The sequence below is a fragment of the Trichosurus vulpecula genome, chromosome 2, assembly GCF_011100635.1.
Source record: "Trichosurus vulpecula isolate mTriVul1 chromosome 2, mTriVul1.pri, whole genome shotgun sequence".
In the NCBI taxonomy this organism is placed as follows: domain Eukaryota; kingdom Metazoa; phylum Chordata; class Mammalia; order Diprotodontia; family Phalangeridae; genus Trichosurus; species Trichosurus vulpecula.
Window position 1 is genome coordinate 273203729 of NC_050574.1, and position 242474 is coordinate 273446202.

At 39.2% G+C, this 242474-nt stretch overlaps 1 protein-coding gene and 1 pseudogene across 2 annotated transcripts; both read right to left on the reverse strand.

Moving 5' to 3' along the window:
* Positions 1-3988: 3988 nt before the first annotated feature.
* LYPD6B (LY6/PLAUR domain containing 6B) lies at positions 3989-234056 on the reverse strand. 2 transcript variants are annotated; one of them, XM_036746500.1, is made up of 8 exons: positions 222598-222679; positions 189269-189355; positions 115916-116076; positions 115486-115616; positions 14939-15091; positions 11796-11894; positions 8153-8283; positions 3989-4765 (listed from the first exon to the last, which is right to left on the reverse strand). In XM_036746500.1, the coding sequence occupies exons 5-8, from the start codon at positions 15051-15053 to the stop codon at positions 4601-4603; spliced, it is 510 nt and encodes a 169-aa protein (XP_036602395.1). In that variant the 5' UTR covers positions 15054-15091; positions 115486-115616; positions 115916-116076; positions 189269-189355; positions 222598-222679; the 3' UTR covers positions 3989-4600. The 2 variants fall into 2 exon arrangements, with proteins under 2 accessions (XP_036602395.1, XP_036602396.1); XM_036746501.1 differs by lacking the exons at positions 189269-189355; positions 222598-222679 and adding an exon at positions 233992-234056.
* On the reverse strand, positions 150900-151481 carry LOC118837009 (annotated as a pseudogene).
* Positions 234057-242474: the final 8418 nt, after the last annotated feature.

A 242474-nucleotide genomic window follows, 5' to 3' on the forward strand; every position in this document is an offset into this window, starting at 1 on the left:
TCAAAGATGGCCAATGGAAAAAGAAAGAACTCTGGACAAACTGCTCCTGGTACAATCAGTGATGGACTACATAATACACATTTGCCAGGCCAGACACGTTAAGCATGGAAGTCCTGGACTTGTACTTAAAAGGAGTTGCTGGGTTATATATGTTTATCAAACAGGAAAACCTTAAACATTCATGGTAGATGGGAGGAAACATCCATTCAATACCCATTTGGGGCAAGAGTGAATTTTCCTGGGGTGGGAAGCATAGGAATATCCATTACCCCAGACTGGGGTAGGGAACCTGTGGCCTCAAGGCCACATGGGGCCTTCTAGGTCCTTGGGTGTGGCTTTTTGACTAAGTCAAAGTTTTACAGAACAAAGCCTTTAATTAATGGGATTTGTTACATGAAATACAGATTCAAAGGACTAGAGGGCCACATGCGGCCTTGAGGTTGCAGGTTCCCCACCCCTGACCTAGACAACAGAGACAGAAGCAAGGTGAAAAAAATACCAGCTGTTAATGCTTTTGTGCTAGACAATTCATACATTTAGTACTCAAAAGAAACCCTGGGGAATGGAAAGAAACCAAAGACGCTATTAAAGTGTTTCCAAACAAAACCAAACATAATTAATTTCAAGTATGAGCTTTGATACTTCAAGTTGATGAATGAAAGGTGGGATAAATCTACCTCATACTTCCAAACTGATGCTCCCTAGGCTGGGTTGGTGAGATTTAGGGATGATGATGCCTCCCTCCTCCCTGTTTTATAGGGAGGTTGGGAGGATTAGGGTGTGAAGCACTTAGAACATTTAAAAAGAGATGCAGCATAAATATAGACTTGTGTCATTGCTGTCATCAGCTCCTGAAACCAGCCCATAATATTTAAAATACTGAATGGGCTTCAGGGCATAAACCATCACAACAAGAAAATAAGTGTGCTAATGGGGAAGACAGCCTACCAGTTGCCATTTTCCTCTGTTTTCTACCTTGACAAAAATCTCCCTCAGATGCCTCATCACAATATGAAGCTACAATGGGTTCTTAGAGTCTCTCCCAGAAGAACACAAGTTCTGACTGGTCCTAATCAGAAGGAAAGGCTGTGGGTATAGGCCAGATGGTAGACCTGTCATCCAAGCTACATTTTTAAAGGTTTGTCACCAGCGGTTGGCCACTAGGAAGTGAACTTCCTCAACCATAGCAACTAACTTAGAAGCATTGGAATTTGCATTTGGAGTGAGAGGGCTTCAAGTCGCAACAAATCTCTTATCACCTATGAGGACTTCTTGGTCTCTCTAATCTTCTGAGTTCTAGTCTACTGTTTACTAGATGTTTCTATCTGCTGCCCTATAGGCATCCTAAATTCACCATTTCAAAGCCCTTTCCCTTCTCTTTGCTTTGGTTTTCTTATTTGTACAATGGTGGGGGTGACTGAAATAGATGATCTCTAAAGTTCCTTCTAGTTTTAAATTTATGATCTTATACATTGAAGAGACAGAGTTCTGAAATCATTGGAGATAACATGGGTTCAAATCCCACTCTATCACTTATTACCTTGTGACCTTGGGCAAATCACTTTGAGGACTGAAATTTTCCATCACAGCAAGAGAACCACAAATACAGAGCGGTCAATCTCATCAAGCCAGAAGTAAGTTACTGAGTTGCAGGAATAATTCCCTTAGTGACTTCTCTGGAATCTGGCTTTTGCCTTCAGTACTAAAATTGTTCTTTCCACAGTTACCAATGATTTTTTTAATTGTCGAATCTAATGGGCTTTTTCTCAATTCTCCTTCTAGACTTCTATACAACTTCTGATACTATTGATCACCTTCCCTTGAATACTTTCTTCTATCTAAGTTTTCACGTTCTTGCTCTCTCTTGGTTGTCCTCCTACCTGTCTAGCCATTCCTCAGTTTCCTTTCCTGATTCGTAATCATGTCACACATGCTCTCTACTGGGGCTTCTTCTCTTCTCTCTCTATAATCTCTCACTTGGTAATCTTATAAGCTCCAATGGATTCAATGATCATTTCTATCTAAATGATATCCTTCCTTGAGATCTATATAACCCTAGTTTTTCTTCTAAGTGCCAGTCCTCCATCGTGAACTGCCTGTTCTATCTGGCTGTCCTGTAGACATCTCAAATTCACAATGTTCAAAAGAGAACACGTTATCTTTCTCCTCAAACTCATTACTGTTCTGAACTTCTCTTTCACTGTGGAGGGCACCACTATCCTTCCAGCTGCCCAGGTTAACGACCTTCAGGTCCAACTTAATTCCTTACTATCACAGACATTCTATCCAATCAACAGCCAGATCTTGTTTTCCTCTCCAGAACATCTGTTGGATGTGCCCTCTTCTCTCCACTCATGCAGCCACCACCTGAATTTAAGCCCTCACCTCTCAGTAGACTATTCCAACAACCTATTTGATCTTTCTGATGCAAGTCTCTGCTCACTCCAAGCTGTCCATCCTCCTCATAGTCACCAAAGTGATTTTCCCAAGCACTGGTCTAACCATGTCAACTCAATAAATTCCAGCTGTTCTCTATTATCTTAAGGATCAAATATAAGCCCCTCTAGCATTTAAAGTTCTTCATAAACTTGGTCCTTCCTGCCTTTCCATTCTACTTATATGTTAACTCTACTCTATGCTTTCTATGGTCCAGATATGTACTATGCTTTGATTCTTCCACATGAAACTCCACTTCCTGCCTCTGTGCTCTTTTCCTCCATGCCTGGAATGCTCTCACTCCTCACTTCTGCCTCCTGGAATCTCTGTTTTCCTTCAAGACTCAGCTCAAGTGCTGCCTGCTACAGAGACCTTTCCTAATCCTGTCTGCTTCTAGTGCTTTCCTGTTTAAGGTTATTTTGCATCCACTTTGTTTGTATCTTATAATATACCGATATATATACATGTTGTCTCTCCCATTAGGATGTAAACTCTGTAAGGGTTGGAGACTGTTTTACTTTTGTGCTTGTATCTTCAGTGCATACCACAATGCTTTTCACACAGTAGGTATTCAATACATGCTTGCTAATTAATTCTGTAAACCAGGAATTGGCAAACAACATCCTGAGGGACAAATCCAGCCCGCTGCCTGTTTCTGCACAGTTTACAAGTTTAGTTTTTCAAAAAAGCAAAAGAAAGATTTTTTTAATTCATATTTAGGGGTAGGGGAGAGCAGGTTTGGTCTGCTGCCTGTTTCTGTACAGCTCACAAGCTTGGCTTTTTTTTTAAATTTAATTCTTATTTGGGGGGAACAGATATATCTGTAAGAAATCCACAAACTGTACAAAAATAGGGGAGGTAATTTGCCCACCCCCTGCTGTAAACCACAGGGAATTTTTTAATGGCTCCAGCTCAATATAAAGTTCAACTACCCAATCAGCTGGCATTGCAGGCATAAGCAGAGACTGCTTAGAGGTCATGCCTGCACACATCCTAAATGATAGTAAAGCAAACAGTCTTCTGATCATGGAGAGAAGATGCTCACCTGGAGCTCTGAAAAGAGATTACTGTGGGGAGTTGACAAAGTGAGAGAAAAATGTTCTAATAGGATTCGTTTGGAGGAAGCTCTTTTGATTCTGTGGTGTACTCCTTATGAGGGAGAAGGAACTTCTCATCCTGTTTTGTTGATGGTATCTTGGGGATTCCTTAAGCTTCTTTTTCTAAGGGTGTAGCTTTATCAGGAGTTTTCCCAAGGCAAATAGATCCTTTGGGCTTAGGACTCCAAAACAGGTTTACGTCTACATTAGGATTTTTTAAGTACCCACACCCTAACCCCCATCCCCACCCCCGGCATCTTGGGTGAGGGCAAGGACTTTAAAAAAATTACTATATCAAAGAATTGGATACTTGATATGAAAATCTACCAATAGCAAGAAACTCCTCTTTGCTGTAGAAACCACTGAAAGACAACTTTTAGACTTTGGAATATATCACATAAATAGCAAAAGATACACATACACCAAAATTACATAATTTAAAAGCTTTTATTTTTCCCACATTCAGAGGACCAGACTTCAGAATGGTTAAACTGGAACATTTTCCTAAAGCTGCTTTCCTTTTTCCTTACTGTTCCCCTTTGATGAGAATATGGCTTTCTCACCTAAGGAAATGGGATACTTTTAAGAAGTGAATTTTTAGCAAGTCAAAATGGTTGAGAGGGTCTGACTCAGCAACCTCCTTGTGTTGAGGGAAGACCAGATGGTCTTCTTGCTAAGGGCCTGGCCCAAAGGGTTTTTTTTTTCCCTGCCTCTGCTCCTATTATGATTTTAAAATACTAGAGGAATCCATTAAAATCTTTCAGTACTGAACAGTGCAACCAGCAGTGATAAGAAAAATGGTAGATTAAGCCCCTCCAGGTCTTGCCTCTGGGTTCTCCATCCTTGCCTCCATCCTGGCTTCTCAATACTGCAGGCCCTTTCATGGGGCACTTTAGCTTAACAAATGCTTGGCTCCATACACCACACACCTCTGTGTTGTGGTTTAACATGTGCTTACGGAATTCTTCATGATGTGCAAAGTTCATCTCCAACCACAAAGTTCATTGCTCACAGTTTCAAGCTTATGCTGGGAGAGACCGTCTCTACTTCTCCTGGGAACAATGGCATCATAGCAATTGAACTGTGAAAACACAAGCAAACACTGGCAAACTGAATGTCCAAGGGATGGTGCCTGATGACCGCCGGGCCTGTATGACTGCAAACACTGCATTTGTGTGATTCGTGGGGACTTCCACATTGCAAATCATCCCTTCGCAGCATGATCTGCATTCCTGTGAAGGAAAAGAAAGTGTCAAAGAAAGGATCGACAAATAACAACAATGAAAAAAGAAAAGAACAAAACAGGGAGGAATAAGAAAGGAAAAAGAGAAAAACAAAAGTAGATTAAAGAAGGCAGTTATTAGGTGATCCCCCCCCCAAAAAATACATTATTTATCAATCAATCAAGTCCTATTCTATTCCTGCTGTCATTATTTTGTATCTTATCCCTGATTTATCAGCACCTGACAGGAGCCTGAGCAGGGGAAAGGACGGGGAGGGACCAACAAAGAAACAAGCACTCTTATATTCGAGTGAGTTCACAATCTCACAAGCTGGGTAAGATAAGGCCTTAAAACCAATGGGAAGAAGGGACTTTTGCATGTAACCTGTTGCTGAGATTCTACTTGTCAGCAAAGACAAGAATCATTGTAGGTAGCTCTTGTAGGGTAGCACTATTGCTTAGATGACTCATTATGGTTATAGGTGTGGAGATGGGAGTCTGAAATCTAATCTAACTCCTTCATTTTTTATTGAGTTGTTTCAGTGTGGACCACTCTTTGTGACTCAACTTGGGGTTTTCTTGGCAAAGCTACTAGAGTGGTTTGCCATTTCCTTCACCAGGTCATTTTATAGATGATGAGCTAAGGCAAACAAGGTTAAGTGACTTACCCAGGGTCACACAGCTATTAAGTGTCTGAGGCTGGATTTGAACTCATGATAGAGAACGAAACTAAGACCCAGAAAGGCTAACTGACTTGTCTAAGGTAACATAAGTTATAGCAAAGTCCAGGAGTCCAATTTAAGTGTTCTGATTCCAATAGTAGCACTCTTTCCACTGCCCTGGTGTAGTTAAGGGACCCATGCTTGGCCCTGTACTACATAACTATTTTTTTAATCAATAAATTGGGTGAGGTATAGATGGCATCTTTTCCAGATATGCAGATGACAAAGCTTGTAGGCGTAGCTAACACAATGGATGAGAGAGTCAGGATTTCAAAAGTTTTCAACATGTTAGAATAGTGGGCTGAATCTACTAGGAAGACAGTTAATAGGACATTAGTATAAAAGATAAACTTTAAAAAGATAAAACTGGGAAGGACTGACTAGATAAGAGTTGGAAAGGACCTCAGAGGGTATCCAGTCCAACCCCTACCTCCCTGAGAAGCCCCTTTTCAGCATCCTGAGATAATTCACAGAGAGGATCATTTGAAGGAACCAGGGATGCTGTCTGGAATAAAGAAGACTTAGAGGAGTCATGTTAACTATCTGCAAGTAACAGCCTATGGATGAGGGACAGGAATTGGTCTTTGTGGTCCCAGAAGGTTATTCTGAAAAAGATCTGGGGGCCTTAGTAGACTACAAGTTCAATGTTAAATTAACAATGTGACACTGTAGCCAAAAAGTCAATGTGATCTTGGGCTATATTAAGGAGTCATAATGACTGTGAGAGAGGTGATAGTCCTACTGTCCTCTTCCTTAGGCAGGTCACATGTTGTGTCCCATTCCCATTGGCAACATTTTTGAAGGCCATTGAAAAGCTAGAGAGCAACCAGACTAAGACCAGAATAGAGGAAGGCCTTGAGAGCATGCTCTGTCTATGAAAATGAGGTGAAGGAACTTAGGATGCTAATTCTGTAGAGGAGAAGGCTTGGGGGAGTCACAATAACTATTTTCAAGGAACTATAGTGCCACCTTATGGGAGCGGGGCTCAACTGGTTTGTTCCATTGCCCAGAGGCAATGGATGGACATTGGAAAGAGATGGGTTTTGTCTCAATGTAAGGAAAAAAATTCCTAACAATTAGAGCTATCTCAAAGTAAAATGGTCTGCCTTGGGTTCTCTCCTTACTAGAGGTCTTCAAGTGAAAGCTAGAAGATTCTTAGTCAGGTAGGATGGCTCCAAGCATGGATCCCTTAACTACACCAGGGCAGTGGAAAGAATGCTAGTATTGGAATCAGATGGTCTCTGAGGTCCCTTCTAGTACAGGTTCTCTAATACAACTTCCTGTCTTCTGACTGCACAACCAGCCTTCCTAAAATTAAGTCTCTACAAGTCTAGTGCTCTTTTCCACGGTGTTTACATTGAAAGTATCAAGAAAATGCCAAATATCTTTTCAAATTTTCTGCAAGCTTCCTGGTTACACCTGTCCTTCTACTCCTCTGTATATGCAGAATACTGGTCACAGAGTGTTAGTGCACTCAAAGACCTGAGAAACTAATTTCCTCATTTTTACAGAAGGGAAAAAAAACAAACTAAGACCCAAGAAAGTCAAAAGATCTCCCAAGGTTGTAGAACTAATTAATGGCAAAGCCAGAACTAGACCCCAGATTTCCTGATGCCAAAATGAGTAGCTCTGGGTTTTACAACACCATGATGCCTTTTCTAAAAAGCCAGGATGAGAAAGGTATAAGTTCACCCCTAACATATCTATCCCATAAATAGGAAATGGGTCAATCATCTAGGCACATCTATAAGATACCTACAATGAAGTATTTCAGACTTACCAACTCCATTTGAGATCTTTACACACACCTACACACACACACACACACACACACACACACACACACATTAATCTGTCTCACAGAGCCAAGCTAAACAAGGTTTCTTCTGGCAAAAAGAAAGCATCACAATAGACATCTCTGCCTTCTCTACTCTTGTTTTCCAGTTCATTCAACAATTATTGTCCAAGAATAGAATCCCAGACCTGGAATTTGTAATGTAATTCTCTCAATGGATGGCTCAAGCATCACTGTTAGACTTATAAGAGTAGGCCTCCAACAATTCTCCTGGAGCTTTTGGGCTAAAGTGTAAAATCAAATTATGGAAATTGTCTTTTTCGCCAGCAACATGTAATGTGAAAGGGAAGCTTTATCTCATCACTAGTGCCATTTACATTCAAGTATCTCAAAGGCATTTTCTTCCAAATTATAAATGTATTCAAACATATCAGCTAGTCTCATGTTTTTTTCCTACTGGACAGAAATCACAGGAATGTCTATTATAAATAATAATGGCTACCATTTACACAGGGCTCTAAGGTTTAGAAAGCACTTTATAAGCATCCCATTTGATTCTCACAATAATTTTGTGTAGTAAATGCCATTATTACTTATTTTATAGAGAAAATTGAGCCTGAGAGAAGTTAATCAACTAGTCCTTGGTCACAGAGCTTTTTAGTATCTGAAGTAGCATTTGAACTCAGGTTTCCCTGACACCAAATCCAGCAACTCTATCTCTTAGGTCAAGTGCCCTCTCTGTAAAGAAAGACCTGAAAGACCTGAGCCAAATTTAGCAATATAGCAACTTTTATTCCTATGTCGCTCTCTCTCTCTCTCACACACATACACAGACACAGATACACACACACACACACACACACAGAGAGAAAATTCTTACTGTTTGTCCTCTTTCTTTGTGGTGGTGACAGCCAACAAAATGACATTCGCTCTTTGAGGCACATTTTTTGGTGATAGATGTACTCCTTCCATGACTGGTGAAGTGATGAACTGTTAAACAGTACTGTGTATCTAAGAAGAAAGACCAAGACAAGTTCATAATGGACTGAGGAGAAAGAGAGGCAGACAGAGGGAGAGAGAGGAGAGAAGCAGAGACATGAGAGAGGAAAGAAGGGAGGAAAGAGAAGGAAAGAAGGAGACAGAGGGAGAGAGAAGATGAGTGGAAAAAGGGGGGGAAGAGGGAGGGAGGGAGGAAGGGGGAGAGAGGGAGAGATGGAGAGAGAGATGGAGAGAGAGAGAGAGAGAGAGAGAGAGAGAGAGAGAGAGAGAGAGAGAGAATGAGAATGGAAAAACATTCAATAGAAAATTTGAATTAATTGCATTTAGATCAACTAACATTTTGGCTAAAACAAAACAACAGCTTAGCTTCTTGTTAGCAGGACAGAAATGCAATCACTTCAAATTGTGCACCAATATATCATTATTTGACTTGTCCATGCAGCAAGTATTTATTCTGATTTTCCTGTATGTATGATCTCTCCATCTTGCTTTGATTATTCCTCTTCAATGTATTTTCCTTTTTCTTCCTCTGAAGCAGCTCTAACTTCTCTCTCTCTGTATATGCAGATACATGCTTTTCTTTCCATATTTATTTACTTTGCTTTGGACTTTTTCTACCCAGAATTCTCCTTCCACATGTGAGCCTTCACCCTTTAAGAGGCTCTCTCTTAAAGCATGCTCTAGGGCACTCCAAGATGCTTCCCCTGGATAGAGATACCAAGAGTGCAGAGATAGAACCAGTGCACAAATATCACTGCAACAAATCTAGACTACCTCTTGTTTTGAAGAGATCTAAATAAAGTTCAAACAAATCTAAGATTTTTTTAATCACTATTTCTAAAGGGAGAGCAACCAAACGAAACAACTAAATACTTCCTCATAAACAAGAAAAAAAATGATTGAAAACTGGTAACCATGCACGCTTATACAAAATGATGCGCATGCTGAAGCCAGCTAAAAAATTAATGGTCAAAGTTCACGTAAATGAAAGAATAAATATCATCCAAGCCATATCCTGTTATATCCAATCCTATTATTAACAAAGTATACAAACTAGGGAATTGTAACTGCTAAAAAGGAACTAATTATTATATAAGATACAGTAATGACAAAGAACAATAGCTAAGGAACTATTCTTACTAAATGTAAAAAAGCCAGGTAAGAAATTATATCATTAGTAATAAATCCAGATTATTAGCATCACTGGAGCCTGGGTGAGTATGTAGTCACTCAATTTTTCCATCTACCTCAATCCCATAAATATATATATATATATATATATATATATATATATATATATATATATATATATATATATATATATATATATATATATATATATATATAAGTTGCACATCACTAGCATCACCAACCAAAATGAAAGCCACAGTTTCCGTTTTGATCACACAAGGGAAGAACATGCCGAATGTGGGATGCCATTTTAAAATTTAGAAATAGCAAAGAATATCCCCGTTGAAAATGACTTCACTTAACGTATGACAAAATGGGTTAAAAAAAATTCACAGACTAAGCAAGAAGCTTAACTAGAAGCTTCAACTGAATCAGCTACAAAAGGTGAAAAAAAAAGTCAATGAGGAAAGAGAATATGAGAGTATGACATTGATGTCCCCAATTTTCTACTTCCCTAAAGCATGTTCAAGGTTAAGAGGGGAAAAGGAAAATGTATTGCTCAAAAGATGACATCCATCCACGGAATGAATCAGAAAGGATAGGAATCAAACAGCAGTGGAAATCTTGGTTTCACAGTTAGCTGGAATATAAGTAAAACCTTAAGTAGATTAGAGGCTATATTTAGAATCTTCCCTTCCCTGATTGATTCTTTTGTGAAGGCAAACTAGGCCATCTTTTACCTCCATTCTCACTTAGGCTTTAACCACTGAATGGGTGTTGCCTCAGACAAACCGAAACCTGGGAAAGACCTTGGCTTCGAAAGGCCAAGGTCTGCCACTGCATCCTGGGCCATTGCCAGTTGTCCTGACCTATGTGGTGCCACTGGATCAAGATGACTCTGGAGCAGAGAATGAGGCTGATGACTTTGCAGGGCTCTGCCTCACTCGAATCCAATTCACTTGCAAGTCAAGACACTCCCCTCCTGATGTCATTGGTCCTCTTTGTGAACAAAGGATGAACAACACCAGTGAAAAATGGGGACACCGATATAAAATGTCATAAGAAATCTATATAGAATGTTCAAACTGATTCAAGATAAAGTATTATTGGATTTTAACAACTCTTTTTTTTCGATTTCACTGGTACTTTCTGTGTTAGAAGCAGTATTTCCCAGGGCCCTGCCACGTTTGCAGAACTAGCTTTTCCTAAAGCCATATTCCATGCAGGGGAAGCTCAGGCTGTTGAAATAGTTTCCCAACGGGCTGGATACCAGAATGCCAATGTACAAAGAGTCACCCGGCTCTTCCCCTAGGCTTCTAATAACCAGCCGTTATAGACAACACAGAGACAGCAAAGCTGTGACCCACAGAACCAGTGATGTCTGCTTCCTAAACATACTTTCTTTCCTATAGCTTGCCGATGCTCTCTCTAAGTAAACTTCCTTTTGTAAGCACAACTTTTATAAGTGGAAATGCCATCCATGCAACCAGAAAAAAAGTGTGTTCCAATTGGCTTACAAATGGAAAAAAAAATTCTTTTCCTAATTCCTTGAACGCATTTTGCCCCCTCCCTAGTTTTGGAAGCCTAAGAACAATTAATTCATCCTGCATTCTATACATTCCTACTTTCCTTACATTTCTAATCATAAGATTCTATTCCTAAGATATTAGGACCATGTTCCCCCCCTGCTCAAGAAGGCTCCTTATTGCCTCTAGGATAAAGTAGAAACTCCTCTGTTTGGTATATAAAACTCTTCATATTGAACTCCAATTTCCCTTTCCAACTTAGCTTATACTTATGTTATTGTTGTTCAGTCTTTTTTTCAGTCATCTCTGACTCTTCGTGACCCCATTTGGTGTTTTCTTGACAGAGATACTGGAGTGGTTTGCCATTTCTTTCTCTAGCTCATTTTACAGATGAGGAAACTGAGGCAAACAGGGTCACATAGCTAATAAGTGTCTGAGGCTAGATTTGAACTCAGGTCTTCCTGACTCCAGGCCTGACATTCTATCCACTATGCCACCTAGCAGCCCCTGCTAAAAAGTGGAGAAACCCTTATAATTTGTTTAGGTAGAATATATGTCAGATATGGTAAAAGTCAGCAGCAAACATTTTGGAAGTTACTACACGATATAGGTTATCAGCTTTGTTTGTGTTTTCTCTAACAAGCACCCCTTAGTAAATGTCTTCAGTAAGGACTCTAGCTGGAAACTGGGCCTAAGCCAGTTTGCAGGATCACAGGATACATTGTTCTTGCATTGCATACCGAGAGGACATCAGCCTGTTGGTATGCTAATCCCATTAAACTCAAAGTCCATGCCATGGGTGAGTCAAGAAAAATCTAAGTGAAATGAGATCATCAAAGAGTATCTTCCAAATTCCAGCACACTTACTTTGTGGACACCATTTATCTTCTGCCCATCTGTTACAGTTATAATTATCCCCGGCATTTTCACAGGTAAAACATTTGAAGCTGTTTGGAAACGGCGTGGCTTTAAAGAAATTGGAAAAGTTAGATCAGGCTGCCAAAAAGAAAATATCTCAAGCATTAGACAACACAGCATGTTTCTTTAGTTCTTAGAGTCAGATACATCCATAGTTGAGTCCCTTTATAAATGGACGTTAGGAAACAAGACTAAACTCCCTTGCTACGAACTATTGGGCCTATTTTAACTACTTGTGACTACGAAATAAAGTAACTAGTGCCTCAAGCCATCTACAGATACCAGACTTACTGTTTTATAATCATAATGATACTTTGTAGTTGTTAAGCTTGATAGTATATGATTTGACCAAATCTATATAATTGTGAGCCATAACCCAACAAGATCCCATCCTAGCTGCTCATATATGCATTTAAAATAAGGTGATTTTTTTTGTTCCTTCTTCTGGTGATGGCATTATACTTTGGCTAGGAATTTTATAGGCAGCATTATGTAACAGAGAGGCAGTATGGAAGAGTAAACACGGCACAAATCTTGTGGACAGAAACACATGGGTTCAAGTCCCATCTCTGACATATGCCTACAAGTATTCATTCAGTGATTACTATGGACTATGTGCCAGGTTGTGTGACCATAGGCCATTTACTTAATTTCTGTATGTGCTAGGCAACTCTCTCTATAAGTTTTAGGCAAGTGGCTGATTTCCTTCTCCTCCTTTGGAGGTGGGTTCACATATTAATGGGAGAATATAATGTGGCACAGTGATGCTTTAACATTTCTATACCAGACTGAATCCTAGAATTTTTTTTTAATTTCTTGATTGGAGATTTAAAAAAACAACAATAAAAAACCAAAGAAACCCAAACCCATACTTAGGGATCTGAATCAGGCCAAAAATTCTATCCTGCTGGCCTCCATGCTTGAAGAAACTAATGCCAGTGTATAACATAGTGGATTAAACACTCAGTGCCTCCTATAGGAAACTGAAGAAATGAGAGATTTAAGTATCTACCCACCCTATCTTAAATAACTCTAATAATAATAAGCCAGCATTTATGTAGTGCTTTAAGATTCACAAAGTGCTTTATAAATATTAAATCATCTGATCTTCACAACAACCATGGAAGGCAGGTGTTATTACTATCATGCCATTTGAGAAAATTGAGGCAAATTGAGTTTAAGTGACTTGTCCAGGGTCACATAGCTAATAAGTGCCTACAGCAGAGGTGGGGAACCTGTGGCCTCAAGGCCTCATGTGGCCTTCAAGGTCCTTGAGTGAGGCCTTTTGACTGAGTTCAAGTTTTACTAAGTTTTATTAAGGAATTTGTTCTGTGAAGTTTGGATTCAGTCAAAGGGCTGCACTTGAGGACCTAGAGGGCCACATGTGGCCTTGAGGCCACAGGTTCCCCACCCTTGGACTACAGGCAGATTTGAAATCAGGTCTTCCTGACTTCAGGTCCAGCACAAAGAACAGGCTAGAAGAAAGAGATAACAACTGAAAAAAAAAAAACCAAAAAGAAAAACAAACAAACAAAAACCCCTAGATCCCTGGATCATAGCTAGAAAGCTAGAAAGAACCTCAGAGGTCATCTAACCCAATCCCCTCATTTTACAGATGAAGAAACTGAAGCCCAGGGAGGTAACAACTTATCTAAGGTCACACAAATAGTAAATGTCAGAGGTGGATTTGAACCCTGGTCCTCTGATTCCAGGGGCAGTGCTCTTTTTATTATATAGCTCCTTCTTCCATAAAAGATGAAGCTCTCTAGACAAAAATCCATGACCAAATGTTGAAGGTCAAAGTCCAGAGGGCAAAAAATAAAACATCAAAGATAGATACATTTTTAGCTTTGCTCAGATTTTAGTGTGTCCGGTTTAATTTGCTAAAGATCTAAGTATTGTGAGAACCTGTACTTTTAGCATTTCATAGCTTTTCCATCCTGGAATAAGCCTTTAGGGCAAATGCTACACTTTGACATTGCCTTATGTAATTAAGCTCCCAGGACACTGGAGTTATCACATTTTAAATTGGCCATTAATAACCCTCCTGAGTTTATGCCTAGAGATGTGCACTTGCTGTCTCACATGTCCTTAAGGAAAGGAAATCCAAGTTAGGACAAAGCAAAGGGCTACAAAGCATTGGGGCAGGAGATCAGGCAGCTCTCATTGGTCCCATATGATGAAGTGGTTGCTTAGAATTCTCTTTTTCAATAAATGCAACATCACAGATATGGATTCGGGAGACTAAATTGCTCCTCAGATCCACTGAAGTTCTGTCTTCTCCAGTAGAACCCGAGTTTTAGCCGAGATCAGACTTTGGCTTTTAAAAAGGCCAAAAGAAAGCATTCTGTATGCTGAGCCACATTTAGACAAAGTGCTTACGAGCGGCCAAAGAAAACTACACACAGGCACGCGTGCACGTGCGCGCGCACACACACACACACACACGTACAAATAAACCCACTATTTCCCCCAGAACGAGCTCCATAACGAGTTGCCATTTACTGATTTGGAAGCTGAATATTAACGGTGCTCTCTGTATCTATTGCTGGTGATGATTTGCTACAATATTAATGCAGATGTAGAAAATATAACCCTCCAAAATTCCCAAGTAGTTATTCATTTTCAAAAATGTTAATCTGGCCATTTGGGGAAATTAGTACGGTATCAATTATGCAGAAACTTTTGCAAGCTAGGATTTTTTTTTCGCTCTCTCTCCTATACTTTATGAACCTCTATGTAAGACACTTCTGCAATGCAGAGGTCAATAAGATCCCTGCAATATTTCTCACTTAAACCGCGGAGAAATAGAGGAGAATCAAAGGATGAATTAAAGGAGCATTGCTTAAATATACCTGAAAATGGACAAGGAGGATGACCCCAAGACAACCAAAGCACTCCAGAGTGCTAAGAAATTAAGACAATGTCTTTGTCCTGGTGGTGGCTAAACCACAGACAATGATGAACGCCTACCTTAGTGTGTTCAGGACCCAAACATGCCCAGAAGAAGGCAGAGCTGTGAACTGCTGAAACAGATGTCAAAGGGGATCGCTGACAAGGCAGAGGTACCTGGGTGGCAACCAGCTACTTACGATCTAGAGGGGGTCTCACGCTGTAGAAGTTGATGTTCTTGGCCAAAGCCCAGTTTTCACAGAAGATGAATATCTGAAGACAAGCTACAGCTAACCCAGGACCGAGGGGCAACATGCTGCCTTGATGAACTGAAAAATCCCAACCTCATAAACCTAGAAAGGAAAAAGAGAGTCAAACCACATGGAGAACACAAAAGAGAAACGGGAAAACTACATTGTCTGTTTTACAGCCCGTTTATTCAAAGGTAGCAAATCTTTCTCTTGCTAGAACCTGGGAACATACGGTAACCCATCCTGATCCAAGGAAAGTTAAGCAGTTACTGCCTTCTACTGGTTGGGCTCAGACACTAGACTAAACCCTCCACTTCTGCAGGGTGTACAATGGGTTCTTTTGTTCACAAAGAAAAGCCAGTAGGTACATGTATGAAAATACCACATACCTGCACTGACCAAGGACAGCAAGCTTAATTATTGAGAACTTCATTGGCCTATTAGGTTGAATGTAATCCTACGCCCTTCGTGCTCTCATCAGCTGCTAGTGCCTTTCCCTTAAAGTGATCCTGAATCTATTTTATTTCTACCTATACCTGTACCGTGTCATCCTCACCTATTTTCCTAGACCATAAGCTCCCTGAGGGCAAGGGATGTTTTGTTTTTGTCTTTGTATTCAGCCTGGGACACTTCCTAGCTGTGTGACCTTGGGCAAGTCACTTAACTCTGCCTCAGTTCTTCATTTGTAAAATGAGCTGCAGAAGGAAACAGCAGACTACTCCAGTATCTTTGCCAAGAAAACCAAATGGGGTCACATGACTGAAATGACTCAACAACAACAATCCCTAGGCATCTGACATATAATATAGATGCTTAATAAGCACTCGTTGGTTGATTGATATAAATTGCCAATAAAGGAGGTGTTATGGGAGCAGGAAAGGTGAACACCATTGGGAGGGGGTGGTCTGAGTGAGACTTAAGAGATGAAAGTGTGAGGATTAGTGTCAACAGTTAGGAGAAGGGGTTAACGTGGAATTGGTACGGCTGCAAAGAAAAATGTCAAATTATTGCACAATTTTTTCTACTGGCCAACCTTGCCCCAGAGGGAGGGAAAAACTTAACATCCTCAGGGAGGTCTCAAGGAACTCCCAAACCACTCCCTCTCCCCACCCTTAGCTTCATCCCTACTGAAAGCAGGGTCCAAAGGAAAAGAGAGACCATAGCTCCTCCCTCTCCATTAACTTGCACTGGAGAGTCTAGGTTGATACACCTCTAAGTTGATTGTAAGGAAGTCCAAGCCTCACTGCACATGAGAATCAGTCATTGTCCTGGATGATAGCTTGTAGAAAGAAGTGGGAGTGAGGAAGCTCTGGGTGAAGAGAGTGTCTGTGATGTTAGATTTGGATAAGAGACACTTCCAAGAGCTGAGACTACCATTGGTTAACTTGAACACCCCTGAGAGGCTAAAAGTAACTTGTTAGGAGTGGAAGTCAAAAGTCCTGGGTTCAAATCCCAGTATTGACACATCAAATAGCACCTATATCTCAGGCCATTCTATTTCTGGACAATTATAAATTTTCTTTTACATCAAGCTTAAATTTGCCTCTCTGCAGCTTCAAGTAAATGGGAACACAATTAAAAAGAAAGTGTCAATGCATCACTTTAAGGTTGCTAGGTTAGTAAATGTTTGATGTACACTCTAAATCCTTCACCAAATTTGAAAAGTTAAATCAATAAGGCAATGTGATGGTTTGAATTTCATAGGATCATAAATCTAGGGATTGAAGGCCATCTGGAGAAGGGAAGTTCCAGATGCTGCACTAAGCACTTTACAAACATGATCTCATTTATGTAATACTTACAACAAGCCTTTGAGGTAGGTGCTGTTATTATCTCTATTTTATAGTTGAGGAAACTAAGGCAAACAGAGGTTAAGTGACTTGCTGAGGGTCACAGAGCTAGTAAGTATCTAAGACTGGATTTGAACTCAAGACCTTATGTCTCCAAGCTCAGGGCTCTGTACACTATACCACATGACTGCTAGCTAGTGAAAACCTCTCATTTTACCCCCTCAGTTGATGAACCCATTAAAGTGAAAATCATTTGCCCAGGGTCAAAGAGGTAGTGAGCAACAGGTGAGATCTAAATCCAGATCTCCTGGTCCTCTAACTCCAGAACCAGTGTTCTACCCACTGCACTACACTGCCTTAGGACAGGTAGTCCTTCCGTTCTCATTACGAGATTACTATGGGATTCTGGACAAGCTTTATTACAGTGGAAAAGGCTATTTTCTAGGACCACAGTATTTCGAGGGGAAGACCTTCCCCAGAACTAATATAGTCCTGGAGTTCTCCACTTTTTGTATGCTTTATCAATTTCTTTGGCAATCTAGCCAAGCCTGTGGACCCATTCTCAGAAGTCAAGTTAAGTGCTCACCATGTGCCAGGCACTGTGCAAAATTCTGAGGATACAAAGAAAGGCAAAAGCATTCCTTGCCCTCAAGGAGCTCACAGTCTAATGGGGCAGACAATATGGAAACAACTAAGTATAAACAAGATAATCTCATAGGAAAGGCACTAGCATTAAAAGGGAAGAGGAAAGGCATCTAGGATTTTAGCTGTGACACGAAGGAATCCAGAGAAGCCAAGAGGTGGACAAGAGAAGGGAGGGCATTCCAGACATGGAAGACTGAGTGTGGAGATGGAGTATTTTATGCAAGGCACAGCAAAGAGGCCAGTGTTGCTGAACTAGAGAGTATGCGAAGGGGTGTGAAGTGTAACTGAGAGAGAACCAGGTTAGGAAAGGCTTTCAAGGGGCAGGTAGGTGGTACAGTGAATACAGCACTGGCCCTGGAGCCAGGAGGACCTGAGTTTAAATCTGGTCTCAGACACTTGACACTTACTAACTGTGTGACCTTGGGCAAGTCACTTAACCCCAACTGCCTTGCCTTCCCCCATCCATATAAGGCTTTTTAAGAGCCAGACTTTTTTTTTCATTTGATCCTGGATGTAATAGGGAGCCCTTGGAGTATTAATGAATGGGAGGGGGAGGCGGGGACAGAAAAGTCAAAGGTGGCCCCTAGGTCACAAGCCTGGGTGACTAGGCAGTCTTCAGCTGCAATAAGCAAGTTAGGAGATAAAGATTTAAGGGGGGGGGAATAATAAGTTCAGTTTTAAACATGTTGAGTTTAAAATGTCTACAGCAGAGGTGTCAAACATATAGCCAAAGGCTTTTTGTAGCCCACAAAAGTCCCAACTCGGGCCTGAAGCAGATTAAAATGGAAAATATTTAACAAAATAAATAAAAAGACAATAAAATATAGAAAATATTACATTTTAAAACTAAGTCAGTATGTGGCTCACAGAGACCCTTATGTATGAATTAGTGGGCTCCTGTTTCTATTTGAGCTTAACACTGAGAAAAAAATATTGCTTTACTATTATATTAGAAACCAATTATTAAATTAGGAACCAGGCTTTCCTCCTTTTATTTCCTAATTTTAAGCCACAGCCCCTTTAAAAAGTCAGTCTCCCAAAGACATGACTGATTGATAAGATAGAGCTAACCAGGAGACCTTAGTTCTGTTTGAGTGTAAAAAGAATCCAGTCTGGGCGAGTTCTTGCCCCAAGGGGAACAGTCTCTGTCCTTGTACCCCTCCGTAAGAATTTAGGGTGACCCATCTCATGGAGGAGAAAACCCTCAAGATGAAGATGAATTCCCTTTCCAGATTACTAGAGGCGGCTGAATCTCACGATCAAGCCACATTCTCAGCAGGAGAAGCTAAAGACTTCTAGTCTACCTCCCTATTAAATATCCACCAATCAGGGTTGATTTTCACTTGTCAGGAACATTTTCTTTTACAAAGTATTTAAAGCATTTGGTGTCTCCCCTAGGGTGTCTTTGGTTTTCCAAGAGAAACCACTGGCCACCAATTAATTGATTATTGGTTAGCTTAATAAATTGATTATTAATTATTCAGAAACTCTGTCTCTTGAGGTTTTTCATTCATCACAACACCACTGGTCTATGGTACATCCAATCTGAGATGTTCAATACACAGTTTGAGTTGTGAGAATAATGTTTCTAAAAATAAACAAAAAAATACATAGGATGACAAAAAAAACTAATTATATTGAAATAAAGTAATATATTTTTCCCCTCCAAGTTCCTTGAGCTGCTGAAATCTATCCACAGACCTCTTGTTAAGAACCAGGTTAAGAAGCCCTAATCTAGTTCCATCCTAATACAGAAATCTAAGGCTCACAGAGATTCAGAAACTTGCCCGATGCCACACAGGCAGTAAATGGTAAAGCTAGGATCGACATCCATGCCCTCTGATTCCAAATCTAGTTCTCTGTTATGTCAGTCAAGTACCAAACCAAGGGGGCAGTGTGACGTGGTGGAAAGTGCAAGAGATATGAGGTCTGAGATCCCAGGTTCAATTCCTACCTCTCCCCTTAATTGTGACCCGAGTGACTTGGTTTAGTTACCTATCATGTCTGGGCCTCATTTTCCTCATCTATAAAAGCAAGGGGTTGGATTAGATGGCCTTCAAGATTCCCTGGAGAATGAACTTTTCAAGATTATTTGAATCATGGATTTATTGTCATTAGTGATGTTTGTCCTAAGTACATGATGTACCTTCAATTGTTAGCTAATGACAGTATTGAGTCACCATATTTACCAAGACATTTTTAAAAAAATAAGCTTTTGTTGCCAAAAATGATGTGTCACCTCTAAAACCTGTAGAATGAGAGGGATGGACCAGGTGACCTGTGAAGTCCTTTCTAGCTCTTCATCTATGATGCCATCAAAACCTGCGCCTATACCAAATGCAAACATAGGAAGAGGCAAATAGGTCATTCTATCCTTTCGAACTAAAAATTAACTGCTTGCTCTAGGGGGAAAAGTTTATTTTTACACAAAATGTCTAGTTTTGGTTTACCCAGATAGCATTTTCAGCTTTGGAGAATGTTAACTGAGCAACTCATTTATCATCATGTCAGGCCTCCTCTTCATGGTCCCTGTGAATTTATGAGCTTGCTCCTCAGTGCACAGACCAGATTAGGGGGGTCCATTGTTTTACTTGCCACAACGAGAATGCATAGCAAAATTAAAGAGTCATATTAATGATACTAAAGTTGCATGAATTGCTGTGGCTCTTGAAAATTATTTTGCATTTAGACCTGATTAGGAAAACTACACACTACTAGCCAGAATTTACATAGCACTTTAAAGTTTGTGAAACCCTTTAAATGGCTAATACATATAAGCTAGAATTTCTATGTCTTCTACCTGGTGCCAGGTACTGTGCTGGGCATTTACAAATGTTATCTCATTTGATCCCCATGACAATCCTGGGTGGTAGGTTCTATTATTATCACCACTTCACAGATGAGAAAACTGAGGTAGAGAGAAGTTAAGTGATTTGCTGAGTATCATTTAAATTTGGGTCTTCCTCATTCCAAACACATCTATTCACTACACCAACTAGTCTTACTATGTTTATAGGACTGTCTGAAGCAGTTTCTTCCACAGGACAAGACAGGGAAGTGAGATTGTCATAATTCAGTCACTCTGATCCTTCCTTTGAGATTGAATTATATTAAACCAAGTTTTGTATTAGAGAAGGCAACTAATAGTTTATTCAAGCAAAGTATCCCTCAGAAGCCTCCAGTGAAATATCACTCAGCAACAAAAGCTCTCTTAATCACACTGGGCAATGCTACCCCATGTACAAAGAGGTATGAACTCTCCATTGATCCCACTTTTCTCAAACCTCACATTTTAAGGTTTGCTTTACAAACCTCAGAAAAAAAAAAGCTTTCCAGTTTTCCAGGTGCTTTCCTATTACTTCATTTCATCCTCATAACAACCCTACAAGACAGGCAAAGTGGAGAGCATTATTTCTATTTTTACACACCAGGAAACAGGAGTGAAGAGAGATGATACGACTTATCCAATGTCACCGATTTATTTTTTTAACTCTCATTTTATTTTTACTGATGCTCAGGAATCCATCTCTTCTAACAAATAATAAAAGGGAAAAGAGAAAAAAGCAGGTCAATAAAACCAATGAACACACCAACCACATCTGAATGTAGTTACAATTTTCCACAACTAATGTCCCTACTTCTGCAAAGAAGGGTGCAAGGTACAATAAAAACAAAAAAAACAACCTCTTCTTCTGGATCAAGCTTGGTCATAGCAATTAGACATTATTTTTCCTTCTTTTTTTCACCTGTTGCTCTGATTTTTATGATATAGTCTCTCTCCCTCCCTCTTTGTGCATACATATATACATATATATATACACACATGTAAAATACATATATTTTGTTTTTGATAGTTTTTATTTCACTCTGCATCAGTTCCTATACATTTACTCATGCTTCTCTATTTTCATAGTCATAATTTCTTATGTACTGATGTTACATTATCTTCATGTACCACAATTAGTAATTCTCCAATTGACAGCCATCTGTTTTGTTTCCTGTTTCTTAAAACTATATTGGAATGTTTGTCATACAGTATCTGGCTAACCTGATCATACCTGGTAGCTTAGCCATCCAGCAGTGTCACCCATTTAGTAAGTGACAGAACTAGCACAGCAATCCATGTCTTTTTTTAGTCCTAGTCCAATCCTCTTTCTATTAAAATTCATCCAAATTTTTAGCACTAACACTTTCTGACAATTTTCTACACTGTATCAACCATATCTAACTCAAGGCATCTCTCACTTACTGCACATTATGAGAGCCACATCGCTTTGTAAACTGTACTGTCTTTCTACCAGACATTTTATAGTCCCTATGTGGCTGGAGTTGTAGCACATATTGAGAGTTTGTCTCCCAGTCAAGAGATAGAAGTATTTCTTCCAAGATAGCTGGCTTAATATCAATCAGGTCTACCAGGAATTCTGGAAAAAGTTAAGTGACCTGGAGTGATAGTGGCCACCACCATCACCCAGTATGATGGGCTGCCTTATCCCAGTAGTTTAGTGTCTACTTCTCAAGGGTGGGAAAAAACAGGAAAGGAGAGGAGGCTAGCACTGGGTGTGTGTTGGTAAAACTCCCTCCTGGCTCAATATCATGAAAGTCTGCCACGCCTGCTCCATGAAAGTCACTGTACTCTGGGACAGTGGTAGGCACATATAAGGAACTCACTCAGTGCTTGTTGCAATCAACACCACTACCATAATCATAGAGTGCTGGCAGACAGTAGTTCTTCTTTCATTAGGAGGGAGAACAGAAGTGGAAGGTAGATGGGAGGCGCAGTTAAACAATGGTAGGTCCACTAAAGACTTCAAAAAGATGAGGCAGGGTGATTTGGGAAGATCACTGCTCTGAGCCTCAGTTTCCTCATCTTTAAAACAGAGAAATCGCTTGTATTGTTGGCACAGTGGATAAAGTATTAGCCATGGAATTAGGAAGACCCAAGTTCAAATCTTGCCTTAGATACTTAGAGTTAGGAAAGGATTATTAATACGGTAGCTCAAGGAAATGCCATCCATATAGTATCTCAGAATTTAAATATGACATGTAACAGCTTCTTCTCATATCCTTCGGGACAAGATGGTGTATTAGGGGATGGGAGACAGTATAGTAAGGCAAAACAGTAGCACGATCAGCATCTCAATCAGTCATGCTTTATTCAACTTTTTTTATTGATGAAGACATGAAAAGATGGAGACAGGGAAAGAGAAGGGACCTATGATTTCATTAGCATAAAGAACTTCTGCAAGGACAAGCTGGAGAAAATAGGTAATATATGAGGTGACAAAATAAAGATTCAAAAATATTTCAGTGGGATGAAGAGGTAGGTTGAAACAAAAAAAGAGATGAACATTCTTAGGGACACATTTTCTGCCTTTAGAGTTTTTTTTTATATCACTGCATAAGGTTACAGGATGAAACAGTGAATTTGAAAAAGACCTGGACAGATTATAGAATCTTAGCACTGGAGGGGACTCAGAGTCTATCTATGATGATACCTGAAGCATGGATCTCTTCTATAATCCTTCTAAGTGGCCATTTAGCCTCCACTTGAAGACCTCTAGAAACAGAAAACTTACTACTTCTAGAGATAACTTATTCCACTTTTGAAGAGATCTATTGCCTTATGTATGCCAAGACTAAAGATGAACCTGACACTCACTGGTGGAATGCCTTCCTCTTCTTCCCTCCACCCCACTGAATCCTACTCTTCCTTTAAGCACCACTTCCTATATGAAGTCCTTCCAGCTCCCTTTAACTGCTAATCTTTTCACTAAAATTACTTTTATATATGTGTGTATGTATTTATTCTGTATATACTTATATGTGCATTTGTTATCTCCTCCATTTGAACATAAGCTCCTTGAAAGGATAAATTAATTGTTTTGTTCATTGTATTTATATTTCCACTGACTAACATAGTACCTGGCACATAATCAGTGCTTAATAAACACTTGTTAATTGATTACTCCTATTTCTTCTTTGTGGGCCAAGCAGAGTCAAATCTAATTCTACAAGATGGCCTTTGAAATATTTGAAGACCGCAATGCTACCCCTACTAAGTCCTCTTTTTCTCTAAACAACCGTAATTCCTTCAATGGATCTGTTTTTGACATAATTGGGAGTCCCCTCACTAGGCTGGTTGCCTTCTTATGGGTGTGTTCCAATTACTCAACATGCTTCATTTACATATGGCACCCAGGACTGAACACAATACTGAATATGAGGTCTGATTGTAGCAGAGTTCAGTGGGACCACTGACTTTCTCATGCTGAACACTGTCCTTCTATAGTGCAACCTAAACTCACACTAACTTTTTTTGGCTTTTATATCCCAATGTTGGCTTAATGTTGTATATGTAATCCATTAAAATCCCTAGTGCATTTTTCACGTAAACTGTGTTTTAGCCATATTTGCAGCCTGTAGTTGCACAATGTATTTTTTAAACCACAATTTATTTTTTAAACCAAGTGCAGAATGTTCTGTCCATCTCTATTAAATTTTGTCTGATGAGATGTGGCCTATTATATTTGCCTGCTAAGCCTTTTTTGGATCCTCATTCTGTCACCTACCGTGTTAACTATCACTCCTAGCTTTATGTTATCCATAAATGTGAGAAGCATGCCAATTATGTCTTCACCTACATTGGCTAGAATCCTAAGTGTACAATTATGTTCAGTCAGTCAATACACATTTATCAAGTGTCTACTAAATGCCTGGCACTGTGCTAAGCTGGAGATACAAATACAAAAAAAAGAAGGTTGTTCCCCACCCTCAAGAAGGTTACAATCTAATAGGAGAAGTCAACATACAAAAGGAAGCTGAAAAGCAAAAGAAAATACCTGATGTTGGGGACTGATTGAAAAATCCATCAGAGAAATCCCAAACGAATGTAGCCAGGTGAGAAATGAAATGTCTGAGCTTAGCTCCCTCCTTAAACAGAAGTTCTGAAGTTCATGGCCCCACCTTCCAAACAGAGGGGCAGAGGGTAGTGATGAGGAGGAGTACCAAGGCTGATGGAATCTTGTGCAAGTTTTCCCAATAATAAGCTTCCTGGGACATGAGGGAGAAGTCAGTCAGAGAAGTCCCAAAAATAGTACAGCCAAGAGGGAAATTATTATATTTCTAAAATTCTCCATCCAAGTCACTAAGAAAGATGAATAAGGATATTCCATGGGCTTATGAAACCACATATGGCCGTGGTTTGCCAAATCATCGAATATTATCTATCAGGTTGTGAATGATGCCTGTATTAGTGGGGTGAAGACGTTACTTGTGATGAAGACTGAGCTACTCTCCCTGTCCAAGCAGATGAACTCAAGCCATTAAGATGCTATTTAACATGATGATACAAGTATTTCATCTAGTGGATCCCATGACTAGAACGTTTGGAGCCAGGAGCTGTGGAATAACTGTTAGTCCAGACCTGTGTCTCCATAGATGTGAGGATCTCTTGGTGAGGAAACTACCTCTACCAATGCAGATCAGCAACGGTTCTGAGACTTCTAGTCTTAGTGAGTCACCTGGGAGAACCAAGAGATTAAGCAATTCGGTCCAGATCACACACCTAATAGGTGTCAAAAGTAGGATTTCAATTCTCTCTCTCTCCTCTCTCTTCATACATACACATATATACATATGTATCATGAATATATTCTATAGTTCAGAGGTAGTATATACACACATATGTGTGTGTGTGTGTGTGTGTGTGTGTGTGTGTGTGTATAAATGTATGTGTATATTCTATAAGGTCACTCATATACAGGAACTGGGAAGGAATCCTCTCATCCTACCCAGATAATCAGACCCTAAGTAAGCATTATGCTAGTGCTGGACTTCAGAAATCAATAGGAAGCTGTAAAGAGAAAGGACTGGGAAATTAGATCTATGAGGAAAGGTGAAAGGAAGTCAGGCTATTTAGCCTTAAGAAAAGAAGGCTAAAAGTGACTTAACAAGTATTGATTTTATTATTATCATACAGAGACCAGTGATTCTCTCTGTTCTTGGTCCCTGAAATGAGTTTGGTTTTTTGTTTGTTTGTTTGTTTTTAAGGAAAACTACAACATGAAGGTTTTGAGTTGGTTTTATGGAATGAATTTTAGCAGTGAGGGGCTGTTAAATACTTGAAAAGGTTTCCAAGGGATATTATGGATACACTTTTCCACAAGCCTTTAAAAGCAAACTAGATCTAGGATGTTTTAGGGTACATCTCTATAAAGGAATCAGAATGACCTAAAGGACCTTTAAAATCTGTTCTAACACCAGTGTCAACTTCTATATTTCTAAAAGTGCCCACTCAAGACATGTTCTTCTTAAAATAGGAATAATTTCTTGACCTGATCAATGTTTACAAAGTTGCTGACACATTACACCGTGGAAAAGGCCATGCATGGCTTGGGAGTCAGAAGACTTGGTTTGGAGTCTTAGACCTGACATTTACTAGCTGTGGGACTTTAGCCAAATTACTTAGAATCACGAAGTTTCATTTTCCTTATCTACAAAATAGAATGATAATAAAACTTGGACTCCTACCTCACAGGATTGGTATAAAGAAAGTATTTTGTAAGCTATAAAACACTATGTAAACATGAGCTATTATTAGAAACCATATTGTAAGCAAATGCGATCACCCTAGGCTGTATCAATGATACAGTCAGCTGGAATGGAATCAGAAAGATGTGTCTCTGCCTCTTATAAGTTGTGTAACCATAGGCAACAAATCTCAGCCTCAGTTGTGCCGTCTGTGAAATGGGGACAATATCACTAAACTCAAAGGGTTGTTTTGAGGCTCAAATGAGAGACTGCTTTCCAAACTTTATAAAGTACTATACAAATGCCACTTATTAGTGTTACTATTATTAACAACACTGTATCTAAGTGCAATAGAAGACCCTACTTTACTCCATACTGGTCAGGTAATCAAAAAATACATCAAGAAATATTTATCAAGCACCTATTGGTACCAGACATTGTGCTAAGGCAATACCTAAAGTCATGCCTTCCGCTCTTTTCTGGTGGAAAGAACTGGAAACTGAGAAGATACCCATCAATTGGGGAATGACTGAACAAGCTGTAGTATACGATTATGATGGAATACTATTGTGCTATAAGAAATGATGAACAGGATGCTCTCAGAAAATCCTGGAAAACTTACATGAACTGATGCAAAGTGAAATGAGTAGAACCAGAAGAACGTTGTACCCAGTAACGACAATATTGTAAGATGATCAACTGTGAATGACTTAGCTATTCCTTGGCAATACAATGATCTAAGACAACTCTGAAGGATGAAAAATGCTATCCATCCTCAGAGAAAGAACTGATGGAATCTGAATACAGATTGAAGCATACTTTTTTCTTTATTTATTTTTGGGGTTTTTTGTTCTGTGTTTTCTTTTACAATAGGACTAATATAGAAATCTGTTTTGCATGACTCCATGTAATAATCCCCTTCTCAAAGAGGGGGATGGGTAGGGAAGGAGAGAATTTGGAACTCAAAATTGTAAAAACAAATGTAAAAATTTGTTTTTACATGAAATTGGGGGAAAATAAATAAAAAGAATAAAGTCATGCCCTTTCAGCTTGGGAGTACCTCATATTTAAGAGGGATAATATGCAAGAGATTTTTGCATTGGAAAAAGAGACTGCTTTGACTTCTAAGAACCTTTCTATTTAATTTAACATACATTTATTGAGCTCTTATTATGCACAACATTGTGGATACAAAGATAAAAAACAAAATAACCCCTTTCATCAAAGACCTTTGAAACAGTAAGGCAATAAACACAACATCAACAATAATTGTGAATATGCCTATGTAGTTCTGTATCACAAAGTATACGAGACTCTCCACACAGAAGGCAGAAGTATAACATTTATTCAGGCACCAGAAAATCATATCCCATAACCAAATGTTCAGCTCCCACAGCCAGTCAGCCCACTTTACCATAACAGCAAGAAATTTAAAACACCATATCACAGCCTGAAAACTCCCCATCCCAAAACCTCTCTGACCCCTTGCTGGAGTATTCACCAAAGCAAATTCACAGTACAGCTAAGTCAGCCTGTTAAGTTCTAACAATCACAAGGGCGGCCATTAGCAGCCACCAGCAGCCATAACATCTTTCTCTCTGCATTTTCTGTGACATAATTTCCTTTTCCTGTCAGGCAGCTCCTCCTACCACATATGTCTTAGGTTTCCTGTGACATAAGCAGGTCACATGGCCCCTTAATGGGTGGGAAAGATCTTCAAATCAAAATTGCTAATACAACCTTACATTCTGCATGGGGTGGGAGCAAACAGTTACTTAGAAAAGTAAATACAAGATCATTTGAGGAAGGAGCTAGTAAAGAAAAACCTTGCAGAGGAAGTAACATTTGCTCTGGCCCTGAAGGAAATGAGGAATTCTAAGAGGAAAAAGTGAACTGGGAGCTCATTTGCCGGACAGCAGGGATAGAATGTCAAGTTCAGGGAACTGCCAGAAGACCAACTCAAAAACTCTATGGTTATCCATAAAAGAAGAGACAAGCAGACTGAGAAAGAAAGGAAAGAGGTCTATGGACACAGGAGCCACAAATGCCCTACAATATTCATGATCTTACACTGTGCTACTTGATAGCTTTAGAGGTTACAAACTTTATAGCAGGACCTGTAACTATCTTGATTGGCTTTTTGATACGATTTTGACATGGTCCTGGACTCAAATTACAAGTGATATAAAAATCTCTTTTAGAGGAATTGACATATAAGTGAGAGTGCCAAGCACTTGATGACGTTTTCAGATCAACCCTACAACGCACCTGCATTGACCTTAAAATCATTCTACACTCTTGAAATGAATGAAAAACCCTGAGAGACAGTTTCTGGGTAATTAATCATCAATTTATTAATTAGACTAGCCAGTAACCAATAAATTGATGGTCAGTGGTTTCTCTCCATAACTAAAGACACCAAGGGAGGTTCTGAAACACCTTAAACTGGGTCTGTACCTTCTGACCGGGGGACTTCCCTGACAAGTAAAACTCAACCTTGATCGGTGGACATTTAATGAAGAGGCAGAAAAAAAGTATTCTGCTTCTCCTGCTGAAAATGTGGCTTTATCATGAAACTCAGTCGCCTCCAGCAATCTGGGTGGGAGAATCCATTTCCATTCAGACCACTCTAGTTGGCTTTCTCCTTCATGAGCTGGATCACCCCAAACTCTAATGGAGGGGTACAAGGACAGGGGCTCCTTTCCCAAGGTAAAGTGTCACCCAGACTAGATTCTGTTTATACTCTGAATAGCAATTAGGTCTCCCAGTTGAGTGGGATCATGCCCAAGGAAGGCTAGAGGTAATCTCCTCAAACAGTCATCATGTCCTTTAACAAGAGCTCGGACTTAATGAGGAAATTGAGGGGAAAAGTCTGGATCCCAATTTAATGATTACTAACATAATAGTAAAATAATAATTTCTCTCATTCTTTACATGTCATAGCCTAGACTCAAGAACAGACTCAATGGAATGAGTTTCTTGTTGTATGCAAAACCTGTGATCCTTGATCATATTTTAAGATAAACTCTTCCAATCCCTATCCTATCTACAATTTCATCTATGTGGGGAGCTCCATGGTGTGCAAACTCCTTCTAGTGATACAGATAGGCAACTCATCTATAAATAACAGTCTTAAAAGGTTGGGGATGGGGGTGGGGTGGAGGGCAGAGAACTAAGTGCTTAAGTGATCTCCCCATGACCCCACAACCAGTATGAGTCACAGGCAGAACTTGAACCCAGGTCTTCTTGAACCCAACTGTTCTATTTTCTTTTCATAATAGCTTTATTTTATGATGGTATACATGGGGAGGGGGAATCATAAGACTAATTTGCAATGTCTTCTTGCTGTAAGAACAACATGGTAGTGGGTAGAGAACTGATATTGTAGCCAAGAAGATGTGGTTTTAATTCCTCCCTCTGACACATATGGGTTGTGCGACCTCAAGGCAAGTCACTTAAGTACTCAATGTTCTAGGCAACTCTTCTAAAATTTGCAGAGATTGCAGAGAAGGTGCTGATCTGAATTTGTAAAGGGAATCTGAGAGGTTCCCTGTACCAATGAAATCACAGCTTTGGTCCTTATGCTCAGCTGATCCTCCCTTCAGGGATGACAAATAGTAGGTGCTTAATATGTTTTTATTGAATTAAATCAGAAAGTATTCAGCACAGTCCCACGAATCTCTTTCCAGCTATCTATTGGTCAAAGACTTGAACCTTTTGGAGCAGAAAGTGATTTCTAACAACTCCAGAGGAAAAGGGAAGCCAAAAATCTCACAAGCAAACAAAAATCAAAAAAGTTCAGTTCTCTGCTAGGGAAATAACACTCTAAGGCTTTTGAAAGTGAATTAAGCCCCAACCAAAAATATGGATTTGTTTGATAAATGTTGTTTGTGTAAACACTTGAGTATACAAAGATCAATCCATCACCAAGTATTTATGGTGTAGCTGGCACCATGCTGCTAATAAATAATACACTTCACTACCACTGACTTGACAAACCCAATTTCTTTCATATCTAGCTTCTGATGCTGCTCAGTGTACTGTACTCTATCCTTGCTTTACTTCATCAAGTTTATTACTGTTAATAACCGATCAAGGCACAAATATAATCAATTTCTGAGGTTGAAATGTAGTCACCACTGGTTAAGAGCCCACTATTCCATACTTGTGTGATTCATTATGCCAGTCCCAGAGACAAAAGAGAGATGAATTTCCTTTCCTATTCTTCTATTAGAAATATCAAGGTTAAAAAGAGCATTTTAATGTATAGTATTTGGGGTCTTTTGAATATGACAGTGCTCGTTGTTGGAGTTGTGAACTGGTCCAACAATTCTGAAGAACAATCTGGAATTATGCCCAAAGGCCTATAAAATTGTGCATACCCTCTGACCTAGCAATACCAGCTTCTAGGTCTATATCCCAAAGAGACTAAAGAAAAGGGAAAAGGACCTATCTGTACAAAAATATTTATAGCAGCTCTTTTTGGGGTGGCAAAGAATTGGAAATTGAGGGGATAGAGGGTCTGGATAGAGATGGATTCTCCTGTCCGGAAGGGCTGAACAAGTTGTGGTACATGATTCTGATGGGATATTATTGTGCTATAAGAAATGACAAGCAGGATGGTTTCAGAATGACCTGGGGAGACTTATTATGAACTGATGTAAAGTGAAGTGAGCAGAACCAGAACACTGTATTGTAACAGCAACATCTTAAGGATGGTCAACTGTGAAAAACTTAGCTACTCTGATCAAGATGATGATCCAGAACAATTCCAAAGGACCTGTGATGAAAAGCGTTATCCACCTCCAGAGAGAGGGAACTGATAATTCTCAATGAAGACTGAAGACTGAAACTTTCTTTTTATTTTTACAACATGACTAACATGGAAATATGTTTTGCATAATTTCACATGTATAACTGATATACTGCTTGCCTTCTCAATGGGTAAGGAAGGAGTGAGTGGAAGAGAATTTGGAATTCAAAATTTTAAAAAATGAATGCTAAAAATAAACATATATATGTATATATATAAATATAAAATCAATGCTGAAACAAAGGCAATGGTGTCACATCTTTGATACTTAAAACTGACCCCAAAACACACCTTCCTGTACCCAACAGTCTTCTGTGCACTGGAATACTTTTTCCATGATTCTTTATTGCTTTGGCACAGGGGTTCTATACCTAATCAAAAGTTTTCAGGAAATAAATTCATTTGAGACTAACACAAAACTTGTGTTAAAAAATGGTGCTTCTGGAACACTGGACTGGCCTAGAAAACTAACTCTGGGCCTAACTGGAATTAGATTGCCACTTCAGCTGCTCCATGGAGAATATATCTCGTCTTACTTTAGTAGAAATGGTGTCCATTTTTGCTTTAAGACATAGAATTGTTAGCACTCATTTTCCTCTATGCTTTCTTTACCCTGTCTAACAATTTCACATAGTTAATTCCCATTGTTTCTGGAGCCCTGGTTTTTCAATTAAAAAACACCAGAGAATTAAGATCAGATAAAATAAGGAAATGTCTTATCATTTTAAGAAGATTTGGAACCAATCTACCCAGAGATGTACAAGTGAATGTCATTCTCCTACAAAGGATTACCATGCTAACTACATTCTTGCAAAGCCAAACAACCCGAAGCAGATAGTTCAAGAAAATCTCTCAAAGTTGATAACCTTGTAAAGTCAGCCTCTAATAAAAAATTCCAGCATTCTGCATGGATAACAAAATCACAGCACAATTATTTGGTCTACAAATCACAACTATTACCTCTTACAGCAGAAGAAGTCCACATATATAAAGAAAGATATGCACACAACGACAGCTTGATACTCCCACAGGGAGTTGAAAAATTATATACATTAAATAGTATTTTAATTGCAGCATGAAACTCTACTTTTTAAATAGTTGTTTGAGTTGATTTCGCACAGAGTAAAGGAAAAATGCAGGTGCAGAGTTCAATTTCAAAAACCAATTTAAAAGTTTAAGCCTAGCTGTTTATCATTTCCTTCCTCCTGGGTTACATGAACTGGCCAACCTTCATTAATTTTCATGATGCTCAAGTGTGTTTCTGAGTGTAGCAGTATTTGAAACACTTTACAGATAACACAGGAAGGATAGGTCCTACCCTGAAGAATTTTAAATCTTTGCAAAACATACCAACTGTATATGAGAGAATAAAATTTGAGCCTCATTATAGTATTTTTCCTTGGAATGGATGAGGTGAAACAAAATCAAAAAAAGGAGTAAAAATACCAAGAAATACAGAATTCATATCTTAGAGTTGCCATGTTCCCACCTGTTTCCCTTCATTCACAGTGTCCTACTTAACCTAGAATGTCCTTTTTTTCTTTCCAAACACTTTTTAAGGTTTGGTTTATGTCTAACCACCTCCTGGACATCCTCCCTGGTTTCTTCACTACACTGACTAGATCCACTACAAATCTACTACATAATCTCAAATGGGTCTTCACTATAAAAACACAATCCTTTAATTCCTCTCTAACCAATTCACCATTCCATTCACTAATAGTGACTTTTCCAAACCTTTTTATTCTTTCTCAGACTTCTCATGATTCCTCTTCCTCTCAACCCTAACAGCTAAAAACCTTGATTTACATTTCACTGAAAAAATTGAGATCATTGACCAAGAACTGCCTCTTTTCTCTTCTTGTGAATCCTTCTGCTACTGTCTCCTTCTTCCCATCTCACATGAAGAGATGGTCCATCTTTTGCCAAGGCAAACCCCTCTACAGCCAAAGTGATCCCATTCTATCTCATCTTCTCCAACTGATTGTCCCTTCTATCATCTCTACTCTCTCACAAATCTTCAATCTTTCCCCATCTACTTGTTGCTTCCCTATTGCCTACAAATACACCCTTGCCTCCCCCATCCTCTAAAAACCTTCACTTGATTTGTGCATCTTCAATTATATTTCTCTTCCCTACAGTGGCTAGACTTCTTTCAAGAGACCATCTACATTCAGTGCCTCCAACTTCTTTTCCTCTCACCCTCTTCTTAATTCTCTGCTGGCTGGTTTCTGACCTTGGGGTTCTTTCTTTTGCACCATAATGCTTCTTATTCTTTCTTGTAGATTTTATAAAAGTAAACATATTAGTGGAGAATCCTGAGCTATGGTTTTGAGTGTGTGTTGATTTACAGAGTTTTTTGAACCTGAAGTAGTTTCTGGTAGACCATCTTCAAGCCTGTCTGTAAATGTCACATTCAATGACATATGCTCTTGAATTGTACGCTGGTATTTCATACTTGTACATCTTAAGGCACCTGGTGATATAGTGGAGTGATTCTTAAACTGTGGGTTGCAACCCCATACTCTGGTATGAGTAAAAGGTTTTTGAATGCACAATCACCAAAAATTAATTAAAAATCAGTGTTTCTGGCAGCACTTGCCTGTGTTGTTTTGGGCAACTTCACTGCCACCTTGGTTCTGAACACAAAGTATGTGCACTTTGCACTGTGCATGCCCTCAGGCCACACAACAGCAAATCACATTCAAACAGCCTAAGATACTTCTTAACTGTGTGATCCTGAGCAAGTCACCTAACCTCTGTCTGCCTCAGTTTCTTCAACTGTAAAATGGGGATAATAATAGCACCAAACTCCCAAGGCTGTTGTGAGGATCAAATAAAATATGTGTAAAATCACATAGCACAGTGTCTGGCACATAATAGATTAACAAAACTATAACAGATTAATAAATCTATAATTAATAAATGCTTATTCTCTTTCTCTTCCTGCCTCCCAACTAGACTGTAAACTCCTTTAAGGGCAGAAACCATGTCTTATATTTTCCTATATCTTCCACTATGCCTAGCATAATTCCGCCTAGATAGGTATTTAACAAATAATTGTTCATTGGAGACTTCTAAATGCTTTCATATTTCATCTATCTCCATAAGATATCTGTTGGATACAGAGGGAATGAATTACAATGAAACGTAGGTTGGTCTTCTTCCTCACTTCCTTGAGTAAAATTCCTGTCACCTTCTACGTATCTGTGTCCCAACAGTCAAATCATGGAACCAGAGATCTAGAGCTAGAGGGGCCCACAAAGACCCTCTGATTCTTTTTACCAATGAGGAAGCTGAGGCCTAGGAAGTTGCCCAGGGATACATATACATGCAATGAGCATCAGAGATGGTTCTTGAACCCAGGGCTTAGCACTCCAGAGCGAGGGCTCCTTCCATTGAACCGCACTTCTGTTTTCTGTTTATAAAGATCTACCTAGCACTCTCGTAACCTTCTCACTCAGTTTTAAATCTTCACTCTGGGAAAATGTTCCAGGCAGCCTTATTTGCTGTTTAGTCTTTCATCTCAGCAGTTGTCAACACCCCCACCCCTCCTCGATTCTGGCTCTTGTCCCCCTCTCTGACTCAAGGACACCTGAAAGGAAGAAGGAACCTAAGAAAAATCTCATCCACTTATTGTCTAAATACTGCAGTTGAAGACCAATAAAAGCTCGCTGTTGATGATTTTGTATTAGTTTTCAGGACTACAAAATCTTCTGAGGGCAGTTTTTATATATACATAAAATGCTGGTGGAACAGCCTTTTAAAAGGGCTGGTGCTTGAAAGAAACCAGGCACCTTGCCCGGTTTGTTTGTTTGTCATTCTGAGCTTGATAAACGCCAACCATGAACATTTGCTTAAACAAAAGACAGAATATGAGGATTACGTATGAGTCTCCATTATGACGTAGCTTGTTTTATTTTATATACAACAAATTCAGCACATTAGTTCCAACCATCTGCGTGTTTGTGTCTCCCTCTTAGCCTCCTTCTGTTCTTCTGTGCATTTTAAAAAATGCCATACTGACATTCTCCTCTGTCATTCTCTTTTTGCAAAGTTACCACTATTTCCCCTCTCCATTCCTCCCCAATTTTTAATAAAACCTCCCTTGTAATAAACAAGCCTAGTGAAGCAAGAAAAAGGAAGAAAGGAAAGAAGGAAAAGAAAGGAAAGAAGGAAGGAAGGAAGGAAGGAAGGAAGGAAGGAAGGAAGAAGGAAGAAAAGAGGAAGGAAGGAAGGAAAGGAAGGAAGGCAGAAGGAAGGCAAGGAAGGACAGTGGAAGGAAGGAAGGATTAGGAAGGAAAGGAAGGAAGGAAGGCAGGCAAAGGAAGGCCAAGGAAGGAAGGAAGGAAGGAAGGAAGGAAGGAAGGATCAGGAAGGAAGAAGAGGAAGGGAATGAAGGAAGGAAGGAAGGAAGGCTAAGGCAAGATAGGAAGGAAGGAGGGCCAAGGAAGGAAGGAAGCTGAAAGGGCAAGGAAGGAAGGAAGGAAGGAAGGAAGGAAGGAAGGAAGGAAGGAAGGAAGGAAGGAAGGAAGGAAGGAAGGAAGGAAGGAAGGAAGGAAAGAAGGAAGGAAAGAGGAAGGAAGGAAGGAAGGAAGGAAGGAAGGAAGGAAGGAAGGAAGGAAGGCAAGGAAGGAAGGAAGGAAGGAAGGAAGGAAGGAAGGAAGGAAGGAAGGAAGGAAGGAAGGAAGAAAAATCCCCATATTGGTCACATCTAAAAACATGTCTCATTCTGTACCTCTATTCTAAGTGGGAAACATTTCATCTGGAGTCAGTGCTGATAATCACATTGACCAGCATCCTTAAAGTGTTTAAAACTGTTTTCCTTTACACTGTTACGGTCATCGTTTGAGCCATTTTTCTGGTTCTGTCCATTTTCTTCTGTATCAGGTCAAAGATGTTGCCTCAGACTTCTCTCCTCAGTCTCCTCACCAGATAGCTGCCTTTCCCTCCTGTAGAAGTCTCTAGGTTGAGGACACTTCTGCCCTGAGGGTTCCACTTCTGATTGAAGACACTCTCTGGGATCCACCACGACTTTGCCACCCACCCTGCCCCAACATGAGGACCCTTCCTCCCACACTTGAAGCTCCCTTCTGTGTCTTGTCTCTCCCTTCTCAATAGAATGTAAGATCTTAGAGGGTAGGAACTGGCACATGGTAAGAACTTTTAAAATGCTCTACTGAACCTGTCACTTTGATCATTTATTAATTATATTCTATTCCATTCATTTTCTATAATTTGCAGGGCCAGTCTTCCCAACCAATCAGCACTTTTTCAGTTTCCACATCTTTTAACCCAGAGTGTTTCTATGAAAACTTTTTTACAATATGGATCTTTTTTCCTCTTTCTTTTATCTCTTTGGGGCGTCTTGCCCATATGATTTTTGTGGTTGTGTTTCAGTTGTGAGTCAGTTGTATTTGATTCTTCATGACCCCATTTGGGGGGTCTTCTTGGTAGAGATACTGGAGTGGTTTGCCCTTTCCTTTTCCAGCTCATTTTACAGATGAGAAAACTGAGGTAACCAAGGTTAAGTGACTTGCCCAGGGTCACACAGCTAGGAAGTGTCTGAGGCTGGATTTGAACTCAGGAAGATGAGCCTTCCTGACTCCAGGGCCAGCACTCTTTCCACTGCACCACTTAGCTGCCACCCTTCCTATGTGGTTAGAACAATGTTTTCTAACTGAAACTTCTCATAAATTATATGAGCGTTTCCAGCTCTATGACTTCATTATTCCCTTGCATTTTCCTCTATTTTAGATTCTACACAACACATGGTATATGAGATGTCAAGCCCTAATGGATGCGTCTCTTACAATATATGGAAGGAATGAAACCTTGCCACTTCATCTAACTTGTTTTAAGTCCAAATACGCATGTTAGAGAAATAGAGGAATAATCTTCTATGAACAATGATCAACTAAGCTCTCTCTTTCATGGGAAACATTCAGCAGAAAACTAAGATTGTTGTTGCTGTGTTTGTCCTTCATTCTCGAAGAGGACCGTGACATCAGGGAGATGATGACATGACTTGCAGTCGACTTTGATTTGAGGGAGGGAGGGCTGTGCAAGGTCACCAGCCTCACTTTCTCCTCCAGAGCCATATGGGTCCAGTGACCAGATATTCATCAGGATGACTGGAGATGGCCCAGGATGCAAAAGGAGACCCTGGCCCTTTTAAGCTAAAGTCTTTTCATGTACTCACATAGAGTGAGCTAACATCCATTCAGTGAATAGGCCTCTAAGAAGTGAGTCAAGGGATGGCCTCTTTAATGAGAAAAAAAAGAGAAAAAAAAATCAAACTGGGAAAGGAAGACCCTCATGGTTGCTAATCCAAAGTGAAACAGTCACATTGACATTCACTCACTTCTTAAAAAGAAAACTAAGAGAAAAGATGATGAAGGAATTGGTATGGATCACTGGAAATACTCATTGAATAACTTGCAGTTGCCAGACCAATTTGTAGACCACTGAAGTTTATGTCCAGCAATTTTTTTTTGCTACTGGAAGATGGGGCACAGTGGATAGAGCATGAGGCACGGATTTAAAAAGATTCGAGTTCAAATCTGCCTCAGACATTTGCTGACTGGGAAAAGTTGCTTAATTTTTTATGCCTCAGCTTCCTCAAATGTAAAATGAGGATAATATAGCACCTATCTCCCAGGGTTGTTGTGAGGATCAAACAAGATGATATTTGTAAAGCACTCAGCATAGTTGCTGTCATACAGTAGGCGTTTAATAAATGCTTCTTTCCTTCTTTTCTTCCTTCCTTCTTTCTCTTTCTGCCTCTTTCTTTCCCTCCTTCCTTCCTTGTTACTATTATTACAGATTTCCTACTTGGATTCACAATTCTGTGCTATCCACCATAAAGAAAGCAAAAGTTACCTTTATTAAAACAACATGGAAGTCATACTGCCCTGGCTGTGAGCAAGTACAATTTCTATTTCTATTCACCTCAGAAAGAACTGAGTTTATGAATTTGGAGGCACTCCCAACCTTAGGTTATAAGGTCACTAATAAGTCCATTTACCACTTATACCAGACTTTTCTTCTTCAAAGCACTTTCTGGGACTTAAATAATCTTCATCACATTTCCTCTATAAATTGGAGATAATCACAATGATTATCCCCAATTTATGGAGGAGGAAACTGGAGACAAAGAGGTTATAAGCCATGCCAAAGATCATTAAGGGGATCTGTATAAGAGGTGAAATTAAAATACAAGAGCTGTCCCAATGCCCATTCCTTGGTTCAGACCATTTTACCACACCTTGACCATATTATTTTCCCACCATCTGTGCCAACACAAGAAGATAAAAACACTGTTTAGTCCACATTAGAGTGAGAACTAAAAGGATTGCTATTTGCCACTTACAAAACACTTCAGACGTTTTTCCCACAGTAATTCTGAGTCCTTCGTTACCTCACCCAGCCTTTGTTCATTCAAAAAAAATGCCCAGATGATTCTTCCTACTGTCTTCTTCTTTATCCATCTCCCAGTGAAGGTGAGGCACACAGAATTCCCCTCTTGCACCCTTAGTAGAACAAGTCAGTGTGAAGGTAGCTTTAGAATTTATGGTTGATGCCTGTCTGAACGTGCATGGTGCCCTGGGCAGCAATGATGGTTCTCTCTGAATTTCCGCTATGAAACATGTCAACTGCTGCTTGGCAATCCTTTTATTCATTTCTTGTTGGTTCCCCAAGTGCATGCCTTAGAGTAGCAATTCCAAACCTGTTCTAGTCTTCCTAAATCCTTAATCCCACTGTTCCACACCTCCACTCCACCCCTCTTAAAATTTTATCCTATCTTGGCTTACATGAAAATATACTTATTTTAGTTTTCTTTCTCCACCTTTTCTGCTTTCCTTTCCTCCTCCTGAATAGGTATGGACCAAAGTCTTCAGCCTTTTCCCCCAACTCACTTTCAATGATCTCATCTACTTTCATTTTCAACTATCATCTTTATGTGGATGATTCTCATATATTAATTTTCTGTTACCCAAAAATGACACAAATAACTCTTTCATATGCATGTATTCCATGTTCCTGTATTACTCTAAAACACATATTTTTATACGTAGCAAGCTGGATTAGGTGACCAGTTTTCATATCTATCCATATGTTATAATACACGTATCCACTAGGGCCTAACAGCTTATACAGAGCCAACATGTGATTATTTTTACTAATGAATCAATGATGTGTAGAATCTAAAATAATGGAAAATGAAAAAAAATCATTTTCATTTGACTTTGAAATATATCATATTGGGGGAGGCAGAGAGAGAGGGGTGTGCCAATATCTCATCCAAATTATAATTTGCTAACGATGACATTAAAATTCTATTAGAACTTTGTGAATGTGGTACTCATAAGTCTCAGACTGAGTCAAAGTGAATGCCTTTCTCAAAAATAGTGATTATGCTGAAAAACACGTTATGAGCTTCACGCTGACATCATTACTACCTGGGTTGCTCCACAGACTACAACAAGGGGCTGGGAGGATTCCACATAAGCTAATTCCCTTCCTATTTATACCTTTGGTCCCAAAGCACACCAGGGTGGCAGAGGGAAGGATGTTGATATTCTGGGGAGATGTGTGTGTGTGTATGTGTACACGCATATATTATATGCATATATAACACATGCATGCACACATGTATATACATGTGTGTATATATTTATATGGGCATACATATATGCACACACATACATACAGACAAATATATAAACACACTTGGACAAATTTTTTTCTGCGTATTTATGTACATAAGAGAAATCTGTTATCTTAACAATCCCGGTAAGTGACTTATGTGACCTTGGGCATATCACTTTGCTTTTCTAGGCATTGGTTTCCTGACTCCTTTAAAAAAAAAAAAAGAGTAGTTGGTTAGAAGAGATAATTGCTAAGCTTACTTTCAGATCTGGCATTCTATGATTAAGTTTCTAACCCTCTCAGGGATCCGCCTCTCAGGATTAATTCATAAGTGGTTACAGAATCATCTTCCTTCACCACTTTTCTTGCACTAATTAGTGGTGATGGAAATGGAAATTACTTACTCTAGTAATTTCAACTTTACTACTGTTGAATGATTTGCATATTGATGGAGCCTAGGAGGTCCCAGAAAGTCCTAAGACTGCATTCCTTTCCCATGTCCCACACATTTCCACTCCACTTAATTGGATGTGAAATCTGTGCTTCTTCTACCAAAGCCAATATTTACTCATCTCACCTAAGAAAAGCCTTTCCCTCCTGTCTAAGTAATGATTCCAGCCTACTGGACCATGGTGATTGAAGTAGGGGTGTAATGGAAAGACCACTGGACTGGGAGGACGAGATTTGAGTTCTGTCCTAAATCTACCATTAATTAGCTAGGTGGCCTATTTACTTCATGTCTCAACGTCTTAATTTCCTCATCTATAAAACAACCTCTGAAGTTCCTTTGAGCTCTAATCTTCTACAATTCTAGGTTTTGAAGAGGCTAACCAATCTTCTTCCCTTATTACTACTACTATTTCTTCTCCCCCCTCCTCTTCTTCCTCTCCTTGTCCCACTTCATGCTTCTTGTCTCTACCCATCTCTCTCACAATCTCTCCAAGTATGTCTTCCTATTTCTGTTACTCTCTCTATGCATATCTCTTTTGGCCTATCTCTTGCCTACACACATACACACACACGCACACGGATTGGGAACACGCAAACAGGAAGGCAGCTACCTAATAAGGTTCCAGTTTTATCACCTCTGGAGTTATCTTTTTTTCCATCACAAAAAGACATTAAACTGTCAGCTCTAGAAGAAAAGGTGACAGAAGCCACCTTTAAAGAAACATTGTTTCACAATCAGCAGCTTAAAAATTTACAGCCTTGTCTTTCGGTTCACACAAAGTCTCTTCTTCACTCCATTCAAATGAGAGCATAAGAGACAACAGGAATGTTTCACCCTGGGAGAGAACAGCCTGCTGGGCACGACACTTCCGCTAGTGAAGAGAGAGGGGGTAGTTAGTTGATTGTATGTCTGCATATTTAAAACAACCAAACCAACAAAAAACAATGTAGTTCCATGTCTGCCTCCCTAATGGAAAATAAGGAAATGGTCTTTCTTCTTGATCAGTGTGAAAAGTAAAGTTTACTCACTACAAAAGTCAGGACTTTTCACTTCTGTCTCCATGTTCTTATTTTAATGAACTTAATAGCATAATTATGTTCTAACACCTAACGTGAACTCAACAAACATGTGGTATTGCAAAAAAAAAAAAAGACCTTCAGTTAGACTAGCTTCACATTTAAACCAAGCCTTCCATGTTGAAATGAAGGGAAGACAACTGCTTTTGTCTCAAAGAAAATATAAACAAACACCTGAATCTAGATAACAGCACAATAAAAAAAACAAACCCTAGTTTCTGAAGTTAACCCCTAATATGGTATTTTCTACCAAGTCAGGAACAATGGAATATCAAGTTGGGAAGTGAAGCTCTGCTGCTTTCTCATGAATATCATCTTTTAAATGTACTTAACCACATTCCCTTTGAATTGCATTATTCAGACCCTGGACATAAATCAGAGATTTCCAGAACTTACCAGCCCCTTCCTTTTGTGACCTGAGAGATTCCCCTTCCAACCAGAACACAAAGAATCAATCTTTGCACCAACTTCCTTTAATTTACACCTGATCACTGGTCTCACTTGCCTTCTTTCCTGCCAGCCAGAAGCTGGGTTGGTTTTTACTGGAACAGGAGAAATCAATTTGAATGCCTTTACCTAATCTCTTCCTCTCCTTTCTGCCTACACTCTGCTCCCTTATAAAACGTCCTGACTCAAAAACAGAGGTTCAGTTCAGTGAAAGTGATTAAGCAAATTATAAACTGGCTCAGAGAGCTTGCTTCTAATTGCTATGACCCCATGGATAAGCTTCACTCTTCCTTCCAGGAGGCAGGCCAGCCTGGCCAATGCTTCATACCAAACACACCCTGGGCTTGTTCCTGCACTAAGCTTTTGGAGACAACAATCACAGCTGACATTTTTTTTAAAGCCAGGTCAATGTGAGATTGTAAAGGTGAAAATTTCTTTCAAAGTTCAAGCTACAACCTCTAATGACTCTCCTAGATTATTCCTCCATCAGTTCATTGACAGAAGCTTTGGCTCTAGTCCTTAAACTCACAAAGGCAAGGCTCATTGGATACCACTTCAAAGCCTGTAAGGGTCAACATTTCCCAGGGGTAAGACCTAGGAGGCACACAGAAGAATTATCTTGCCAAATGTTTCTGTCCATTCTTCAGAGAAAAAAAAATACAATATGTATGGAAGAAGAAACAATAGGTAAAACTTCATAGCTCCTCCCTCCCCCAAAACTCCACAAAGTACCCTCATTGCTTTCTTTCCTTTGGAGCTATTTTTAAAAGTATGCAAATAAACTTCAGTTAAATATCTAGAATTGACTCCCTAGCAGCTAATTAAGAAATAAATCCTTAATAAAAGGGTTTGTTCTGTGAAGTTTGGATTTAAAGGGCTGCACTTGAAGACCTAGAGGGCCATATGTGGCCTCAAGGGTGCAAGTTCCCCACCCCCGCCCTAGCCAATTTCTATATTTTGAAGTTCTTTCCCTCTTTCGAGGTCCAACCCAGGTTTAATGTTCTTCATAAGACTTCCCTGACTCTCTCCCAAATCCTAAGTGAAAATCATCCCTCTCTTCCATTCTATCACAGCACTTTACTTCAACCACTTCTCTATACTTACTTCATTCCATTCTGTATCTTAGATATTAAAATGTAAATCTCTTAGCAGCAGGGTCTTTGTCCCCTCTCCAGTTTACCTCTACATCCCCAGCATCTACAAATGAAAAGATGGAAATACATCTGTGTAGATGAGAAGAGCTAAAGAGACATAGAAAGCAGAGAAAGAGGAAATACGGGAGAACAAGAATGTTGGCTTTATTGTGGGTTCACTTTGTACCAGAAAAACCATTCCAAGGACAACTGGGTGATGAAGATTTCTTTTGGACACTCAAAGCCATATGCTGCAGGGCTATTAAATGCTGATAAATGAGGTCTACTCTGGGAGATGAGTAAATCAAAACTAAGCTTAGAGACCCAAGAAAAGTGAGATTGAGGAGAATTATTTTAGAATACCACATAAGCAAAGAGTATTCTCTGAGTGTACGATGCATTAGCAATTGGGAAGAAAGGATGGGGGCAAAAAAATGAAGCTAAAATTGCTATTATCAAAGACTTTGAAATCCAGATAAAGTCCTTGGCAGGTGTAAATTTCTTTGATCCTATGATTACACAGCATTTACCCTAGGAAAAGAAAAGAGCAGTTTCAAAAAATTGTGAAAAAAAAAAACTTCACCTATTAATGCACATAAAACCTCATTATAATTCTATCCTTGGAGCCTTTGCCAAAGGACCATACTTATAGGTAAAATAGGTTTATCATGGGTCGTTTCTGACACTTCTAATAGTACCCCTCACTCAAAGAGTTTCTACAGAAGACCCTCCTTATATCAAATGTGAGAACGATTCATGTTACCAGAAAATCTAATTAACAAAAAGAGAGTATGTAAGAACTAAAAGAACATGGAGTTGTTTGTTAAGAGAGAGCAGGGTGGGGTTAGATAGGGAAAGATCTCCTTGTAGAAGTGAATTTGTTTCTTTTCTGTAAAAGACACACCGCTTGGCAAAGAGGGAAAGGTGTATTCTAGGTGAGGAAAAAGACCCAATTCCTTCTTATCAGCAGGTTATTTCTTCTCTTCTAGACTATGACCAACGCAGGTCATAGACCAACCAGATCCAATAGAAATTCTAGTAAAGTAGTAAGAATGGTAAGTAGAAAAAAACGATAGGCATAGAGTTACAAGACCTGAGCTTAACTTGTGGTTCTTCCCCTTCACAGCTGTTTGATTTTGGTCAAGCCCATTGACTCTTCAGCCTCAATTGCTTTATCAGTAAAATGGGGATAATAATACTTGTACTAACTACCTGACAGGGTGGTTTCATGTATAGCACTTTTTAAGTTACAAAGCATAAATATGAGCTATTGTCAATATTACCAGATCCTAGCCCTCAAGAGAACACAATTTCTTGCACTTTTCATGAAGAGTAGTTACATCCCTCTTTTTTCTTTTCCTTGCTTGCTTTTCTGACTTCTTCATTTCTTCAGAAGAGTTTAGAATGTGACAAATGAGTTACTAAAAAACTGATCTCTATAGGAGGGAGGTGACCATATACAGTTGTTGTTGTTAATCATGATTCCATTTGGGGTTTTCTTAGCAAAGATACTAGAGTGGCTTTGTCATTTCCTTCTCCAGCTCATTTTACAGATGAGAAAACTGAGGCAGAGTTAAGTGACTTGCTCAGCATCACATAGCTAGGAAGTGTCATGAAGACGAGTCTTCCTGACTCCAGGGCCAGCACCATGTGCACCATGGTGCCGCCTAGCTGCCCCATATACATATACAGGGATAAATAAAGAGCTTGCTTGACAATGAAGCAGGAGAGGGAATATCCTGAGACATTCTGTCTAGGGTCATCTTGACTTCACCTGCTTCTTTCTTCTAAAAGAAGCACAAGGCTTTTCCTATTTCTCTGAACCACTCTTATCTGTCTCAGTTTGGTACTGTTGAGTACCAAGAGGTGCTGCGTACAAGAGATAGGCTCAGGCCCACTCTGCTTTGCTGGAAAGGGTACGATTAGACCTATCAGTCAAGCTTGGGGAAGGAACTTCCCTGCTTAATTAATCACTCCTCCAAGGTTAATGTTCACAAGCTACTCCTCTGAAATGTCTATCAGTTGAACTAATAGAACAGTTAGGATCCAGTGGGACCTTGAAGAAAGGACAGAATTGAGGAAACTTGGCCAAATTTTGCAATAAGCAGCAGCCTGCTTCCACTTTTATAAATGTATTCCATGTCTTTGGCTTCCTTTAGTCTAGGTAATTACATCCAGCATTAGATTATAAGTGTCATGCTTTGGCAGTATCAAACCAAATTTATCTCTAGAGCTTTTCATAGCTGGGGAAGCATTAATCAAAATATCCTGTGAAAATGAGAATTTATTATGATGCACACCTTAAAAAACCTTTATACTGTTTCCAAAATTGCTAAGAATTCATATGAATAACCTGCTCTAGGTGAGCAGAAGGGTGCTGTAGGAAAGTGTATTATTTATGTCAAAGTTCTCTGCGTTCATTAGACATAGGGCACACTACCCATTCACCAGGAGGCTCTACGGTCTAATGCATAGAGCTTCAAAGTAATCTATACCTTTGATCAAAATAGAGCTGAAAACAAAAAAAGGAACTATTTATTAGTCACCTACTATGTGAAGGGTGGGCAGCTAGGTGGCCCACAGTGCTGCACCTGGCATCAGGAAGACTCATCTTTCTGAGTTCAAATCTGGCCTCAGACTCTAACTAGTTGTGTTACCCTGTGCCAGTCACTTACCCCTATTTGCCTCAGTTTCCTCACCTATAAAATGAGCTGGAGAAGGAAACAGCAAGCCATTCTAGTATCGCTAACAAGAAAACACCAAATGGGGTCACAGAGTAGGGCATGACAAAACAACAACACCCCAAAACAAAGATGATAATAAAATTAGTTGTGTGACTTCTGGAAATCACAGTGAACAGTTAAATTGTGAGTACTTGCCGTACTCATGGTAGGTAGAAAAACAACTTCAATTAGAGACCAGGCTAAGAAGCGTTAAGAAAGAGGACTAGTGCTTAGTAGGGCCCTTAGCTGAAAACAGAAGAGAATTTCCGGGGTATTAGGCAAGTGCAATTGTGGAGAGAAACGTTCATGAGTATATCTCCTGGACTGGCTGTTTAAGCTGGCAAGAGGTCTGGAAAACACCTGAAATCAGGAGCAGTAAAAACTCTCATTTCAAGGGCTTCCAGTATATTTTATTACATGGTACCCCCTTTGTTGGTTTAAAATTTTTACCTTCCCTTTCTAAGAAGGGAGCGAGGGGTGGCCTTTCCCTTCAGATATTATATGTCAAAGATTCTTCAAGGTCACAGTCACTTTTCCAGGTGATTTTTCTTTTTTGTCCAAACCTGTGATTCCTTCAGCCTGAGAAACGTCTGGTACAGAAACTCCTACCTACACAGATCACAGAGGTCTACAACCTACAGTATCTGAGAGTTGCCATGGGGCACTGATAAATTATGAAACCTAACCTGATATATGTCTAAAGTAACACTTAAACCCACTTAAACACTTAAAGGTTTTCCAAACTCCTAGGCCAGTCCACCCTGCACCTCTTCCAGATGACTACTGTACTCACAAATAACTCAGGTTATACTGACATGAGAAACATGTCAAATCCTAAAAGACTAAGAACAGATCCAAAATGTGTCCATCTCATTTACTTGGCAGTATTCTTACTGTCTAAAGGTACTTCTCCTTTCTCTATAGTAAAAAATGAAATATATTTTGAAACGTACATTTCTAAAAAACTATCTACACGTTTGACCTTATTTAAATTACACAGATAGGTAGCAGTGTTTATAATGTAAGACTTGGAGTCAGGGAGATCTGGATTCAAATTTGGCCTCAGAGTTACTAGCTATGTGACCCTGGGCAAGTTGGTTAACCACTCTGTATCTCAGTTTCCTTGTATGTGAAATAAGGATGATAATGGCATCTACCTTGTAGAGTTGTTGTGAGGACCAAATGAGAAAATATGTAGTGTCTTGCAAGCCATAAAGTAATATATAAATGCTAGCTATATTTAATAAATGAATACACTGTACAGAGCTTCTAAGCTTTTTTGCTCATACTTGGCACTTCAGAAAATGAATGGAAAAGTCATAAGGACTACTAAAACACTTTATTCCTGGCATTGAAGGGCATTTTGTGACTTGGAGCAGCACTCCTCATGATTGTGGACTCACTTTCTGCAGCAACTGCAAGTGTCTTACAAGAATTTTCTATCTTTTCTCACGTCTTTGGATGAACCTTAACCCTGACTTGTGTGGTTGCTCTATGCATTCTCCCTGACTTTAGCTCTGTGGATTGATTTCTAGACTGTGCCTAATTGGTCCTGGAAGCAAATTCGACCTTGAATTCATTAGGAAAAGAGCTCCACAACTAAGAACTTATTTGCCTTGTCTCCAAAGGTGTTCTATATCCATTTGAAATAGCTAGAATTTTAATCTCCTTTTGGTAGGGAGCCAGAATTTAGAATTGTCTCCCAATAATTAAACTCTCTGTTTCTGGCATATCACTACAGCAGGCCACTTAGAGGGTATCGGGGATCAAAGTGCTTACTGAAAATCTATTATTGGGCTAGCACACTGCTAGGCACTGTGGAGACTTCAAAATAGGACACAGTGTCCGACCTCAAAGAGCTCCCTAAACTCACTGGATAGACAAGACATAGACGTATAAAACAGAGAACAGAACAATTCAGTACATTATTACATGACAAAATGTGTAGTCTAGGGAAGCAGTTCTCAGAGTTTGGTTCAGAAACTTCTGGGTCAGTGACATCCATTCTGGGGGTCAACGAAGTCAACCATTGTCATGGTTATACTAAAACATATTCATTTCTAACATGGTAAATGGCAATAGATATTACCCACAAAAGCTCTCTTAGGGGTCCCCAATAATTTTTAATAGTATAAATGAGTCCTGAGACCAATAAATTTGAGAATTGCTAGTCTAGAGTATAAAGAATTCAGAGGGGCAGCTAGGTGGTGCAGTGAGTAGAGCTCTGGCTCTGGAGTCAGGAGGACCTGAGTTCAAATACAGCCTCAGACATTTGACACACTTACTAGCTGTGTGACCTTGGGCAAGTCACTTAACCCCAATTGCCTTCCCTTCTCCCCTCCAAAAACAAAACAAAACAAAAGAATTCAGAGAAGGAAGAGACTAGTATGCTAAATTGATCAGAAGAAGTTGATGGAGGGGCAGCTAGGTAGTACAGGGAGTACAGCACCGGCCCTGGAGTCAGGAGGAACTGAGTTCAACTCCGGCCTCAGACATTTGACACACTTACTAGCTGTGTGACCTTGGGCAAGTCACTTAACCCCAGTTGCCCTGCCCGCCTCCTTGCAAAAATAAAAATTAAATTAAAAAAGAAAAGGTTGATGGAGAAAGAGATTCAAAATTCTTTCATTTGACAATTGCTTATTAAATGTCTACTATGTTACATCACTATGCTAAAATGCAGTGAGAGTTAAGACAGAGTTCCTGTCCTCACAGAGCTTACAGATTTGGAAAAATCAAGGACTAAAGGATAAGTAGGCATTGGATAGGTGAAGGAGAGGAGGAAAATATTCCCTGGGGGAGGGGCAACAGCAGGAACAAAGGGGCTTGGAGATGATTATTCAGTTCAATTCAATTGACCAAACATATATTAAGCATCTATTGTGTATACAGAACTTTGTGCTAAATGATAAAGAAGATACAAAGTTTGGATAAGATCTCATGAAGCTTACAGTCTAGTAGGGGTATAAGACATGTAAATATGATTTTAAAATCATATATAAGTACATTAGAGAGAGACACAAAATAAAGTGTACATGGCTAACAACAAAGGGAGAAAAGGGAGGTAAGGAAAGATTTCATGGAGAAGGTGAGAATTTCAGTTACTCTATATTATGTTATCCATGGAATGTGAATGCTTTTTGGAAAGGGCAGGTCAAATTGTCCATTGTTATAGTTTGTGCAACTGATGGCAGGTACATGTGTCAATCCAGATACTGTCACTCCACATGGCATTGTGAAAATTTTATCATTGGAGTCCATAGACCTAGATTTTTTTTCTATCTCTGTAACCAGCTAGCTTAAGTAGTTATATTAAGTAGGTCACTCACCCTCTCTAGCTTTCAGTTTCTTTCTTTTTTTTTCTTTTAATGTTTTACACTTTGAATTTTATTGATATCTTTTGCTTTTACATTGAAAACTTTTGCAGATTAATACCTCTTAATGAGAGGCTTCTTGCAAGAAAGTAAAATTTTTCATTAAATTAATAATACAGTGAATTCATATGAAAGTCCATGCAACTCTATTTTTTTAATTAACAGAAATCTGTTTTTCCCCTCTTGCCCTATTAGAGAAGCTAAGCATTTAAAGAATAATTAATTCCAATACTATATAAACTGTTGGAAAAATAAACAGGAAAAAAGGGGTCCTATAAAATTACTTCTATGGCACAATTATGGTTTTCATGCCTAAAACAGGAAGAATCAAAAGAGATAAAGAAAACTATAAACAATATCCCTAATGAATAGTGTTGCAAAAGTTCTAAATAAAATATTAGCAAGGAGGCCATATATCATAAAGATCATATACTTTAACCAGGCTGTATTTATATTAGGAATGCAGGGTTGATTCAAGATTAGGAAAACTATAAATATAATTGACCATATTCATAAACAAATAAAACAGAAATTATATCAACAGATGCAGAAAAAACTTTTGATATACTACATCCATTTTTGTTACAAACATCAAAAAGCATACAAATAAATGTAGCTTTCCTTAAAATAAGTAGTATCTACCTAAAAGCAAGAGGCAACATTGTCTATAATGAGGATAAGCTAAAGGCCTTTCCAGTAAGACTGAGGGTAAAGCAAGGATGTATATTATCATCGTTACTATTCAATATGGTGTTAGAAATGCTGGCTAGAGCCATGCAAGAAGAAAAAGAAATTATAGGAATAAACACAGACAAGAAACAAAGTGATCATTTTTGGTAGATGATGTGATGGGTTACTTAAGAAGACTCTAAAAATAGAAAAAGTCAACTAAAAAGCTAACAATCAAAAATGTAAGGAAAATTGCAAAATATGAAATTAACCCACACATATCATCATCATTTCTGTGTATTTCCAACAAAATCCAACAGGAAGAGATAGAAAAAAGAAATGCAATTTAAAATAACTACAGATAGTACAAAAAATACTTTGAAGTCTACCTGCCAAGACAAACTCAGGAATTCTATAAGCATAATTACACAACACTTTACACAAATAAAGACAAATCCAAATAATTGGAGAAATATTAATTGCAAATGGGTAGGTCAAGCCAATATAATATAAATGATAATACTACTTAAATTAATGCATTTATTCAGTGCCATATCAATCAAACCATCAAAGTATTACTTTAGCCAGCTGGAAAAAAATGACAACAAAATTCATCTAGAGGAACAAAAGGTCATGACTATCGAGGGAATTAATTTTTTTAAGTGGGAAGAAAGGAAGAATAGCAGTGTCTGATCTCAAAATACATTACAAAGCCATAATTGTCAAAACAATTTGGCACTGGGTAAGAAAATAAAGAGGTTAATCAGTGAAACAGATTACATACACAAAAGCAAATAAGCAAGGTACCCTAGTGTTTGTTGAACCTAAAGACCTATCCAAAAAACTATTGGGAAAAATGGAAAGCAGTCTGGCAGAAACTATCTATAAACTAACATTTCATACTATATAGCAAGACAAGCTCCAAATGAGTATACAAATTAGACATAAAAAGTGACATCCTTTTAATGTTCTTTTTACAAACAAATTAGCAGAGCAGAGAAGATATTACCTGTCAGGTCTATGGATAGTGGAAGAGTTCATGATCAAACAAGAGATAAAGAGGTCCACAGGAGGAAATAAAGACAGGATTGATTACATAGAATTTTTAAAAAGATTTTGCACAAATAAAACTCATTAGCCAAAATGAGAAAAGAAGCAGAAAACTGGGGAAATTTTTTTTTGTAGCATTTGTCTGATAAAGTTCTCATTTCTAAAATATAGTAAGCTGAGTCAAATTTATGGCAACAAGAATCATTCCCCAACTGACAAATGGTCAAAGGATATAAATAGGCAGCTTTCAGAGGAAGAAATACCAAGCTAGCAATAGTTATATGGTGAAAAAATGCTATAAATCACTAATTATCAGAAAAATGCAAATCAAAAATAACTCTGAGGTGCCAGCTCATACCCACCAGATTGGCAAAGTTGACGAAAAAAGAAAATGACAAATGCTGAAGGGGCTTTGGGAAAACAGGTACATTAATGCATTGTTGGTAGAGCTGTGAACTGGTGCATCCATTCTGGAAAGCAATGTGGAACTATGCCTCAAAAAACTATTAAATTATACATACCCTTTTGACCCAGTGACCTATTACTAGTTCTATACCCCAGATAGAACAAAGAAAGAGAAAAAGGACCTACATGTACAAAAATATTTTTAAGATGTTCTTTTTGTGGTGGCAAAGAATTGGAAATTGAGGAGGTGCCCATTAGTTGGGGAATGGTTGAACAATTATGATATATCAATGTGAGACAATAATGCTATGCTGTCAGTAATGCTGAAGAGGATAGATTCAGAGAAACTTGGGAAGACTTGTATGACCTAATGCAAAGCAAAGTGAGCAGAACAAGAACAACTTATACAGTAACAATAATATTGTAAAGATAAATAATTCTGAAAGACTTAGGAATTCTGATCAACAGAATACTAACCACAATTCCAAAGAACTCATGATGAAACATGGATCTGCCTCCCAAGAGAGGGGTGATGAACTCAGAATGCAGATTGAAGCCTCCTTTCTTTTCTTTCTCTTTCTTCCCTCCTTCCCCTTTCTCCTTCCTTTATTCCTTCTTTCATTCCTCTCTTCCTTCCTTCCTTATTCCTCCTGACATGGCTAATACAGGAATTTATTTTGTTTGACTTCATATTTATAATAGGTTTTATTTTTCTTGCTTTCTCAATGGGTGGGGGAGAGAATGAGGAATGGAGAGAATTTGGAACTGAAAATAAAATAAAATGAATTTTAAATAAAGACCAAACTAGAAATGGCATAAAGGGGGTGGGGTAAGATTAGGGTAAAAAGCAGTTAGGAAATTATTGAAATGATTCAAGTGAGGAATGATAAGTGTCTGGATTGGGTACTATCAGTGACACCCTTCAAGCAATCCACCACAATTGATGTTTATTCATTAAAAGCTCTAGTACAAAAGAAAACACAGGTAAGAAGAAATCCAGTTGTAACAAAAGCTGAAGGGGAAATGAAAATAGGGAAAGCAGAACTCAAATTCTATTAATTACTTTAAATCTTTTTGTAAGATCCAAGGGAAACAAAGCTGCCTTTCATTTGTTTCATAAGAAGCTTTTGAGGTTCCCTTTTTCACATATCATAAAAGACTATATATTAATCACCTACTTTGAATGGTCTACCCTTGTAATCCACACAAGTATTTTATTATTTCATCCTATTACAGTTAAATGTACTTGTTTCACCATACTTCCTAGAGTGTAAACTCTTTTGTCAGTCTGTCTTTTTCAACTCTTGAGTCCTCCATACTCCCTAGCATAATGCACTGCAAATCCTGGGTATTCAATAAAAGTTTGCTGAATGGATGAAGCTAGGAAGGAAACCTCCCCAGATTTCAAACTGATGACATTAAATCTTCAATAGGCTCCTAGACTTAGTTCCAATCAGATCAGCCTCTGCTGATGTCTGCTGTCTGCCAGCTAACATGCAGGAGCATGCCTGATTCAGCGAGTGGACCTTTTAGTTCTAGAGTATTTCTGATACTAGGCAGTCGGAACCCAAGACAACTGCCAGATTCCGCCCTATGTTCATCTCAGGCTGTATCTTTGCTTGCCAACTTAGAGGCCTGGCACCATAAAAGAATACTCCTCCATTTTTGGTGACCTTTATACACAAGTGCTTCTCCATTTAGTCTTCAAACATTTGGCCATCATAGGACCTTCTGAGCCTATGACAAGACTGCTGTATTCTTGAGATCTTCATCAATCCCCACCCCTAAGAACTTACTAAGAATTTCAATGGTTTTTTTATTCTCAATTTTATTAATCTCACTTTTAATTTTTAGGATTTCTAATTTAGTGTTTAGTTGGAGATTTTTAATTTGTTCTTTTTTCTAGTTTTCTTTTTTAAACTGCATACCCAATTCATTAGTCTGCTCTTTCTTTCTCTTATTGGTGTAAGCATTTAGAGATAGAAAATTTCCTCAAATCACTGCTTTTGCTGTATTCCATAGATTTTTGATATGTTGTCTCATTGTTATCATTCTCTTTAATGAAAATATTGATTGCTTCTATGATTTGTTCTTTAACCCACTCCTTTAAGATTAGCTTGTTTGATGTCAGATTAGTTTTTAATCTATGTTTCCTTGGTCTCTAAGACTGTCTTACTCCCAAGACATTGGTTACTCTTGAGCAGGGGTGGGGAAGCTATGGCCTTGAGGCCACAGGTGGCCTTCTAGGTACTTAGGTGCAGCCCTTTGACTGAGTCCAAGTTTTACAGAACAAATCCTTTTATTAAGGGGATTTGTTCTGTGAAGTTTGGATTCAAAGGGCCACACTTGAGGACCTAGAGGGCCACATGTAGCCTCAAGGTCGCAGGTTCCCCACCCCTGCTCTTGAGGAAGGAATGGAGGAACCTGCACCAAACTGAGCAACAGAGAACTCAGGAGAGATACTTATATGTACCTGATAGTCCCAAACTCTGAAGTTAGCAGTCCTTAGCCCAAAACAGTGGCCATACTAGTCACAATCTAAGCCTGGCCTTGCTTTCAGGAGCCAGTTAACGAAGGTGGCATGGGGGTTGGGGAAATGGCTCTAGATGTGGCCTTGGCTGAGTGTCTTCTCAGTTAAGTGTTAGAGAATTGTTCCTGTAGAATACGTAGAATCATCCGGAGACATTTGGCCTACATATCTGCAGTCTAGTTGGCTGAGCAATATGACTACTACCTCTATTTCCAAAGATGATTAGGGAAAAAAGAAAAGAACCTATATGTTCTAAAATGTTTATGGCAGCTGTCTTTGTAGTGGTGAAGAATCGGAAATTGCGGGGATGCCTTTCAATTGGGGAATCGCTGAACAAATTGTGGTATATAACTGTAATAGAATACTACTGTGATATAAGAAATGATGCGCTCAAATGATCTTAGAAAAACATGGATAGACTTGCACAAAATAACAAACAGCAAAATGAGCAGAACCAAGAGAACACGGTATACAGAAACAGCAATGTTGTTTTAAGAACAACTTTGAGCAACTAAGTCATTTTGACTATTATAATTACACAAATTAATTACAAAGGACGTATCTTCAGCCAGAGAAAGAACCGATAAACAGAATTATGTTTAGAATAATTTTACATATATATACATATTTGTGTCTAATGGTAACCATCTCTCTAGGGTGGGGAGGGGAAGAAAAAAAGAGGGAAAAGAAGTTTTTACACAATAACTTTATTATATATTTAAAAGGAATACTAAGTTGTACATAATAGATTTGCAGTTTCATGTGTGATCATCTTTTTTTAAGACTATGCTGTGTCATGGAAATGTTTATTTTATTTATTTATATTATTATTTTATTATAAATTAAAAATAAAATAAATTGAAAAAAATTGTGCTATCTGAATATGATTTTGACCTTTGTTCCAAGAAAGAAAAAAATATGGAGATTCTTAACAACCACAAGTTTTGGTTAATATTTACCTCTAACTCATCTGTATCTCAAAATTCTCCTGACTATAATTTTTTTTCTATTCTAGCTGCCTTTCTGCCTCTAGATTTGGAATTCCTTGGGGTTAGACCAAATAGACACTGTCCCCCCTTCCCCAAACTTTGAAAAGGCAGGAGATAATCCGAAAACCATTTTGTTTGATATTTTTTCAGGCAAGATAAAAATCAAAATGAGATTGGACACATGAACATTAGGAGAGAAGAAAACAGGGAGGGGCTTTAAATTTTTACTTTCCCTATCCTTAAAATGGTAATTCTGACTGCTTCAGATGAATTACAGCCCAGAAGCAAAGATGCATTAAATCAGGCTGGTTTCCCCTGTGTACCTGCATATAACCCTGTATCTACAACCATGATACCTGCTGAATCATGGAGGGAAAATAGCTTGCAAAGCCTGGAGTAAATCTGTCTTTTTGTATTCCAATCATAAAAAAGTATTCGCCTCACTTCTTCACATGGGGCCTAACATCACCTTAACTGTATTTATCAAGACTGACAAGGTGTCTTCTCAGAAGCTAGGACATTTCTCTTGTTTGACAGAGAATGCTGATTAAATCTTCCAAAAGCAAAGTAAGGCAACTCAAAATCTACCCATCTGCAAGTTACAAAAGGGACAGTATTCCCAGACTCCAGGTTTCTAGAATTCTAACCAGCAAAGTTACTTTCCTCACTGTCATTAATAAAAGTGTGATGTCTTATAGGTATATTTTCTCAAAGAAGTTTCTTCATTGCCAGTTACCTTAAATTGAAGGTTTTCCTTAGACACCTGAACTTGCTTGATATAATAACTGACATTTATGTAGTCCTTTAAGGTTTGCAAAGATCTTTACATATTCTGTCTAATTTGAGATTTTCAACAGAACTGTGAATTAGATGTTCTTATTATCTCCATTATACAAACAAGGAAACTGAGGTTTGGAAGAACTCAGTGACTGATTACACAAGGTGAATACAGCTAGTGTCTGAGATGGGATTTGAACTCAAATAATTCCGACTCCAAGGCCAGACCTCTTTTGCTGGAATATCCAAACCTTCTTTTTGATGGACCTTTTGGCCAAATGGGAAAACTAAGGAAAGCAGCAGTGACACAGAAAATCTGAGTACAAAACTGGGCTATTCATCCTGGCTTGTTGGTCATAACCAGCATTTTGTGAAAACAACAGAAAGGGGATCTGGCTCTTTGCAAGTTCTGTTACTAATTTGTCTCCACTTTAATTCAACAAATATATTCAAAGTGGTTCAGATGCTAGTAGATACAATAGACAAATGCAACAGAGATCCTTCTTTCAAAGAGCTTGCAATTTAATGGAGGGAGAGAAGTGGGTACACAAATAATGATGATACTAAAGGAAAAAGGAAAAATGCAACGAGAAATTTGAAAAGGGAAAGAACATTATTCTCTGAACATTCCAACTTAGTGACAACCATAGTGCTAATTTCTGTCTCTTCTTTCAGGAGTTAACATTAGCATCTGCTTAATGTACAGATTAGTTGGATTGGGGACAGGAGCAGCAATAATTGTATGCTTTATTAACTTTTGCAACCCAGTTAAGTGCTATATCCAACTGTTTGGCTTTTTGTGCATTTTGTCTAAATTGTCCCCAGAATTTTAGAACCACAGAATGCTGGGACTAGAAAGAATGACAAAAAACATTTAGTTCAATCTCTTCATTTTACAGATGAATAAACTGAGGCCTGGGGGAGAGGAAGTAACAATTTGCCCAAGGTCCTATAAGAATGACACACATAGTTGGGAATTGAGCCTAAGTCTTCTGACTCTATGTCAGTCAACTTTTATTCCTCAGCCACATACGTCTTGGATGATATTTTATGCTATTTTTTTGTGCTCAAGATGTCATTGGTGTAGCAAGGGGGGCAACTATTGCCATAGGCTCAAGGTGTGGTGGAAGGGGGAAAGGAGAGGAAAATCCTCTCCTCACCCACAGCCATAGGAATGAAGTGCTCTCAAGGGCTGGGATCCTCCTCCATCTCTGGTCCTCTATTTTTGTTGCCAGAGCTCTGTTTTATCCCTTGTAACAATCCCAACTGACTTACTGACCAGAATTCCCTAGCTAGTGTGTCCTGCTTTTTAAAGAGCCACAGAGAATATGGCTGATACTTCAGAGACAAATTTCCTCTAATTCAAGCTTGAATAAAGACTTCTTCACGCTTATTAAACAGCAGAAACATCTTTACCTGTCATCTAAGAAGGGCTCTTAACCTCCATTTATGGATAGGTTTTAGGGGGAGCATTAAATGGGCAAAAAAATTACATGTTTATTTTTACTAACTGAAATTTAACATTTCCCTCAATTATGAATGTAAGTAATAAGCCATTGTTGTGGGAATGGCTTATTGGGGTTCATAGGCTTCACTAAACTGATATAGAAGTCTCTGACACACAAAAAAAATTAGGAATCTCTGATGTAAGACCTCAGTTTCTTGGCGAGTTGGTTACCTGCCCCTTACCTTCTGATATCAGAAACTGGGCTGGGAGAAAAATCAATCGGTCAATGGTACCCTGATTGACTCCTCCCCTTCCCTCTTACCGATGGTAATATGTCAGATCTTATTGACCCCAATCATACAATTTTTCTTCTATGGAGACTGAGACTCTCTGGTAACTCTCTATTATCCATAGTTTCATGATGAACTTCCAGAAATCCACAATTTGGGGGGGCGGGGAGAATGAGGAGAATGCCTTCTAAGGACTGATTAACTTTCCAATCAAGAATGTACCAGGCACAGATATGGGAAAATAAATTATGATTACATTATATCAGCTAAACTGAGCAATAGTATAGCCCTCTTTCAATTTAACATGCCCTTACAACTAGCCGTATTTATCTTTCATTCGCAGACCAAAGTTCCAAATTTTGGCAATCATTATAACACTGTCAGACAGTTCCATATCAAAGATATCTACGGGTTTCACTTGAGAGGTGAAGTATCTTGTATTGCTGTGGAAAGTCCTCTGCATAATTGCGGAACATACTAATCCCCACTGAAGACCCATAATTATGCTCCCAGAAATTGAGACTTCCTCTAATCCTTTCTTGTAACCTGATGCATAAGCTTTCCTTTCTCCACTTCCTGAAAGACCAGCACTTGGAGGTGAGAGAAGACACAAAACCCAAAAGGAAAGCAAGCTTTCCAAATAATTCATAGAATCATAGCCTGAGGGAATGGAAAAGAATTGTAGGATGAGGGGGGCACTAAAAGGAGACAGGATCATGAAAAAAAAGATGAGAAATGTTGCTCCCCTCGTCACTGTGGTAGGTCAGGATTTGAAAGTTGAGAGGATGTATTGTCTTATGTGTAAACTAGTTAAAAAGTAATTCCCACTGCATAAAGCTTTCAAGGAGAGGATTCATCCTGTTTCTGAAGGCTAAAAGCACATTTCGGGAAGGCAAGTCTATCAACTGATGAATTTCTTGACAGGGCACACTAGTAACAGTATTTAGGAAAGCAATATTTGCTAGGTTGAAAAAGAAGGTACGCTAGTTCCTAGTTCCTCATAAAACATTCTTCTGGATTTAAAGATCCTATCTGCAATATCTTTGCACAAGTGGGAAAGTATCCAGGTTTAAAATTTTTTTTTTAAAGTAAAGTGACCTACTGCTGGTTGTGCATGTCACGGAATGCAAATTCTGTGCATATACTGCGATGCCCTCTAACTCTAAGCCTTTGTTCTTTGAGACCAACTAAATCACATGCTGGAAACTTTCTGCCTCGGATCTGCCTTTTGATTAGTTGTAAGATACAAAGAGAACACAGTGTTTTGAACCTTTTGGATAGGACCAATAAGAAAGAATATTTTAAGTCATTCAATGGCAGATTGATAAATAAGAAGTCACTTTTGAAATAAGTTTTATTAGGGGGCAGCTAGGTGCTTCAGGAGGTCCTGAGTTCAAAACTGGCCTCAGACACTTGACACTTACTAGCTGTGACCCTGGGCAAGTCACTTAACCCCAATTACCTAAAAAAAATGTCTTATTTCCAGAATATGAAGAATATTGAAGTTCTGGATTCTGTGGGGGTTGTGGAAGTACATATAAGAAAGTTAATGGGGTACTAAAAAATGGCTTCAAGAAACCTTTTAAAAAATGTATAGGTTAGGTTGAGGCCCAAAATATTTCTTATTGTTCCTGAGGCTTTAGCTGTTTATTCCATAATAGGCCATGACAAAAAACAAAATTTTTTTGAACAAATAATCTTGGAAACCTAGTAAGACAATGTGATATAGTACACAGATTTAACATTCCTGGATTTGACATCGGGAAGATCAAGGTTTGAATTCCACCTCTGACATTTGCTGGCTTTAGGGCCACAGGCAACTGAATTTAATCTCTATGAGCCTCATTTTGTCCATCTGTAAAACTGGGAACAATAATTGGGGAGGCAATGCAGAGCAACAGAAAGACAGCTGGATTTAGAGATCAGAGAATCTGGGCTCAATTCCCATCCCTGCAACTTACTTCCTGAATGCCTTTGGGCAAATGACTTCTTATTTCCAGGTCTCTGTTTCCTCATTTATAAAATGAAGGGATTGTACTAAACTCCTAAAATCCCTTTGGGTTCTAAATGTATGATCCTATGATATTAGTATCTGCTGAGTTTAACTGGAAAGTAAATATGATCTTTTATTGTGAAAAGACACTATAGGGAGACAGAGTAGAACACTAGAATTATCTGTTTTTGCTTTATCATCTTTTAGGTGGTAGGTTTGGATAAAATTCTATGAATTCTGTAAATAGGGCTTTGCAAATATGCCTACTCATGCAGTTCAATGCAGCCAATGGATAACGATACACCCAAAAGGCACAAAATTTGTTCATAGCTATTAACAATTCCAGTCCCTTAGATGTTACATAGGAAAGTATCCTACTGCTAACTTTGAAAGCTCTCCTATCTTTAAGCCAAAAAGCAATTCATCGGTTGTTTCAGTGCCACTTAAAAATAATTTACATGTATTTTCCTGGCCAAAAAAAAAAAAATGACACCTCTGGCTCTAAAAGAAACAAAGTAAAGCAGAACAGTAGACAGCAGGAAATAGCCAGATGGAAGAATGCAAAAGCAAGGCGACTAAATGTCATAAATACATCTCTTGCCTGCCATGAAACTAAAGGCAGAACCCCCACCAGTTTAGAGAGTTCCTGCCCATCCCAGCCAACTGGCAGAGAACTTGAAAGAAAGAATTGGAGAGAAAGAGTCCAACAATGGAAAAATAAAAGCCATTTCCCAACAAATGTAGTACAGTTAGAAATGTAACCATCAAGATTCCAAGTTTGCTCCCTTACTGTAATGTTCATCCAATTTACTCAGCTCACAAGCTTGGGGATCGTTTCTCTAACTGCCAATGCTGCCAACTCCACCTGCAATATGAAAAGCCAAGCTGTGCATCTGGTTCCCATCTCTTCCCCAACTAATAAATGAAACACCATTTTTCATGCTCCAGAAAATACAAACACAGCTGAACTGATTCACTTCAGACCTTCAAAAATAATTCTGCTGAGGATGAAAACAGATGAGACATTTCAACCCAAAGTGTTTTGTGCTTTTTGTGGAGGGTTTTATTTTGGGGGGTGGGGAGGTAAGAATAGAGAGAAGGGTGCAGTTTTTAGCCAGAGATTTAGCAAAGTGTCATCTAAACTCTAATGTAGCAGCAACAGACATGTATTATAATAAGTGCCTTATGGGAGGGAGGAAGGTTTCTACTATATACATATATGTGTGTGTGTGTGTGTGTGTGTGTGTATACATATATATATGTATGTATATATATATATGTGTGTGTGTGTGTGTGTGTGTGTATATATATATATATATATATATGTTTCTATGAAATATTCCTTTGGTGAGGCTATGAATGTTTGTCTCCCATCTGGTTACTAGGGTGTAAGAGGTAACTCTGAATAAGGGAACTACAAGCACACTGTGTTCTCATGGGGTAGAAGTCAGAGAACCAAAGTTACAGGGATTTTCTTACAATTACTATGTATACAGGTTAATGCTAGATTTAAATGTTAAGACAACCAGATTAACAACAAATATCTGGAGTGTTAGAGTTCTTAACATTTTTTGTGGCATGGACGCCCTCCAAAAGTCTGATGAAGCCTATGGGTCCCTTCTTAGAATGTTTTTAAATGTATAAAATGAAATACATAGGATTACCCAAAAAAGTATATTGAAATAATTATCAAAATACTTTAGAAATAAATTTGTGATACATACATACATATAGCTATCTGGTGGCAGGTCTCCCTAATAACTACAATAATTTCAAAGTCATGATGAAAGTGAATATTTCAAGATATCTGTAACAACTGTAACGTGATATGAAAATAGCTATGATTTCTAATGGTGGCAAAGTCACACAGGCACTATCAACACTTACTGTGGTTTGTTGCCTATGTTAATAATTTTTAAAAATGCTCACTTTCAGTCAGAGGTTAGTGAAAATAAAGATTTTTTTCCCCATTCAAGTTCATATAATCTTTGAAATCCATGGACCTCTGGGTGAATGGGCATCCCACATTAGGAATCTCTGCTCTAGTGTCTCCTAAAAGAAATGAAAGCGCTGTGATTTCTCCATTCAAACAGCAACTACCAAGTGGGGAAACAAAATCCTGCTGTGAGGCAGAAGGCAGAATGAGAAAAGATTTCATTCAGTGGAAGCTGATCAGTCAGACTGAACCAGCAGAAATTTAGGGATACCAGGTGAAAATAACTGCTCTCTTATTGCCCAAGGAAGCATGGGAAAACTCATCTTGGACTGGAAGGTGAAATCTGGAGGAGCAAAAGGCTTCAAGCCGAAAAGGACAGAAGATGCATCGTTAATCGAAGCCCAAGATAGTCAAGGAGTTAATAATAGAGTACCTATCTCTCTGCTTCAAATGAGCTCCAGACTCTAGGCTGAGATGAATCATAGCCCAGCTACTGAAAGAACTTGCTGACACAATTGAAGAATTATGGCTGGTCATCTCTGAGAAATCATGACACCTCAAGGTGAGGCAAATGGCAGTGTTCAAAACAGGAGCAAAAATAGATTCTGAAAACTAAAGCCCAGAAAAATTCTGGAATAGATGACTAAATAGATGGCCTGTGAGTGTTTGAGAGTCGATCATGGAGAGTCAAGAGGAGTTGAATATGAAAGAGCCATGACCAGTGAGCTTCATTTACACTTTAAATAGGGTTACCATCTGATATGAGGCAGTATTGCATAACGGTTAGAAGTCAGGAAGACCTGATTTGAAGTTCTATCTCTATTGGCTATGTGAACCTGGGCAAGTCATTTAACTTTTCAGTGCTCTAGGCAACTCTCTAAGACCATAAGTCTCAGGGAAGATATTATCCGGAGGTAGAGGGAGTTTCTTTACCTGGGAATTCCCTTGACCAATGAAATCACAGGTTTAGTTCCTATTTCTATGGTCTGATAGACAAGAGAAATGAGAAAGACACATCTCAATTTCAGCATGGCATTTCACAAAGTTTCTCATGACATACTTGTGAACAGAGAAATGTGGACTGGAAGATTGTATACAAAAATGGATTTCAAACTAGTTGACCAACATATGCAAAATATGTCAATGGAGGAAAGTCTCTAGTGGTATGCCATACTGCTCTGCTCTTAGCCCTGTCCCATCCAATTTTTTTAATCCACAAATTGTATAAAGAGAAAGATGGTAGGCACATATGAAGCACTATATAAACACTTATTTCCTTTCCCTCACTTTAGGACTGAAGATCAGGTGCCACCTTCTCCTGGATCTCTCTTTCCTTGTTCTTGTTCCTGGAGTACTCTGATGGGAATTTGACTATGATCTGTATCACTAATACTATGATTTATACTATACTATTACTAACACCTGCAGTAAAGCAGTTACGGTTGCAATGAAGACGACCACCTGAGAAAATGTTGTTACTGATAACTTACTACAACAGGGGTGCTGAAAATAAGGGAGTGAACCTATGTTTCCAAGGTATAGACAGCTTTTAAAACAAAGAACCTAGATTTTGATAGACTTAGCCCTTCTCAGCAATGCAAGGACCTAAAACAGTTCCAAAGGACTCATCATGGAAAATGCCATCCACATCCAGAGAAAGAAATATGAAGTTTGAATGCAGAGCAAAGCAGACAATTTTCTTTTTTGTTCTGTTTTGTTTTTTCTTTCTTATGGTTTCTCTCATTTGTTATAATTCTTCTATACAACATGACTAATGTGAAAATATGTTTAATAGGAATGCATGTGTAAAGCCTATATCAGATGGCAGGCCATCTTGGGGAGGGAGGGGGAAAGAAGGGGGAAAATTTTAAAACTTATGGGAATAAATGTTGAAAACTAAAAACAAATAAACTTTAAAAACTAAATAGATAAATAAAAAATTAAATTAAATTAAAAAACAAAGAACCTAGCATGCATTGAAATGTACTACTCACTCCTTACCTCCACCTTTAGAATCCTTCATTAGTCAAATAACTCATAAACTGAAATTTCTAATTTATTTCTAAATACAATCCTCACAACAGACAACTTGTTTTCATGATAGATTGTTATCAATCATTCAGCACATGTCAATGAAAAGATGGTGAATTTGGAATGACCATGTGTCCTGAGATTCTGGGTTTTGAGTCCTGGCTCTGATACTAATGGGATGACTGTGCTCTCATCCCCCCTCTCTTGGCCTTAGTTTCTTCATTTGTAAAATGAGGATAATTATAACCTGTACTATCTATCTCACAGGGTTGTTGTGGGAAAGCCCTTTATGAATTTTAAAGGACTATATAAATGTGAGCTATTATTATAATAGTCCTTTTTTCCCCCTTAAACCAATACATAAAAGCTATTCTCCTTTTCTTCCCCAATCCCTAAATGCCTAGCATCTTCTTAAATATTGGCTTCGTCAAGGATGACATTCAAAGACATGTTTTTATAGCTATTATTCAAAGCCTCTCCCTGTCTGTTGCATGTCATCTCAGACATGTTCATATTTTCGGCACACAAAAAAGGTCTGTTTTTCTTGAAGCTTGAAACACCTTGCCTGAGAAAGATCTGAGTTTAAATGTGAAAGAGCCAGCAGATGCCAATGTTTGAATTATTAAAAACAGAAAGGGAAGGGGTTTTTATAGACCCAGAAAGCAATGAAATGAAGAAAAAGACACCAAGTCTACCCAAAAGGTGATAAAATATTTTATTTGCTTCTTGGTTGTGAAAAAGAAAATAAATCAGAGAAAATACTATCAGAATGCCTTAAGGTTGAAGGCACCATCTTTCTTATTGGGCTCGGCCATGACCAGGATTAAAGACCTGCTGTGTTTCCCCTGCATTTGTTATCATGAAGCCCATATATTTCAATCCAGAAATCATGGACCTCATAAAAATAAAGTCAGTCAAAGGGCATCTATTAAGGTGCTCTGTGTATAACACTATGTTCCCCCAGATCAGAGCAACCCAGAACAAATGCCCCTTGACCTGGAGAAGTTTGCAATCTAAAAATCTGCCTCCAGGACATGGTTATCAGTTCAGAAAAAGCAGCAGAGCTGAGGCTCAAGAGTGAGGGGCACAGGGCCAGGAAGGGTATGGACATGGAAGTTTCCAATCAGTTGTGTACTTCAGCCCTGAGGAATGACTAGGTTTTCTTGGTGTTCTCCTTCATACTAACTCTGCTAGCACAGAATAAATAAGTAAAAAGAAAGAGAACACTTTTTCCACAGTGAAACAGAGAAGTCATCATGGACTGAACTCCACAGGAACTTTTCCTCCTGTCTCTCTCTGTTCTCTTGGTCTCTCCACTTAGGGAACAAAGCTGTGTCCCCAGGTATATCTTGGGTGTTCGTATCCACAACAAAGAGCCACCAGGGGCCTCAGAACTTAGAACACTAACCTCAAATCAGTCAGTAGCAATTTGGGTCATAGGTTCCCACTGTTGTTACACAACTAATCTAGTCTTCTAAGACTACTTCCCTAAGGGAAGAATCTGTTCATTAGTCAGAGAACCTGCCATGTAGATTGCAGAGAACTAGGGATTTCTAGATCTATTCATTTCCTATGCATGTCCTCACTTCTAAAACTAACCATTTAGTTAACATAGGACTTACCAGATATACATATTTAAACCCCCCCCCAAAATCTTCCTATGTGTAAAGAAAGGGGAGCAGACAGGAGACATTGTTGATTGTGCAGTGAAGGGGAATTGGTCTATCCCCTTCTCTCCTCCCTCTCAGTTGATGTAATCACTGAAAACAAGGGAGAAGATAACAGATAACAATAGGTACTAGGGTTAACATTTAACAACTGGCTTTCTGAAAATTGCAAGACATCCTCTTAAGTTTAATCTGCAATATTCTCATTTTCTTCATCACTTTCTTAAATCTAGATAATAAAAACAAAATACATCAAGCCTTGGTTTATAGCATTTGCTAATTCCTGAGGCATAAATATCCACACTGAAAATTCTAACAATTAGATGATAATATATTAACTTGAGGTGCAAATGCTTGCCTTGTTATCCCTTTATGAAATAGGAAGTTCTTTCAATAGAATTGGAAGGGCTATTGGTCATTAGCCAGCAAAAGACAGGTCATTCCCTAATTTCCTTCATGAAAACTAAGCCTGCCAGCCCAAAAGAGCATGGAGAACAGGAATTCAATGTTGCCCCTGAGCCTTTACCAGAGGTCGGTGCCCTTCTCCTCCTTTCCTTCCCTCCCTCATAGGTTATGGGACTCTTAAATGGAGCTACTCAACCCAGAAGGAGAGGGATTCAAGAAGCAGCTTCAAAGAGTGTAATCTGTGGTCACAGAGAAAAGAGTAGTGTCAGAGTCCAAGAAATAATGGGCCCTGGCAATTGAGATCTGAGTGGTGGAGAGGAGGAAACCCAGGGAACACAGCAGAACAACCTGCCCCAGTAGAGATGCTGCACCCAGGGGAAAGCAGCATGGGAGCACCATGAGAGGAGAAACGGCATAGGGGCCCTACAGGCTGAAGGTGTGAATTGCTTTGGCAACATATGTCCTTTATAAGTTTGCCTCACCAGCAGTGGGTTCTTAAGTTTGTGCTCATTCTTCCCACAGATGTTGTGTGTATTTGTGAGTGTATCCTGGCCTTTGTGGGGAGGGGGGAAGGGGAGATGTTTTATAGACAATATTCTTGCTATGTCCATTTTAGTAAATGTCTTTGCTTTGAGCCAGTTATGTTCACTAAGTCATTTTTAAAGGTAAGCTGACTAGTGTGGACTCAAAGGGAAACCATGGAAGTTATGAGAATAGTTACTCCTGTGGGAAACCAACCTCCAAAACTATTATTGCCAAGTTGGAGAGGCAGCCCAGAAGGGGTGCTACAATTATATCTAAGCCAAACCTCCCACTGAGGGCTCCAGATTATCAGAAATGAGAAGGTTAAGGATAACACTGTAGAGACAGAATTGACTAAGAAATTTTATTATTGTATTATTTTGGCTTAAGTGTGTTCCTCTTATTTTCTGGAATTAAAACTTCTCAAATGTGAGAAGTTTTATATTTATGAGAAGTTATATGTTTATGAAGATGAAGTGGAAGTGATGAATAGATTTAAGAGATTAGACCTGGTTGATAGAGTGCTGAAGACCTACGGCCAGAGGTTTGCAATATTATACATGAGGCAGCAACAAAAAACATTCCAAAGAAAAAGAGCAAGAAAGCAAAATGGTTGTCTGATGAATTATAAATAGCTGAGGAGAGAAGAAGAAAGGTGGAAGGAAAAGGAGAAAAGGAAAGGTATACTCACCTGAATGCAGAATTCCAGAGAATAGCAAGAAGGGACAAGAAGCTTTCTTAAATGAGTGATGCAAAGAAATACAAGAAAACAATAGAATGGGAAAAACAAGAGATCTCTTTAAGAAAATTAGAGATATTAAGGGAATGAGGGATAGCCATTGAAAGGAAATGGCTAGATGGGAGATGGAATATCACATGTAAGGAATACAAGTAGGCCAGTGTGCTGGATCCTAGAGTATGTAGAGAACCAGAAAGGTAGGAAGGGACCAGGTTATGAAGAGCTTTAAAAGTCAAAATAGGAATTTATGAATACAGAAGCTTTCTGATATTACAGCTGTTGCTTTTCATCTTGTGCCATCATAACTGGATAAGACACTGTGATGTTCAAGGTTGAATTGGATATACCACCAGGCAGAATAGACATAGAACTATATAATCAATCTGAAGGGTATCATATATTTTATTAAATGGCAAGAGATACTTAAGCTTGAGTTGAATATTTGAGAAGTTTTAATTCCAGAAAACGAGAGGAACACTTATTGTTCAGTTGTTCAGTTGTGTCTGATTCTTTGGGATCTTCTATAGCCACTAGAGCATATCTATCCTCTGTTATCTCTTGAAGGCTATCCTGTCAGGTTCATTGTTTCCATGACAATATCTATCCTTCTCATCCTCTACCATCCCTTTTCCTTTTGCCTTCCATCTTTCCCTACATCAGGGGCTTTTCCAATGAGTCCTGTCTCCTCATTATGTGGTCAAAGTATTTAAGATTCAACTTCAGTATTTGACCTTCCAGTGAATAGCCTGCATTAATTCCTTTAAGTGTTGACTGATTTGATCTCCTTGTTGTCCATGGGGCCCTCAAAAGTCTTCTCCATCACCACAATTCACAAATATCAATTCTGTGGTGCTTAGCTTTCCTTATGGTCCAACTCTCACAGCCATACATTGCTACTGGGAAAACCATAGCTCTGCCTATGTGGACCCTTGTCAACAAGGTGATGCCTCTGCTTTGTAGTATGCTGTTGAGATCTGCCATCTGTAGTCACCATCTGCAGTGATCTTTGAGCCCAAGATTATAAAATCTGATGCTGCCTCTATTTCTTCTCCTTCTCTTTGCCAGGCAGTGATGGCACCAGTTGCCAAGATCTTAGTTTTGTTTTTTTTTTAATGTTAAGCTTCTCCAGTAGATTAAAGTAGAGGTTAAGTGATTTGCCCAGGGTCACACAGGTAATGTCTCCAGATTTGAACTCAGGTCTTCCCGACTCCAGGACCACACTCTATCCACCAATCCAAAAGCTGTCCCAATATCTGGCACATAGTAACACTTAATAAATGCTTGTTGACCAAGTGACTGACCTCTAGCCCATCTCTCCATTTCAATAAATCCATGAATCAAAATATTCAACAAGGGTCAGGGATCTCTGCCTAACAATACGTACAAAGTGATCATCTGACACAGTGAGCACTATGCTTTATATGCACTAGAAACTTAATAAATTGAACCTGAGATCCTGAACCATTTATTTATGCACTAAGTGGTCCATCTAATACACAAATAAGAGCATGAAAGTGAGGGGCCTTACTATCATAGTAATATATTTTAATTTTTGTTGTTGTTGAGTCACTTTTCAATTATGTCTAACGCTTCATGACCCCATTTGGGATTTTCTTGGCAAAGATGCTAGAGTGGTTTGCCATTTCCTTCTCCAATTCATTTTACAGATGAGGAAACTGAGGCAAACAGGGTTAAATAACTTGCCCAGGGTTACACAGCTAGTAAGTGTCTAGGACCAGATTTGAACTTGGGAAGATGAGTCTACCTAACTCCAGGCCCAGTATTCTATCCACTATACCACCTAGCTGCCCCAATATATTTTAATAGCTATGGCTATACTCTATAATGCAATACCATTCAGCATAGGAAGTTGTATCTGTAAGGCAAGTGTCACAATATCAATGGTGACCATGAATATGCCTGTATAGTTCTATATTGCAGAATATAAGATACTCTCCATATAGAAGGCAGAAGAAGTAAAACATTTATTCAGACACGGGAGAATCAAATCCCAAAACCAATAACTCCAATTTGACATAGCAGCAATTGTATCCCAAAACCAGTAAGTGAAATTCATTATAACAGCAAAGAAATTAAAACACAATATCACAGCAGGGAGCCAAGCCATCCCATAACCTTCTCCTCTGCTGGGGCCTTCCCATAAACACTCACTCACAAATCCTAGCTATCTGCTTGCCTGTGTCCTCTCCTCCTGGAAGTTCTGAGAGGCCTTGCAGTTCTTAGAGACTAACAGCTATCCTCAGGGTATGTACGTATATACCCTTTTTAGGGCCCTAGGACTTCACACCTCCCAGGACCTAATTACCAAAGGGTTTGGGCCTTCCTACAAAGAAGCCTTCCCTAATCAAGCTTCCCTTAACTAGCTCCACCTGAGGCCTATTAAGGGGATTAATGGTCAGGGAAGATCTTTAATCACATTAACACCAAAGAAGCCTTCTTTGTCATATGTGCCACACTAATTATTTGGAAGTTCTTGGACCAATTTCACCTACTTTTATACAGATGCCATGTAGAAAAAGATAGAAGGCAAAAAGTCATACACTAGAACTATACATAGCTTACAGCTGGAAGGACCTTAGAGATTGTCTCACCTAGTCCTCTCATTTAACATATAAAAATTGAACTTCTTAAAGCAGGAATGATACATTCCTCAACATTGGGAAGGCAAACATGCATTCAAAAATATATCCACAAAACAGGAAAATGAAAAATGTTGGAGAAGATGTGAGAAAATTGGACTACTAATTCATTGTTAGTGGAGTTGTGAACTGATCCAACCATTCCGGAGAACAATTTGGAACTATGCCCAAAGGGATATAAAAATATGCATACCCTTTGATCCAGCAATACCGCTTCTACAGCTGTATCTTAAAGAGATCATACAAATGGGAAAAGAATCCACATGTACAAAAATATTTATAGCAGCTCTTTTTGTGGTGGCCAAGAAGTGGAAATCGAGGGGATGCCCATCATTTGGGGAATGGCTGAACAAGTTATGGTATATGAATGTAATGGAATACTATTGTGGTATAAGAAAAGATGAACAAGCTGGCCACAGAAAAACCTGGAAAGACTTATATGAGCTGATGCTGAGTGAAGTGAGCAGAACCAGGAGAACACTGTACACAGTAACAGCCACATTGTGCAATGACTGACTTTGATAGACTTAGCTCTTCTCAGCAATGTAGGGACCTAAAACAACACCAAAAGACTCATGATGGAAAATGCTATCCACATTCAGAAAAAGAAATATGGAGGCTGAATGCAGATCAAAGCAGACTACTTTCTTTTTTTGTTTTATTATATGTTTTTCTTTCTCATGGTTACTCCCATACGTTCTAATTCTTCTATATAGCATGACTAATGGGAAAATATGTTTAATAGGAATTTATATGTAGAGTCTATAATGGATTGCATGCCATCTTGGAGAGGAGAGAGAGGGGGAGAAAATTTAAAACTTATGGAAGCGAATGTTGAAAACTAAAAATAAGTAAATTAACTTATTAAAAAAAGGAAAAAAAAATTAAATGAGGATAATAAGAATTGTCTGTCTGTATGTGTATATATATGTATATGTATATATATGCACCTATACACACACATATATGTGTGTGTGTGTATATATATATATACACACACACACACACACACACACACACACAGAAAAATGGCCAAACCAAAATCCTGACTTTTAATACCTGTCTACTGGTCAAAGAGAAAAACTTTCATCCAATGTGAAGAGGAAGAGATGATTTGGAGGAATTTTAATGATAGGATGAGTAATCTCTCCCTGGAAGTTACTGGTTGGGAGGAGAACAGTTGTTCATTACCTGATGAAACAGGTTTCTCAGGCTAGTAGAAAGCAAAACAAATAAATCAATGTTATTTTCCAGCTTAACATTCCCAAACCCTATATTTAAAATTGTATTCAAACTTCCAACTCAGAGAAGATGGAGACAGAGATAGCGACACATTTTGGATGTAGTGATAAAAGAGATAGTCTGAAGTTAAGTACAAGAAACATAGAGAATGTGAAAAATAATAATATTAGCTAGTACTCTGTGTAGTGCTTTAAGGTCTGTGAAGTGCTTTACAAATATTGTCTCATTTATCCTCACAACAATGAGACATAAGTGTTATTATTATCATGCCCATTTTACAGATGAGGAAATGGAGAGGCAAAGACTAATGGCCTTGCTCAGGGTCCAATGGCTTGTAAGGGTATGAGGCCACATTTGAACTCAGATCTTCCTGATTCCAGGCCCAGATCTCCACCTAGGTGGAGTACCATCTACTGCATCACCTAGCCACCGAAAATAAGTTAAGATGAAAATTTTACAGTAGAACTACTTGATTCAAGAGATTCTATTGCACCACATAGGAGTTTAATAAATATTGAATAAAGAGGTTCTCTTCTTTCAATTTTGATGTGTTATTTCACTTACTTTGGGTGTCACTTATGTAATCCAATATCTTAGACCCAATGGGGTAAATATTATTGACTAATGTGGGTAATAACTATGAAAGATAGTGCTATGTGTTAAGGTCATGGGAACTGAGATCATTCATTCTTCATCTGAATCAATACCAATGTTAGAAATAAAAAAAGATTTCTGTTTCATAGATTTTTCACTTCAAAATCCATTTTTTAAGGATGTCTTTGCTGAGTAATCTCTTTTAGTTCTCCGTATCCAACACTCTAATCTCATCTTTGACATAAATGGATCAGTGCCTGAAATGGGCTCCTCTGGGCCCCATCTGTGGAAATCCTTCCCCTTCCGTCAAGGTCCAAGGTGCCACCTCCTACAAGAAGTCTTTTTCATGCAAATGAAATTGACTCTCCTGTCTCTGAATTTCTCTGGATACTTTGTCCAGACTTCCCCCCACCCTTACCAAACCTTCTTTGAAATTGTTATTTATCTAAATGAGATTCTTCCCTCCATTGAATTGTAAACTCACTGAGGCCAGAGTCTGTCACATCTCTCCATAAGTGCCCAGTGCCTTGTACTTAATAAGTGTTTGTTGTATTAAACATATACATCCTATTAAACTTCTTTATTAGTGAATAAAATGCCATACAAAATCCATTGCAAACATCCAAATTACTTCCTTGTACTTCAATATTAGTCAAATATTGCTTTAGGCAAATTGTCCCTGAAAAGAGATGCTTGCATGTTTATATGGAAATTTCTGCTACAGTGGAATTTTACTGTTCCTATCTAATAATCAGTATCTCCTTTCTCTGATTTCTAGACTAAATTCCTGAAGGGCAGGGCCTTGGTGTAATTCAACCACTGGAACTTTCAAATTCTGGGGCAGATTAAGACCACATAGAACCCTAGTAACAATGAGTCCCCTTCAAAAGGAAGGCATAATAATAATAGAACTTCTGATGCAAAATGGAACTTTGGGGCCACTCAAACCTAGGGCTCCTAGCAAAAATGTCTATTTGGCAATTCAACAACAACTTTGCAATTATGTCCATCCACCTCTGTGCAAGGACTCGAAACCCTGTAGCCAATCAGGAAAAATGCCTTTCTTTGCCCTTCATTGTATTGCCAGTTCTTAGCACAGTCCCTGGCACATTATGAGCACTTAATAACTGCTTGCTGACTGACTGAGCAAGTACTGGATGTAGGTGAAGACAAAAAAACCCCACCTCATCACCTCGCAAATCATAGGAGTCTGGGTGTTGCCAAAAGATTTCAAATTAAAGTGTTAACAGACTAGCTAAATTAAATGCATTAAAATGAGTCATTCATAGGACCTCCTTCAGAGTCAGGTAACTATCACCTCAAGTCCTACACTGCTGGGCAAGTATATGATAAGTGTATAAGATTATTCTGGCCAAATCTCTCCCCACCACCATCCCCGCCAAGTACAATAGCTTAGAAGATTAACTCTCAGTGATAATTTCCATTTGGGAAAAGTCAAACAATGCCCTCCCCCTTTCCCCATACATACATACATATATACAGATACACACACACAGACACACACTGTTATAGGCACAGGCCTTACAAGGAACGCTTAACAAGCAAAGTACACACTGTACTGTTATCAGGCTTGAATACAACTTTAAATATAGGGTTTGGAGATGATGTTGCTGTTGTGCCAACAAAGTAAGGTTAAATGAAAGTATCTGACCACAGAGTTGTGCAAAGCACATTTGAAATTCAAATGTAGCACAGTTTTATCCTATATCAAAGGAAGAAAGAATCTAGGATTAGGAGTCAGAAGAAGCAGGTTCAGAACCCACCTCTGAACCTCACCTGCTATAGGATACCTTTCTGAGACTCATCTGTCTCATCTGAAAAATGGGGATAATTATATTTGCATTACTTACCTCATAGAGATCAAGTGAGAAAAATACCTAAGAAACTATGTAATTATGAAAAAGTATACAGATTCATGCTATTATTATTATCACTTGCAATTGACGTGTAAGAAATAACATGAAAGATATCATCTAAGAGATGTGTTATGGGAAAAGAAGCTAACCAATCACCAGAACAAGAGTGAAGGACAGTGGAGGAAGAGCCCTCATGCTGCACTGGTAACCAGGATATATTAAAAGACCAAGGGTCCTAGCCTACACAATAGACTCTTCCGTGGAGGATTAATGGGAGGACACAGAAGGGTGTCTCACAGAACAAGAAGGCATGGATGGAGATTGTGGGAGGAAGTAGCCACACTGATGAGATCAGATATCCACAGAAGCATCTGAAGCTGTGAGTCATATCCATGTGGCAGTTAACATGACTATCACCAAAACTCATGTGTTCAATGTCTCTCCAGGATGGCTGCTGTGCTTTGCAAACTCCCAGACCCCCTAGGAGCTACCATTTATACAGAGCAACAATGATAAAGGGAATGTGGAAAGAATATAGGAACCTTAGAATTAGCTAGTCCAACTCAAGGCCCAGAGAGGTTATGAAGGGGGTAAGCATCGGACTGAGGATTTTATCCAGTTGAGATTTTGCTCTTTGCATTGTGACAATTGTGAATGGATAAAAACATGTCAATAAATAGACATGATTAGATGCATCATTGATAATAGTGCATATAAGAAACTCATGAGAAATTTCATATTTAGATGTAGGGGAGGATTTTGAACCTTAGGCTTTCAGTGAAGACTTTCTATGGAGGATTTCCTGCCCTCCTCCCCAAACCACATCTGACAATGAATGCCACTCCCCTCTCAATAAAATCCAGTAGCCAACTATTTATTACCTCTAGGATGAAATAGAAATTTCTCTGTTTGAAACCCCTTCACAATCTAGCTCCACCTACTTTTCCAGCTTTATTATAAATTAGTCCATTTCATATAGCGTATGGTCTATCTCAATGATCCCTGAAAGCAGCAAATTGACTTAGAAAACCACGAATCAACATCATCCATGTTGTATTATATTTTTATTTATTTTGTTAAAGATTTCCCAACTACACTTTAATCTGGTTCCTGCCCCTGAGTTTGATACCTCCGGTCGAGCTTGAATAACTTTCTTGCTGTTCTTCTCACATGACACTTCATATCTCCCATCTCCATGAATTTGCATTAGACGTCCCCCATGCCTGGAACACACTCCCTCTTCACCTCTGACTTTTAAAATTCATAACTTCTTTCAAAATTCAGCTCAAGTATCACCCTTCAATATAAAATTTTTCCTAATCCCCCAAACAGCTTATGTGTATATGTGTGTGTGTGTGTGTGTGAGAGACAGAGACATTGAGAGACAGAGAGAGACAGAGACATTGAGAGACAGAGAGAGAGAGACAGAGAGAATCGCAGTCAGAAAGACCTTTGTTCAAGTCCACCTTTGAGGCATACCATCTGTGTGACCCTAGGCAAGTCATGTAACTAACCTATCAGTACTCCAGGTGACTTTAATGCTTAAATTTCAGAGAAGGTGCAAACCTGCATCGATAGAGAGATTTTCCTCCTCTGGAAGTTCCCTATACTAATGAAATCAGAGGTTCAGTCCCTATCCCTCTCCATATAATTTGTATATTCTTATGTATATTTGTGCACATATATATATACACATATGTATGCATGTATACATGTGTGTATATATATATATATACACACATGTATATACACACACACGCATTCTATCTCCCAATCAAATGTAAGCTTCTTGAAAGTGGGGACAATTTTATTTCTGTCTGCATTCTCAGTACATAGCACAATGCCGGATATACAGTAGGCACTTGAATGTTTGTTGACTGACTGAAGTGGGGTTTTAGAAACCACTCTTTACAGCTGCTATTAAGATCCTAAAGAGAAATGACTCTTCTTTTTAAGACACTTGAAAAGCAATCTAAGTAAAAAAGATACTAAAGACCACAAAGTTTCTGAAGTTGCCACACACCAATGGATCAAATTCTAACAAATGCTGAGAATAAATATGTATTCTAATTATTTAAAAAACATTCCCAGGTTCAGATCACCTTTGCCAGCAGACAGCCTGGAGCAAAGTATCCTAGTCTTCATTAAGCAACAGTTTGAAAACAGGGAGGGGTTTTCATAAACTCTCAATTACTACCTTCCTGAAGCCTCGGCTATAAAATCAACAAGAAAAAGGAACACAATATAAAGCAAGGAGCCCAGGACGAGCTAGTTCCTTTAAAAATGTGAAAAGGTCTTGAAGACATAGGGTCTGTATTTTCCAGCCTAGGGATGAGGCCATGAATCTACACTACCCCTTCCTGCAGTGTGATAACTCTCTGTTTACCAGCCAGCATTTAATGAAGGGAAACTCCCAAGTATTTTCAATCGTACCTCAGTCCCCTAAAAAGCCCAATTTTAACTCACAGTGCTCCTTTCCTTCTTCACACACTCCTTCCCAGGTAGTTTCAAGCTCAATGTGTATTTGATTCTAAAGAAGCCAGAGATAAAAAGCAAAAATGCTTCATATCAATCAAAATCTTCCTGCATCTGTAAAGTAAAATTGAAGGAGTTAGTTAGTGTCCCTGGGTGGAAGCAGGTGGAAGGTAACAAGGCCCTATTTGCCAGACAAATCCATAGGAAGCAATTAAGTTTATAACAGGAAAAGAGGAAGCCAAAGGCCATCTGAAATAAAAGAAAGCCTCCCTGCCTCCTCCTGGGTCTCAGTCATTCTGTCATAAAGAAGGCTGAATGATTCATTTGCAATAATGGAACAGTAAAAGGACTGTTCAGACCAGAGATAACATTGGTTCTCTCTCCTCAGACTTGCCTGTCAGGTTTGAATTTCTATGCTGGGGGATAGATGGCTGTCTCAGTTGAGAGAAAGAAAAGAAAAGAAAATCTATACACAAGAAGAGGCTTAGAGTGGAGGGCAGGACTTATACACCCTTGAACCTGGCTAGAATGTACAAATTTCAGTATTTAAGTGGGTTTCCTTGGTGTGGAGTGAGGCAGGCTGCCCACAGGTCTAGAGAAACAAGCCTTCACTCCAAGCAATCAGAATCCTGTCCACCAGGCAAATATCCCTTAATACAGAGGTTCCTAACCTTTATTGTAACATAGATCCCTTTTGGCTGTCTGGTGAGGCCTGCAGTTCCATTCTCAGAATAATGTTTTAAAATACATAAAATTTTTAAAAAAATAATAAGGAAGCAAATTATATTGCAATATAATTATAAAAAAAATCTTTTAAGTTCATAAACCCCTGTGCTTACCCTGAAATTGTGGAAGCTAAATTAAGTAATGAAGGCCACTGGCAGTCACAGACTCAGCTCAACCTTGGCCTTCCAGCCAACAGTGTGCCTTCCCACTCTTGGTAGTCCTAATTCTTTTCCAGATCTGGTTCTAGCAAGGGGCTGCTGGTGATGGAGTGATAAGGCTCCATAAAGAGTTCCTAGCAGCTTAGCAATTTGGGTGCCTGCAGCATAAACAGGCCTATTAGCAGGGCAGCCACAGCCATGGTACCCAGGGCAGTGGGCAAGAGCAAAGGTGAAAGCCAATAGGGAAAGGAGGTATGACTGTAGTTTTAGGGGGAAGGAAATAAAACCCAGCATTGAATTTGAAGAAGAAAAGAAAAAGACAAAGCAGGATGATTGCTTTCCAGCTGGCATCTGAACAGAAGTCAAATCCCATCCCACCATCCCCTACTTCCCAGTTTTAGAAGTAAGAGGCAATGCGGTACAAGGGTTAGCTAGCTGGTCCTGCCTCCGCTACACATGGGTTGTGCGACCCTGGAGATGTACTTAACCTCTCACTGTCCCTGGCAGCTCTCTAGATTCTAACTAAGCTACAGAGAAATTGCCTATCTACATTAGTCTTCACCTGGAGCTTCCTAACTTGATGAAATCACAGATCTGTATTTAAAAAAAAAAAAGTTTAAGAGTAGAGAAGATGCTTCTACCTTGAGACCAAACTATGCCCTGTGCTCTTCAACAACAATCTGCCAATAGCCCAACCCTACCCCAAACCACCAAATGAGGATAACGGCAGCATTCATTTATCACATTTATGTAGTGTTTTAGATACAGTGAGGCAGAATTAATAAAGAACCAGTCTCAAAGCCAAGAATACCTGGTTCAAGTCCTACCTGAGACATGGAGTAAATTACCTGTCTTCTGGGTGCTCTAATTACAAAAATGGTACCAACCTGTACCGGTAAAGGGAGTTTCCCTATACCAATGAAATCATAGTAGGGGCTCAATGAATGTTTACTGACTGGTTGTCCCTATCCCCATATGGTACTTTAAAGCTTGAGAAGCAATTGTCTTTACAGCAACCCTATAAGGTTGGTCCCTAAAGTAACATCCCCATTTTACAGATATAAAGAATAAGGCTCAGGGTGATTAACATTGCACTTTGCAAATATTTTTCTCATTTTATTCTCCTAACACTTGTGAGGATAAAATCTCCATTTCATAGACAAAGAAATTGACACAGGCAGAGGTTAATTGACTTGTCCAAGTTAATGTAGCTAGTAAGCTGAGGCTGGATTTAAACTTCCTTCTTTCTAAATCCAGATGTAGTGGTCTATTTATGACTCCACTTTCTCAGATTAAGTGACAGGGCTACGCAGCTAGTAAATGTAGGCACCAGTACTCAAACCCAGACCTTCAGATTTTAAAACCAGTCCAACACCATGCTCCCAGGATATAAGCAGATTTGCTTCTGCAGATTAATTCCATTTGGCCTGATTTCCAAACTCATGTCCCATCAGGGAAGTACAAATGATGCTACAGGCTACTTCATTCACAGCTGCTGTGGATATGAGATCATGAATGTCAGTGAAATATAGCATGTTTCTTGGATGAGCTGAACAATACATGTACATTGTCCTAAACTGAGACATGGTATAAAAAAAAAAAGGTTGCCAACCCACCCTGGCCCAGGGGCAGTTTACAGACAATTAAACACATAAAATCAACATTCTTTCCTTTTGGGTTGACACCGGTTGTCTGTTTGCCTGAAGTCAGGATTGAGTGGCTATCTGAAAGGGTGACTAGAACATTATTATTTTCATTCTTCAACCCTGACAGGATAAACCCTTCCTTCCACTAAGCAGAGGACAAGAAGCTGAACTCAACCAGTAGGGTTTGGCTACGAACTTCCCCATTGTCTCCAAAGTTGAATGAGAGTCTCCCACAATGTCTCAAGGCCCCCCGAGATGATCGCTTGATTCTGAACTGAGGGGCAGGAGGGTACAATGGAAGGGTTGAGTGGGGCTACACTTGGAGTCAGAAGAGACCTAGATCTCACTCCCCATTCTCTTACGCTTAAAATGGAGGTAATAAGTATAACCATGGGCCATTCACTTGCACTGCCCCTCAATCATCTGACCTTAACATCTTCATCTTTAAGATAAGGATAGCATCCTTGGGAAACATCTGGAATAGCTGTGGTGAGGATCAAACATGATCATGTATGTAAACCACTTTCCAAACCTTGAATCATTATGTCACTTATAATTAGCATTAGTATTATTATAGTGACCCTTTCCAACAAACCAATCACCACATTATGGCCCAAAGGATTTTCAGAAACATGTATCACTGGAGTCACCTACACAGTGAAAACTTCTTTTTTCCCATTCTTACGGAAGTAGGCCTGGATAGGAAAACAAGGAGAGTTGGGTTCTAGTCCTGGTTCTTTCATATACTATGTGACCTCATGTCCATCTATGTGACCTCATGTCCCTCTGTGACCTAAACCACTGTGTGCCCACCAGTTTCCTCAACTGTTAAATATTGATAACCTTTGCTCCATCTATTCTACAGGGCTGTTCCAAGGATTAAATGCAATAATAAATACTAAAGCACTTGGAAAATTGAGTATCAAATGAGTACAAGATATTACTAGCCTTTCAACAAACGTGTTTTAAAAATAATTTTTAGCATAAACTTCATGACAATCTCAAAAAAAACCCTCAAAAAACCCAGAAACAAATAAACCTAAATGAAAACTAAAATCCCAGATAAAATCATATAATTCGAACTGACACTGTGAGAAAAGAAAAAAATAAACTGACAAACCAGTAGCCATTTTAACTTACTTTCCCTGTCTCCTCTCTGCCCCACCCCCATCTCTCTTCTGTGTACTTATAAAGTTTTGTTGCTTTTTGTTGTTGTTTTATTCTTTTCTTTTTATTGCTTTATTATTTTATTGTGGGTTGTGGTTTTTGTTTTTTCCCCCAGGGGATGCAAGGAAGGTTTCTCTTTGTATTCACAACACCAAGCACAAGCTTCACACAAAGTAGTCCCTTAAAAAAGCTTTGTTGGATTGAAATGAATTTTATAATATAGCTTTTTAAACTCAGCAACAGGGCTCAATGCTAAAGATCAACCAAATGCCACTAAGTACTGCCAAGTTCTACTCCCACACTACTGAGGCCCACAAGGGCACTGTAGTCATCTTTCTACTCAGGAAAAGGCAAAAATATGGTCACCCTAACCAATTTTCTATTGCTGAGAAGTGAGAGATTTGTACCATGTGACATCTTGGAGGTGGGGAGAGGGGTGAGGAGGGAATTGAAAACAAAATGCCATCCACCACTTTATTCATTCTGGCCCACAGAGGGGATAGTCAGCCAGGAATAACTAGAGTTACCCGATCTCATGGGTGCCAGGCATAATTTCACCAATTGGGCAACATCAATCCCCCGAAATTGTCGCAGTGGGATAGTAACATGTGGGAGATGGGGGAGCGGTTCAGAATCTAGGAGAAAACATTAAGAGTTTGCTCACAATTGGACAAGTGTCTCAGAAGACCAAAAATATCATTACTGTGGCTATTTGATCTGGGCAATATAAGGCCCCAGAAGTTAGGAGACAGGCCTAAGGAATAATATCATTTTTATAGTTTGTGAATCCCCCTGGAAAGTAAGCAGCACTCATATTATCCCTAATTTATATTTGAGGGAAATGAGGGTGAGAGGAGTTAAATACCTAGCTGCCACAAGCCAAATACAGCTTAGGTCTGCCAGAGCTGGTTCTCAAACCTTGAACCTCTGACTTCAGTATTCTTCCCATCAACTCAGGAAGTGCACCTCTGAGTACAAACCACCTTACTCTGAGAAAAAAAATCACTTAATACCGCCAAGTTATCTAATCTACGAGAGGGAAGCTTTGATAGATGCTACATTGTAAGGAAAGCAACATGAAACAAACTACCAAAATTTGTTGCAACACAGCACATCCTGTTTCCCAATGAAGGAAACCAGGAGTCTATATAGATAAACAGACTCACCTATTTGTTACTAAAAGGTTGGATGGGTTGTGGAGAAGAAGAGATTCAGTTACACCTAAAGAAGGCTGAAAAACATTCAGTCCATCAGTCAAGCTTTTTTGGGGGGGGAGGGGAGGGGAAGGGCTTACTATGTGCACTGTAAATTATCAAATCAAATCAATATCAAAATATCAAATCAAATAAAAGATTAACAAGACGTAATCCCCAACTTCACAGAGCTTACTGTTCTATTCATACAATATATAAAGTGAAAAATTTACGCAGTGATGCAAAATCAGAAGATAATATCTATCTGCACTGGAGGAAGCCTTCGATATATTCGGATTCATTCATTCAACAAGCCTTTATTAAACTAACATGCTATGACCACTACAACTACTGTGACTACTATGACTACTACTACTACAACTATCACTACTACTACTACTACTACCACTACTACTAGCTAATATTTCTCTTCTATAGCATTTCAAGGTTTGCAAAACAATTTAAATATATCCTTTTACTTGATGCTATATTCCTGGCACTATGCCAAGGATTGGCATTACAAAGACAAAAATAAAAACAGCATCTTTTCTCAAGGAATGTAACTTCTTAGAGGGAATACAGAGGAATAAATAAAATGTATGCTGGTAGGCAACACAGTGGATAGAGTCCAGTGCCTAGAATCAGAAAGATGAGTACTGAGTTCAAATCTGGCCTCAAACACATACTAGCTGTGTGACCCTGGGCAAGTCACTTAACCCTGTTTGCCTCAGTTCCTCATCCGTAAAATCTGCTGGAGAAGGAAATGGCAAACCATTCCAGTATCCTTGCCAAGAAAACCCCAAATGGGGTTAACAAAGAGTCAGATGCAACTGAAAAACATGCAAATAAAAAAATATAAAGTAATTTTTAGAAGGGGAATGCTAACATTGATTTATTATAATACAGTCTTTCCAAGTAGATACATGTCCTGTTTAGAAATAAATGAATGGAATAGATCTTATTGATTCAATGATATAATCTAAAGTGGAAACAAAAACTGTCCTGATGAACTTCTGATCGAGGTCAGCTATACTATATCAATATTTTCTATATCATTAACCATATCCCATTCCCTAACCATGATATTCTCTAAAGAGCTGTCCTGGGCACTCTTATTTTTTATATTCTTGCTTTATTAATGATCTCATTAGCCCAAAGGTTCAATTATTTTTAATGCAGATGCCTTTCATATCTATAAATCCAGCTGTTTTTTCTGTCCTGCACTCTAGTTTCACATCTCAAACTGTGTATAAGACACTTTCAACTGGATAACCTAATGTTACTTTAAACTCAAGAAGTCTAAAACAGAATTCATTGTCTTTTCCCCCAGCCCAGCCTTCTTCCTAACTTTCATATTTCCACCAAGAGTACCATCATTCTTCTGATCACTCAGGTTTGCAGTCTCAACTCTACCTCTGTAGTATCTCTTAAAATCATCCTCTTCTCTCTACTCACATAGTCACCACTGGAGGACTAGGCCTCTTTATTTTTCATATGGATCATTTAAATAGTCTTCTGTTGGTCTCTTTGCCTAAAGTCTTGCCCCCTTCCAATTCATGGTCCAAATAAACACCAAACTGATAGCCAGGTCTGACCATATCACTCCTCTTATCAAAAAACTCTAATGACTCCCTATTGCCTCAAGGATAAAGTATAAAATCCTCCATTTGACATTTAAAGCCCTTCATAATCTGTTTCCAGCCTTTCTTTTTAAAAAGTTTATTTCAATTAACAAAAATTCATTTTCTCTACTGTCCACACCTCTTCTGTGAAGAAAAAAAAAGGAAAAGAAAAACAAAAATAATAGTCAAGAAAAACGAATTCCCACATGCATCCAGAAATACGTATTTATTTCTGTATTTTGAATCTATCACCTCTCTTTCAGGAGATGGGTAGTGTGGTTCATCATCTGTCCTCTAGTGCTGTGGTTGGTCATCATACTGATGATCTTAAGTTTTTCCAAGTGGATTGCATTTCCAATGTTGTTGCTATTGTATAAATTGTTCTTCTGATTCTGCTCACTTTATTCTGCACAAGTTCATAAAAATCTTCCCAAGTTTGTCTGAAACTTTCCCCCCTTCATCAAGTTGTGTTTTGTTTTTGCTGATAAGATGCTTTATTATAAAATGTATTTTCTATATTCCTTACTTTTTCCATCAGACTGCTGGAGAAGTGGGGTGGAGGGGGGGGGAATACAACTATTTTAATAGGCTTTTGTTAAATGAATAATATAGTGAGGTTTGTCCACATCATTTGATTGCATCAAGCATTAACATGCTGGAAAACTTACAAAGAATTTGCCCCCAAATGAAGCACAGTAGAATATGGACTAATTTCCATCATGGCAGGAAGAGTAGGATCAGGTGAGCTCAGATGTTCTTTCCCCATGTTAAACATATTTCATGTTATATGAGGGTTTGGATATCTTACACATTATTGAAAAGAATTCCCTGAAATGTCTCTGAGGGATGTGTAATAAAATTATTTGAAAAAAATTCTCTTCATCATTTCCTACAGCAAAGTAGCATTTTGCTACCTTCATATACCATCATTATTCAGCCATTACCCAGTTGATGGGTGTCCCTTTAGTTTCCAATTCTTTGCCAGTACTAAAGGAGCTCCTATAAATGTTTTTGGATTTATTGGTCTTTTTTCTCTTTCTTTGATCTCTTTGGAAACTAGGTGTAGCAATCATATCACTGGGTCAAAAAGTATGCATAGGCTAGTGACTTTAGGGGCATAATTCCAAATCAAATTCTAGCCAATATCCTAGGCATATAACACAGGACCCTCTGTGAAGTACTTCATGTTGTCTGTCTCTGAACTTTCATCTGCTCCCTCCATTCCTAAAATATAATTCTTCTTCATCTCTGCTTCCCACAGTCCCTAAGCTTCCTTTAGAGTTTGGCTTAAGCATCATCTCCTAAATTAGTCTTTCCCTGATCTACCCAAATGCTAGTACCGGCCCTCCTGGCCCCAATTACTTAGTATTCACTTATATGTACATGCTTTTTTTTCAATCAATCTGTCAAAAAACTTTCATTAAGTAAAATGAAATAGTCCCTGCCCTTCAAGGAACATTATTCTATGAGCTTTCATTTTTGCCTTTGTATTTCTAGCACCTAATGCCATTCCTGGCCCTTCGTAGGTATTTAAAAATTTTTGTTAAATGAATGAGTAAATCATGGATGGATTTCAGAGGGTCCTACTACCTGCCATTGGTACTCAGCGAATATGGTTTCTTATGATACCAACTTACCGCATTGCCTATAAGAAGCCAGGAAACAAGGCCTCATTACAGAAGAGATGATATTCAACTCCAGGTGATAATAAAAGTAGGGAGAGAGATATGTAGTAGGAAGAGATGGAGGGAGGAAGGACAGAAGTAGAGGTTGAGTCAACACTAATGAATAACATCAATGTTTTATTCCTCCTAGGCATCACATTGTGGCTAAAAAGAAGTGGAATCTATTTGTTTCTGAAAACAACCTCAAGTTCTCAAAGGTTCTTTTGAGAATCACTGCCCAGATCTTCACAATCTCTTTGATTACTAAGAAAACCTTATTTCAGGTGGAGTACACCCCTAAAAGTAGGACTCTTAAGGTTAAGGCACCAGCCCAGGCACAAATAAGGAAAAACCTGCTGCTAATAAATAGATCCCAGTCGGCTGCTCCATGCACTCAGGCCTAATCAGAGCAAGAGATCTAGTCCTTTTAATAAGTCTGCAGCAGGGCATTATTAAATGGAAGAGAAGAATATCTGAGCAGACACTCTAATGAATTCTGTAATGCACTAGAGACAGATAATTATCATTAACAAATATTTGAGTGCCAAAAATTTACTCTGCTCAATGAGAATGGGAACTTAGACATGGGCCTACCTAAGCAATTCACAATTAGATAATTTGCTTTTGGTATTTCTTCCCTGGTCCCTCAGATTCAAAGTGGGAGGTCTACTTACAAGGCAGAGGGTGGGGGGAGGGCAGGGTAGAAAGGTATAATCAAAATGTAGAATGATTCTGCTGCCTTAGGAAAACCATAAACTCAGGGTTATCACATTCTCATATCAAAGCCAACAAGTCCCATTTCTAAGTGAACAGGGGTTGTTAACCTAGGGTTCTCTTTAGAGGTCTATGGATAGATTTCAGGGGGTCTGTGAACAGATGAGAAGAAAAATTATACCTTTATTTCACAAACCTCTAACTGAAATTTAGCATTTTCCTCTATTATGAATTTTTTAAAAATCCTGAGGACTCTACAGCCAACTACCGAAAGGGTCCATGATACCAAAAAAAAAAAAATGGTTAAGAACTCCTGACCTAGAGACTAACTGCAGAAAAACCAATCCTCTGTGACTCATTTTCCTCACCTAAAAAATAGAGACACCACTAACTAATCTAATATGGACAAATATGAGCAGTCTGCATCCTCTTAAAAAGCAAATTGGCAAAATAAGTGGAAACAAAAATATTCACTGACAACATAGTAATTCATTTATCTCCATGTCTCTACCTTGGTCTTCAATCAATCATTCCACGAACATTTATTAAACATCTACTGTGTATGAGGCACAGTGCTAGGTGTTGGGGAATATGAAGACAAAAATGAAACAGTCCCTGCCCTCAGTGAGTTTGCATTGTATTGAGAGAACAATATATATGCGTATAAGTAAATATAAAATTAATATATACAAAGTAAATAAAAGGTAATTTCAGGGAAGACATTAGCAGCTAAAGGAAGGATCTTTTTTATATTTTATTTTTAATTTATAGAATAAAACCACCAAGACCTACTTTAGATAGCAGCACTTGATCTGAAGGAAGCTAAAGATTTTAAAAAGCAGAGGTGGTTGTTGTTACAGGACTTTGCAAAACTTAAAGTGCTATATAAAATCATGAATATTATTACTATTATTGGTGAGAGCATGAGAAATTAAAGACAACTCTGAATAGAAGATGGTGGTATTCTTGATAGAAAAGAAGTTAGGAAGGAAAGGAGATGCGGGTGGGGGAGAAAGAAGGGAAGGAGGAAGTAAACTCAAAAAGTCAAGTCAATAAGCATTTATTAAACATCTGCTACGTGCCAGGCATTATGTTAAAGGCTGAGGATACAAAGAAAGGCAAAAACAAACTAAAAATACTTTCTCCTTTAGGAGCTCCTAGTCTAATGGGAGGAACAACATACAAACAGCTATATACAAACAAGACAGAGGATAAATTGAAGAATCTCAGAGGGAAGGCACTGGCATTAAGGAGGATCAGAAAAAGCTTCTTGCAGAAGGTATAATTTTGGCTGGGATTTGAAGGACACCAGGGAAACCAGGAAGAAGAGATAGACAGAAAGAATTCCAGGCATGCAGGACAACCAAATAAAAGTGCATGGAGTTGGGAGAAGGAGGCCAGTGTCACTAGATGATACAATACATGGAGGGTAGTAATGTCTGAGAACATTGGAAAGGTAGTAAAGGACCTGGTTATAAAAGGCTTTAAATGCTACAGGATTTTATAGCTTATCCTGGCTGTATGGTGTCCACTGGAGCTTATAGAATAGAGGGTAGGGGTGGAGAAACATGGTCAGGCCTGCTCTTTAGAGAGATCACTTTGATCTTTCTAGAGATCTGAGTGGAGGATGGGCTGGAACGAGAGAAACTTTAGTCTGGAAGACCAAACAGAAGGTTATTGTAATTGTCCGAGCATCAGTGAGGAGGGCTAGAATCAGAGTGCGAGCTGCATCAGAAGAGCGAAGGACCAGAAAAGAAATATTTCAAAGGTAACAAAGGCAATAACAGATTGAATATGTAAATGAGAGAGGAAGGAGCATCTGGGATAACACCTACCTAGGTTGCAGGCCTGGGTGACTGAGAACATGGTGATGCCCTAAACAGTAACAGGGAAGTTAGTAAGAAAAGAAGGCTTAAGGAGAAAGAGAATTAGTTCATTTTAAGATATATTGAATTTAAGATGTTTATGGGATATCCAGTTCAAGATGTCCACTAGGCAGTTGGGAATAAATTTCTATTTCAGACATGTTGAATTTGAGATATCTATAGGACATGCAGTTGGATTATGTCTCATAATCAAAATGTCTAATTAATGGAACACCACTAGAGCTAAAGAGAAAGATTACAGATGGATATTTAGATCTGGAAGCTGTATGCACAGAGACAAAAATTGACCTGGTAGGAGTTGATGAGATTGCCCACGAAGACAGTGAAAAGAAAGCCAAGGATAGAGCCTTGGGGTACACCCACAGTTAGGAACTGGGATGTGGATGATTATTCAGAAAAGGAAACTGAAGAGCAGCCAGACAGGTTGGGGGAAGGGTGTGGGGAGGGGAGTGTCAGGTCAAAACTACGGAAGAGAAATGTGTTATTTTTGTTGTTGTTATATTCATACACGTACACACACACACACACACACACACACACACACACACACATATGGTTTTGTGGTTGTTTGCTAGCTAGTAAGCACCTGAGACTAAATTTGAATTCTGGTCCTCCTGATGCCAAAGCCCATGCTCTGTCCACTATGCCACCTTGCTGCCCTGCAGAGAAGTTTCATTAAAACCTAAAGCAAGTGTCCTGAGAGAGAAGATGAACAATAGCCTCAAATGCTTCAGAGAGACCAAGGAGGATGAAGACTTAACAAAGGGCCACGGGAACTGGAACTTAAATCATTGCTAACCTTGGAGAGGGTCATTTCAGTTAAGGAAAGTCAGCTCGCAAGAAATGAGTATCTTCTATTTTAATTTAATGCTCTCTGAATGCAGCTGAGTGGGATCAGCTTTTAAAAAATTAATTCAATTAAAACGAGAATTCATTAAGCACCTTCTATCGGTCAGGCACTCTGGAGATAGAGACCAAAAATGAAAGCATCACTGCCCTCAAGGGATTTACAATACTTAGTCTATCATCATTCTGACTCACCAGATAGCGTTGAGTTCAAACTGAAAATTTAAATAATCTATCATTATAAATACAGAATAACAAACACATATGCAAACTAAATATAGTTAGCAACTGCACCTCACTTGATAGAGACTTTTCTTTTTCCTGTCATTGAGGGTCAACAATTTCATTTTAAAGTAGACATCCAATTTATTCTGAAAATACTTCAGTTGCATAAAATAGCATTTTGCTTCATCATTAAACACTTTTTTTTAGTATGTGACAGAAAAACAAATCTGTCCGCCTTCTGAGAACTTCTTAGCATGTTTTGATTTTTGCTTGGGTTCATGTGGATTAGCTGGGCCTGGGTCAGAAAAACCCAAGGACAGAAGCTCATAGCGCTTACAAAAGAGGGGCACCCTCAAGGATCATCACGCCCAATGCCCTTACTTTACAGATGAAGAAACTGAGTCCCAGAAAATTTAAATTATTTGCTCAAGGTAATAAAAAAGTATAAGAATTCAAACCCAGGCATTCTGATCCCAAATACTGTGTTCTTGTATTAAAACACAGGCTCAGGTATCACATCAGGCTCCTAAATTGAGCCCTTGACCTCTCTATACATAATGTCACTCCCCTGCTTTAGAACCTTAGGTGACTCCCTACAACATCTAGGCTAAAAATGTAACCTCCCCTGTCATTTAAAGTCTTTAAAGAATAGTTCTAGTCTACCCTTTTAGGCCAATTACACATTACTCCTTCCTACACAGTCTACGTTCTGATCAAGCTGACTTATTTTTAAAATTTATTTTATTTGTAATATATGGAATAAAACAAGCATTTTCATAATATAGTATAATAAAAAAAGTAATTGCACATGAAACTGCAAGTCCATTGTGTACATCTTGCTATTCCTCTTAAATATAAAATAAAATTGTTGTGTAGACTTTTCTCCCTTTTTTCTTCCCTCCCCCCCCACCCTAGAGATGACTACCATTAGACACAAATATGTGTGTGCGTATAAATTATTCTATCCATACTTCCCATTTATGGATTCTTTCTCTGGACGCAGATAGCACCTTTCTTCATAGGCCTTCTATTTTTAATTTGGGTATTTATAATAGTCAAAATGACTCAGTTGCTCAAAACAAACTGACTTACTTGCTGTTCTCTGTACACTCCCATGTCCCTCCACCACGTCTTTGTACATGTTGTTTAGCTCCTCATGCCTAGAATGCTCTTCTTTCCACCTCTGCCCTGGTTTCCTTCAAGGTATGGCTCAAGTAGAACCTCATTTCCTTAGTTGTTAAAGCCCAGCTAAACTACTGTATGTTTATTTTCTATATATCTGGCATTTTCTTAATTATGTACATGCCACAACCCCATTCCTAGTTGAATGGAAGCTCCTTTAGAGCAGGAATTGTCTCAAAAAAAAAAAACCGTTTTCATCTTTGTATCTCCATTGCCTAGTATAATGCCTGGCACACGGTATTTAATAAATGCATTATATATCAATACGGAAGCTAACATTGCATTCTCAAATTTTTGGAAGGTTCTAATACACAAACCTGGCTATACCACTCTCTTGTTCCAAAACATTCATTGATTCCCATTTGCTTACACATATATACACAAAACTATTAGGCCATCATATAAGGCCTTTCCATGATTTGGCTTCAAACTACCTTATCAGACTTAGTTTATGTCATTTCCCTTCCCACATTCAAGTCAAGTAAATGCTTGTTGATTTGCCATTCTTTTTCTACCAAATAGAGCTACTGTTCTCCAAGATCAACAAATATCCTCCTAGCTTTATGTATGTATCTGTGTAGTTCAACCCTCATGCCATCCCGGCCTGTTAATATCCTTCTCTTTCCTTCAAGGCAACTCAGTTTCTACCTCTTACCAGAGGCTTTCCTTAATCTACCACATCGAAAGTGTGCTCTCCTTCCTCAAATTCCCCTGGAGTATTTTGCTCTCTCCTTTGCCCTCCTAACACCCCACCTCATTCCTTGCATATTTGTTTAAATGCTATAAACATGTCATTTTTTATCTTTATATATCCAGTGGCTTACATACAGTAGGCTTTATTAAATCTTTTGTTATTGTGAAATGTTGAATCTGTCTAGGTCAATACTAGATAGCTGGCAATCTTACCCAAGATAACTCAACCCCACTTATGAAACATGTGTTTTCTAAGTAGCAGGTCAATACTTCAGAATGAGCAGCTGTTAGCTTACTCCCAAGAAAAGTAAAGAAGTTTGCTCACAAACAAAGCAACCATTCTACCAAAGATTAAAGAAAGATAAGGTAAGAACCTGATAGATTACATACCTTAAACCACTTCAATGTCTTAGAACAAAAGGCAGGTAACTGGAAGGTTCCAAGACTTTTTGGTATAAAAATAAAACAGCAACAAGGTAATTGATTTAACAGCATAAAATAGATGGAAACCCTGGAACCAAGTCACAATGGAAACATTAATGTTAGAAGCCAAGAATCAGTGAGTTAATAAATAAGGCTTTTATTAACATACACCTGGGTTTAATATAATTGCGAATGGAATTACGTGATGCATACATGTGTTCTCATCCTCCATGCCTCGATTCTCCACCTCTGGTGGTGGGTGAATTTCCAGGAGGGACAAAGACTTTCATATATCAAGCTGCTGGCAGGACTTTCTATAACACTAACATATACCAGGGTATGCTGGCAGAATAATAACTTTAATACATTGTACATCTCTTCCACCTGACATCTGGAAACAACCCCAGCCAAAAAGTGTAAAAACCAAACCTGGATTGCAACATGAGCCTCGAAACTGGGTGGGGAGTTGGGTGGAAATTGCAACATTCTTTTGTACCTGCCCAACTACCAGGATTGAAGCCCAGGAGGAGAAGTACCAAGTACAAAGATTTAGAGCTAAAAGGGGAAGACGTCTATGCTTAAGAGCAAGGAAATAGGAATTTCCTTTTCAGTGTTTCTTACATTTCTAAAGTTTTCCAGTTTTTAGCACTAGAGCCAATTTCACATCAATCAGTGAGTATTTATATTTACTCAGCCTTCCTAATGTGCTCAGTACTGTACTAATTGCTATAACATATATGGAAGAAAGATGCTAGCTAGTACAACAGACACAATTGCTACCCTTAATAACAATTCACCTTTATATAGTGTCTTAAGGTTTGAAAAGTATTTTACATCTCATTTCATCTTCATGACAAGCCTGTACAGTAGCCAAAAATATCATTCCCATTTCACAGATAAAGAAACTAATGCTCACTGAGTCTTAAGGGACTTGTCCAAAGTCAAACAACTACTAAGTGACTGGGACAGACAGTATATAAGCCAGTTGGTAAATTCTTCAAGCTACCAATAATTCAAATCAACTTCCTACAAATGTTATGAATATTACAGCTCCCCATTATAATATTAACTTACCTGGTAAAAGAAAAAAATACTAATATACTATATTATTATTCATTAATAATACAATATTTCTACAATATTCATGTCTTTAGAAGCAATTATAATTATTAATATTTAAGAAGATTGCATACAGCATATTTAAGGGACTTCACACCATTAATAGTCCTAGCGTTAATTCTAGGGACTTATCACCATTAACAATCCTGGTTATAATTACATCCCAGACTAACATACAGATTCGGGAGACTGACCAGAAGAGGTTATAACTGACTGGGGGTAGGTAGATGGGAGCAACCAGTAACCCAACATGACTTACAAAAATATTATGATGTACACTATACTTGAGGAAGAAAAAGCAAGAATCCTAAGTAAAAGACAGCAGCAATTCAGGAAGGGTTGGGCCAATTATGTAAATTTTTGACATATCTTTGGTCTCTGGCTCATTATTATGATTCTGGGATCTGGGGACTATTTCCCCTAAGGTTTTAGGACAAGTAAACCTAAATGAGTACTCTTTGTATCTAAAATTGTTAGGTGAAATGCTTCCCCAGTGTAAACAGTAAACACAGATGGAAAATTTCTCAGCTTTACTTGGATTGTGGCTCAAATCCTACACTGATGTATGGTGAGAGCCCTTCTCATTTGAACACTGAAAGCTTCTATCCTTGTCCCCTGCCACCAGTAATAACTCAGCTCTATGAGAGTTGCAATTGATGTTAAGAGGGCAGAAGGATCATTCCATTGGAGAATATTCACTTTTTTTTTTTCCTGCCTACAGATAAACTATAATGACAAAGTCTTTTCAAAACACACTTATTCCACTCACCTGAATGCTGGTCACACTCTTCATCTACACTGAATGTAAATAACTGTCCATGAGAGAACATAGCGCCCAGAGGATGGCTAGGATGAGGTTTCTAGGACTAAAGTGTGACAGCTCTCTCACTATTCTCTAACTTCTGTGTTTATTAGATACAAAGGAATAACAGATGATACAGGAGGAAAGGATACTGCATCACCTGAATTTCCCATTTACATTTATCAACCCACCTCTTGGGGTTGTTACGGAGAAAGTCTGCAAACTGGCAAGGAAACCACAAACAAATGTCATAAGGATCCAGAAAATTTTGCTGAGCACAAATTTCCCTCTGGGGAGCACTTATTATCACCATAGCACTTTTGTTGATAAAGTTTAATTAACCATTCTTGGGAGTTGACACAAAGGTTATTTGAGGAAAGCCAAATGCACTAGGCTTTGAGTTGCACACTGCAAGGTTCTGATTCTAATGACTGCCACAAGCTCTCACTAGCTATTAACTAGAGCAGGGATGCCCAAAATGCAGCCCGTAGTGCAATTTTGTGTGGCCCACCTGTGGGTTTTAATTTTCACAAGCAAAAGAAATAAAATAATAATTTGCATGGAATGCAAATTTTCTTTGGTATTTTTAAGCAGTATTATGAACAGAACATATCGCACGGAATTTTCAGTCAATCTGTGGGATGCATTCTGTCTGTACGATGCAGAGTAGTCAGTATGCACCTACCTTTATACTGTTGTGTTGTCACTTTGTTGTTTTGTGTTTGCTTTCATGCTTTGCACCTTCACCTGTCGTATTGATGACACGCATTCCCCCACTTTCTATTAGTGTACTGTATTTTTTATTCTGGGTTCAGCCCTCAAATAATTATTTTATTTTAAAGCAGCCCTAAGATTGGAGAACCTGCAACCTCAGACTGGATTCACTCCAAAGACCACACCTGAGGACCTAGAGGGCCACATGTGGCCTTGAGGCTACAGGTTCCCCACCCTGACCTAGAGGAAACTTCCATCATACAGTGAATTAGGCCCTTCTCCACTTTCCAAAGTTATTTTATTATTTAAATAATTCTACACCAGAAAGGTATGACATTATCAGAATCTGTTGCTAGTTCTCTAATGGGACAGCAATAATAGAAATTTCCTTTACAAAGACAAGAATGATTCATCCTAATCTGGAAAGATAAAATTTAGGCATAACTCAGATTTTTAAGTTTTCAGATCTTAAACACCCTCTACTCTAAAGAGAGAACTACCTCTATGATTATAATGGATTATTTTTGTGCTCTAAGAAATGACAAGCAAGATGATTTCAAAAAACCTGGAAAGACTTATGTGAACTGATGCATAGTGAAGTGAACAGAACCAGGAGAACATTGTACACAGTAGCAGCCATATTGTTCAATGAAGAACTGTGAAGGACTTAACTATTCTCAGTAATACAATGATCCAAGACAATCCCAAAGGACTAATGATACTATCTACCTCCAGAAGAAGAATTGATATTGATTGAATAAAGACTGAAGCATGCTATTTTTCCACTTTCTTTCATTTTTTTCTTTTATTCAAGTCTTCTTGTACAAAATGACTAATATAGAAATGTTTTACATAATTACACACGTGTAACCTATATCTGATTGCTTACTATCACAAGAAAGGAGGAAGGGAGGGATAGAATTTGGAACTCAAAACTTTAAATAAAACATGTTAAGCAAAAGAAAAAAAATAGCTAGCACAGCGAAAAGTATCAATTTTGGTATGGGCAAACTGTATTGAGATTGGCACAAAAGGAAAGGAGGAGCAGGAAAAAGAGGAGGAGGAGGAGGAGGAGAACAACAAAAACAAATAGCTGAAGATGAGCAGTATTCAGCTTATCCACATAGGATGATGACAGAAAATCATCTAAGCCAATCTCTCCATTTTACAGATGAGGAAAATGAAGTCTAGGGAGGTTGCGGAACCTGCCCGAGGCTACACAGGTAAAAAGTGGCAGAGGTAGTATTTGAACCCAGATTCTTTCATTCTAAATTGAGTGTTCCATCCTGTGCCCTTTCTAATGTACCATGCAGTCTCTAAAATGCTGACTTTTCCTTAATTATAGATTTGAAGTTCTTGTCGAAAATGGGATTTGAGCCATCTTAAAGGAAGCCAGGGTGAGGTGGGACAGCATTCCAGGCATGGGGTACAGCCAGTGAAAGGGCTGAGTCAGGAGATCAGAGAGTTGTGGGCAAGGAAACAAGGCGGCCAGGGTCACTGGACTGTAGAGTACATAAGGAAAGGTAAAACATAAGAAGACTAGAAAGGTAGAAAGAGGCCACTTTGTGATGAGGTGTAAAAGCCAGATGTGGGATTTTATATCTGATCCTGGAGGCATAGGGATACAGGAATCAGGGGATGATATGGTCATATGCCTGAATTCTCTTCATCATCACTGCCATTACCAATAGGAGCTTAAACACTTTAACATTTTTAACCCTACCTCTTTCCTCCCCTCCCCAACATTACGTTTGTTGTTCCCGTAAACAAACTGTGTGGAAAGTGGTTTGTCATTTCAGAATTTTCTCTGATGCCTCAAGGCAGTCATTCTCAAAAAGATAGCTAAATTTTTTTTTCATTTCCCTTTACTCAAAAATTAATTAGATTAGATGATCTCTAAGGTTCACCTCTCTGATCTAAGATGCTAAACTCTGTTGTAGTTTTACTGGGGTAGAGGACAGGTATACTGTCAGAACTAGGTGCATATGATGATAAAGTGAAACAATCCACCACTACACACACACACACACACACACACACACGAATACTTACAAATTCTATGTCAATACAGATAGCCAAGTGCTAGATTGTAGAGGTTTTGAAAGGATTAAATTCCTTTTCTTTAAGCCCCTCCAGTTGACTCCTTCCAACATTTCCTCCACAGACCAGGATGTCTCATCTTTGGATATATCAATTCTTGAGACTCTGGTGCTTACATAGCTCATTATTGCAAGTATTCAGATATGCCAAGGATTAAACCCTCCTTGATACCATCTTTATAAAAGAGTGTTTCTGTATTTGGAGAGTGAAAATACTGAGCTGGAGTATTGAAAAGAGAGGGTATCTAAAAGGAGACATCCAATGACAATGGAAGAAATCTGTCTCCAATTCCCAACACTTCTAGGTTTCCCCCCAAAGCCAGAAGCTCTTATTTGGATGTCTCTTGATAAAACTGCACTAGCCTTGTTACTCCTTTGCAGGAATTTACTTAGAAATACATGTGGAAATTTCCCTTATTTTATTAGAAGTAACATAGCTCTGAGGACCCCCTAGGTCAGCAAATAAGTCCCTCTCTTGGCTCGACCAGGCTACAGTAATAGACTTCATAGTTCAACTGTGTATTGCAGCAGCGTTGGAATGCTAACACCTGCCAAGTCCCCAATGTTGGGAGGTGGAGAGAGCTCAGAGAGAGAGAGAACAGACTGATGTAATTAGCCTGGCAAATGGGAACTTGTCAAACCATTTAGATAAGACAGTACTTGAATTTATTCAATTCCCATTACCAGAGGGCAGAATAAGCTTCCATCCCCTGCTGATTTGGTAGGCACAAAGTGTTTTCTAAGCAAGAAAGAAAGGAATGGATGATTTTTTAAGCTAGAAATTGCAGTGCTATACTACTAAATCAGTGCGCTCTGTTGTTAAAGTCATATTTTTCAGTGGATGCTTGCCTCAAGCCAAAATGTAATTTGATCTTAATGAGAATCAAAGGAAGAAAATCACTGAAACCTACTTTCCCCACATATACCCAGCATTTCCACGTGAGAGTTTCTGAGTCTCTAAGTTGAAAAGTTTCCAGTTCTCAAATTTCTAGTTTTCTAAAGTAAAACAAAATGGGCAAACCAGATTCTAAACTTGTCTTGCCTGTTTAAGGGACACCAAAGCACTCAGGCCTTCATTACATATTATTTTGTTTAACTGCTCCATAGGATTGCCCCAAATAGACTATAAGCACTCCAAGGGCAGTAGCTGCATTTTACAACTTGACTCTACTCCCTCATGGGGATTAGGCACACTGACTCATCAGGCCTTGTTCTCAAGGAGGAAAAGCAAACTATTCTGATATTGCCTCTAGACCCTCTGGTCCCTTTTCTTTTGAAAACTAAGGAGACCTTTGAGCTCTCTTTTTTTTTTCTGAAATCTGTGATGTCCTTGGTTTAGTGAGTTCTAGAGGAGAAGTTTTGTTCACCAATCCAGAAAAGCACCTGCTCTGCAATTTATAGTCTTAAAAGAGTTACCTGAAGCATTAAGAGGGTGACATGATCAGATCAGGGTCACACAACTAATACGTCAGGAACAAGACTTGAACCTGGGTCTTCCTGGCCAGTGGACTATCTTCTAAACCCATCTACCTATCAGCTGTCACCTCATCTACAGCATAAAATGAAGGGATTGACAAATCGATTTTGTTATTCAGCTGTATTTTTTTTTAGTCCTGTCCTACTCTTTAGGGGTCTTCTTGGCAAAGATGCTGGAGTGGTTTGCTATTTCCTTCTCTACTCACCTTTACAGATGAGGAACTGAGGCAAATAGGATTAAGTGACAGGCCCAGGGTCACACACAGCTAGTAAGTGTCTGAGGTCAGATTCAACCTGCAGAAGATGAGTCTTCCTGATTCCAGGACACATGCTCTATCCACTGCACCATCTACCTGCCCTTGGTCAGATTAGATTATCTCTAAGGTTCCCCTCTCAGATCTAAGATGCTAAATTCTTTTATAGTACTACTGGAGAAGAGAGCAGCTTTACTGTCAGAACTAGGCATATATGATAGAAGAAAGTGAAACAATCTACCACTGCACACACGCACACACGCACACACAAAATACTTGAAAATTCTATGTCAATGCAGGGCCGTACAGATTTTGCATGAAGATTAATAGTTTCCTTCAAGCCCCTCCAACTGACTCCTTCCAATTTTTCCTCCACAGACCTAGACGTCTGAATATCTTTAGATATCAGGCAATATTTAAAAAATTATTAAATATTATTCCCATGTTTCTAGCCCTTTTCCTCTGAATAATTCTGAAACAACTCCCCTTCCATTCTCCATACTGTTCATAATCTTCTAAAAGTTTTGTACTTTGCCCCTCCTACATCTGAAGTCTAACTAAAATGCATATTTCAATTCTTAAATCTCTCAGTCATGCCTTCCGGCCCTTTATCATCTTTATGGTTCTTCTCTAAATTCTTCTAATTTGTCCAAAGACAAAAAGAAAGTTCCTCATCTCTCTTCTGCCATAAGATTTGACACCAGTTAGTATTATAAGAAGAGGTGGGATACTTGAAAACCCTTAAAAGGAATGGTTAAGGGAGAATAGAATTAATTCATTCTTTACATGCAGCTGCTTGTCAAACTTAGATATTCACTCAAACTCCTCTTATGCACTGTAGTTAAGAGAAACAAAGTGGGTCCTTGATATCCGCCTCCATGACCATACTGAAACTCCCTGAACACAAGGCAAAGTGTAAAGAAGAGCCAATCATCTCTAGCACATTAAACTCTCTGGCTGAACAAGACCTAACCTGACTTAAACGTACATGGTTGGTCCATATGCATAAATATGCAAGTGCCAAATACGCCCTACCCAAACTCAGAGAATTTCTCAAGGTTCTTCCAAACCGTATTAACTCTACTCAGAACTACTTTCACTTCTTCACCTTACTTCTTGCCTTTCCAAAGATTCAGGTAAGGTTCCCAAAGTCTGAATGCCTCACTAATAGTTTCTAATAGGTCCATTGTTTTGAATATTCTGTGTTGCCATGAGGGACCAGAGTTTCAACTCTACCTAGCACATATTTAACATCTGTAGGCCTCAGTTTCCTCATCTGTAAGAAGAAAGGATTACATTAAACGGCCCCTAAGGCCCCTTCCTTCTGTAAATCTATAATATTATAATCCTAGAGCAACAGAAATTTATTAAGAGCCTACCAAATGCCTGGCAGTGTGCTAGACACTGCAAATACAAAGACAGAAGTGAAACGGTCCCTGCCCCCAAGAAGCTTCCATCATTCCTATATTATACCTCTGAACCAGGCTTGTGATCTGTTTCCCAAACTCCTCTTCTATCTCTTTTCTGTCTAGTTGGTTTATAGACTGAAAACAAACCCAAAAAACCCTTAAGTTTCTGCCTGCAGTAATCTTTATTTAAATGCCCCTCTCTTCTTATTATTATATTTCTCCACACAAGTACATTATAGTATAAAATGCTTTACTTCTACTACCTCCGAGCTCTATTACCTACCTTGATTCTTTTGAATAAAGATCTTTATTTCCAAAGCCAAATCCCAGTTATATGACTCCTTGCACTGTCTCTGGAGTACCTGTGAGGCCACATTTGAATGTTTGCATTAGGATCTTTAGTTTATCTTGCTTGTTATCCAAACATCATACATTTATATGTAGACTTCTGGCACCGTATCTCCTAGCTTCTTTCTTAGATTTTGTCTTCTGATCTGGGGGCTTCACCTGCCATACTTCCTTTATCATAGCTACCCACTATGCTGTGTAGCTTGTTGGTTGGCTCTATATAATCAGTTTTCTCCTTTCCCCTTTCCCTTCAGTGTAAAGATATTCTGATTAAATATGCAGAATTCCAGGCTACATTCCCCTCCTGGATCACTGCTTTGTCATGGCAGAGGGACTTACATAGCTCAATGAAGCTATGAGCTATGATGTTCAGGGTCACTCAAGATGGAGAGCACTGATAAAGGGTCCACCAGAGAAGGAAATGGCAATCCACTCCAATATATTTGCCAAGAAAATGCTGTGGATAGTATTAAAAGGATAAAAGAGATGACAGTGGAAAATGAACCCCTCAGGTCTGAAAGTGTCCAACACGCTACAAGGGGAGAATGAAGGACAACTACAACTAGCTTATATGCAGAGTACATTATGCGTAATGCCAAGTTAGATAGATCAAAAGCTGGAATTAAGGTTGCTGGGAAAAATATCAACAATCTCAAGTATGCAGACAATACCACTCTGGTAGCAGAAAGTGAAGAAGAATTAAGAAGTCTCTTGATGAGGGTGAAAGAAGAGAGTATCAAAGTTGGCTTAAGCTTAACAAAAAAAAAGTTAAGATCTTGACAACTGGTTCCATCATTTCCTATCAAATAGAGGGGAAAGAAATGGAAGCAATGTCAGATTTTATATTCTTGGGCTCAGAGATCATTGCAAATGGCAACTGCAGCCAGGAAATTAAGACATTTGCTCCTTGGAAGGAAAGCTAGGGCAAATCTAGACAGCATACTAAAAAGCAGGGACATCACCTTGGAGACAAAGGTCTGTACAGTCAAAGCTATGGTTGTTGCAGTAGCATTACGTGGCTGTGGGAGTTGGAACATAAGGAAAGCTGAGTGCCACAGAACTGACACTTTCAAACTGTGGTGCTGGAGAAGACTTTTGACAATCCCTTGGAGAGCAAGGAGATCAAATTGGTCAATATTTAAAGAAATTAATTCAGGCTATTTGCTGGAAGGGCAAATACTGAAGCTGAAAGCTTTAACCACATAATGAGAAGACATGACTCATTGGAAAACCTGATGCAGGGAAAGACTGAAGGCAAAAGGAGAAGGGGATGACAAAGGATGAGATGGATAGAGAGTTTCATGGAAACAACGAACATGGACTTGGATAGACTTTGAAAGAAGGGCCTAGGGGTGGCTAGGTGGCGCAGTGAGTAAAGCACTGGCCTTGGAGTCAGGAGGACCTGAGTTCAAATCTGACCTTAGACACTTGATACATGTACTAGCTGTGTGACCTTGGGCAAGTCAGTTAACTCCAATTGCCCTGCCAACAAAAAAAAAAGAAATGGAGATATTTGAAAGAAATGTTATATAAATGTTTATTCCCTTCCACATCAACATTCAGAAATTAAGAAAAATGTCTCATGAGAGAGCTAAAATCATCTTACAAGGGCAAAAAAAAAAAATTAAAAAAAAAGAAAAAGAAAGAAAGAAGGGCCTTAGCATGCTATGGTCCATAGGGTCACAAAGAGTCAGACACAAATGAGCGACTGAATGACCACAATAAACAACAGGTTCCATTCTGGTTAGCTTTTGTTAGCTGCACAATTTAGATGGCCAGGAACCTGTCATTCCTACATGTTAAGCTATGATCCAAAAGTCCACATCTTATTCTTAGACATTGTCTTCTTAATCAGCCCTTCACTTTCCAAGTCAGCTTTTTTTCTTTTGAACCCTTTACCTTTAATTGTCAGTAGCAATGAAAGCACCAGCTATGCTCCAATGCTCTAGTTTCTTGGTCGAGACTTTTTCTAGCAATACTTTCTGTATTCCTTCTAATGGTGCCATTTGAATCACTAAGAAAAGACTAGTATCCGCCTAGTTTGACAAGTCTCAGGAATCTAATATCTTAGATCTGTGGCTTAGGAAGAATACAGAGTCTCTCTTTCTCTGTCTCTCTTCCACCTCCTTCTCCGCCCCACCCCCACCCCGCCTTCTTCTCACTCACTCACACACTTTTTGGTCTGCCCTGGTCAAACCATTTTATGAGTTGTGTTCAGATCTGGATTTTAAGAAGGACATTGATATGATAGAAACTGTGCAAAGAAAGATAGCCAGTACTGTTAATGCCCCTAAATTCATGCCATATAGTAAAACATTGATGGAAAGGGGGATGTTTAGCTTGAAAAAAAGCAGAATTTGAGGAGAATGAGAACTGTCTTCAAATATTTATCCCATGTAAGTGGGTAGAGGTTTGTTCTCCTTGGTTCCCAAGGTCAGAACCAGGAGGGATGGATGGAACTTACAGAGAGGCACATATTAGTTCAACGTAAGCAAAACCGTCCTAACAATCCACACTCTCCAAAATGGAATCGATAACATTGGGAGGTAGTGGTTCTCCCACATTGGAGGCCTTCAAGCAAAAGCTGGATAACCAGTTTGGGGATATGTTGTTGAGCAGGTTCTTCTTCAGGTATGGGTTGGACTAGATGGCCTGGGAGGCTCCTTCCAAATCTGAGACTCTGTGAGTCAAATAACAGTAGTCTGGACTTGCTATTTCTGTCTTCTCACCAAATACTTTCTCAAGCCCTTACTTAGGTACCAACTCCTTGTCTAAGGCAACTCTCTCTAAGGTCATTAAAGACTTCCTTTTTTTCCCCGTAAATCTAATAGCCTTTCTTAAATCTTCATCCCTCTAGACTCCGAGGCTGCAACTGATAACAGGAACTCCCTCTTTCCTCTTGATTTCCTCTCCTCTCCCTGGGCTTCTCAGACTTTTCACTTTCACAGTTCACTTTCTCCCTCTCTGACTACTCCTTTTGTGATTTTGCATCTTTCTCTGACCCTTAAATATGAGTATCTCCCAAAGTTCTGTCCTCAGCTCTTCTCTCTTCTCTAACACTGTCTTCAATGAGGAGCTTGTCCATTTTCACGAATTCAATGACCACTTACATGCCAATGACTCTCAGATACCTATTTCTACCCCCAAGCTCTCCTGAAGAATTTTCATCTCATAATTCAACTGCTCTCTAGAAATCTACCTTTAAATATCCCACCAGCACCACATATTCAAAATTTGTCTGTTTGTATCTGTTTATGCCTAACAGGTTGAATTATAGTGAAAGACTATAAATGCCTATAAAGCAGAAACCAGCTTTGTATAAAATATATCTATATATTAAATAATAACAATGTATTAATACCATATTATATTATTATATACAGTATGTATCACATACGTATAGCATTGAGGTTTGTCCTTTGTTCTTGAAGAGGACCATGACATCAGGGAGATGATATGACTTGCAGTTGACTCTGACCTGAGTGAAGGAAGGTTGTGCAAGGTCACCAGCTTCACTTTCTCCTCCAGCGCCATCTGGGTCCAGGGGCCAGATATAGATCAGGATGACTGGAGATGGCCCAGTATGTAGTGGAAGACCTTGGCCCTATTAAGCTAAGGTCTTTTCAAGTTCTCACTTTGAGTGAGTGTAATGCCAAGCAAAGTGGGACTTTTTGCTGTTTTTTTTTCCTTTGGGAGTGCTTCTGAGCACTAAGGCAATCAAGTGCCTTTGACTGAGTCTTGCCTTTGTTTGAATCAAGAGTCTTTGATGACCTGCTTAAGTCACAAGAAAGCCTAAGTCACATGAGTTTGAGTCACACAGTTGTGACCTCTGACTCTGACCCTGAAGAAGCATAGATATACTCAGAGGTTAGCATTTTGCTTTGGGGCTCACTCATTGGAAGAGTGTTTGTGTGATTTGGCCAGATGAGACTCTGAGTAGCCATTAAGGAAACCTGGCTTTGAAAACCCAGATGTTGGTGCTTCTCTCCCTGGTAATTATGTATGTATTGCTATGGACAGACAGAAGCCCTGTCTGTTGATTTGTGTTATTTGCTCTGCTTATATAATTTCTGCTTGCAATTTCTGTTCGTGTTTTCTCTGAAGTTTTGGGTGCTTTTTCCCCTGAACTAAGTGAATGATATATGTATGTTTAATTAAAACGAGATTGTAAACCCCTTAAAGTTGCTTTCCTTATCAAAGAACTTGTGCTAGCAGCCCTCCCACATGCTGGTGTTATTGGTTCCACAGCAGCTGCAAGCAGCATTGTTGTTATAGTAATGCAACACCAAAAAAAAAAAATCAAACTGGGAGGGGAAGACCTTCAGGGTTGCTGACCAAAAGAGAAACATTTACTATTTGTATTCATATCATAGATATACATCCATTCATAGAGCTATAGATACAGGTCTCCCTCTTAGAAAAAAGGGCAGCAGATTTGGGATCCAAAAGATGAAAATACAAATCCTGGTTCTTCTATTTCCTAGAGGCAGCTATGTAGGACACTGGATAGAGTGTGAGACTTGGAATCAGAAAGACCTGAATTCAAATCCTGTCTCGGATACTTAATAGTTGTGTGCCTCTGGGCAAATTACTCAAACTCTATGTCTCAGTGTTTTCATCTATCTATCTATATATCTATCGATCACTAGTGCTGAATACAGTTGAATTATATTGAACTTTGAAAAGATTGTGAGCTTCTTCAAGTCAAGAACCAGCTTTGTATAGTGTCTCAGATGCAGCCGGAACTCAACATATGTCTTCAAATTAACTTTATTAGTGACCAGGAGATAGGGGAGATGCAGGTTTCGGGCAGAGGGCCCTAGTATCCAAAGGGGCACATTCTGGGCACTTATTCTGATTCTATAGCTTTCTGTGTAATTGCTTAATGAGAAGCTCTGAGTTCTGGGGAGATAGTCTAGCTGTACTCTGTAAGGGAAAGACTTCAACGTAAGGCCTGGATTTGAGTTTCAGCCTTTATAGTTCCTATCTGTGTATCCTTGGGCAACCTGTTAAACCTCTCTGGGCCTCAGTTCCGACATCTGTAAAAAGGGAGAGTTAGACTAGATGAACTCTAATCTAACTTCCATCTCTAGAGCCTATGATTATGTGAAGGAGAGTGAACTGGTGAGGAAATTTTAAAAATCATACTGTAGAAGGGTTGCTTGAAAGGTTGTTTAGTCTGGGGAGGTAAACTAAGGAGACACTGCCTTCAAATATCAAATGGAAGAGGAATTAGTTTGGCAGCAGCTCATCCAAATCTTCCCAGGTGTTCTTTGCACCCCAACCTCAAAGGAGGTCCCTATCCAGAGTGGGGAAGGGTTCCTTTATCAGCCCTTGCTTTCTACCCAGCACCATGCTTACCCAGCCTGGATATTCAGCTTACGCCTTAAAGGAAAAGATCATAATGGGGTCCCGGTTGGATCAGGGTGAACAAACCCACATCTTTGGACATGTACCAGAAAAGATCAAACTGGAAGCAAGTGGGTAATAATTCATCAATCACATTTTAATAAGGTACAGAGAGTCCAGACTCAGACTGTGTGGGGATGGTGGGGGAATGGGGTTGAAGGAGGCAGACAGCAGGGAAAGAGAGGAGGAGGGAGAGGAACACAGAGAATCACTTATGTAACTGTGGATTGGAGTTGGAAGCATTCAGGCAGCATGGACCAGCAGCAGTTGGAAAAGTGCTCGAGGGGCAGGGTTTGGGGGTCCCATTCTTATACGGTTCTAGTGGAGAGGTAAATGGCCTGAGTCTTCTCTGTACCACCTTAGGATTCATTCATTAGTATATTAACGTCATCTCAAAGTTATCAATGCCACCTTAGGGTTGCCTCATTAACATAATATCTCTCCAATTTTACTGCATGTCTGGTGCTTCTCCATAGCTCACAGACAGAGGACCTTTACTAGGACCTAGATGGCTTCTCTTAACTTAGTACATAGTCTCTAGATGTGGCCTTACTTAATTTAGGAGGCAATTTTGACAAGTGGCTTCTATGTTCTTCTTTATACTCTTAGTCCCTATTTCTTATTTATTGTTACCTTACACTGGCTACTTACATACTTATTTCCCATACTAACTACTGGGGTGGTCATGGGAACCATAACAACATGCAATTTCCACAAGCCAGGTTTCTCTGAAACTGTCCATTTCATCATTTCTTATGACATATTTTCAATTATATTCATATACCATAAGTTGTTCAACTATTCCCCAACTGATGGACACCTCTTCTGTTTCCAGTTCTTTGTCACTACAAAAAAAGAGCTGCCATATTTTATATATACATACAAACATATGTATGTGTATATATATATGTATATCTATATGTGTATATGTATGTATGTGTATATACGTAATACATATATATGTGTGTATGTGTGTGTGTGTGTGTGTACCTAGGTGGTACAGTGGATAGATTACCAGGTCTAGAGTCAGGAAGACTCATCTTCCTGAGTTCTTATCTGACCTCAGACACTTACAAGCTGTGTGATCCTAGGGCAAGTCACTTAACCCTGTTTGCCTCAATTTTTGAGCTGGAGAAGAAAATGGCAAACCATTTTAGTATCTCTGCCAAGAAAACCCCAAATGGAGTCACGAAGAGTCAGACACAACTGAAAATGACTAAACAGCAAAACAGTTCAACAAAACAACAAAACAGATATACAGCTATAAAAAATCTGTAGACATACATACAAACATATATATGTCTATGTATACATACAAACTTGTATATATGTACATGTATGCACATATATACATATATTATATCTCATTTTCCTTCTTTTCTGACCTCTTTGGAGTATTTCTAAGATATATAGGGACTAGATTTAAATATATAAGAATAAGAACCAATCTCAAAATGATAAATGGTCAAATGATACAAATAGTCGATTTTCAAAGGAAGGAATCCAAGTTCTCAATGGAAAAAATGTTCCAAATCATTAAAATTTAAGCCACTCTGAGGTTTTACCTCATACCTATCAAATTGGCAAAGCTGACCAAAGGAAAAAAAGGATATTGACAAAAAGGAGGCATTACAGGAAAATAAGCGCATTAATGCATTGCTGAGAGAGCCGCGAATTGGAATGGCTATTCAGGAAGAGCATTTAAGACCTATATCTAAAAAGTTACTGAACTTTGCATGCTTTCTGACTCAGCAATTACACTAACAAGTGACTTTTACATTATAAAAAGCCACGTGGAACAGCGAACAGAACTCTGAATATGGAGCCAGGAATTCGAAGCCCGTCCAAGGAATTCTCTGTTGGATGATGCTGGCAAAATCATTTGACCTCTCCTAGCTTCCATTTCCTCATCTGTAAGATGGAAATAATGATATTGACATCTATCTCACAGGATTATTGTGAGGGAAGTGTCCTTGAACTTCAAAGTGCTAAATCAAACATGAGTCTTACTTATTTATATATGGAGCTTTATGGCTCCAAAACATATTCCATCTATTATTTCCTGTGTTGCTCATAATAGCACCATCCAGTAAGCATGTAGTGTGAGTAATAATTCACACTACTTGTACATCATATACATGATGAAACTGAGGCTCAGAGAGTGATTTGTCCTAGGTCACATGGTTCTAACCTAAGAGACAGATCTGGGACACTTTCACTCTTGGTCCAATGATGGCATAACCCAAAGACTACTTTAACTTAGGAATTTACCAAGTTAGTGTTTAAGATCTCCAGTACAGACGGTAAAATAATGGATACTATAAAATTGCTATCTCATGAAAATTTATTGTAATAACAGAAGTGGGGGTGACTTCAAAAACTGTATTAAAAATTCTTGTGCAGCTGTTCATTTCTTTGCATTTAATGTCATTAAGAATAATTGCAATTTTAAAAACCAATTAAACTCTGTGGGTGGCATTTAGTGGATCTCATGAACATTCTGGACTCTCATGCATCAAAATAAAAATGTCAGATAGAGGTATTACTGGGCCTTTGTGTCTAGAAAAACGCTGAGGTGGGGGGTGAAAAAACTGCCTTCTTTGTTTCTATAATTTTCCTTTGAATAATTTTGGGAAACACATTTTTACATTTCTGGAAGTGTTTCCCTAAGGTTCTCAAAATCTACACGCCTAAATTGGTTATGTAGGAATATGTCAAAGTTATTTTATGTGTCTAGCACAAAAAGGATATAAACTGAAAAAATCACTAACAAGAGAAAGGAAAATTAATACAACTCTGACATAACAACCTCATACTTATCAAACTGGCAAAGATGACCAAAGACCAAAGTAGTTAATGTTGAAGGGAATAATGAGAAGAAAGGTGTTTTGATATACTACAGGTTGATCCAAAGTTCTGAAAAATAAATTGGATTTACAAGACACCTTTTAATTTCACTACTGGTCAAATACCTCAAGGAAGTCAAAGACAAACAGACAGGTCCCACATACAGCAGGGTATCTGGATGGTGCATTGGATAAAGCATCAGGCCTTAAAGTCAGGAAGACCTGTGTGATCCTGGGCAAATCTGTTCATCTCTGTTTGCCTCAGTTTTCTCAGCTGCAAAATAGGGATAATAATGGACCTACTTCACAGGGTTGTTGTGAGGATCTAATAAGATGATATTTGTAAAGTGTCCAGCAGAGCTCCTGGCACATAATAAGCACTATATAAATGTTAGCTATTATTAATATCCAGGGAGATTTTTTTGTATAGCTGCAAAAAAAATAACTGAAATCGGAAAAAAATGAGTGTCCATCAGTTATGGAATGGCTGAACAAAGCATAGTATACGAATGTAATAAGGCACCATAAGAAATGATAAATATGAGGAATGCAGAGAAGCAGAGAAAGAATGGTATGAACTGGTGAAGAGTAATCAGACTCAAAACAACACAAGCAATCACTACAGTGATGTAAATGAAGACTGAAAATCAGCTCAACTCTGATTAATTATAATGATAATTCTTGGTTCAGGAGAATAGATGATGAGAACACAATCCTCTTCCTTGTAAAGAGGTGGGTGACTAAGGGATCCACAGTATTGCAGATGCTGTCAGATATGGGTATTATATCAATTTAATTTGCTTAACTTTATTTATTTATTTATTTCTCCTTTATTACAAAAAAAAGTTCATTGGGAGGTAAGGCTCTATAAGGAAAAATAATTATTAAAATCAAAAGGTATGAATAAAACTTTTTTTTAAAAAAAGTTTAGGTACATTTCCCTTGAGAGTTATATGGACAATCAGTATAAAGAACGTACCCATTCAAACCACAAATTTCTTGGTACTCCTATTCCAGCTTATGGAAATGGAAATGTGTTTTAAAGGACTAATATATTTTCCCCCTAACTTTTTATTCCTTACAACCTGTTCATATCACAGACAATCAACTATGATTTAATAAAAAAATTACTTATTTAGTACCTAAAATGTTCAAGGTATCACTAGGTGCTATGGAGAGATATGAAGACTTTTAAAGTCTTTAAGGTGTTCACAATCTAGTTTGGGAGATAAGGTTTATGAAAAGTTAACTAACTAAATACTTTCAACATTCACTCATACAAACCTGTGTGAAACCCTACAATATGCCAAGAAAAGAGAGAAGTAAAACATAGTCTCTCCTCTCAAAATGCATGATAGCTAGCCTAGAAAATAAGACAATAAATAAACAACTAATTTTAGGGCCAAAAATCTTATGTAATAATCATCAAATTGAATGGCATAAGCCTGTAATGTATGAGATTAATGAGATAATGTGGCTAACAAGTATTTGGAACAATAGAGAACCTCCACCAGTCCCTCGCTCCCTAGATGAAGAAGACTAGCCATCCTCCTGTCAAAGAAAGTGATTTCTTATCTATCTTACTCTAGAAATTCCCACTTTGATCTTCCATTGGTTTGTCCTCCCGGTTTCCCAGATGGAGCTTGTCTTTACAAACTGCCTTCAAACAGCAGACCCAGTTTACGACCTATTATTACTACTACTACCTACAGTTACCCACCTTAGGGATAGGCACCGGCCCAGCCTGAGTCTTTTCAACTCCAGACTTTGTTTACTAGATAGCTTAATGACCCACTGTCTTATATCTTTGATTTCACTCCACAACCTTTCACCTGGAGGTCCAAAATTAACAAAAGCTCTATAAAAGTCTTGGTGTCTCCCCATGGTTCCATCCCTACCCTGGCTCCAATCCTGTCCTTCACCCCCAGATGAAATAATACCAACAAGTGTCAGAACTTTGAAAGTCAGAGGAAGCAGAAATTACCAGAGGCAAGAGCGATCAAGCAGGGCTTCCTTTGAGATCCTTTAGAATTTCAGCTCCTTTATTTCGGGAACCATTTCTTTTCTTTTTGGGGGTGGAGGGGGGTCTTAGTATACATAGTACCTATTATATAACAGGTGCCTAATAAATGCTTGTTGAACTGAACTGACTTACTGAGCTAGACCTAAAAATGGATAAGAGTAAGATAAGTGGAGGGGAAGTATTCTGGGGAAGGGAAGATACTGTGAGCAAAAAATACATGATTAGAATGGATGATTTCTTCAGGAAAGGTTGGTGGGAGGAGGAATTTGAATGACAGATCAGAAGATCAGACTTTATCCTGTAGCCAGTGTGGAACCTTAGCAGGTGCTGGAGCAGGGGGTGTGAATGTATAAAAGCACCGTTTTAGAAAATGGACAAGGCAATCCATGTACAGAATTTATTGCAGTGGGGGTGGGGAAGAAGCTGAGACCAGTGAGGAGGTTTCAGGTGTTGGGTGATTAAAAGGCAAACTTAGTCTCTCTCTCTCTAACAGCTGCTACTTCACTGATGAGAAGAAAATGCTTAATGTAAAGAGCCAAAAATAAAGAAAGTCCGATGGCTCAGCAGTTAAGAAGCCAAAGGCACAGGAAGCAGACAGATGGACCGGTTGGTCCTGGGTACAACAGCCTGTGGACCATTTATTATTAAAGGGCATTTCACTTTTGGCTGGCTAATGGCTGAGAGGACAAGTTGATTCTCTAAGAGAAAGGATATTTTCTCTGTTGTTAGGTCTCAAATACCACATGAAACAAATAGGACTTGGGAAGGAGCTCAAGATGAGAAAGCCTTGGCTATTATAGTCCTCACTTTTCACCATTTTATCTTCAGCTCTACCAAATGAATTGTTTCATGTGGTTGGGTTTTGGAAAATGAGCTACCGGTTCCCAGATTCTAAGGTTTTCATACAAAAAGAACCAGAAGTACACTGTGGGTTTCCATCAAAGGGCATTACAAGAAATACTGTCTCTAATCAATTCAAAAACAAACACTGAGAGGTAAGCCTCCATTTACTAATATTAGATTCCTTCTTCTACCTAAGAGCTACTTATGAAAAGAAAATGAACCAATTCCATTTGGAATCAGACAGGGGTCCTTGGTTCAAAACCCATCTCTGCCACATGCTTCCTGGATGAATGAGGACAAGTCACAACCACATCTCTGCTGTGCCTGTTTCCTCATCTGTAAAATGAGAGAATAAGGCTAGATAGCCAAACAGTAAATAGTTCCTGCAGTCAAGGAGCTTACAGCCTCCCTGTTCTAAATCCATGACCCTATGAGCTTTCCAATAGACCTGTAATCTCAGCAATGGGAATATTCCCTCACTCAGTGTAGATCACCGAGCCTTATTATCCTGTTTGATTCCTGTACATTTTCTTTCATAGATGCTCCACACAGCATCTACCCAATGCACTGGAGGCCCCGCTAGAGTGTTAGTGATCATGGGTCCGGTGGAAAACTCTGCTGTCTATGTGTTCCATGCCGTGCTCTCACAAGCTGGCTGGCTCACTTCCTTTTCAAGCCCTTCATTTCCTTAATGGGGGAGGTGGGTAGTGCAGTGCATAGTGTTGGGCTTGGAGTCAAGAGGACCTGAGTTCAAGTACCACCTCTGAGACTTTCTAGCTGTGTGACTCTGGGAAAATCATTTAACTCTCTTTGACTCAGTTTCCTGGGGATTATAATTTCAGTCATTTTAAATTGTATCCAACTCTTCATGGCCCCTTTGGGATTTTCTTGGCAGAGATACTGGAGTGGTTTGCCATTTCCTTCTCTAGCTCATTTTATAGATAAGGAAACTGAGGCAAACAACATTAAGTGACTTGCCCAAGGTCACACAGGTAGTAACTGAGGTCAGATTTGAACTCAGGAAGATGAGTCCTTCTGATTTCCAGCCCAGTGCTTTATCCACCTTTGCTGAGTTGTTGTAAAGATCAAATAAGATAACATATGTAAAGCAGTTCACAAACCCTAAAGCACTTTTTATTTAAAGCACTCTTACTATTACTGTTATTAGCCATTATTATTGTTCTATCCTTTACACAATCAGTGGAACTGTACCCCAGCCTACTTTTACCCACCATGCAGATCCCTTTTAAGTCACCAGAAACTTCAGCTCCTTGTTGACTGTGAAGCTCCATGTTTCTCAATGATCCAGCACTACCAGAAGAACACTTGTATTATAAAAATGCTTCTCTGTGCTCGTTAGCAGTTTGGACTCCTTAAAAGCTCTGCCATTTCTAAAGTTCAGTTTAGCACTTTGTCTTCCTATTCAGTTCTGGGCCCTGATTCCTCCTGTTGGCCCATTTATACATCAAGCCTGTTTCAATACACAAGCTATTTTAAAATAAGGACTAAACATATTCAGTGGTAGCAGTCATCTTTCAAGCATTTGCTCAGTCCCTAATGTGAGGACATTATAATGGGACTAACACAATTGGTTATTGCTGCTTTCCTGGGACTTAGATATGTCCATGGAAGAAGCAAACCAGCCATTAGTGCTAAAAGGACTATGCTTTTTGGAAGTGTACATTTTACCTTGGGAAAGGAAAGCAGTTATCTGGGGACAAGAAAGGGGAAAAGGAAGCAAGAATACATTGAGATCATTATTACACAAAAGACAAAACCACAATTAGATCTCAGGAGAGAGTAAGAAACCCAGGGTCCTAGCCTTGGGTATGAAGATCTTTAAGACCAGAAGTAAGAAGAGACAATTGATAATCCATATTAGAGGTACCTTTCTGTTTGGAAGCATAAACTATGCAATGCAGGGTCACTGAAAATTATGACTGGAGGGTTACTTCCTCATTTGTTCATTATGGATGTTCTTTATTAGGAAGACGGGGTATGGAGGAGTGGGTGTTATTTTCAACTCTTCCAGTAAAATACTGACTAATGAAATCTAGTGTTTTCAAATTGTCATTTCTATGCCAATGATTTCCTGATCTACATATCAAGACCTAAGTTGTTCTTCTGGGTTCCAATCTGGCATCTCTAACTGCCTGTTGGACATTTCTAATAGGATGCCCCATAGGCATCCCAAAATTCCCATATCTAAAATAGCATTCATTATCTTTCCTCAATCCCTCCCTCTTCCAAATTTCCCTATCACAATTGAGGGTACCATCATCCTTTTAGCTACTTGGGTTCACTGTCTTAACAGTTCATAGTCTTGGTATAATCCTTGGCTCCTTGCTCCCTCCCAAACCATCCTACCAATTCAATCACTGGTCAAAACTTGCCCTTTCCAATGTTTCCAACTTTATAACCTCTCTCCAAATGTCCCCCTCTCTACACTCATGCAGTCATCACCCTAGTTCATGCCCTCGTCACCCCTCTTCTGGACAATTGCAATACCCTTCTAATTGGTCACCCTACCTCAAGTCTCTTCCTGCTACAATCCATCCTCCAAAAGTGATTTCTGCCAAAGCGATTCCCCCAGGCACAGGTCCAACTATATCATCTTCCTACTTAATAAACTCCAGCAAATCGATATGAATTTCATGATCAAACATAAAATCCTGTTTGTCACTTAAACACCTTCATATCTGTGCCTGTTCCTACCTTTCCAATCTTCTTAAACTTTTTTCTCCTCCACACATTTTAAAATCCAATGACCAACGGTTACTGCCTTGCACGTGACAGTGTCTTAGCACTGGCTGCCCCCATGCCGTGAATCCCACCCTTCCTCACCTCTGACTCAACATCCTCCAAGACTTAGCTCAACTACCACCTGCTGCAAGAAGCCTTTCCTGGCTCCCCTCCCCCCATCTACTGGAGTCTTTGCATCGAAGATGACCCCCCTTCTAGATGACCCCCCTTCTACTCTGTATGTACGCTATATGTATCTATGTTTACACATTGTCACCCCCACTCATATGTATGATCCTTAAGGGCAGGAACTGTTTTTGTGTTTTTGCATTTCTTTGTATTCCCAAAGCTCACCACTGTCCCTGGCACATAAAAAGGTCTTAATAAATGCTTGGTGATTGATTAACTCTGAATTATCTTTTACCACAGTGGTGTCAAACTCAAATAAAAACATAGGTCATCAATCCATACATAAGGATCCCTGAGCCACACACTGACAATTTTAAAAAGTAATGTTTTGTATTTTTATTGTATTTTTATTTATTTTGTTAATTATTTCCCAATTACTAGCAACATAATGTGTTTTTATTTTACAGCCAAAACTTTTTTCAATTTTGTTCTCCTGACCCTCGTCCCTGCCCACCCAAGACCATAAAGCTGTTCTTCCCACCCTGCCCCCATTCCCAGAACCCCTACCCCCTTCCCAGGATGGTTTCCTATGTAGTAGAGATGTTATTTTTCTCCACCCCTTCTCTGCCTTTCCTCCTCTCCCCCTGGCAGTTTCATATTTGCTAAAGATGAATTTGCTCATTAGACATTGTGTTATATTTTAAAAAAAATTTTCAATTACATTTTAATCTGGTTCAGCTGCACTCAATGAGGGTGTGGCCTCTGGGGCTGCATGTTTGACACCCCTGTTTGATGACACCAAATGGGAAAGCTGAATGGCTAGCTGGGCCAGCTTGATAAACTACAGAAATTCCAAATTCCTTTCCTTGCTCTCTTTACATTCTTTTATTTACAAAGCATGATGGCTGACAGATTTACACAGGGAAAGCAACAGAAATGTTCAACAAGGTTTTCAAGGGGCTGGTTATCTGGCTGCATGTCATAGCTGCTAGGAAACAAACAGCAGGGTCACTAGAAACAGGCCCAAGTGGAAGCTTGCTCCATTTACATTGCAAACCAGCTTCAAGCTTCTTTCACCAAAGTGAGGCCTCCAATATGGCCATTCTTTCATTTTGGCTAAGCAGTGATCTCCCGTAGGATTTTTTTTTTTTAAAGACAAAATCCCTGCACTTTAAAATAGTCCTCCATGCATGGCCAGTGATCCTAGATGGGGACAGATGGAGAAGAGTTCTTTCTAGAGAAAAAAGCAGATTTTTAGTTAGAGAAAAGAGAGAGTCCTAGGTTTCATTCTTGGCTCACCACTAATTTATTATGACCTCATAAAAGTAATTTGTTCCCTTGGTGTCTCGACCTACAACACTAGACAAAATCCTATTATATGAGGCAACATGGAGATAATGAGACGACAATGAGATAATGTTTTTTTAAAAATAATAATAGCTAGCATCTGTAAAATGCTTTAAGGTGTGCAAAGAGCTTTATATGTTTTCTCATTTGATTCTTACAACCCTGTACGTGCTTCATTATCTCCATTTTTCAGATGAGCAAAATGAGACCAGAAAAGGTTGAGTGACTTGTGCAAAAGGTCACACAGTACTAAGTGTATAACAATTTGAACTCAAGTCTTGCCACCTACTGAAAGTAACCTCTCCTGGTCTCCTCATCCATTCAAGTCTTACCCTTTAAGCTGACCTTAAGGTTACCTTTCTTCTACTCTCTACTTACAAACTTATCTTGTACTCACCCAAGCACCTATTTATTTACATGTTGTGTCCTCCATTCATATGTAAGATCCTGGAGGACAAGTACTTAAGCCAACCAGGCAAGAGGGAAGAACTAAGTCCAGGCCCACTCTGCTTTGAAACCCCCACCCCCACCATCCCCACCCCCCTCCATCTTAGCCAGTTATCCTCACAAGTACGGTTACGGGGAAAATCTCTACCCAGGGGACAGATGTCATCATAAAACAAAAAGTTAATTTTGATTATATACAACGAAATCATATTTGCATAAACAAAATCAATGGAGATGGAATACTAAAAGAAAAAGTCTAGTGGTAAAAAGAGTTGAATCAAATATCCCTGATAAAATGCTGATATCTAAAATCTACAGGGAGTGGACAGAAATATATAAGACACAAAGCCATTCCCCAATGTGCAAGTGGTAAAGGGATATTAGCAGTTTTCAAAGGAAGAATTGCAAATTGCAAATGACTGCATGAAAACATAACTTCACATCTTAAGTAGTATGTGACGTGCAAATTATATTATTCAGTCATTTTTCATTCTTGTCCAACTCCTTGTGACCCCACGTGACATTTTCTTAGCAAAGATACTGGAGTGGTTGACTATTTCTTTCTCCAGCTCATTTTGCAGAGGAAGAAACTGAGGAAACAGTTTCTTGCCCAGAGTCACACAGCTAGTAAGTGTGTGAGGCCAGATTTTAACTCAAGAAGACGAGTCTTCCTGACTCCAGGCATGGCATTCTATACATTGTACCACCTAGCTGCCCTATGCGAATTACAGCAATTGAGATTTCAACTCAAAATCAATCAATCAACAACTTTTATTAAGTGCTTACTGTATACCAAGCACTGGAGATACAAAGACAAAAACCAGTCTGTGCCCCCAAGTAGCTTACACTCTATTGGAGGAAACTAGTCCATATAAGCGTATATGAAATGTATACAAAGTAAAATACAAGACATTTTTGAGTTAAGGCACTAGCCACAGTACTCATATCCTGAAAACTGTCAAAGATGATAAAAAATGGAAACAGTCAGTGTTAGAGGGGCTGTGGCAAGATAGGCACATTAATACATTATTAGACCTGCGAACTGGCCCAACTCTTCCATATATCGATTTGGAATTATGCAAGAAAATTATTCATAAATTATTCCTACCCTTTGATTCATCAGTCCCATTACATGTAACTCCAGGAAACAAAGGCCCAACAGATAATATCAAAATATACATAGCAGTGCTCCTTGTGACAGCAAAAAATTGGAAACAAAGTGAGTGTCCATCATTTGGAGAATGGTTGAAAATAACTGTGGTCGTGGAATTTAATGGAATAATATTCTGCAATAAGAAACGATGAATATAAGGAATTCTTGAGCAATATGAGAAATTTTTATGGATTTTTGCAAAGATAAGCAGGACCGAAGAATCATGCATGACTAATACAATGTAAACAAAGAGATCACCCCAAAAAGAGCAAAACACTGAATAAATTAAAAAAAAAACAAAAATGTTCCCAGAGATCAGATGATAAAATACACTTCCCTCCTGGTGGCAAAAAAAGAGAAAGATTACTGTAAGGTACAAATGTTGTATGTCCTATGTTTGTCAGACATGGTCAGAGTAGTGAATATTTTCACTTAACTGTTTTTCTTTGTTATGAGGTAGGGTTCATTCTGCAAAGAGAGTTAGGGATATTTCCAGTAATGACTATAATATGGAAACAAAAGACAACAATAAAACATTTTTTAAGAAGGCAAGGCCATAGGTTTGAGGTTGAAAAGTGGCTTAGATTTTCTATTAAAAGATTTCTATTTTATATTTACTTACATGTATAAATACTACCTCTCCCAAAAGAATGCAAGCTCCTTGAGGGCAAGAGTTATTTAATTTTTGTCTTCATATTCCCCGAGAACCTAGCAGAGTACCTTCTACATACTTAATAAAACTTATTGGTTATTTAAACAAATGAACCCTCTTCCCACTAGAATTGACAATGTACCAACTTTCCCAGAGAGCCTCTTTCTAATATCTGGTGGCTACTGTAGGCAGGCAGTTCCCTTAATGTTTACCCCTAAATTCCTTCTGCTGCAACCTTAGCTCATTTCATCTTTTCCTGGTCTTTTGGGAAGCAAAGAACAGGAGCTCACCATCACTCATGTGGAATATCTCTGAAGTCTTGAGATCTCATTTTATAAACCTAATTCTTTCAGTCTGTGCTATTCTGCCCAATTTATTTCATTTCTCATTTAATCTCAAAAGATGTAGCTAAAGTTCAAGTCAAAAATAAAAAGCAATTAAATTGTGGGGAGATCTGTATCTCTGCTATTTCACCTTGCCAAATGATTACTGCCTCCTCCACCTGTTACATTTTGAACAGAACAGAACAAGAACGCTGGAGGGCACACACACACATACACACACATAAAACACTTTTGCTTTTTATGGCATCTGTCCCCACTTACCCTGGATTTCCTCAGCTACCCTGCTTACAGCAGTCACCGAGTCTGTTAAGCGCTCTTGTAACATTATTACAAGGAGAGGTAGGCCCTGGGTCACCTTAATGAGGCGGAAGATTACATCTGATGGTCTCCATCTGAAAATTAGTACAGCCCAGAAGCACAGAGTCACCCTTCCTCGCTTAGCCCTCAGACAACAACAGCCTTTGTGTGCACCTGACTGAAAGAGAACTGCTTCCTTTCTAGTGCTAATAAGCCCAACAGAAAACCCACAGGAATAAGGCTGGTTACATTCCATGGGAAAAGCCTGCCTCTTAACTCCCAGTGGCAATCATCCAAAGGAAGGGAGAGCGTATCACTGGGGCTGCTAAGCTGCCATCTCTCTCTCTCTCTCTCTCTCTCTCTCTCTCTCTACTGAAGGCTCAGTGCCACTTACCACAGAATACGGCTTTACAAGATGGGGAACACTTGTGCTTCTGGAAGGCCTTTCAGCAGAGGATGTTGAAGAATTCACAAACACAGATTAAGCAGCCAACATTCCTTATGGAGATACCATGGGAAGGACAGGTGATCATACGTTAGTCTTTCCATTCACGCCTACAGATAAAGAAAGCAATCACCAGTGTGAGCATTCTCATTCTATAGGAGAGCAAACATGAGTCAGGCTTCAATCATTCACATTAACTAGCAAAGAGGAGGACAGACTATCTCAACTGGGAAATAATCCCCAAATCATTCATGTTTGGCTTTGTAAAGCATTCCATAAATTCTCTGACAAGTTCACCATCCTAAACATTTTTCGTTTAAACTAATGCCAAAACATTGTCATCTTCCCTGAACACATAGCCAGTTGAACGTCTCTATCAATAGAGTGTTAGTGGGCCCATCTTCCCATGGCTCCTCCAACATTGACTAGTTCTGGGTTTTGTCATTTCTACAATTTTCAGCCTGTATACAGTGGCAGAGTGGAAAGAGCTGTGGGTGTAGCCAAAGGCTCTGGCTTGAGCCCCCTTCTCTTCTTTCTCTATACTTCCTTGGTGATTTCATCAATTCTTATAGGGTTCAATTATCATTTCTATACAGATAATTTCCAGATCTTTATATCCCTAGTCTTCTTACCAAGTGACTGTCCCATATCATTTATTGCCTACTAGAAATTCCGATTCAGATGTCTCATAGTCACCTTTAACTAAACTTAACAAAAACTGAACTCATCTTTCCCCCCACAGCCACCCCTCTTCTACACTCCCCCTTTTTCCATTGAGGATTCCATCAGCCTTCTAGTCATTGCTGACTCTTCATTTTCTCTCACATCACATAGCCAATCAGTGGCTGCTCAGTTTTATTGATTCCACCTCCATAGCATCTCCTGAATTCATCCATCACACAAGTTCAGGCCCCCACCGCATTTCACCTAGACTTGTAAAATCAACCTATCCCTTGCTTCAAATCTCTCTCCTTTTCAAGCCATCCTCCATCTAGCTGACTGTAAGGACTACAGTAGCAGCCTCCCCAACACACAAAAGGAAGAAACCCTGGGAAAACTCAAAACTCCTTGTTAAGTAAAGCAGGTAATATCCCAAAGCCAGTTTTCCTTTCAGCAGGGAGTTGAAGTATCAGCTACCTTCCAATTGCCCAAGAGTCTTCCCTGCCCTTCCACTAGCATGAATCAATACCAATGGCCACCCCTATAAGCACTCTTCACTCCTTCTCCCAATGCTAAGTCTCCCTAGATCCATATGAGAACTCTAGAAAACCACCAGACTTTACTGGTTTGAGGAGAGTACCCCCTTCTCTCCAGGGCTCCAATGGACCAGATTGATTTCCACCATCATTCCTGAATGTCCTACGTATCTTAAGCTGGTGACCTCAAGTTTGTCTTCTTACACTTTACTCCCTTCCATGTACTCTTCATTCCAGTGACACTGGCCTCCATGCTATTCCATAAAAGAGATGTTCCATGTCTTGGCTCTAGGCATTTTCTCCAATTGTCTCCATGCCTAGAATGCTCTCCCTCCTCATTGCCACCTACTGGATTCCTTGGCTTCCTTTAAGCCCCAGCTAAAGCTTCATCTTTTAAGGAAGCCTTTCCCAACCTCTCTTAATTCTAGTCCCTTCCCTCTCTTAATTAATCCCTATTTATCCTATATTTAGCTTGTTTGTGCACATTTGTTTGCTTACTGCCTCCTTTATTTAATTTTAAATTCCTTGAGGACAGTGACTGTCTTTTGCCTTCTTTTGTATCCCTAGCACTTAGCACACAGTAGTCACTCCATAAATGTTTACTGACTGAGTCAATAAAGCTGCCTTGCTTTAGAATCTTGTTGTTTCTTCGTTGTTTCTTCGTATGGGACTTCAGTATTCCAAACTGTCCTAAGCCTGCATTAAGACACTACCAAAATGATAAGCTCAAAGCACAGAACTGACTATGTTACTCTCCTGCTTGACATCAGTAGTTCCCTATGATCCCTACGGTCAAACATAAATGCCTCTGTTTGGTATGTGAAGTCCTTGACAACCTTGTTCCAATCCTCACTTATAGTTTTATTTTACATTATTCTCTTTCATGTATTCTTTAGTCCAGGCAAATAGACTTTCTTACTGTTTCTCATATGACACTGTATTTCCCAGCTCACATTCCTTCCTCACTCCTGCCTCTTCCTCAGCCCTCCCTGAGCTATCAATGCCCACTCATCACCAGGAATTTACTCTGTGTACATGTGGTTTGCTCCTTAAGGACAGAGAATATTTCATTTTTGTCTTTGTTTTCCCGCACAGTTCCTAGAACATTGTAAGCACTAACCCTAACCCTAAATGTTTGTTGATTAATTAAAATCAAATGCCCTAATGCCACAAAGAATATGAACAAAATTGCCAAAAGAAATACAAACTATAAGTCACCATATAGAAAAATTCTACTGATGAATAATATAAAAGTAAAGTAAAACAACTTCGAGGTTTCACCTCATACAGAAATTGGCAAAGATAATAAAAAAGAGAAATAGTCAATGTTAAAGGGGCCGCTGGAAGCCAATATCACTAATACACTGTTAGGAGAGCTGGGAATTGGCCCAACCATTCTGGAATAGAATTTGGAATTGTATGACAAAAGTTATCGAACTGTTCATCCCCTTTGACCTCTTCTCACTCCAAGGAAATGGAATACAAAGAGAAAGTTCTCATATGTATAAAAATATTCATAGAAGCAATTTTAGGGTAGTAAAAAACACTGGAATAAAGTAGGCACCCTTCGATTGCAGAATGGTTGAACAAGTTATAGTATATGAATGTAACCGAATATAACTGTACCATAAGAAATGACAAATGAGGAATGCAAATATAAAGTGGATGGGAAGGAAACATTTATCATAGCCTAGAGGAAGACAGGAAATGTGAAGATTTGTGGGAATTGATACAAAGTAGGCAGAATCAGAAGAAGCATATGCAGCAATGAAAACAAGAATGTAAATAAAAACAACACAAAAAGGCATTGGAATTCAGAATAAATGCAGTGACCACCATATTCCTAAGTCAGACGAGCACAGACATGGAAATACTCATGATATTGGTTGGTCAGTTTTGCTAGGCTGTTTTCCTTTGTTACAAAGGAGTATCTGAGGCTGGGGGTTAGAGGAGAACAAGGATATAAAGAAAAATAATTATAACACAAAAAATATAGTCCCAAATAAGAATTAAAAAAAAACCAAAATTCTATGGATGATTATATAATCCTAAATAATCAAATGCCTGCCTCGGATCACCATACAAAAGCAGCTAGCATTTATCATAGCACTTCAAGGTTTACAAAGCACTTTACAAATATTATCTTATTTTATCCTCACAACAATCCTGGAAGGTAGGTGCTATTATCTCCTTTTTACAGACACAGAAAGTGAGACAGACCTAGGTCAAGTGACTTGCCCTGGATTACACAAGCTAACTAGTGTCTAAGCCTAGGTTGGAATTCAGGACTTCCTGACTCCAGGTCCAGTACTCTATCCACTAAGCTACCTAGCTGCCCACATACTATATTCCTAATAATGATTAAAAATGAAACAAAACAAAATAAAACCTAGCCTCTGAAGGAACAACCTACCCAGATTTAGAGGAAACACCATCATCATCATCTTATGTTTATAGAAGGAAGGGCTTCCTAACCTGGGATTTGTGAACTTTTAAAAAACATATATTTTGATAACTATTTCAATATAATGATTTCCTTTGTAATCACATACATTTTATTTTATGCATTTAAAAATATTCTGAGGAGATCCCAATAGGCTTCACCAGACTGGCAAAGGGGTCCATGGTACAAACAAAGGTTAAAACCCCCTAATTTATAGTGTTCTTTACACTAGTACATTATTGGTGGAATTATGAACTGATCCAACCATTCTGGAGAACAATTTGGAGCTATGTCCAAAGGGCTATAAAACTGTGTATAAGCTTCGATCAAGCAATACCACTACTAGGTGTGTATCTCAAAGAGATCATTAAAAAGGGGAAAGGACCCACAAGTACAAAAATATTTATAACAGCTCTTTTTGTGGTGGCAAAGAATTGGAAATTGAGAGGATGTCCATCAATTGGGGAATGGCTGAACAAGTTGTGGTATGTGAATATAATGGAAAACTATTCTTCTATAAAAAATGATGAGTGGGCATATTTCAGAAAAACCTGTAAAGACTTACATATACTGATGCTAAGTGAGGTGAGCAGAACTAGGAGAACATTGTACACAGAGTAACAGACAGCAACATTATGTGATGATCAGCTATGACAGATTTAGCTCTTCTCATCAGTGCAATGATCCAAGATGATTCCAAAGGACTCATGATGGAAAATGCTGACCACATGCAGATAGAAGCATACTATTTTCACTTTTTTTTGTTTTATCTTTCTCCTGATTTTTCCCTTTTGTTCTGATTCTTCTTTCATGGCATGATTAATGTGGAACTATGTTTAACATGATTGTTACATGTATAACCTATATCAGATTGCTTGCTATCTTAGGGAAAGAGGAAGAAAAGGAGGGAGAGAGAAAAATTTGGAACTCAAAATTTAACAAAAATGAATGTTGAAAACTATCTTTACATGTAATTGGAAAAATAAAATACTATTAAGTGTTTTTTAAAAAAGTGCTCTTTAACCTCTCACTGGCTTTGGTGCACATAATCTTGTTTGATTGTCTCAAGGTCAGCAGGGAAAGCATTATATATTAACCACATTTTGACCTTAGAGATGAGGTAACAGAGTCAAGGAGGCTAAGTGATTTGCCCAAGGAGAAACAGCAGAAAGTAACGGACCTGAGCCTAGAATCCAAGCCTCTTGATCACATGTCAGTCCCGTGTTCTTCCCATGCCCTTATGCTGACCCTAGGAGTCAGAAAACTTGACCATCCACTGCTTACTTCCAATGGCTTAAAATACTAGGTGGATTTGTTTCCTTCTATGATGAGTAGCCAAAGTAATATTTCGTTCATTCATTCGTCATTCTTGATGACTTAAAAGGTTTATTCTTTCACAGGAACAAAACAACAGGCCAAGACCAATTCATATCAAATCAAATCAAAAAAGCTTAAACATTTACTATGTGCCGGGCATTGTGCTAAACATTGGGGTACAAAAAACATTTATAGTAGCTCTTTCTGTGATGGCAAAAAACAAAAACCAAAACCCAACAACTGGAAACTAACAGGAAATCTAAGAAAACAATTTTGAGTACTTTGATAAACTGATTAAGAGTGAAATGAGCAGAACTGGGAGAACGATTTATATAGCAACGCTGTAAAACAAAACAAAATAAAAACTTTGAAACCTGTAACTACTACGATCAATACAATGACCATTCATGGGTCAATGATGAAACAGAGAGGGGATGGATGCAGAGTGCAGACTGAGATATATATGTTATTGCATATGGCCACTAAGGGAACGTTTTGCCTGATTATGTGTATTTGTTACAAGAAATCTGTTTTTCTTTTCTTTTTTTAAAAAATAGGATGGGGATAGGAGGGAGAAAAATAGATTTCTGTTATTTCTTTCAAATAGGGAGTTTGTGGGTTACTGCAGATGTAAAATGTTTCATGCGCTTTCAGGTGAAGTCACTGTATTATTAGTTTTACTTAACTGTTTAACTGTTACAAGAGAATTCTCACAGAGTTGGAATGATCTGTAAATGTTTGCAATGTAAAAAAAAATCCATAAAACTTTAAAAAATATTTAAGTCAAATAATCCTTACTCTCAGAGAGCTCACACATTAGAATGGGGGAGACAGTCCACATGTAACTGAACTTGCTCTTTAATGGATCAGGAAGAGGTGAATAAAGAGATCTCTCAGTTCACTTTCAGCCATTTTTATCTCAGCCTTATTTCCAATTCCTATTAACAAAGTTTTTCTCATCAAGCTCTCAAGCTTGTGGGAGAAAATTTGTTTTACAGAATCCAGAGGGAACCAGGAGCTCAGTTTTAAAAACAAAAAAACAAAAACAGATTGGGCATGCAACAGTTTCAAAATTTACCGTTACTTTCTCAATGTTTGTTTTCTACCAGATTTTCCCCCTAATTCAGTCTTCACTTAATGTTCTGGCCTGCAAACACAATAAAATCTTTCATTAAAATATCTATTAGATAGCAGCAATAATGAAAATAAAGCCCAGTAGCATAAAATGGGATAGCTCATGTAATCATTTCCATCTGGGAAAAGTGATGTTCTAAAAGTTAATCAGCAAATAAACCATTAATGCCCCAGAATCTCTCCGTGCCTAAGATTCTTTCCAGTTGTAGGTTAAAGCGACTTCAGAAGCTACTTTAACTCTGTCCATCAGGCAAGTACAGCAGTAACTTATTACACAGTGACCTAGTGGCATTTAAGAGTCAATCTAGTTCACGAGTGTGTTTAATTTGCAAATGGAGAGTACAGTTGATTTGTCTCATTTGTGAAGTCAGAAATGCATCATGGCGCAGTGTGGATAGAGTGCTGGACTACAAGTTAGGAAGCTGTCGAGTCATTTTAAGTTGCATCCAACTCTTTGTAGTCCTATTTTGGGGTTTTCTTGGCAGAGAGACTGGAGTTATTTGCCATTTCCTCTTCTAACTCATTTTACAGGTGAGGAAACTGAAGGGAAACAGGCTTTAAGCGACTTGCCCAGGGTCACACTGCTAATAAGTGTCTGAGGCCAGATTTGAACTCGGGATGATGAGTCTTCCTAACTCCATGCCCAGCCTCTATCCACTACACCATCTAGGTGCCCCATCAGGTCAGGAAGATGAGGGTTCAGATCCCAAATCTGACACTTACTTAGCTACGTGACCATGGTCAGGACTCTAGACCTCTGTGCTAATGATGTGATGTGATGTGATGTGATGTGATGTGATGATCATGCCTGTAAAACATACCTTACACACTGTTGTCAGGCTGAAATGAGATCATATATGTAAAGTGAACTAGAAATTTTAAAGTACTGGATAAATGTCATTATTATAAGGTCCATCTTTGTCATGCAATCTCTTCATTTTGAATGCCAACAAAGACCATGTCAACAGAATTTAGGTTTAAGGAAATTAACTTGCAAGAGCACCTTTTACCTGATAGGTATGATCGAATGACAAGATGTGACTGAATGACCAACTGAAGTTAATAAACACTTATTAAGTCTACTATATGCTAGGCAATGAGGCTACAAGGAACTAAATGAGAAAGCCCTGTTTCCTCAAGTCAATTACACTGGTAAAACTATACTACTCAATAATCAGTCCATAAAAAATTTATTGACTGCCCACCGGGCACTAGGCACTGGAGATAAAAAGACAGGTAAAAGACAGCTCCCGCCTTTGAGGGACTCACAGTCTAATGGGGGCAAAAACATGAAAACAACTATGTACAATTAAAATACATATATACTGGAAGTAATCAGTAGAGCAAAGGCTCTAGAATTAAGGGGTGTGTTTGGGAAACAGCCTTCTGAGAGACAGTTACTCAGTGCCTAAGTATAAGAACAACCTTTGATCTCTGCAGAAGAACCCAAAATGGGGCACCATGAATAAGCTGACTATGGCAGCAGGGCAAAGGGACACACATGTAATAGAGTCCACTTCCAGAACCGGCTGATGCCAATACATACGCTACCCACAAACAAATAACTTTTGCCATAGCCTTCCCGTACATATTCGGAATATTTCAGGAGGTGGAGGGATGGGGAAACTCTCAAGAGATGCTACTGTTTCAATTCTATCCTCCAATAGGTCTTTTATTTCAAAAGAACACTATCTAATGATTGAGAATTCTAGGTAAAATACTAGTCTGCTTTTCCCTGCTGAATTGTTTCTTACGATTATAAATGCCCAAGAAACCTGGGTACTGACAATTGGTGCCTTTTTCTCTTTTTAAAAATGTCATCATTCAATAGAATAAAAATAGAAAGAAATTGAAAGACCACACATCTCTAAAAGAAGAACTATAGGGAGAGAGCCAACTCAATTTTCTCAACTAATTAGAAAACTGGTCATCATCTACTAACTCAACACCAAAGTCTTTCCACAACCTCAACCTACTTCTTACCATTTATCACAACATGCTGGTAAGAATATTCTCCTTACCAAATTCCCTTCTTTGCCCTACTACTTCCCCCAGAGCAAGTAGGGACCGCTTCTCATTCCCAGTCAACATAAATCCAGGCTATCTGCTTTAGTACTGGTAATTAATGTTCAACAATTAACTTGCACCCACAGACTCAGATACTCTATCTTTTTTAAGACAAAGCACCTGCAGCTCTAGCATCTTGTACAATAAACACTTCTCCATGGAGTTTTGTTCAGCTTTACAACAAAGGATATTTTTATCCTAAATGATACTGAGGGGGAGAAGTCTATCCACAAGGACCTTTACAGGAATGGCTCGTTTATTACTACACAACATTAGGGAGAGACTATTTTAAACTCTCTGCATTGTTTCAATGGCCTAATAAAAAAAAATTTAAACCATACCTAACCACACCAGTTTTACCCCTACCCTTTCTATCAGTCTACAACTATTCTAGATTCCTGGGAGAGGAAACTCCAGAGCTAAAGTTTCCACAACTGGAAAGATTAAGTAGAATTCCGTGACGTGTATTCTGTAAATGACAACGTATACACTCACTGAAGAATTCCAACTGATCAAGATTACTTTGCATTTCACTATAACTATCCAGAAATGTGCCTTTATGTATGAGATCAAAAGACCCTGAGTATACAAGGCCGTATACTTTGGAATAGCACTAGCTTGCATTCAGAGAAGGTGAGATCTAGTCCCCAATGTGCCATTAATTGAATGTATGATTTTACACATCATTTAATCCCATGTAGACCTTGGTTTCCAGAGTGACCTTGGGCAAACCACTTAGCTTCCATGGGCCTCTGTTTCCTTTTCTGTAAAATGAAAGGAGACTGGACTAGAGACAAGACTAGAGGTGTGGGGCTGCTAGGTGGCTCAGTGAGTAGCACACCAGCCCTGGAGTCAGGAGGACCTGAGCTCAAATTTGGCCTCAGACACTTGACACACTTACTAGCTGTGTGACCTTGGACAAGTCACTTAACCCCAATTGTCCTGCCTTCCCCTCTCAAAAAAAAAAAAAAAGACCAGAGGTGCCTTCTAGCTATAACTACTCTTATGGTCTTAGGACAAAATGATCTCGAGCTTCCTTTCTAGGAGCATGTACTTTGAAACCCACATTAGCAGGACCTATGTTACTTTATTGGCTGGCCAACTCAAAGCAGAAGAGATGTGTAAAACACAAGTAAAGAAACAGCAGGCTTTCAGATCTGTAACTGCTATTCTTTTAAGGGTATTGTTACTCACCTTAGATGAGAAAGAAGCAGCTTTGGTGACCAAGATCAGATAAGCCGCTGGCAGACTTTAATTACAAGCGCCAGCATTCTGTCTCGGAGCTCACTACCACAGCACTCTTTACTAAACGGCCTGCCAAGGAGCAATGAAGCTGAGCGCCAGCAATTCTCTCAACAAGCTGGGGAGAATGGAAGGCTAATTTAATGGGGCAAGGCCAAGTGCAGTTAACAAGCTGCACATCTGTAAGGGGAAAATAAGTTGTCCTGAATCATTAGCAGTAAGTCTCCCCTCTAAGGAGCTCTAAAGGAGTCCAAGAGCACTTTCTGTTCTAGCTTCTGAGCCTGACACTAAGGAGTCAAGCCATTCTATATGCATATCTACAAAAGGGAGACAGCAAAGAGCTGTTCTATTTCCAGCACCCTGGGGTGGAGAGAAGGAAGGAAATAAGCATTTATGTAGCACCTACTGTATGCCAGGCACCGTGCCACACAAATATTGTACAAGCATTACCTCCTCCCGACTACTCTGCGAGGTATTATTATTCACATTTTGCAGTGGAGGAAACTGAGGCAAACTGGGGTTAAGTGACTTGCCCACGTTGCACAGCTAGGAAGTATCTGAAGCCAGATTTGAACTCAGGTCTTCTTTGTCTCCAGGCCCAGTGCTCCCTATTCACTGTACCATCAGCTGCCTGGGAAATCTAGAAATCCCAATAGTAAAGTCAGACTTTTTTTCTTCTTATATCTTATTTAAAATTCATTTAAAAGTTTTATGAGTTCCTAATTCTCTCCCTTCAGACTCTCCTCCACCCACTGAGAAGACAAGCAATATGATATTGATGACACACGCAAAGTAATGCAAAACATAATTCCATATTAGCCATGTTGCAAAAAAAAAAAAAGCAAGGAAAAAAAGTGAAAAAGCATGCTTCAATCTACACTCAGAGTAGGGTCTCTCTCTGGAGATAGCATTTTTCTTCATGAATCCTTTGGAATTTAAACACTTACTTCCAAACAATTTAGATCGTGGCATCCACATGTAACCTCTTCTTTTACGAAAAGAAATGTGGAGTCTTTCAAGCATTCAACTGATTTATCAACTTGCACAATGGCTCTAAGCTACACCACTCCTTAAAAAGTGGTCAGAAAGCCTGGTGGTCTGACTCATAGCACTGCAGTGATCAGTCCTTAAAATCCAGTCTCAAGCTTGCCCAGGGCTCCCTCTTAGCTGCTGAGGACTTGGTTCAGTCCTCTGTAATTGGGCATCTCAAGGATCCCCTAAGAAAGCAGATCTTTTCTTTTCAGGGTAGGGCTTAGGGTGCACTTTAGCAGGCCCACAGTGGCTTCAATGACACCGAGGTCAGATCCCCCAAGCATCAAGTTACCCAAACTATGGAATACAGCCATCTCCCAGAAGCCTCAATAACACAAATTTCATTGGTCCAGATCATTCCCTTGCTGTCTATAAATGATAGGCTGCTGGTCAGGGACATCAAGCACCTAAGAAACACCAGTAAGAATGCATTTGTCTGTTGACTCATAAATCTAATCAAAAATGTCTTAAACTTGAAAGGACAGTGGAAGGAGAAAATAGTATATGTGTGTGTGTGTATGTATGTGTGTGTATATATGTATAAATACATGTGTATATGTATGAATACGTGTGTGTATAAATATGTATGTACGTGTATGAATATGTATGTATATGTATAAATGTGTGTATGTATGTGTATATATACATATATATCCATCAAGATAAATAACGCAAAGAACAGTTATAATGTGGGAAGAACAACAGGAGACGAAAATCACAGACATAGGAGATAAAATTTGGTAAAACTGATAACTTCAAATACTCATACGCAAATGTTCAAAATTTAGGCAACAAGCAACATGAAGTGCAGGTCCTAAAACAAGAAAGCAAACTTGTATCATAGGTAGTGCTTGAATTAGAAACATAAACAAAGCTTTGGAAGGGTATGCCTTATCCAACTCAATCAAGACAGGCAAAAAGAAAAGTGGAGGTGAAACAATATTTCTGGTACATTAAGGAGATATACTCATGGGAGAACACACAGGGAGCACAGAATATGTGAGCTTTCATCAATGGTAGGACAATCAGAGGCAATTTTGTCATCAGAGAACACCATGGACCAGCTAAACAGAAAAAGCAATAGATAAGGAGTTTGAGAAGCTGATCAAGAGCCTGGCACAGAGCCATGGTCAACCAATTGATCAACGAGTATTTATTAAGCACATACTCTGTGTCAGGAATCATGTTAGGTGCTGGGGATAGGAATACAAAGAATGCAACCATTCCTAATTTCGATGAGCTTTATTCTAGTGGGGGAGATAACAAGTACACACAAAAATAAATACAACATAAATGGAATATTAATAAATACAAATATGTTCAAGGTAATTAAATACACATTAGTTTGGAAGGGAAGGCAGTAGTGTTCATTATGTATGTATGTATGTATGTATGTATGTATGTATGTATGTCAGGAGATCAGGAAAGGGTTCATGTACAATATGATACAGAGCTGCATCTTTAGAGAAGAGAATCACCAGTGATAGAAAAATTCAATTATCTGGAGCTCCATGAGCTCTCTCCCCAACACAGAGATCTAGTAACTTCTTGACTTGTGATAATTTCATTCTTCAAAGGGCAGAAGATGCAACAAGGAGGAATTCTATTCTGAATCTGAGCTTCACAAATAGGTAGAAATTTGTTGTTGGAGTTGAGATGATGGGAACTCTGGGAAGAAGTGATTATGTCCTCCTAAAATTTGTAGTAGATGAGAGGAAAACTAAGCATACTCTGACTTGTATTCCAGATTTTGAGACTACAGATTTTAAAAGAGGTAGGATCCCATGGATTAGCTCCATATCATTTTGGCATTGGCTGACTAAATAAGAACCATACGCATTAAAGAAAATGAGATATTCCAACAGATTGAAAGAGTCCAAACATCCAAAAATCCTTTTAATGACCAGCTGTGACCTCATTCATTGATATTGTACTGAAAGTTTACTGAAAGAATGAGGAATTCTTTGTGACCTATGGCCACAGAGTTTTGGCTGGAGCTTCTCTTGCTAAGGATAAGGGAGTCTGAGTCTTGACATAGGGACTGTGGGATTGGGTGACCTTCCATGACGTGTGGGAGTTCAAGTCCCCAAAAGAGACTAATATGTTCATAAGTGCTCCAGATATACCTAGAGAATAAGAAATCTGTGAACTTGAGAGAGATTGGGAGGGAGACAGAGAGAGAGAGAGAGAGAGAGAGAGAGAGAGAGAGAGAGAGAGAGAGAAAGAGAGAGAGAGAGAGATTGGGAGGGAGGGAGAGAGAATTGAAACTAAAGGGCTCACCAGTGTGTTTTAACACTGGACTTTTGTCTCTACCTACTGCATAGCTCTTTATACCCCAAACAATATAATCTTTGACATTTGAGGCAATGCCCTAACTCTATGATACTACTTAATACACTGTCATATCGTCCAGAATAATGTTTCTCTTCACCTCATTGTTCTTCTACACATTCTGTCTTAAAGCAAAATTCAGTGAGCTCCATATTTACAATGAACCACCTACAATATTATATCTAGCTACTGATTATATGTAGCCTAAAGGACGAGTACAGGGTTTTTTTTTTAATGTCATTTTGGAATTAATGAACATAGATTATGTTTCTGATTAATTTGTTCTTTCAAGAAATAGGGGTATTTGAAAGCCTGCTATTTCCCCTATACCCTCTAGTTTCCTCTTTAGGAAAATATTTAGAAATAAAATTATTTCAGTCTCAAGTCTTTTTGTGCTGAACAGAATGAAATAAGCCTTATCAGGCCTTAATCAATGTCTTAGTCTGAAATCCTTTTAACAAAGGCCTAACCAGTGCCTAAAATCATAATTCTTTGATGATAGAATTAGGATGGTGACTAGACAAAGGCAGGAGGACCCTTTGATTAATCCAATTAAAAGCAGTACTTCATTTCTCTCCTTCCCTGCATGGGTTTAGGGAAACGATTCTCCAAGTAATGTTACTTATTGTTCTGTTTGACGAATCCAAAACTACTCCCTTAACTTTGTACTCTTGTTTAATCTTTCTGTAAAATCTGGTCTTTGTTCTTGAACTCTATGAATTATCAGGAGGAAATGGTTTGGGTCGGAGAGATTTTCAAAAGCAGGATGGAGCTGTATCCCCTTGGATTTCTCTCTCTCTAAGCAGAGATGCTTGAATTTAGATAATTAACAAATTTGTTTCTGACAGACTTGTGCAGAGTATTGACTTTTTCTTCCACAGGGGTAAGTCAACACAGGAGGGATGTGAAGCTCTCAAAAATGCAATTCAGGAAACACAAAGAAAAACAATTCCAAAGAATAGGAGACAAAAAAGAATGTCTGAAGAGGCCAATGCCAGTGCAAAAGCACTCATCAAGCAACCTAGATTTAATAAAGATATACACAAAATATGGAAGCAAGGGCAGAGACCAGAGAGAATGCAAAATCATGGCATGGGGTTGTAAAAAGAGTGTCAGGAATACTAAATCCCAGAATTAGCTGAGGCTTGCTTGCAAGGAAAGCTCAGCACAATAATGGGTGGAGGGGATCGAAAAATTAGCGTCATGATTTAGTAAGCGCAGCTAATGCTGCACTTCTTTCATCTGGATTTATGGATCTTTGTAAGGAATATTTTTCAGTTTTGACAACCATTAAAATCAAGAATCAAAATAAACTGAACTTGGAACCAGACCTTTGAATTGCTGTATCCCAAAGTATTGAAGCAATATTTTCAAAAATAAGGAAGCATATTAGATCACGTAGCTCTCACTAAAATATGCTTAACAATAATAGCAAGGCAAAGAGATTCTGTACCATTAATAAAATATGACTTTCCAAACTTTATCTTTAGCTCATCCTTTTAATTTCTATTTTTTGTGTAAGTTTTACAATGTACAAAAATATTAGTATGATGGTACGTGGATGTAATATAGAAATAATAAGCATAGCTAATATTTATGTAGTACTTTAGGATTTGCAAAGTGCTTCACAAATATTATTTCATTGGATCCTCACAATGATCCTATGAGGTATTATTAACTCCCTTTTATAGAGGAGGAAACTGAAGCTAACAGAGGAGAAAGGAGAAATGATAATAATCGTATCAGCAGAGAAGGGAAGGTGGACCTTAAACCTAGGAAGACTTGGGCCTCAGGGCAGTCTCCCACACATTTTGACTGTGTACAAGTATTCAACCTCTCAAGGCTCTAGGCAACTCTCTAAGACTAATACATTTCAAGGAAGATTCCAACATGCATGGATAGAGAATTTCCTCAACTGAGCGTTCCCTGTACCAATGAATCAGACATCTGTGTGTCTATGTGTGTGTATAAAATACATATGTGTATGTATGTGTCTATGTGTATATAATAATGTATAATGTACATTTATGTATGCACACACATGTACATATACAATACCCATGTGCATGCATACACATATGTATAAATATGTACCTATAGAGACATACGTGTGTATACTCGCACATACACACATAATTCTGTGTGTATGTATACATGTACATATATGCATGTGTTTGTATGTACATATATATATTATACATATATAAATATACATATTATACATATACAGGTCCCCCTGGGGGATATATTATTAAAATGTTTTAGTGATAGGAGTATGCAAATTAAAAGGTTTGGAAACAACTGGACTAGATTTATACTCTGTTGGGTCTAAAGGGTAGAACCAATGGATAAACATTATATAGGAACAAACATCCACTCAATATGATGAAGTGCTTCCTAAAAATTAGAGTTGACTGAAAAGGAAATGGCCTGCTTCATTAAGGAGAGATTTCCCTATCATTACACATATCTAGGCAGAAGTTGGATGAGAGCTTGCCAGGAACATTATAGAAGAGATTCATGGATCAGAAAGGGTGCAAAATTAGATAACTTCTAAGATTCTCTGAGATTCTAAGATTATACAATTCTGAGAGGCTACTAGCTGTAGTGGAAAGAGCACTGGTCTTTGAGTCAGAAAACCTGGGTTCAAGACCCAGCTCTCAGCTGTGTGTCTTTAGACAAATTCTTCTCTTTTCTGAGCCTTAGTTTCTTCATCCATGTAATTGCACCTGCCCTATCTATTTTTTTCTTATTTTTTTTTAATTTAAATTTATTTATTTACCATATTGGGTTTTCAGCATTGATTTTCACAACAGTTTGAATTACAAATTTTCTCCCCATTTCTCCCCTCCCCCCCACTCCAAGATGGCTTATATTCTGGTTGCCCTGTTCCCCAGTCAGCCCTCCCCTCTATCACCCCCCTCCCCTCTCATCCCCTTTTCCCTTGCTTTCTTGTAGGGCAAGATAAATTTCTACGCCCCATTGCCTGTGTATCTTACTTTTTAGTTGCATGCAAAAACTTTTTTTGTTTTTGAACATCTGATTTTAAAACTTTGAGTTCCAAATTCTCTCCCCTCTTCCCTTCCCACCCACCCTCCCTAAGAAGTTGAGCAATTCAACCTAGGCCACACATGTATCATTATGTATCACCCTTCCACAATATTCATGTTGTGAAAGGCTAACTACATTTTGCTCCTTCCCAACCCATCCCGCTTTATTGAATTTTCTCCCTTGACCCTGTCCCCTTTCCAAAGTGTTTGTTTTGATTACCTCCACCCCCATCTGCCCTCCCCTCCATCATCCCCCCCCTTTTATTTTTTTTATCTTCCTCCCTCTTCTTTCATGTGGGGTAAGATACCCAACTGAGTATGTATGGTATTCCCCCTCAGGCCAGATCTGATGACAACAAGATCACTCATTCCCCCCTCACCTGCCCTCTCCCCTCCTCCCACAGAACTGCTTCCTCTTGCCACCTTTATGCAAGATAATCCACCCCATTCTATCTCTCCCTATCTCCCTCTCTCAGTATGTTGCTCTCTCATCCCTTAATTTCATTTTATTTCTTTTAGATATCTTCCCTTCATCTTCAACTCACCCTGTGTCTGCTCTCTCTCTTTTACATATATATATATATACATATATATATAAACACACATATATATACACATACATACATATACACATAGATATATACATACATACACATTCACTTATATATACATAAACATATATATATATATATATATATATATATATATATATATATATATATGTATATGCATATTCCCTTCAACTACCCTAATACTGAGGTCTCATGAATCATACACATCATCTTTCCATGTAGGAATGTAAACAAAACAGTTCAACTTTAGTAAGTCCCTTGCAATTTCCATTTCTTGATTACCTTTTCATGCTTCTCTTGATTCTTGTGTTTGAAAGTCAAATTTTCTATTCAGTTCTGGTCTTTTCACTGAGAAAGCTTCGAAAGTCCTCTATTTTATTGAAAGTCCATATTTTGCCTTGGAACATGATACTCAGTTTTGCTGGGTAGGTGATTCTAGGTTTTAATCCTAGCTCCATTGACCTCCGGAATATCGCATTCCAAGCCCTTCGATCTCTTAATGTAGAAGCTGCCAGATCTTGGGTTATTCTGATTGGGTTTCCACAATACTCAAATTGTTTCTTTCTGGCTGCTTGCAGTATTTTCTCTTTGATCCGGGAGCTCTGGAATTTGGTGACAATATTCCTAGGAGATTTCTTTTTGGGATCTATTTGAGGAGGCAATCGATGGATTCTTTCAATTTCTATTTTGCCCTGTGGCTCTAGAGTATCAGGGCAGTTCTCCTTGATAATTTCTTGAAAGATGGTATCTAGGCTCTTTTTTTGATCATGGCTTTCAGGTAGTCCAATAATTTTTAAATTATCTCTCCTGGATCTATTTTCCAGGTTAGTGGTTTTTCCAAGGAGATATTTCACATTGTCTTCCATTTTTTCATTCCTTTGGTTCTGTTTTATAATATCCTGATTTCTCATAAAGTCACTAGCTTCCACTTGCTCCAATCTAATTTTTAAAGTAGTATTTTCTTCAGTGGTCTTTTGGACCTCCTTTTCCATTTGGCTAATTCTGCCTTTCAAGGCATTCTTCTCCTCACTGGCTTTTTGGTGCCCTTTTGCCATTTGAGTTAGTCTGTTTTTTAAGGTGTTGTTTTCTTCAGTGTATTTTTCAGTATTTTTTGGGGTCTCCTTTAGCAAGTCATTGACTTGTTTTTCATGGTTTTCTCGCATCCTTCTCATTTCTCTTCCCAATTTTTCCTCTACTTCTCTAACTTGCTTTTCCAAATCCTTTTTGAGTTCTTCTATGGCCTGGGCCCAGTTCATGTTTTTCTTGGAGGCTTTTGTTGTAGGCTCTATGACTTTGTTGTCTTCTTTAGGCTGTATGTTTTGGTCTTCTTTGTCACCAAAGAAAGAATCCAAAGTCTGAGACTGAATCTGGGCGCGTTTTCGCTGCCTGGCCAAATTCCCAACCCACTAACTTGACCCTTGAGTTTTTCAGTGGGGTATGACTGCTTGTAGACTAACGAGTTCTATGTTCCACGTTTGGGGGGGAGGTGCCAGCTCTGTCACACCAGCACTACTCCTTCCCCAAGAACCCCCAGTCCAGACTGGGCTTAGATCTTCAGCAGCCTGTTGCACTCCTGCTCTGATCCACCACTTCATTCCTCCCACCAGGTGGGCCTGGAGCAGGAAGTAACAACAGCTGTAGCTGCGCCACCTCCACTGTCCCCAACCGCGAACTCCTTCCACTCCCGCAGCTTTTCCCACTAACCTTCTCCACAGTCTTTGGTGTTTGTGGGTCGAGGGGTCTGGTAACTGCCGCAGCTCACATATTCAGGGCGCAAGGGCCCCCTCCACCTGGCTTCTGGTCTGGATGGTCCATGCTGCTCAGGCTGGGCTCTGCTCCACTCCGTTCCCAGCTCGCAGCTCCCAGCTCTGTGTGGAATAAACCTCACCCAGAGACCATCCAGGCTGTCCTGGGCTGGAGCCCTGCTTCCCTCTGCCGTTCTGTGGGTTCTGCCGTTCTAGAATTGGTTCAGAGCCATTTTTTATAGGTTTTTGGAGGGACTCGGATATGGAGCTCACTCTAGTCCCTGCTTACCAGCCGCCATCTTGGCTCTGCCCCCCATTGTTCTGCCCTATCTATTTTATAGAGCTTTTGCAAGGAATGTTTTTTTTTAAAGTCTTAAAGTATATAATTTGTTGGCATTTTTGTTAATTCTGATGATGATGATAGTGACTGTCTTCCACTATATCAGCACTGTCTGCAGAGAGCAAAACCCCTAAGATTAAGATTTCTGTCTATCAGTCCTTCCAGCCACCACAGACACAGTCAGCCCCCAAAGAGGTAAAAACATGTTCAGTTCCAACAACATCCAGAAGTAAAGGAATGTAAGATGGCACAAGTTGAGGACCGCAATTTGAGATCACATCCCAAGAAATAGATGTTGATAAAAGTCAACCCGACTAGGAAAAGCTAGGGACTAGAGGATTTAAAAAAGGAACTGGGACAATGATCCCTATGATTTATGATGCTCCAGATCGCAATGGTCTAATACACTTTGTTAAACCTAAGTAGCTCATGTGGTTGGGGATTTGCACTTCAATCAAAATATCTTTTCTACATCCACTTGGGAACATAATACCTTACATCCATGTGATTAACAAAAGCAAGCCAGTCCAGGATGGTTGCCAAAGACAGACAGAAGCGTGGCATATCTAAACAAACCAACACAGCAACATATCATTAAAACAGACACAGTAGACATAAGAGGATGGAAGGCTTCAGGATAAGTGAAAGATTTTCTGCCTGGGCAGGTCCGGAGTAGCTCTTCAGATAAAGTGCTCTTCATGAGCCAAAGAAAAGATACACTATGGCCACAGGTTATACTTTGCCTGGACTACTCTCCTCCTAGTGAGGAAGAGATGCTTCTGGGAAAATTCCTAGATTCAATCCCTGAGCTTTTTGTTCACATGGCCAACCATAGGAACAAGTCACTGAATTCCTGTTGGAATGGTTATCATCTGAGTTAAAGCTGAAAGCAACCTTAGAAATTATCTAATCCAGGAATTCTTAACCTACAAGGGGGTAGAGATGGGGGGTGGGGAATGAATGTGTTTAATATTTTGATAACTATGTTTCAATATAATTAGTTTTATTTGTAATCTTATGTGGTTTACTTTATACATTTAAAAACATTATTCTGGGAAGGGATTCATAATCTTCACCAAACTGTCAAAGGGGTCCAGGACACATACAAACACACAAAAAGGTTATGAACTCCTGCTCTAATCCAAGCCCATCATTTTAAAGATAAAGAAATTGAGCTCCAGAGGGATTCATTTACCAGTTCAAAGTCATATACTTAATGAATGATGGACCAAAGACAAAGATTCACACTTTGCAAACTCTTCCATTATACCATAGTACATTTAGGACCTATGAATATATTTTTAAATTGATTCCTATCTTCTTTCTAACCTAAGAGTTATTTCTATACAGTTATCCTTCCTGTTATAAATAAATACTGAAAATGTTGATCTTTCCCCATAAAGGTACCCCCCACACACACATATACTCCACAACTATGCTTTTATTTTTGCTTCCTATGCAATCTTTGTAATGGAGTTGGAAAACAGACTGATGTAACACAAATTAATAAGCTAGTAAATAATTTGTCCTTATTTGCAATGTAGTTTTAAGCCACAGACTACTCTGAGCACCTAAAAATTTTCAATCCCCAAATCAAGAAACCAAGAGAAGGAAAAACTAACAAATGTCCAAGATTAAGCTAAGAATGGAGGGATGTGAACCTGTCTAGGTTCAATGACAGGGAACTGGAGAGAAAAAATTGGGCCATCATATCATAAAATCTTACCCCAAATTGTGTCACAAGTTTTGAGTACATAACTCTCAGCATTATTATACTGGGATACTGAGACAAGCTGTGAGAAGACTCACATTTCTCATCTTTTCAGGACACTGAGTTAAGTCTAGGCCCTTTTTTTTTTTAACCAATAAGGAAATAGGAACTGAGAGAGATAAAGTGATGCTCCTCCCTCTCCCCCCAAAAAAATCATACAAGTTTAATATCAGGAATGAAATTTGAATACAAATCCACTGAATCTAAATCTAAAGCTTTGGCTTTCATGTCATCATAGGCTAAAAACTGAGTCTATAAGAAAAAAAAATGCTAATTGCATTATTCAATTTTTAAGTGGGTTTCCTAAGTATGGGACTCAGGACTAGAGCTGATACTCTGACCCTACCCTACTTCTGCATCACACAACAGGTAAAGAAAGAATCCCTTCATGCTATGACACCATTATACCTAGGATTTCTTTTTCCATGGCATTCCCACATATATATTCACTATATGTATATATATTCATACCCCCCTATATATATATATACACACACCCATTTTTATAGTACAGAAGATCATTGAGCTTAGAATCTAGAAGACCAGAGTTTCCTCCAACACTTAGTAGGTGGGCAAGTAGGTCACTTAGCCTTTTCTTATCTTCATTTTCCTCATCTATAAAATGAGAGGGTTGGACTCAATGGCCTCTGAGGTCCCTTCTAGCTCTAAATCTATGGTCCTACGATTGGCAGATGTCTCAACAGAAGCCCTAAAATTGGTACTGACCCAGAATTTCAAAACTGACCCTGAAAAGAAATTACATAGCAGACCCCCAGCACTTATCACAGTGCCTAAAACACTGGGGCACCTAGGTGGCACAGGGGATAGAACGCCAGGCCTGGAATCAGGAAGACTCCTCTTCCTGAGTTCAAATCTGGCTTCAGACACTTTCTAGCTGTGTGACCCTGGGCAAGTCACTTAACTCTGTTTGCCTCTCTTTCCTCATCTGTAAAATGAGGTGGAGAAGGAATGGCACTCCAGTATCTCTACCAAGAAAAGCCCAAAATGGGATCATGGAGAGTCAGACATGACTGAAAGCAACTAAACAACAAGAAAAAGCATAGCCAGGTAAATGCTTGATAAATGTTCACTGACCTAAAGAATGAAACTATATTTTGCTTCTTTTGTTCTACTAGGTTCACTAAAAAGGCAAATGAATGAATATATTTAGAATCATAGGACTTTAGAGATAGAAGGAACCTTTAAGGTAACATAGCCCAACCAACTCATTTAAAATAAGAAACAAAAATGTGAAATGACTTCTAAAAGATTACGCAACTATTTAGTGGCAAAGTCCAGGACCAGAACCCAGAAGTCCTGACTTCCAGAATAAATGCTCTATGCAAACAGCTGTTTGGATGCCCTCAGCCTTTGGAGATAAAAAACAGAATACCAATGACCCAGCTAGCAAGTATGGATGGAGTTAAAAGAAACTGTAAAGTAGCTGACAAAAATTTGTGCATTTGTAATCACTTGAATCAGATCCTAATCCAAATCAAGAGGGCAAAACCTAACCCCTTCCTCCCGAGCCCCTGGCTTTTTTTCAAACTGAGTATGGAGAGAAAGTGGAATTCAAGATCAATCGATTTTTGAACAAGCATGTAGAATTTTGTGGTCTGAAGCTGACGAGACACTTTCCATACAAAACTGAGTCTGCCAGCATGCCTAAGATAGATGACCAACATTCTTCTCTAGTTGATTAATTATTCCATGGACATCTGCCTAAATAAAGACTCATTACAGTACGACTACAAGACAATAGGACAGAAGCCAAACCACTCCAATGACATAAATGAAAGCCAACAAAAGCCCTTTCCTCCTTCTCCTTGTCTTCAAAAAGTACGTCGAAGCTTTGGGGAAGAACAATGGACTCCTGTGATCTCTGGAAATTTGCCACTTCTGTAGGGAGTGCAGTAGGGAGGAAGAGGAATGTGAAAGAGGCAAAAGAACGGCATCAGGTCTGTATGACCAAGATGCTTCCCAGGAGATTGCTTCTTCTGGTGATTAGGGCAAAAGGGAAAGGAGAGGTTTGTACCAAGGTGAGCTGTAGGGGCTTGACAGCACAGACCTATCTTAAGTGGCAAGGACCCCAGTTGTGAGAAATGATTATTAATAACCACTACATCGGGGAGATTCAGAGGCCTCCCCCTTCTAAATTCCTCATTTTAAAAGTTCAGTTTTTGTTCAGAAAGACATTATTGATAACGAGATTGCACTGACTCTACTGGATCTTGGTCAGACCCCATCTAACCTTGCAAGGAATTTGATCTAAGGTGGGGAAGCCCACTGTGTTCTAATCAAGCTTGGGTGGAAACAGATTCTTTTGTCCAGAGAACCCAAGGCTGGGAGTGGCCTGGTATAGAGATCTTTTCTCTGTCCAATCAGCCCCTATTAGAAGGGCACATAAACTGTGAGCCCGCTACCATGATGGTCTTTGGTCTGAGACAGATGGCCGAATTGACAGGCTACTTTCCACCCGTGATCCTATCTAAACCCCATTCTCTTGGTTCCTGGCCATCCGACTCCCAGTCACCTCAGACTACTTGCCACTCCCACCAAGATCCTCTCTGGATCCCTCCCCCAATCACTCCAGACTACGTGGCCAACCATAGATCCCTCCCACAGTCTTTCTGTATATAAGGTCCATTTTGTTTCCATGAAAGCGCTCAGATTCAATCTGGCCTGCTTGCATTAGCAATACAAGTACTCAGATTCCTTAGGAGTCTGGCCAATAGGGCGGATCTTTAATAAACCTTGTTTTTCTTTGGCTGAAAGAAGGCTTGGGTCAAATTCATTCAGGCAGGATTCCCATATTGCTATTTTGGGGTCCCAGTACCCCTAAACTTCAACAAAATGACCATCCTTTTATTAATAACTTGCTGGCCTTATCAATAAAATGATTAAATTAACCAGGAACCATGTTTCTTGAACCTTTTTAAATGTCACAGTTATGGCTAACCATGAAGGGATCAGAACCTTTCACTCTAGATTCTCAACAAGGAGCCCCTCTCAACTGGACCCATGTGGAGAGTTTCTCCACAAGGGAGTTCTCTCTTAGGACTCTCTTAGGATAAGTAAGTCTTATCAAGGTAAACATATGTCTGTATGTCTGTTTTTAGTTTTTGTGCTTAAGCTTTTTTCTAATTTTCACTCTCACAGGGAGGCAGTCATCAGGTAGATGCATCTACTCCAAAAAGATCCTCTGAAGTAAGCTAGATGGAGATGAGAGAAAGAACCTTTGAACTCAGTAAAGGGCCACCTGGGAAATTTGGGGTATGATGGATATTCAGCTTATGAAACCAATTGCTTGGTAAGCCCCCAAAATACCAGCAATATATTCCAAATGTCCTGCAGAAATAGGGTTCCAAAAGAGGGAGATGCAGCAGGCCATACTCTGTGAGAGACTCTCTAAAGTTACAATCCTTGCTTTCAAGCTTTTGGGGTTACATATAAATTAGGCTGTGTGTAAGGAACTCTTTAAATAAAGATGTAGAGATGTGTAAAACTGCCAAAGAGAACCTCGAGAGGCCCTATTTTTAGCACTTTCAGGGTGAGGTGTGTCAAAGGATTCTTGCTGTCAGGTAAAGTGAGTAAACTAAGGGAGATATTAAAGCAAGAAAAGTAGTTTTAATTTCAACTTTTCACTTTCTGGATCACTAAGGCTGTGTTCCGTTTGTCTCTCTGTCCATTTGTGTAAGGTTTTCTAAGGTTAGCTTGTTAAGTTAGGGAACTGAAAAAGCAGGGTGAGACTCTCCCAGGAATTAGTTTTGGAGGTGGAATCAGAGAAGGGATCTTTCTCTCTAAGTAAAAACGTCAAGTTTTTGTTTTTTTTTTTTCCACCTTTGGTTGACGTTCTAGCAGTGACTTTATACTGATGAAGTGATAGACCAAGCAGCTGGAAGACAGCAAGAGCTGATGAGGGAAAGTTAAGTGAGTTTTTTGTTACTCCAAATTTAGATGAATTCAGGTTTAATTAGATCACAAAGCTAAAGTTCAGAGATTATGTTTAAATTAAATCTAGAGAACAGTCTTTGCACGCAGTCTCCCCTCCCCCGCGCCCCCGGCCCCTGCCAAATATCAAGGAAGTGTGTTTAAAACTGCAAAAATAAGTTTCTTTTAAGGCAGTGTGATCAGGGCTTTACTATCATAACCTCAAATGTAACACTTCAGGATTTTAGTGATTCGTTTAAAATGTCTATTAACATTGTAAAGGCTGGTTTTATAAGTAATGTTGGTAAAGGGTATGAGAGAAATACAGCTCTCTTGATTTGTAAATTATTAAGTGTTAACTCTCTCCAGATTCTAAAAGGTGAAGAGAAGCAGGACAAAAGGGAGGGTGAGTATGATATTTAATTTGGAAAACTGTTAATTAGGCAGATAAGCCTTTTTAATCTGTTAATGGGGTTTGGGAGTAGCCAGAGCCCTACTCTTGTGTTTCAACAAGAACATAAGCCACTGCATGTCTCCTAAAAGTTTTTGTAATCACTAAAAACATCTAAGGATTCGTCCCACAAACTTCGTCCTGTGTCGAGACTAAGAATAGACAGTGCAGATTTCCATCTCCTTTGGGGAGAATGAGAGATTTGGAGCTCTTTGATCTCCTAAAGAACACCTGAATTTTGTGATATGCAGATTAACGAAGAGAATCCCCTAGTTGAAATTAACTCCATAGCTTGGGAAGATAGGTTTGTTGGGAGACACTAGTTTAACAATAATATGTGCAGTCTGGGATATGGTTGAAATGTAAAGGAAAGTGGGGTAGTCTGCGTAATGGACTTTAAAGATTAGAAAAGAGAAACAAAGGCTTTAGTGGAAAATATGGAAGGTAGATAAGAGGGTTTGGGGACAAATTGAGGACATAATCCTGCACCCAGCTGGTGGGCAGCAGCAAGCCCATGTGCACCAAGCCCCTCCTGCCCCTGGATAGTTGCTCTGGGTGCCCTTGTGCCAGTTTCAGACAGTTTAAGCAAGTTGAGAGGGTATGAGGAAGTTTGACTCTTTTAAATAGAAAGATTAAGAATGAAAATTTTGTACCTTGATTTGAAAGTCAATAGACTAAATCATGGAGGGGTAGGAGGAATCATGATGGAGAGGACCATGTGTTTCAAGCCCCTCTTGTTATATACTATCACTTTAAAATCTTTTGGCAGTAGATTAGCTGGAAATAGTGAATCCTATAATATGAAATGCTTGAAATAAATAGGTCTTGTGTAAAATATAATACTAAATAATTGAAATTATAAATTAAGGTTCTATATGATAACATTTGGAAATAGATCCAGACATAATTGAATTTATTCTGGTCTCATTTTAAGTGAAATTTATTATTTATTATTATACTATGCCAGGAAACCTGTTAACTATGTGGTTTTAAGCCAAGATACCCCAGGCATGTGATTTGTAATGTGCATAAAGATAATGCCTAACGATAATTTGATAATTTATTGTATTAGATTGTTAGAAATGTAAATTCTTTAATTCTTTTGAGTTATGGATTTAAATTGTTAAGACTGATGTAAAAATAATAAGTAGCAGATTAGTAACTGAGTTAGGGTACCAGTATTTTAAGATTCCAGGATCTAACCTCAATGCTTCAGTAGTTAAGGTGCAGTGACTTGACTTCAATTAAGAACTAGAAATTGCAAAAGAAAAGATTTTTAGAAATCAGTCTGCAACCAGCTATAGCCTAAGAGTAATCATGCCCATCTACCTTTCAGGACAAATCTGTAGGAAGGCCTTATTAAATCTAATACTACATAAATATTGGATACAGTAATGTTATTGTGTTTTTATGAATATTGTTATTGTTATTTAGTGATTGTGATTTGTTATTAGTTATTGTGATTTGTGAATATTATATAAAATCTTAAATGTTCCCTTGTACTGTTCAATTACTTAAGTAACTGAAAGCTAGCTCTTAAGGTTTCTGCCTGGGATAACTGACCACACCCTGCCAGCATTAAATCAAATTTTTTTAGGTCTCTGCCTGGGCCAAAAGCCTCAGGTCACCTTAAAATCTTAGGATACTTTAATCCAGCACATTTTAAGCTAATATGATAAAAACAAGTGTGAATTTAAATGGTAAAACTTGATATGTACTTGCTAGCATATGTATCTTGAAATTCTCAGGAGGGTGGGAATGAGGAGCTTGGAATGCTCTTTAGCTGATGTCTCAAAGGTAGGGGCAGGGGATCCTTAGCGCTTGCGCTCGCTTGCTCGGGCTCTCTCTCTCTCCCTCTCTCTGTATCCTAGCTCTTTTAAGGAAGCAGAGGAAAAGGTTATTTGGGGCTGGGAATTGTCACCACACATCTTTAAAAAAAAGTGGGGGGAACGTATGAATTTACGGATAATATTTTTCTTTTAAAGTGCTAAGAGTATTGGACTTTAGAAATTAAAATGTTACCATTAGTGATTATAAATTTGGATTTAATTTGATTAAAAGTCAAATCTGGACCTGAAGGAAATAGAAGCAAGTCTGAGAGTTCTCACCTTATCAGTATTGTTATGGTAAATCACAACCTAACAGGAAAAGATATTTGTTACTCAGCAGTAAGAAATTTATTATCTGTATGGCCCCAAGAAAGTTCTACTTACCTCAGCTTACTATTCTGCAAGGGGATAATAATAGAAGCCACCCACCAGGTTATTGTGAGGATCACATGATTGTAAGGTGCCTGGCATAAGGCAAATAGCCATATGAATGAAATAATTGTTTTTATTGTCTCTTTAATTGGATGTAATTACTTCATACTTGATAACTTTACATGGGTTTTTAGATGTGATCAGTATACAATGCCAATGTTGATGAGATGAATGATTTTCTGTGTAAGGTAATTTGGAAGCACATTCAATTAAATTAAGGTGGCCTGATTGGCAATGGATTTTGTTTCAAGTTTTAAATACATAATTTTGTTTATGGTATTATTATACTTCTAAATTTTCTCATATTGTGAAATTTGGTAAACAATTCTATCAGCTTTGTGGTTAGAAAAGCACTTTCTCTTATAATCTAGATGCTGTTAGATTAAGAATTGTACTGTCAAAAAACAAAAAGAATGAATGGGTTAGGAAGCTGTTAGGTCATTCTATCAGCCCTGCTGACCATGTGTTGTAATAATCTAAAGTACTGTAATTTAAGAAATTATAAACTTCCAAGTTTTACCTACATTAAAAGGAAGTTCGCCTAAAATTATTGGGTTGTTATGAAAATTATAAGACTGGTAACTAAGCTATTTGGAGTTATTGTTTTAATCAAGTATTAACATAGATATTTTAAAAAGGAAAATGGATAATAGTACAAAGAAAACCTTGTAAAATCTCCTTTGAAACCCAGAACGATTCTTGAAACTATCTAGTCATAAATTCTTATCAACCCTATACAAGAGTTTTCTGTGTTGTGGAATTCCTCCTTGAGTAAATGGGAATCCTTGCACAAAATGGGAGGGAAATTTTCAAGCCTACTTATAATGTAGAGTGAGTTTCATCGAAGGTTATTTATATTTGTGGAGGTTATATACATCTTGAAGCAACTTAGTCTTAAACTCCACTCTTAAAGGTTAATTTTGCTTTAAGGGGTGAATACAAAATACCTTTAAAGGGGGCATATGTATATATGTGAATTTGGAGGTTTGTTTTTTCTAGGGGCTTAAGTGAACACTCACATTCACTATTTATGTGGGATTCCAGAAAGTAATTATTTTCTTTAATTTCTAGTGAGAAGGGATAAAAAAGATATAGAGTGAATTTTTAAAGGCCTGGCAAACTTTGTTATAATGATTGGTTGGTCGGTTGGTTGGTTGATTGGCTGTTGTCCTTGGTTCTCAAAGAGGATCAAAATGACATCACCATGGTAGAATCAAGTTTCAATGTGTCTGACTGTGGCTGATCAGACCAATATCAGCTCAGAATGCTCTACCACAGGTTGGCCACAAACAGTCTGTGTAAACATTTGGGGTCAATTCTCAAAATTTGTGCATCCTGCATTTCCTTTGAGCTGTTTCAATTCTGCTTTGCTCGTAGAGCACAGCACTTTTCTCTGATGTGGGCACGCCACGATGAGCAGTCCTGTGCCACTGTCTCCCACTTCACACAATCAATTCCAAAGTTCTTAAGAGAGACCTTGAGAGTGTCCTTGTATCACTTCTTCTGACCACCATGTGAATGCTTGCCCTGTGTAAGTTCTCCATAAAACAGTCTTTTTGGCAAGCATACGTTTTGCAGTCAAACAACGTGGCCAGCCCATTGGAGCTGCGATCTCTGAAGCAGAGTTTGAATCCTTGGTGGTTTTGTTTGAGTAAGGACCTCAGTGTCTGGTGCCTAATCCTGCCAGGTGATCTTGAGAATCTTCCAAAGACAATTCAAACGGAAGCAATTCAGTTTCTTGGCATGGCGCTGGTAGACTGTCCAGGTTTCATAGGCATACAACAATGAGGTCAGCACCACAGCTCTGTAGACCTTCAGTTTGGTAGTCAGTCTAATACCTCTTCTCTCCCATGCTTTCCTTCAGAGCCTCTCAAACACCAAGCTAGCTCTGGCAATGCGTGTGTCAACCTCATTATCAATGTGTACATCCCTGGAAAGTATACTACCAAAGTAAGTGAACTTATCCACAGCATTCAAAATTTCTTCATTTGCTGTAACCTATGGTTCCATGTATGGATGGTGTGGTGGTGGCTCATGGTGCATTTGTGTTTTCTTGGTGTTAATTGTTAGGCCAAAATTCAGCCAAGAAACAGTTGATATGGTGTTTGCTGCCTGACAACTCCAGGAGAAATGCCAGGAGCAGGACAGAGGTCTGTACATAATGTTTGTAGATCTGACCAAGGTCTTTGACACTGTTATTCGTGAAGGCTTATGGAAAATTGTCAAAATTTGGTTGCCTGGAGAAGTTCAACAGCATTGTATGTCAATTTCATGACAGCATGCTTGCCTGGGTTCTAGATAATGGACAATGTTCTTGTGCCTTCCCAATTATTAATGGAGTGAAACAAGGCTATATGCTTGCTCCCATGTTTTCAGCCATGTTGTCAAATGCTATCAATGACGATGAACATGGCATCAAGGTCAGCTACCACACTGATGGCAAATTCTTCAATTTGAAAAGGCTACAGGCCAACACCAAAGTGGAGGGAGTGTTGGTGCATGATTTTCTGTTTGCGGGTGATTGTGCACTGAATGCAGCCTTTGAAGCTGAGACGCAACAAAGTATGGATCAATTCTCTGTTATAGTGATAAGGCTATTGTAAGTGGATATATTTTTCTTTTTGGCTTATAAAAAATGGAATCTCTGAATTGTAAACACTTTTTGACTAGAGGAGGGTGGTACTTAGGAATGTGTGATTAAGCATTTTGGTTTTATGGCACTTTGGGGATGTATGATACTTAAAGACAATTTACACCAACTTAGTCTTGATAAGTTCCAATTTTAAAGATTTATTTTTACTTTAAGGTTGAATAAGAGAAGTATCTGTCATTTCAGAGGTTTCCAACTAATTTACTTCTTGGAAGTTTAGTGATTATTCCTTTTAATATCAGGATAAATTTTAAGCTATTTTTAAGAAAGGGAAATACTTTTAGGAAGGAATGTTTAAGCAAAAAAAACTTTTGTAAAAAATTTTGTGTGATGTTTAGAAGGCCTGCTAATTTTATTTGTAAACTAATTAATTTTAGTTTTATGGCATTAATCACAATTGTATCCAGATCTACTGTGAGTAATGAGGCTTTATAGTTCGAGGAGAAAGCTTTTTTTTTGGTGGGGGGATGCTAAGTATTTTTAGAGTTTCATTCTTAGATATGCTTTGTCTTTGGATTGTCCTTAAATGGGTATTTTCAGAGAAGTCAGCAGTCAGAAGCTCAATGGTACCAGCATCTGAGATCTAAGGCTAGTAAAAATATCTGTCCATATCTGTCCCTGGAAATAAGTAGGGAGGTTATCTTAAGAAGGCTAAGATGAAAGTTGAACTGTTTTGTTTACATTCCTACATGGAAAGATGATGTGTATCATTCATGAGACCTCAGTATTAGGGTAGCTGAAGGGAATATACATACATACACACACACACACACACACACACACACACACACATATATATATATATATATATGTATATATATAGACAGAGGGCACAAGGTGAGTTGAATATGAAGGGATATCTAAAAAAAATAAAATCAAATTAAGGGATGAGAGAGAAATATATAGAGAGAGGGAGAAAGGGAGAGATAGAATGGGGTAAATTATCTCGCATAAAAGTGGCAAGAAATAGCAGTTCTGTTGGGAGGGAAGAGGGGGCAGGTGAGGGGGAATTAGTGAATCTTGCTCTCATCAGATTTGACCTGAGGAGGGAATACCATACACACTCAATTGGGTATCTTACCCCACAGGAAAGAAGGAGGAAGGAGATAAAAAAGGGGGGACGATAGAAGGGAGGGCAGATAGGGGGAGGAGGTAATCAAAAGCAAACACTTTTGAAAAGGGACAGGGTCAAGGGAGAAAACTGGATAAAGGGGGATAGGATAGGAAGGAGCAAAATATAGTTAGTCTTTCACAACGTGAGTATTGTGGAAGGGTTTTGTATAATGATACATGTGTGGCCTATGTGGAATTGCTTGCCTTCTTAGGGAGGGTAGGTGGGGAGGGAAAAGGGGAGAGAATTTGGAACTCAAAGTTTTAAAAGCAGATGTTCAAAAAAAAGTTTTTGTACGCAACTAGGAAATAAGATATACAGGCAACGGGGCATAAACATCTATCTTGCCCTACAAGAAACCAAGGGAAAAGGAGATGGGGGGGTGGGGTGACAGAAGGGAGGGCTGACTGGGAAATGGGGCAATCAGAATATATGCCATCTTGAAGTGGGGGGAGGGTCAAAATGGGGAGAAAATTTGTAATTCAAACTCTTGTGAAAATTAATGCTGAAACCTGAAAATATTAAATAAATTATGATTTAAACTCAAAAAAAAAAAGGCTAAGATGGACTCTTTTTAATTCATTTTCCCATACAAGAAATCTGTCCACCTCATTCCACAAGCTATAGGCTTATGGTGGTGTAGTCCTTAAGGGCCAGTTTTGATGCTGTTATAACTGTGCCTCTGCTTATAACTCTTATAGCAAATTTCTATTATCAGGGCAGACAAAGTGGAACTTTGCCATTTCAATAGTGAATATATTAGATATTAGATTAATACTAAGGCATCTAAATTACTATAATAAGCTATAAGTGGGAAAGATCTTGCTGTTTTCATCTGAATTTGTTGTCATTCCATGACCTAAACAAGAGTTTAATTAGTACTTGAACTTGTCATATACATAAGATTCAATTCCTGAAATATCTCATTCTTTCAGAATGATATGAGTATGATTAGACAAATGTAAACAAGCTTGTGAAACGAAGATGTAAATCTATTAAGTAATCTATTGAAACTTAACGTTTTAAGGAACAGGATTTCAGTACCAACAGTTATGTTACTAAAGAGTAGTAATGTATGAATTATTTTGTGTCACCCTAACAGGAAATCTGATTTTACTTGTGTTTGTTATTTAATCTGGAATTAGAACGTGCAGAAATGCATGCAAACTACATTGTTTAAAGGGTTCTGAGAGCAGTAGTCTGTGTTTAGATTCATTTGAACATAGTCAATAACTGAACATGTTTTACTATATACTATTATATGAAAGATTATCTAATTTGCATACAATTAGGGATTATTACATTTCCATATCTCATCCCAAGTTGTTTGGTTTTTGTTATCAAGCATCTTAAAGCAACTGAATTTAGGGACGAAAAAGCATACACTTCACATGAGTACTAGCTGTATCAAGATGCGATTTTTCCATGATGAATTTCTTACTGTTCTCAATATGAGATTATAGTCGATAATGATGTGGTCCTTGAGAACCGAACCCACCTGAAACTCTGATTATAGGAAATTGCTATTTAAGACCTTATGGGACTGTTAATAACTGATATTAATCCAAGTTTGACTCCAGGTATGATCATCAAGAAATGCTACTGAGTCAATGATCCATCATGCCAGCCAACCTTATGGGGTTTTATATGCATAAACTGCAGCTGGAATTCTCATAGGAAAGTCTGGGAGAATGACTACTGGCATGGGCTAAGGTAGTATGCTACTGACTCAATTTCCCCAACATGACATTCTTAAATGGAAAATATCCCCTCTGGCTCAATGCAGTTGGCCATCTACATAACTTTTGCCTGGAATTGACATCAAAATAAGGGAACACTTTCCCATATGTCTCTATTCTTCTATGGCAAATTTTTATCATAATATCAGATGATCAGTACGAACATAATATTAAATCTTTATCTTATAGGCAAAATTGCAGAATTTCTGAGTTACTATAACCAGATGACATGTATAAGATTTGAGCTATTAAAGAGACATCTACTTTTGTTAGGGGTTATTCATTTTAACATTGCTAGAAGTTGAAAATGTTTCTATTATACTAACTTACATGATACGCACTTTTAAACTGATTACTCGATGTATTTATATATATACAATCCCTGAACTTCTTGTTACAATTGAAGTTGATCTGGCAACTTTTAAATGAATTCATTTTTCTATTAAGAATCTATCTTCTTGTAAAAAATATCCTATTATTCATTCCTTAGTGGGATCTCATCCTCCTTATGGTGTTGGGGGGGAGTGGAATGAATAATGCCAAGTAAGAATGAATAATGTTAAGTATAAAAACTGGGTTCTAATTTTCTGTTTGTACCTGAGTTTCCTAGATATATCAACATGACAACTGACCAACATAAAATTGTAAATTCCCTGGTCTAAAATGTTTCAAATTCGATTTTCTAGTAATAGGCATAGAGCTTAAGCTAACTTTCACTACCTGCCCTGGTTATAGGCAAAGTAAATTTAACATCTGTGTTAAGATCAATTTTGTAGGAAACTTTTAGCAGAGAATTTCTACAAGTGACCTGAGCTTGAGAAGAACTACTCTGAGACCACACCCAAACCACAGTACTGCATCAGATCTTTCTATGAATTTTATTTTGCTGTTTACCTTTTCCCTTTTCACCTTTTATCTGTATGGACTACTTATCAAAGGGAATTGCCCCCCCCCATTTTGTCAGAAAGCCCTACCCATCTTTCCCTTTTTTCCCTTTCACACTGTCTCCCCTCTTTCATCCCATAGTTATTAATCAGTTAGTGATTCATTGAGGAGGCCATGCCTCTCAAGAATCAAATGGGGGAATGTGAGAAATGATTATTGATAACTAATATCTTGGGGGAGATTCAGAGGTGGTCCCCTTCCAAATAACTCATTTTAAAAGTTTAGTTTTTCTTCAGAAGGACATTATTGATAATGAGATCCTTTTGACTCTCCATGATCTTGGTCAGACCCCACCCAACTTTGAAAGAATTAAGCTCATTGTGTTCTATTCAAGCTGGGGTGGAAACAGATTGCCCAAAACTGGGAATGACCTGGTATAGAGATCTTTTTTCAGTCCAGGGGTGACATCAACTCCCATTAGAAGGGTATATATATACTGAGTCCATGGCCATGATTGTCTAAGAGGATAGCCAAATGACCATGCTTTTATTAATAACCTGCTGGCCTTATTAATAAAATTATTAAATTACCCAGAAACTGTCTCTCAAAGCTTTTTAAAGAAGGGCCAAGAGAGACAAGGGCCACCTGGGAAAGTGAGCAATCCACTTATCTCAGTTTACCAGGCATAAGGTGACCAGGCTGTGTTAAGGCCACTTCAGGAGAAAGGATTGGGGGAAGCTATGCTATTGCACAGAAACAGCACTGAACTGATAGGAGACCAATGACATAAATAAGGTTAAGAACCCCAACCCTAGATAAGGCATTCACTTTTCATTTTCTTTATTTGGATTCAATTATCATCTTTGTGTTGATAATTCATAAATCTACCTATCCAACCATAATTTTTCTGCTGACCTTCAGTCTGACCTAACTGCCTATTAGACATTTCAAAGTGGATGTGCTACAGATATTTTAAATTGAACATGTCTAAAACATAATAATTTCTCTCAAACTCTCCTGTCTTCTTAATTTCCCTATTACTGCTGAGGATACCACCTTCCTACCAGATGCCTTTATAACCTGGCCCTTTACTACAGTTCCACCCACTTCATTGACATGAATCCAGCCGGCATCTTTCATCTCTTGGCTCCATCTCATCTGCCTTTGCAGTGAGCATCTCCCATGCCTGGAGTACCCTCCTTCATCACATCCTCCTCAGCTTCCCTGGTTTTATTCAAGGCTTGGCTTTCAACTCAGGATCTTCAAGAAACCTTTCTCAGTCCTCCTAGCCATTAGAACTAGTAGATGGAAATTATTTTTCATGTACTTTTTAAAAAAGTTTCTTATGGCAAATTCAGCAAAATTAAAATTTTAATTTCACAGCTTAACAATTATAAATTCTTGTGTGCATTTAGTCAATCAAGAATCAAACCTTAGTCTAAGCTACTGCATATACACATCAAAACAAAAAAGTACAAGTCAGGAAGAAAAGTGCCCAGGGGTTTCTTTACCATAAGGAAATAATTGATAATGTTAAACTACCTTGCACACCAAATGTCACAAATTACAAAGCCAGCATTTTAAAAGACAACTATAGTTGAATATTACAACAAAAACAATAGATAGTACCAGTGTGGTAAGATGACTGCAGTCCTTCACTCATTTGCTATTGCATACAAAAGACAATATTACAATGAAGAGTATTCACTGGCCCCGTTTGAGAGGTGTGACACTGAATACCACTTCTGGGATGATACTCATGGTCTTCAGAAGCTTCCCCATTGCAATGGCAACTTCTTTCTTGAGATGGGTCAAAGCCCACCAGTAAAACCCAATCCATTTCTTGAATCTCCTCTACAAAGATAGCTTATCTGATGAAAGAAAGCCATTGCACACATTTGATATCTCCATGTTTAACAATCTGACTAGGATGACAAGTAATGACTATAGTTCTGTAAGTCACACAATGCTTCAACCAACTAATATCCATGAAAAGCTCTTCAGGTCATTGTGTAATATTTACACAATTATCCTTCTGATCCAGAACAATGGCTATCTCCTTGCTCACATCCTGGCTCCTAGTCACCTTCACCATGGAACATTGTCACCTTCATCATGGAACGTTGTCTTCTGACCATCTTTCCTACTCTTGTCAATAGGAACCTTTTTCTCTTGACAATTTTCCTTCTATTGCAGCTTTTACATTATCTTTAGAGCTGATTCAATCCCCATCCCCTTGGCATTCCATGCAAACTGATATTTTGATAACTGTTTTAATAGTGGTTTCTTTCATAATCTTGAGTTTTTTATCTTATTCATTTAAAAACTTTATTCTGAGATGAGATCCACAGGCTTCACTAGATTGCCAGAGGGGTCCAAGACAAAACAAAACTCAAGAATCCCTCTTATAAGGATGGATCTCTTAGAAGGGTCTTAGGGGAAGGCTATACTGGGAATGAAGATGATGTAAAAACAAAAACACATGATTTTAAATGTTGTATATAACAGATATTTTACCTCAGGTATAGCTCATCTCTCTTAATCTGTGACTTGAGATGAGAATTTATTAGATTCTTTAGACTTTTCCCTAAACCTCTATATTTATCCCATTTTTGCTTGTCAAAGGACCTAACTTCTTCCCATGACACAGATTTTTAATTTGTGTTTGAGATATTTCTAATGATTAAGCAATTTCAAGTAGAAATTTGCTTGCCTACAAGGCATGCTATTTGCCATTTACCAAAATCAAAACAAACCAAAGACTCAACGTTCTATTTCATCCAGTCATGAATTAATTTTTCATGGAAGAAGACTCTTATTTCTTAAGATCAGCTAACATTTACTTCACTGTTGTTGGGTTTAGCAGCTTTTATCCACTTTCCTTTTTAGCTCTAGTTTACAATTAAGGAAAAGCCAGGCAAGATTCAAACACAGAAAACCAAGTGATGATTTTCAAAGAAAGTACACAATACATGTTCACTTCTCCATCTAAGTGTCTAAAACAGAATAAAGTCAGCATTACAAACAAACCTCCCCATGACACATCTTTTTGCTGGATGTCTATTGTTACTCCCATCTCTTATTTCTTAGAAGAAATCAGAATAAAGTACCTTTCTGCTGGTGCCCTTGGAAACCATGCTCCTGTGACTATAAATATCATTCTGAGTACCATGCTTTCTGCCATCAAGTAAAATGCAGTGAAACTCAGAACTTCTTCCTGTTACTTGTTCATGTCAATCATCTGAGTGATAGAGAGAAAGGAGGTAAAGAATAACACTGTAGCTAGACTCCCAGAGGGTAAACTCATTAAAATGTAACCTAAACCAAAGAGAATTATAAAGTTAAATCTGAAAGGGAAAATAACTACATAACACTTACATAAAATTTACCAATCCAATCTAAATTATTTCTGCATTATCTCCCATTTGAGATTATCTACACATTGGCTCACCTCCATTAGCATCAAATTGACTCCACAGATTAAAAGCTGCTGTTCTGTAGTGGTCTGCTTTAACCCTTAGCTACTCCAGGTGAAAGAAGAGATTTTCTTTCTAAGGGTTGCCAAGGATAAAAAGTTACCTAAGTGAGAGACTGAATTCATACACAAACACCTTTTCCTGGTACCATGTGATCTCGATGCTTTTATAACCAGGTTTTATAACACCGGCTGGAGGAAAAATTGCATCACATCCAATGCCAGTCATTTCACTCCCTGGCTTTCTCACCTGCAGGTTGATGTGGGAATTGATTCAATGTTTAATGTGTATGTGCAAGGTTTTTTGAACTATCATTGATGATCACAGAGTAGTTTGCCCCAATTTCCCCACATTTGAGAAGGTCTGAGGCTTAGCATCACCCAAGAATGTGTTACTTTAAGAATCTACATTTTGCATGGGAGAAGGCAAAAGACACATTCTTGCCTGTTTGCAATAACACAAATATATCTATTAAATACTCACTTAAGTTAAATAAGAACGTCGGTGCAGTGTAGTAGACAGAATGCTGTCCTCAGAAACTGGAAAACTTGAGTTCAAATTTCACTTCTGACAAAAGCTTTTTTTGTGAGACCCAAAGCAAGTCAGTTCTCAGAGACCCAGGCATCTCTCTAAGACTGTAAGTTAAAGAGTGTTCAGCTCTCCATTTGTAAGAGAAAATTCCACACTGGGAACTCTTTACACTGATGAAATAAATCACAGGTCCAGGAAAAAGAAAAAAAAAAGCAACAACTTGTGTAGGGCTCATGTTACTAGGCTATGACATAAATAGGGGAGTGATTTCTTACAGGAAACAGTCCTCCAGCTATACACATGCATACCTCTGCCTCTGCCTCCTCTCTATGCTCCATTTCGATGGCTGAAGGCTGCCTCTTCAACTTGGGGTTTACTGGCTAGATTTCTTTCTTAAAAACCAAACCTTAAAACCAACTCACTCTGGTGCTCATATATTGGACAATAGGTCCCTGCCCTCCTAGCACAGAGTGAATGTAAATGCCTCTTTTGGCCAGGAACCCTGAGGGTCTTTTGATTTTTTTTTTTTGGAGTTTTGATTAAAGGGGCCATCCCTTGATTAACTTCTTAAAGAGGCCTATTCATTGAATGGGCCTCACTCAAAGTGAGAACCTAAAAAGACAGCCTGAAAGGGCCAGAGTCTTGCAATGCATCCTGAGCCATCTCCAGTTGTCTTAATGAATATCAGGCCACTGGATCCAGATGGCTCTGGAGGAGAAAGTGAGGCTGGTGACCTTGCACAGCCCCTCCCTCACTCAAATCAAAGTCAAGTGCAAGTCATGTCATCATTTCCCCAATGTCATGGTCCTCTTTGAGAAGGAAGGACAAACACAACAACAACAATCTGCAGACCAACTATTGGCTCCCCCAAAAGTTAGTCCAATCCCACTGGCCTATCACATCTGGTTATTTACTAAATACCTGTTTTTATATCATTAGAGATACCACTTTTGATCCTTTCCTCTCAGGTATGCCCTGCCTCCTCTCCAACATACCTATAATTCAGCACTTCAAAAAACATGTGGTTTCATTGCTGCTGGTACTTCCATTATAAAAATAAAAATAGCAAACAGTATAAGGTTTGCAAAGCACTTCACATGTGTTACATATGTTTACATATGTTATCTCATTTGATTCTCACAGCAATACTCTGTGTTAGGTGGAGAAAACAGGCTGAGAGGAGGTAAGAGACTTGCCCAGTTTCACACAGCTAGTAATGTTACGAGCCAGGATTAGAATTCAGGGCTTCTTATGTCCAAGCTCAGAGCTCTATCCACTACCACTCAGCTGCCTTCAAGAATTGAGGGTCACTGCCCCAATATTGAAAAAACATCCCAAGAGGATACCATAAAAGAGACCAAAAGTTGATCCAAAACACCACTTCATGGTGATTTCCTCCTGAAGTCCAAGGTGGGGACAGTGAAGCCCACCAGCATGATTCCCACTAGCAGCTTCACCATCTAGGCACAGTAGTGGGACCTCACAAGGAGACACAGAAAACTTCTAGGCCAGTGGACCATCACGTGCCTTTACCTCCCACCAAGCCCATACTCCCTTCTTTCCGTATTTGTCAGTGGCTGCCTAGAGAAGCCTTAGTTGTATAAGTAGGGGTTTATCTTGCTGACCTCCCAAGCCAAGGTGACCTTTAGGACCTTCCTCTCAGTATATTCTTACTTTACAGGCAGAGAAATCAAAGACATGCTCTCTAAGTAACCCAGTCTCTGGGGAAGCCCATTCCAGCCCAGTGATTAGAATTCAAAAGCTCCTTAGTTCCTTGGATCAGGGGAATCAAACTCAAATTACATGTTTGTTCAAAGTTTATAGCTCTGATCTATTTGCGCCATTACTCCCTAAATTTCTATTTTGCTTAACAAAGGTCTGTTCATGTGATACTCATCTGAATGATGGGATAGAGCACAGCTGCACAATATTCTCTGAGGGCTGCAAGTAAACCCTAGTTCTTTGGTATCTTATAGGAGAAGAAACCTTAATGCTTTGGTTAGCAGCAAGCACAATCTCCCCCTCCTTTGTCTACCAAGACTGCTCTCTCTCATCAGTGGGAGTGATGATATCTGCTCCTCCAATGTCTTTTAGCCTTTTCAGATTTCATTTCCAGGTTCCATTTGTGAGCAGTACTTTTTGGGGGGAACAATCAAGAATTCCTTTTTAGCTCTGCTTCATCAGAGCCCAGGGGTTCACTTCAGTTGCACAAACATTTCCCTACATCTGCAAGGCTCTTTATGAAGTTAATTGATCTCTACCCTCAAGGTGCTTACAGTCTAATTACATGAGATGTGAGGACTGTGGCGACTCACTTAGATGTCCTTGGATCAAAACCATTTTGGTGGCATTTAGTCTTAGCACTGAGAATCTTCAGAATCAAGGAAACCTGGGTTTCCAATTGACACCCACTAACTGTATAATTCTGGGTAAGTCACTTAACCTCTTGATACTCAGTCGACTCTTGAAGACTACAGGTTGTAAAACAGCCGCCGATCTACATTAGCAGAAGGAAATTCCTTGCTGAGGGTCCCTTATACTTATCAAATCACATGTCAAGAAAAAACGAACAAGAAAGTCTCAGTCCTGAAAAATGTTCCTGCTAGATTCTGAGTCCCCTGGCCCTCTTAATCTGTTTTCATAGCACAGAAAGGGAAGAAGCTACTTAAGAAAGTAAAAGGAAGCAATTATATAAAGTAGCCAGAAAATCTTAGAGTGCTCGGCACAGGTCAGTTATTCAGCATCAGCACCAGCATCTCTTAAGAGGGGTTCTTAGCTTTTTGTTTGTATCATGAGCCTCTTTAGCAGTCTGGTGAATCCTATGGACCCTCCTCAGAATATTTTTTAATGCATAAAATAAATCTTTGTAGGACTACAAAGAAAGCCAAATGTTAGTGGAAATAAAGATGTATTTTTTCTAATCCAGGTTCCCAGATCCTCTGAAATCTCTTTATAGACCCTATGGAGTTCTTGAACCTCAGGTTAAGAACTCCTGTCTTAGAAAACAGAGTCCAGTGAAGTCAGACACTGGTCATAGACATTGGAAGATTAAAGGCTGTAATGAATGATGTTTGAGAAAATTCATTTAAATAGAACTTCATTGATTAAAAAGTGTTTTCCTATACATTGTTTCATCTGGGTCTCAATACAACATACTGTATCTGTAATGTATATAGTTCAAGTATTATTTCTATTTTATAGATGCAGAAACTAGGGCTTAGCAGGACTTGCTCATGGTCACACACCTGAAAAAGAACAGGTCTTCTGACTCAAAGGTCAGGGTTCCACTATTCATGCATATGGCTGTATGTTGGGCCCTCCAGACTCAGAGGGAATGCCAATGGTAACTTTTCTCTTTTGACTAGCAACCCTGAGGGTCTTTCCCTACCGGTTTGATTTTTTTTTCTTCCTTTTCTCTAATTAAAGGGGCCATTCCTTGACTCACTTCTTAAAGAGGCCTATTCACTGAATGGACTTTTCCACACTCCAAGTGAGAACCTGAAAAGGCCTAAGCCTAAAACAGCCAGGGTCTCCCATTGCACCCTGGGCCATCTCCAGTTGTCCTGATGAATATCAGGCAACTGGACCCAGATGGCTCTGGAGGAGAAAGTGAGGCTGGCAACCTTGCACAGCCCTCCCTCCCTCACTCAAATGAAAGTCAACTGCGAGTCATGTCATCATTTTCCTAATGTCACGGTCCTCTTTGAAAACGAAGGACAAACACAACAATAGCACAGGCAAGTGGACTCTGCAGAGAACATTTATGAGAGAGTAAGACAGCAGCCACTCAGGGCTCACTGAGCAGAGATTAGGAATTCCAGAATGTGCAATGTAATAAAGAAGATCAGTTTTTGTAACTAACAATAATGCATTCTGCATATGATTGTGTTATAATTGACAAAACACACATGTGTACATGGTGGTGGACAATAATACCTGTGTGTGCATGGCAATCAACACTAATACACGTGTGTACATGGTGACTGATGATACATGTGTGTATACACGGTGACTGACAATAATACATGTGTGTATATGGTGATCAATAATAATATGTGTGTGTACATGGTGATTGACAATAATATGTGTGTGTACATGGTGACTGACAATACATGTGTGTGTGTGCGTGATGGATGATAATACATGTGTGTATATGGTGATCAATAACGCATTGTGTACATGGTGACCGACAATAATACATGTGTGTACATGGTGATCAATAATAACATGTGTGTGTCCATGGTGACTGACAATAATATATCCATGCACATGGGTGCGCACAGGTGCTCCTCTGGCTTTGTGTGAGTACTCCCTCCACAGACAGGCTATATCTCCACCATGACTCAGGAGATGATTTTTATGGATGGTTTACTCTACCTCTTCCCCACCAAATTCATCACTGAACCAGATGAAATGACGCTGAACTTAGCTAGGCCAGTCCTCTAATGAAGGGTGCAATTCACCATCCCAAACCTTCAGACTTTCTGGGGATTGTATGCCGCAGGCAGAGTCTTCAAGAAGCCAGGGTACTACCTCCACTGTGTGTCAAGACATCAGAATAGGACTTTAATAGAGGATACTGGGTATGTGAATGCACACATACACACACACATGTACACACACACACACACACTACAGAGCCACAGCTCCAGGAAGCAGATTCTCCAATGATCACATAATATAATATCTACAAAGCTTTGTAAACATTAAAGCTTTACATAAATATCAGATATATAGTCCCAGCCCCACCCCTCACTTTTGCCCTCTACTCAATATGGAAGTGCAAATAAGCTATCCAGACTCAGGCTCCATTTCTTTACCTATGAAATGGGCTCACTATTGAACCACTCTCACAGCAATATTGTGTAAAGTGGTTATCCCAAAGGTTTTGTGATAACAAAGTATTATCACCAACTATTTTTATGCTTCCTTGCTTTTTCAGAAGGAAATACAAGGCAAAACTATCACCTGTACCAGCAGAGCTGAACATAATGATGCTAAAAACATTTTCTTAAACAGTTTTTACATCTAAGGGCTTATGAACTCCATTATGGAAACCTAACACTTTCATTAAAAAGCTGTTAAGATGAACACCCTCATTCTAGGCCTTTATTTGATTTAAAAAAAAAAAAGCATTTCCTATGTCTCCTTAAAGAGATGCTATCTAGCAGGGCAATAACAGATTGATGGCGATGACCTTCTTCACATTCCTCTAACTCCTTTTAAAATGAAATCAAGGCTGTTGCTGCTTGCTTCTATGGGCTGTACGCCAAGCAATGTAATGAGGTCTACTTATCATCCTTCAACCTCAAGACCATCATTCTGGTTCATCCTTAATGTGTTAGCTCCACAAATAAAATGTGTGTTAGAATGGTAGGGGGCAAAATCCAAGAAAAAAAATGGTTTCTCCACCCCGTGGCAGGTTTTTCTGGTTTTCTTTAAGCTGTATTTGCCAGGGAAGTTCTATCCTGGTTTTGCTGACAAGTGTGACACCATTTCAACAAGAAAACCAAAAAACCTTTTGAAGGAAAACACTTTTTCATCCTTGAAAATTAAGCTGATGACTTGATGTCTTGCTAAATTATTCATTTCAGCAAAGTTTCCTGATCTAAATCATCAACTGGTCCAGAATCTCTATTATCTTGAAATATTGCTAATCCCATTCTATAGCAAAGTGGGTGATAATTTTCTTTAATAGTGTTTTAATTCGAATATATTACTGGATATAGCAGAACACACATATATGTATGTATATATATTATAATTTTTAAAAGAGGGTTCGAGTTAATGATCAAGTGTTCTGAAAGTCAGAATAGATGAGAACACTATCTTCATAGGACCAGAGGTTCAAAATTTGGTTCCACGTTTAAAAGCTACATGACCTTGGAAAAGTAATATAATCACTCTGGGCCTCTGTTTCCATAGCTGTAAAATGAGATGGAAGTATCGTGATAGTGGACAGTGCTAGACTTGAGAATCAGGAAGATCTGGATGAATGTCTTGCTTTAGATATTTACTAGCTATGAGATACTGGGCAAGTCACTTAACCTCTCTGGACCTCAGTTTCCTCATCTGTAAAATGAGAGGGTTGGATTAAATCATCTATGAGGCACTTCCAGCTCTAAATCTTACAGATTTGGAGTCATGAGATCCTTGTGACGTTATAACAAGATTATTTCTAAGGTCCCTTCAACTCTTTATCTATGACTCCACCTGATTGACTGTTATCAACCCACCCATACTGGAAAAATGATGGAACCCAACCCCCTGCCCATGATTCATTTTTACTTGTCTATGTATAATACTAGTATATAGTGATGGAGACTGGACCTGGGATTTCACAGGTATATTCAAGAATTACCTTCACCAGTGTAGAGTTGCCTTTTTCATTGAAAGGGTAAGTAATTTGCCTTGGGTCAGATGGCCAGCAGGTGTTAGAGGTAAGAATTGAACCCAGTTCCTTCATAGCTTTGAGGTCAGCTCTCTATAAACTACACCAGAGATCCAAATAGAAATGGATCCCTGCAGGCTACATATTGACTTAGAAAATCACAAATTAACATTCTCTACAGTATATAGTATTGGTATTTATTTTGTTAAATATTTCCCATTTGCAGCTGAGTTTGATGGCTCTTTACTACATTGGGCTGCCTCTTCATAATAGTATCTATCCTTCTCAATTTTGACACATAATATATTGTTTTCATACCTGGTTCCACCAAGTTCTATTCTGATGCCTCCTTGTGGCACAGACATAGGTTCTTGAAGTCTAGATCAGTGGAACACATTTTAACATCTGAGAAAGCCTTTGAGTACAGTCCTTCTGCTTTCCAAGGACCAATCAAGCTAAGTCTAAAGAGGATCACTGCCATGAGGATGGCCAATGGGTGATGAATGCTTTGACTCTGGTAACCCATGAAACAATTAAAAAAACAGAAAATTACCCTCAATCCAGCATGGGCCTCTTTCTGCTTCTACAGGGATGTGACAGAGCAATTGGAAAGGGGGAAGAATCCTTTCCTGACATCTTGTCCTGTTGAGTTAACAGGAGGAATGGAATCATTTACATGGTATCATGGATTGGATTAGGAAGACCTAGGATCAAACTGTGCCTTAGACACTTCCAACTCCATGGTTCTGGCCAAATCATTTAACCCTTATAGCTTTCATTGTCCTTATCTATGAAATGAGAGGACTGAAGAGGTCCCTTCCAGATCTCAATTCACAATCCCATGCCTTTTTATTTCCTTTTTAAAGTTTTATTGATGCCTTCATTTGCCACTGGGTCAGATGAGCCCTTCTGACAAAGAAAAAAACTTTAACTGATATAAATCAATCTCCACCACAAGGAAGCCAAAAGGGCCTAGTAACAGCCTTAGGCATAACAACTGACAACAAGTACAACAATCTCTACTCAAATGAAGCATAAATTCTAAAGGGGGAGGAGGCGACAACATAACACTTATTTAAATATATACAGTATAAAAATAAAATGAATAAAAACAAATATATACAAAGTAGTTAAATGCAAAGTAATCCGGAAGGAAAGGCATTAGGGGGATCGGATCAGATGATGGTGCTTGAGTTGTATCTCTTTTATCCAACATTTTAGCTATTCCCCCCTAGCTTTGTATCATCTGTAAATCCAATAAGCATGACATTTATTTAAGTCATTAATAAAAATGCTCAATGGCATTGGCTCAAGCTCAAATCATTTGGTCACTCTACTAGCAACTTCCTTCTTTCCTTAGGAATGTTCAGTGGCCATAGCTGGGCCATACTAATAAAATAAAAATCACAATACTACTAAAGGCCACTTATATATTTAATGCTATTCTAGTCAGGCTACCAAAGGGGTATTTTACAGAGCTAGGTAAAATAGTACATTCCATTTGAAGGAACAAAATATCAAAGGAAATAATGAGAAGGTAAGAATGAAGGAGAAATAGTATTTATAAAGCAGCCATCATTAAAACCATTTTGTATTAGTTAAAAAAGAAAGAAAAGTAAATTAACGGACAAGGAGGAATCAGAAATGATGGAGCTCAACAACCCAGAGTTCAATAAACCCCTAAAACATATATCAGTTAGAAAAGAACTTCTATTGGATAAGAACTGAATTTAGGCTTAGGCTAACATCTTAAACCATATGCCACAAGAAATTCAAAATACATACTCAACCTGAATATTAAAGATCATACAATTTTAAAATTAGAAGAAAAGCAGATCATATACTTTACAAAGCTACAGGTAGAAGATCAATTCTTTACCAAACATGGGATAATGATGATAAGGAAAAAAAAAACAGATTACTTTTATCATAAGAAATTGAAAAGCTTTTGCACAAACAAAATCAATGCATCTAGAACAGAAAGGGAAGCTGGTGAGTGCCTGGAAAAAAAATCTTTATTTGAATTATCTCTTCTAAGGGCTTGGGTATCTAAGAAATATAGACAATTAACAGAAATGTGTAATACCAAAATCTATTCCCCAACAGATAAGTTGATATAAACAAATAGTTCTCAAAAGAAGAATTGTAAACTATTAAGTTAGATGAAAAAACGCTCTAAATCACTAATAATAAGAAAATGAAAATCGAGGCGGAGCCAAGATGGCGGCTGGTAAGCAGGGAATAGTGTGAGCTCCCTACTGAGACCCTCCAAAAACTTATAAAAAATGGCTCCGAACCAATTCTAGAGCGGCAGAACCCACAAAACAGCAGAGGGAAACAGGGCTCCAGCCCAGGACAGCCTGGATGGTCTCTGGGTGAGGTCTATCCCACACAGAGCTGGGAGCTGGGAACGGAGTGGAGCAGAGCCCAGCCTGAGCGGCGTGGACCATCCAGACCAGAAGCCGGGCGGAGGGGGCCCTAGCACCCTGATTCAGTGAGCTGCGGCAGTTACCAGACTCCTTAACCCACAAACACCAAAGATTGCGGAGAAGGTTAGTGGGAAAAGCTGCGGGAGTGGAAGGAGTTCGCGGCTGGGGACAGTGGAGGTGGCACAGCTACAGCTGTTGTTACTTCCGGCTCCAGGCCCACCTGGTGGGAGGAATTAAGTGGCGGATCAGAGCAGGGGTGCACAGCCTGCCAAAGATCTAAGCCCAGTTCGGGTTGGGGGTTCTTGGGGAAGGAGCAGTGCTGGTGTGGCAGAGCTGGCACCTCCCCCCCAAACTGTGGAACATAGAACTCTGTAAGTCTACAAGCAGTCATACCCCACTGAAAAACTCAAGGGTCAAGTTAGTTGGCTGGGAATACGGCCAGGCAGCAAAAACGCACCCAGATTCAGTCTCAGACTTTGCATTCTTTCTTTGCTGACAAAGAAGACCAAAACATACAGACAGAAGAAATTAATAAAGTCAAAGAGCCTACAACAGAAACCTCCAAGAAAAACAGGAACTGGTCCCAGGCCATCGAAGAGCTCAAAAAGGAGTTGGAAAAGCAAGTTAGAGAAGTAGAGGAAAAATTGGGAAGAGAAATGAGAAGGATGCAAGAAAACCATGAAAAACAAGTCAATGACTTGCTAAAGGAGACCCAAAAAAATACTGAAAAATACACTGAAGAAAACAACACCTTAAAAAACAGACTAACTCAAATGGCAAAAGAGCTCCAAAAAGCCAATGAGGAGAAGAATGCCTTGAAAGGCAGAATTAGCCAAACGGAAAAGGAGGTCCAAAAGACCACTGAAGAAAATACTACTTTAAAAATTAGATTGGAGCAAGTGGAAGCTAGTGACTTTATGAGAAATCAGGATATTATAAAACAGAACCAAAGGAATGAAAAAATGGAAGACAATGTGAAATATCTCCTTGGAAAAACCACTGACCTGGAAAATAGATCCAGGAGAGATAATTTAAAAATTATTGGACTACCTGAAAGCCATGATCAAAAAAAGAGCCTAGATACCATCTTTCAAGAAATTATCAAGGAGAACTGCCCTGATATTCTAGAGCCACAGGGCAAAATAGAAATTGAAAGAATCCATCGATCGCCTCCTCAAATAGATCCCAAAAAGAAATCTCCTAGGAATATTGTCACCAAATTCCAGAGCTCCCGGATCAAGAGAAAGTACTGCAAGCAGCCAGAAAGAAACAATTTGAGTATTGTGGAAACCCAATCAGAATAACCCAAGATCTGGCAGCTTCTACATTAAGAGATCAAAGGGCTTGGAATGCGATATTCTGGAGGTCAATGGAGCTAGGATTAAAACCTAGAATCACCTACCCAGCAAAACTGAGTATCATGTTCCAAGGCAAAATATTGACTTTCAATAAAATAGAGGACTTTCAAGCTTTCTCAGTGAAAAGACCAGAACTGAATAGAAAATTTGACTTTCAGACACAAGAATCAAGAGAAGCATGAAAAGGTAATCAAGAAACGGAATTTGCAAGGGACGTACTAAAGTTGAACTGTTTTGTTTACATTCCTACATGGAAAGATGATGTGTATGATTCATGAGACCTCAGTATTAGGGTAGTTGAAGGGAATATGCATATATATATATATGTTTATGTATATATATAAGTGAATGTGTATGTATGTATGTATCTATGTGTATATGTATGCATGTGTATGTATGTATATATATATGTGTTTAATATATATATATATGTATGTAAAAGAGAGAGAGCAGACACAGGGTGAGTTGAAGATGAAGGGAAGATAGCTAAAAGAAATAAAATGAAATTAAGGGATGAGAGAGCAACATACTGAGAGAGGGAGATAGGGAGAGATAGAATGGGGTGGATTATCTCGCATAAAGGTGGCAAGAGGAAGCAGTTCTGTGGGAGGAGGGGAGAGGGCAGATGAGGGGGGATTGAGTGAACCTTGCTCTCATCAGATTTGGCCTGAGGAGGGAATACCATATATACTCAGTTGGGTATCTTACCCCACAGGAAAGAAGAGGGAGGAAGATAAAAAAAAAAAATAAAAGGTGGGGGGGGGGATGATGGAGGGGAGGGCAGATGGGGGTGGAAGTAATCAAAACAAACACTTTGGAAAGGGGACAGGGTCAAGGGAGAAAATTCAATACAGCGGGATGGGTTGGGAAGGAGCAAAATGTAGTTAGCCTTTCACAACATGAGTATTGTGGAAGGATTATACATAATGATACATGCGTGGCCTAGGTTGAAGTGCTCGACTTCTTAGGGAGGGTGGGTGGGAAGGGAAGAGGGGAGAGAACTTGGAACTCAAAGTTTTAAAAACAGATGTTCAAAAACAAAAGAAAAAGTTTTTGCATGCAACTAAAAACTAAGATACACAGGCAATGGGGCGTAGAAATTTATCTTGCCCTACAAGAAAGGAAGGGAAAAGGGGATGGGAGGGGAGGGGGGGTGATAGAGGGGAGGGCTGACTGGGGAACAGGGCAACCAGAATATATGCCATCTTGGAGTGGGGGAGAGGGGAGAAATGGGGAGAAAATTTGTAATTCAAACTGTTGTGAAAATCAATGCTGAAAACCAAATATGTTAAATAAATAAATTTAAATAAAAAAAATAATAAAGAAAAAAAAATCCAACCAAGTATAGGCAAAGAGGGGCCTTTTTTCAATATAAAAAAGTATCAATCTAAAACTAAAAGCAAGCATCATATGCAACCATAATCTTTTTCAATAAATAATGAGAGTAAAGCAAGGATGCCCACTTTTCCCAGTGTCAAAGGAGTTTTTGATTCCTTTTGGATATCCACTACTATTTGGATTCCAGAGCTCTCACTTTTGTTGGGAAGATCACAAAACTGCTTGACGGCCTTTCTTATCATGTGTTAAAATTAGCTGAAGACTCTCAGTCATTGTTTATTTCTTATCTACAATAAGGAACAGAAAGAGGCCCAAACATTTCTCTTCATTTATTGAGGAATCCACAGCCAGCTCAGGCAGGGTCAAATCTTTTGGCATGTAACTCTTCCCCTCTCAATTAAAAAAAAATAAATAAAAAAAATAAAAAAATGAAAATCAAAACAACACTGAGGTTTCATCTCATACCCACCAAATTGGCAAAATGACAGAAGTTAGGAAGAGGCAATGTTGGAAGGGTGGTAGAAAGACAGGCAAATTAATTCACTGTTGTTAGAGCTATGAATTAGTACAATTATTCTGGAAAGCAACTTGAAATTATGAAAATAAAGTGAGTAAAATGTCCATATCACTTGACCCAGGGATCCTATTGCTAGGCCAATATTCCAAAAAGGTAACTGACAAAAAGAGAGGCTCCATATGCACCAAACTATTTATAAGCAGCACTTTTTGAGGTAGCAAAAAAATGGGGAAAAGGTAGATGACTATTCATTGGGAAATGGCTAAACAAATTGTGGTATGTTAATATAATAGATTATTGCTGTATTGCAAGAAATAATGAAGATGACAACTATTGAGAAGCATGGAAAACTTAAGTGAACTGATGCAAAGAGAAGTAAGCAGAGCCAGGAAGACAACAATACACACAATACAATATACATAACTTAAATGGGGAAAATAAATAGCAACAACAAAAAACAATCAAAAACAAATGTTGCAAAATTATCCAAATAAGCTTAACCCCAAAGAAGAGAAGTGAGAAAAAAAAAACTTCCCTCCATTCCTTTGCAGAAGTGGGGCAAAGTGGCAGGGGGCAATAGAAGTGAAATGGGGCATGTAAGACTTTTTTCCCCCAAAATATTGGTCATTTCTGTTGATTTTCTCCCTTTTTCTTTCTTAAAATATTCTTTGGTAAAAGAAATAATTCTCAGGAGGAGGAGAGGAGTGAAATAGGGAAATCTAAGTGATAATAAAATAATAATATAATAATATGATCTAATATATAATGTGATAGAATATATAATAATAATAAAATCTAATTTTGAAAAGAAAATTACTTCCTTAAAGTCTTGCCTTTCAAGCAGTTCCATATGTAAATACTTAATGTATACTGTCTGACCTGCAACACTTCCTTTTCTAGTCTACCAACTTTTATTTTACAGGTAAGGAAAATGACACAGGGATGATGTGACTTTCCCAAGATTATATAGTTGGTAAGTAGCTGAGTCAGGATTCTAACTCAGGTCTTCTGATTCCAAGTTCAGGGTTCTATTTACTGAACCACAATACAGACTCCCAGTTTTACGCTCCTTCTACAAAATCATCCCAGTATCAGATGATTTAAAAAAATGTCACTGATACCTGTGTTGCAAGGATCATACAATCTCAGAATTGGAAGGGACCATGGAGGTTTACCAGTCCAATCTATACCTGACCAGGATTCCCCTACACGACATTACTGACCAATGGCCATCCAACCTATGCTTGAAGATCTTGAGAAAAGAATCACGGGAAGATCTGAGGAGGAAAGAATTCTCAAAGGAGAACATACTAGTATAATATGAAGTATTATCTGCAAAAGACAGATTTAACTTGTTTTACTTGACCCCAGAAGAAGCAATCGGTGGAAGTAGCAAGGGCAGGTTGTGTTGGTAAACAAAATGGGCTCTTAGCACTCAGTTCAACCAAGTGCCCTTGAAGAGTTTGGTCTTTGTTTCCTTGATTAGATTTGGGTGTCCTTGGTGCCTCCTTGCCTCAGGGGAGGACCTAGTTTATACATGAGTTTGAGTGACATGTTTGGGACATCAGAGGCTTTTAGACCACATGGGTTTAAGTGGCCTCTTTGTGACAATTCTAGGTCACGTGGGTGAGTTGCACGTGTGACTCACCCTTGACCCTGAAAAAGATATAAAACCAGGGGTTGACTTTCTCTTCTCTGGAGCTCTTACCCACAGCTATGGTGGCACACATGACTCTGGACCAGCCCTTGTTATGAGCTCCAGGCTGAACTTAGATGTTGGTAACTATGAATTGTATTAGGTCTGTCTGTCAATGTTTGTAATTTGTTTGTATTTGCTCTGAAGTTCAGGGTGCTGCTTTTTCCCCTGAACTAAGTGAGTGATATTTGTTTGCTGGATTAAAGTAAACTTGTCAACCTCTAAATGTTGCTTTCCTTACTAAAGCAGATCAAAAGAACCTGGGCTTTTGCAATGTGCTGGTAGCATGCTTGTTGTTGGGCTTATGTTGGTCTCTTCACCCCCACAACAGCTGCTGGCCGGATCGTTGAAACACAGGTATAGACTCAAAAAGGAAAAACTCTCTTCTACTTACAGCTATTTAAAAGTAAAATGGGATCTTTAAACAAGTGGTGGGTCCCCTCCCCACTGTTAGTCTTCAAGGAGAGCCTGGATGATCAGTTCTTGGGTGTAGGGAATTTAACAAGATAACCTTGGAGTTCCTTTCCAAGACTGAGTTTTGGTAATTCTGTATTTGCCCATCACTGTGCAAATACCTTATGACTCACTCAATAAATTGTCCACAGAAAGAACCCTTTAGAAATGGCTCGAATCAGCCCTCTTTGAAGGTATTCCTGGCATGATTACATGTCTGACACCTAAAAGAAAAAAAACCTCTGAGGTTCATGACAGAGCATTTTGAGTTTGCTACTAACGTTAGGAAACTCTTCTCCCTCCGCATCTGTCACTAAAGATTAGCCCTCAGAACCATAATCTATGGACTGCTCTGGTGTCAAAGGTAGGGTTTAAGCTTTCAGCGTTATCCAAAGCTCTAATTTGCAGGCTGCTGACAGCACCATATTAACATAAGGCCAGCATTTATGAGTTCAGTGTTAAGCCTCCCAGCACAATTTCCTCCTTTCAGGTACAATGGGGTGGAGATTTAGTTTCCAAACATCAGAGAAAAACTGCACCAGAGGCTTTTCTCCTTTCCGCAATAACTGAATACAACAGTATAAACCAACTCAAAACATTTTTTTAAAGGATTCTAAGCCAAAGCCCAGAATACCCAAATCAAAATGAAATTTCATTTGGCTTTAAGAAGAAATCATTATTTAAAATGACAAGGTTTTCCTCTAAAGAATTCATGAGGCAGGAACATGAGGCAGAAAAATAATTAGCTGTATGGTCCAATTTTCTCCTCAGACTTAATTTATAAATCACTAATACTAGTCAGGGATCTAAACTAATCTCAGGTATAATCCTCAAAGGCCTTAAACCATTTCCAATTTACTGCTTTTTCGTCTCAACCTCATCTGACTGCCTCAGAGAGAGTGATGGAATTATGACTGCCCAGATGGATGGCTTACATTCCTTCTTAAATCCTTCAAGCAAAACAAACATGAGGCTACCACTCCCACAAAAATGTGCACCTTAAAGTTCAGAGAGTCCTACTAGATTCCTCATGTAGCGATGACATCTTGTGTAGTGAATACACCATATTATTCCAGCGGTGAACATGTGGATCACTCTAAGTGAACCCAACTGAACTGATTTCCTATATTAGTCTTTCTCCCCTTAGTCCTGTGCTTTTTTTCCATAAAGTCATGGATCTAAGAAATGCTATTCATCTGCTCATCATAAAGAGACTTCTAAAATAAAGTGATGCAATGAAAAGTCACAATAGAAACTCTTAGGAATAGGCTGATACTTTTGACACCAAACTGAAAGACTGAAGATTCCATTTCAATTCATTTCAATTCGATAAACATTAGTTCCACAGCTTCTAGACCTGGCATCATATTAAGCACTGTGGTACAACAGAAAACCAAGAACAGACCATGCCTTCAAAAAATCTTACAATTTAGTGGAGTAGGAGAAGAGAATAGAACACATACCCACATAAGTAAATACAGTACAAGACATTTTGAGAAGAAAGAGAACTCTGACAATTTGGAGGGGGTGGGGATTGGTTTTCTGTGTTGCAGCTTGAGCTGAGCCGTGACCGAAACTAAGGATCACCAAGAGGCAGGGAGACGAGAAGGGAGCACATTGCAGATATGGTGGATAGTGTAGACAAAGGGATAGTAGATAGAAAACAGAGTTCATGGGACAGTGAGCAAGACAGTATGTCTGCAAAGTACAGTGTGGAAATAAACCCTGGAAAGGTAAAAGAGGTAAACTGTGAAGTGCTTAAAATGACCATCTAACGAGGTTGCTTTTTTTCTTAGAAGAAATAGGGAGCCATTGAAAATGCATGAGGAGGAGAGTGACATGATCAGACATCAACGCCTTTGGGAAGATAATTTTGACAGCTGCATAGAGGATGGGTAAGAGAGAAAAGATTAGAGTCAGAAAGACCAAGGCTACTATAATTTTAATAAAAATAGCTAACATTTATATAGCACTTAATATGTTATACAGTTATTATCTCATTTGATCTTCATAACAACCCTGGGACATAGGTGTTATTATTATCCCCATTTTACAGCTGAGGAAACTGAAGAAGACCCAAATTAAGTGGATTGTCTAGGGTCACGCAACTAGTAAGCGCCTGAGGCTAGATTTGAACTCAGGACTTCATGATTCCAAGTCCAGTGCTCTACCCATTGCAACCATCTAGCTGCCTCAAATGGAATGAATAAAAAAAGAGATCATTAATAATTTTGCATAGAGCATAGCAGTTTCAGTCAAGTAATGGAGTTGGAAATTGGGTTGCAAAGAGCTGAGAAATTAGTGGGAGTTGAGGAAATGGGCGCCATAATCACACCCAGGGTTTGAGGGGAAAAGAAATCTAGGACAATAACTTGAGGATGTGGCAGGGTCAGATGGAGACTCTTCAATGATGGGGGAGAACAGAGCATATTTTAGGCAACAAGGAAGGAGCCCAAAGACAAGGAAGGCTTCTCATTATACATGAGAAAGATTAGAGGCGATAATTGAAGGGTTAAATTCCTAGAGGAGAAGAGGAGATATGATCCAGGACATAAGTAAAGTGATTGCCTTTGGCAAGAGCAGCCATCACTTCTTTAAAGACTATAGAGCAAAGTCAAGCCAAGTCAACAAGCATTTATTACGTGTCTACTAAATACCAGGCATTATGCTAAGTGCTTGCAATACAAAGAAAGGCAACAGCAGTCCCTACCCTCAAGAAGCTCACAATCTAATGGAAGAGACAACATATAAACAACTAAGTACAAACAAGATATATAGATAATCTTAAAGGGAAGGCATTAGCACTAAGGGAAATCAGAAAAACCTTCTTGCAGAAGGCGGGGTTTGTTCTGATACTTGAAGGAAGCCAGTTAAACTGGTTAGCCATAGGGTCAAGATTGCCAAGGAAGCAAAAGTGGGGCAAAGCAAGGTTACATTAGGAGAGCAGGTACAAGTGGAATGACTAGGAGTAAGGGCTAAAGACACAATAGATTTAAGAAAAGAGGCAGAGAGAAAGAAAGATAAGAAGTTGTAATCAGAAGGAAGAATTTCAGGATGATGAAGACAAGCATCATAGGTGATGAGGAGATGACCATGCCTGTGACTGGCTCTACATAGAATAAAAGTATAAGTCATGGGAGTTGAGATCGATGAACTAAAAAGTGAAGATATTTAAGGGGACAGCAATGTTTATATTGAAGACCCCAAGTATAAGGGTAGGTGCTGGGATGGAGAAGACTATGGTCCAGGTACTGAACTCCTTGAGAAAGAAAGAAAAAGTATGGAGGAGGGAGGATAGCAGGTAACTATAAGAAAGATCTCTATAGAGATTCTTAATCTCTTTTGTGTCATGGACCCCTTTGGCAGTCTAGTGAAGCCTATGGACCCTTTCTAAGAATTCTATGTCTTAATTCAATTAGTGGTTAGTGAAAATAGTATTTTTTCCCATCCAAGTTCACAAACTTCCTGAAGGTAAGAACTTCTGTGGTAGAATAATAAAGACAGATGGGGTAAACCACAAAAGAGGAGAAATTGAGGAATGATAGTATCAGAGGGAGTTTCTACAAGTGGTAGTGATGAGTAAGGACTATAACTAATCATCCTCTTAGTTCGGTATGAATGAGGATGTGAGAGAAGGTGTACCCATGGAGCAAGATCTGGGAACTGGTAGAAGGAAATAGGATCAAAGTCAAAAGTTAGAAGAATTCCTTTTTGGAAAAGAAGATGGCTGCCATCTAAAACACAAGGGAATGTGGAAAAATAGTAAATGTCAGAAATGTAAAATTATAGAAGGGAGGTAGGAAAGCTCATTTTGAATGACTCAGACTTTTCAATAAAAGTAAGATGTGAGGTCCTTATTTGATGGGAGTAGAGTTTTGGGGGACAGAGAGTTTTAGGAAGGTACAAAAGGTTTGGAACTGAAGCTGTGGGTGAACTGATAAGAAATTAACAAAAGGATTTCGGAGAAGCAATAAAGACCCAAATTAAATAGCATGAGATAAAATGGTTTTGTGACTTTCTCCAGCTTTACTGGCACACTAGTAGAGATACAATGGAAAGCAGACAAGGCTAAGGATTAAAGAGGAAGGAATGGTGGAGAGTCAAGTAAGTAAGGAATAAAGGGGGTACAGGAGTTGGTATCAAGCACATGGTATTAGTAGCTAAGCACAAAGTCCAGGATGAGCAGAGAGGCAAGAGGAGCCAGAAGAGAAGTAATAGACTGGAAATCTAAGGAGAGGTGAAGGGACCACATTCCCATAAGAAAAGTTGATAAGTAGGAATGAAACAATACGAGATGTGAAAGAATCGGATATTCTGATCAGAGAAGGGAATTTTCAAGTTCAGATGAGGTTTTATTCTTAAGTTGATTGCTAGAAAATTTATACTCTTATAAGACAGTCCAAGGAAGCAGGGTCATAGAAAGATTGTATTTTTATGCTATATGACAAAATTGGGAGTAGAAAACAATACCTTCAACTTCCTTTCCTATTCCATGAGTCTTCTTGCAAAACCTTCCAAAGCAAACAAGTATTTCCTAGCATCCTTAAGTGAAGACGTTGTTTTCTGGGTTATTTTTGCCCCCATAAACTTGATACTTCAGCTAGATGTGAAGTAAAATTGATATCAAATCTATCTGGAACATTCTAAATGGAGACAATTAGTGTTAGCAATAGGAACTGAAAACTCGAAATCAAGTCAAAAAAGCATCAGTTATGTGCTTACTAAGTTACAGATACTGTGCTAGCTGCTGGGGACATGAACGTGGTCTTGGCCCTCAAGGAGCTCACATTCTAATGGGGAAGACAATGGACAACTATGAACAAACAAGATATAGACAGAATAAAGGAGAGAAAATCTCAGAGGGAAGGCAGTAAAATTGAGGGGGTCCAGGAAAAGCCAGCTTTTTCCTGTTTGCAAACTTTCAAGCAACAAATGAGTCTGTATTCTCTCCAACTCAAATTTTGGCCTCACTGTAGAAATACACTTGAAGAGCACCTAGGAACAGACTGGCATTGTTCAGTTTAATGCCCTGTGAAATAGTCTAAACTAATTGTTTCAAAGGCCCGTGGCAGCAGATTTCTGAGATCATATCAGATGACACCATTTTCTTTGTATAAACATTAGGTAGCACTGCTGTTTTTACTGCTGTATTCTCAACTAAAACCATGCCAACAGGGGACCTGGATAGCATCTGGTGCCATTTTATATAAGAAAGTCTGAAAATGATCCCAATATCATGCAGCACACATAGCCTCTTGTCTCTACAATATGTCAATAAAGTGGAAAGATCATTGGGCTTGAAATCAGAGGTGCTAGGTTCGAATCTTAAATATTACTTACTAACTATATCATGCTAAGCAAACCCCTTCTGGACCAGTATCCTTATCTGTAAAATTATAGATTACACTGAAATACAATTAATTACAAAGTTACACTAAAAGGACCCCGTTAGCTCTATGATCTCATTATATACTTTCTACACGGAGGGAGAAAAAAGTCACTACATAGTTTTTAATTAAATTGTTAGGACAACTTATGTGCATACATCACACACCAAGAGAATAAAGAAGGTGAAAGGGACCAGATGGAAAGTGAAGTATTAAGAAACAGGCAATGAGGTGGCCCAGTGGATAGAGCACTGGACCTGGAGTTAGGAAACCTTGAATTCAAACCCAGCTTCTGGCATTTACTAGCTGTATGGCCTGGGCAAATCACTTAACCACTGCCTGCCTCAGTTTCTCCACCTGTAAAATGGGGAAAATAACATTGCTTCCTTCCTTCCTTCTCAAAGTTGTTGTGAGGATCAGATGAGATATTATTTGTAAAGCACTTCACAAGCCTTAAAGCACTATATAAATACTAGCTGTTAGTAAAAGACAAATGTATTCTTCATCTGGGTCCTCCCAGCTCATTTTCGGCCTCTAGGAAAGAAGTGGTACTAACTCTATGGTTCCTATATTCCCTCCCGAGCCACCATTAGGAAGCACTTGTTAGAAGTCACAGGGCAGCATATAGAAAATGCCATCAACTTTTTCACACAGAACAATAAGGAGAAGCAAACAAGCAATTATTAAGCCTACTACGTGCCAGGCACTGTGCTAAGTGTTTTACAAATAACATCTCATTTGTTCCTCACAATAATGGTGACTGAGTTTCACGTACTCTCCAACATATGTATGGGCATTTGAACCTAAATCTTTCCAAGGTAACTTAAGTCCTTTTTGTATATGGCCTTTATAGGAAAGATGAGAATTCTCTATATGATCTTCCTTCAAATCTTTGTAGCTCTTTCTCCTCCAGTCTCATTCATTCTATTCTCTCATAAGAAGGAGAAGACTATAAACCCTTTTTTGTCACCTCTCACACATCTTGAGCTATGGGGGCTCACACTGAGGTGGAGGGGTATGCAGATGGAACCACAATCCTATAAAAATTGGACCTTCATTTTGTCAATGCGTGTTCTTTATCTGCACTATGGAGTAAAATCAGTAACATGTATGATGTTTCTTTAACTGTGGAATAGTCCTTTGCTATTGCATTTGAATCTGAACTCTGCTGACACTCTGGGAATATCATCTCTAGGTAAATAATGAAGTTATTGGTCATATTGAATGATAATGAAATTTTTGATGATCGTGAATGATAATGAAGTTATTGGTGATAATGGCAAAGTAGTACAGAAAGGAGAAGAAGCCCAATGCAATGTCTACCATTGAAGGCAAGATCTAATAAAGATCCTCTGTGAATGTGAATGGCCAAAGGACCTAGTGAGATACCAGAATACCTTAAAAAATTGAAAAAAAAAAGAAGAAGAGGGGAAGCTAGGTGGCACAGTGAAAAGCATACCAGCCCTAGAGTCAAGAGGACCTGAGTTCAAATCCATCCTCAGACATTTATCTAGCTGTGTGACCCTGGGCAAGTCACTTAACCCTATTGACTCCCAAAAAAGGAAAGAAAGAAGAGGAGGAAGGACTCCAGCACATTAGGTCAATCCCCTACAGGGGATTTATTAAATAACCTAGACACATAAAACGAGAAAGCGTGGGTGGATTTTGATCTGCTCCTGTAGGAAGGATACCTACAATGATGAAATTATGAATCCCTGACAGAGAGATGATTTAGTTTTTGGATAATCCAGGTCACTCAATGTTGCTCCTCCAGTTTCCAGGCTCTTAGTTACTTCTTTGCTCCATTTAGGTCCTCCCTTTGGGTGGGTAAGGTGAGGGGTTAGAGGGATTGAAGGTGGTAATGGTTCCCTAGAGGTTTAGAGATGATCATCCGATTTTGCTTATCCATTCATTTCCTGTTCACTCCCCCTCCCACCAGGGATAATCAAAAGTTGGCTCTGCAGGAGAAACAAACCTTTCCTCGAATGACAGGGTGACTTTTTGCAGCCTTGTTATTGACCCACTGGATAATTAACCACACTGGAGATATGCCTCTGCCAAAGGCACCTACTAATGAACATCAGGGCAAGGTAAATTATTAGCTGCAGCAGAGCTGACCACAAGAGGGTCTATTGTTTAACTAAATGGGCTTTGACTGTCAGAGGAGACAGCTCTGACCTGCTCAAGATTAAAATATCGACAAGAGTGCGTTTAAGGGAGAAGGGGGCTATAGATCATTGGGCTTTTTATTATTATTATTTCTAATGCTGTAAAAAAAAACTTGTGGGAGGATCAGAGTTAAGACCTGCAGAAAACAGAGTGTGATTACTTTACTTACTACAGTATATGGTAAGCGGGGCAAATCTATCAGATCTGTAATATGGTGAGGAGGGAAAAGTTTATCACATTTAACAATTAAATAAAAAGTCTACAAAGACAAACTCTTAAAACCGAACTATCTGTCATTCTTTTAGTACCAAAAATTGTGGGATATGAACATGATGGAATATTACTGTGCTGTAAGAAGTAGTGACTCTGATGATGACTACAAAGAAGTACGGAAAGAGGAGGAAAAAAGAGACTGAGATGAGGAAAAGGGAGAGGGAAATTCCTATCAACCTGTTAATTTTATTCTCCATAGTAACTATTGTATGACTATTCTTTTTCTTCTTCTCCCCAACCCCCTATGCTCTGAGCCTTCTACAACACTGAGAAGATGCTGGCCATTCTACACGGATTCCTCTTAACTATACCCTCTTCTGTTCCTCAAACTGTCCCAGCATCAATACCTTCTAGCCCTATCTTTCCTCCTTCCCTTTGGGCACAGATGAGGAACCCGTACTTCTCACTAAGGCTGGTCTCTCTCTCCCCACTTCACATGTTTGTTGTGGTGTGACTGGCCAAACAACTAATGCTTACTCAAGATCGGTCACATTTCAATGCTTATTTCCCACTGGGACCTTCCTTACGCTGATTGGCATAAGAAATATGATTTTGTGTTGACTCGTATGCTTTGAAACTATAAAAAGCCTATTCCCACAATGACCTCTTTGGGGTTCCCTCAGCAGGGGAGCCTGGTCACAAGCAATTCTAGTGCTCTCTAGTTGAAGGGTACTCTCCTGAGAATGGGATGCTAGGTATCTCATTTTCCAGAATCCTTCCTTTCAGCTCAATTGTCCCATCTTCCCCAAAACTCTCCCTGATGGTTCTGGCTTCCTCTCCAAAAATTATTGTGTAATTGCTCATCTGTGTTTCAGGATGTAAGCTCTTTAAAGACTGACACTGTTGCATTTTTTTTTATTTTTCATCCCTGGGAGTTAGCACACACACTTGAATACAGTCATTCTTATTCTTTTTTCAGTAGTGTCTGATGTTTCATGACCCCGTTTGGGGTTTTCTTGGCAAAGATACTGAAGTGGTTTGCCATTTCTTTTTTTAGTTCATTTTACAGATGAGAAAACTGAGACAGAGTTAAGTGACTTGCCCAAGGTCACATAGCTACTGTCTGAGGCCAGATTTGAACTCAGGAAGATGAGTCTGCCTGATTCCCAGTCCAGTGGCCTATCCACTGTGCCACCTAGCTTCCTGCCCTTGCATACAGTAGGTGCTTAACAGATGTTTCCTAAATTGGATTGAATTTGTTGAATTGAATTACACTGCTATTTTTCTGCAGTTGACTCCTACATCTGTTTCTCTAGCTCTGACATCTCTTCTGAGCTCCAGATCTACATTTCTAGAGGTCAGCAAGACAGCAGAGTAGCAGGATGCTCCATTGGAAGTTCAAACACAACACGTCCCAAGCCAAATTGTTGGCCATGCTTGAATTCTCGGGAGTTGACTCTGACTCCTGTCTCCTTCTGCTCTCATCCTATAACATCAATATTATAAAATGAACAATTTTGAAGATTTTTATACACTGATGAAGAATGAAATGAGCACACCTATAAAGCCATTCGGGGCTGCAAGGTGATGTAGTGGATGGAATGACACACCTGGAATCAGGAAGACTCATCTCCCTGATTTCAAATCCAGTCTCAGACACTCACTAGCTGTGTGACCCTGGCCAAGTCACTTAACCCTGTTTGCCTCAGTTTCCTCATCTGTAAAATGAGCTGGAGAAGGAAATGACAAACCACTCCAGTATCGTTGCCATGAAAACCCCAGATGGGGTCAAGAAGAGTCAGACATGACTGAAACAACTGAACAACAACAACATGAAACCACCTAGTCCCAGGCCTTTGCTTTATAGATGAGGAAAACTGAGGGCGAGATAGGTTATAGCAGAGGTGTGATTCAAACTCAGATCCTGGGATTCCAATTTCATCTTCCACATTCATTTCCTACAAAGGACTGAGTAATGTACTGTGGCTTTCTCTGCAGAAGTATATGAATTTAGTGGCGACAGCTAATGGATAGAGAGGGAAATTATGTCGGACACTACCTCTGTTATTAGTTTTCCTTTTCCCTTTTGATTCAATCAAGTTCGACTGTACTGCTCACTTTAATTTCCTGAAGATAATTTCTATTTCAGTTAAGATTAAGGCATAACTTGAAAGCCTCAGTTCTGACAGTCATTAGACTATGGGAAATATTCCTTAACAATTGTTTTAGCAGAAGGTTAGGGATTCAGGAAAAGTTCTAAACCACCGGTCATTGCAATGACAGCTCAATATATGAGAAAGGCCGTACAGAAATGCCAGGACATAGAAGTGAACTCAAATTAAATCACGGGGAATTTTTTTCAAACTCCCCCTGTAAGGCAGAGAAATTCCGAAAGATCACATACAGATCTCCTTGAATAAATTACACAGTATCCACCCTTCCTCCTTCACTTTCCAGAGAAATAGGGTAAAGGGCCATTGCTCATATCACACATTGAAGTTCAGCTCACCAGGGAAAACAAATACAAGGAATTAAACATCCATTTTGAAAACCCTGCATCAGGAGTTCTTAACCTGAGAGAATCCAGGAACATGGGAGGGGCAAAAAAAAATTACAACTACTTTCATAAACCGAAATTTAGTATTTACTTCAACTATGAATGAGGGCAAGAAATATTATTTTAAGAATGGGTTTACCAGCTGCTAGACAGCCAAAGAGGGACGTGATCATTCAAGCTATAAATGTATATTAAGCACCTATTTTATGCTAGGCACTATGCTAAGTGCTGGAGGTACAAAAAGAGGCAAAAGATAGTCCCTGCCCTCAAGGAGTTTACAGTCTAATGAGGGAGATGACACGCAAACAAATATTTAGAAGCTACATGAGACCAAAAAAGTTAAGAACTCCCACCCAAAATGATCTGTTCTACATAAACTTGTCCAAAAAATCTTTCATTCAGCAAATTAAGCCCCTATTCTGTTTAGTATTACTTTAAAAAAAATTACTATCTCTTTTGAGCCTCACAAAAAGTCTGTAAGGGTAGGTATTCTAGATACTCTGATTTACAGATAAAGAAACTGAGGCTGGGGGTTGGTAAGTGGCCTAAGACCATGAAGGTGGGAAGCATCTAAAGTGAGATTAATTCCCAGGTTCCAGATTCCAAGCCTTACACACTGTCCACTCCACAGTCCAAACCAACTGGCCATCTTGCTACTTCTCACACACAACACTCCACCTCCTATCTCTGCACTGGCTATCCTCCATGCCTGAACTATACACCATCATCCCCACTTTTCAATGGAGCAATCAGCAAGCAATTATTAAACACCTACTATGTGCTAGACACTTGGGCTTCTATCAAATGCCAAGTCCTAAATAAAACCTTCCCTGAGTCCCTGAGCTATTAGTATTCTCTCCTCCCCAAATAATTACTTGAACATTTTGTCTCATCTCTCCTTTGACCTTATCACTTCTTATCTTGTATTATCTGTGTATATTTTTTAGCTTTTTTAGCTGTTTTTCAGTCCTGTCCAACTCTGTGAGACCCCATTTGAGGTTTTCTTGGCAAAGATGCTGGTGTGGTATGTCATCTCCTTCTCCAGTTCATTTTACAGATGAGGAAACTGAGGCAAACAGTTAAGTGACTTGCCTAGGGTCACACAGCCACTAAGCAGTAAGTTCATATTTGAACTCAGGTCTTCCTGACTCCAGGCTCGGCACTCTATCTACTGCACCATCTAGCTGCCCCTCTGTATACATATAGTATCCATTTAGTAGAAGGGAACTCCTTGAAGGCAGGATGGATAGTTCAAAAAATTATCAATGAATTGAATGGCTGGATTTTTCTACTGAATGACATTATTCCTTTTACTTTGAAATACCTGGCTTTCCACCTACCCAAAAAGGAACTCGATCCTTAGAAAATTATTAAAAGAGATTTCCTTTTCAATAAATGAATGAATGAATGCAAAAGTATTTAAGTTCTCACTATGTAGTTAACAAAGGGGATAGAAATTTAAAAGTGAGACAGGCTCTGCCCTCAAGGAACATATATTCTAATGTGGAAGACAACATATATATGCAATTGAATTTTGATTTGGAAAGTCACAGAGATGGTGAGTGGGGCCAAAGGCGAATATCTGTCATGTTTTCTCAAAAAGCAATAGCAATTCTAATTGATAATGGTTTAAGTCAGAGCTGGAGAGGTGGGGGGACCCCTCAAAGATGTAGGCAAGATGGATGACTTGAGTAAAGTGAAGCATGACTAGGGCTGGCCATGTAAACACTCAAGGGGTGTGGGGGTAGGGAGAGGTGTGTGGAGAGATTCCAGAGACAAAAGAGCAGGGTAGCAGATAAGAAGTTGGCCCAAGTGATGTGTGACAAGTATATTTCTAGATATGGTAGTCAGAAAGAGGAACCTCTTCACCCCACCACAAAATATACATATATATGTATGTATATATAAAATATGTACACATATTTTTATATATACATATGTATGTATATATATATGTGTGTGTATATATACATATATGTGTATGTGTATATATATACATACATATATATATATATATATATATATATATATATATATATATATATATATATATACATACATATATATATATATATAAAATTAAAGGTCTGGAATGTAAACTTATGACTCTGCTGGGGTAAACTTCAATGTGATCAAAGAGTTTCCTTCAATTCCACCAAGTATAACTAAACTCCACAGGTCCTATGCTCCAATAGCTGATATTTAAATAATTTCCCTCTTAGAAAGGTTCCCTGTATTCTGGCCCTAAATACCTAAAAGGCACTTTTTTCAGAGAAAAAAAAGCACAACAAGGTTGAATCAGTCACCTTATTATCTTAGGGGGCTACTAGCTCACTAATACCATACAACTAACTCTCTCTGGGAATGTCCTGAAAAAGACTAGTGCCATGGAAGCTGATATTGTAGGTATGGTTGTTTCCTGTTCAGTAGTGACACCTGTGAAAGGTTAATGATAGCTTAGGTTTCCACAAAACGTTAAAGTTTACAAAGTGCTGTCCTCACACAAAATTATAGGATAGGCACTGCACATACTATTATGCCCATTTTGCAGATGAGAATTTTAAGGCTCAGTGACTTTCAAAGGCCAAATAACTATTATGTTTCAGACTCGGGATTTAAAGGCCAAGTCTCCTGGGTTTTACTCCATCACACCTTAGGTTTTGGGAATGAAACAGAGGAGCCACAGAGCTGCCTTTTCCTTTTTGACATCCTCTTCTTAAAGATATTCACCCTGGCTCATCCTTTTCCCCACTTGAGAATGCAAACTTGATCCTCTGGGTTCCATTTCTACTTTTGCCAGAGATTCCTTGTCAGTGATTTGCTGTCTGTGTTTTACCACCTGCACAATGGAAGGAGGAAACATTCACCACCCCAACCTTCTGCCCCCAAATCAACCACCCAGGGATTCTGGGAAGTTTAATTACCACCTAGAAAGTACCACACTTTCATAGCATCTTTAGGACTGATTATCATAATTACTTACTGATTGATTCTGGGACTTGTAACAGGGCAAACTCATTTCCATATTAATATTAAGTAATGATTACTGCAGCTCAGGACTCTAGCTCAGGATCCAAAATCATGACCTGAATTAGAAACGAGGCAATATTTAACCCAAGGGGCTAAATTTGGTCTCTGTATCTCAGATGATTTTCCCACTCATTAACCAATAGCTGATAAAATTTCAAACTGTAGCACAGTATACTCAACAAGAGAAAAATCTGGTGGTTACCTGAGGGGTCACGAAAAAGCCTAGATCTCCTTGTGTTCTTCCACACCCCCACCCTCACTGAACATGCAAGTACAACCAGTCCAAATTCCACTTAATGTGGAACAATAATCAGCTGAGTAAATAGTTTCCATTAAGACCACCCAAATCCGTACAAATGACCACTGATAACTACTCTGTGCTTAAGTAAACACTCCTCTAGGGAAGCAGACCCAGCCAGACCAGAACACTGAGGCTCATGGTGAGCAGAACGTCGGTCTCTCTAGCCGGATGTATCTCAACCCACTTAGTTGCCTGCTATGATTTTAAAAATGATGTAAATGCTTTTTTTGTCCCTTTCTTTTTTGTCACATTGGTTGTGATCTCCGTGCCAGGACCCCCTGAAACAAATAATACTTGGGTATTTAAAAAGAAAAACCCACAGGATAAACCCGACTAAGAAGAGAAGATTAAGCGACTACGTTCCTATTGTTCCAATAAGTTATTTTGGAATATTTGGTTAATACAATCCCTCCATCTCTTAAGGATCCCTTTGAAAGCTAGGAACAGCCACAAAAAATATCAATTTCATGGGAATTAAACCTGATTGCGAAATGTACTCGCTGTTCACTGGCTGTAACAGGCCCCAAACTCAGCACATAATCCCCAAGTGGTTAACCACAGGGAAAGAGAGTCTCCTTGCCTAGCAAGCTGGTCCTCTCTCCAGTCTTTTGCAGTCAGCCCTCTGGGAATTTAGGGTCTGTAATCTTTACAGGCAAACATTTCTCAAGAATGACATAATTTCTCTGGCATTCTAGGGGTCCAGTGACAAGGCTCTATTCAGTTTCTTATGGACACCACAGCCAGTTCACTCCCTGTATCAAAACCCAACTCAGCTTTATCGTATTGAAATTACATGCTGGCTGGCACTCCAGTCCTTGTTAGGCAGTAAAACACACTTTGCTCTTTGCGACACTCATTATGTCTAGTCATTCATATGCACATTTCAAGGGCAAAAAAAGTCACTATTAAAATTAAGCAGATCATTATTTTCCTATTTTCTGTACATATGAGTCTCTTGAATCGCACACCTTTGTATCATTTGACAATGGCTTGTGAAATATCACTTGGACTGATGAAGCGAATTGATTCTCCATTTAAACCCATGAGGAACAAAAGAACAATCAAAAAACCCTGACTCTTTTAGTAAATGGGGTGATGAAGGTGCTGCCGTGCTACAAGCATTCAATCAATCCTCATTGTGGTCGAATCCACAGAAGGGTAAGGAAACCAGTTTAGTAAACTGACACCAACCTAAGGAATGCTGATGGCATGGAGATGACCGTAGAATTCAAAGTGACCTCCCTAAAGTGGACAAGTGGAAAGAAGAAAACGATTGAGTTCAACAAAGCCTAATGCAAGAAGGTATCCAGGGAAATGAAAAATAAACTACAGGATCACAAGGTACGTAAAGATCTCCCCTGCGGAAAATAAAAGACCCTAAGTACCATAGCGTACCACAAGGTGTTAAGAGCTATGGAAGAAGAAGGGATGGCACCCAAATGCATAAAGAGGAGTATGAAATAGACAAATGGTCAAAAGAATAGCTTCATTCTCAGCCCTGAGTATGAATCCTTCTCCCCTCCTGCTATATCCATGTGATACAGCATGGTCTAAGAGAAAGTACACAGGCCTTGGACTCAGGAAAGATTGGGTTCGAACCAGAGCTCTGTGACCTTGTATAAATCATTTAACCTCACAGAGCTTCGCTTTCCTCCGCTGCATAACAGAAATAATCTTAGACTAGCTATCCTGCCTCACAAGGCTGTTGGAAGAAAAGTACTTTCAAGTAAACATTAAAGATTACATAAGTATAAATTATTATTTACTCATTGCTCAAGACTCCAGGAGTGAATGAGTGACAATGAATTTGGAAGAGTTTCTAGGGAAAGTAAAACTTAGAATCCAATGACTAGAATAAGGCATTTAAAAACCAAAAATTATAGGACTTGAGATTAATCTGCTTACAGAACACAAATTTTAAAGGTCATTTGATGAAAGTCTTAGAGTATATGCTGGCCTATTATATAGAGACATCCCACCAAAGTCTTATTCCTGTGATTCTCAGGGTGGATTCTCAAAAGCTAGGCCAAAAAAATATAAATTGTGACAGGTCCTGTTTGAATATGGGCCTGGTGGATAGACTATATCTCTGTTGCCTACCTATAGAGAGGTACTCATAAGAAATTTGGCTAGGAATGTGATCGTTTTGGTGGGGAGGGGAGTCACAATAATCTATGAAGGCCTTACTCAGGACAGTGAAATCACACATTTCACAGTGTCCAATTATCATACAGAAGCTGGCAAGCAATCCTTCATTTCCAATGAAGATGGAAACAAAGGCAACAGAACTTTAAACTTATGCATGAACGTGTTCATTTGGGCTTAAGAACCCATTGGTTGACAGTAATAATCTTAAGACATTATAATGGACTATGAAAATAAGTTGCAGGCCCCTGTCTCATTCTCTAATGCTCCCTCCTTGAATGCTACCATAAATTTCTCCCATTGAAGGCTGTCCCCCTGTTGTCTCAGATTTCCCTCTACTCTGGGACAGAACTTTTTCTTAAGTAGTCCAGCCCACACAAACAGGTGACACAGCTAAACACTTTAGTGTCAGGGACTTCCGAGGCACAAGCCAGACATATTTGAGGCACGGTATATGCATAGTCCCACATCACTGAATCAATTTAACTCGGGCCTAAAACATCCAATTCCATAGGTTTTAGAACACCAAATGAACCTTACCAACACAGTTTCCATCAGGCCCTGACCTCTAGGGATAAAGCCTTTCTGGCTAGTTAATTCTATTTTTACCTTCCAGTCTTAGGCTGTGCTACCATCTTTTCATCTTTTTTCTGATTCCTGAAGAAATGAGGTTTTCTCTTTTCATCAACTATTTTCTTTTTATCTCCACTTCCCCATTTGGGGGAAAAACACTCCTAAAAATCTTAGTGAATCTGAGAGTGACGTTTGGGGGGCTTGGTGTCCTCAACTTTCCCTTTTAAAACTGTGGTATATATGTAGTATGTTTTCCTTATGCTAATATTGCATTCTTGCATGTATATCGAAAGAATGAGGAAATTGCATGGTGGTATATGCTCTACTCCTTCTCCCCCACAGGTAAAGCCACCCTCCCCAAAGTACTGTGCAGACAATTGTCTGCCTGTCACTTAAGGATTGCCACTAGTCTTACTCCAGCATGATGCTGCTCATTAGGGCCAAATAAAAGTGAAATGGGCTGCCTCCAGAGGTGGTGGTTACCACTCACTACGGGTCTTTGAGCAGAGGCTGGATAACCACTTTGGTGAGATGTGATGCATCGGTCAGGAATGGAGTGTTCCTTCTAACTCTTGAATTCTGTGTAGCTGTATGGCACTTCCTCTGGCCAAGAGCATATACTCTTTAGTGACGTATCCTGGATATTTCTCTTATCTTAGGCTTTGCCTATCATCCCTACTCCCTCTACCATCCAACTACATTCCCCAATCCCAATCCACTTTAGACTTACTATCTTCAGTCTATTATTCTTCCTTTCTAACTCTTTTTTATTTAGCTACTTCCTGGACATCACTGCCCACAAATGGCAAAACTGAAGATTCCCTACTTCTACCTCAGCTGGGGATGAGTCACAGGCTGAGATGAACCAAATCCCCAAGGTACTGAATTGACATGAGTGATGTTGGAGAAATTGTGGAGAAGCAGAGATATTCTGAAAGAATGGAAAGGGGTTCCAGTTTTCAAAAAAAGAGAAGATGGTAGAGTATTCAAATTATAGGCCAGTGAATTTGATTTGGATTCCTGGAAAATTCTAGAATGCATTTTAAAGGGCTGGTTAGCATAACTATTATTACCAGAGCTAAGTTATAACTAAAAGGTGCTAAGAACATAAGATTCTCCTGTGTTTGTTGACTTCATATGCAAAAACTCAACCTTAAACACTTTTCTCTAAGAGGTTACCTTAGGTAACCTCTCTAAGAGGTATACCGTGCATACATGGTATGCATCTCTATAACATAGAGATAAACACCATTAAGTGGTCCTCTGGTAACAACATGGGATGAGGTATAAAACTGACATATACTTTCCAGAGGCATTTACCACTATCACGAAGGCTGTCCTATGCAAGGTCCAAGCGGAAGAGGGACTTCCTACATATAGTGAGGTTTTTCAGATGCCCCTTTTGGCAGGTGACATTTTCCTGATTGCATCAACTCCTATAATACTACAGGATCTCTTCACTGAGATCCACAGCAACTCAAAAGGGATCAGCCTAGCAATCTACCCAAAAGAAACAAAATGCTATAGAAATGAGAACTATAAATATCACCTCATACTAGTCATTTTATTTTCCCAAATCCAACATTTTTAATGCCTGTTTTGGGAATTCCCTTTACCCAATTATTTTTCATCACCAATTCAATTTATTAAATGTCTAGAATGTAAGAGAGTTCTGGGCCTAGAGTTAGGAAGACTCATCTTCCTAAGTTCAAATCTGGTCTCAGACACTTTCTAGCTGTGTGACCCTGGACAAGTCACTTAACCCTGTGTGCCTCAGATTCCTCATCTATAAAATGAGCTGGAGAAGGAAATGGCAAACCACTCAGTATCTCTGCCAAGAAAACCCCAAATGGAGTCACTGAGAATAGGACACAACTAAAATGACTGAGGAACAACAAGAATGCACAAGGCTCTTAAGATGAAAACTGGTGGCTTGTGACTACTTGCGGAAATCTCCAAGAAAACCCAAAGCCTGGGAATTCTTTCAGTTAACAACCTATAGCACTTTGGCTTGTTGTTGCTTAATCCCTTCATTATTCGAGAGATCATTACTAAACCTCCAATGTTCAAATTAAGTGGTACAATGTGCTATTATACATAATATTCAGAATTGGCAGTCTGCTTAGAGAAACCACTTCATTTAGGCTCCGTCACACAAGAAGACAAGTATTTAGCAGGGATGTCATTCAAGTACAGTCAGTCTTAGGTTAGCATTAGTTTTCCCACATTGCTTAGATGGGAGCAGGAGCTATCACAAGAAGGAATGAGGGTGTTGTTTGTGTCACTTGGATTTTATACTTGGCTCCTATGCTGTTCTAGGTAATTATCCTGGGCAGAATTAACCAAGCCAAGAAGGTAAAACACTAAGTGGTTAACTAAATGGAGAGATGACAGATGTCAGAAAGCCTAAGTTGGACAAGGGAAGTTTGATTGTATTGATAAGTATTCTCCTATGCCGCCCCACCCACCATCATAACACCATACTAAGTGGGTTTAAAACAATGCACATTAAGCTCAGACTGTATGTAGTTAGGTACATTTTCCATAGGAGTCTTTATTCTAATTTTCCCAAAAGAACCATGCTGAGGGCAAGCAGCAGCACTGCTATCATGCATTATTCTATAACCTTTGCCCCATGTGGCAGCCAGGGAACCCTAAAGACTGAAGCCACCCAAAGTGAGACCAAGCAGGGCTTACCTCACCCAGAAGTGTAGTAGAGGGCAGAGCTTAACTCTGGCACAAAGGCCCAATTCAGGAATTAAAGTTGGAGATATAAGTAAATCAAAGAAAATACCATCCAGTATAAAAAATTATTATAGAGCTAGAGACCTATAAAAAAGAGACCTATAACAACAAGACAGTGGCTTAAGGGGGGAAAACTGATTTTCCACAAATATGACAAAAATATTTAGGAGAAATAAAATGAGAGATTAAAAAAATGAAAGAAAATCTCTGGAAAAAAGAACTATAAGGAGAACAAGTACCTTAGAAGAAAAAGAAAACGCTCATCTAAGTAATGGACTCCCTGAAAACTATAATAGACCACACAAAAATCAATGACTTCACAAAGAACCAAAAATATTACAACAAAATCAAGTATAAAAAAAGAAAATCTCAGATATTGAAGATAACTGGAAAACAGGTCAAGGAGTAATAATTTAAGAAATGTAAGATTCCCTGAAAACCAAAATTTAAAAAATGCATGGACAATATATTTCAAGAAATCACAAATGAAAACTACCCAGATATCTTAGAGGCGGGAAGCAAAATGAAGACATAAAAACATCTGCAACTTACATCCTAAAGGAAACCCCAAAAGAAGTCCCAGAAATGTTACAGATGAAATCCAGAGCCCACAAGTAAAAGAAAAAATATATTGCAAAAACCCAAGAACATATTAAGTACTAACAAACTACAATCAGGATCACATAAGAACTAGCTGCTTCTAGTTGAGATTCAATACAATATTCCAAAAGACAAAAGGTATAAGTTTACACTCAAGAATAACCTACACCCTGACAAGTTGAGTTATAATTCTCTGGAGGAGAAAAAAAAATAGACCTTTAGTAGAATAGAGGACTTCCAAACATTTCTGATGAAAAGAACAGAACTGAGTAGGAACTTTGAAATGGAAACTCAAAGAGCCAGGAAAAACCTACAAAGGTAAACTTATGACTATGTAGTGCTAACATTCTAATGGAGGAGAAGAAACAAATGTCTCTTCATAACTTCAAAGTCATCAAAAGGTACTGATGGAGTTAAATAAGAAAATCTGAGGATCTGGGAGTAGACTGGTTCCATTCTGAGAGTTTGATGAAGGAAAACAGAAGAGAAACTAAAAGAATTGAGTTACTATAGAAGGATGAAGAAGGAAATGGAACTTGCTAATTCTGCATGAGAAGGTGATACAAACATGCAGCTAAAGTAAAAAGGGAAAAGAATTAACTGAGGGGAAAAAACTTCACAGCAAAATTCTCTGATGAGTCTCATTTCCATGATATATAAAGGAATGATTTATGCTTTTAAAAAATAAGAGCCATTTCCAATTGATAAATCATCAAAAGATACAAACAGGCAGTTAGTTTTCAAAGGAAGGCATTCAAGCTATCAGTAGCCCTATGAAAAAAAATGCTCTAAATCATTCATAACTAAAAAAAAGAAAGTTAAAGCAACTCTGAGGTTCCACCTCTTACCTATCAATTGGCAAAGATGACAAAAGAGCAAAATGAGAATGGCTGGAGGGACTTCAAGAAAACAGGCACATTAGTGTATTGTTGATGGAGTTGTGGACTGATCCAACCATTCTGGAAAGCAATTTGAAACTATGCCCAAAATGTCACTAAACTGTACATATCCTTTGATCCATCAACACCTCTTTTAGGTTATACCCCAAAAAGATCAAAGGAAAAGGAAAAAGACCCATGTGTACCAACATATTTATAGTAGAAAAAAAAAACCCTGAAAACTAAGAAGGTACCTATGAATTGCAGAATAGCTGAACAAATATAGCATATGAATGTAATGAAATACTACTGTATTGTAAGAAATGACAAGGAGGACAGGTTCAGAGAAATATAGGAGGACTTATATGAACTGAATCAAAATGAAGTGAGTAGAACCAGAAAACCAATTTATCCAATAACAACATTGTAAAGATAAAACAACCTTGAAAGACTAAAGAACTTTGATCAATGCAGTGACCAACCACATTCCAGAGGAATAATGATGAGGTGAGGTATAAAAAATATACAGACTAAGACATATTTTTGGACAAGGTTAATGTAGGAATTTGCTTTACTTGACTATTCAAATTTGTTACAAGGCTTTATTGTTGTTTTTCTTTCCTTTTAAATTAATAGGAGATGAGAAAGAAAATAGGTGTTAATTGAAAACAAAACATGCTCGGCTCAACGTCTTTCTTAAAGGGGCATGGACTATTTTTTCTCCACCTTGATCCACTTTAAATGTAAACACACACACACACACACACACACACACACACACACACACACACACACACACCCCATAGCTGTAAAAATGGATTGTCATGGTCTCATCATTAGAAGCAACCACATTATCACCTACCAGATACCTGCTAATATCTTGATGATTAACCCACTCAAGTTTGTTGATCATCAGATTAAGCAAATGTAAACAGTGAGCTGACCCAAATTCCTTTCATTATCATTCCTCCCCCATATATATATATATATATATATATATAAATATATTTGCATATATGTATATACATATAAATAGATATATATGTTTCTTAAAGAAACAAAGCAACTGAGCTTTAATTCTATTTCTGTAAACAATTCACCCAATGAAAAATTATCACCAATCCCTAAAAGAGTCAGTTACAGAACAGATATAGCAAATTATACGTCAGAAATAGTTAGGGATTCACAAAGGAAAGGCCTAGTAGGATAGATAAGTTTACATCTAATCTCTAGTTTTGGATCCCTTACCTCTCAGTAGATATTGTTCTTCAAGGGCAATGCAACTATTAAGTATCAGAGAATTGGTTTGTAGATTTAATAATTCCAAGAGGGTCTCTGAAAGATGAAACAAAATAAAAACAAGCATAAACAGATGATAGAGAAGGTTGTGGGGAGAGGAGATCAAGGTAAGGATAAAATAAAGGAGGCAGGAATATGTTAACAGTGAATGAAAGTGGGAAGTTTTAGTGAATCTGGACTTTTCTCTTACAGGTTCAAGCTTGAAAAAACACCACCCGAATTGAAGGTTACCCCAGTGACCAGAACCTTCTTATCTTCTGTTACTTTGAAAACATAGTAATATAATAGACCAACATCTTAGACCATATACTAAGACAAAGTAAAAGTGGGTACATGATTTAGACATAAAGGGTGATAGTCTAATCAAACTAGGGGAGCATGGAATAGTTTACCCGTCAGATATATGGATAAGGGAAGAATTTATAACCAAATAAGAAATAGACAACATTACAAGATGTAAAATGAAAAATTTTGATTATATTAAATTTAAAAAGTTTTGTGCAAACAAAACTACTGCAACCAAGATTAAAAGAAAAGCAGAAAGCTGGGGAAAAATTTTATAAGTATCTCTGATAAAGGCCTTATTTCTCAAGTATCTAGAGAATTGAGTCAAATTTATAAGAACACAAGTCATTGCCTATTCAAAACTATATAAAGTCATGAAAAAAATGCTCTAAATCACTATTGATTAGAGAAATGCAAATTAAACAACCCTGAGGAACTACCTCATACCTATCAGATCGGCTAGTATGATAGAAAAGGAAAATGATAAATGTTGGAGGGGATGTTGGAGAAAAGGAAAATTATTAATGTTGGAGAGGGAAATTGGAACACCAATGCACTATTGGAGTTGTGAACTGATCCAACTATTCTGGAGAGCAATTTGGAACTACATCAAAGGGCTATAAAACTGTGCACGCCCTTTCATCCAACAATACCACTACTAGGTCTGTATCCCAAAGAGAGCCAAAAACAGGGAAAAGAATCTATTTGTACAAAAAAAATTTATAGTAACTCTTTTTGTGGTGGCCAAGAATTGGAAATTGAGAAGATGCCCATCAATAGGGGAATGGCTGAATAAGTTATGGTATATAATTGTAATGGAGTACTAGTGTGCTATAAGAAATGACGATGAACAGAATGATTTGAGAAACACTTACATGAACTGATACAAAGTGAAATGAGCAGAACCGGGAGAACATTGTATAGTCACAGCGATAATGCATGATGATCAACTGGGAAGGATGTAGCTATTCAACAATACAATGATCTAAGATGATTTCAAAGGACTTATGATGAAAAAATGCTATCCACCTCCAGAGAAAGAACTGATGGAGTCTGAATGCAGATCGAAGCTACTATTTTTCACTTTTATTTTTTTCATGGTCTTTTGGTCTGTGTTCTCTTTCACAACATGACTAATACAGAAATATTTTGCATGATTGCATGTGTATACGTGTATTGAATTTCTTACTATTGCAGGGAAGAGGGAAAGAGAATTTGGAAATCAAAAGTTTTTAAAATGAATGTTAAAAATTTGTTTTTATACCTAATTGGGGGAAAAAAGGAAATAGAGTATAGTTGACTCACACTAGGCTTAAAGGCAAAAGGCCTTGAACATCTATTTCTATCCTATTTCTGCCTCCCCTGTAAATTAGGAAAACTATCATCTACCACACCTACTCCATAGGGTCATTGCAAGGGTCAAGAGGGCTGGACTTGGTGTCAGGAAGACCAGGGTTCAAATCTTGCCTCGGACACTTCCTAGTTGTGTGACCCTAGGCAAGCCTTATAACTGTAGAGCTCTGTACAAATGGAAGGCAGATTCCATCATTCCTTTAAAGGGTGGGTCTTCTTAAAGTGAGACTTGGGCCGCCTCCCTAACCATCAGAGCTGTCTGCTTAGCACCTGGTAGGTAGCAGCTGTTCTGCACACCACGTAGCAATTCCTTCACAGAGGCACCTCTAAGAGCAGCCAAGCAGTTAGGTATGAGGCAGTTCCACTCACTGAATCTTTTATTTCCTATGGGCAATGAGGTAGAAAGTTAGGGTTGAATTATGGCCACATCCAGCCCGACTCAGATGACAAGGCTTTCCGGCGACCTGATTACATGGTGACTATTAACTACCTTGAGAAGAACTTGCCAATTTGGTCTGTCTCCACTGGAAGGAGAGAGGTTTCATTCTTTTCCCTTGGGACCGCTGAAAGTGTCCTCAGTTCTCTTGAGTTTGAAGCCATTGCATTTTCTAAAAATGCCCAATCCTTATATTCTGAAATGTTAATCCAATACCTACGAGGCACCAAACATGAATCTGTAAAATGTGGATAATAACAGCATCTGCCTCACAGGGTTGTAGTGAGGATCAAATGCGATCATATTTATAAGGTGGTCTATAAACCTTAAAACAATATGTGTGTGTGTGTGCACATGCATACATGTATAAACACACACTTATGTGCGTGTGTATATTACCTATATACGTGTGCACATGCATATACATATAGATTCATAGATGATCATGTTTACTGGAGGCAAAGGCCAAAGTTAATTATTTCTTGTAACTTCATTTACATGTAGAAGCTGCTAAAGTGAATACTTTTGAAGTACAGCAGAGATAACGTTCATGTTTTAAGCCAGCTATACCCAGTCTAAAAGCTGTTAGTCTTAAACATCCCCCAAGCCTATCTCAGAGAGACATTCCTAGTGCTTATTATATTAAGGAATGTATCTACAATCAAGATCACAGCTTGCTTCCTGACATTGACTCTGTCAAAAACAGTAATCAAAAGAATAGAAGAAATGATGTGTAGACTTGGATGGTTGTTACTCCCAGGGCATTCTTAATCTAACATTTTTCCATCGCTCACATTTTTTCTTTTAACACATAAACTTTGGAAAATTCAAAAGACAGAACCAGATGTTTCCCCTCTTCAAAGTTATTATAGAGAATTATTAAGAAAAAAAACAACTTAGACCTCGAAAAAACCCATGGGGCTGGCATAAAGGGAAAAAAGACTTTCATAAATTAAACAAGTTAGGCAGGCAGTCAGTGCTTGGAGAGATCCCAGTTGAATTACAACTTGAATACATTAATTTATAAGCATGGCAAAGATTTATGAAAGTGACCCCAGAATTTAAGATAGCTACACATAGATAGCTGCTATTCTTTATTAATGAAGCATTTTACTAATTCTGCACCAAGAGACCTACAACTTTTTCTTTTTCATGCAACCTCAGAAATGGTGTTAAATATTAAACATTCTACTTAGAGCATATGAAAATCTCAAGGCAATTAGTGGCTACCATTGGAATGTCAACAATGTTGCAAGCACCATATGTAACATGAAGTTAGAAGTCCTTTTAAATAAAAATAGATGACCCTTATAAATAAATACATAAGCAAATTGAAAACAAAGTAATTTTTTGAAACCTCTGAACATACATTAAGTTAGCACAGTGGATAGAGGGCTGGGCTTAGAGTCAGGAAGACCTGAGTTCAAATGTGACCTCAAACACTTACTAGCTGAGTGACCCTGGGCAAGTTGCTTAATCCTGTTTGCCTCAGTTTCCCTGTCTGTAAAATGAGCTTGAGAAGGAAACAGCAAACCACTCCAGTATCTTTGCCAAGAAAACCCCAAATGGGGTCATGAAGAGTCAGAGAGGACTGAAACTACTGAACAACAACAAAAGAAGAGGCATTGAATCTTTGCATGACAACTAGCAAGCCACTTAATTTTTTTGAGCCTCAGTTTCCCCATGGATAAAATGAGAATAACATTTGTCCTTCCTATTTCATAAGACTGGCATGAGAATCAATGAAATATTGCACAGGAAATGCCACACACTCCAAGTCTTGAAGAAAGATTATATATGTATATGTATGCATATGTATCTATATGTATGTATATGAAAAGGGATTTATTATGTCTACATTATATTTCCATTATCACTGATGTAATAATCACTGATTAGTGATGCTATGTGACCTTGAACAAGTCACCTAACCTCTCCATGCTTGAGGAAATCCTCTGACCATAAATTGCAGAAAAGATCCTGACCTACATTGGTAAAGGGAGTTTCCTCATTTGGGTGTTTCCTGTTGAATGAAATCACAGGTCCAGTCCCTTTCTCTATTATTATAGAGATATTATCAACATCATCATCTTATAGTGGGCCTACCTCCTTCACAGGGTTGTTGGGATAATCAAATGAGCTAATATAGGCAAAGTACTGTATAATTGTGAGCTTTATTATTTGTGGTTGTTATTATAGTAGTCCACTTTTACCTCACTCTCAAAATATCTTTCAAACAATCCTCCTCATTCCTCTAGGAAGTACCCTAAATCCATTTATTGACTAACTACTCTTAGATGGATTGATCATTGTTACTCACATGACTATGATCAGAAGAGAAAACAGAAATCTTTATACCATGTGCTAAGACATAAATGACCCCAGGGCCCGAACTTGAGTCTGTTTAAAGCAAAGCAAAACATCTTGAAACGACTCTGACCTCTAAACAAATCTTCCAGGTCTCTCTCACTGTAATTTTCCAAAGGGCAAAAAATCAAACCTGAAAATTTATAAAGAAGCAGTATGACTCTTCCACTTCATGGTCTCATTCTTTAAACGCATATTATTTTAACAACAGGAAAAGAGGTATTATGATGACCATTTTATAAATAAGGAAATCGAGGCCTGGATATGTTGACTAATAAAGAATCACAGAGATAGTTAGCAAGAGAACTAGGACTGAAATATAGGTCTCCTGATTCCTGTTCCACTAGTCTAAAAAGAAAAAAAAATCAGGAAATCATTGGGAAAAAAAATGTTGAGAAAGTTGTAGAGAGATTAATCGTGGTAAAATAGAATAGATTATGGTTTCTCCTTCTCTGGATGACGTGAACTTTCTGGAAGGATTAGAGGTGCTTCTGCCTGAAGGCTGAGGGATGGGTTAATTTACCTCTTTAAGTCTCTTTAAGGCATCGTTAATAATACCACCAATTAATAATAAAAATTCCCATCAAATCACTGGATGCAGGGTCTTGAATCTACGAAGACTGTACACAGCAAATGTACTGAGGAGGATACACTAGCATGACTTTCCTCTACTGAAAGATAAGAGTAGAACCTAAGCTCTCAAAAGTGACTTGCTTACAAATCAGCTGTCTTCAGAGGACAGCTTCAGGGCCCATGAGAAATAACTCTGAACAGAAGTTGTTGTTGCTGTTGTTGTTGTGTTGTTTTTCAGTTGTCTCCAACTCTTTGTGGGTTTCTTTGGCAAAGATACTGGAACAGTTTGCTATTTCCTTCTCCAGCTTGTTTTACAGATGAGGAAACTGAGGCAAACAGGGTTAATTGACTTATCCAGGGTCACACGGCTAATATCTGAGGCTGAATTTTAATTCAGGTCTTCCTGATTCCAGGCCCAGCACTCTATTGAAAGTAGAAGAAAGTGGATTCAAATCCAATTTTTCTCGCTTTTTGTGTGACCTTAATACATGTCACTTTTCCTTGCTAAGCCTGTTTTCTCATTTGTAAATGATGTTTTTATATGAGACATTTATGGTCCTTCCAAATATAAAAACAACAATCATGATCATTCACAGTTATATAACATTTTAAGGTTTACAAAGGACTTTCTTTATTCCATGAGTCACAACACTGAAAGAAACACCATATGCTGTGTAGATCAAGGCGCTCTAGAACAAAATGTTACAAGTCATTCCAGAAAGGTATGGAATAAGGCTGCTTTTGGTGACATGGGAGGGTGATTAAAGCCACCACCCCAATCTCAGCCCTCCATAACTACTGAGGAGCTACACATCAGACTCATGCCACCTGACCACCTAGGCCACAGACCCCAACAGAGTTCGCTCCTGTCTCCTCTCGGGGGTGATAAAGCAGTATGTGAACTGGCATCTGGGATAAAGCAACCTCCTCTACTGGGAAGGGAAGACTGTAGCAGTCTACTGTCCTATGGCTAGCAAACATTCTCCTCTTCTTCTATGAATCCCTGTGATTCAGAGTCAAAGGCCGAAGAAAAGAAAACTTTCTACCTGGCTATCATTTCCCCACTCCATCATTCCCATTCACTTCAGCTCCAACTCTCCCACTGCCCTTATCCCATTGTCCCATCCCTTCCCATTGTGTTCTCTGGAACTCCACTCTATTGTTAATAAACTGTCCTTCATATTATTTCACATACTTCCTCTTTTTTTGCAATCATGGAAATCTGGCTCCCCCACCCCCACAGGACTCCATATCCTTTACCTTTTCTGTTACTAGGAATTTCTCTCTTCTCCTCCCACCCCAACTCCTACACACAGGCACAAGGTCAGGAGGGGAAGCAGGGATGCTCCTTGACACTCCTAGACTCTGTACTGCTCATGCATCACTTTCTTCATTCTGTCCAGCTATACTACCCTATATAGATCCTGGAATTATGTACAAAAAGCCACACCCTTGATCTTAACATCACCCACAAAGATTCTACCTCCACAATCCAAGTCTGAAATTCTCCTATCTTTCCATCTCTCTTTGTATCTCACCCCAACCACTAGTCACTCCACCACCCCTTCTCATTTTCACAGTCCCTCACCCCTGTGCCTACTTCATTTTTCTCCCTTTGTAATCTTGACCCTGCAGTTAACCAATTCAATTACACTGTTGTCTGTTCTTTAATCCCTTGCCCATTTAACCTGTAGACCCTCATACCTTTCTGTAACGGCAACCACATTGGCACACCCAGGATGGCTGTTAGTGCAGATTCTTTTACCTGCTTTACTAGGAAAGACAGCTGTTTCAGGGGTCAACACTATTCTTTAATTACATAAAATACGAACAGAGAAAATACAAAGACCAACAGACAGGGCTCTACTGTCTGAATCAAAACAATACTGCTACATATTTTACATTCTCTACTAGATCAAGAGAGCCTTTACCTCTGAGCAATCAGGGAGTTCTGAACATGTGACCACTCAGACTCTCAACCAGAGAATCACAAGATCCTTCTTGTAAGCGAGCCCCTAAAGCAAAAAGCTCACCTCTCAGAATATACACTCTTTCAGCTAATAGGATCAGAGCCAGAAGGCATCATCCTGACTCAATGCCTAACTAGCAAAAGGTGTGTAAGCCTTCCTACAAGCAAGCAAGCTTCCCTTAATGATCTCCACATGAGGCCTATTGATGGGCAGGGAAGATTTTATTCCCCACTATCTTTACACTTTCTACACCCTAAACCTGGATTATTACCACCATCAGCTAGTCTCCATTTCTACTGACTGCTAAATGTCAACGGAGGATGTTGCACACCCATGCTGCATACTGCAAATGGATGTTAGCTCATCTCATACGAGCTCTCATGGCTGCAAAATCACCTTTTCGCCCTTCCCCAATCAGCCATACTCTACTTCCTCTAGTATCTGTTACAAATTTCTCTTCTCCTCAAACCACCTATACCCACCTTTCCCGACCCCTCAGCAAAAGACCTTATCTTCTATTTTACTGAGAAAACTGAAGCCACCTGTCTTGAGCTTCCTCTTCTCTTCATCACCTCAAATCCCTCCGACCTCATTCCTCATTCTCTTGTGCCCCAGTCTTAGAAAAATAGTTGGCTTTTCTCCTTGCCAAGGCCAGTGTTTCTATTTGTACTTTTGATCCCATCTCCTTCATTTCTCCTCCAGGAATTTACTCCTTACCCCACACCCAACAGTCAATATTTCTTTATTGACTGTTATCCTACCACCTACAGAAACAACCAGGTCCCCCTCATCCTTAAAAAACAAAACAAAACAAAATAAACTTCACTTTATTCAGTCATATCTTCAAGCTCTCTGCTTGAAACTCTTAGAAAAAGCTATCTACAATCCTTGCCTTTGTGGCCACTCACTTTTCAACCCATTGCAATCTGGCTTCCACTTCCATCACTCAGCTGAAGCTGCTCTTTCCAGGGATACCAACAATTTCTTACTTACTCAGTTCAATGGCCTTTTCTCAGGCCTCCACCTTACTGACCTCTCTGTAACATTTGCTACTGTCGATTCCACTCTTATTCTGGATTCTCTGGGTTTTTGTGACTCTGCTCTGTCCTGCTTCTCCTACCTGACTACTTCTTCTCAGTCATCATTGGGGGATCATGATCTCCGGATCATTTACTAGTGTTCTTTACCTCCCCCCCCAACTAATTTGCATAGTTACTATATTTTTTATCTGCCCACATGTCCCCATTCTGCAGTAATTTTTTTTTCATCTTTGTATCCCCAACACCAGGCACAGTGCTTGGCTCTATATAAATATACATAATAAATATTTATTGAATCGTATTCAATACTCTCAGACTTGTGAGGCTCTGAAATAATATTTAGTGTACTAAGGGTGGTAAGGATAGTTCTTTAGCACAGGATTTGGTTTGATTCTTATAGCTCATGCCTATTTCCTCTATCCTGAGGAATATTCCCACGCCTCAAACACCATGATCAGTAACTGCTACATCTCAGGCATCAGCATCAATTTGTTTTCCCTGTATTTCACACATGCTCCCTCTCACCTGAGAGCCCCCTTCTATCAGCGGCATGAATGCCACTCTGCACCAAGGCACGTACTGCATGGTTGAGGTATATTTCAATTTAGAAAATCACCAGGTCTGCTCAGTTGATCACATCCTGGTGTTAGTGAGGCCATAGTCACTAATTCGGTCCTACATTTGGGCCAGTTAGCTTCACAACTACAGATTTCACCCCTGATCCTGGTCAACTGTTCCATAAACTGAGGAAATGAACAAGATTGTGTGTCAGCCTAAGACCTCAACAATACTGGGAAGGAGAGGAAGAAACATATGCCTTATAAATAAGTGAATAAAAATAAATAAAAATTTAATAAATTATATAATAAAAATAAATAGAAATAAAAATGAAAATAAGTGAATAAAAAGAAATAAAATTTATAAAGCAAATGAGTCATTTTGAATAGCTTAAATACCCAAATTAGCTACAAAGGACATATGAAAGAAGACACTATCTGTGTCCAGAAGAACTGATAAATAAATAAAAGTATGTATAGAATTATTTTACGTATGTGTGTGTATATATATGTACACATACACACACATATTTGTGTCTAATTATAGCCATCTCTGGGATGGGAAAAGGGGGGGAAGAAATATACATGCTAACTTTATCATATATTTAAAAGGAAGAGCAAGTTCTATATAATAGATTTGCATTTTCATGTGCAAACATTTTTATTATACTGTTATTTGTTTTATTCCATAAATTAAAAATTAAATAAATAAATAAAAATTTTTAAAAGTAAAATAGCAGTATTACACCCTACATTCTGCCCTAGTGAGAGACAATGGAATTATGGTGTCCAGTTTTGAGATCCACATTTTTGAAAGGCACATTCCGGGGAGAGGGACCAGGATGGTGAGGATGCTCACAGCGCTGTCACACGAGGATCAGTTGAGAAATTAGGGATGTTTAGCCTAGAGAGGAGATATTTAAGAGAGACATGACAGATCTCTTCAAATGTCTGAAAGGTGATTATGTGAAAGAGGGATTAGATTTGTTCTACTTGGCCCTGGAGGGCAGGCACTAGCACCAAGTATTGGGTGAAAATTATAAGGAAGCAGATTTCAGCTTAACATATGGAAGACCTTCCTGACAATTAGTTTTCCAAAAATGGAACGTACTACCTTGCGGGGCAGGCAGGAAGTCTCCTAATCACTTTCAGTCATTTTTCAGTTGTGTCCTACTCTCAGTGACCCGATCTGAGGTTTTCTTGGCAGAGATACTGGTTGGTTTGCTATTTCCTTCTCCAGGTCGTTTTACAGATGAGAAAACTGAAGCAAACAAGAGTTAAGTGACTTGCCCAGGGTCACACGGCTAGTAAGTGTCTGAGGCCAGATTTGAACTCAGGTCTTCCTGACTCTAGGCCTGGCACTCTACCCATCGTGCCACCTAGGAGCCCATTCCTACCACTGGAAGTCTCCAACTTGAAGTGGGGTGGCCACTTGCTCATCAGTGGTGTTATAGATGGGATTCACCGTTTGGACATAGATTGGATGACCTCTGAGGTCCCTTAAACGCTAAGCTTTAATGGCTCATCCATGAAGAACACTATTTAATGATTAGAGTATAAGCTTCAGAAGAAGAGCAACCTGTATATGCTCTATATTGCCTCATGCATCGTAGACACTTAAATATTTAAGATACTTCAGGAAATAAGTGTAAGAGAGGTTTTAAATCCCACCCCCAATCCTAGTTAATGTAACTGAGAAAATGGTCTACTTACACCTTCATGACTGAATTACTGAATCAATTAATAAAAAGTGCAAAATAAGGATAAATGATTCCTAGACACCTCTATAGCATCAGTCATTGAAAGGTATAAAGTGGACACTAATTACCTAGTTAAACAAGTTGGAAAATATCCATTGGATGAAACCAGATAAGAGAATGTATTGGGATTGGCTGAAAGAATCAGGCACACTTTTGGGCCCCTGTATGATAAGGAGATCCAGAAATTGGAGTCAAATATATTCCTTGTGCCTGTACCAGAGGGCAGCAAAGGGGCAAGAAGGTAGAAGCTAGTGATACACCCTCTGGTTCTCTATTATCAATGCACCCTACAGAGACTTGAGAGAGAAAACAAACTTAAACCTGCTGAGGGAAGGAAGCTTCAGAGCGTGTGAACTCTTTTGGGCAAGGAATAGCATCTTTAGGACTCTACGAGGACCCATCCTTTAAAGCCCAGCAGACAGCTATATAGGCAGTTAAGTGGCACAGTAGATAGAGCTCCAGGCCTGGAATCAAGAAGAACTGGGTTCAAATTTGGCCTTAGATACTCACTAGCTGTGTGACCCTGGGCAAGTCACTTAACCCTGTTTGCCTCAGTTTCCTGATCTGTAAAATGAGCTGGAAAAGGAAACAGCAAACCACTCTAGTATCTTTGCCAAGAAAACCCCAAATGAGGTCATGAAGAGTCAGACATGATTGAAAATGACTGAACAACAGTAACATAGAGAGCTATTGCTTGCTTGGTTGGTTGTTGTCCTTTATTCCTGAAGAATGCCAAAATGATATCACTATGTTGATGTCAAGTTATAGTGTGGCCAACTGTGGCTGACCAGATGAATACAAGCTTAGAATGCTCTACCACGGGTTGGGCACAAGTAGTCCACATGAACATTTGGAATGGAGATGTCTTTAAATCTGCACATCTCCCATTTCTTTTGAGATACTTCATCTCTTCTCTGCTCATAGAGCACAGGACCTTCTCTGATGAGGGCAGGCCATCCTGGGCAGTCCTGTGCCAGTGTCTCTCGTGTCACACAATCAATTCCACAGTTCTTCAGAGAGACCTTGAGGGTGTCTTTGCATCACTTCTTCTAACCTCCATGTGAGCACTTACCTTGTGTGAGTTCTCCATAAAATAGTCTTTTAGGCAAACGTACATTGGGCATTTGAACAATGTGGCCAGCCCATCAGAGTTGTGCTCTCTACAATACAGTTTGATTCCTTATCAGTTTAGCTCAAGAAAGGACCTCAATGTCTGGTGTCTTATCCTGCCAGGTGATCATCAGAATCTCCCTAAGACTATTCAAATGGAAGCGATTCCCTTTCCTGACATGGCGCTGGTAGACTGTCCAGGTTTCACAGGCATACAACAGTAAGGTCAGCACAAGAGCTCTGCAGACCTTCAGTTTGGTAGGCAGTCCAATACCTCTTCTCTCCCACACTTTCTAAGGGGAACTTCATGAGGACTCTTCAAAGGAAAGAGAGCATTGCCCTTCAACTGGGAGCTCTGTGTAGCTTTGCTACATGTGTTCTTTAAGCTTTAGCCCACTCTTCCTTGGGCTCTCTACATATTTGTGTTCCCAGCCTTTTGGGGGAATGTTTTGTGCCAGCTGTTCTTATGAGCCCACCTTAAAATATATTCCTAACTAAAAGCTAATGACCTCCAGCTGGCCATTAGTAATCAACCGGATAATCAAGGGGGAACATGACCTATGTACTAGAAAACTATCTCTAATCTTTCATGGTTCCCCCACCGCAAAACCCAATGTAAGGAATAGCCAGTTATCCTGTAGAAACCCAATACGGCAATGCAAGCAGGGGTCAGGAAAGTAACTCAGAGTGGGGGGCTACATAGGTATAGGCCCTCTAGTCAATCAGTCGATGAGCATTTATGAAGAAGCTGCTATGTGCCAGGCACCATACTAAGTGCTAGACATACAAAAAGAAGCAAAGGCAGTCCACGTCCTCAAGGAGCTCACAAGCTAATGGCAGGGGTGTGGAGAGAACAACAAACAAATATGTACAAACATAGATGCATATACAGAGTGTCTACAATGTTCTGAGTGTAGCCTGGGATGTAGGCATGACATCTAATCAAAGATGAACATGAAAGGACATTTAAGGCCAAATGAAGATTAGTTAGGGTCTGATTAGCCCCAGAAGCCAGTCAGATAAGCGATGGTCTAAGAAGTAAACTATACACCTATGAAAAAGGAACAGAATAATCAGCTTCTGTATAGTCCTTCCTCTATGTTCAACAAAGGACCTCAACAATCCCTAGAAGCTCTTCTCTATACAGGGTGTTCTTAAAGTCTGGACACAAAGGCAAAAATGCATATTTTCAAGAAATGAAAGAAATTTTCAACATTTTACTTAATTGAAATATTAACAAATAACACCTTCAATATGATTTCCATCATTTGTGATGCAAAGGTGGATGTGCTTTGCAAAATTCACGTGAACTCGATGCACTAACTCCACATTGCCATCCATTTTGGCACATTCACTCTTCATGCATTCAATCAAGTCTGTCGCATCGGTGATTTTCATTGAATACACCTTCTCCTTTAGCATACCCCAGAAAAAGAAGTCACTGAACAACATAGAGTCTACAGTGAAACGGTTAATGACTTGTGTCCAGACTTTAGGGACACCCTGTAGAAGCTAGCATTGTAGGAATTTCTGCCAACCATCAGCCCCCAGGTAACTACAAGATACTGTAAACAGGGGAGACTATTCTTATGGAAGTGTGACTCCCAATATTCCCCCCTTCTGTTTCTCTGCCTGAGCCTTCAGAAATAGCCTCTTATCTTTCTTGAAGCTCATAAACATATGTCTTTAAGACAATCTGATTTCCCAAAGTTACTCTATAACTAGAGCACAATATTCCACATTTGCCTTTGTTCTCAGTGACAACTGATGAGAGAGAGATGAATGACAACTCAAAATCTATGCAGACATCAGTGTGACTAACCTGAGTTGTTTGAATTTATTAATTCAGAACTTGTCAGTTAAAACTCCCACATTAGAATGAATTAAGACGGATGCAGGACCATACAGGACTGAGAATCTGCATGCAAGCAGACACAGGGTTAATGGGTTAATTTTTAACTTTGGGTAAGTTAGTCTTTGAGAATGGAGTTACTAATCTATTTTCACATGGATCAGCTTTACCCACTGTTTTGAAGGGAGCGAGGGAACCCTACCTTGGCAACACAGGGAGTTGGGAGGGAAAAATCCTTCAAAGTAATGAACTTCAAACAACATTAAAAAGCATGCTTAAACTATTTGAAGAATTACACAAGCAAAGAATCCTAGTGAAACTTAGTAGACTTTAATAATGTGTTCTGCTACAGGCTATGCTGCTTTTAACTGTCATGTGCTAGATTTGGTTCCTATAAAAATAAGTTTTAAACATCCAAGAGCCCCTATTTTCAGGTTTAGCTTTATTTCATGAAGATGAGTTCTTTAACCAAGTCAGAACCTGAAGGCATCACATCAGAAGGACTCTGGAAATACAAGAAATCATCTTTCCCTAAACTCTTGAGAGCTTCGTTCAAAGAATTACCCCTTCCTGCTTACAGCATAGATGTATAACTCACTTAACTCCAACTTTATCTCTTCAAAGTTGCTAACCGGTATTGGAAGATATAAAATGAGTGGCTAGGATGTTCCATGGCATTTTACAGGACACTAGTCACTAAGTCAGCTATGGAAAGGCATTGCAGTGGCAGGGTGATTTGCCTACAGCTGGGGGCACAGATTGCCCTGGCTACAAATTAAAGATGCAATGCATGTATTGGGTGGTCATAAACCATGACCTTGCCTAACAGGTTTTCTCACTCCTGACTAGGAAAAAATGTCTTTTTCCTCCTAGCATCATATTTCATTTCTGACATGGCACCGTGGAGGAGTTCACTAATCCATTTTGATAACAAAAAAATCACCATCTAATTAATCCTCCAGTTAGTTAGGAGGCTTATGCTACCTAAATAACAATGATCACCTCTGACTCTTTTCTATTTTCTAAGCCTTGTGTCCAATACAAGCCTTGCTTCCACATTGACCCAGACCATCCTCTCCCAACCACCTACCTACACCATGCCCCAGTTTCCTTTTTGTTCCTTTGAGTTGATGCAACCACTTGCTTTTAGTCTCTCTGCCACCAATCAACAGCACAAAATGGGCCCTACAATTGGCATCAAATCCTATCGCTAGTAATCTCTCACCTTTAAACCATCTTTCTGACTACTCACCTTCAGCAGTTACTTCAATAATATGATGGCTCCATGATCTCAATGATGCTATAGAAGGGATTGTTGTTCACATAGGAGTTGGACCAGATACTTTCCAATTGAGATAGCTTCCGACTTTGAGGCTCTCTGAGTTTATGATTCACTGACTGTACTTGGCCAGGTCCATTCATCCTTGGGATAGGAGATAAACTGGCTTTGTTTGGACATTGAATGGGCTACTGCTGGGGAAGAGCAACCTGGCTACCAGTGGGATTGTTACCCAGTATCAATTCAAGATCTGGTAGTCTTCCTTCCCCCCTTTTCCTTACACCCTTCCCTCCTTGTTTTTCCTTCCTCTTTATCCTTGATCTCCTACCCTGAGATTTAAAAACTAGGAAGCTGCTTCAGTAGCATATAGGCTAGGCTAGCTGTTGAAGGGAATTTGATTACTTAGGCTCCTTGAAGTATGTACTAGAAAACTATCTCTAATCTTTCATAGGAGGAATGGTGGTCAGAGGTTTCACTAGAACTCCATTTGCTTGTGGGAAATGTCTTTCATAGGAGGAATGGTGGTCAGAGGTTTCACTAGAACTCCATTTGCTTGTGGGAAATGTCTTCCTCATTTATCTTGAGCTGTTGCTGTGCAGAAAGAATAAGGGAGTAGTTTATATCCTTTTAATTTGAGCAGCTTTATTATTTCAAGGTCTTATCAGTAAAGCTAGCTCTAATTGCACCTAATAATGCACAAGGGCCTTATTTCATTTAAAACCCCGTGCCTGAGTTACTGGACTGGCCTAGCTTAGGCCTGGCCTAGAGTGATTTTGTTCAATTTTTGTCCATCTTTTACACATGTGCCACAGGGTTGCAGGGGACAACCACTGAATCTTGTAAAATTTTGTGAATACAAGTGTAACACCAGGGATAATTTTCTGTTAATAGCTTACTATAGTTACACAACCAACTCATCTTCTTTTCCAATCATATACGTCCTTCATGATGTCTTTTATGCCACTTCTTGCTCAAAAGTCAGTATTGGCAATATGTGTCAGCTAACCATTCATCTTTCAACTGTTATTTGAATCATGTACAATTCTGATTCTTTTGAAGTTGTTGTGGTCCATGATCTGCACTCATCTAGAATCCCTGGGAGAAAACTGCTATTAAAAAGAGGGGCTTTGGAGGAAAGGAAAGGCTTAGGATAATTCAAAGTGCTGGGTAACTTTCCAATGTGATATAGCCTAATTTCTTCTCATTCAGATCTGGGCTCAGTTCTTTGTCAATCTCCGCTGCCAGCTCAACATAAATGTACTGATGTGCTAAGTCAATAGTCAGACCATCATTCACTTGATTTTTCCTTACTACCTGTGTGACTTCGGGTAATTCACTTAAACTTCCCTGAATGATGCTTATATGTAAAATTAAGAGGCTACACTAACTGGTCTCCAAAGTTATTTCTGGCTCTGAAATCTGTGAACCTAGGATCATACAGGAATTACTAGGAAATCTCTTTAGAGTGGCATTGGATCTCACTGGATACTCATCGAGGAAGCTCAGTGTTGTGAGTGTTATGGGCTCAGTGTAGTCTTCATGATGTCACCCAGAAATGGGATTATCTAGACAAACTCCACAACTAATGGGAATGCCTCCTCCATGTGGATTTTGCACAGGCCATCATCTGTGACCTGTGGCTAACATGCCAGGTATATAGCTTAGTCCATATTAATAACAGAAGAAGCAGTTAGCCCTCTAAGTGTTTCTAATAGGAACTCTTGTATGACCTTAATACGTGCCTGAGAGACAAGACTGTTGAATAGAATTTTTTAAAGACTCATCTCTGCTCTGGTGAGTCAAATGCTTTTTTTAAATGAATAAACACTAAACCCAGCAGGATCTTGTATTCTCAATACCTTAGTCAACTGTATGACTGTGAAGATGTGGTCTGCTATGGGAAATCCTCTATTAAAGCCTGCTTGTTCATTTCTCATATTTTCATTAAGGATATAGTTGATACACAAATGGGTCATTTTGATAAAAAAAAAGACTTTATAGAGAGGAGAAAGTAGGCATATGGGTAACTATTGATATCTTCTCATTTGCCTTTTTTTTTGGTAATAATGTCATCTTAGGGTCCTCTGAAGTTAAAACCATATCCTTCTACTTCTGGCTCATCCTGGAAGTCCCTTAGCACCTGGGGCCTTTTCGCCATGGAACAACCTAACACCCACAAACCCACTCATTTACCATGGATTATCCGTCTGTGAGGCCTGTTCCCTTCTCCCACTCTGGAGCCTCTATTTAATGGAGAAACTCAGGCTAGCTTCCTTTATTTTCCTTCCTTTGTTTGTGTTGTCTTCCCCTAATAGAAAGTGAGCTCCTTGAAGGCAAGGACTGGCATTCTTTTTTATTGTATTTCTACCCCCAGTGCTTAATACCATGCCTGGTACACAGTAAGTGCTTAATAAAGGCTTGTTTCCTTCCTTCCTTCCATTCTTCCTTCCATGATTTCTTCTTTTGCAATCTTCCTTTCTTTGGGATATCCTGAAAATGAATTCAAGTTTTGTTTCTTTTTAAATTGTGTTACCTTCAATATAAATTCCTCTGAATGTATTTAGTCAGATTCAGCTGTTTTTCCCAATCTCATTTTCATGAATGACATTTCTCCTTCCCCATATTTCACAGAGGATACTGAGCTATTAAAGACCAGCTTCACATCTATTTGTTGTCCTCCTTCCATTTTCATCTTTAAATTCTCTTGAGATTAACTTAGTTGATCTCATGCCCAGAATCCTTCAGCACTGCACTGCTTTTCACTGTTTTATGAAGCAATACCTTTTAATCTTCCCTCATCCACTTTTTAAATGTTTTGCAAATAAACATACGTTCTAAACTAGTTTTGCCCTTTCCTGCCACTTGGGTCATCAAGAAACATGGTGTTTTCTTGGCTCTTTTGTACTCCTCAATGTAGTGACTTTTTGACATCAGTTTAACTTGTCTAAGAAATGATGACAAAGTCTTTACTTTTATCCACTTCCCATTTCTCAGAGTCCTCAACTTTTTAAATAGGTCACATTGTAGGTGCTGCATTTACATGCTGTATCATTTTCTTATCTTTATCCTTTCTTCTAATTTGGTAGTCATTTTTTTTTGCATTAACCAGCCAGTGATTTGACTATACACACACCTGATTCAGAAATATCCTAAGTCAATGGTCATTTTCTGCCCATTAAGATACGATTTTATTTTTTCTGCTTTTCAGTGCTCCTCATTCCCATTCCGTTTCTTTTCTGATAGAAGCTATTCTTAATATACAAGCTGCTCATTTCTGTAACAACCCTCAATATACTTGAGTAATTACTACTTTGATGGATCCACAATCTTAATAATGTAGGTATTCTGTCGAAGGGTATGAATGGCAACATATCCACACATCCATGACTTGTGCATTTCTTGTCCATGTCCTCCCATAAACATTTCATAGAGGATTTTTACAATGTTTAGTAGGTCTTACTATAGATTTTTAAGTCATTTTGTGACTTTTTATAAATGAAGTTCAACTTAGTTTTCATCTACTTTGACTGTGAGTTTTTGAAAGGGGTGGCAGATTAGTTAACCAATGTACATACCTTGTTTGGTGAACCTTCATCCTTACTGTGTTTCTTAGACAAACTCACCCAGATATGGCATGGCACATTACTGTTCCTTTGGTCCAAACAGCTTTTTTTGACTGGTGTAAATGAGTACAACTAGAGTTCTCATTCCTTTTTTGACAAATTTACAGATTTCCTTCAGAACCTGGGAAGCATACTTTTGGAAACTCATTCCCTGCATCCATTTATGAATGTTGATAGTATATTCCCTGGTCATTACTTTAGTAATGGTGGACCATCACTTTCTCTCCACCTGTCTTTGTGGAAACCATCATACCCAAGACCAGGTTAGAAAGGAAGCGCTCAGGGGACTGGGGAAAAAGCTATTCCTAAGGACTCACATACGACTTCCAGGTCATGTGAGGATGAAGGGAATAGTATAGATCTTTTAATAGTTTATGGATATCAGTACAATATTAAGACTTTCCATTACTATTAATACCTGCCTAGTCTTTTCCCCCAAATCATGAATTTCCTGGATAATATATGTTATGCAATCTTCTTCTGGACAAATCCTCATTGGCAATATCATACTTATACCCACCATGTGCCTCTGCACTGCCTTTTGGGTCACTTATAATTTTGACCTTTCAGAAATCAAAAAGTGTCATCACCATCACCATCACCACCACCACCAATACATCATCATCATCATCATCACTAACATTTATGTAGAACGTTGAAGTTTACAAAGCACTTTAAAAACATTGTTTTATTTCATCCTCACAACACTCCTGGGAGGTAGGCAGTATTGCTATCCCATTTTACAGATGAGAAGACTGAGGCAATCAGACAATAAGTGACTTATTCAGTGTCACACAACTAGTCAAGTGCCTGAAATCAAATGCATTTATTCACTCATTTTTTCCTATCCCCTAAAATGCTTATCTCTCTCTTCTGCTCAAGTCTATTTATGAGATACAATTTGGTACAGCAGAAAGAACACTCAATTTAGAGTCAAAAGACCTTGGTCACTAGCCACCTGTGTGATGATGGACAAATCATCTCACTCCTCTGGGCCTGTGTCTTCATCTGTAAAATGAGAGGGCTAAATTAGCATGATCATCTCTAAGGGTTATTTCTAGTTGCAAGTTTGCAGTCCCTATAATTTGATGATCCTTTAGCACACAACCTAAATGTCACTTCTATAAAGACATCTCTGATGAAGCTAGGACTCAACTTATTTTGCCATCTACCTTGCCACTGTACTTTCTCCCCGCCTGGAACAGCCCTATCTGGACCAGAGACCACATCTCCACCCCTATGTGAGTTAATCCACTCAGCTTGAAGCTCCCCGCTGAGGCTGAGCTTGTTTGGTTATTGAGTGGGTACCAATTTGCCTAAAGTATGGTATCTTGCTGCCATCAGACCATGATTCGAATCCATACTATATAGATTTCTCTCTCTCTCTCTCTCTCTCTCTCTCTCTCTCTCTCTCTCTCTCTCTCTCTCTCTCTCTCTCTCAATATATATATATATATATATGTATATGTGTGTGTGTGTGTGTGTGTGTGTGTGTGTGTATGCACACACACACAATTTGCCACTGCTGGCAGTGTATCTCCTACCCCCTTTTTACACAATAATCAAATCAATACTACCAGTACTCCGAGAAAAAGCATGACAATAGACTGCTCTATTTACCATTTCTGCCTCTACCAGACAAAATCTCTCCTCCTTGCCCACCACTCCCATATGTACATGAATGTGTTTGTATATTGTCTCCTCCATCTATTTACCATTCCTGTGTCCACCAGACAAAACTCCCTTCCTTGCCCACCACTCCTGTGTGAGTTTGTGTGTGTGTGTGTGTGTGTGTGTGTGTGTGAGAGAGAGAGAGAGAGAGTGGGAGGGAGGGAGGATGGGAGAGAGGGAGAGAGGGAGAGAGAGAGAGAGAGAGAGAGAGAGAGGGGAGGGAGAGAGAGGGAGAGAGGGAGAGAGAGAGGGAGAGAGGGAGAGGGAGAGAGTGAGAGGGAGAGAGGGAGAGAGAGAGAGGGAGAGAGGGAGATAGAGAGAGGGAGAGAGGGAGAGAGAGAGAGAGAGAGAGAGAGAGAGAGAGAGAGAGAGAGAGGGAGTTTCTATAGTCTCTTCCATTCTAACGTAAGCTGTCTCACTCTTGTCTTGCTATTTCTAGCATCAAACACGGTGCCTAGCACACAGTTGGTGCTTAAAGATGCTTTTCTATTTCTCTCTCTGCACTCCTACAACAGTCTATATTATATAGTTGCATACTCAACTACATACCGTCTTGTCTTTATTGTTTCCCATTTAGTATTACCCTAGTTAAACGATCCCCAGTAACTCTGTTGATGACAAAAACCATCCCCTACACATCTTTTGCATCCTCTGTAGTATCTAGCACAGTGCTGAGCTCAAGGCAGGTAGTTGACAGAGAGAAGCAAAAGGATTTAAACTTTTAAAAACCAATTTATGAAGAAAATCAAAAGAAATACTCTTTGCTAACCACATCTTGGAAGAGCTTTTACGATAACCTCTTTCTCCCTCCAGGGTAGACCTATTGTTCAAACAAAATAAATCCCTAAAATAGGACATTCATAATAGGATCTGTGCTATAGCTGAACAGCACTTTTATAATACCAGAAAAAAAGGTAAAATAAATATTGGCTCAAAGAATTTTTCCAGAGGCAACAGTTATAATCTTATCTCGGGTCGAATGTTTGCGCAGTTAATTAGGTACTGACATTGGCTCAGCAAAATCCAGTGCCAACTCTGCAAAGTTGAGGATTTAAATCCCCCCATCTTTATCACATATATTCACAAAACAACACACCAACTCAACTCGATTCCCTTCAAAATCTGTGCTGCTAATGCCATTTGTGGGATTAAGTGATAAGCAAGTCACACACCTCTTATCCTCGGACAAAAGATAATGGAATTTCAGTGCCAAAGATTCCATTTACCTATATCAAGTCAAATATGCTCAGAGTCTGCCCTCCCAGAAATCAATCAAGCTGCCTCTGTGACTACCTGTTGGCTTCTGGGAAGTACATGAAACAGCAGAAATGTGCAGAAAGAGCTACTTACTGGTTTTTCTGAATGTACATATTCCTACAAGCTACAGACAAAAGTTTATTTCCTATGGTTACCAACTATGAAGCCTGCCAAACAATTCCCCTCAAAATCAAAGACTGCTCTACAAAGTCAGTTTAGCATCCACTGGAAAGACTGAATGGGTAATGTCACTTTGGGGGGGGGGGGGCGGGGAAGTCAACTAATGTTTGAAACACAAAAGGACTCCTCCTCAAAGTATTTTTTGCCCATCATGGAAAAACAAACTTTCATTCTGCCCTTTTTGTTTGCTCAGAAATGCTTGATGGCTAATTTCCCAAGAACTTGTATAACCATCTTCCAAGAGAACAACACACACACACAAAAAAAAAAAAAACCTTCCATGACAACACAAGGAATTTAAATGGGAAAAATTGAGGGCCCATATTACTAAAAACGAAAATGTTTCAAGCTGATGGTATAAACTTCTCTTTGAATGTCTCCACTGAGGATCCCACATCGTACCACATGCAATTTATAAATTAACAGTGAGGATTACTGTTAAACCACATTAGAATATCGTCTTGATGCACTATATGAGATCAGCATGATATAATTTGCCAAAGAAACATAGCAACAACAAAAAATATTGTGACACTTTAATTAAAGATGAATAATTTAAATGTCATACTGGTCACATACAAATTCAGATTATGCCTCATACATCATTCTTGTCTAACAAGTTCCTCAGCTTAAATCACAGGTTATCTTCTAAGATCTTGAGCATGACAGAGTTTAGGATGGTTATTTTATCATCTGGTATCTGCCTATCCCTTTAAAGTCCTACACCACACAACATAAACACTTCTGCAGATTACAAGCCACTTAGATCAACACTCACAAATCTACATTACACCCACCTAAAATTAGTTTGATCCGCATGGCAGAGTAGTGGCAGGGGAGGATGTTTTCATCCTGGGGTTTAGACTTTGGGGATATTGGAACTGTTCTCCAAGAAGGAGAATTTTACCAGGTGAGGACTCTGTGACCCAGGCTGCCAGTCATACTGGTGGCACTGTTTGTTTCCACACCATGTAAAAATAAGGATCTCTAATAAACATCTGGTGGTGTTCTACAAATATCTCATTTGAACCTCACAACAATCCTAGGAGGTGGATGCCATTTTTGTCCCCTTTTTATAGTTGAGAAAACTGAGGCAAAGGATAAATGATTTGTCCAGAATGATACATGAAGTAAGTGTCCAAGGCTAGATTTGAGCACAGGTCTTCCTTACTATTCCAGGCTCAGGGCTCTATTTCCTGTTCCACCTAGCTGGGTTAGATGACTCTAAAGTCCCTTCTATCATTGATGTTCTGTAACTATGACTTTCTGGACAAAGTCCTTCTGCGCTGATACCATGAACACAACTAGGGATATTTCACTCCACATACAATTCTGGTTTTCCACAGATTAGGCCAAAATAAAGATATGGCATATAGATGAAGCATCGTGAGCTGGGTCCATTATCTTACACCCAGCCAATCTGCTTTAAGAACAAAACGACAACATGAATGGTGATGATGGTGATGATGATGGTGATGATGATGATGATGGAAGTGGAGTAGGGAGGCTGAGTTTATAGAATAGGGAGAAATCTTAGCTGAATTATTAGGGCCTGAAGATTTGGGTGAAGTCAAGAAGGATTAGTCAATGACGAGAATTATTATTAAATGACAAGAATTAAACAAAGCAATCCCTATCTGCCTCCTAGCTTCCTTCCTTCCTTCCTCCTTCTTTCAAGCCTCAGCTTAAATCCTACCTTCTTCCATAAGCTTTTCCCAGTCCCTCTTGATGGTAGTCCCTTCCCTCTGTTGATGAGGTATCTCCAGTTTACCCTGTATATGTCTTATTTATACAGTTGTTTGCATATTGTTTTCCCTTTTAGATCGTGAGTTTCTTGAGGACTGGGGCTGTTTTTGCCTTTCTTTGCATCATCAGAGCTTAGCACAGTGCCTGGAACATAGTAGGGATTGAAGAACTATTTATTTACTTGTTGACCCCATCCTTACCCTGCCTCCCCTGTGTGTTTCTGCCGGGGAACGTCAATAAGGGCAGAACCTTTGGGAACAGAGACAGTTAGCACTCTAGAGGGAACAGGGTGCTTGGGAATAAGACTGATATTGATGCAGAATAATAATGCTCATGTGGGCAGAAGGTGGGCATAAACAGAAGTCGAGGCTTTTACCTTCTTGTCATTAAGACCGTCACCACACTGTAAGTTGCTCTTTATGCTATACCTTTCTCTCAACTTGTTTAACCTGATTATTTTTCTCTTATTAGATAATTTGAGTTAATAAATGTTTTGCTCTATGAACTGCTGAATATATATTCAGGGTAAAACATGGTGGTTGCAACAGGGCTCAAGTGAGCTGACTGAAGAGGATTTATCCATGTTGGGCTGAAGGTCAAGAGAATCATCCCCATGTGGATGGAAAGAAGGTGTTCAAGGAATGGACAAGAAAGTGAAGAATCTGTCACTAAAACAAATGGAAGCCAAGAAGATGTAGAGAAGGTCTAAAATCTGCCCCTAAGGCAACAGGAGGCCAAGAAAGTGTCCTGAAGGTTCACAAGAAGCCAAGAATCTGTATTCTAGTAGCCAAGGTCAAAAAAATAAAAGATTGAAAGCCTAGAATGTCTCCCAAAGCACATAAAAATCCAGAATTAATGTCCAGAGGGGGATCAAGAGGGCTGATCCAAGATAAGTGTGTCAGGAACAGAGGAAGAAGAAGAAGCGTAGAAGTGGCACATTCCTGTTCATCATAAGTTGACAGGGCATAAGTATTTCAGTCAGATTATCTGATATCTGTTTCACACATAGAGCAGTCTTTCAGACTTTCAGAGACAGTCCCTTAAGGCCCTACAGAGGCAAGATGAGAAGCTATCATAGAAAAGCTTGGACTTCTTCAGGCATATAGAAAAATACTGGGCAATCTGATCAGTGAATAACATTCACAGTCCTTCCCCCCCCCCCCAAACTTCTATGAATTCATGCTTGTCCTCAGAAAGTTCATCAGGGTTTTCCTTCACATTTTGGAGCTGAGAGAAATCTTAAATTGGACTTTACTGAATATGTTTTTACTCAAACTCCTCCAAATCCATCCACTGAAATAAAGCTAAGAAGGTAACCAGGTACCTGAAAAAAAAAAGCATTCTAAAATCTCTGTATAGTTTCTGGTTAGAAAAGATACAAATGTATAATACAATATGCTTCACTGGCAAATCTGTTCATTGATTTAAGGAAATAAAGCATCTTGACTTTAGAGGTGAATTAACTTTGTTTGAGATGCAAAATATTAAAGGTAGGCCTAAAACCAATCACATGAAAATGCAAGGAAATGTAGGTAACAACCCAGGGATAAGAAGCAACATAAATAGGAAGGCTTTCCTCGGAAGACCAAGAATCAAAGTGAAGATTAAGGAGTTGCATTATAAAGACAATTGTGGAGAAGGCACTACTGAATCTCCCAGAAGTACCTTTCTTAATGAAACACTTCCCAAATAACACATATGACTAGGAAGCCATATCTGACACCAACTAACTAAGAATAAGCCAATGTACCTCCCTGGACCTCAGTTTTCTGATCAGTAAAATGGGGGTAGATAGGAAAGAAGGTGAATGAGATGATTTCTGAGGTCCTGTCTAGCTCCAAAATTCTAGAGTTCCTAAGTAATCAGCCTACTTCTATTGTGCAAGCTGACTGTAAGCCCAAAGATGCTAACCCACTCTTCTGTAGCAATTTAATACCTATTAATACCTTTTTATGTCTCTAGTCATTGGTGATATGCTGTGGCTGATTTATGCTTAGCATACATCTCTCTAATTCTTTTGGGCAGACTTCTGATCAAATATCTTCCCATGAAGAAAGTGGCACAAACCATATTCAGGGCAAGTGAGACACAATGATTCAAATCGATTTTTGAAGCCATGGAGGCCATGAATGATATAGAGAGGAAGCAAACATCTTGTACCATCTTTTAACTAATCCTTCTTGATAAGGAGGTGCTGAGTTTTTGGCGCCCTAAGACAAAGCCCTAACTACTCCACCCTAGATGTAGCTCTATTTTTGGGACACTCACAGTTATGATTCTTTGAAAACTATGATGTTTCATGATGTATAACCACCTACCATTACTAGGATAATACAGATTTTTTGAAAATGGGGTTTTGTTTCAGAAAGCAGCTTGGAATCACTTACATTTCTGCACTGTTTCCCAAATGAAATTCATCCTACTCATTTTTCTCCTTGTTCAAATCCGGACACAGCTCCTCACCTATCTTCAGTCAGTCAGTGAATAAGCGTTTATTAAGCACCTACTATGTGCCAAGCACTATGCTAAGTGTTAAATATATAGACAAAGACAAAAAACAGTCCCTGCTATCAAGGAGTTTGCGTTCTAATGCAGGACACAGCCTGCAAACTACTATATACAAACAAGGGATATGGGTGGGTGGGGGGGGGGAGAGGGGGGAAGAGGGGCGGTGGCCAGGAAATGGGAATAGTCAACAGAGAGATGGCACTAGCAGTGTCTGTTCAAGATATATGTAGTGATGAGCTAACTTTTGAGGAAGAAGTGGCATAAACACGGTTACATAAGAAATGCATAATCAGAAGGGGAGACAGGCCTGTCAAGGAGGCCTGGCTAACAGCAGTACAAATGCAGCCTCGGCATCCACAAAATGTTAAAAGATCCAGAGAAAGGCCTCCAGCCCATTGGGTGGATCTTTTCTGGGAGATTTATAGGAGTCGAGTATGACACAGAATGGAAGGTATGGATAGGTTGTAATCCATATTGATGGAGGGAGTACTCACATGAATGAGATTATGGATCCACTGCAATGAGAGGATTGGATTAGATAATCCCTAAATCCCCTTTTGGCTCTGATGCATATGCTATTATAGAGGCCAGCTTTAAGGTGGAGCAAGGAGGATTCCATGATTTATCGACCTTGCTACAGCATCAAAAGGAAGCATCTTTGAGTGCCTACATGTCGTATTCCTTCACCATAAGTAACATGGTTCCAGCTTCTGGTTGGCATATTCATTCAACAAGCCTTTATTATAAACACCTACTGTGTTTAAAGCACTGTCCTAGGCACTTGGGAAACAAACCTCAAATGGTTCCTCCCTTCTGAGAACCTTATATTTTATTGGCGAGCAGTGACATGTAGAAAGAAAAGCAAAAATGAACTATGTCCCAAGTATATAAATACAATTTGAGGGGAGGGCATTAGCAATTAGAAAAATCAGATGAGACTTCTTGTAAAAGGCAGCACTTGAGCTGAGCTCTGAGGAAAACTACAGTTTCTAAAAGGCAAAGTTGAGGTACAGAGATAGAAGGAATGTCACACAGGAAGGCCAGTTTGGCTATAAATTAGAGAATATCAAAATGAGTGATATGTAAAAAGGCTGCAAAGGTAGCCTGGAGCCAGAATGCAAATGATTTTATCCTAAGGGCAACAGGCAGCCAATGCACCTCTGGAGCAAGGAAGTGACATGGTCAGACCCATGCTTTGTGGGTTGATGCAAAATACGAATTTCTCAAGAAATAATTTTCAAGTGTCACAATCATCAGGAACATCAATCCATCAAATTCCCAACTCTACCATATGGCTTATGGAATTGGGGTCTGTCGATGGAAAAAAGAGGATAACACAGTATATTACACAGAGTTGATACTTTAATAAATGTTCATTGAATTTTCTGGGCAAGCGACCGTGGGACTGCCTCAGTAAATGAAACGTCACATTCTATTCCCTTAATAAGCACTTGTTTAAAATTGTTTTTACATGTAACTGGGGAAAAAAAAAAACAAGCATTTGTTGTTCGGTCATTTTGCAGTTGTGTCTGACTTTTCATGACCCCATTTGGGATTTTCTTAGAAAAGATACTAGAGTGGTTTGTCATTTCCTTCTCTAGCTCATTTTACAGATGAGGAAATTAAGGCAAACAAGGTTAAGTGACTTGCCCAGGGTCACATAGCTAGTAAGTGTCTGAGGCAGGATTTGAATTCAGGAAGACTCATGACTCCAGGCCCAGCACTCTCCACTTCACCATCTAGCTGCCCCTAATAAGTACTTAGGCACCAGCAAAATGCTAAAGGAGCTTTAAAAACAAACAAACATTCAGTGCCTTCAAGTAGTCATGCTCACACAAGGTCATACACTCTCCTCACCCAAGTTTCCATCATTGTATGAACCAGGAGCTGAAGGAGTAAACTCAACACTCAAATATAGCCTTCCACCCTCACCAAGAGGCTGCCTCCACCAAAGAAGGACTCATTCACACAGCCACCACAGTGCACCAGGCAGAGACTACATGCCACCCACTGTGGCGGCTTCCTTTCTGCCCTAAAAATGAGCCACTCCTCTGCTGCCTCCTACATCTGGCTTGAGTGAGTGCCCTGGCAAGAAGCAAAGTTAACTAACCACTATGGCAAATGCTACAAGAATTCCCACCAGCAACTCGGTCGCCAAACCCCATCTTTGCCCTTATCTCCCTACATGGCCATTCTCAGATGGCAGACGCAGAAGGATGAGTGGGCTAATTAATTAACAGGAAGAACTCAGGAGTTACAGGTTCTAATGCTCACCCGCCACAAACTTACTGTGTGACCCCAAGGATATGACTTCACAGAGGCTCCATTTTCTTTACTTATAAAAGCCAAGATAATGAAATGACATGTTTGCCTAACTAGCATAATATAGTCCCATATTAATGGGTCCTGCAAAGATACACATAGATAGAAATGAATTCATCCATATCACTGAGGCACCCTTTAAAGATAAGTGACGACATGTTTTGAAAAGCCCAAGATCTGAGTGATGTTTCCTCTTTTGTTCAAACAGGTTTTAATGCCAAATGCTACCTACAAAACGGATGAGAACAGTATCTTTTATAGTTATTTTAAAAACTTATAGATCATTCAATTCTAGTCAATGAAATAGGCTTTTCCACCTCCACATCTTCAAAAGGAACAAGTAGAATTACTAGAAAACTCACTTTCAGTTAGCTTCATCTTAAATTCATGATTTCTCTTCCTAAATTTAAAGTGACCCACAAGACTTTAAGCTATGCTGGGGTTCCAAGTCACTTATTTCCCTAAGGAAGTACAACATCATGGGATGACATATTTAGAGCTGGAAGGGGATACTGAGGCCATCGAGTGCAACCCCCTCATTCTACAGATGCTGAAATTGAAACTGAAAAAAGATGAGTGACTTACCCAAGGTCACATAGCTAGTAAGGGTCTGAGGCAGGATTTGAATTCCAAGCCCAGAACTCTGTCTACTGCTTTCCCCTAGTTGCCTAAACCCAAAACTCCATGTAGGGAGATAAGGGCAGAGACAGAGCTTGGCGACTGAGCCGCTGTCCTTGTCTCTCACCATCTCTCATTCTCTTACTGTCTGTGTTTCTCTATGGCTCCCCTCCCTCATTACCAATTTCCGTCTCTCACTGTGTATATCTGTCAGTCTCCCTGTCTCTCTCTCACCAGTTTTGAATACATCCATGGAATACATCCATATGCCAACTTTCTCATTCCTACTATAAAATCATGATCTAGGCAAGTCACAACTCAGCAGCTTCAGATGAGGAATCTGAGATTCAGAAACACCAAGTAATTTGCCCAAGATCATAAAGCCAATCAATCGAAAACTGAGTGTCCAAACATAGGTCTCTTTAACTCTCAGTATCAGTTCTCTTTCTATGGCACCAACCTGCAGTCTTGAGAGCAGTCCCTGAAAGATGGGGGTAAATCAAAACCTTAATCTCTTAAGCTATCTGTGCTTCAGTCAGGGATTAACTAGTTAGATATTAACTTCTGTAAATAATCAGTTCTCTCTGTGCAGAAAAACAACTTTGAGAATTTAATTGTAGGGTTATGTGGGTTAGTTGAGTCACTAACCATTATCTGAACTTCATGTTTATTTTTTTTTGGAGGGGGAATCACTTCTTGGGTGGCAGTGTTATGCCAACTGCCTAGAGAAATACACATCACTCATTGATCTTTAAAATGGAGTGGGGGTAGAGAGAAGAATATAACAATTTGTTATTTAATAAGTGAAGTAAAATTTAAATTCACCACTCTCACCATATTGATTTCCCTGTTTGATGTTGCAGAAACATGTCATAGTTTTCCTATATGTCTCTTAATATTAATTGGCACTGTTAAGTTTCACTATGAGTCATATTTAGGCATCTTTGCTTTGTTTCCCTAATTTGACTTAAGCTTCTTGGGGACAGGAACTGTTTTTGTTTTTCCTGTTGTCCCTCCTGCCTCCTAGCAACTAATAGGATGCGCCTCCACAGACAGTTTCTGCAAAAAATGGACCTATCACCTCAATATCTTCATGTGTATTCCCAGTGCCTAACACTGTGCATTGGACAGATGAGGCTCTTTAAAAAATGCTGGTTGACTGAATTATGAACCAAATCTGTAATACTTTGGGGTTGGACTAGACCACCTCCTAGGTCCTTTTCAGCTATAACATGTTGTGACTCAGTTCAAGGTCTGGCACTTCGCAAGAGCAAAACATAAGCTTTCCTCTGACTCTCCCTCCCCGGTTGAGTAACATCAACAGATTTTGCCATAAATTTATACCCTAAAGCAGGAAACTTGATGATTTTCCTTCTCATTTGAATAACTATGACTCGTCATTCTCCAGTTCTGTATTGGACTTAAGAAAACTGCAATATTCCATTCTGATTTTAGCATGTCTGTTCCTGCAGAGATGGTTTTGAATTGTGGTTTCTAAAAGTAACCACTTCAAAAAGCAAAAAAAGAAGTTTTCTTCTAAAACATATACTTTGGGTAGATTTTTACAAGAAGTTTATTTCTGGGTTTGTTTTGGTATTAGTTTTCTCACAGGGAAGGCAAAGACTTTGATAGCTTCCTCTACAATATGAGTTCTTAACCTGGGGTCAGTGAAGTTTTTTTTTTTGAATCTGATAACTATATTTCAATATAATTGGCTTCCTTTGCACTTCATTCTATGCATTTTAAAGCATTTATTCTGAAGGAGGGTCTAGAGGGATCACCAGACTTAACCCATAAATTAATAGGTGGTCTAGTATAATAGAATCCTGGATTCAGAGACAGAGTTGCTGAATTCAAACCCTAGCTCAACTCTGAATACCTGTGTGACCATAGGTAGTGGCTTGCTTTTATCATGAGTTACATAAGGTTTTATAGTAGAGATGAGGAAGATGGAATATGTAACTTGTAATTCTCATTTCTTTCTTAATTGCATCATGCAAACTCCATTTCCCATCTTCTACCACCTAATTCCATATTCTAACCCTCCTCAACCCTCCCACCCCTAAGTTCTGATCAAACATCACCTTCCATTGTGCCCTCTGGAATGCCTATTCCATAGACAACAAACTTCCCTTCATCCTTTCCTCTCCCACTCCTTCCATCTTCTAGCTATTATTGAAACTCACTATCCCACTCTCCATAGAGGCTCTTCCAAACCTTTTCATCCCTCCACAACCTCTCATGGTCTCCTCCCCACCCCCATCCTCTTAGCTGAGAACCTCATATTTTACAGAAATAAAGTTGGGCCATTTGTTATGTTTTCCCTCTTCTCTCCTCTTCCTCATCTCATATTACTCACATGCCTTCTATCTCACCTGATGAAGTGGCCTTCCTGTTCGCCAAGGCTAAGCCTTCTACCTTCTCAAACAATCCCATTCCAACCCACCTCCTCCAACAGATTGCCTTCTCTGTCATCACCCTCTATCACTTATTTTCAACCTCGATCTACTGACTGCCTCTCTACACAAAAACATGACCATGTCTCTCACATCTTGAAACACTCACTTGAGCTTCCATCTTCAATATCACCCTATATCTCTTCTTCTCTTTGTGGCTAAACTCCTTGAAAATGTCTTCTATAATAGGTACCTCCATTTTCTCACTTTCCTCTTAGTCCCTTATGATCTGGCTTCCAACCACTTCATTCCACCATAACTTCTCTCTCCAAAGTTACCAATGATCTCTTAAGGCCAAATCCAATGGCCTTTTTTCAAATCTCATCCTTCTCAAACTCTCTGTAGTCTTTGATACTCTTTATCTCTTCATTCCTCCTCCTATCTGACCATTTCTTCTCAGTCTTCTTTGCTACTTCCTCATTCGGTTTATGCCCTTATACCATAAGTGTCCCTCAGGGTACCACCCTCAACCCACTTCTCTTCTCCCTCTGTACTACTTCACTTACGATCTCATCAGCTTCCATGGATTTAATTACCATGTCTATACTGATGATTCTCATATCTACCAATCCTGCCCTAACCCATCTGCTAATCTCCAACTGCCTTTTACTGGCAAAGGACCACCCAGGATGGAGTGCCCGCATCAAAGAAGGCACTGTGCTCTATGAGCAAAGCAGAATTTCTCAAAAGAAATATGAGATGTGTAAATTTATAGACATCTCCACTCCGAATGTTCATATGAACTATTTAAGCCCGATCTGTGGTAGAGCCTCCCAAGTTCATATTGGTCTGATCAGCCACAGTCAGACACACTGTAACTTGACATTGTGATGTCATTTTGGTCCTCTTCTAGAAAGAAAGACAACAACCAGAAATCTCAAACTACCTGTCCAGTAGACATTAAACTCAACATGTCCAAAACCAGTCACTAACTTTCTTCCAAAACCCTCCCCACCTCCTACCTTCCTTATTACCGTAGAGGCCAACACTATCCCCCCAGACCCTCTGGCTTACAACCTAGGTGTCATCCTCAGCCCTTTATTGTCTCTCACTAACCACCCCCCCCATCCAATCTGTTGTCAAGGCCTATTGATTTCACCTTTATAATATCTTTCTAATATGCCCCTTCTGTCCTTTGACAATGCTACTGCTCTAGTGTAGGCCCTGATCACCTCACCCTTGGACTACTGCAATACCCTGCTGCTGAATCTCCTGCCTCAAGTCTCTCCTCACTCCAAAACATCCTCCATTCAGCCACTAAAGTGATTTTCCAAAAAAGCAGGTCCAACTGTGTCACTTCCCTACTCAATAAACTCCAATGACAACCTGTTGCCTTCAGGGGCAAATATAAAATCATCTATTTGGCATTCAAAACCCTTCATAACCTAGCTGTTGCCTCCACCCTTTCAGTCTTCTTACAGCTTCCTCCCCACACCATATTCTTCCATTCAGTAACACTGGCCTCCTGGCTATTCATTGAACAAGACATTTCATCTCTCAGCTCTGTGCATTTTTCTCTGCCTTTCCTCAATGCCTGGAAAGTTCTTCTTCCTCATCTCTGCCTACTGGCTTCGTGGCTACAAGTCCCAACTAAAATTCCATCTTCTTTGCCAGCCCCTCTTAATTCTAGTGCTTTCCCTCTCTGACTTCAGAGATCAGTTGCCAGTGTAGGCAGGAACTGGTTAAATTAGCTCTTGACCAAAAGTTGAGCAATTAGAAAGAAGTAGTAACCAGTAACAAATGGTGGTCCAGAATCTTTGGGTACCAATTGGGATGCTGTTTACTTCCTTCAACTTCCTATGCCTTAGAGTTTAAAATCACAGAATGTCAGAGTTGGAAGGGACCTTAAAAACCATCTCTTCCAACTCTTTAATTTGATGAATGGAGAATTTTCTCTCATGTACAGGCTTCAAATCCTAATCCATCATCAATCTTCCCTTCTTGTTCTGAAATATATTAATGTTAGGTTGCAGTTTGGGTTCTTTTTCCCCCTGTAGGCAATGAATCTTGCTCTAAGCACACCATTCAGGGTTTATTCCCTTCTCTGGCTCCATCTGGTGTGTCTGCTTTGGGTAACGCAACACCCATGTTCATCTTGAATGTGACTTGTCTAAAGTTCCCACTATGCCTCCGCTGCAAAGACTGCATGGTATTGTCCTCCAAACAGACGCCTGTGACATGGACATGACAGGGAAGGGAATGTTATCTGACTCCAAATCTAAGTTACCCAGAATACTCTGCGAATACTCTCTGTCCTGTTGTTTTATTTTATATTTAATTTTCTCTGCAAAGCAGCTACTGTGTCAATTTCATACCTGTCAAAATTCCACAAGACGAAGTGGGATAGAACTGAGGTCATAACTCCATGGTTATTTTAAAGCCAGCTTTTCAGAAAAGGCTCAAACTAGAAAAAAAGAAATTAATAATAATAATAATAAATGTATTCAGATGTACACCTTCTTTTTAAAAATCAATGTCAATCTAAAAAATAATAACTCAATTGAGTCTGTGACTCACCAGTTCTACTCGGTCTGGTCTTTGTATAGGCCAGTTTTAGTATCCATTATTTACTGTTACTAGAAATCACATTAGGTTACTTTTTATTATTCTGTTTGCAAAGTGGAAAACAAACCTTATGATCTTACATGTTATTACAGGAAAGTAAACTGTCCCTGCAAGCCCCTCAAATTTAATTAACTTTTAGATTCAAAGTTCTATTTTCCTTTTGGTTTTTTTCAATTACAATCTATTTTTCCCTTTTGTGTGAGTGGGTGAGATAAGGAGAGAGATTTTTTGTTTTTTTTAAAGCTCTGTTTACTGCATATGATACTGTAGCCAATTCAATCAAAGGGGAAATAGGAAAGTGCCCACTGTATTTGTGCACAGTAAGCTGTTTGTAAAATCCTTTCCAGTTTCCTGCAATCAAACGTTGGCGTCTCCTAAAATGACATTAGATAGAGGGGTAAACAACATTTTCAAACCAAGCACAAGTACAGAGGGGGTTCTACACACAAGGAATTGAAAAAAGGAGTCCTGCAGGGCTCATTTGTTTCCCTAATGTAAGGGATGCTGTGCGGGGGAAGGTGGGGAAGCTTGAGATGTAGCCAAGTTCTGGCGGATACAAAGCAGATCAGAGTTTGGAAAGAGGGAAAATTTAATGATGAATGATTAAATTTACAAAAATATTAGCTTCTCTTTCTGCCTGCTAAACTAGTTGTGAAGGATGAGGCTATCAATTAACTATCTAACAGGGACTCCCCAAAAGTTGGGGCAACTTGGGACATATATGTGGGCCCGTATCGGAGCCAATATGGAATAAAAGTCAGGAACACTTAGCTAGAACTCAGCAATTCTAGGTACTAAGCTCCCCTATGCCACAATGTAGGGGAAGGAGGGAGGAAGACTAGTTGTCTTTGAGCTTCAGGTACTTCATCTATAAAATGAGGATTTTAGGCTAAATGAATACTAGGGTTCCATCCAAGTCTGATGCTCTATGAATCTTCAATTACTAAGCTACAAGAAGGGATTTTAAGACCTTTTCCTAAAAATATGAAAAGGTAACGGGGCCAACTGGATATTCCCAATTGGCTATCCCGATTCCTATGCCTTCAATGGCAGAAGCTTGTTGTTGTTCAGTTGTTTCAGCCATTTCCAACCTTTTCTGACCCCATTTGGGATTTTCTTGGCAGAGATACTAGAGCAGTTTGCCATTTCCTTCACCAGCTCATTTTACAGATGAGGAAACTGAGGCAAACAGGGTTAAGTAACTTGTTCAGGGCCACACAGCTACTAAGTGTCTGAGACCATATTTGAACTCCTGTCTTCTTGATTCCAGACCCAGTGCTTTATCCACTGTGCCACCTAGCTGCCTGGCAGAATCTTAACTATCTAATAATAATGGATATGTCAGATGAGAAGGACTTTCAGAGGTTCAGAGGTCATTCATTTAGTACAATGAGAAAATCGCTGTATTTGGAATCATAAGGTCTGGATTCAAATTCAGATTCTGATCATAAGTACCTCCTATGTGACCTTGGGCAACTGGCTTAACCTCCCAGAGGCTGAGAAAAGAAAGGAGTTGGATTTGATGGCCTGTAAGGTTCTAAATCTGTGATCCTATGATTTTCATATACCCACCTTTTAAATTTCTTTTTCGGTGGTCATAAATTCAGCAATTAATTGAACTTCAAAAGCAAAGGGTATATCCCAGCTTCAATCTTTCGAGTAGGGCTTCCCCTGCTCACTTTAGAAAGGGGGTGAAGGAAGGGTCTTTTAGTAAGCATCCTTCTTCCCCCAGGGAGGGGCACTTTTACCAAGACAGTCCCAATTCTCTCTGGTGTTGGTAATTCCTACTCATTTCCCTTTCTTGGCAGGGCATACCTGGTTGTTGAATATGTGCTTGCTGACAGCTGCCTGGATCTGCTTGAGTACTGAACCCTTAATGGGGTGTCACTGAGGTTAAGGTAATAATAACTGCCTGTCAACTGGTGGCTGGATTCTGAGAGCTCAGCCTCTCTTGGGAGAGGTTTGCTTGCTCTTGTTCAATCAGCCTTTTCTACTCTGTGTCAAGTTATCACTGATCTGTTCCCTTCTTAGGAATCCTTTCTTTTCTCTCTTGAATAATATAGTCACCACTAACAAAGTTCTGGGTCTGTCTCTCTCCTTGACGGTGAACTTTTCTAGGAATGAAACCCAGAGAGAAAGACAGACAGAGACAGACAGACAGAGAGAGGCTGGGAGGGAGGGGGGAGAGTCAGACAGAAACACAAAGAGAGAGAGAGAGAGAGAGAGAGAGAGAGAGAGAGAGAGAGAGAGAGAGAAAGAGAGAGGGAGAGAGGGAGAGAGGAAGAGGAAGGGAGAGGGATAGAGGGCAAGGGAGGGAGAGAGAGAGGGAGGAAGGGATCTAGAATTTCCCCAAATATTTCATCTGAACATTTTTATTTCTTGTCCTAAGATGTTCCTCTTAATACAGAAGCTTGAAAGATAGGTTTAACTGCACAAGATGTAAGAAAAGATGCATTTTAATAATATGCAATTTTCAAACGAGAGAAACTTAAAGATTTTTAATGAATACTATTTCAAAACAAAATAAATGCTTTGAGATTTTCTTATCCATTTCTCCCTCATATCATCTCGATCCCTCTCTCTCTCTCTCTATCTCTCTCTATCTCTATCTCTTTCTCTTTTTCTCTCCCCCCCCCCCCCAACTGCCTCTCCCCACACCCATTTCTTCTTCCTACACCTTTACTTAGAATTAGAATTCTCCTTAGAACTTAAAGTCATTGTGCTATGATCCTGAATACTGGTCCTCTGGATTCCCTATAATCAACATATTACACAGAGAACCTCTTCTTAAAAACCCACCAGGAAGGAAGGTACAAGGAAAAGTGTCTTAGGATTTAAAACTTGAGGAGCTTAGAGGTAATCTATTCCAATCCACCTATTTTTACAGATGAAGAAACTGAGGTCCAAAGAGGTAGGATAAATTACCCAGTCACACAGCTAGTTAAGTAGAAGAGCTGGGACTGGGACCCAGGTCTCTGACTCCGAGTTCAGTGCTTTTCCCAGTATATGAGGCTGCCTCATTTCACAGTTAAGTCAGTAACTATTCTCAGTGTCCCTCAAATGCTCAACAGGCAGAAGGAGATAGTTCCAGAGCCCACAGTGGCAACTGGGATTACTTCTCCTTTCCATATCTTCTCCTCTCAATGTAGAGTTCGCCTGGGATCTCAGCAACCCAAGTTATTCCTAGTGATCTAGGTTGAATTCAGAGAGAGAATAAAAATTCTCAGATGGTCAAACACAGTCGTTAATGATCTTAGCCACATATGGAGCTCATGGACAGGACATTAAATATAAAAGAACAAATACAAAAGATGAAAATCATGGACAGGAATGTGAAGATAAATGCAAAAGAGTAACTTGTTCCTTTACCAATATGATCAGGTGGGCAAATTAACATATTCTTGATGGAGCTATGAATTGATAAAACTATTTTAGAAAGCAATTTGTAATTGTGGTAAAAGTAACTAAAATGTGCATATTCTTTGACCCAGATCTCACTAGGCATATACTCCAAGGAGGTTTAAAAACGAAGGAAAGGTCCCAAATACACCAAAATATCTATAGCAGTCCTTTCTGTGTTAGCAAAAAAAAATGACCAAGTAAGTGTTCACTGATTGGGAATGGCTAAAACAAAACTTGAGGTCATTTGAAAGCAAGTCTTTCTCTAACTTCCTGGATAAGCAGCCATCATCACAGTTGCTGACACTTTTCTCTTTTTCAAATTTTTATTATTCTGAACTTGACAAACCAGCAAATACAGAGTGTACCAAGTCTCAGTGTCATCAGACATTATTAAACTGCCTGAAAAGCTTGGGACGCCCCCCCCCCCATATTAGCATTTCCATGCCCTAAGAAGAACAGAAAAGAGCCAACTGTATGTGAAACTATGAATCTTCATTACATCCCATGACTTTTTTTAAAAGCATATGATGAATTCAGCATGTAAGTTCCAAAGTCATTCTACTTCTGTTTCTTTCTTCTGAATCTCCATCTGTTCTCTTCTGGGCACTTAAAAAAATTAGAGCATTATTTTCCACCTCTAACCAAGCTGCCAGATACAATCAACTCTAGCACAAAGAGCTGAAAGAAATTCCACATTAAAGAAACTTTCTGAACAATATTCTTTTTTTAATTGATGCTTTTTAGCCTATACATCATATTCATTTCTGATTCTGTCCCTGGTCCTTACCCTGCACAGCAAGGCCCGGTCTCTGACAGCTACTGGCTATGTTACCCTGGGGAGTCACTCAACCTCTAATCTCTCAGCGTTAGGCAGTTCTCTAAGACTATCAGAGGCAGAGAAAGTGCCAACCTGAACTAGTAGAGAAGTCCAGGCCCCATCTTAAGTGCACATTAAAAGAAAAGACATTCCTCAGTATGACCTATTTAACGCCAGCTGCTGGTGATTATTTTTTCTCCTCCCAAATGTGGCTTCAGAGTCTGGAAAGGGCTCAAATCTACCTTTCTGGACTTATTTCACATCACTCCCTTTGATACACTCTACTGTTCAGCCAAATGGACTGCTGGCTTGTTCCCCAAACTCAACATTCTGTCTCCAGCCCCATACAATTTCCATAAGCCATGGTCTATGCCTGGAACACACTTCCTCAAATCGGAGCTTTTCAAATGCCTTTTCTTCCTTCAAGGTCAACTTCAGATACTACATTCTCCCTCCTGGCATCCTTGATCCCCTCAGAGAGCAAGTTCAGAAATTTCTAATTTTCATGGCCATCATCGCTATTTTAGAGTCATCATTCCCTCTGTCTCTCCCCTTTGCCCACATTACTCCCTACCTTAGTTTTATCTGCGTAAATTTTGCCTCACTCTCGATAGAACATTACCACCTTGAAAGAATGATCCACATCATTTTATACCTCTGTATCTTCAGTGCCAGACACACTGTACATTGACCCTGACATCGTGATGTTTTTTGGTCCTCTTCAAGCACAAAGAACAAACAACCAGTCTTTTATATAGAAGGAACTTAAAAATATTTGTTAATGTCAGTAAATTGAACATAAGCCATTAGTATGAAGCCAAGCCTAGGAATCAGTTCTCTTGATTTCCTCCGGTGAATGCTTTGTGGACTCATGCCCTTAAATCTAACCTTCCTATTTCTTTTAAGAGCATTGCCATTCCTCCTGTCACCCAGGTTGTCAACCTCAGAGTCATCCTAGACTAGATTCTTCACTTATCCCCTAGCCACATACCCAGTCAGTTGCCAAATCCTGCTGATTCTTCTTACACAGTATTTCTTAGATCTGCCCCTGCTTCTCCACTCACAGAGCTATCAGCCTAGTTCAGGCCATCATCTCTTACAAAGACAATAACAATAGAAACTTGGTCTCCCTGCTTCTCTCCAATCTCTTCTTCCTCCAATCCATCCTCTACCCAGCTGCCAAAGGGATATTCCTAAAACACAAACCTTACCATATCACTCCCATGTTCAAAAAGCTCCCTGGACTCCCAATGGCATTTAAAGCCCTTTATAACCTGATGCCAACCTACCTCTCCAGCCATATACATTACACCCCTTTACAAACTCTTCAGGAATTTTTCCAAACCACTGATCATTGCAATGACAGCTCAATGCATTGGAGACTTCACATGGAAGGACATCCAAATACGGTTGCATGGAATTTTTTTTTAATCTCCTCTGGAAGGAAGAACAATCTCATGAGCTCAAACACAAACCTAGTGAAGAGATCAGATTGTATGAACCCCCTACCCCTGCTGCCATCTTCCAGAGGAATACATCAAAGGACCATTGCTCATCTCACATAGTTCCTCTCAACTTGGAAAAAAGAAAGGAATCAAACATGCAATTGGAAACTCCCCTAGATTATCTGCTCCAAATAAATGTATCAAAACATTTGTCCATTCAGTAAGTTATCCATTCTCTCTTTTTTTTGAGGCAGCTAGGTGGCTCCGTGGATAGTGCTGGGCCTGGAGAAAGGAACACCTGGGTTCAAACCAGACCTCAGATATTTACTAGTTGTGTGACCCTGGGTAAGTCACGTAACCTCTGCCTGAATCCATTGGAGAAAGAAATGACAAACCACTCCAGCATCCTTGCCAAGAAAACCCCAATGGGATCACAAAGAGTCAGACCCGACTGAACGACAACCTCTTTTGGTCCTCACAACAACCCCAGAAGGGTAGTGTTCCACGTGTCAAAGATGAGAAGCATACCCAGATCTACCAGGACCCAAGTCCTGAACATTATTCTGGACTCCACACTCCAAGCTGGCTTTTTTGTTGTTCTTCACATTGGACATTCCATCTCCCACCTCTGTGGGTTTGAATAATCTATCTCCCCGCCCCCGTGCATGTGATGGGGTGCTTGTGCTCACTGGATTACACTTCTTTCTCACCTTCAATCCCTCAGTCAACAAGATAGTACTTATTAAATACCTACTACGTGCCAGGTACTGTGCCAAGTGCTGAGGATACAAAGAAAGACAAGAAACAAGAAGCTTACAGTCTAATATGGGAGACAGCATGCAAACAACTGTGAACAAACAAGTTACATATGGGATAAAAAGTATATAGGGCCTATTTATATAGGGCCTATTATGTGCTATGTACTGTACCAAGTGCTTTTTTCCAAATGTTATCCCACTTGACTCTCACAACGCCCTACAAAGTATTATCCACATTTTACAGTTGAGGAAACTGAGGAAAACCATGGTTAAATGACTTGCCCAGGGTCACACAGCTAGAAAGCATCTGAGGCCAGATTTGAACTCAGATCTTCCTTACTCCAGGCCCAGTAAAGATCATTACAAAGGGAAGGCACTAGAATTAAGTGGGATTGGGAAAGACTTCTTGTAGGAGATGAGATTTTAGCTGGGACTTACTTAAAGGAAGGCAGGGAATCCAGAGAAGCTAGGAAATAGAAATGAAATGGGAGAGAATTCTACACACGAGGAACAGCCATTGAAAATTGCTGGATTCCACAGGTGCAGTATTGTTGTTGTGTTTGTCCTTCATTTGAAGAGGACTGTGACATCAGAGAAATGATGACATGACTTGCAGTTGACTTTGATTTGTGTGAGGGAGGACTATGCAAGGTCACAAGCCTCGCTTTCTCATCCAGTGCCATCTGGGTCCAGTGGCCTGATATTCACCAGGATGACAGGAGATGGCCCAAGATGCATTGGAAGACTCTGGCCCTTTCAGGCTAAGGCCTTTTCAGGTTCTCACTTTGAGTGAGGTAAAGGCCATTCAGTGAATAGGCCTCTTTAAGAAGTGAGTCAAAGGTCAGGGTTAGTTTGAGGGTCAGCAGCAAAGTCAGCAGCGAAGTGTTCCTGGGTCACAGGGTACATGTTGGAGAATAAGGTATTAAAAAACACAGAAAGTGGAGGAAAGAGATAGATTATGAAGGTTTTAAAAGCTAAAGAGAATATTTTATATTTGATCTTCAATGTGACAGGGAGCCACAGGGAGTTGTTTGAAATGGGGAGTGGGGGAGATCACATGGTCAGGCCTGGGCTTTAGGAAGATCAATTTGACAACTGAATGGAAGATGAACTGGAATGGGGAGAGACCTGAGGCACTGAGACCAACCAAAAGGCTACTGCAACAGTCCAGGTATGAGGTGATAAGGGCCTGCGCCAGGATGGTGGTAGTGTCAGAGGAGAGGAGATGTATACCAAAAGATGTCCAGAGGGTAGAATCAATTGTTGTCGAGTCATGTCTAACTCTTTGTGACCCCATTTGGGGTTTTATTGGCAGAGATACTAGAGAGGTTTGCCACTTCCTTCTCCAGCTCATTTTATAGATGAGGAAACTGAAGCAAACAGGGTGAAGTGACTTGCCCAGGGTCAAACAGTAAGTACCTGAGTGCATATTTGAACCACAAGAAAGGTGACTCGCGTGCATGTGTGAGAGAGAGAGAGTGAGAGAGAGACAGAGTGTGAGAGTGAGACAGAGACATAGAGTGAGAGAGAGAGACAGAGACAGAGAGACAGAGAGACACAGAGAGAGACAGAGAAATTGTAGATGACACCTAGATTTCAAGCCTGGGTAAGTGGGAGGATGGTGATGTCCTCAACAGTAAGGGAGAAGATCTTCAAGGAGAAAGATGAGTTTAGTTTCGGATATGTTGTATGTCAGATGTCTACAGGATGCCCAATTTGAGATGTCCAAGAGGCAGCTAGAAATTTGTACTGGAATTCAAGAAGTTAAGGATGGATGAAGTGATCTGAGAATCATCTGCAGAGAGATCATTGAATCCAGAGCTCAGGCAATGCCCCTCTATCAATACTGGTCTTCCCCACCCACCTCCTACAGAAATTACTTTGTTTTTAATTTATGGTTGTATGTGTGTATGTGTGGGGACAGAGAGAGAGGGAGAGAGGGAGGGAGGGAGGGAGAGAGGGGGAGAGAGAGAGAGAGAGAGAGAGAGAGAGAGAGAGAGAGAGAGAGAGAATGCATATATGTGTTTGTGTACAGTGTTTATTTTTTCATACACATATTTTCCCCCATGCTCCCCCCAAAAGAATATAAGCTCTCTGAAGACAGAAATGCCTTCATTTTTGTCTTTGTATCCCCAGGACCTAATGCAATGCCTGCAAATAGTAAATGCTTAATAAAGGATAGTTCTGTTTTTTGACCTACTTAGGTTGAGAAGAACTAAGAATTTGAAAAATAAAAGAATCATGGTCTTGAAATATAGTCTAGTTTATAGGTTCTTTGAAGATAAGTTGTATGCTAGGGTTTTTGGGGGGGAGGGAGGGAAGCATTTACCACCCTTCCTCCATTCCCAAGCACAGTACCAAGTACAATATAGTACTTTCTTCTTCAACTGAAAGGATCAGTAATTTTGTGAGTATAGGCACTCTCTCCATATCATAAGCCCTCTGTCTCAGAAGCCAGTCTTTACAAGTTGCTGTGGTAGTACGTAATAATCCTTTGCCCCATGGCTAACCTTCTGCTGATGAGTCACTCCAAACCCAGCCAGCCTGGTCCTCAGATGAGAGACACGCAGTCCATCACCGGGCCCATGCTCTAGATCTTTCCAAGCTTCATAGGACCAGCCAGAGCTTGCGTTCTGCTGACACAGTCTCTACAAATCCAAGGTCAGTAACCTCCATGCCACAAGGAAGCATCAAGTGAGGATGTTAGTGTTGGCAGAGACAGGACACAATAAGCCTTAAATAAATACTTATTAATGAACTGATGAGAAGCATTAAGTAGTAAAGAAGTAGTGCTTAGAGTGTTCACCTGGAAATCAGGAAGGCATGGGTTCAAGTCCTGCCTCTGAGACGGCCTGGCTATGTGACTCTGGGCAAGTCACTTAGCCTTTAAGTCTTTTAGGCAACTGTCTTAGCCAATGGTTCTTAACTCTTTTTGTGTCATGGACCCATTTGGCCAACTGATGAATCTTATTGACCCCTTCTCAAAATAATTTGTTTAAATGGGAAAAATACATAGGATTACAAAGAAAGCCAATCATATTGAAATACCATTATTAAAATGTATTTTTTTTCTAAAACAAGCTCACAGACATCAAATTAAAAACCTCTGCTCTAAGACTATAAATTGCAAGAAGATGCCAACTTGCAATGGTAGAAGAGATCACTTTCCCAACAAAATCACAGGTCCAGTCTCTATCCTGATATTATTACTCAGGTATGGAACCCCTTCAAATAACTCCTTGGTATCAGGTGCCTCTTTGTTTTGCATGACATTGTCAAGCAAAGAAAGGGATGGCAAAAACATCATCTGTCTAAGAAACAGACTATCTTCAAGGCTCATACTATGACTTGGTGTTCCTTATGAGTCGAAATGTGATTGTCAAGGATTTCTGGGAAAAGTAGCTGCTTCAAGACTTATCTCCTTCATCTAGATGCATACCCTTCCAGAGCATTACAAAGTGACTTCAAACCCACCCCCAAAATCTACCCTCCTAAAGTAGTTGCCAATTGCACAGCCCACCCAACCACCCAGATTTTTCCTTTCTGAGCATCGTGGTGATTTCCAGGTGGGGATAGCAAAACTGTCATGGAGGGTTACTGATGAATATGGCTCCCGGAATACCTCAAGGCTCAAAAAAAAAAAAACCCTTCGATTTTTCAGGCAAAGAATTTAGGATCAAAGGACCATTGATTTAGAGTTGGTCTTTTTATCCCCAGGGCCTGGGGCTAGGAGAGATGCAAGCACAGTGCTTAATAAATGCTGAATTGGAGATCATTTAATCCAACTCAATCATTTTACAGATGAGGAAACTGAGGCCCAGAGAGGTTAACCTATTTGCCCAAGGTTTTCCAGGTCATTAGCAAATGGTAGAGTCAAGATTTGAAATCTGGTATCGCTCTGAAACTGTTCATCTTTCCCCGCTATGATTTCAGACAATCTCAGTGGCCCTTCAGTTCTGTAATATAAATGTACATTTAATTTTAAAAATTTTTAAAAGGAATCAATTGCTCCACCACCGTCTTCATCTACAACAAAATGACAGAGAAGGAAGTGAATGACCCACCCCCATGGAGATTCAAATTTACATTTCACAGCCTGCACCGCAAGAGTTCCAGAAACTCTCACTGTAACTTACTGTACCCTCTCTCCTCACCCGTCCACCCCCAGCTCCTCTCCAGATGCGCAGCCAGTGAATCCCTCTTCCCACCCCCAGGGTGCTTATCCCTTTCCAAAAGTTCGATTCTGCTCCACTGGTGCATACCAAGCTCATTCACAGCCTGCCAGGGCTAGCGAGAGCTGCCTCCGCTCTCTCCTGCTGTGCCCCCCTGCCACAGCTGTGCAGCTAGAGCCTCAGCCCGAACAACCAGCGCACCTCCCCAGCGGTGTCATGTCCAAAGTCGTTCACTACCTTCGGCAAGCCGGCTGCGAGCCTCCGAGAACCCCATTACCCTGCCCCCCTCCACCCTCCCCACCCCCCGCCTTCCAGTCTGATCTGCTCCAGACCGGGCAGGTCAGGGACTGAGTCAGAGCCGGAACAGCACGGGTGGAGGAGTGTGGGGCCGGGGTCGGAGCAGGCGGTAGCCCCTGCAGGAGGAAACTGAATCCGAGTCTGACCGAGAGTCTTGGGGGAACGTTCCCTGCAAGGCGGGGGGCTTTTCCTCGCTCCCCGCACCCCTTTTCCCCTTGTCTATCACCCCACTTTAGCACCCCGAGTCTCTCACCTGCGCCCTTCGCAGTGGCTCCTTGGTCCCCCTCCTGGCCGCTCTCCGAAAGCTCTCGGGCTTCCCCAACGCGCCCCGGGACAGGACGCGATCTGGGCTGCAGAGCGCAGAGTGGGGCGGGCCAGGCAGGGGAAGGGCAAGGCGGGGCGGGGCTGGGGGGCACCTTGCATCACCTGGGGCGGGCTGGGCCAGGAGCCCAGAGAGGGTAAGGGAGGAGACGTACTGGCTAGGGGAGGGAGGAGGCAGGTAAACCCCAAACTTCCCCTAAGGGAATCTATCTGCCTTGGCTCCAAACTCTGAGCTCCCGTTTGGCGAAGGGAAAGTGGGGCGGAGATACTGTGGGCTTTGTACAGCGGGTGGGAAGGTCTTCATTTTGAGTCCTGGGATTTTTCATTTCGCTAAGCATTCAGCCTGGTACTTTTTCGCGGCCTTTACAAGGGCAGAATCTTAGAATGTGAGAGGCGGGAATGTTGGATCCTTGGTCATAGAGGCCCCAATCAGAGTTTTACACAGTGACTAGCTCTGCGTCTGTGACTTGGTCAAAATCCCTTAACTCTGGGTATCACTTTCTGCATCTGTGAAGCGGGGACATTGATACTTACACTACAGATCTCACAGGATTGTTGGGAGGAGGAAATGAGAACATCCAGTCAGTCAAGAACCACTTATTAATCGCTTACTATATGCCAGAAGTATGGATTAAACTGGGAAAACAAAGAAAAACAAAAACAGGACCCCGACCTTCGAGGAGCTCATATTCTAAGGGGAAGACAACACGAAAATAACTAAGTACTTACATGATATGTATACAGAGCTTTGGCAATTTTTAAGCACCATATAAATTTAATATTTAACTATAAGTTTTAAAACAGCCTGGTGAGATGGATAGAACTGGCCTAGGAATCAGAAAGACTTGGATTCAAGTTCTTCATCTGACACACAGTAGCTGTGTGACTTTGGGTAAGCCCCTTAACCCCTTAGTGTTCCAGGCAACTCTTTAAGATTACAAATTGCAGAGCAGGTCCCTGCATTGGTAGAGGGAAGTTTCTCAGTTCCTTTTACCAAAGAAATGATAGGCCAATTGTTTTTTTTAAATGCAAGTTGTAGGAATTATTTCATCCTAAATGAGTCCTGCCTCCTCATTTCGTAGAAAAAGAAACTATCAACTGAGAGATGAAGCAGCTTGCCCAACATGGCACAACTAGTTAATTCCAGAGTAATCTAAATTTGCTCACTCCCAATTTCTTCCTTTAGACCACACCCTGAACTCAAAACCTAAATTTAAGCTCAGAAGGCAGCTGGGTGGCTCAGTGGATAGAGTGCCAGGCCTGGAGTCAGGAAGACCAAAGTTCAAATATGGTCTCAGACATTTACTAGCTGTGTGACCCTGGGCAAGTCACTTCACTCTGCCTCAGTTTCCTCCTCTGCAAAATGAGCTGGACAAGGAAATGGCAAATCACTCCAGTATCATTGCCAAGAAAGCTCAATATGGAATCACAAAGAATTAGGCACAACTGAGCAACAAGGGCAAGGACCAAATTTTATCTTTCCTTAATATTCCTCACCTTCCTACAACATACTAGGCTATCTATCAACAACATAGCCAGATTACTCCACTGTGTCACCAAAATAATACCTTACATTCAAATAACATGTTTAATTTTTCAGTGCACTTTCACAAACAGTTCAGTCAATCCTCATGAGAAATTTTTAAGATAGGAAGATATTATTGAACGAAGGGACATTTCAACTTTAACATGCAATAATTTTACTTCCATTGTTCAGATTAATAAGCAAGACACAGAGAAATTAAAGGGCAGCTAGGTAGCACAGTGGATAGATCGCTGAGCCTAGATTCAGGAAGACTCAACTTCCTGAGTTCAAATCTGGTCTCAGACACATACTAGCTGTGTGACCCTCAGCAAGTCAATTTAACCCTATTTGCCTCAGTTTCCTCATCTGTAAGATGAGCTGAAATAGCAAACAACTCCAGGATCTCTGCCAAGAAAACCCCAAATGGAGTCATGAAGAATTGGACATGACTAAAATGACTGAACAACATTAACAACAGAGAAACTTAGGGATTGGTCCAAGGTCATAGAATTAAGGAAAAGTTAATCCTCTTGATCCTCTGCTCTTTTCACAATCCTACGAATACCCTGTGCCTCCTTAGTAAAAGGTCTTTGCATGCTGTGTGTGCTCCATACAGGCTATGTGGCTAAATGAGATTGGACTACCCCCAAATCACCTAGGTTGCCCCATTGTGGCTGTTTCGTTGGACAGATCTCTGGCTGGTGGATGGGAAAGAGAGCACTGGTCCTGAGCAATGGATTGCCCTTCAGTGTTACTGTAATGGAGAGAGAAGAACTAGAGACAGCAAACTTCTAAGAGTTGGCAAAGTAAAGTGAGGAGCAGGCACTTAGGAGATCCCTCACAGTGAATCAGGCCAGCCTTAGTATTTGTTGGTTTGTTACTTACACTCTTGTGGCTGCTTGTGCCAGGTCAATCTTTCTGCTGCCTGTAATCTTGGCAGCAGTAGAGGTGCCTGCTAAGTGTGAATGCCACCCAAACAGGACTGAGAATCAGTCAGGATTGTACAAGTCCTCCTCCCAGCAATTTCTCTGATTTGCTAAATGACCTTGGTTGGGCATGTTCTTTCACTTTTCTTTTTACTCAACAAGAAAGTCGAGCAGGATCTTAGGATCTAAAATCTAGGTCTTTCCTCCCAGATGTGATTCCTTCTTCAGCAGAATACTAAGTTTGTGAATGTAGGCCCCAGCTGGCAGTGGGAAGGAGGGCGTAATAGAAAACAGTGATCTTCTTCACCAGGATATTTTTAAAATTCATTAATTCTAGGAAACCACTTTATTCATTACTCATTCAGCCTTAGTCCTCTGCCTCTAAAGCTACAAAATCTTCTTTTGACACCTTTAATTCAATTCTTCCCAGTAGATGCCTTTATTACTTTCAAATGGATGGGAGTAGTCATGTCGGTTGCCCCCCCCCAAAAAAAATCCCATGTATTTGATTGCATTGATTTATTTCAAGGAAAAATGTACCTTCCTAACTCTGTTTTTATTAGGCTAATATTAAAATTGGTCTGCATCTTTTTAACCATAATATTCTCCAAATAATACTGTATGACTTCTAATCAATAAATACTATTTTAATCTCTGAAGAATTCAAACTACAGGTCATCCAAAAGGCAATGACAAGGCCCACAGTGGCTGTGAGTAGGATGCAAGCTATTCTCATTGAAGAATTGCACAGGGAAAGCAGCATCAAGGATCTAATCGTAGAGATGAATGACTAGGAAAGGAAGTGGATCCATTATAAAGCAAGAAAAAGTGAGAACCAGTAGGTAATACTTTATGTGCCTCAGGTCTTTCTTCATTGCAATCCATCTTTCATATAGCTGCCAAAGTGATTTCCCTAAGGTGGAGGTCTAACCATGTCAATCCCCTTATTCATTAAACTCTGGTGACTCTCTATTACCTCCAAGATCAAATATAAAGTCTTCTCTTTGATAGTCAAAGGTCTTTAAAACTTGTCACCATCCTTCCTTTCCAGCCTTATTGTTCTTTACCTCCTCTACACACTCAAAGGTCGACATGCACTTGTCTGCTTGGTCTTCCTCACATATGATACTCCATCTTCACCTATCTGACCTTTACTCTGGCTAATATCACACCTCTCTGATCTCCCTTAATTCTAGTGATTATTTCTTCTACTGATTATTTCTAATTTATCCAGCATATAGCTTGTCTATAAATAGCCATTTGCATGTTGTCCCCCCATTGGACTTGAACTCCTTGAAGGCCAGGACTGGCTTTTGACTTTCTTTGTACCCTCAGAACTTAGCACGGTGCCTGACACATAGAGTGTTTATTAATAAATGTTTACTAACTGACCGACTGTCCCTCATACTTGGAATGCTCTCCCTCTTCATCTCCACTTCTTAGAATTATCTGGTTTATTTCAAGAGTCAGCTCAAGCACTACTTTATCCATAAAGCCTTTGCTGTACACACCACCTTCTCCCCAAGGTTAACTTTATATTTATTTTGTCCGTACCTACATATGTTCACCTTTACGCACTCGTGTCCCTTACATATACCCAACAAAAACTCCTTTGGAGGGATGTACTATTTGCATTTTGTCTTTATATAGCCCATTTCCTAGCATGTAGTAGGAAAATCGATTGGTTATTGACTGACTGATAAAATGATAGCGCCTTTAAGATAAAATGATAGAGCCTCTTTTTTTGTTGTTTTACCAGGATTTTATGTCAAGCACTTTTAGAAATAAATGGATGGTCTGTGAGCATTTGAAAATCTTTTGTTAAAAAGTGATTATGATAATAATGGTTGAAATAACAAGATTCACCCTTTGAATTCCAGCAAGGATGTAAAGTATACTAAAAGATGAATCCTACAAAGAGTTGGGAGACCCCAGTTCTGGTGCCAGCTCTTTGACTGTGTAAGTTGGCACAAATGACTTTCCTTCTTCAGGCCTTGCCTTTTTTCTATCCCTCATGCAGAGAATTTGAGAGCTGGAAGGGTCCCCAGTAGCTTTCTAGTCAAATGCATACATGAAAGAAATCCTCACGCTGGCATACCAGACGAGTCCAGCCTCTGCTTGAAGTCCTCCAGTGAAGGGGAACCCATCACCTCTTGAGGTGGCTCGTTAGGCTTTGAGACAGCTTTCATTGTAAATGCAAGTCCAACTTCCTCCCACTGCTCTTAGTTGTGCCCTGTGAGGCCCAACAGAACCAATTAATCCTGTCTACAGAATAGCTTTTCAAATTCTTGGAGACAACTATTATTGTTCCTTGCCAAATGTGTCCACTTCTTTCAATCGATCCTCATCTGACATGGACTCAAGGCCCTTCACTGACATGGATGCACTCCTCTGGACACTGGTTTATCTCCATATTTTTGCATAGGTTATCTCCCTATGTGGAATAAAATCTCTTCCCCCTGACTCTGCCTCTTAGATTCCCTAGTATCTTTTAAAGTGAAGCTCAAGGGTTCCCTCCTTCAACAAGCCTATTGTGATCCCTCCCCAGTTGCTAGTGCCTGCCCCCCAAAATCACATCATTTCTACTTTGTATTTATTTTGTATTCACTTTGCTGGTCTCATGTTGTTGCCCACCCCTCATCCCCCAATAGATCACGAGCTGCCTGAGAGCAGGGAATGGTTTTTTTATAGCCCCAAGACTTAGTAGAGTATCTGGAATACAGTAGGACTTTTAATAAATGCCTGTTGATTTAATGAATAAAAACCATAATGATTAAAAAAACGAACATGTACGTAGCACTTTAAAGTTTGCAAAGTTCATCACTCACATGACCTCATTTGATCCTCATGAAAAACCAATGAGTTAGGTATGACAGGTATTATTCACTAGTCCCAGTCGAGTCCCCACTTGGGGTTTTCTTGGCAGAGGTACTGGAGTGGTTTGCCATTTCCTTCCCCAGCCCATTTTACAGATGAAGAACTGAGGTAAACAGGGTTAAGGGACTGTCCAGGGTGACACAGCTAGTAATATCTGAGGCCAAATTTGAACTCAGGAAGATGAGTCTTCCTGACTCCAGGCCTGGTGTTCTACCCACTGCACCACCCAGCTGCCCCATGATAGGTATTATCCCTATTTCCAAGATCTATTCGGGTATCAAAATAAGTTTACTGAGAAGGGAACTGAGGCTCAAAGAGTTTAAGTAGTTACACAGTTATGTAGTAAAGGGTCAAAAAGCAGGGATTCAAACCTGGGTACCTGCTGATTGCAAGTCCAACATTTTCCACTATACCAAACTCTGTACTTTTGTGGACCACAAGTCTTAACTCCAAGATCTTTCTTGGAGTCTCCATGTGGCCAATCCAGCAAATTGGAACAGGAGCCTTCATGTCCAGTGTCAAGCTCAGTTAGTCCCACAAGGAGGCACTGTTAAGAGGTGAGCTGGGGCATGCATGCTTCTTTTCAAGAAAGGGGTGCAGACAGGGGTGTGCTGGAGCCACTTCAAATTGGCTCATGGGAATTTTCAGTGTTAGCATTTATAGTTTGGAAATCAATAAACCTACAGATCAGGGCGTACTTTACTGTTTTCTTAATTGTCTAAACTTATAAAAGTGATAAAGAAAATGTTAATAACAAAGATTAAAGTGTATCCTTAAAATATGTCACAGGCACACTCTCTCCCCAGTATTCGTTGTTAACATTTACCAGTCACCACTGTACAGACGAGCATGAACACTGATGCTCATACTGCCTATGGAAGCTAACACCCTAATGCCTCAGAAATCTGTAAAATCAGCATTCATTGATCCTTCATTGGGCATGCCTCTTTCTAGAAATCCTCAGGGGTGGGGAACCTGTGACCTTGAGGCCACACGTGGCCCTCAAATGCAGCCCTTGGACTGATTTGGCCGCTCTTGAGGACCCCACCCCGATCTAGATATTCATCCCTGAAGTAGGCCAATGAGCTGGTGGAACTCATCATTGGCTTTGCAAGTCCTTTTTTCTTAATCAAATGTGTTTGTGTGTGGTATGATTGGCATGTTTAATCGACCTAAAGTCTAAAGCACTACTATGAGATCATATTAATCATCAAGCCAGAGCTAAGAGGTTAGGCAGGAGCTGTTATTGTTATTAGGCCTATAATGAAGCTGATGACTATTGCTCAGAAGGCTCGAGAAACTTTTCCCATGTCTCATAATTAGCTAATCATATCCAGGTCTTTCAGACCTTACATACTGGAGTCACTTGTATTCCTAAGGCATTTTCACCCCAGGGTAGCATAACTGGCATAGGACTGACTAACTGGCAGAGGTGGTAGCAAGCCAGTTGGTTCTTCATCCATGAAATTAGGACAATAGACAAGATGACCCCTGAGACCCCTACATCCCTACAAAGAAGGGATCATTCATCTATGCTCCTATGAGCATAAGGTAAGAACACATGGATTTTTTTTTAAACCAGAAGAACTCTGAAAGTGACAATTTTTAATAAGCTCATAAAAGAAAGAGAAAGTCAATTGGGTATTTTAAAAATAAGAATATAGAACTAACTGGAAGATACCTAGGAGGCCAAACTCCTCATTTTACAGATAAGCAACTGAGATCAGTCCAGAGGTCAGGCTACCTATCTAAGGTCACATTTGAGCACATAGACTTTTGATTTTCTCCGTGTAAAAAACTCCTGGTGAAGAAATTCCTTCCACCAATGCAAATCAGGAATTTCACTGCAGCTTTCAGTCTTAGAGAATTATCTGGAGCACTGTTGCCCAAGGTCAAACAGCCAGTGTGTGTCTTAACTCTGAGACCCACTTTCAATTCATTATGCCAGCTGACTCTGCTATTCTTCTCGTGAGTGTAAATAAGCCTGGACAAACATAACACGTTTGAAAATGGTATTGACATAAGTACCTTAAAGAGCAAGACTATATCAAGGCCTTAAATACATACATACATACCACATACATATATGTATGTGTGTATATTTAGTTAATACCATTCTTTTAATAAACAAGGTCTTTTGCAATGAGGTAAATTTTCCTATCTCATTTATACTTGGTTATTGTGTAACTGCATTAAGTTGATTCCAGCAACAAATTTGGGTCCAATAACAGGAAAAAGCTCAACTCAATTATGTGCCTACAATGTGCAGGATGTGTGTGTATGTGTGTTGCAAAGGTAGAAAATCAATTTTTTTTTTGTTTTAAGAGTAGCTAGAATGGAAAATGAAAAATATTTCCACTTCTGGATGGCTTTTTGTGCTCTGTAAGTCATGACCTCCTAAGCACTGTGTAATATTGATGTTGGAGGACTAGAACATCATCTCATCCACTCTAGCCCACAGATATCTACTTCCATCCCCTCTCCAACTCCTTTTGTTGTTGTTCAGTTGTTTTCAGTCATGTCCAACTCTTCACAACCCTATTCGGAGTTTTCTTGGCAGAGATACAGTAGTGGTTTGCCACTTCCTTCTGTTCATTTTACAGTTAAAGAAACTGATGTAAACAGAGTTAAGTGACTTGCCCAGGGTCATATAGCTTGTAAGTGTCTGTGGTTGGATCTGTACTTGGGAAGATGAGTCTTCCTGATTCCAGGAATGGAAAACTATCCCCTGAGCCACCTAGCTGCCCCAACTCCCTAAGTGGCCCAGGGTAGGCTATACTACTGTCCTATTGCTGGCAGAATTATCCATTCTAAAGGATGGAGATTTCATCATGAGTATTTCTTTTAATGGCAGACAGTCTAAATATCATTGAGAAACAGGGAGGGTGGTACTTTGGAAGGAGGTTACAACTGAGAAATGTACCTGAGACTTAACAGAAAATTTATAATCAATAAAAATTTCAGGAACCCATTGTAACTAAAGAGGTATGTCTTGGATTTACCAAACTTTCCAGCACAGGGGCAAAGTGGGAAACCAGTTTATGTTGTTTCTATTAGAGTCTTTTTTGTAAATCTTAGGAAGAAGAA

Coding starts and splice junctions, on each gene's coding strand:
- LYPD6B (XM_036746501.1), bottom strand. CDS start 15,053: ATGTTGCCCCTCGGTCCTGGGTTAGCTGTAGCTTGTCTTCAGATATTC. Junction 11,895..14,938: donor CGTGAGACCCCCTCTAGATC/GTAAGTAGCTGG, acceptor ATTTCTTTAAAG/CCACGCCGTTTCCAAACAGC. Junction 8,284..11,795: donor AGATAAATGGTGTCCACAAA/GTAAGTGTGCTG, acceptor CTTTCTTCTTAG/ATACACAGTACTGTTTAACA.